General features: G+C 43.9%; 1 protein-coding gene and 1 non-coding gene across 2 annotated transcripts; both read right to left on the bottom strand.

Moving 5' to 3' along the window:
• Positions 1–2458: 2458 nt before the first annotated feature.
• Positions 2459–2565, bottom strand: LOC119938015. The gene has a single exon (XR_005454326.1). It is a non-coding gene; the product is annotated as a U6 spliceosomal RNA (small nuclear RNA).
• Positions 2566–54079: 51514 nt separating this feature from the next.
• UGGT1 (UDP-glucose glycoprotein glucosyltransferase 1) lies at positions 54080–225782 on the bottom strand. Its single transcript, XM_038752651.1, has 41 exons — positions 225670–225782; positions 198352–198490; positions 181384–181466; positions 173947–174077; positions 163918–164030; positions 158924–159098; positions 156862–156958; positions 155249–155327; positions 152723–152823; positions 151510–151609; positions 140187–140247; positions 137380–137471; positions 134659–134809; positions 130682–130801; positions 128899–128984; positions 125566–125701; positions 121901–122032; positions 113299–113463; positions 112187–112307; positions 107887–107985; positions 98643–98666; positions 98086–98180; positions 94703–94909; positions 93513–93644; positions 90762–90892; positions 88025–88120; positions 80487–80589; positions 76746–76825; positions 75985–76174; positions 75132–75290; positions 73543–73628; positions 71982–72066; positions 69281–69369; positions 68517–68621; positions 66751–66835; positions 63249–63431; positions 60735–60895; positions 59975–60089; positions 56473–56589; positions 54820–54988; positions 54080–54514 (listed from the first exon to the last, which is right to left on the bottom strand). Exons 2-41 carry the CDS (start codon positions 198474–198476, stop codon positions 54489–54491), a joined length of 4605 nt encoding a protein of 1534 aa, XP_038608579.1. The 5' UTR covers positions 198477–198490; positions 225670–225782; the 3' UTR covers positions 54080–54488.
• Between the last annotated feature and the right edge of the window lie 62576 nt (positions 225783–288358).

Here is a 288358-nt window from a genome sequence, read left to right as displayed (position 1 = left end):
GGAGAAGCAGCATGGCTCAGTGGCAAGAGCACGGGCTTTGGAGTCAGAGTTCATGGGCTCAAATCCTGGTTCTGCCAATTGTCAGCTATGTGACTTTGGGCAAGTCACTTAACTTCTCGGTCTCAGTTACCTCATGTGTAAAATGGGGTTTAAGACTGTGAGCCCCCTGTGGGACAACCTGATCACCTTGTATCCTCCCCAGTACTTAGAACAGTGCTTTGCATATAGTAAGTGCTTAATAAATGCCATCATTATTATTATTATCATCATCAATCGTATTTATTGAACGCTTACTGTGTGCAGAGCACTGTACTAAGCGCTTGGGAAGTACAAGTTGGCAACATATAGAGACAGTCCCTACTTAATATAAGTAAATAGAATTATAGATATGGACACATCATTAACAAAATACATAGAGTTATAAATATGGACTTATATATAAACACTTGCTGTGAGGCGGGGACAGGGGTAGAGTAGAGGGAGCGAGTAGAGGACATGGGCAGTGGAGGGGGAGCAGAGGAAAAGGGGGGTTCAGTCTGGGAAGGCCTCCTGGAGGAGGTGAGCTTTCAGTAGGGCTTTGAAGAAAGCTTTTAGTAGGGCTTTGGGAAGCAGCATGGCTCAGTGGAAAGATCCCGGGCTTTGGAGTCAGAGGTCATGGGTTCAAATTACGGCTCTGCCAATTGTCAGCTGTGTGACTTTGGGCAAGTCACTTAACTTCTCTGGGCCTCAGTTCCCTCATCTGTAAAATGGGGATTAAGACTGTGAGCCCCACGTGGGACAACCTGATCACCTTGTATCCCCCCAGTGCTTAGAACAGTGCTTTGCACATAGTAAGTGCTTTAAAATTACCATTATTATTATTATTATTGAAGCGGGGGGAAGTGTGCTAGTTTGGCAGATTTGAGGAGGGAGGGCATTCCAGGCCAGAGGTAGGATGTGGGCCAGGGATCGAAGGCGGGACAGGCAAGAACGAGGCACAGTGAGAAGGTAGTGAAATCCACTGCCTGCTTAGGAAGTACTTGAGTAGCTGCGTGGTCTGGTGGATAAAACACGGGCTGGAAAGTCAGAAGGACCTGGGTTCTAATCCTGACTCTGCCACATGTCAGCTGTGTGACTTGGGCAAGTCATTTAATTTCTCTATGCTTCAATGACCTCATCTGGGAAATAGGGATTAAGACTGTGGGCACCACATGGGACATGGACTGTGTCCATCCAACCAAGGTAATTGGGTTGGATTCGGTCCCTGATCCATATGGGGTTCACAGTCTTACTCCTCATTTTACAGATGAGGTAACTGAGGTACAGAGAAGTGAAGTGACTTGCCCAAGGTCACACAGCAGACATGCGGCTACGGGGTCCTGGTTAGAATCCAGTTTTATCCAGGTAGACTGTAGCTAGAAAAGTTGGGAATGGTCTTCTGACAGCACGAGCCCGCTTGGGGTGTCATGTTATTGAAGAAACTGAAACGCTGCTTGTGGGTACTCACAGGTTATAGAAATGGGAGAATTTTATAGTTTTTACTGGACACCATCCCTGCATTTTAGGAGAACTGGTTGTATACATTCCAGGCCTCAACGGTGCTCAAAATTGCACCGTACAGGACAATGAGCCTGGGGGTAAGCACACAGCGGCTTTGCTGAATTGGAAGAATGCTTCAGTCTGCTCTTCCATGGCAGCATCTTACAGAGAAAAATGTCCAGGCCTCGACATCCTGACCGCAGGGAGTCATGCATCATTCACTATTAGGTGTTTCATGTCTCAAATCTGCTGGTTCTTCCCTCTGAGAGGGAAAATACAATTTTGCTTTTAAAAACGAGTTTCATGATCCCCTTTAAGAGCTCCCTCCCTCCCCACCACCCATTTCAGAGTAATACTTCTGGAAGTAATAATAATAATTATTATTATGGTATTTGTTAAGCAGTGTGGCTCAGTGTAAAAAGCATGGGCTTGGGAGTCAGAGGTCATGGGTTCAAATCCCCGCTCAGCCACTTGTCAGCTGTGTGAACTTGGGCAAACCACTTAACTTCTCTGTGCCTCAGTTATCTCATCTGTAAAATGGGGATTAATCAATCAATCAATCAATCAATCAATCAATCGTATTTATTGAGCACTTACTGTGTGCAGAGCACTGTACTAAGTGCTTGGGAAGTACAAGTTGGCAACATATAGAGGCAGTCCCTACCCAACAGTGGGCTTACAGTCTAAAAGGGGGAGACAGAGAACAAAACCAAACATACTAACAAAATAAAATAGAATAGATATGTACAAGTAAAATAAATAAATAAATAAAAAAATAGAGTAATAAATACGTGCAAACATATATACATATATAGAGGTGCTGTGGGGAAGGGAAGGAGGTAAAATGGGGGGATCGAGAGGGGCCGAGGGGGAGAAGAAGGAAGGGGCTCAGTCTGGGAAGGCCTCCAGGAGGAGGTGAGCTCTCAGTAGGGCCTTGAAGAAAAATATGGAACGCTTCACGAATTTACGTGTCCTCCTTGCACAGGGGCCATGCTAATCTTCTCTGTATCGTTCCAATTTTCGTATATGTGCTGTCGAAGCGAGCACAGACTGTGAGCCCCCCCGTGGGACAACCTGATCACCTTATATCCCCCCAGCACTTAGAACAGTGCTTCGCACATAGTAAGTGCTTAACAAATACCATTATTATAGAGAAGCAGCGTGGCTCAGTGGAAAGAGCCCGGGCTTTGAAGTCAGAGGTCATGGGTTCAAATCCTGGCTCTGCCAGTTGTCAGCTGTGTGACTTTGGGCAAGTCACTTAACTTCTCTGGGCCTCAGTTACCTCACCTGTAAAATGGGGATTAAGATTGTGAGCCCTCTGTGGGACAATCTGATCACCTTGTAACTTCCCCAGCACTTAGAACAGTGCTTTGCACATAGTAAGTGCTTAATAAATGCCATCATTATTATTATTATTTGTTAAGTGCTTACTATCTGCCAGGCACTGTGCTAAGCACCGGGGTAGATACAAGCTAATCAGGTTGGACACAGTCCCTGGTCCACAAAGGGCTCAGCGTCTTAATCCCCATTTTACAGACGAAGTAACTGAGGTACAGAGAAGTGAAGTGACTTGTCCAAGGTCACACGCAGACAAGTGGCAGAGCCATGATTAAAACCCATGACCTTCTAACTCCCAGGCCCATGCTGCTAATCCTTTGTAGTATCATCAATCGTATTTATTGAGCGCTTACGGTGTGCAGAGCACTGTACTAAGCGCTTGGGAAGTACAAGTCTGCAACATATAGAGACGGTTCCCACCCAACAGCGGGCTCACAGTCTAGAAGGGGGAGACAGACAATAAAACAAAACATATTAACAGGGCAGAAATCAATCTATGGTATGTATTGAGCACTTACTGCATGCAAAGCACTGTACTAAGTGCTTAGGAGAGTACAGCACGGCAGAGTTGGTACATATGTAAGCTCATGTTGTCTACCAACTCTGTTATATCGTACTCGCCCGAGCACTTAGTACAGTTTTGTCTTGTCTTATGCGGCCGAATCATCTCCGACCCATTGCGACTCCATTTACACATCTCTCTCCCAGAACGCCCCACCTCCCTCTGCAATCATTCTGGTAGCGGATCCATGGAGTTTTCTTAGTAAAAATACAGAAGTGGTTGAGCATTGCCTCATTCCACGCAGTAAGCTTGATTCTCCACCCTCGACTCTCTTTCATGCCTCTGCTGCCCAGCACAGGTGAGTTTTGACTTTTAGCAGATTGCCTTCCACTCGCTAGCCACTGCCCAAGCTAGGAATGGAATGGGTATGTCTCTGCTTGACTCTCCTTCCCATAGCTGAGGCTGGTAGAGTGATCCTGAGTAAGTACTCAATAAATATGATTAATTGATTGAGGCATTGATTGATGGAGCTGTGGTCCATCAGACTATCATGATCCTCAAAAATCTCCAGTGGCTACCAATCAATCTGCGCATCAGGCAGAAACTCCTCACCCTGGGCTTCCAGGCTGTCCATCCCCTCACCCCCTCCTACCTCACCTCCCTTCTCTCCTTCTCCAGCCCAGCCCGCACCCTCCGCTCCTCCACCACTAATCTCCTCACCGTACCTCGTTCTCGCCTGTCCCGCCGTCGACCCTCGGCCCACGTCATCCCCCGGGCCTGGAATGCCCTCCCTCTGCCCATCCGCCAAGCTAGCTCTCTTCCTCCCTTCAAGGCCCTACCGAGAGCTCACCTCCTCCAGGAGGCCTTCCCACACTGAGCCCCTTCCTTTCCCCCTCGCCCCCCTCTCCATCCCCCCATCTTACCTCCTTCCCTTCCCCCACAGCACCTGTATATATGTATATATGGTTGTACATATTTATTACTCTATTTATTTATTTATTTATTTTACTTGTACATTTCTATCCTATTTATTTTATCTTGTTGGTATGTTTGGTTCTGTTCTCTGTCTCCCCCTTTTAGACTGTGAGCCCACTGTTGGGTAGGGACTGTCTCTATGTGTTGCCAATTTGTACTTCCCAAGCGCTTAGTACAGTGCTCTGCACATAGTAAGCGCTCAATAAATACGATTGATTGATTGATTGATTGATTGGAATGCCCTGTCTCTGCCCATCCGCCAAGCTAGCTCTCTTCCTCCCTTCAAGGCCCTGCTGAGAGCTCACCTCCTCCAGGAGGCCTTCCCAGACTGAGCCCCTTCCTTCCTCTCCCCCTCGTCCCCCTCTCCATCCCCCCATCTTACCTCCTTCCCTTCCCCATAGCACCTGTATATATGTATATATGTTTGTACATATTTATTACTCTATTTATTTATTTATTTTACTTGCACATATCTATTCTATTTATTTTATTTTGTTAGTATGTTTGGTTTTGTTCTCTGTCTCCCCCTTTTAGACTGTGAGCCCACTGTTGGGTAGGGACTGTCTCTATATGTTGCCAATTTGTACTTCCCAAGCGCTTAGTACAGTGCTCTGCACATAGTAAGCGCTCAATAAATACGATTGATGCTGATGGTTGTGATAAACATTTAGAGGGGTGTGCTATTTATATTCAAGTCACTATGTATATATGTTTGTATGTATTTATTACTCTGTTTATTTTACTTGTACATATTTATTCTATTTATTTTATTTTCTTAATATGTTTTGTTGTCTCTCTCCCCCTTCTAGACTGTGAGCCCGCTGTTGGGTAGGGACCGTTTCTATGTGTTTCCAACTTGTACTTCCCAAGCACTTAGTACAATGCTCTGCACACAGTAAGTGCTCAATAAATATGATTGAATGAATGAATGAATCCCAAACCAGGCCTTGGAACCTGCCGCTGTGACCAGGCGTGCTCTTTTGACAATTCGGGAAGTCTCTCCTGCCATGCCTGCACAGAAGAAATAGGAAATGTTATTTTTCGACAACACATTTCATATGCCCTTGCACTCCGGCTCTTGCTCTTCTACTAAATCTGGGCCTTACCCCAGAGTGTTGGATGTGGGAATTGTTCATTCCAAAGGAGTCGAGCTCACATTTGAAATCAGTGGGATAGACAATTTTCAATCATTCAGACTGCGAACCATGGGATTTAAAGTTGTTCAAAGTATAAACTTTAAGTCAATTTTCCATTTAGAGTTGAAGGAAGAGAAGAATCATTCAAAACTAGAGAAGCAGCATGGCCTAGTGGAAAAAGCACAGGCCTGGAAGTTGTGGGTTCCAATCTCCACTCTGCCACATGCCTGCTGTGAGATCTTGGGCCTCAGTTCTCTGGACCTCAGCTCAGTTATCTCATCTGTAAAACAGGAATTAAGACTGTGAGCTCCATGTGGGACATGGATTGTGTCCAACCTGATTACCTTGTATCTACCTCAGTGCTTAGAACAGTGCTTGGCACTAACCTCCTCACTGTGCCTCATTCTCGCCTGTCCTGCCGTCGACTCCCGGCCCACGTCCTCCCCCTGGCCTGGAATGCCCTCCCTCCGCACATCTGCCAAACTAGCTCTCTTCCTCCCTTCAAAGCCCTACTGAGAGCTCACCTCCTCCAGGAGGCCTTCCCAGACTGAGCCCCCTCCTTCCTCTCCTCCTCCCCATCTCCCCCGCCCTACCTCCTTCCCCTCCCCACAGCACCTGTATATATGTTTGTACAGATTTATTACTCTATTTATTTTACTTGTATATATTTACTATTCTATTTATTTTGTTAATGATGTGCATCTAGCTTTCCTTCTATTTATTCTGATGACTTGACACCTGACTGCATGTTTTGTTTTGTTTTGTTGTCTGTCTCCCCCTTCTAGACTGTGAGCCCATTGTTGGGTAGGGACTGTCTCTATATGTTGCCAACTTGTACTTCCCAAGCGCTTAGTACAGTGCTCTGCACACAGTAAGCGCTCAATAAATGTGATTGAATGTATGAATGAATGGCACACAGTAAGTGCTTAACAAATACCCCATTAACAAGACAGTAAATATTATGTATTGAAGTGTTCATATTTAAGCACAGAGGGAAATATGAAGTATATTTAAAGATTCAATATGTACTGAATCAACAAGGAATTATTGTAAACTCCTCTATAATCACAATATCAGAACTAATGCCTTCTGAGAATTATTATTAATAATAATAATAATAATAATTGTGGTATTTGATAAGCACTTAATACGCACCAAGCACTGTACTAAGCGCTGGAATAGATGCAAGATATTCAGGTTCCACATGGGGCTCACAGTCTAAGTAGGAGGGAGAACAGGTTTTGAATCCCCAGTTGCAGGTAAGGGAACTGAGGCACAGAGAAGTTAAGTGACTTGCCCAAAGTCACACAGCAGACAAATGACAGAGTGAGGATTAAAACCAGGTTCTGTGACTCCCAGGCTGGTGCTCTTTCCACTAGACCATGTTGCTTCTCTAATATATTATAATTCTCTAATAATAATAATAATAATAATAATGGTATTTGTTAAGTGCTTACTATGAGCCAAGCGCTGGGGTAGATACAAGATCATCAGGTTGTCCCACGTGGGGCTCACAGTTTTAATCCTCATTTGACAGATGAGGTACCAGAGGCACAGAGAAGTTAAGCAACTCACTCAAAGTCACACAGCTGACAAATGACAGAGCCGGGATTAGAAACCGCGACCTCCGACTCCCAAGCCCGGGCTCTTTCCATGAAGCCACAGTGCTTCTGATATCATACAACAGTATCAGAATATAACCATAAGTGACACATTGTAAACAGGCACGTCTCAGCAATCATTATTTAGGTTGACTGGGATGGTTGGGGAGGTGCCCTCATCCTTTGAAAAGGAGGCAAGGTTTCAGAGAGACACAGTGGCCCAGAATCCCCGCCCTAGTCCTTGTCCTGGGGAAATCAAGATCAAATCAATCAATTGTATTTATTGAGCGCTTACTGTGTGCAGAGCACTGTACTAAGCGCTTGGGAAGTACATGTTGGCAACATATAGAGACAGTCTCTACCCAACAGTGGGCTCACAGTCTAAAAGGGGGGAGATCCTTTAATGATCACTAGTCAGTGAGCAACTGTGCCCCCAAGGATACGGTTCCCTTTGTTTTCTGGAAAGGGTGTCTTTAATTCAACCAATCAATCAATCAATCGTATTTATTGAGCACTTACTATGTGCAGAGCACAATACAACAGACTTAGCAGATGTGCTCCATAGCCATAACGAGTTGACACAGTAACACGTGGATCTTCCCAGGTGCTTCTGATTCCTTGTGCCAAGAAAAGTCTTCTGATCACTGAGCTGTAGAAGGAGCTGGCCTCCATACAGAGAGATTGCCCAGCCAGCCCCTGGGGGTGACTGGCAATGCCATGGAGCGCTTAGTACAGTGCTCTGCACACAGTAAGCCCTCAATAAATACGATGGAATGAACGAATGGAGGTAAGCAGGAGGAGAGAAGAGAACAGCAAGGGGGAGAGTGGAGAACGTGCAATGAACTAAGGTATGTGGGCTTTTCCTGCTGTATTGATCGATCAATTAGATAGTTCATTGGTTGGCCCCATTGAAATGACACAGCCACTTGTTGGTGTGACCAAGGAGAGCAATCATTCCCTTTCCTCTTTTGGACCCCTTCTCTCTCTTTCTCTCTAGACTGTGAGCTTTATGTAGTCAGGGAGCGTGTCTACCCACTCTGTTGCATTGTACTCTCCCAAACACTTATTACAGTGCTCTGCACAGAGGAAGCACTTAATAAGTACCATTCTCTTCTCTCACTGGATTCTAGGAGTGTTTTGGGCTCACTTTTAGACTGTGAGCCCACTGTTGGGTAGGGACTGTTTCTATATGTTGCCAACTTGCACTTCCTAAGCACTTAGTACAGTGCTCTGCACACAGTAAGCGCTCAATAAATACGATTGATTTGGGATGCGCAGCTCATCAATGCAACAGGGCTCCATGACTGACAAGGAAATTTTTACCTGCACTCCTTTTTTTGGTAGATAGCCCTTCAGCAACAGCGTAACTATGAGAGGCAGTTTGTCTAAATATATTTTATTAAGGATCCTATCGCTCTAGATCTCCACTATGCAAATTTGTATATGCCTATAGGACCCTGGCTTAAGGCAGCCAGAAATGAGGGGACAGGTGAAAATCATTTATGTGTGACTCGAAGCTTGTGATTAGAGGCGAGAATTGTCCTTCAGACCTTCGATGTTCATATCTCAGAGGTGCGAATGTCATTTATTGGCAAATGTGCAAGAGGAGGTGAAAATGTTGGAAGGCTGGCAAATAGGCCTCTCTGAAAGATGAACTAGGGGCCTTGGCTGATTCACAAAAAACATAAGTGAAAGGGGACATTTTTGAAAAGAGATAGCATACATTAATGCTAATTCTTAGTTTACTGTGTGTTTGCTTTTGGCACCAGATACAAGATCCCTGTCCCATTTGGAGCTCACAGTCTAAGAAAGAGGGAGAACTGATTGTTTATTCCCATTTTATGTTCCCATATGTGTATATATGTTTGTACATATTTATTACTCTACTTTTTATTTATTTTACTTGTACCTATCTATTCTATTTATGTTAGTATGTTTGGTTTTGTTTTCTGTTTCCCCCTTCTAGACTGTGAACCCACTGTTGGGTAGGGACTGTCTCTATATGTTGCCAGCTTGTACTTCCCAAGCGCTTAGTACAGTGCTCTGCACACAGTAAGCGTTCAATAAATACGATTGATTTTTACAGATGAGGAAACTGAGGTACACAGCAGGCAATAGCAGAGTCAATCAACCAGTGGTATTTATTGACCGCTTGTTGTGTGCAGAGTACAATACTGTTGGTAGACACTATCTCTGCCCTCAAGGAATTTAGAAGTTGCAGCAGAAATAGTGGGAGCTAGGATTAATAATAGCAATAGTAACTAATAATTGTGGTATTTGTTAAGCACTTGCCATGCCCCAGGCACTGTACTAAGCGCTGGGGTGGATACAAGCAAATCAGCTTTGGACACAGTCCCTGTCCCCCATGAGGTTCATAGGTTTAATCCCCATTTTACAAGATGAGGTAGCTCAGACACAGAGAAGTGGAGTGACTTGCCCAAGATCACACAGTAGAAAAGTGGTGGGTCAGGATTAGAACCCATGACCTTCTGATTCCCAGGCCAATGCTCTATCCACTACACCATCCTACTGCTTCCCAACCGGCCAAAGCAGTTTACTAGAATAATGATAATAACAATGGCATTTATTAAGCGCTTACTTATGTGCAGAGCACTGTTGTAAGTGCTGGGGAGGTGACAAGGTGACCAGGTCATCCCATGTGGGGCTCACAGTCTTCATCCCCATTTTACAGATGAGGTAACTGAGGCACAGAGAAGTTAAGTGATTTGTCCAAAGTCACACAGCTGACAAGTGGCGGAAACGGGATTTGAACCCATGATCTCTGACTCCAAAGCCTGTGCTCTTTCCACTGAGCCATGCTGCTTCTCTACTAGACATCCTACTGACTGATTTCTTTTAGGCCTTAGGTATAAAGGCCAATGCCGATTTTTCATGGCTTTCTGAAGAATCCTATAGCAGCCCATACTTACTAGTTTTCGTAATCCCCAGACCTGAGTGTGCATGAATTTTCCTTCTTGAAATCATCAGGAGTAGATGTGTGTGGTGGTTTTCTCCTACCAGAGTCCTCTCAAATATTTTGACTTTCAGGGACTAGCTATTTATAATTGCAACCCCTTATGGAAATCTCCTGCAGCTCTATCCCGGCCTCCATTTCATATTAAATGTCAGTCATTGAATTTAAATTGGGTATTGACTACCTGTCTTGTTTAGTACTTCTCCATACATGCTGAGCTGCAAATATACAAATTTTCAGATATGCTGATTGCTTAGTGTACTCGGTTATCATTTCAATATGCTTCTCTTTTCTGAAACCATGTAATGCAAAAAATGCAGATTGTGTTTTTAAAACTGAGCCAAAATCCCTTTTATTGTTCAATAATTCACACATCATCATGCAGTATGGATTTCCTGTTGTATCTACTTTAATTTAAATCTGTGAGGTATGTTATATTCAATTCACCCTCTACTGTTTTAGAGGAGTTTTCTTACGAATGCACTGTCATATATGGATGTGTTCACGTGTGCATTGTGTGCATGTGTGTTTGTGATTTCCGTTTGGGTGCCCTGATTGCATGTACATTATTCATTTCCAGAAGTTATTGATGACCTTATAACTCATGAGTGACAGAGTGAATCAGAGCCACAGGAGAGTTATGAAAGGCCATAAATAAAAAAACAGAAATAGTGTATCCATCATCAAGCCACAAGATAGTTTCTTTAAGCGATGATGTCTGGCGTTTCCTTACATTTTGGATGATGCTCTCACTCCATTCATTTCTGGGATCCGTTTGGTGAGGGGGCGGTCTATGTTTCGTCTTTTTCTCTTCCTTTCTCCGAAGTGGTGGCTACTGAGAATCTGAGAAAACCAATACAGTTCACTGTGTCTCCCTCCCGGGTTAAGTCTTCTATCTGGAAAATTTTTGCATGGTATAGTCCACCCTAAATGGAAACTATTATGACGAGAATAGTTGAAGAATCAGAATACTAGGTTAGTAAATTGGAGGGTATTTATTTGTATAGGAGGGTATTTGTATTTATTGAGAGCTTACTGTGTGCAAAGCACTGCATTAAGTACTTGAAAGAGCACAATATAACAATAAACTTCACTCCCTGTCCTGTTTCTACAGTTTCTGGAGGGTATCGCTTGAGGTTGGGGGCTGGGACAAAATTTGCTAGGGAGAGGAGTAAAAGGAAGGCTTTAGGAATTAATTTTTTGGTTTTGGAAACAGACTTTTTCTTGGCCCGGATTTGGGATTAGTCTTGTGCTTTTAAGAACTCCACCCTGGAATAAAGTTCTGGGCTAGCTCAGCTCCATCCTACTTTACTGATTTCCTACTATAACCCAGCCCTCACACTTCACTTCTCTAATGAGAAGCAGCGTGGCTCAGTGGAAAGAGCCCGGGCTTTGGAGTCAGAGGTCATGGGTTCAAATCCTGGCTCCACCAATTGTCAGTTGTGTGACTTTGGGCAAGTCACTTAACTTCTCTGGGCCTCAGTTCCCTCATCTGTAAAATGGGGAATAAGACCGTGAGCCCACGTGGGACAACCTGATCATCAATCGTATTTATTGAGCGCTTACTGTGTGCAGAGCACTGTACTAAGCGCTTAATCTTTCTTTTCTCATCAGGCAGAAACCAGAGGTGGTGAAAGGAATAGATCCTAGAGCCATTTCCTTTCTGATCCATCCATTTGTACGGCTCTGCATCCAGGATCACCTTGTAACCTCCCCAGCGCTTAGAACGGTGCTTTGCACATAGTAAGCGCTTAATAAATGACATTATTATTATCATTATTGTTAGTAATGCCAACCTGTACCTTAATCTGCTTTTTCTTATTGCTGACCCCTTGCCCACATCTTCCCTCTGGCTTGGAACTTCTCAATTAGGATCTGACAGACCACCACTCTCCCTCTCTTCAAAGCCCTCCTAAAATGGCATCTTCTCATTCATTCATTCAATTGTATTTATTGAGCGCTTGCAGTGTGCAGAGCACTCTACTAAGTGCAATATGATATAAAATATAACAATAAACAGGCAGATTCCCTGCCCAAAATGAGTTTACAGTCTAGAGGATCTAGAGTCTAGGGAGGTTCTCTCCTCCCTAAGCCCTCCCTTCTCCTATTGCCCTACCTTCTATGTTGCTTCCCTTATTTTCTTTTCCTTCTGCTTCACCTATGCACTTAGGTCTATAATACTTAAATACTTTGATTTTCACTTCATCCCAAACCACTTATATTCATATCCATCTATAATTTCTTTTAACGTCGGTCTCCCCCATCTAATCTGTAAACACCTTCTGGGCTGGGATCGTGTCTACTAATTCAATTGGGTTGCACTCTCCTAAGTGCTTAGGGCTGTGCTCTGCACAGTACTTGCTCAATAAATTATTATTATTATTAATAATGTACCATGGAGTCATTTCCAATTCATAGCGACTCTATGGATATATTTTCTCCAGAATGTCCTATACTGTGCCATAATCCTCAACCTTTCTCCTGGTTGTTCCATTTCCACTGTTATGGTCTCTATCCATCTAGCTGCTGGTCTGCTTCTTCCATGTTTTCCCAGGACTTTTTCTAGCATTAGTGCCTTCTCCAGAGAATTAGTTCTCCTAATTATGTGTCCAAAATATGCTAATCTAAGTCGAGTTATTTGGCCTTCCAAAGACCACTTTGGTTTAATTTGCTCTAAAATCTGTTTGCTCATTTTGTGGGCAGTCCATGGTATTCGCAAAAGCCTTTTCCAACACCACATTTCAAAGGAATTGATGTTCTTTCCAGCTTTTTCACTGTCCAGCTTTCAGATCCATATGTTGTCACTGGAAACACGATAGAGCTGACCACAAATAGCACTGACTGATTGAATGGGACAGTGTGGCCACTTGAAGGGAGGGATACAGAGCAATGGGGGCTTGAAAACCTACAACATTTTAAACAGAGAAGCTCTGTGGTCTACTGGATAGAGCACAGCCTGAGAGTCAGAAGCACCTGGGTTCTAATTCCGGCTCCACCACTTTTCTGCTGGGACTGCCCAGAGAGATAAGACCCTCCCCGCCCCCATGGATGAGGTACCTAGAAGTGTACCAAGGAAGGGGACACTGGCACCCTCATTTCCCCCCCCCCCCCCCACAACCCGTGCACCGAGGACTTGTCTGCAGGAGGAAGGAATCGCCAACCCCCCACCCCACCACCCAGACACCCACCAAAGAAGCGGGACAGCAACTCACTAAGGAAGTAACATGTCAACAGTCACCCAAATGAAGACTTGATAGCATCCACCCACTCCCTCAGACAGACGCTTTAGTGACTCGCTAATCGCAGCTCAGAATTTGTGGATTACCCCCCTAGTTAGAAGTTACTGAGTTGCCTCAATAACTTCTCATCCTAACCCCGACTGGACTACTGCATCAGCCTCCTCTCTGATCTCCCATCCTCCTGTCTCTCCCCACTTCAGTCTATACTTCACATTGCTGCTCCAATCATCTTTGTGCAGAAACGCTCTGGGCATGTTACTCCCCTCCTCAAAAATCTCCAGTGGTTGCCAGTCAACCTACGCATCAAGCAAAAACTCCTCACCCTCAGCTTCAAGGCTGTCCATCACCTCACCCCCTCCACCTCACCTCCCTTCTCTCCTTCTACAGCCCAGCCCACACCCTCCGCTCATCTGCCACTAACCTCCTCACTGTGCCTCGTTCTCACCTGTCCCGCCATCGATCATCGGCCCATGTCCTCCCCCTGTCCTGGAATGTTCTCCCTCCACATATCCGCCAAGCTAGCGCTCTTCTTCCCTTCAAAGCCCTACTGAGAGCTCACCTCCTCCAGGAGGCCTTCCCAGACTGAGCCTCCTTTTTCCTCTCCTCCTCATCCCCCCGCCTTGTCTCCTTCCCCTCCCCACAGCACCCATATATATGTTTGTACAGATTTATTACTTTATTTATTTTACTTGTACATATTTACTTTTCTATTTATTTTGTTAATGATGTGCATCTAGCTTTATTTCTATTTATTCTGATGACTTGACACCTGTCCACATGTTATGTTTTGTTTTGCTCTCTGTCTCCCCATTCTAGCCTGTGAGCCCATTGTTGGGTAGGGACCGTCTCTATATGTTGCCAACTTGTACTTCCCAAGCACTTAGTACTGTACTCTGCACGCAGTAAGCACTCAATAAATATGATTGAATGAACGAATGCCTCCTACTAGAGGAACCTGCCACAGCCCACTGGTCTACAGGTGAGCTGCTGCAGGTCTGGACTTTCTTTCTCTTACACTGCAGTCCCACCATCTGCCTTCCGTCCCCTCTCTCTGATTTCCCCTCTCCTATCCCCCCGCACCCAGTACTCCTTTTCATCCCCCTCCTCACAGGCTGGCCTTCCTCAGTACACTCCCATCCAACCCCTCTTTTATTCATTCATTCAATCGTCTTTATTGAGCGCTTACTGTGTGCAGAGCACTGTACTAAGTGCTTGGGAAGTAAAAGTTGGCAACAGATAGAGACAGTCCCTACCCAACAACTGGCTCACAGTCTAGAAGGGGGAGACAGACCTTTGGATACTTGATATTCTCTCCCCGCCAACCCCACAGCACCTACGTATAAATTTTAAAATCATATATTATAAATTACTTTTTTGTTCGGACTAATATCTGTCTCCCCCTCTAGACTGTAAACTAGTTATGGGCAGGGAACGTGCCTACTAATACTGTTGTGTTGTACTCTCCCAGGTGCTTAGTATACTGCTGTATACCTACTAAGTGCTCAATAAATGATTGAGTAACCTTGGGCACTTCACTTCTTTGTGCCTCAGTTACCTCATCTGTAAAATGGGGATTAAGATTGTGAGCCCCATGTGGGAAAGGGACTGTGTCCAACCTGATAAGCTTGTATCTTCCAGAATTTAGTAGTCAGTCAATCGTATACATTTATTGAGGACTCTCCCCCTTCTAGACTGTGAGCCCACTGTTGAGTAGAGATTGTCTCTATATGTTGCCAGCTTGTACTTCCCAAGCGCTTAGTACAGTGCTCTGCACACAGTAAGCGCTCAATAAATATGACTGATTTATTGACTTACTGTGTGCAAAGCACTGTACTAAGCACTTTGGAGAGTACAATATAACAATGAACAGACATATTCCCCGCCCACAACGACCTTACAGCAGCCTAGAGGGGAAGTATGTACAGTACATATCTATGTATTATGTAATAATAATAATAATGGCATTTGTTAAACACTTTCTATGTGCAAAGCACTATTCTAAGCGCTGGGGAGGATACAAGGTGATCAGGTTATCCCATGTAGGGCTCACAGGCTTAATCCTCATTTTACAGATGAGGTCACTGAGGCCCAGAGAAGTTAAGTGACTTGCCCAAAGTCACACAGCTAAGTGGCAGAGCTGGGATTTGAACCCATGACCTGAATCCCAAGCCCGCGCTCTTTCCACTGAGCCACGCACATGGTAGGTATTAGGTACTACGTACACAGTACAGTCCCTAGCACCTAGTAAGCCCTTAACAAATACCATTAAAAAAACTGCAACCCTATAACAAGGAGTAATTGAGGATGACGATGGAGTCTCCCATCAAGGTGGATGGAAGAACTTCAGGCCTGAAGCCTTAGAGGAGTTGGTTACAGTGCTCGTGGCTTGTGCGCTGCCCCTCACTCCAGTCCTTTGCCAGTCAAACTCCCATTGGGGCATCATATAATTAGCGAGTCACTGAAGGAGTAAAGCCAATAGTGCCATCATTCCAAAAGTGTCTACAGTGGTGAACCGGTAGTATTGAGGGGGTGCTGTGTGTTCAGATTTTATGCAACCCCCCGAGCTCCTTCTCGCCTGTCCCGCCATCGACCCCCGGCCCACATCCTCCCCCTGGCCTGGAATGCCCTCCCTCCCCACATCTGCCAAGCTGGCTCTCTTCCTCCCTTCAAGGCCCTACTGAGAGCTCACCTCCTCCAGGAAGCCTTCCCGGACTGAATCCCCTTTTTCTTCTCCTATTCCCCATCCCCCCCGACCCTACCTCCTTCCCCTCCCCACTGCACCTGTATGTATGTTTGTACAGATGTATTACTCTATTTACTTTACCTGTACATATTTACTATTCTATTTATTTTGTTAATGATGTGCATCTAGTTTAATTCTATTTATTCTGACGATTTGACACCTGTCCACATGTTTTGTGTCTGTCTCCCCCTTCTAGACTGTGAGCCCGTTGTCTGGTAGGGACCGTCCCTGTACGTAGCCAACTTGTACTTCCCAAGCGCTTAGTACAGTGCTCTGCACACAGTAAGCGTTCAATAAATAGGATTGAATGGATGAATGAATGAATTTGATGGCTGAAGCCATCACGTGATGCCAGGAAACAATCCCCCTTTGTGCTCCCTTGCCTGCCGGCAGAGCTGAGCTGCTTTGAATTCCATTCCCAGGTCTGGCGATTCAGTTACCGCAAAGATGTAGTTTGGAACAGACTTCCTCTGCTGGGCTGTTGTGCTTACAAACACGTGGGATGTCTTTGCTCATACAGTCCCTTGCGCTAGTTGTATTTTTATGGGGTTTTGTTTTTTAAAAAATTCATATTTTCAAATTTGAGGATGAATACAGACACGTGGAAAGAGGGGAGAATGGGCTGTGATGCTGATGATGGCATTTGTTAAGAGCTTACTATGTGGGAAGCACTGTTCTAAGCGTTGGAGGGGATACAAGGTGATCAGGTTGACCCCATGAGGCTGTCTTCATCCCCATCTTACAGATGAGGGAAGTGAGGCACAGAGAAGTTAAGTGACTTGCCTAAGGTCACACAGCTGACAAATGGCGAGAAGCAGTGTGGCTCAGTGGAAAGAGCCTGGGCTTTGGAGTCAGAGGTCATGGGTTCAAATCCCGGCTCTGCCACTTGTCAGCTGCGTGACTTTGGGCAAGTCACTTCACTTCTCTGGGCCTCAGTTTACCTCATCTGTAAAATGGGGATGAAGACTGTGAGCCCCCCGTGGGACAACCTGATCACCTTGTAACCTCCCCAGCACTTAGAACAGTGCTTTGCACATAGTAAGTGCTTAATAAATGCCATTATTATTATTATTATTATTATTAAATGGCGGAGACTGAATTCGAACCCACGACCTCTGACTCCCAAGCCCGGGCTCTTTTCCACTGAGACACGCTGCTGCTCTTTGGGGAGAGATGGGACATAAAATAATAATCATAATGATGATAGTATTTGTTAACCGCTTACCTTGTGCCAAGCACTATTCTAAGTGCTGGAGGAGATATAAGGCTATCAGGTTGTCCCAAGTGGAGCTCAAAGTCTTAATCCCCATTTTACAGATGAGGTAACTGAGGCACAGAGAAGTTAAGTGACTTGCCCAAGGTCACACAGCTGACAAATGGCGGAGCCTGAATTCAAACCCACGACCTCTGATTCCCAAGCCCGGGCTCTTTTCCACTGAAACACGCTGCTGCTCTTTGGGGAGAGATGGGACATAAAATAATAATCATAATGATGATAGTATTGGTTAACCGCTTACCTTGTGCCAAGCACTATAGGAGATATAAGGTTATCAGGTTGTCCCAAGTGGAGCTCAAAGTCTTAATCCCCATTTTACAGACGAGGTAACTGAGGCACAGAGAAGTTAAGTGACTTGTCCAAAGTCACACAGCTGACAAGTGGCAGAGCCAGGATTAGAACTCATGACCTCTGGCTCCCCAGCCTGTGCTCTTTCCACTGAACTACTCTACTTCTCTGGAGTGCATGTCCAGCACTCCGAATCTGAAGGCCCACTGTTGGGTAGGGACCGTCTCTATATGTTGCCAACTTGTACTTCCCAAGCGCTTAGTACAGTGCTCTGCACACAGTAAGCCCTCAATAAATACGATTGAATGAGTGAATGAATGAAGGTCACATCTCCTCCAAGAGACCTTCCCTGATTAAACCCTCTCTTTCCTGACTCCTCTCCCTTAGCTCTTTAGGATGGGAGGGAGAGTATGTTTAATCTTCTCTCTCAAATATGTTTATTCCCCATAAACCAATCTCACTGAGGACAGGGAATGTGTCTACCAATTCTGTTGGTACACTGCCCCCCCGCCCCACCAAGAGTTTAGTACGGTGCTCTGCACACAGTAATTGCTCAATAAATATCATCATCATCAATCGTATTTATTGAGCGCTTACTGTGTGCAGAGCACTGTACTAAGCGCTTGGGAAGTACAAGGTGGCAACATATACAGTCCCTACCCAACAGTGGGCTCACAGTCTAAAAGGGGGAGACGGAGAACAAGACCAAACATACTAACAAAATAAAATCAATAGAATAGATATGTACAAGTAAAATAAATAAATAGAGTAATAAATATGTACAAGCATATATACATATATACAGGTGCTGTGGGGAAGGGCAGGAGGTAAGATGGTAAGGAGGTAAGATCAAATATGTTTGATTGCTATTCCCAATCTCTATCCATGTTGATCTGGACACAGATCCTGGGAGTAGAACTGGGTGGAGGAGCGAGAACTCTCTGTGGTCCAGCTTCAGCAAACCCTTCTTCCTTGCCAGTCCTAGTGAAACCCTTCTTTCTTACTAGTTTTAACGGATCCAAACCCACCCGGCTATTTTAGAAACCCCTGGCTGACCCAGGAGTCCCCACCCTGAAGATGTCTGGGCCGTGCTCCGCGCATTTTTATGAGAGCAAGCCTGTTCTGGTGGAAGACTGCATACTCACGGAATGTAGCATCCTTTAATGAATTCAAGATCATCAGATCCGACTATGAAGCAGTGAGGTTTTAAAGAGCAGATGGAAAGTATCCAGTCTGAATCCTCCCTCTAGCTGTCAATCACTGGAGGACCTGTGATTTGCTGATGCAACTTGAAGCTCTTTCCTTGCCCTCCCAGGCATTACAATATTCATCTTACGCCTGATAGGGCAGTGGCTGTTTTCAAATCACTTTTCCAGTCTTGCTTTGATCAGCAGCTTACAGTGATCAGAGGTATTTATTATTCCGCGGAGAGTTACGGGCAAACAGGTTCTTCTCAGTTGCCACCTCACCAGTAAACAGTGCAGAGCAGGCAAGGAAAGGACTTCAAAGATGCGAGGGACGAGGATGGGGAAGACGTGTCTGAAGCTGAGTAGTTGGGTTATTTTTAATCTGCGTGTCTAGGGCCCTTTTATTCACTGGGGATCCCGCCAGAAATAGACGAAAAAGGCGAAGGATTAAAAAGGAACAAAGTTTGTAGCTCTCGCTTTGCTGGGTTCTGCATTAACTGGTGACTGCTCTTGGGTGGGTGTGGAAGAAATTCAGTTCTTTGCCTTGGGACAAGTGTGGCAGACCAATCAATCACTGGTGTTTATTGAGCGCTTACTATGTGCAAAGCATTGTACTAAATGCTTGGGAGAGTACAATAAAGCAGATTGGTTTGGAGGCTGTGTTCCCTGCCCACAACGAACTCAAGAGTCTAGAGGAAATGTTAACATTGGTCCAATTTCTTCTAGGGAACCTCAGACTTGGAAACCGGCCTCACTCGCCCATCCTGCAAATTGACTTTGCTGGAAGAGATTTTTTTTTCATGGTATTTGTTAAGTACTTACCATGTGTCAGGCACTGTACTAAATGCTGGCATAGATACAAGTCCATGAGGTTGGACGCAATGTCCCACGTGGGACTCACGTTCTTAATCCCCATTTTACAGATGAGGTATTTCACAGAGAAGGGAAATGAGTTGCTCAAGATCACTGAGCAGACAAGTGGTGGAGCTGGTTTTAGAATCCATGACCCCCTGACTTACCTCCTTCCCCTCCCCACAGCACCTGTATATATGTATATGTTTGTATGAATTTATTACTCTATTTTATTTGTGCATACTTATTCTATTTTATTTTAATACGTTTTGTTTTGTTCTCCGTCACCCCTTCCTAGACTATGAGCCCACTGTTGGGTAGGGCCCGTCTCTATATGTTGCCATCTTGTACTTCCCAAGCGCTTAGTATAGTGCTCCGCACACAGTAAGCTCTCTATAAATACGATTGAATGAATGGCCTTCTAACTCCCAGGTCACGCTGCTTCTCTGTTACATGGGGAATACAAAGGACAAGCCACTTGTACTTCCCAAGCACTTAGTACAGTGCTCTGCACACAGTAAGCGCTCAATAAATACGACTGATTTGGTGCCACAGATATTGAAAATAAACTCGGTTCTTGGGCTGTAGTCCTATGAGATTCCAAATGGTTTCATCTTTGGGCCCCAGCATGACTTGTTAACCCAAAAGAGTCCTCTAAAATTAATTCAGGAAACAGAATAAGCCGAACAAACTGTGCAGAGGAGATCCAGTTTGGGAAAGTATGGCTGCTGTTATTTGCATTGACTGGCCTTGGACTCTCCTTTAGTGTCAGCTCACAGCCAGTATCTAGCAAAGAGTGAGTTTTCACCGAAGCAGAAGATGTTACCTGCTTTCAACTCACCCAGACTTACTTAGCACTGAAGTGGCAACGTCACCCGGGCCATCATGCCCACAGAGACAAAGGAGATGAAGCGTCAATCACCTTTTTTAAGAGGAAAACCTACAGCTCAATCCCATCCCATCCCATCATACTCTCCATCCCCCCCCCCGTCTTACCTCCTTCCCTTCCCCACAGCACCTGTATATATGTTTGTACAGATTTATTACTCCATTTATTTATTTTACTTGTACATATCTATTTTATTTATTTTATTTTGTTAATATGTTTGGTTTTGTCCTCTGTCTCCCCCTTCTAGACTGTGAGCCCACTGTTGGGTAGGGACTGTCCCTATATGTTGCCAACTTGTACTTCCCAAGCGGTTAGTACAGTGCTCTGCCCACAGTAAGCGCTCAATAAATACGATTGATTGATCCTATCTAATAAAGATTTCCAGAATTCCACACTGCTGGAAACACTCTCTGAGGCTTGGGAATTCTGAGTGGATTTTTGCAGCAGTTCAACTGCTCCATCTACAGGTCAAATCTAGTATTGTTTCGCCAACCTAGCAATTCCCAAATTGTGATCACGAGAGGCATTCAATGTTTCAATCGTATTTATTGAGCACTTACTATTCATTCATTCATTCAATCGTATTTATTGAGCGCTTACTGTGTGCGGAGCACTGTACTAAGCGCTTGGGAAGTACAAGTTAGCAACATATAGAGATGGTCCCTACCCAACAGCGGGCTCACAGTCTAGTGGGGGAGACAGACAACAAAACATATTAACAAAATAAAATAAATAGAATCAATCAATCAATCAATCGTATTTATTGAGCGCTTACTTTGTGCAGAGCACTGTACTAAGCGCTTGGGAAGTACTAGTTGGCAACATATAGAGACAGTCCCTACCCAACAGTGGGCTCACAGTCTCAAAGGGGAGACGGAGAACAAAGCCAAACTACTAACAAAATAAAATAAATAGAATAGATATGTACAAGTAAAATAAACAAATAAATAGAGTAATAAATATGTACAAACATATATACATATATACAGGTGCTGTGGGGAAGGGAAGGAGGTAAGATGGGATGGAGAGGGGGACGAGGGGGAGAGGAAGGAAGGGGCTCAGTGTGGGAAGGCCTCCTGGAGGAGGTGAGCTTTCAGTAGGGCCTTGAAGGGAGGAAGAGAGCTAGTTTGGTGGATGGGCAGAGGGAGGGAATTCCAGGCCCGGGGAATGACGTGGGCCGGAGGTCGATGGAGGGACAGGCGAGAACGAGACATGGTGAGGAGATTAGCGGCAGAGGAGCGGAGGGTGCGGGCTGCGATGGAGAAGGAGAGAAGGGAGGTGAGGTAGGAGGGGGCGAGGGGATGGACAGCCTTAAAGCCCAGGGTGAGGAGTTTTTGCCTGTTGTGTCACCTCGGACAAGTCACTTAACTTCTCTCTACTTCAGTTCCTTCATCAGCAAAATGGGACTTCAATGCCTGTTTTCTATGTGCAGAGCACTGTACTAAGTGCTTGGAAAGTACAATTCAGCAACAGAGACAATCCCTGCCCAACAGCCATAAGTGCCCCTAGTGCCTCCAACAGAATTTCGAAGTTATTATTGGTTGACAAAGAAGAGGATAATATTTTGCAACATCTTATTGAAGTCTGTCCTTGTTCTTCCTCCTGTCTTCGGGAGAGAAGCAGCATGGTTTTTGAGAGAGAAGCAGCTACCCAACAGCCATAAGTGCCCCTAATGCCTCAAAGACAGAACTTAGAAGTTATTATTGGTTGACAAAGAGGATAATATTTTGCAACATCTTATTGAAGTTTGTCCTTGTTCTTCCTCTGGTCTTCGGGAGAGAAGCAGCATGGTTTTTGGGAGAGAAGCAGCATGGACTACTGGAAATAGCACAGGGCTAGGTCTCCCACCTGCTTACTTAGATTTGGAACCCCATGAGAGACAGGGACTGTATCTGTACTGATTATTTGTATCTATCCCAGCGCTTAGTACAGTGCTTGGCACATAGTACAAGTCTAACAAATAGCACTATAATTATCTGTAGGGGTTTTTAATTACTATAATTACTATATTATAGTATATTACTATATTATTCTATATATTATATATATATATTCTTCTCCTGCCTTCAGGACATCTCCATCTGGATGTCTGCCCACCATCTAAAACTCAACATGTCCAAGACTGAACTCCTTATCTTCCCTCCCAAACCCTGCCCTCTCCCTGACTTTTCCATCACTGTAGATGGCACTACCATCCTTCCCGTCTCACAAGCCCACAACCCTGGTGTCATCCTCGACTCTGCCCTCTCGTTCACCCCTCACATCCAAGCCGTCACCAAAACCTGCCAGTCTCACCTCCGCAACATCGCCAAGATCCTCCCTTTCCTCTCCATCCAAACCGCTACCTTGCTGGTTCAATCTCTCATCCTATCCTGACTGGATTACTTTAACAGCCTCATCTCTGATCTTCCATCCTCCTGTCTCTCCCCACTTCAGTCTATACTTCACACTGCTGCCCAGATCATCTCTGTGCAGAAATACTCTGGGCATGTTACTCCCCTCCTCAAAAATCTCCAGTGGCTACCAGTCAACCTACGCATCAAGCAAAAACTCCTCACTCTCAGCTTTAAGGCTGTCCATCTCCTTGCCCCCTCCTACCTCCCCTCCCTTCTCTCCTTCTACAGCCCAGCCCGCACCCACCAATCCTCTGCTGCTAACCTCCTCACTGTGCCTCGTTCTCGCCTGTCCTGCCGTCGACCCCCAGTCCACGTCATCCCCCGGGGCCTGGAATGCCCTCCCTCCACACATCCGCCAAGCTAGCTCTCTTCCTCCCTTCAAAGCCCTACTGAGAGCTCACCTCCTCCAGGAGGCCTTCCCAGACTCAGCCCTCCCCAAACCCCCACCCTACCCCCTTCCCCTCCCCACAGCACCTGTATGTATGTTTGTACAGATTTATTACACTATTTATTTTACTTGTACATATTTACTATTCTATTTATTTTTTCAATGATGTGCATCTAGCTTAACTTCTATTCTGATGACTTGACACCTGACCACATGTTTTATTTTGTTGTCTGTCTCCCCCTTCTAGACTGTTAGCCCGTTGTCGGGTAGGGACCATCTCTATATGTTGCTAACTTGTACTTCCCAAGTGCTTAGTATAGTGCTCTGCACACAGTAAGTGCTCAAGAAATATGATTAAATGAATCCGTAAATATTTCCTGTTTGTCTCCCCCTAGTAAATTAGAAACTCCCTAAAAGGAGCAGAACATGCATCTTGCTACTGCTGCACCCTTCCAAGTACATGAGGAGTAACTAGGCCTGGAAATCAGAGGATCTGTGTTCTAATCTGGCTCTGCCATGTGCCTGCTGTGTGACCTTGGGCAAGTCACTTTGCTTCTCTGGGCCTCAGTTCCCTCATCTGTAAAATGGGGATTAAGACTGTGAGCCCCACGTGGGACACCCTGATCACCTTGTATCCCCCCCCCACAGTGCTTAGAACAGTGCTTGGCATGTAGTAAGCACTTAACAAATGCCATCATTATTGTTAGATATGTTCTCTGCCTACATTGAGCTTTCTGTCTAGAGGGGGAGTTCTCCAATTCTACAAAGCTGTTGGAGTGTCCCACCTTCTATCCATCTTAAGAGAAGTCGGGATCAACATCAACAACAAGGTCCCAGAACATAGTCATTCAGGAGCATTGGGACAATGTCCATCGCAGCCTAGCTGGGCTTTGAGGAGCATGTGAAAAGTGTCCCCTCCAAAACAACTGCTGTATGGTGAACTTCTCTCTCCTCTCTCCTTTCTCTCCTTCTCCCGCCCAGCCCACACCCTCCTCTCCTCTGCCGCTAACCTCCTCACCGTACCTCGTTCTCGCCTGTCCCGCCATCGACCCCCGGCCCACGTCATCCCCCGGGCCTGGAATGCCCTCCCTCTGTCCCTCCGCCAAGCTAGCTCTCTTCCTCCCTTCAAAGCCCTCCTGAGAGCTCACCTCCTCCAGGAAGCCTTCCCAGACTGAGCTCCCTTCTTCCTCTCCCCCTCCCCATCCCCCCTGCCCTACCTCCTTCCCCTCCCCACAGCACCTGTATATATGTTTGTACGGATTTATTACTCCATTTATTTTACTTGTACATATTTACTATTCTATTTACTTTGTTAATGATGTGCATCTAGCTTTACTTCTATTCTGACGATTTTGACACCTGTCTACATGTTCTGTTTTATTGTCTGTCTCCCCCTTCTAGACTGGGAGCCTGTTGTTGGGTAGGGACCATCTCTATATGTTGCCAACTTCTACTTCCTAAGCGCTTAGTACAGTGCTCTGCACACAGTAAGTGCTCAATAAATATGATTGAATGAATGAACTAAAGTGGCGTTTACATGAGCTTAAAAACGGAGAAGCAGTTTTAAATAGTGTTCCCTAGTAGCAGGTCGTTGGGTGACAACAGCAGGGATAGACCAGGCTGATGTCCTGCAGATAGGGATGGGGTCACTCTCAATAATAATAAGAAGGAGAATAATCATCATATGCATTCAAACAAATATTAAGTGCCAAGCACTGTTCTGACCACTGGGATAGATACGGGGTTATCAGGTTGGACACAGCCCTGTCCCGCGTGGGGCTCACATTCTTAATCCCCATTTTACAGACGAGGTAACTGAGGCTCAGAGAAGTGAAATGACCTGCCTAAGGTCACACAGCAGTCAAGGGGCAGAACCGGGATTAGAACTTGGCTCCTTCAGACTCCCAGGCCTGCGTTCTCTATCCACTAGGCCACGCTGCTTCGTGTCTCCTTGAACGGAGACTTTGCCTCACCCCAAACCCCACAGCACTTGTGTACATTTATTTACATATCTTGAAATTATATATTACAAAATACTTATTCGTATTAGTGTCTGTCTCCCCTTCTGGACTGTAAACTCATTATGGTGGGCAATGAATGTATCTGCTATTCCTGTTGTATTGTACCTTTCCAAATGCTTAGCAAGGGGTTCTGCACATAGTGAATGTTCAATAAGTACAATTGATTGAATAGTACGAACTCAATAAATAATAATAATAATAATAATGGTATTTGTTAAGCGCTTACTATGTCCAAGGCACTGTTCTATTTTCAGGGGGGATACAAGGTGATCTGGTTGTCCCACGTGGGGCTCACAGTGTTAATCTCCATTTTAATAATAATAATAATTGGCATTTGTTAAGCGCTTACTATGTGCAAAGCACTGTTCTAAGCGCTGGGGAGGATACAGGGCGATCAGGTTGTCCCACGTGGGGCTCACAGCCTGAATCCCCATCTTACAGATGAGGTAACTGAGGCCCAGAGAAGTGAAGTGACTTGCCCAAGGTCACACAGCAGACATGTGGCGGAGTCGGGATTCGAACCCATGACCTCTGACTCCAAAGCCCATGCTCTTTCCATTGAGCCACGCTGCTTCTCTACATTTTACAGATGAGGGAACCGAGGTCCAGAGAAGTGAAGTGACTTGCCTAAAGTCACACAGCTGACAAGTGGCGGAGCTGGGATTTGAACCCATGACCTCAGACTCCAAAGCCCGGGCTCTTTCCATTGAGCCACGCTGCTTCTCTAATAAATGGTTTGACTGGTTCAGAAACGATAGGAGACTCTGAGATATAATCCAGCAACATGGCACTGCAAGTGAGAATTGCATTCTGCTTGGCAAAGGACAAATTTGTTGTGGGTGCACAGTGAGGACTGGGGTGCCAGCAGAGGTTAGGTCTTTTCCCTCGCACCCCTAGGCATGGGTAGCCTCAATGCATAAGTGTGGAATATGAAGAACAACTCCATGAAACTACACAACACAGGTGTCTTCCATTTGAAATATTTTCTGGAGCAACCACTTCTAAGGGTGGGACCTCAGTAAAGTCAGAATCCATAAAATTCTGCGAAATGCTCATTATAAAAAGGAGAGGTAATCCTGAGGGGATGTACTAAATTAGAGTACTCATTTCCAATCGAAGCGCCAGTGCACATCTTCTGGCCTTCCTAAACAAGGGAATTGGAACCCTTGCTTTGTTTTAAACTCCGTTATTTGTTTTGCTCTCCGGGTAATTTTTCTTCCCAAGATTGAGCTCTTTGAGTGCTAGTTAATCAGAGCTGCTGCTCAATAGAGAATTGCCTTAACTGGGTCTTCAAAGACCGTATCCCTCCCCCGAGATGGTTGTAACTTGTTCTTTTCCCCCCTTTGGCAATGCTTTTTCCTTGGATGTAGCAAGCAGCATTATTGATTTGGTTTTTCCTTTGCTCTCCTGATTACATGGAGTTTCTGATTGCAGGCCCCACTCTCTTTTTTATTATTCACTTTTAATGGTATTTATTAAGCACTTACTGTGTGCCAGGCACTTGTACTAAGCACTGGGGTAGATACAAGGTAACCAGGTTGGACGTATTATACATTCCACATGGGGTTTGCAATCTTGATCCCTGTTTTATAATAATAATAATGGCATTTATTAAGCGCTTACTATGTGCAAAGCACTGTTCTAAGCACTGGGAAGGTTACAAGGTGATCAGGTTGTCCCTCGTAGGGCTCACAGTCTTAATCCCCATTTTACAGATGAGGTCACTGAGGCACAGAGAAGTTAAGTGACTTGCCCAAAGTCCCACGGCTGACACTTGGTGGAGCCGGGATTTGAACCCCTGACCTCTGACTCCAAAGCCCAGGCTCTTTCCTACTGAGCCACGCTGCTTCTCTACAGATGATGTTACTGAGACACAGAGAAGTGAAGTGACTTGCCCAAGGTCACACAGCAGACAAGTGGCAGAGCTGCGATTAGAACCCAGGTCCTTCTGACTCCCAGGGCAGGGCTCTAGCCACACTGCTTCTCGCCTCAGTTACCTCATCTGTAGAATGGGGATTAAGACTGTGAGCCCCCAGTGGGACAACCTGATTACCTTGTAACCTCCCCAGCGCTTAGAACGGAGCTTTGCACATAGCTAGCGCTTAATTAATGCCATCATCATTAATATTATTATTATTATTATTACTACTGCTGCTACTCTCTTGTCAAGATCCCACATGTAGTAAGGATAACAATCAATCGTATTTTAATCGTAATCGTATGATTATAACAATAATCATGTTATTTAAGCACTTACTATGTGCCAGGCATTGTACTTAACACTAGGGTAGATACAACGTGGAGGGGATGGAACCTAATCCCTGTCCCCTCTGGGGTTCAATCTGTAAAACCCTCTTTCCCAAACCACCCCAAGTAATTTCACTTATCTAATAACCTACGCAGCAACTCAGAGATGGGCCGGACAAGCATTAGGCTTCCCCCTATACAGATCGGAAAAGTGAGGCTCACGTATTCATTCATTCAATTGTATTTATTGAGCACTTACTGTGTGCAGAGCACTGTACTAAGCGCTTGGGAAGTACAAGTCGGCAACATATAGAGACGGTCCCTACCCAACAACGGGCTCACAGTCTAGAAGGGGGAGACAGAGAATGAAACAAAACATGTGGACAGGTGTCAAGTCGTCAGAACAAATAGAAATAAAGCTAGATGCACATCATTAACAAAATATACAGAATAGTAAACACATTCAAGTAAAATAGAGTAATAAATCTGTACAAACATATATACAGAGAGGCAGCGTGGCTCAGTGGAAAGAGCCCGGGCTTTGGAGTCAGAGGTCATGGGTTCAAATCCCTGCTCCGCTACATGTCTGCTGTGACCTTGGGCAAGTCACTTAACTTCTCAGAGCCTCAGTTACCTCATCTGTAAAAGGGGGATGATGACTGTGAGCCCCGCGCGAGACAACCTGATCACTTTGTATCCCCCCAGCGCTTAGAACAGTGCTTTGCACATAGTAAGTGCTTAACAAATGCCATTATTATTGTTATTTATTTATTATACAGGTGCTTTGAGGAGGGGAAGGAGGTAGGGCCGGGAGGATGGGGAGGAGGAGAGGAAAGCAGCATGGCTCAGGGGAAAGAGCCCGGGCTTTGGAGTCAGAGGTCATGGGTTCAAATCCCAGCTCTACCACTTGTCAGCTGTGTGACTTTGGGCAAGTCACTTAACTTCTCTGGACCTCAGTTCCCTCATCTGTAAAATGGGGATGAACACTGTGAGCCCCACATGGGACAACCTGATTACCTTGTATCTACCCCAGCGCTTAGAACAGTGCTTTGCACATAGTAAGCGCTTAATAAATGTCATTATTATTATTCTTCCTCCCTTCAAGGCCCTACTGAGAGCTCACCTCCTCCAGGAGGCCTTCCCAGACTGAACCCCCTCCTTCCTCTCCCCCTCCTCCCCCTCTCCATCCCCTCTGCCTTACCTCCTTCCCCTCCCCACAGCACCTGTATATATGTATATATGTTTGTACATATTTATTACTCTATTTATTTTACTTGTACATATTTATTCTATTTATTTTATTTTGTTAATATGTTTTGTTCTCTATTTTACTCGTGCATATTTATTCTACTTCTTTTGTTAATATGTCTTGTTCTCTGTCTCTCCCTTCTAGACTGTGAGCCCGCTATTGGGTAGGGACCGTCTCTATATGCTGCCAACTTGTACTTCCCAAGCGCTTAGTCCAGTGCTCTGCACACAGTAAGCGCTCAATAAATACGATTGAATGAATGAATGAAAAAGGGGGCTGAGTCTGGGAAGGCCTCTTGGAGGAGGTGAGCTCTCATTCTGCACACAGTAAGCGCTCAATAAATACAACTGATTAGGGCTTTGAAGGGAGGAAGAGAGCTAGCTTGGCGGTGTGACTTGCCCAAGGTTACCCAGCTTGTTAATGGCATAAATCAGAGTAGTCCATCAGTCAAATCGTACTTATTGAGTGCTTTCTGTGTGCAGAGCACTGTCCTAAGAGCTTGGGAGAGCACAAAAGAACAATAGCCTCTAGTTCTAAAGGTTTTCCAACGGCTTTGCTGTGAGCCAGCATGAGCAGCAAAGGGCCCCTTGGGGTGTCATCAGCGCTTGGGAATAATTTAGGGAATGTTCTCCAGATGCTCGGTGTTAGTGAATAAACTGAGTCAATAATCTGTTCACAGATGACTCCTGCATATGTGGGTGGGTTGGCTGAGGAGGATACGCTGTTTCACGCTGCAAAGCAAAAGCAAATTTACAAGCGTGCTGCAAAATGGAAAAGGGGGGAAAGCATCCTGTAGCAGTTTTCAAGGTCTCTGAAGGCCTGGGAGAGGAACAGGCCAAAAGAGGCAGGTGCAAACTCAAAGAGTGGTTTCTGGCCTGGAGAGTCCTTGCCCAGAAGGATTATTATTGTTAAAATGATGAAGTCTTACTAGGAGTCAAGCACCCTCCTAAGTGCTGGTGGAGATAAAAGATAATCGAGGCAGACACAGTCCCTGAAGCGGCATGGCTTAGAGGAAAGATCACGGACTTGGGTGTCAGAGGTCATGGGTTCAAATCCCTACTCCGCCGTGTGTCTGCTGTGTGACTTTGGGCAAGTCGCTTAAATTCTCTGTGCCTCAGTTACTTCATCTGTAAAATGGGGATTAAGACTGTGAGCCCCATGTGGGACAACCTGCTCAGCTTGTATCCTCCCCAGAGCTTAAAACAGTGCTTTGCATATAGTAAGTGCTTAACAAATGCCATTATTATTATTATTATTATTATTATTATTATTATTATTATTATTATTATTATTAGGCTCAAAGTCTAAGTAGATGGGAGGGGGGTTGGGGAGCAACAAAAACTCAGTGAAGGCAAAGGCTTAAAAGGTAGAGTGGGTGACAAAAACATAAGGGGCCTTTGTAGAAATTCACCTATTTCATTTGAGAACTCCTTGGGTCAATACTGGGACCTCAAGGGACAGACCTCCATGGCAGCAGCAGCATAGCCTAGTGGGTAGCGTACAGACCTGGGAGTAAGAAGGACCTGCGTTCTAATCCCGGCTCTGACATCTGTTTGCTGAGTGACCTTGGGCAAGTCACTTCACTTCTCTGTGCCTCAGTGACCTCATTTGTAAAATGGGGAATTGAGCCTGTGAGCCCCATGTGGAATAAGGACTGTGTCCGACCCGATTTGCTTGTGTCCACCCCAGCGCTTAGTGCAGTGCCTGACACACAACAAGCACTTAACATTCATTCATTCATTCAATCGTATTTATTGAGTGCTTACTGTGTGTAAGGCCCTACTGAGAGCTCACCTCCTCCAGGAGGCCTTCCCAGACTGAGCCCCCTCCTTCCTCTCCCCCTCGTTCCCCTCTCCATCCCCACCGTCTTACCTCCTTCCCTTCCCCACAGCACCTGTATATATGTATATATGTTTGTACATATTTATTACTGTATTTATTTTACTTGTACATATCTATTCTATTTTATTTTGTTGATATGTTTGGTTTTGTTCTCTGTCTCCCCCTTCTAGACTGTGAGCCCACTGTTGGGTAGGGACTGTCTCTATAGGTTGCCAACTTGTACTTCCCAAGCGCTTAGTACAGTGCTCTGCGCACAGTAAGCGCTCAATAAATACGATTGATTGTACTAAGCGCTTGGGAAGTACAAGTTGACAACATATAGAGACAGTCCCTACCCAACAATGGGCTCACAGTCTAGAAGGGATAGTAATGCTGGTATTTGATAAGCACATACTATGTGCTAAGCACTGGGGTTGATACAAAGTAATCAGGTTGTCCCACGTGGGGCTCACAGCCTTCATCCCCATTTTTACAGATGAGGTCACAGAGGCACAGAGAAGTGAAGTGACTTGCCCAAGGTCACACAGCTAAGTGGCAGAGTCAGGATTCGAACCCGTGACCTCTGACTCCCAAGCCCGGGCTCTTTCCTCTAAGCCATGCTGCAAATACCACAATTATTATTATTATTAGCACTGGCCTGAGGGAGACACACCTATGGCTGTCTCTTCCCTGGGGATGGGCACAGATGACGGTGACTTCAACTAATGCAAGCGCAGAGCAAATCGCTTGATTGAAAATCCTAATAAAATCCTACTGAAAATAAGCCCCAGCAGTAGGAAACAATATTGCTTGAGTTTCCCACATAGGAGCCTGGCTACTCTCAGGAAAAGTTATTCCTAAGACGAGAGCCAGTCCGGAAGCTGGAGGATGGTCGGGAGGGAGAAGGAGGTTGAATGAGAAGAGGGAAAGCACACAGTAATCATTTAATAAATATGACATAATTGATTGAAAAGTGAAGGCAGCAAATTGGGGAATAGTGGGAGAAGAGCAAAGATAGATAAGATATGATAAAATAGGAGAAGCAGTGTGGCTCAGTGGAAAGAGCATGGGCTTTAGAGTCAGAGGTCATGGGTTCAAATCCCAGCTCCGCCACTTATCAGCTGTGTGACTTTGGGCAAGTCACTTCATTTCTCTGGGCCTCAGTTACCTCACCTGGAAAATGGGGATGAAGACTGTAAGCCCCACATGGGACAACCTGATCACCTTGTAACCTCCCCAGCACTTAGAACATTGCACACAGTAAGCGTTTAATAAATGTCATCATTATTATTATTTTAAGATGGGGTCAGATGATGGACAGCCTTGAAGCAGACTGTGAGGAAATTTTGTGTAATGCAGAGACCCAGAGAGCCAGGGGAGGATTCTGAAGAAAGGAGAGGTGTGGGCAAATGATGCTTCATTCATTCAATTGTATTTATTGAGTGCTTACTGTGTGCAGAGCACTGGACTAAGCACTTGGGAAGTACAAGTTGGCAACGTATAGAGATGGTCCCTACCCGACAATGGGCTCTCAGTCTAGAAGATGATCCATGCAACTGAGGTAGTATAGATTGGAGCAGAAAGAGGCTGGAGCCTGGGAAATCAGTGAGGAGGCTAATACCGTAGTCTAGTCATTCATTCATTCAATCATATTTATTGAGCGCTGACTGTGTGCGGAGCACAGTACTAAGCGCTTAGGAAGTACAAGTTGACAACATATAGAGACGATCCCTACCCAACAGCGGGCTCACAGTCTAGAAGGGGGGAGGCGGACAACAAAACATATTAACAAAATAAAATAAATAGAGTAAATATGTAAAGTAAAATAAACAGAGTAATAAATATGTACAAATATATATATGTATATATATATGTATATATATATATATATATATATATACAGATGCTGTGGGAGGGGAAGGAGGTAAGGCGGGGGGGATGGGGAGGGGGAGAGGAAGGAGGGGGCTCAGTCTGGGAAGGCCAGAGTAGAGCATTCATTCATTCATTCATTCAATCAATCATACTTATTGAGCGCTTAGTCATGGGCAGGACCAGAGCTTGTTCCAAGGTAAGAGCAGTTCGGGCACAGAGGAAGGGGTGAATCTGGGAGCTGCTGTGCAGGAAGAACCTGTAGGATTTGGCACTTCTAGACTGTGAGCCCACTGTAGGGTAGGGACCGTCTCTATATGTTGCCAACTTGGACTTCCCAAGCGCTTAGTACAGTGCTCTGCACACAGTAAGTGCTCAATAAATACGATTGATTGATTGATTAGACTGAAGGAACAGTTAATAGGAGAGACCTGAGGAGGTCACCAAGGTTGCAACTTCTGGGGACAGAGAAGATGGTGGTATAAGCAGCAGAGTGGCTTAGTGGAAAGAGCCCGGGCTTGGGAGTCAGAGGTCTTGGGTTCTAATCCCGGCTCCGCCACTTGTCAACTATGTGCCTTTGAGCAAGTCACTTCACTTCTCTGTGCCTCAGTAACCTCATCTGTAAAATGGGGATTAAGACTGTGAGCCCCATGTGGGACAACCCGATCACCTTGTATCTATCTCTGCGCTTAGAACAGTGCTTGGCACATAGTAAGTGCTTAACGAATGCCATTATTATTATTATTTGTTAAGTGCTTTCTATGTGCCAGGAACTGTACTAAGCACTAGGTGAATACGAGCCAATGGGTTGGACACAGTCCCTGTCCCATGTGGGCTCACAGTCTCAATCCCCATTTTACAGATGAGGTAACTGAGGCACAGAGAAGTGAATTTGTACATATTTATTACTCTATTTTACTTGTACAGATTTACTTCTCAATTTATTTTATTAATGATGTGCATATAGCCAAAATTCTATTTATTCTGATGGTTTTGACACCTGTCTACGTTTTGTTGTCTGTTTCCCCCTTCTAAACAGTGAGCCCATTGTTGGGTAGGGACCGTCTGTATATGTTGCCAACTTGTACTTCCCAAGTGCTTAATACAGTGCTCCTCACACAGTAAGTGCTCAATAAATAGGATTGAATGAATGAAGCGACTTGCCCAGGGTCACACAGCAGACAAGTGGCAAGAGTCGGAATTGGAACCCATGACCTTTTGACTCCTATACCCATGCTCCATCCAAATGGGTAGGGACTGTCTCTATATTAGAGAAGAAGCGTGGCTCAGTGGAAAGAGCTCGGGCTTTGGAGTCAGAGATCATGGGTTCAAATCCCGGCTCCGCCACTTGTCAGCTGTGTGACTTTGGGCAAGTCACTTCACTTCTCTGGGCCTCAGTTCCCTCTTCTGAAAAATGGGGATTAAGTCTGTGAGCCCCACGTGGGACAACTTGATTACCTTAGAACAGTGCTTTGCACATAGTAAGTGCTTAATAAATGCCATTATTATTATTATTATTATTATTATATGTTGCCAACTTGTACTTCCCAAGTGCTTAGTACAGTGCTCCTCACACAGTAAGCGCTCAATAAATACGATTGAATGAATGAATGGATGAAATGGCAAGGCTGAGAGACTGAGTGGATTTAGGGGGCAAGATAACACGCTCAATCAGCTCTTCCCCCTTCTCTCTGACTATTCCCCTCTATCTCTTTTGCAGGCTCCTCCTCTGCCTCCCAACCCCTAACTGTGGGAGACCCTCAAAGCTCAGTAATAATAATAATAATAATAATAATAATAATAATAATAATGGCATTTATTAAGCGCTTACTATGTGCAAAGCACTGTTCTAAGCACTGGGGAAGTTACAAGGTGATCAGGTTGTCCCACGGTGAGCTCACCAGTCTTCATCCCCATTTTACAGATGAGGTAACTGAGGCCCAGAGAAGTGAAGTGCCTTGCCCAAGGTCACACAGCTGACAATTGGTGGAGCCGGGATTTGAACCCATGACCTCTGACTCCAAAGCCCGGGCTCTTTCCACTGTCACGCTGCTTCTCATTTCTGGGTCCCCTTCTATTCTCCATGTACTCCCACACCCTTCATTCAATCGTATTTATTCATTCATCCAATCGTATTTATTGAGCGCTTACTGTGTGCAGAGCACTGTACTAAGCGCTTGGGAAGTACAAGCTGGCAACATATAGAGACGGTCCCTACCCAACAGTGGGCTCATTTATTGAGCACTTACTGTGTGCAGAGCACTGTACTAAGCGCTTGGGAAGTACAAATCGGCCACAAATAGAGACGGTCCCTACCCAACAGTGGGCTCACAGTCTAGAAGGGGGAGACAGACAACAAAACAAGTAGACAGGTGTCAACACCAACAGATTAGATAAATAGAATTATAGCTATATGCACATCATTAATAAAATCAATAGAATAATAAATATGTACAAATATACACAAGTGCTGTGGGGAGGGGAAGGGGGTAGGGCAGAGGGAGGGAGGGGGGGTAATGGGGAGGAGGAGCAGAGGAAAAGGCGGGGATCAGCCTATTCCGGTGTTGCAAATGCACAAGGGAATTTAAAAAAAAAATTCTCCACCCTTCTCCAAGGTCACCCTTGGAGAACTCATTCATTCACATGGCTTCAGTTACCAGCTCTGTGAAAACGATTCCCATATTTACCTTTCCAGCCCTGATCTCTCTCCTTCTCTGCAGTCTCACGTTTACTCATGTCTTCAGAACAGCACATCCTGGGTGCCAGTCAATTAATCAGTGATATTTATTGAGGGTTTACGTGTGCAGAGCATTGTACTAAGTACTTGGGAAATTACAGTTCAACAGAGTTGGTCGACACATTCCCTGCCCTCCAGGAGCTTGCAGTCTAGAGGGGGAGACAGGCATTAAAATAAATTCTGGATATGCACATAAGTGCTGTGGAGCTGAGGGTGTGGGGATATCGAATGCTTAAACGCTACGATCCAATTGTGTAGGTGAAGCAGAATAGTGCTCTGCACGTAGTAAGTGCTTAATAAATGCCATTATTATTAATCAATCAATCAATCAATTGTATTTATTGAGCGCTTACTGTGTGCAGAGCACACAGTACAAGTTGGCAACATATAGAAACAGTCCCTACCCAACAGTGGGCTCACAGTCTAAAAGGGGAAGACAGAGAACAAAACCAAACATACTAACAAAATAAAATAAATAGAATAGATATGTACAAGTAAAATAAATAAATAGAGTAATACATATGTACAAACGTATATACATATATACAGGTGCTGTGGGGAAGGGAAGGAGGTAAGATGGCGGGATGGAGAGGGGGACGAGGGGGAGAGGAAGGAAGGGGCTCAGTCTGGGAAGGCCTCCTGGAGGAGGTGAGCTCTCAGTAGGGCCTTGAAGGGAGGAAGAGAGCTTATTAAAGCAGAAGAGAGCAGGAGTAGGGGAAAGACTATTGGAGGAGATGTGATTTTGGTAAGGCTTTGAAGGTAGGGAGAGTGTGCCCTGCACACAGTAAGCGCTCAGTAAATACGACTGAATGAGTGAGAGTGGTGATCTGTCAGATATGAGGCAGTGTGGCCTAGTGGAAACAGCACGGCCTTGGAGTCAGAGGACCTGGATTCTAATCCATCTCCACCGGATACCTGCTCTGTGACCTTGGACGAGTCACTCGACATCTTTGTGCCTTAGTTCCCTCATCTACAAAATGGGAATTCAATACCTGTTCTACCTCCTACTTAGACTGTGAGTCTCACATGGGGCCTGATAATCTGGTATCCATTGCAGCACTTAGTACAGTGCTTGGCATATGGTAAAGGCTTAACAAAAACCACAATTATAGGGAAGGGAAAGGAGTCCCAGGCCAGAGGGAGGACGTGGGTAAGGGGGTGGTGGCAAAATGGACAAGATCAATGTACAGTAAGTTAGCATTGGTGAAGCAAAGCATTTTGACTGGGTTGTAGCAGGAGAGCAGCAAGGTAAGGTAGAAGGGGCAAGCTGATTGAGAAATCTAAATCTTATGGTAGGAATTTCTTTCCGATGCGAAGGAGGATGAGCAACCATTGGAGGTTTTTGAGGAGGGGGGAGATGGGGACTGAATTTTTGTTTAGAAAAATTACCTGGGCACATTGTGAAATGTGGACTCTAGTGGGGAGAGATAGAAGAGGTACAGAGGTCAGCAAGGAGGCTGATGCAGCAGTCAGGGTAGGATATGATAATTCTGGTAATTAAATATGAAATTTGTGAAGTGCTTAGTATGGGTCAAACCCTGCTGGGGTACATTGATAATCAGGTCAGACAGGATACATGTTCCAGATGGGGCTCAAAGTCTAAGTGTAAATTTTTGTAAAAGTTCCATATGAGGTCACTACATTACAGAGTCCAAAGGGCTCTCCACGGTCCTAGTCCTCCTTAATTTCTCAGCAGCCTTTGGCATTTAAAAAGACTGAGCCGAGAGAGAGAGAATTAGAGCTGAAGGAATTTTCTCTAAGAATGCAGTCCTTTTGTGTCATTTCAGGTTACCCTCTTGCCATCCTGAACATCATCATCATCATCAATCGTATTTATTGAGCACTTACTGTGTGCAGAGCACTGTACTAAGCGCTTGGGAAGTACAATCAATCAATCTTATTTATTGAGCGCTTACTATGTGCAGAGCTTACTATGTACAAGTTGGCAACATATAGAGACAGTCCCTACCCAACAGTGGGCTCACAGTCTAAAAGGGGGAGACAGAGAACAAAACCAAGCATACTAACAAAATTAAATGAACATGTTAGGAGGAACAGTTTTTCATGCCCACTTTACAGATCGATAGATCAATAATAATAATAACAATAGCATTTATTAAGTGCTTACTATGTGCAAGGCACTGTTCTAAGTGCTGGGGAAGTTACAAGGTGATCAGGTTGTCCCACAGGGGGCTTACAGTCTTAATCCCCATTTTACAGATGAGGTAACTGAGGCCCAGAGAAGTTAAGTGACTTGCCCAAAGTCATACAGCTGACAATTGCCGGGGCTGAGATTTGAACCCATGACCTCTGACTCCAAAGCCCGGGCTCTTTCCAATGAGCCACGCTGCTTCTCAATAATATCTGAGTACTTACTGTGCATAAAGAGAGCACTGTACTAAGCACTTGGGACAGTACAAGTATACTATATACTACTATATACTTAGTCTATACTTCACTCTGCTGCCCAGATTATCTCTGTACAGAAACACTCTGGGCATGTCACACCCCTCCTCAAACATCTCCAGTGGTTGCCTATCAACCTTCAAATCAAGCAAAAACTCCTCACCCTCGGCTTCAAGGCTGTCCATCACCTTGCCCCCTCCTACCTCACCTCCCTTCTCTCCTTCTACTGCCCAGCCCGCACCCTCCGCTCCTCTCCTGCTAATCTCCTCACCGTACCTCGTTCTCGCCTGTCCCGCCATCGACCCCCGGCCCACATCCTCCCCCTGTACTGGAATGCCCTCCCTCCCTCCGCACATCCGCCAAACTAGCTCTCTTCTTCCCTTCAAAGCCCTACTGAGAGCTCACCTCCTCCAGGAGGCCTCCCCAAACTGAGCCCCCTTTTTCCTCTCCTCCTCCCCATCCCCCCATCCTACCTCTTTCCCCTCCCCACAGCACTTGTATATATTTGTACATATTATTACTCTATTTGTACATATTTATTACTCTTTTTTATTAGTGATGGGTATACAGCTATAATTCTATTTATTCTGATAGCATTGACACTTGTCTACTTGTTTTGTTTTGTTGTCCGTCTCCCCCCTTCTAGACTGAGCCCGTTGTTGGGTAGGGACCATCTCTATATGTTGCCTATTTGTACTTCCCAAGCGCTTAATACAGTGCTCTGCACACAGTAAGCGCTCAGTAAATACGATCGAATGAATGAACGAATACTAGAGTTGGTAGACGTGTTCCCTGCCAACAGGGAGCTTGCAGATAAGGAAAGTGAGTCACTAAAATTAAATATCACAACTCCTAGGCCTTGAATAAAACCAGATCGACAGGTGACATTTATATGTAGGATTATGCAATTTGGATTCTAGTGGCTTTATCCAAGCAATAGTATTTATTGAGTGCTTACAATTGTTGCAGAGCACTGTACTAAGCGTTTGGGAAACTACAACAGGATTAGCAGATACGTTCCCTGCCCATAGTGAGCTAACAGTCTAAAGGGGGCAGACAGACATTAGTATGCATCACTTAGAGAAGCAGCATGGCTCAGTGGAAAGAGCCGGGCTTTAGAATCAGAGGTCATGGGTTCAAATTCCGGCTCCGCCAACTGTCAGCTGTGTGACTTTGGGCAAGCCACTTAACTTCTCTGTGTCTCAGTTACCTCATCTGTAAAATGGGGATTAAAACTGTGAGCACCCCCCCCCCGCCTTGTAACCTCCCCAGCTATTAGAACAGTGCTTTGCACGTAGTAAGCGCTTAACAAATACCATCATTATTATTAAAAACTAGGTGAAGTGCCACATGGGGCCCTTGAAGTGCAAAAAGACATGTTGTGCCTGGCCCTTTTTATTTAATGGTATTTGTTAAGTGCTTACTATGTGCCAGGTACTGTACTAAGTGCTGGGGTAGAAACAAGCTAATCAGGTTGGATGGAGTCCATGTCCCACAAGGAACTCACAGTTTCAACCCCCATTTTACAGATGAGGTAACTGAGGCACGGAGAAGTTAAGTGACTTGCCCAAGATCACACAGCGGACAAGTGGACCAGCCAGGATTAGAACCCAGGTCCTTCTGACTTCCAGGAGCAATCTCTTTCCACTAAACCATACTGAGAAGAGATTTCTAAAAGAGTTGAAGCAAGTACTGAAGGGAGGCAGGAGATTCTTGGCTTTCAAGTGGCCAGGCGATTGAGCAGTGACACATAAGAAAAAAGTTATTCCGAAGGAGTTTCCTCTTTTATTCAGATTATAAAAGCTTGAGAAAGTCAAACAGTTTAGATTTTGGTCGTTCTTGCCCACAATGAGCTCACAGTCTAGAGGGGGAGACAGACGTTAATATAAACAAATAAATTACAGATATATACATCTGTGCTGCGGGGATGGGAGGGAGGATGAATGAAGGAGCAAGCAAGTGAGAAGCAGGGTGGCTTAGTGGAAAGAGCACAGGCTTGGGAGTTAGAGGTCATGGGTTCTAATCACAGCTCTGCCACTTGTGTGACCTTGGGCAAGTCACTTAACTTCTCTGTGCCTCAGTTACCTCATCTGTAAAATGGGGGGTGAAGACTGTGAGCCCCACGTGGGACAACCTGATTACCTTGTAGCCCACCTGCGCTTAGAAAAGTGCTTGGCACATAGTAAGCACTTAATGCCATTATTATTATTATTATTATTATTAAAACAGTGCTTGGCACATAGTAAGCACTTAACAAATACCGTTATTATTTAGAGCGATGCAGAAGGGAGTGGGAGGAGAGGAGGGCTTAGGGAAGACTTCTTGGAATGTGACTGTTTATTGCTGTATTGTAGTCTCCAGGGGAATAGTGCAGCACCCAGTATATATGTATATATGTTTGTACATATTTATTACTCTATTTATTTTACTTGTACATATCTATTCTATTTTATTTTGTTAGTATGTTTGGTTTTGTTCTCTGTCTCCCCCTTCTAGACTGTGAGCCCGTTGTTGAATAGGGACTGTCTCTATACGTTGCCAACTTGTACTTCCCAAGCGCTTAATACAGTGCTCTGCACACAGTAAGCACTCAATAAATGCGATTGATTGATTGATTGATTAAGGGAATTCAGTCCTTAGCTCAGTGTAGCTTGAGACCAAAACTTCCTCAATTTAAGAACTGGAGGCAGCCAGCTAGGAAATGGCCGTCACAGTCTTATACTAGTAACACCTTTACAGATATGCAATTTGAGTGTTTTCCCAATGCTCCAGGGGCTACCTCCCAGAATCCAGAGATGTAATGGGCATCTCACCATGGCTTTCACCAAAATTACAGATGCTATAACAACTCGTAGCCCCAGTAGAGAAAGTATCAGAAAGATGCAGGCGTATCCCCATATTCAATCTGTCACCAAATCCTGTTGGTTCCACCTTTGTAACATGGCTAAAATCCATCCATTCTTTTCCATCCAAACTGCTGCCATGTTAATACAATCACTCATCATCATCATCAATCGTATTTATTGAGCGCTTACTATGTGCAGAGCACTGTACTAAGCGCTTGGGAAGTACAAATTGGCAACATATAGAGACAGTCCTTACCCAACAGTGGGCTCACAGTCTAAAAGGGGGAGACAGAGAACAAAACCAAACATACTAACAAAATAAAATAAATAGAATAGATACGTACAAGTAAAATAAATAAATAAATAGAGTAATAAATATGTACAAACATATCATCATCATCATCAATCGTATTTATTGAGCACTTACTATGTGCAGAGCACTGTACTAAGCGCTTGGGAAGTACAAATTGGCAACATATAGAGACAGTCCCTACCCAACAGTGGGCTCACAGTCTAAAAGGGGGAGACAGAGAACAAAACCAAACATACTAACAAAATAAAATAAATAGAATAGATATGTACAAGTAAAATAGAGTAATAAATATGTACAAACATATCATCATCATCATCAATCGTATTTATTGAGCGCTTACTATGTGCAGAGCACTGTACTAAATGCTTGGGAAGTACAAATTGGCAACACATAGAGACAGTCCCTACCCAACAGTGGGCTCACAGTCTAAAAGGAGGAGACAGAGAACAAAACCAAACATACTAACAAAATAAAATAAATAGAATAGATACGTACAAATAAAATAGAGTAAAAAAAATATGTACAAACATATATACATATATACAGGTGCTGTGGGGAAGGGAAGGAGGTAAGATGGGGGGATGGAGAGGGGGACGACGGGGAGAGGAAGGAAGGGGCTCAGTCTGGGAAGGCCTCCTGGAGGAGGTGAGCTCTCAGCAGGGTCTTGAAGGGAGGAAGAGAGCGAGCTTGGCGGATGGGCAGAGGGAGGCCATTCCAGGCCCGGGGGATGACGTGGGCCGGGGGTCGATGGCGGGACAGGCGAGAACGAGGCATAGTGAGGAGATTAGCGGTGGAGGAGCGGAGGGGGCGGGCTGGGCAGTAGAAGGAGAGAAGGGAGGTGAGGTAGGAGGGGGCGAGGGGATGGATGGACAGCCTTGAAGCCGGGGTGAGGAGTTTCTGCCTGATGCGCAGATTGGTAGCCGCTGGAGATTTTTGAGGAGGGGAGTGATATGCCCAGAGCGTTTCTGGACAAAGATAATCCGGGCAGCAGCATGAAGTATGGATTGAAGTGGAGAGAGACATGAGGATGGGAGATCAGAGAGAAGGCTGATGCAGTAGTCCAGACGGGATAGGATGAGAGCTTGAATGAGCAGGGTAGCAGTGGGGATGGAGAGGAAAGGGCGGATCTTGGCAATGTTGTGGAGCTGAGACCGGCAGGTTTTGGTGACGGCTTGGATGTGAGGGGTGAATGAGAGAGTGGAGTCGAGGATGACACCAAGGTTGCGGGCTTGTGAGACGGGAAGGATGGTAGTGCCGTCAACAGAGATGGGAATGTCAGGGAGAGGGCAAGGTTTGGGAGGGAAGATAAGGAGTTCAGTCTTCGACATGTTGAGCTTTAGGTGGCGGGCAGACATCCAAATGGAGATGTCCTGAAGGTAGGAGGAGATATACAGGTGCTGTGGGGAAGGGAAGGAGGTAAGATGGGGGGGATGGAGATTACTGCATCAGCCTCCTTGCTGACCTCTCTACCTCCTGTCTCTCCCCACTCCAGTCCATCCTTCACCCCGCTGCCCGGAAGCGTTCAGGTCATGTCACCGCCCCCTCCTTAAAAATCTCCAATGGTTGCCCATCCACCTCCATATCAAACACAAACTCCTCACCATTGGCTTTAAAGCACCCATCATTTTGCCCCATCCTATTTATTACTCTATTTATTTATTTATTTTACTTGTACATATCTATTCTATTTATTTTGTTAGTGTGTTTGGTTTTGTTCTCTGTCTCCCCCTTTTAGACTGTGAGCCCACTGTTGGGTAGGGACCGTCTCTATATGTTGCCAACTTGTACTTCCCAAGCACTTAGTACAGTGCTCTGCACACAGTAAGCACTCAATAAATACGATTGATTGATTGATTGATCCTACCTCACCTTACTTCTGGTCCTTCTCCAATCCAGGCCGCACACTTGGCTCCTCTAATGCTAACCTTCTCCCTGTGCCTCGATCCCACCTGTCTCCCCGCCAATCCCTGGCCCATGTCCTGCTTCCGGCCTGGAATGCCCTCCCTCCTCAAATCCAACAATTCCTCGCCCTCTCTTCAAAGCCTTATTGAAGGCACATCTCCTCCAAGAGGCCTTCCCAGACTAAGCCCCACTTTTCCTCATCTTCCACTCCCTTCTGTATCACCCTGACTTGCTACCTTTCCTCTTCCCCCGCAACTTGCTCAAGCCCCACAGCACTTATGTATATATCTTTTAGACTGTGAGCCCACTGTTGGGTAGGAACTGTCTCTATATGTTGCCAATTTGTACTTCCCAAGCGCTTAGTACAGTGCTCTGCACATAGTAAGCGCTCAATAAATACGATTGATGATGATGATATCTGTAATTTTATTTGTATTGATGTCTGTCTCCCCGCCTCTAGACTGTGAGCTCATTGTAGGCAGGGAATGTCACTGCTTATTGTTGTATTGTACTTTCCCAAGTGCCTAGTGGAGTGCTTTGCACACAATAAGCACTTAATAAATAAAATTAAATGAATGAATGAATGAATGAAAGTATCCCAAGACTAGAATTTTGTTATTGAAAATGTCCTTGCAAGTGGCAATATCGAAATGAGTTTTTCCATAAATTGACATGCTGTAAATTGGGATCCAATCCAGCAGCTCTGGAAAAGTAATGTGAAATTTCTTAAAATTCCATATATTGTAATGACAAATCACTAAACTATTGTTGAAACTTTATTAGAGTAATTAATAATATAATAATAATGTTGGCATTTGTACATATCTATTCTATTTATTTTATTTTGTTAGTATGTTTGGTTTTGTTCTCTGTCTCCCCCTTTTCGACTGTGAGCCCACTGTTGGGTAGGGACTGTCTCTATATGTTGCCAACTTGTACTTGCCAAGCGCTTAGTACAGTGCTCTGCACACAGTAAGTGCTCAATAAATACGATTGATTGATTGTTAAGCGCTTACTATGTGCCAAGCACTGTTCTAAGCCCTGGGGTAGATACAAGGTAATCAGGTTGTCCCACGTGGGGCTCACAGTGTTCATGACCATTTTACAGATGAGGAAACTGAGGCCCAGAGAAGTTAAGTGACTTGCCCAAAGTCACACAGCTGACAAGTGGCGGAGCTGGGATTTGAACCCATGACCTCTGACTCCAAAGCCCGGGCTCTTTCCACTGAGCCACACTGCTTCTCTGAAAGCATAATTGAAAGCATAACATCACAACCTTGAATAGGGAACTGTAAAATGATTGAACTTGCCAGGGCTGAAGAAGTTCAAGCCTGATGGCAAAATGTGGTAGTGGTTTTTTGACTCTAATGGAAAATTTGACCAGTTTAGATTTAACCAAAGCTTTCTTCTTTACTCCATAAATCACCTTATAGCAGGCTAAGTCCTTCTAAACATAACTCTGCTCCTTTACACTCCTCTTGCCTTTTAACTCTTTTGTCTATTGGACTCTCCCAAGTGCTTAGTACAATGCTCTGCAGATGAGAAGCACTCAATAAATACCATCAGTTGAATGAATGAATGATTGGTCAGCTCTCTGGAAGATACTTTAAGTATTATTCTATTTATTTATTTATTTATTTATTTTACTTGTACATATCTATTCTATTTATTTTATTTTGTTAGTATGTTTGGTTTTGTTCTCTGTCTTCCCCTTTTAGACTATGAGCCCACTGTTGGGTAGGGACCATCTCGATATGTTGCCAACTTGTACTTCCCAAGCGCTTAGTACAGTGCTCTGCACACAGTAAGCGCTCAATAAATACGATTGATTGATTGATTTCCAGTACAGACTACTTCAATCACATTTTAAAAATTAATTTGCTTTCTTGAAAACTGATAAAGACTCCTTAATCCCAAGGTAATATAGCTGATGAACAAAACCTAACTTTATTATGGTATTTGTTAAGCACTCACTATGTGTCAGGCACTGTAGTAAGCACTGGGGTAGATATGAGTGGGTCAGGTTGGACATAATCCCTGTTCCATATAGGGCTCTGCACATAGTAAACGCTCAATAAATACAATTGATGATGATGATATAGGGCTCACAGTCTAAGTAGGAGGGAGAATCTAAGTAGGAGGGAGACGCGACATTGGTTTTGGCATCTCACGAGTCACTGGGACATAAAAGTCCCACTGTACTAAGCGCTTAGTACAGTGCTCTGCACACAGTAAGTGCTCAATAAATACGATTTGATTGATAAAAGTACGATGAGCTCCTCTTTGGACAACAGTGTCTTTGAAAGAGAGGCGATTCATTTACCGACAGCTGCATCCTTCATTTCTAAATTAAGTTGCCTCCCCCATTGAACATGGGAGAAGCAGCATGGCTCAGTGGAAAGAGCCCGGGCTTTGGAGTCAGAGGTCATGGGTTCAAATCCTGCCTCCACCAATTGTCAGCTGTGTGACTTTGGGCAAGTCACTTCATTTCTCTGGGCCTCAGTTCCCTCATCTGTAAAATGGGGATTAAGACTGTGAGCCCCATGAGGGACAACCTGATCACCTTGTAACCTCCCCAGTGCTTAGAACAGTGCTTTGCACATAGTAAGCGTTTAATAAATGCCATCATTATTATTATAATTCGTTAGCTGCACGGGGGTTCATTCAATCGTATTTATTGAGCGCTTACTGCGTGCAGAGCACTGTACTAAGCATTTGGGAAGTACAAATTGGCAACATATAGAGATGGTCCCTACCCAACCATGGGCTCACAGTCTAGAAATAATGATGGCATTTATTAAGTGTTTACTACATGCAAAGCACTGTTCTAAGCACTGGGGAGGTTACAAGGTGATCAGGTTGTCCCACGGGGGGGATCATAGTCTTAATCCCCATTTTACAGATGAGGGAACTGAGGCACAGAGAAGTGAAGTGACTTGCCCAAAGTCACACAGCTGACAAGTGGCAGAGTTGGGATTTGAACCCATGACCTCTGACTCCAAAGCCCGGGCTCTTTCCACTGAGCCACGCTCATCAATGTCCAGATTTGGTTGCTTAATCTAGGAGACAGGTCAGGGGCAAGGAGGGATTTTCTGACCTACTCTGTTTTGGATTATCAGAAACCAACTACAATGTGAAATTCACAAAATTGTAGCTGCCCATATTTTCTTTAAAGCCCAGCTGTCCATCATTCCTATATGCTTTCTTTGTGGTACTCTTTACCAATGATAGGGAAATTGTGAAAGTAATTGAGATTGAGCATCACTTGGGGGGTCTTAAGCACAGGTACTGAACTAGACAAGTGCAATGTATTTTTGTTGTTAATCCAGAGGGTTCTTAATAATAATAATAAGAAGAATGGCATTTATTAAGCACTTACTATGTGCAAAGCACTGTTCTAAGCGCTGGAGAGGTTACAAGGTGATCAGGTTGTCCCATGGGGGGCTCACAGTCTTAATCCCCATTTTACAGATGAGGTAACTGAGGCCTGGAGAAGTGAAGTGACTTCTGCTCAGACCTGTACTGCCTTTCAATATCCTGGATCAAAATGTATCTTGCAACAACCAGAGAGGACGGGCAGAAAAAACTGGGAGTCACAAGATCTTTCTGACTCCGTCACAATCCTCACTGTGAAATTTCAGACCAGTCGCTGAATTGCTCTGCGTCTTAGGATGTCAAATAGGGAGAATGAACCGAGTGCTTGCTGAGAGTGTGAGAACAAGTGAGGTAGTAATAATAATAATAATGGCATTTATTAAGTGCTTCCTATGTGCAAATCATTATTCTAAGCGCTGGGGAGGTAACAAGGTGATCAGGTTGTCCCACGAGGGGGCTCACAGTCTTCATCCCCATTTTACAGATGAGGTAACAGGCACAGAGAAGTGAAGTGACTTGCCCAAAGTCACACAGCTGACAATTAGCAGAGCCAGGATTTGAACCCATGACCTCTGACTCCCAAGCCAGTGCTCTTTCCACTGAGGCATGCTGCTTCTCTAGTAGTTGCAGAAGAGCTTTGAACTCATGGTGAAGTGTTAAGTGCTTAATAAAGTGCATTGCACACGGTAAGCACTCAGTAAATACAATTGAATGAAAGTGATCAAACACTCCTATGATCACATTTCTTCCTCTGAGAGGCATTCCTTGACTAAGGCCTCATTTCCCCTCTGAATGGCCTAAGCACTTGGCTGTGTTCCCCTTAATCAATGGCATTTGCCTGCATAGTGTGTGCAGAATACTGTACTAAGTGCTTGGGAGAGTGCAATACAACAGCACTTAAGCTCTGTGCCTCAGTGGCCTCATCTGTAAAATGGGGATAATGACTGTGAGCCCCATGCTGGACAACATGATGAGCTTGTACCTACTCCAGCACTTAGAACAGTGCCTGGCACATAGTAAGTGCTTAACAAATACCATCATTATTACTATTATTAATAAGCACTTTGATACTCACCCTATCCCCAACTCCACAGAAATTATGTAAATATGCTTATACTCTACTCTTTCCCCTATCTGTAATTTAATTTCCATCTCCCCCTGTAGAATGTAAGCTCCCTTGGGGCAAGGACTGCACCAACTCTCATTTTTGTACTCTCCCAAGCTCTTAGTACAGTGCTCTGCACACAGTAAGCGCTCAATAAATACCATTGATTGAAAAGTTGTCATACTAGGGCAAAAATATTGGCCTATGGGGATGAACGTTTAGTCAGTTGGCCTGGAAATGGTTACACGCTGAAATCAGGGAGATGGGGAGTGAACAAGTAGACCGGGAGACTCTTCTAGACTGTGAGCCCGTTGTTGGGTAGGGATGGTCTCTGTTGCTGAACTGTACTTTCCAAGCGCTTAGTACAGTGCTCTGCACACAGTAAGCGCTCAATAAATATGAGAGAGCAACCTAATGCTGAAGTAAACCATTGAGAACTTCATCTTTGGGGGAGGAAAAAAGCCATCAAAAACATAGAATGAAGAGAGAAGTTATGGATGAGATCAGAGGGAGATTCTAAATGGCAAATCAATCAATCATATTTATTGAGCGCTTACTATGTGCAGAGCACTGTACTAAGCGCTTGGGAAGTACAAATTGGCAACATATAGAGACAGTCCCTACCCAACAGTGGGCTCACAGTCTAAAAGGCAAATAGACTGGTTTCCCAGATATCAGATTTAAATGGGTCAAAGCAGATTTAAAGAATCAAAAGAGCCTCAATCAGTACAGAGCAGGTTCAATTCCAATTACTTCAGAAACTTTATCTGTAGTTTGGAAAGTCATTCATTCAATCGTATTTATTGAGCAACCTAATGCTGAAGTAAACCATTGAGAACTTCATCTTTGGGGGGAAAAAAAGCCAACAAAAACATAGAATGAAAAGAGAAGTTATGGATGAGATCAGAGGGAGATTCTAAATCACAAATAGACTGGTTTCCCAGATATCAGATTTAAATGGGTCAAAGCAGATTTAAAGAATCAAAAGGGCCTCAATCAGTACAGAGTGGGTTCAATTCCGATTACTTCAGAACCTTTATCTGTAGTTTGGAAAGTCATTCATTCAATCGTATTTATTGAGCAACCTAATGCTGAAGTAAACCATTGAGAACTTCATCTTTGGGGGGAAAAAAAGCCATCAAAAACATAGAATGAAAAGACAAGTCATGGATAAGATCAGAGGGAGATTCTAAATGGCAAATAGACTGGTTTCCCAGATATCAGATTTAAATGGGTCAAAGCAGATTTAAAGAATCAAAAGGGCCTCAATCAGTACAGAGTGGGTTCAATTCCGATTACTTCAGAACCTTTATCTGTAGTTTGGAAAGTCATTCATTCAATCGTATTTATTGAGCAACCTAATGCTGAAGTAAACCATTGAGAACTTCATCTTTGGGGGGAAAAAAAGCCATCAAAAACATAGAATGAAAAGACAAGTCATGGATAAGATCAGAGGGAGATTCTAAATGGCAAATAGACTGGTTTCCCAGATATCAGATTTAAATGGGTCAAAGCAGATTTAAATAATCAAAAGGGCCTCAATCAGTAGAGCGGGTTCAATTCCCATTACTTCAGAAACTTTATCTGTAGTTTGGAAAGTCATTCATTCAATCGTATTTATTGAGCAACCTAATGCTGAAGTAAGCCATTGAGAACTTCATCTTTGGGGGGAAAAAAGCCATCAAAAACATAGAATGAGAAGAGAAGTTATGGATGAGATCAGAGGGAGATTCTAAATGGCAAATAGACTGGTTTCCCAGATAGATTTAAATGAGTCAAAGCAGATTTAAAGAATCAAAAGGGACTCAGTCAGTACAGAGCGGGTTCAATTCCGATTACTTCAGGAACTTTATCTGTAGTTTGGAAAGTCATTCATTCAATCGTATTTATTGAGCAACCTAATGCTGAAGTAAACCATTGAGAACTTCATCTTTGGAGGGAAAAAGCCATCAAAAACATAGAATGAAAAGAGAAGTTATGGATAAGATCAGAGGGAGATTCTAAATGGCAAATAGACTGGTTTCCCAGATATCTGATTTAAATGGGTCAAAGCAGAATTAAAGAATCAAAAGGGCCTCAATCAGTACAGAGCGGGTTCAATTCCGATTACTTCAGAAACTTTATCTGTAGTTTGGAAAGTCATTCATTCAATCGTATTTATTGAGCAACCTAATGCTGAAGTAAACCATTGAGAACTTCATCTTTGGAGGGAAAAAGCCATCAAAAACATAGAATGAAAAGAGAAGTTATGGATAAGATCGGAAGGAGATTCTAAATGGCAAATAGACTGGTTTCCCAGATATCAGATTTAAATGGGTCAAAGCAGAATTAAAGAATCAAAAGGGCCTCAATCAGTACAGAGCGGGTTCAATTCCGATTACTTCAGAAACTTTATCTGTAGTTTGGAAAGACATTCATTCATTCAATTGTATTTATTGAGTGCTTACTGTGTGCAGAGCACTGTACTAAGCCCTTAAGTCCTTCTAGACTGTGAGCCCACTGCTGGTTAGGGACTGTCCCTATATGTTGCCAACTTGTACTCCCAAGCGCTTAGTACAGTGCTCTGCACACAGTAAGCGCTCAATAAATACGATTGATTGATTAAGTCCTTCATGTGGTAATGATGTCAGCAAAGCAGAACATGCTGTGGAGATTTCAGTAACTTGAAATTCTAAGCTTCCTTGATTCCTGGCCAATCACATCCTTTCAGCCCTTTTAATTCTTTTACTACAGTTAAACAATCCCTGTCCCATTATGGGGTTCACAATTTAAGGAAGAGGAAGAACAATCAATCAATCGTATTTATTGAGCGCTTACTGTGTGCAGAGCACCGTACTAAGTGCTTGGGAAGTACAAGTTGGCAACATAACAGAATTAGAGATGAAGAAATGGAGGCACGGAGAAGGTAAGTGATTTGCCCAAGGTCACACACAGGTCTCCTGGATTCCAGACCCATGTTCTTTCCACTACTCTCAAGTTTCTATTTCATACCACACTTCCATTAGGATCCTCTCTGCTAACAGTAACATAGACAGGATTCCCCCCTCCACCCCTTCTATGTGTTAATTGGCTCTTTTAAAAATACTTAGGACCCTGCCTAGTAACAAGAAACCCAACATGGAAGAAGTAAAATTTGGGAAAGTTACTGAATTGGAGCTTAAATCTACTAGTGTTCCCTAAATGTAAAGAGCAGGTTACTAAGAGAGTAGGAACCAGTTTGATAGAAGGAAGGAAAAAATTTATTGTGTTGGGCAGATCTCATTTCCATTACAGTCCTCAGAAACTTATCCTAAATTCAGTTTGGTTGCAGTGGTTTGCAGACATTTAAAATCCGAATGCTCATACATGAGAAGTGTTTGAACCTGCACTCTGCAGTACATCAATGAACGGCATTACAGTAAAATAGAATATTTATAAAGTATTTAAAAAGTACACCATTTCTTTAAACCTGTTTCCTCTCTTTGTCAAATGACCACAGATTCAAGGAGCTGAAAGCAAAGCCACCCAATGATTTATTGTCAAAATTGTCCACATCTAGTTCATTCACTTCACTGCCTGGGACCCTAACTGAGAAGAAATTGCCCTTTTTTTTTTTTTCCTCGCCAGCTCAAATGACAGGGAGCTTGGCAGCAATTAAATTACATCCGATTCTACCATTTCAAACTTTTTAAACCCTTTAAAGTAGCATTCTAGAGTAGCAATGTGAGTGACGGAAGAAGGATATGATACTGCAAACTGTTCTGGCAGCAAAACAAATTCCCACCCTCTGCCTCTACACTGCTATGGATGGTAGGTACAGCAAAGAGAGGAATCAGAAACAACAGAAATCACTACCAATACCACCTCCACTTGAACATAATGGAATGTTCCTCATCATGACAGGTTCTTTGATGGGCATTTTTCAAAAAACAAAGTAAATCCATATTCAGAACACTAGATGACATTCTGCAAGTGTTCCTTCTCTCTGGTTTCGCTGAATTCTACAGCCTTTACCGCTAAGAAGCAAAGGTCAGTTCTGAGCATTTTCTTGTATTGATCGGGTACAAAGAATACACCATTAAAGGGTGTGCACTAAAACATGTCACCTTTTAATCATTCAAATGATTTACTTAGAACATAGTCAACTTATACTCATTCCAGATATTAGCAGACACCATTTCTGATTGAAGCCTCCCTTCAAATTTGAATAAAAATATCTCCATTATCCAAATAGAGAAATGGAAACTATACTGATGGCTTTGGATGCTTTTTCCAATTAAACTATTTACAAATAGCATTCCAGATTTCCTTTAACATTAATCCCATTAAATCTAAATCTTTAAATAAAAAGATTGTAATCCAGTTACAAAGGTATTTAAATATGACTACAGCCTCGAGCTGTGGCCCTTTCCCTATTTTCTTCAGGACGAAGGATGTGACAGGGTGGCTTTAGCCAACACGCTTAACAATTGACGCTCATTTTAAACCAAATGCACTGGGCTTTTCTAATTACTCTGCATGTTTTAATTCTGAGGAGCAACATACACACGATGAATCCCAAAAGGGACCTGAATTTCAATGTCATGGCATACAAAAATCATGCCCTCAGTGCATTAAAGATAAAATAATTAGTGACCCATAGAAATAAATTGTGCATTTCAGTCCATTCAATATCACAAACCCTCTTTTGGCTCATCAGCTAGCTTGGCTAGCTTTCTTGACGAAAACCTAATCAACTCTGTCACGAAGCCTACCTAGGCCCATTTTTACAGATAGTCTGGTTTTAGCACTCATGGTGTTCAAATTCAGAATAAATGCATTGAGAATCAGCACTTAGTACAGTGCTCTGTACACAAATATCACTGACTGACTGACTTTGTTGGTTACGGAAAGATGCTGTTTACTGTGTTTTATGAAACACCATCATGGTTTTAGGTAACCTAGTCCTGGGACACCTGACATACTCCTTTGTTTTTACAAATATAGGCTTTATCTAACTGGAATCCTAGACAAAGAAAAGCAACTTAGGGCATAGGACAGTTATGGATTCACATTGTTCCATTATTGCACGGAACAAAAATCCACTGTAGGAAAGGAAGAAACTAAAAAAAAAAAATGTCAGGGCAAAATATCCATTTAAGTGACAACTCCCTCTACCCTCAACAAACAGAATATGCCTATGGGCCTGTGTTGGTCACATTCAAATACTACAAAGATGTTTCCAAAAACCTGCTGAAAATCCGTAACTTCTGATCCTGAAAACAAATTCAAGCAATTCTCGGACAATATGTTTCTTTAAATTTGTTACCTGATTAGATTCCATTCACCTTCTCACCCTTTATCCACTACTTATAATTTCCTATGAGAAAAGGGGAAATCATTTCCTTCAAATACTAATCTTACTGAAGTGCTTTCCCTAAAGACAACCTTATTTCCCCCACCCCACCCCCCCAAAAAAAGAAAACACTTCCAAAAATGAGTCTTCAGTCACTGTGAAAAACCACGTAATCCATGGTGCTACCTTGGGGAGTGGAGGAGGGTTGAATGGGAAATTTATGAGTGTATCGTGACTTTGACAATGGAAAAAATATATTAACTCACTAATATCCAAAACATGTCTTTAGTGGTTACTTGGTTTTGACTGCTCGTGATTGTAGACCTAAAAATCAAACTGGCTGGAAAGCCAGACCAGCTCAACTTCTCTATAGTCTACCTGGCATGCTTTTAAAAAGAGAAATTTTGTGCTTGTGGATGTGATTTTACTCTCCTACCCTCAACTTCAAAATACTTCATGTCATGGGCATTCAACCAACCATGATTGCTAGAAAGAAAGGAATAGCCATTTGAACAACCCACTCAGAAGTTAACATCTGTCCAGAGGATAAATTAAGTTTATGCTGCCAAAATACCTGCAAATCACAAGCTCTCTTTACCGAAGATGGCTAATTTTAGAAATCCAATCTTGGCAAAGAAAAACAAGATTTGTTGTTGCTTAGAAGACATAAAAGACATTAGAGATACTTCATTTAAAGGTACAATCATTTACATCCAATTGTTTAGTTGCATCCTTTTGAGTACCATCGGCAAAACAAGTTCCAATAAATTTCACGTGACCTCAGAAAATGGGCAAAGAGGTAGAGGTCACAAGAGAAAACTCACGTTCTGGGGTTTACAATTTTGACACTGCATTAAGGCTTCAAGAACAAGGCAGAGAAGAGAACCCATTTGATCCACCATGGAATAGGAAGTTGAACTAGATGAGTGTTTCCCAACCAGTGAAACTTTTGTATATGCCCTATGATTTAACTCTGCCATCAAGCTTCATTTCACCACACGTAACTGGGTGTTCTCTCAAGCTCGTTAAAAATCAAAGATGGCAGCATCCAGAATGGGTTGTAATCAACCCAAAAGAGTTGGGAAACGAATTAGTTGATCCCTAGAAGTCCTTCCCTAAGCACCCTATGTCTTTTTTTTTTATTGTGGTGATTCATATTTCTTCCATACTTAATAAGTCATGTTACTTTCATTATGGAAAAGAGAAAATCGGATCACTTTATGAAGACCACTGAGGAAACCATGAACCAAAGAGCATGCAGGTTTGAAGTTGGAAAGTCAACAGTGTTTGATTTCGGTTCAAAGGTGGAAATGACTGTGGGTGCGTGTGTTTCCGCCTAACTTCTTTGGGCAGTTTTCAATTGAGCCTTTGTACTGAGCCAGCCCTGAGGAAACAAATGATCAATTAGTTATGCCTTGATTATACAGTGAATCTCAATGAGGGACACCCATTTCAGCAGAACTCAAAGGACACCGGGCCACGTGAGAATAGATTTTACAAAATTAAACCAGTTCACGGCAAGGTTCTGGGTCGCAATGTAGTCTGCAGAACTTGGCTCCACTACCAAACAATAATTGAGGTAAGTCTTGCGCTTTGGATGTCCTGTGTCGTGTTCACACGCGTCGCGTGAGTGTTCTTGGCTGAGGTGATCCGGATCCGACAGAATGCCCGCTCTTCTAATGACTGCCACAGGCCTGTTTGGTCATGGAACTGCATTGTGCCACCTCCCCTAAAGTCACGGTCCTCAGAACTCCATTACTGGCAATTTCACCTTCCTTTTGAGTGCAAGACCAGTGTGTTTTCCCACATGATCCAGGTCCTAATTTCTGTGCGTGAGTCAACTCCAAATGCCAGTCTCAAAAAGGCAAACAGTGCCCTCCCATTCCACTGTTCAGCAGTCGTGTAGACATACCAGAAAAAACTAGCATTTAATAGAAAAATTGTCTTTCAAATAGTCTAACTTCATTTTTTCCTCCATGGATCATAATTCTACATGTGTTTCCAAGCCTGTAGAAAAAGAGAGAAAAAAAGTCCAACGTTGAAAGGGCAGAGATTCGACAGGCGTAAACTTCACGGTCTATTTTCAAAAGTATATCTTAAGGAAGTAAGCCATCTACAGACTTCACATTTCCCCCCCTCTATTGCAGATTCAAAATAATTTTCACCAAGCTCCCAGGATAAAGACTTGGATTTAGGAATCAAGGACCCCTACTTTGACGAAGAATACTACAATCAGGATTATAAACACACAGGAGGGCAGTTACAACGGCAGATTTCAAAAGAGGCTTTTCAATGAAAAAGTTTGTAACCACCTTCTCTGTTTGGCGCTTTCACCTCTCTGTCTGAATGAATGGTACCCGTTTCTTTCTCCTCCTGGAAGTGACTCTGTAATTGTTTGATTTCTTGATCATAGTCTTGCCATTCTGGGACAATCCGCACAGCTGCCTGCAGCTTGGGCTCTTTGGTCATTGGGTTATTGCACTATGGAATAGATAAATCGATGTTAAAATAGAAGAAAACCATACCTACCTTTTGTAGGAATTTAGAAAGGATTAGGGGCTAAGCGCAAATAACCTTCAAAATGTGGGGGAGAAGCAGGAAAAGGGTGAAGAGGGTTATTTAAGTCACCGGCTGGGCAAAGCAATCAGTAAAAGTAAGGCACAGGGGAACAACAGATAAATATTGGAACTTAAGGTTTCTGGGGTAACAGGAGGGAGTGAGACGGTGGTGGTTTACTGGTGCCCCAATTACCATGACAGCTTTCCCAACCTTAAAAAGTTCAAAAAGCTGAGTTCCCATCCCTGAACTGCTAGCCAACAGTATGGTATGCTGTTACCATATCCCCCTCCTTCCTCTTCCCCTCCTCATCCCCCCAGCCTTACCTCCTTCCCCTCCCCACAGCACCTGCATATATGTATATATGTTTGTACGTCTTTATTACTCTATTTTATTTGTACATAATTATTCTATTTATTTTGTTAATATGTTTTGTTTTGTTGTCTGTCTCCCCCTTCTAGACTGTGAGCCCGCTGTTGGGTAGGGACCGTCTCTATATGTTGCCGACTTGTACTTCCCAAGCGCTTAGTACAGTGCTCTGCACACAGTAAGTAATCAATCAATCAATCATACTTATTGATAAATATTTATAAAATTTATATTATATTTATAAAATTTATAAAGTTTATAAATTTATAAATGATTTTATATTTATAAAATCATATTTTATCAATAAATACAATTGAATGAATCCCCCCGCCTTACCTCCTTCCCCTCCCCACAGCACCTGTATATATGTATATATGTTTGTGTGTCTTTATTACTCTATTTTATTAGTACATATTTATTCTATTTATTTTATTTTGTTAATATGTTTTGTTTTGTTCTCTGCCTCCCCCTTCTAGACTGTGAGCCCGCTGTTGGGTAGGGACCATCTCTATATGTTGCAGACTTGTACTTCCCAAGTGCTTAGTACAGTGCTCTGCACACAGTAAGCGCTCAATAAATACGATTGAATGAATGAATGAATCCCCCCCGCCTTACCTCCTTCCCCTCCCGACAGCACCTGTATATATGTATATATGTTTGTACATCTTTATTACTCTATTTATTTATTTTATTTGTACATATTTATTCTATTTATTTTATTTTGTTAATATGTCTTGTTTTGTTCTCTGTCTCCCCCTTCTAGACTGTGAGCCCGCTGTTGGGTAGGGACCGTTTCTATATGTTGTCAACTTGTACTTCCCAAGAGCTTAGTACAGTGCTCTGCACACAGTAAGCGCTCAATAAGTACGATAGAATGAATGAATGAATTACCCGCAGAGTCAACCAGTCCAGTCATATTTACTGTGTGCTTACTGTGTGCAGAGCACTGTACTAAGCACTCGGAAGAGTGCAATACAACAATGTACCGAATACAGGATAATCTGATCGGACTCACTGGATCCAAAATTGAACAGTCTTACCAGATCAATTGTTTTGGCTCTCTTCTTAGAAGAATCATCGCACCACGTTTCACACCAAAGCCATTCCTGTGGGAGGGACTTAATTGGCACCTGATGAATCATGTTGTTAGGTAAATCCTGTTGAGTAAAGAAAAAAATAACTAAAAGTCTGCATCTGCACATCAAAAATCCTGCCGTCACTTAATAATAATAATAATAATAATGGCATTTATTAAGCGCTTACTATGTGCAAAGCACTGTTCTAAGCACTGGGGAGGTTACAAGGTGATCACGTTGTCCCACGGGGGACTCACAGTCTTAATCCCCATTTTACAGATGAGCTGAGGCACAGAGAAGTTAAGTGACTTGCCCAAAGTCACACAGTTGACAATTGGCAGAGCCGAGATTTGAACCCATGACCTCTGACTCCAAAACCCGGGCTCTTTTCACTGAGCCACGCTGCTTCTCCTACTTCACACTAAATGTGAGAAACGGAATGACCTAGTGGGCACAGCACGGGGCTGAGAGTCAGAAAAACCTGGGTTTTCATCCCGATCCCACTACTTGTCTGCTGTGCGACCTTGGGCAAGTCACCTAACTTCTCTGGGCATCAGTTACCTCATCTGCAAAATGGGAACCAAGACTGTAAACCCCATATGGGACCCATGGACTGTGTGCAATGTGATTAGCTTGCATCTACCCCAGAGCTTGGCACAGAGTAAGCACTTCAATGCCAATTAAAGAAAAACATCCAAAGCAGGTCCTATTCTCACCCAAACCCTGTCTTCCCCTCACTTTCCCATCACTGTAGACAACACCCCATCTCAGAAACCCATAACCACGGCATTATCTTCAACTCATCTCTCTCACGCAACCTACACTTTCAACCTATAGCCAAATCCTGTCAGATCTACCTTCACAACATTGCTAAAAATCTGCCCTTTCCTTTCTATCCAAACTGCTAATATGCCGATTCAAACACTTATATTTCCACTGAGCCACGCTGCTTCTCATGCTGCTACTAGAGAGAACACTACAAGAGAAGCAGCGTGGCTCAGTGGAAAGAGCCCGGGCTTTGGAGTCAAAGGTCATGGGTTCAAATCCCGGCTCTGCCGCTTGTCAGCTGTGTGACTTTGGGCAAGTCACTTAACTTCTCTGTGCCTCAGTTACCTCATCTGTAAAATGGGGATTAAGATTGTGAGCCCCACATGGGACAACCTAATCACCTTGTATCCTCCACAGCGCTCAGAACAGTGCTTTGCACATAGTAAGCGCTTAATAAATGCCATTAAAAAAAAAATCCTGTCAGTTCTTCCTTCACAACATTGCTAAAATCTGCCCTTTCCTTTCTATCCAAACTGCTAATATGCTGATTCAAACACTTATATCCGGCCTTGACTCTTACATCAGCCTCCTGCCATTCCAGTCCTTACTTCATTCTGCTGCCCAGATCGTTTTTCTAAAAATCGTTCAGTCCGATCTCCTCAAGAACAGCCAGTAGTTGCCCATCCACTTCCACAACAAAAAATAATTCCTTACCAGCAGCTTCAAGGCTTGCCTTTTCCTTTCCTATTCACTGATTTTGTACTTCAGTTCAGCCCGCGCACCTAGCTCCTCCAACACCAACCTACTCACTATACCTCAATCTTGTTTTCCTCACCGGCGATCCCTTGTCCTCATCCTTCCTCTGGCTCTTCATACCCGACAGACCACTGCTCTGCCCATCTTCAAAACCTTATTAAAATCACATCTCTTCCAAGAAGCCTTCCCTAAGCCCTCATTTCCCCTATTCCCTCTCCCTTCTGTGCCACCTATGCTTTTAGATCTGGACCCTTTAGCGTGGCTCAGTGGAAAGAGCCCGGGCTTGCGAGCCAGAGGCCATGGGTTCTAATCCTGCCTCCACCACTCGTCAGCTGTGTGACTTTGGGCCAGTCACTTCACTTCTCTGGGCCTCAGTTCCCTCATCTGGAAAATGGGGATTAAAACTGTGAGCCCCACGTGGGGCAACCTGATCACCTTGTAACCTCCCCAGCGCTTAGAACAGTGCTTTGCACATAGTAAGCACTTAATAAATGCTATCATTATTATTATTATGACATTCACCCAACCCTCAGTCCCACGGTGCTTATGCACATATCTGTAATTTATTTTATGTCTTTCCCTTTAGACTCTACATTCCTTTTGAGCAGGGAATACGTCTGTAGACGTACAAGTAATAATAATAATAATAATGGCATTTATTAAGCGCTTACTATGTGCAAAGCACTGTTCTAAGCGCTGGGGAGGTTACAAGGTGATCAAGTTGTCCCACGGGGGGCTCACAGTCTCAATCCCCATTTTACAGATGAGGTAACTGAGGCCCAGAGAAGTTAAGTGACTTTCCCAAAGTCACACAGCCGACAGTTGGCAGAGCCGGGATTTGAACCCATGACCTCTGACTCCAAAGCCCGTGCTCTTTCCGTTGAGCCACACTGCTTCTCTGTACTTAGTACAGAGTTCTACACACGGTAAGCACTCGATACTATTGACTGATTAAAGACCTCTTGGAAGGGAGATCCCAATTTACCCCAGTCATCTGTTTTTTTATGAACCTTACAATACGAATTTATATTATAAAATGAAGTGATCAGAGAGAATCAAACATAATGAAGCTAACCTATAAAATTTGCGAATCTGAAAGTGAATCTTTAAAGGTCAGAATATTTTATTGACGGTTTAAGAGTAATAATAAAGGGGGAAATCCTTAAATAAAAGTCATGACTAGTTCAATAGACTTTAAACTTTAAATTTCATTTAGGATGCTACAACATGAGATAATTGACCAAAAATTGTATTCGCTCTGAAGACAAATCTTGCCTAAGAAGTAGAACTGCAATTGAAAGCTAAAAGGATTCCAGTAAGGAAAAGCTTCAGAGCTTCTCAGTGAAAATAATAACGGTGGAGTTTAAGCACTTTCTATGTGCCGAACACTGTGCTAAGCGATGGGTTCAGTACAGAATAAGTAAATCGGACCCAATCCTGTGACTGTCTAAGGGGGAAGGAAAATAGGTGGTTAATCCCCATTTACAGATGAGGAAACAATCAACTAACAGAACACTTACAGACAACCACAATGAATATACTTATACACAATCTTAAGTAGTTTTTATTGAGTGTCTTGGTGCAATTCACTGCACTAAAATCTTTTGTATCTACTCTATGGGAAGCAGCGTGGCTCAGTGGAAAGAGCATGGGCTTTGGAGTCAGGGGTCATGGGTTCAAATCCCAGCTCCGCCAACTGTCAGCTGTGTGACTTTGAGCAAGTCACTTAACTTCTCTGTGCCTCAGTTACCTCATCTGTACAATGGGGGTGAAGACTGTGAGCCCCCCATGGGACAACCTGTTCACCTTGTAACCTCCCCAGCACTTAGTGCTTTGCACATAGTAGGCGCTTAATTAACGCCATCATTATTATTTACTCACTTTTAGACTGAATCCAACACCTATTAGTGAGTATATTATCCCAGGAGAAACAAGCACGTACCTGATCGAGATTGGAAAGGCTGTTAGGGTCCTGACTCAAACCTTGGTATTGCCCTCTGAGCCTGTCTCCAGCAGCTATCTTCCTAAATTTCTTCAGATCCACAACGTAGAGTGCGCTAAATGTAGAAAAGCAAGTTGTTACAACTATGGAGGTCAATCAGAAACCCCAAGTCACACTGTGAAATAACAGCCTGAGCATGCTTGACCGCCAAACATTTTTGCTTTACTTCTTGAAAGACAAGGACAGTCTCAGCTAAACTGAATTCTAAGATCATCGTTAGAGTCCATAATCCATACTGCTTCAGACAGCTAGTGGAAGTTCCAAAACTGATGCTATCACTGTCATTTCATTTTCATCACTGCTCCTTATCTGAGAGCCTTCAAAAGACAATAATACATCTTCTGTCTAAAGATTTCCAGCACTTACCTAGCAGTCGGGTTATATAATAAAAGCATGAGAAACTGAAACAGACACGTTAGTACAATTGTGCTGCTGATGTACTGGATGTTCCAGGCTAAGAGATGGGTTACAAAGAGGGGACACTATAAGGCATTAAGAATTCCTTGGCTTCAAAGACCGAATGAACAAATATTAACATCGTAACCTTCCATTCTCCATGCTTCCACATCTCACATTTTAAAAAAATCCCCTCTTCTCCCTTTCACTAAAGGAATTTTGGAAGTAGTTAACTTTTTTGCTTATTCCAAAAACACAAAACCATATATTCACCATCATGTTTAATCCCCCACAGCCCCCATACCTGATGTGATATTTTCTTCCAGCCAAATGACTGGCCCAATATCCTGACTTCCAGAACCTATAGCCATCCATTTCCCTGCGACTGTCGCAAAATGGAGTGTAGCCGTAAGGAGCCCCATCCAAGTTGAAATCTCTGAGCTCTTTTAGGTCCGTTCTTACAATCTGTGGAAAAACAGATCAAAGGTCCTCTTGAAAAGACATATATCAAAGCTGGCACAGAATCCTGCTAAGTAGAGAAGCAGTTATGTTTAGTGGAAAGAACACAGGCTTGGGAGTCAGAGAACGTTGCTTCTAATCCCGCCTCCGCCTCTTGTCTGCTGTGTGACCTTCAGTACATCACTTAACTTCTCTGTGCCTCAGTTACCTCATCTGTAAAATGGGGATTAAAAGTGTGAGCCCGATGTGGGACAACCTGATTTCCCTGTATCAACCCCAGTGCTTAAAACAGTGCTTGGCACATAGTAAGGGCTTAATACCATAATTATTATTAAGTGCATCAGTAAGGCAAAAGCTAAAATTACATGTCCATCAAATCCAAACTAAATTTTGTCAGTCAGTAAGTCAACTACAGTGAGTGCTGTGTGCAGAGAACTGTACTAAGCACTTGGAAGGATACACTATAACATAACAGATATGTTTCCTGCCCACAACAAGTATACAGTTGAGAGGTGGAGACAGACATTAATATAAATACATTACAGATACGTACACAGATGCTGTGGGGCTGGGAGGGGGAAATGAATAAAGGGAGCAAGTCAGGGCAACACAGAAGAGGGTTGAAGAAAAGGAAAAGAGGCTTAGGCTTAGTAATGTGTGGAGGAGGTGTGCCTTTAATAAGGCTTTGAAGGTGGGGAGAGTAATTGTCGTCAGATATGAGGGACAGCACTCCAGGCCAGGGGCAAGACTTGGGCAAGAGGTTGGCAGTGAAATAGACGAGATCAAGGTACAGTGAGGTGGTTAGAATTGGAGAAGCAAAGTGTGTGGGCTGAGTTGTGGCAGGAGAATAGCGAGGTGGGGTAGCAGGGGTAAGGTCACTGAGTGCTTCAAAGCCAATGGTGTGGAGTTACTGTCTGATGCAGAGGTGGAGATGGGCAACCACTAGAGGTTCTTGAGGAATAGGGAAACATGGCCTGGATGTTTTTGTAGAAAAATGACCTGGGCAGGAGAGTAAAGAATGGAATGCTGTGAGCCCAATGTTGGGTAGGGACTGTCTCTATATGTTGCCAATTTGTACTTCCCAAGCGCTTAGTACAGTGCTCTGCACATAATAAGCGCTCAATAAATATGATTGATTGATTGAATGGAGTGGGGAGAGACAGGAGGCAAGGGAGGTCAGCAAAGAGGCTGATACAGTAATCAAGAAAGTACAGGGTAACTGACTGAATTAACGTGGTAGCACTTTGGATGGAGAGGGAAGGGCAGATTTTAGCGATGTTAATATCTCAAACCTCCTGGCATAGATCATAGTTAAAAAATATGAGTGGATAGTAGGGACTTTTAGAAATACCTACTGCTGGCAAATAATAATAATAATAATGATGGCACTTGTTAAGCACTTACTATGTGCAAAGCACTGTTCTAAGCTGGGGGATATATGGTGATCAGGTTGTCCCACGTAGGGCTCAGTTTTAATCCCCATTTTACAGATGAGGTAACTGAGGCCCAGAGACGTTAAGTGACTTGCCCAAAGTCACACAGTTGACAAGTGGTGGAGCCGGGATTAGAACCCATGACCTCTGGCTCCCAAGCCCGTGCTCTTTCCCCTGAGCCACGCTGCTTCATAAATTCAGTTTATAGAATTGCATTAAAAATGAGCTAGTTCACAACACTACGAGACCACCGTACCTTGCTGAAGAATAGACTGCCACACCTCAATCTAACCTGTGAAATAACCTAAATTATTGATAAGCCTAAATCTACCTACGGAGTCTGTGGATGGCCTCCATTAAAATATCTTTTACTCTTCTACGTTTAGGAAGTGGAGTTCAATAATTTGCAATTTGGTACCATTTAAAAGGTGCCAATGGGTCCCTGTTCCACCTGCAATTTCATTCCATAAAATGGGTTTGTGCAGGAGGGCTGGTGAAAGGTTTTTTATGGGAATGGGAATGTTTCTGCATTTCCTTACTAGCAACAAAATCAAATAATTTCCTGAAATTCAAACAACATTCCTTTTTGCTACAGTTTTGGAGCCTTCTTTTACAAAGGCAATTAAGTTTGTCCTGCATAATTATTTTTAGACACCCACACCATTTATGGCATGCAAGTCAGCTTTCCTATAGATAGTTTCTTTCCACACTTGATTCCATTACTCCACTACTGATTGGGTTTATCCCTTCACATTTAGGAGAAAGTTGACACCAACCACATTCTTGATTAGGCGGGCTTCGAGGGTGAGGAAAGGTACAGGCAGTAAGGGCCAGTTCATTTCCACATTTCTGACCCAAATTCCAATCCACAATGATTTGCTATTTATTTTGAACATGCCCAATGTCTTTGGTCTTAAAAAGCTTACCTGATCAGCATCCACAAAAAGGAACTTGTCCACAACCAGTGGGAAAAGTACATCCAGAAAGAGAATTTTGTAACCCCAAATGATGCGTTGCTTTTCTGTCTGCTGATGAAGCCACCGGGGCCATTTATACTGAACAAGCTCATATTGGAAATTGTACTTCTCTGCCATGTATGGGATAAACTCCTTTTTAAACAAACAACAAAAACAGAAAAATCAATTTCATTGTTTCTTTTCATCTCATCTGGTTTCGTCTATCTCCATAAGCAAAACAAATTTAACCAATGGGACTAAGTAATGTCTATAATTTATAAAGGCTGTTTATCATCTATTGCAAATACACTACCTTCAGTCAAAACATAAAATTGTAAAAAGGCTTAATTTTTAGAAGCCCCACAGGAAATACTGCAATGAACTGATTTAAAGGCTACTTTCTTAAAGGAAAATAACAGTTATTACGAAGTGAAATCTGTGATATCTAGATTATTTATACGTTCTTTGCCACATGCTAGTAATAAATGCATCATAGTAACATATTAGCCCAAATGTACGGTGGCCATTTCATATTAAGTCTGGGTCTCAACTGAGATTGCTTCTTGACATTAATAGGAAGAAATTTCGTGTTTCTACTTTACACATGGGTCACTATGGCTCATTGGCATAGTCACCATGCCATGCGCCAACTTGTACTTCCCAAGTGCTTAGTACAGTGCTCTGCACACAGTAAGCGCTCAATAAATACAATTGAATGAATGAATGAATGTGCTACGTTTTTGCTTCTCTAGAAAGCACAGGACTGGTAGGATTTGCACATAGCTTTTGTGTTCAAACACGATTAAACCCAACTCCTGGCTCATTCAGGTTGAAGCAATGCTTAATGTTGGGCTGCAAAGTAACCATCCTGCCTTTTCTGCAAGACAAAGTGTTTCTGCCCTATAAATCAATCATCAATGGTTTTTATTGATCGCTTACTATGCGAAGAACACTACAAAGAGTTTGGGAGAGTAATACAACAGAGTTGGTTGACACGCTCCCTGAGGCTCATTTCTGAGTCCCCTCCTAGTCTCCATCTACACCCAACTCCCTTGGAGAACTCATTCACGACCTCGGCTTCAAACTACCATCTCTAAGCAGATGATTCCCAAATCTACATCTCCAACCCTGATCTCTCTCCTTCTCTGCAGTCTTCTATTTCCTCTTGCCTTCAGAACACCTCTACTTGGATGTCTCGCTGACACCTCAAACTTAACATGTCCAAACCAGAGCTCCTCATATCCCCACCCAAACCCTGTCCACCCACTGACTTTCCCATCACTACAGACACCATCGCCCCGTCTCACAAGCCCGTAACAATGGCTTTATCCTTGACCTATCTCTCTCATTCAACCCACATAATCAATCTGTCTCCAAATCCTCAGTTTAACCTTCACACATCGCTACAGTCCACCCCTTTCTCTTCATCCAAACTACTACCATTTTAAACCAAGCACTCATCCTATCCCGCCTTGATTATTGAGTCATCCTCCTTACTGATCTCCCTGACTCCTGTCTCTTCCCACAACACAATTCACTCTGCTCTCCAGATGATTTTTCTCCAAAATCGTTCAGTCCATGTTTGCCCACTGTTCGAAAACCCCCAGTGGTTGCCTATCCACCTCCACATCAAACAGAAACTCTTCACCAGAGGCTTTAAAGAACTCAATCACTTGCCCTCTTCCTACCTTACCTCCCTAATTTCCTAGTACAACCCAGCCCACAAACTTCGCTCCTTTATTGCCAATTTACTCACTGTGGCTCAATTTTGTCTATCTCACCAATGACCCCTCGCCCTCCCTCTGGCCTGGAACTCCTTCCCTGCTTCATATAAGATAAACTGTGAGCCCCACGTGGGACAACCTAATTACGTTGTATCTAAGCCAACGCTTACAAAGGGCATGGCACATAGTAAGCATTTAACAAATACCATCATTATTATATAAGGTAGACCACCACTCTCCTCTCCTTCAAAGGCTCATTAAAATCACAACTCCTCCAAAAGGTCTTCCCCAACTAATCCCTCATTTCCCATATCCCCTCTCCCTTCTGCGTAACTTAGACTTGAATCCGTATGTACCCTTTAAACACTTGACCTTCACCCCACCCTCACTTCCGCAGCACTTACGTGTACGTTCATAATTCATTTTTATGACTACCTCCCCATCTAGAGTGTAAGCTCTCGGTGGGCAAGGAACATGTCTACCAACTTTATCGTATTATACTCTCCCAAGCTCTAAATATAGTGCTGTGCACGCAGTATGCACTCAATAAATGTGACTGACTGATTGTAACATAAAAAAATTAAAGGACATAAAATGAAAAAAAACTAAGTTTGCCAAACTAAATCATCATTCAGGAACAAACCTCAATTAGTGGCTAGTACAGTTTAACCGTCTCAAGTCTTCACTATACTTGCCAAAGCCTAAAATAATATCTCCTCCGAGAAGCCTGCCCGATTTCCCCACCCTATTTGCTCTCTCTTGTGCATTGCTTCTGAGACTTTACCCCTTGAGCACTTTGATACTCAACTCACCCCCAATCCTCCAGCACATATGTACTTATCCTTATACTCTGTTAATTCCCTCACCTTGATTAATTTTCACGTCTGTCTACCCCCGTGCGTTGTAAGCTCGAGGACAGACATTGTGTCTGCCAACTCTACTGTACTGTCCATCATACCTATTGTACCTAGTATAGTGCTCAGCATCATCATCATCATCAATCGTATTTATTGAGCGCTTACTGTGTGCAGAGCACTGTACTAAGCGCTTGGGAAGTACAAGTTGGCAACATACAGAGACAGTCCCTACCCAACAGTGGGCTCACAGTCTAAAAGGGGGAGACAGGGAACTAAACCAAACATACTAACAAAATAAAATAGAATAGATATGTACAAGTAAAATAAATAAATAAATAGAGTAACAAATATGTACAAACATATATACATATATACAGGTGCAACAAGTGTTCAATAAATACCACTGAATGATTGATTGGTTTAACAGATAACCATGCATGCCTCAGAGGCACACAACAAGTGTTCAATAAATACCACTGAATGATTGATTGGTTTAATAGATAACCATGCATGCCTCAGAGCAGAGGAGCATTTACAGTAACCTCTATCAGGTAACTTCTAACACAATATTTGAGTTATCATCAGGCAATCAATAGTATTTAAGCATTTACCTTGTACAGGGCACTGTATTAAGCACTTGGGAGGATATGACGCTTTTTTCTTAGTCTGCCTGTCTAAAAATTCCTTCCCGCAGTGAAAAAACCGCTTACTGCATAAAGTCGCGGATGAACATGGATGACCACATTAGAGCACCCAAGAATTAGAAATTTTACACTTTCATTTTTCATGTTGGATAAATGAATTTCACACTCACCAGCCTAAAACAAGAGGGGCGAAGAAAAAGGGGAGACTAGAAGTTTGGGGGACCGCCCAGTTTCATGAGAAACAAACCTTGAATGTAGGTGACAAGTAATTCTTCAAGAACCAGAATTTCACAGGAGTCTTGGTGTTTTTCAGTACGGATAACATCATTATGCTGTCAAAGGCAAAAGGAAAAATTATTATACTGTCTTTTACCTCAACACCATCAAAACCTACTATGACAGCACTAGTGTTAGGGACTAGGAGAGAGTCATTTCATAGTTCAAGTTAGACACGAGATAAACTATTGAACCTAGAACGTCTTCTAATCTCCAGGTTCAAGTAAAATTGGAAATCGTCTTACACCATATTATAAAACTGGAAATTGTCTTACGCCATATTATACCAAATGGAAGGTGTCATACTGTTGAGTTGCAAACCATTTATCACTTCAAAAAAATCTCAGCCTGTCTGAAGCCTTTCTCTGGGAATATCGATATTTTAACTATCTGATTTAATCAGTGAGAGCCAGTAATCACAAAAACACAAAGGGAAAATTATTTCCATCAATCACAATGCAGCTAAACAATATAGTGATAACTGACATTATCATTCATCAGATAAAATGATACCACAGTTCATACTGAATATAACTGGCCTTTACAGAAATCCTGCTTTGAAAATTAATTCTATTGCACTGCCTAGAAATTAGTTTTTAAAAGTTCATCTTTGGGGTAATTACATGTTTGCACGTGACCGCTGGCTTCATGTAGTCAGCTATCTCTTGAAATGAGGAAACATTTTGATTATTTGCTGGAAGAAGGAGCAATAAATTGGTAGCTGGGAACGTGCATATCTATGAAGATATTACTGACTCCCACTGATATACTCTCATCCTTAGATAATTATCCACGGGGTAGAACAAGGAGGCCGGTTCATGAGTTGCGGGTTGCCTGCTGTTTTCCCCATCCATCTGCCTCTAATTCTCTGGGGTGCCATGCTAGCCTTGTCTGGGGAAACAGCTAATTAACACTCTGCTCTAATTACACTCTCCACTTGTCACTAACAGTTTCTGTTTTGAGAAGTTTGAAGGGGTAGATAACCATTTTGCTCTTATACACTTAGAAATGTTTTCGATGTATGAGAGGCAGCATGGTGTAATGGACAGAGCATGGCTCTGGGAGTCTGAAAGTCATGGGTTCGAATCCTGGCTCTGCCACTTTTTTATAGCATTTATTAAGCGCTTACTATGTGCAAGGCACTGTTCTAAGCGCCAGGGCGTTGCCAACTTGTACTTCCCAAGCGCTTAGTACAGTGCTCTGCACACAGTAAGCGCTCAATAAATACGATTGATGATGACGATACAAGGTGATCAGGTTGTCCCATGGGGGGCTCACGGTCTTCACCCCCATTTTCCAGATGAGGTAACTGAGGCCCAGAGAAGTGAAGTGACTCACCCAAAGTCACACAGCTAAGTGGTGGAGCCGAGATTTGAACCCATGACCTCTGACTCCAAAGCCCGGGCTCTTTCCACTGAGTCACGCTGCTTCACTTGTCTGCTGCGTGACCTTGGGCAAGTCACTTCACTTCTCTGTGCATCAGTGACCTCATCTGTAAAATGTGGATTGAGATTGTGAGCTCCACGTGGGACAGGGACTGTGTCCAACTCAATTTGCCGGTATCCACCCCAGCGCTTTGTACAGTGCCTGGCATGTAGTAAGCGCTTAAAAAATGCCACGATTATTATTATCAATGTATTTATTTACATAAATGAAATGAAAATGAAATATGATTCGAAATAGGACCCATTCTAAACATAATGGAATAAGGTAGTTATGTAGGAGAGTTGAACTCACCGGAGAAATCTTTCATACAGGTGGCCCGATGCAACAGAGAAGATATTAATCACATCATCTCGGTCCGGTTTGACTTCTTCCGTCTTTTGCCCACCCGTAAACCCCCTAAAATAACAAATTAAACAAAACTTAACCACACAGTGGATGCCCATTCACAAGATCCTAGAGAGAAACGGAATTTCCGTTGCATTAAGAATCGTGTTTTCTGGTAAGTTTTGCTTCCCTGACTTTAGACCAAAACTTTAGAACAAGGAAAACATTTAAAAATCAATCCTTCTGGGAGGGAATTATTACCGAGAGTAAAATGAATGTCATTAATGAGCTCTGCAGGCAGTGAGAGATAACAGCTAAACAAAACCATTAATTCTTTGCGTTAAAGGGGCAATAAAATCAGTTTGGTCATAATACATGTTTTCACTGTGTTTTGGCTATAATGCTGTTAGGGAATTAGGGATGGTTCCTTTGACAGTGCAAGCCTGGTTTGTGCACAGGGATCCAGAATTGGAACGAGTCCTACAGTTTGCAAACTGTCTTTGGGGATTTTTCAATCATACAATCCTTGAATTATAGGAGTAATGGGCCTTTAGCAGAGAGTACTGATTCACAGCAATGATTATATCACTGAACAAAACTGAACACAAGTCACTAGCTAACAGCTTAATGAACTTAACTAAAAAACCTACTAGACCACGCATGGTGGCTTCAAACTGTCCACTGAGGAGTTCTTTAATTTGCAAAAACTGCTTTCTGTGATGCTAACTTACCATTTGAGAGACTCCCAAAATCCAGACTCATTTTCAGGGTTTCCATCACTTAGAAGATCTTCGTTCATCATATCCGCTTTCTTTTGAACCTATAATGTTAGGGCATTTCCTGAGTGATTACCCCAGTATTTGAACAAGCAACATTTTGTATTTCTAGTAGCATGAACTCCAACTATGCATTCAGACCAAGCCTTCTAAAGAATGTGAACAAGGACACGAAAAGACTAAGCCCCTCCTTTAACCTCTGCTCCTCCTCCTCCTCCCGACCCTCTCCCTCTGCTCTACTCCCCTTCCCGCCCCACAGCACTTATGTATATATGTACATATTTATTATTCTATTTATTTTATTAATGATGTGTAAATATATTTAATTTTATTCATTCATATTGATGCTATTGATACCTGTATACTCGTTTTGATGTCTGTCTCCCCCCTTCTAGTCTGTGAGCCCATTGTTGGGCAGGGATTGTCTCTTGTACAGTGCTCTGCACACAGAAAGCGCTCAATAAATATGAATGAATGGTTGAATGAACAACATCAGAAGTGGGGAGGGGGTGTTTTTTCAAGGGCAAATTTTGTTGGGAATTTTACCAAAATTCTGCTTCTTTTACTAAATAAGAAGTTTGCTAACTTCCCAGCCAATTTTGAAACAAAATCAGCACCTCTACTTCAACTGCTGTGATCTAAGTGAACATCTGGCATCAGATAAGCACATATTTTCCAATAAGCTTGGGTGGGCATTTTTTTGGGCCATGAATCACTTACTCCTTTTTTTTTTAACTCCTGCCTGTAGCCTGACAACAGTGATGAACTTGGGGGTGGGAGGTTAGGAAGGAGGAGGGAAGTCTAGACAAGGAAAGTGAAACTACATGGCTTAGTGGACGGAACCCAAAAGGATCTGGGTTCTAATCCCGGCTCCACCATTCGTCTGCTGTGTGACCTTGGGCAAATCACTTCACTTCTCTGGGCCTCAGTTCCCTCATCTGGAAAATGAGGATTAAGACTATGAGCTTCATTTGGGATAGGGAGCGTGTCCAACCTGATTAGCGTGCATCTACCCCAGTACTTAGAACGGTGTTTTTGACACATAGTAAGTGCTAACAAATACCATCATCATCACCGCCACCATGGGGGTAGGCTGCTACCTGGCTCACAGCCAGCACTTTATCATCATCAATCGTATTTATTGAGCACTTACTGTGTGCAGAGCACTGTACTAAGCGCTTGGGAAGCACAAGTTGGCAACATATAGAGACAGTCCCTACTCAGTAGTGGGCTCACAGTCTAAAAGGGGGAGACAGAGAACAAAACCAAACATACTAACAAAATAAAATGAATATAATAGATATGTACAAGTAAAATAGAGTAATAAATATGTACAAACATATATACATATATACAGGTGCTGTGGGGAAGAGAAGGAGGTAAGATGGGGGGATGGAGAGGGGGACGAGGGGGAGAGGAAGGAAGGGGCTCAGTCTGGGAAGGCCTCAGTCCCAATCAGCCCAGTTTACTCGGATTCAATCAGTGGTATTTACTGGGCACTATACTTGGCCCTTGAGAGAGTACGATAGAACTGCCCTCTTAGGAGCTTTTAAGGTCTAGTGGGAGTTGCAGCCTGATATGTGCTTCCCAAGTGAACCTGCAGCTCTCTGAATGGCACCACTGTGGGTGACGCAGCTCTCCAGGAGCCAGGTCAGGGGCAACCTGGGGGCTGTACTTTGCTCACTCCTGCAGTAAGCTTGCCTTAAAGGGAAGTCGACGTATTTTCCTAATAATCAAGACATTTACATTAGGATGGTTGCCTACTTCTTTTGTTTTGTTGTCGGTCTCTCCCTTCTAGACTGTGAGCCCGCCGCTGTGTAGGGATTGTCTTGGCTCAGTGGTAAGAGCCCGGGCTTTGGAATCAGAGGTTCAAATCCCAGCTCTGCCAATTGTCAGCTGTGTGACTTTGGGCAAGTCATTTAACTTCTCTGTGCCTCTGTACCTCATCTGTAAAATGGGGATTGAGACTGTGAGCCCCCCGTGGGACAATCTGATCGTGTTGTAACCGCCCCAGCACTTAGAACAGTGCTTTACACATAGTAAACGCTTAATACCATCATCATTATTACTATTATCTGTTGCAGAATTGTACTTTCCAAGCGCTTAGTACAGTGCTCTGTACATTTACTTATTTTACTTGTACCTATCTATTCTATTTATTTTATTTTGTTAGTATATTTGGTTTTGTTCTCTGTCTCCCCCTTCTAGACTGTGAGCCCACTGTTGGGTAGGGACTGTCTCTATATGTTGCCAGCTTGTGCCTCCCAAGCGCTTAGTACAGTGCTCTGCACACAGTAAGCACTCAATAAATACGATTGATTGATTGCTCTGCACACAGTAAGTGCTCAATAAATACAACCGAATGAATAAATACAATTGAATGAATGAATTCATTCATACAATTATATTTACTGAGCACTTCCTGTGTGCAAAGCACTGTACTATGCGTTTGAAAGAGTACAATATTCCCTACCTACAACGAGCTTACAGTCCAGAGATGCATCCAAAAATATTCCAAAAAATAAAATGCCACAGAAAAATGTTTAATTCTAGGTTATCTTCCCTTTACCTTCTGTTCACGGTTCTCACTGAACTCCCTAAAACCCACCGCTTCTGAAACCTTGCAGAGCACTGAGAACGTCCGCCCCAAACTCACCTTCACTTTAATAATTTTGCTCTTGAAGTTGTTGAGAATGACGACAACTTCATCGGCGTCAGGTGGAGAATCCGTGCCATCGTGGCTTTAAGAACAAAACAAGAGATGGAAAGCGTTTTCAATAAATACGGGCTCTCTTGATCCATTTTCCCCATCTACATCAGCAAACAGCTTTTTTCTTCGGAAGAACGCTCAAAGAAATCACTTTTTGCCTCACAGCAGCAAACTGAACTACTCTAGCCTAACACTCGAAGGTTTCTAAGTGTGAATGGCATTAAAATCGCCTCAACCATAGTACTCATCAATTGCCTACTAAATGTAGAGCTCTGTAATTAGTGCTGGGGACAGTGCAAGAGAATTTGTAGACACGAATCCCTGCCCTCAAGGAGCTTAAAATGTAGGAGAGCCAGAGGGGGAATTCACCTGGTGTGGGTGCCCTCCTTCAACTGGGATGAAGGCAAAATCCGTCCTGTGAGATAACTGCTAAAAATTGCCTCTGTCCTTGGCATATCCACCCCTAGCCTCGTTGAAAAACTGTGAAGGCTCGGTTTAACGCATCTAGCCACCAAAACCTAGTGTTGCTTGACCAATTCTAGTGCCACTCGATACAAGGAAAAACGATAGGAATGATTAGTTATGTAGGACATCTAAATCTAAGAGATTTCGGCAGAACTGTGAAACAATCTTCTCCTGGTAAGGCATAAGTACAGTTCTTGAGAACAACGAGAAAGTAGTTTAAAGAAGCAATAATAATAATTACTATGCTGCTTACTATAATAAATTATGGCATTTGTTAAGCGCTTACTATGTGCAGGCACTGCATTAACAGCTGGGGAGGATACAAGCAAATCGGGTTGGACACAGTCCCTGTCCCACGTGGGCTCACACTGTTCTGAGGAGGAGCGGATACAAGCTAATATTGGGTTGGACCCAATCCATGTCCCACATGGGCTCACACTCTTAATCCCCATTTTACAGATGAGGTAACTGAGGCCCAGAGAAGTGAAGTGACTTGCCTAAGACCACAGAGCAGACATGAGGCGGAGCCGGGACTAGAACCCCGGGTCTTCTGATTCCCAGGCACGTGCTTTATTGTTGGCACGTAAACTATTTACTTTAAAGTAGTTATTTTATCTTATTAATGTAAATATGAACATGCACAATGATCACTGGGGTAAAATTGGAAGATATTTTGGGATTCTTTACCAGCTACTCAATGGCTAGTCAAGGAATAAATATTTCACAGAAACCAACTGTTCTAAAATTTGCTCTCCTATCAGGGTAAATATTTTGTTTCAGCAGAGGAGTTATCTGTCAGGGAAATCAGGAAAGCAGGGAAATCCTCATTTCAAAGGACTAAACACCGAATAAAACCAGAAACAACACATTTCTTCATATTTAATTTTCTGATGAAACATTCTGCCTCAACGCTGTACTAAAAAAAATCTTTTTTTCTTTTTGTCAATGATGTTGTCGGCAAAAGCGTGTTTCTTCTAGTTCAAAGTCCAATGTCCCAGGAAGCTTTACGGAAATGTACAAAACACAACCAGATCCGGCTCACCTGTATATTCTGTAAATGTCCTCTGATCGGCCCTTCCTGAGTCTGAGAACCCACGCTCCAGGGTTGGCTTTTAACTGAAAGTAACCCTGGGAAAAGATAAGGAAGTGGATTTTAGCTTTGAATAATAATAATAAGAATAATGTTAGTATTTGTTAAGCGCTTACTATGTGCCGAGCACTGTTCATTCATTCTTTCAATCGTATTTATTGAGCGCTTACTGTGTGCAGAGCACTGTACTACGCGATTGGGAAGGACAAGTCGGCAACATATAGAGACGGTCCCTACCCAACAAAGGGCTCCCAGTCTAGAAGGGGGAGACAGACAACAAAACAAAACAAGGAGACAAGTGTCAAAGCCATCAGAATAAATAGAATTATAGCTATATGCACATCATTAATAAAATAGAGTAGTAAATATATACAAGTAAAATAAATAGGGTAATAAATATGTACAAATATACACAAGAGCTGTAGGGCGGGAGGGGCTATGAACAGGGGAGGAGGAGAGGAAAAAGGGGGCTCAGTGGGGGAGGCTGTAGATAGCTACAATTCTATTTATTCTGATGGTATTGACACCTGTCTACTTGTTTTATTTTGCTGTCTGTCTCCCCCTTTTAGACTGTGAGCCCGTTGTTGGGCAGGGACTGTCTCTATATGTTGCCGATTTGTACTTCAGAAGCGCTTTAGTGCAGTGCTCTGCACACAGTAAGCGCTCAATAAATACGATTGATTGAATGAATGAATTTACTGTTTGCAAAGCACTGTACACTATAGCGTGAGCCTCATTCCCTGCCCACAACGAGCTCACAATCTAAAGGATTCTATCCACTATGAATTTAATCTTTGCTGAAAGATTTCCTTTTCAGTGATGTCAGATCAACTGCTCTTTATTCATTCATTCAGTCGTATTTATTGAGCGCTTACTGTGTGCAGAGCACTGTACTAAGCGCTTGGGAAGTACAAGTTGGCAACATATAGAGGCGGAAACAAATCACACTAGAATATTTAAATTTTTATAGAAGCAAACTGATATTTTTGCAATCAGGCAATTTCATCCTTGTTCCAAAACATTCCCCTGGCAAATTTGTGTAAGGATCAAATATAAATCAATATACACCGTCTTAACTCTTTTGAGTTTTGAGGGCGTATATTTTTCCTAAAAATAGTATTTCTGGATTAGCAGTGATTACAAGGAATTTTAGCCAATAAAGTAATTTTTTCCCCAGCATCTGCAAATTTTAGAGTATGAGCTCAGGATAAATGTGTTCTCTCACAACGAACTATAATTTTATCACCACTTCACCATCTGGAATTCCCTGTGTATACTGTTCCGGAATTTTCTGTCTGCAGAAGAGACGGAAATGAGAAAAGTGGGCTATTTTAGCTAAATCATAACAATAATAACGGTACCTGTTATCATCTGAGGTACTTATTCACTCAATCAGCGGTATTTACTGAGCGCTGTCGGTGTGCAGAGCTCTCAACTGAGCATTTGGGAGAGTACAAGAGTCGGTGGACATAATCCCCGGCCAAAGAAGTTTACGGTGTAGAGGAGGAGGTGGGAATTAAAATAAATTAGAGATTCCTTACTAGGTTGGCCATGACAATGGTATCCACGGTGACTGGATTTGCTGAAGTTCCCAATGTAAACTGGAGCCCTCGAGGAGGCTGTCCTGTCGTGATATCATAGCAATGGCCTTCCAATAATAGGTATTCAAGCTCATACTCTGCAGCTACTACGTTATCCACCTGCAAAATGAAACACAGCAGTTATTAATCAGGGCCTCAGTTTCCTTATCTACAAATTGGGATTCATTCATTCGTTCAATTGTATTTACTGAGAGCTTACCGGGTGCACAGCCCTGTACCAACTAATCCCTGCTTTCTACTGAACTTGGTGAGAAGCAGTTAGGATTAACAAAATGGGTGATTTCACCCTACCTGAAAAAAAACCCCCTGGGGATTTAATAAAGGATGGGCAAAGAATGAAGTCCTTCAAATCAGTGAGTTAAACTGCAGACACTGAAGAGAAACTTTCTAAATGATTTCAAAAGGATCACGGATAATTTATGAAATGCTTGAGTTACTGCTATGATTTTCTTGGGTGTTTGGAAAATACTGAGTTCCTGAGATAAAATTCTATATAAAATCCAAAATGCTGTGTTTGCAGGGAGCAGCCTGTTTCAGAGCTAAGATAGTACATTGTTACTACCCTATTCATTCATTCAATCATATTTATTGAGCGTTTACTGTGTGCAGAGCACTGTACTAAGTACAAGTTTGCAATATATAGAGACAGTCCCTACCCAACAACGGGCTCACAGTCTAGAAGGGGGAGACAGACAACAAAACAATTAACTTTCTTCACGAAGATACCATTTGGCTTTAGTGGTCAAACAATCCTTTACAAACACTAGATATTAGGAAACACAAGAATTCTTACCTCCTCTAAATAAATGTTGTCAAGATCATATGGTGTTCTCACAGATTCTACCATCCAGCTCTCAGGAGTATTTAAGTTAAGAGTGAACAGGGGAGACTGGGGCATATCCAAGAATTTTGCTATCGGACCAGGCGCAAAGCTATTGTCTGCCATGAAGGTAATCTCCGGCTCCAAAACATAACGGTAGAAGCTGAAATCCCAAAGGAAAAGAGAATTAGAATCTGTGGTTATTTTAAACATTACTTCATTCCAGCCTCTTTAAAGAACTAAGGGTATTTTCAGTCTTTTATTATGAGTACAGGAACAAATTGATTTTTATTTTATTTAGGGATATAGGTCAACAAGCCATGGAACAGAGCTGTTTTTAAAATTCATAAATTCCCAAACTGAAATTATAATTTATCCCCTGAAGACCTAGAGTCTATCAAAATCTCAAAGGTAGCAGTGTGCACTGATCAATGTTGAAGGATTTTTTTTTGTATACAAACTAAAGTCATAACTCAGCAACTCAATAAGCATTTTAATGGGATAATCACTGATGAAACTTGAACAAAATCTAAAGCCCACATTTAAAAGAAACTACCCCACAGGACAAAACCTGGCTTAAGTCCCTTATAAAACTTCTTTTGCCATCTTGGATCCTGACATTTTCCAATTATCAGAGAAATCCTGTACGTGATCACTTTAATACCATTTTAATTGCCCTAAGCATAACCTGGATGTGGCCACAATTTTAGGCTTTCTTGAATGTTTCACCTTACCTTTTCAAAGGCATGTCGGAAAGTTTTGATTGACAGTTCATAAACACTCGCAGGTTCATATTTATCAGCTGGGTTAATACCTAGGCAAAAAATCCCGAAAATGGAAACTTCTAATGTAAAAGAGAAAGCGGGCTTCAACAAAAAATTACAAGCCATTTAAACTAACTTTAAGACCAAACATCTGTGCTTCAGTTCATTTCCCATTACGAGCTCAGGAGAAGATATACGCTGACATACGGACATGTACATTCTCCTGTCCTTCAAATTCAAAGACAATGCTCCTGATGGTACAGGCCTATTATCATCATCATCATCATCAATCGTATTTATTGAGCGCTTACTGTGTGCAGAGCACTGTACTAAGCACTTGGGAAGTACAAGTTGGCAACATATAGAGACAGTCCCTACCCAACAGTGGGCTCACAGTATAAAAGGAGGAGACAGAGAACAAAACCAAACATACTAACAAAATACAAAACCAAACATACTAACAAAATATTAATGTGAGCAGGGGTGACTGACAAGACTTCTGGGCTACTGGGCAACTAATTATCTGTCCACCATTATTTGTGCCCAAAAGATTGCCCCCTTTGCCACATGGATTCAATGACTATTTGCAACCTGCCTGAGCTTCCAGAGGTCTCTGCTCAAGGAAAGGAATCCCTTTCCTTATTGCGAGAAACATTTCCTTTAGCCTCCTGTTGATAAAATTTCAGTTCATGAGAGAGCAGCTGCTTGGACAGCCTTCTATCATATATTCTGACATGTCCCACTCAGTAAAGCTGTGTGTTAATAAGCAATGTCTGAGCAGTTGTGAACTGACTGTTCTTTAAGGACACCTAAGATCCTGTACAATCTTTTGATAACCGAGTATGACACTGCCGAAGTTATGTTTTCTGTGAAAAATTCAGGTCTAGCGATCATTTATTACACATACATATTTTTGTACATAATGTATTTTACACATATCTTCTACATTACAGAATAATAATAATAAAAATAATAATGACAGCATTTATTAAGCGCTTACTATGTGCAAAGCACTGTTCTAAGAAAATGTACATGATAGAATGTACACTCGATCAATCGTACTTATTGAGCGCTTACTGCGGCCAGAGAGAGCACTGAACTAAGCACTTGGGAGAGCAGACATATTCCCTGCCCATGATGAGCTAACAGTGTAGAGTGGGAGACAGACATTAATATAAATAAATGCATATGTACATAAGTGCAGTGGTATATTACACTATTGATATATATTTTATTTGTTAAATACGTGATTATATCACACAGTCAACGGTATTTGAGTGCTTACTCGTGCAGAGCACTGTGTTACATGCTTAGTAGAACACTATTATAGTTCTGTAGTCTTTGAGTTTGGGATGAAGCTTGATCAAGCGCTTAGTACAGTGCTCAAGTGCTTAGTACAGTGCTCTGCACACAGTATGCGCTCAGTAAATACGACAATGAATGAACGTCATCACTGACCGTCCATTTTCCAAAATAAATACCGCCCTTATTGATTTGTTTTATTTCCTTATCTATCTATGAATCAATGAACAGTGCCCAGGAGGCAAAATGTGATTGAAGCATTAGACACGAGGGGCCAATGACTATCTTTGATAACTTACCAGACTGCTGAATTGTACTTTCCAAGCGCTTAGTACCGGGCTCTGCACACAGTAAGCGCTCAATAAATACGACTGAATGAATGAACGTCATCACTGACCGTCCATTTTCCAAAATAAATACTGCCCTAATTGATTTGTTTCATTCCCTTATCTATCTGTGAATCAATGAACAATGCCCAGGAAGCAAAATGTGATTGAAACATTAGACGCGAGGGGCCAATGACTATCTTTGATAACCTATCAGACTGCTGAATTGTACTTTCCAAGTGCTTAGTACCAGGCTCTGCACACAGTAAGCGCTCAATAAATATGACTGAATGAATGAACGTCATCACTGACCGTCCATTTTCCAAAATAAATACTGCCCTAATTGATTTGTTTTATTCCCTTATCTATCTGTGAATCAATGAACAATGCCCAGGAAGCAAAATGTGATTGAAACATTAGACGCGAAGGGCCAATGACTATCTTTGATAACTTATCAGACTGCTGAATTGTACTTTCCAAGCGCTTCGTACCGGGCTCTGCACACAGTAAGCGCTCAATAAATACGATTGAATGAACGTCATCACTGACCGTCCATTTTCCAAAATAAATACCGCCCTTATTGATTTGTTTTATTTCCTTATCTACTTGTGAATCAATGAACAGTGCCCAGGAGGCAAAATGTGACTGAAGCATTAGACGCGAGGGGCCAATGACTATCTTTGATAACCTATCAGACTGCTGAATTGTACTTTCCAAGCGCTTAGTACCAGGCTCTGCACACAGTAAGCGCTCAATAAATACGACTGAATGAACGAACGTCATCACTGACCGTCCATTTTCCAAAATAAATACTGCCCTTATTGATTTGTTTTATTTCCTTATCTATCTGTGAATCAATGAACAGTGCCCAGGAAGCAAAATGTGATTGAAGCATTAGACAAGAGGGGCCAATGACTATCTTTGATAACTTATCAGACTGCTGAATTGTACTTTCCAAGCGCTTTGTACCGGGCTCTGCACATAGTAAGCGCTCAATAAATACAACTGAATGAACGTCATCACTGACCGTCCATTTTCCAAAATAAATACTGCCCTTATTGATTTGCTTTATTTCCTTATCTATCTGTGAATCAATGAACAGTGCCCAGGAAGCAAAATGTGATTGAAGCATTAGATGTGAGGGGCCAATGACTATCTTTGATAACTTATCAGACTGCTGAATTGTACTTTCCAAGCGCTTAGTACCGGGCTCTGCACACAGTAAGCGCTCAATAAATATGACTGAATGAATGAATGGGAATCCTAGCTGGTTCATACTTCAGCTTTCTTCAAACTAAGCTACCAACTGCGGCAGAATGTGCTAAGAGAAATACTGAGAACTATTTGCATGACCTGATCTCTGCTCCCTGCCTTTTTTCACAGAAGACCCCAAGAGGACAGAAAAATGGGAGTATACTATCATTGTTAGGGTTCAGGAAGTTGCCATTACAAAAACTTTAAAGGCATTATCAGCAAATGAAATATTCAGTGACTGAATACAAATGGCAATAACTTCTTAGGGACTTGCAATGCATGTACAGGATTATAAATAGCTGGAAACATATTCAATGCATTAAAATCCTAAATTATTGAAGTGATCATGTCACAGGCAGAATTTGTCTGTTTTTAGAGCACTGAATTTAAGGTTTGATTTCATGTAAACTTAATTCAACAGAACTAAGAATTATTGTTAAAAAGAAAGGATAAAAATGGAAAGGCAAATTCTTCTTTACCTTCTTACAGATTTGATTTACATTATGAATAAAAATATGCCAAGAGTCAACTCAATTCAACTCAAATCAAAAAAGGTCTCCCCAGTGGCTCTACTACCCAAAGTTTTCCATTCTTTTAACTCACTCATTTGAAATACATGCAGTGCACAAGTACTAATTTCACTAATGCTGTTCTCATGCCCACCTCTAATATTCTTCTACCAGACCACAGCTTGCATTTGAAAGTTTTCAACTTCCTACCATAACAAATCGGAAGAATTTCACAATAAATTATTGATTAGCGCATTTAACTACTAAATTTCTCTTAACTGAACGTCATTTTAATACTACTAAAATCTAGTATGACATACCGTAAGTAATGGAGCAAGTCTTTGGGCTTCTCGAGTAACAGGGTCAACAATGGCTACTACATCAAAATAGGTGTCTCCTTCCTTGGGATGCAGCTTAATTGCACTAGAAGAAAAATCAGATACAAAGAGAAAAACATTCACTGAGAGGAAAACTGAACTAAAGACATTCTCTTCCCTCAAACGCTTAGTACAGTGCTCTGCACACAGTAAGCGCTCAATAAATATGATTGAATTAGTAATTAATTAATCAACTCTCATTCTCTTGGCCCCAACCTGTACTTTGCCAGATCATTCGTGCTTAGCAGTCTACAGGTGTACATATGGTGGAATAACTAATTACCTAGACGTAACACCAAGAATTCAAGCGTCAACAAAGTTTGATAGTTGGTGCAACAAGAAGCAGTGTGGCCCAGTGGAAAGAGCCCGGGCTTTGGAGTCAGAGGTCACAGATTCAAATCCTGGCTCCGCCAATTGTCAGCTGTGTGGCTTTGGGTAAGTCACTTAACTTCTCTGTGCCTCAGTTCCCTCCTCTGCAAAATGGGGGTTAAGACTGTGAGCCCCCGGTGGGACAACCTGATCACCTTGTCACTTCCCCAGTGCTTAGAACAGTGCTTTGCATATAGTAAGTGCTTAATAAATGCCATTATTATTATTATTATTACTTAACTTCTCTGTGCCTCAGTTCCCTCATCTGTAAAACGGGGGTTAAGACTGTGAGCCCCCGGTGGGACAACCTGATCACCTTGTCACTTCCCCAGTGCTTTGCATATAGTAAGTGCTTAATAAATGCCATTATTATTATTATTACTTAACTTCTCTGTGCCTCAGTTCCCTCATCTGTAAAATGGGGGTTAAGACTGTGAGCCCCCGGTGGGACAACCTGATCACCCTGTAACCTCCCCAGCGCTTAGAATAGTGCTGTGCACATAGTAAGTGCATAATAAATGCCATTATTATTATTATTTATAAATTATTATTTATAAGACTATGGTCATTAAAATCAAAATGTCCACAACCATTGATTTATTTAAGAATTATAACAACAGTGGTACTAGTTTAGCACTTGCTATGTGCCAAGCACTGTTCTAAGCACCGGAGCAGATACCAGAAAATCAGGTCGGACACAGTCCCTGTTCTACATTTTCAACAACTAGTTTTATAGGGCTAAGGGTTGTTCAGTGCCTAAAAGCTTTGATATTTTCTCTTCTAGCACAGTCAAAGCTATTGCAGAAACATAACTCACAATGCCACAAAAAGGTACTTATAAGGTTGAAAACCATGCCGGAAGCTGGCTGAACCTAAATGATTTTTTGGCTTATTTTAAATTTTCTTCCAGAATCATGGGTACATAAGAAAGGTGCAGTCTAGTCAGTAGAGCATGGGCCTAGAACTCAGAACCGTTCCAATCCCACCTCTGCCACTTGTCTGCTGTCACCTAATTTGAGCGAGTCGCTTAACTTCTGTTATCTCATCTGTAAAATGGGGATTAAGACTGCGAGCCCCATATCGGACAACCTGCTTAGCTTGTCTCTACCCCAGCGCTTATCTAGTACAGTGCCTGGTACACATTAAGTGCTTAACAACATAAAAACAAAACAAACCGCCCCCCAAGGTTGGAAGTCACGATAAAAACAAAATGGAATCAGCAGGGGAAGAAGGGAAAATACGGTCCGTATTTTGTGGAGTGATTGTAGCAACTGGAAGCATGTGTAAAATTAAAGGACATTATAGAGAACTTCTCTTCAGATTCACAGGACACTTTCAAGTGGTTTAAATTAGCACCTTTCCTAATAAGTCAAAGGGTGGTCCTGCTCTGGATGCCCAATGCAATTTGACTCTGTTTGGGCTTCGGACATGGTTAGAAACAACCTCAAGAAGCTCCCCCAAATCAGACAGCATTTTCATATCACCTAGGAGAAGGAGCAGGGTGTAGTGGATAGAGCATGGGCCCGGAAATCAGAAGGTTATGGGTTCTAATCCCAGGGCTCTGCCACTTGTCTACTGTGTGATCTTGAGCAAGTCACTTCACTTCTCTGGGCATCTGTTCCCTCATCTGTAAGATGAGACAGAGACTTCCATGTGGGACAGGGTCTGTGTCTAACCTGATTTGCCTGTATCCACCCCAGTGCTTGATGCATAGTAAGTGCTTAACAATTACCACAATTATTATTATCATTATTATTATTATTATTGAGTGCTCACATCCCCCAAAGCACATATAATAATAATAATAATAACGGCATTTATTAAGCGCTTACTATGTGCAAAGCACTGTTCTAAGCGCTGGGGAGGTGACAAGGTGATCAGGTTGTCCCACACGGGGCTCACAGTCTTAATCCCCATTTTACAGATGAGGTAACTGAGGCCCAGAGAAGTTAAGTGACTTGCCCGAAGTCACACAGCTGACAATTGGAGGAGCCAGGATTTGAACCCATGACCTCCGACTCCAAAGCCCATGCTCTTTCCACTGAGCCACGCTGCTTCTCATATCTTATGTACTCTATCACTTCCTCCTCTCTATAATTTAGCATCTGTCTCTCCCACTAAATTGTACGATCCTTGAGTGCTAATTCTATTGTATTGTACTCCCCCAAGGATTTAATACAATATTGTGCACACGTAGGTGGCTCAATGACAACTACGGAGTGATTAATGGGAAAGCTCTATTTTAACTTATATTTTAAAGCTAACCACTACTGAAGAAAGTATATGTGGCAGGATAAAAGCCTCTAGGGAACAGAGTGCTCTCAACCATTAGAGGATCAAAAAAAAAAAATAGTGGTAATAGAATGGGACCTAGTTATAAAAACTGGATTTTAGAAATCAGGATGCTGCAGTGCAAAGACCATTTATAATAATAATAATAATAATGGTATTTGTTAAGCGCTTACTATGTGCCAAACACTGTTCTAAGCACTGGAGTAGGTACAAGGTAATCAGGTTGTCCCACGTGGGGCTCACAGTCTTAATCCCCATTTTACAGATGAGGTAACTGAGGCATAGAGAAGTTAAGTGACTTGCCCAAAGTCACACAGCAGACAAGTGGTGGAGCCAGGACTAGAACCATTATTATAATAATAATAATGACGGTATTTGTTAAGCGCTTATTAGGCCAAACACTGCCTTAAGCATTAGGGTAGATACAAGCTAATCAGGCTGCCTACTGTCTTACTCCCCATTTTACAGATAAGTTAACTGAGGCACAAAGAACTTAAGTGATATGCCCAAGGTCACACAGAAGACAAGTGGTGATGATGGATTACAACCCTGGTCCTTTGACTCCCAATCAATCAATCATATTTATTGAGCGCTTACTGTGTGCAGCGCACTGTACTAAGCGCTTGCACTGTACTAAGCGCTTGGCAGGCCTGTGCTCTTTCCATTAGGCCACACTGCTTCTCACAGTTGGGAGAAAAGACTTTCGAGTATTTGACAAAGATTATTACTTCTATATTCATCAATGCTGCTGAAAAATTTTACATAATTTGTCAATTTTTAATAATCCAGACTTCTGGGGAAAAATACCATTAAGAAAATAGTTCCGATGACTATCAGTAACCGCAATGAAAAGAAAAACAGCAGAGTGCCCGAAGCTAACTAAAGAAAAATGTTTCAGAAAAAGCCTATAAGTGTATTTGCAAAAGCAGAGCCATTGCAGAGGGAACTGCAAAGTTTCAATCACAATCCTGAACAACAAATTCAAGGCAAAGGATTTCATGGGGACGCTTACCTATGAAAATCCACCCTCGAAAGTGGTTCAGTAATTTAATCTAGTCTTGGAAGTTTCACACCAGAATACTGATTGAATTGACTTTACTAAACAAACCCTTCCTATTTTCTAAAGGCTGAAATGAGAACTTTTGAAGAGTACTAGGTCTTAAAATTACTCAAGGATAAACATCCCATTTTGCGGATACCAAAAAGAAAGATTAGTGTGTGACTGAACTGTAATACTTTCTTTCGTGCCTATATGAGTATTCTTAAAGCCTGAAAAAAGACCAATTAAGCTGATAAAGCACTCAAGCAGCTCGCCCCCTTCTACCTTATGTCACGGATTTTCTACTATAGCCTAACCTGAATACTTTGCTCCTCTAACGCTAGCTTGCTCACTGTACTTTGATCTTGTCTACATCACTGTCGACCCCTTGTCCGTGGTCTCCCTTTTACTTAGAACTCCCTCCCATTTCATATACTATAGACCACCACTCTTCTCACCTTCAAAGCCTTAAAAACCACACCTCCTCCAAGAGGTCTAAGCCCTCTTTCCCCCTATTCCCCATTCTGTGCCACCCTTGCACTTGGATCTTGTGCCACCCTTGCACTTGCACTGTGCCCCCTCCTTCCTCTCCCCTGCCATATCTCCTTCCCCTCCCCACAGCACCTGTACGTATGTTTCTACAGATTTATTACTCTATTTATTTTACTTGTACATATTTACTATTCTATTTATTTTATTTTGTTAATATATTTCGTTTTGTTGTCTGTCGCCCCCTTCTAGACTGTGAGCCTGTTCCTCTGCCAGACAAAACTATTTCTCCTCCCTTATTGACACCCATGCCCATCATCCCCGCCAGCTCTTTCGTACATTCAACTCCCTTCTCAGGCCCCCGGTTCCTCCCCCTCCTCCTTCCCTCACCCCCAACGATCTGGCCTCCTACTTCATTAACAAAATTAAATCCATCAGGTCCGACCTCCCCAAAGTCACTCCCCCACTTTCTCCAACCCCCCGGCTCCCAACACTCTCTGCTACTCTCCCACCCTTCCCAGCAGTATCCTCAGAGGAGCTCTCCTCCCTCCTCTCAAGTGCTACTCCGGCCACCTGTGCTTCTGACCCCATTCCCTCTCATCTCATGAAATCTCCCGCTCTGTCCCTTCTCCCCTCCTTAACTTCCATCTTCAACCACTCACTCTCCACTGGCTCCTTCCCCTCTGCCTTCAAACATGCCCATGTCTCTCCCATCCTAAAAAAACCCTCTCTTGATCCCACCTCACCTTCTAGTTATCGCCCCATATCCCTCCTACCATTCCTTCCCAAACTCCTTGAACGAGTTGTCTACACACGCTGCCTCGAATTCCTCAACACCAACCCTCTCCTCGACCCCCTCCAGTCTGGCTTCCGTCCCCTACATTCCACGGAAACTGCCCTCTCAAAGGTCACCAATGACCTCCCGCTTGCCAAATCCAATGGCTCATACTCTATCCTAATCCTCCTCGACCTCTCAGCTGCCTTCGATACTGTGGACCACCCCCTTCTCCTCAACACGCTATCCAACCTTGGCTTCACAGACTCCGTCCTCTCCTGGTTCTCCTCTTATCTCTCCGGTTGTTCATTCTCAGTCTCTTCTTGCAGGCTCCTCCTCCCCCTCCCATCCCCTTACTGTGGGGGTTCCCCAAGGTTCAGTGCTTGGTCCCCTTCTGTTCTCGATCTACACTCACTCCCTTGGTGGCTTCATTCACTCCCACGGCTTCAACTATCATCTCTACGCTGATGACACCCAGATCTACATCTCTGCCCCTGCTCTCTCCCCCTCTCTGCAGGCTCGCATCTCCTCCTGCCTTCAGGACATCTCCATCTGGATGTCTGCCCGCCACCTCAAACTCAACATGTCCAAGACTGAACTCCTTGTCTTCCCTCCCAAACCCTGCCCTCTCCCTGACTTTCCCATCTCTGTTGACGGCACTATCATCCTTCCCGTCTCACAAGCCCGCAACCTTGGTGTCATCCTCGACTCCGCTCTCTCATTCACCCCTCACATCCAAGCCGTCACCAAAACCTGCCGGTCTCAGCTCCGCAACATTGCCAAGATCCGCCCTTTCCTCTCCATCCAAACCGCTACCCTGCTCGTTCAAGCTCTCATCCTATCCCGTCTGGACTACTGTATCAACCTTCTCTCTGATCTCCCATCCTCATGTCTCTCCCCACTTCAATCCATACTTCATGCTACTGCTCAGATTGTCTTTGTCCAGAAATGCTCTGGGCATGTTACTCCCCTCCTCAAAAATCTCCAGTGGCTACCAATCAATCTGCGCATCAGGCAGAAACTCCTCACCCTGGGCTTCAAGGCTGTCCATCACCTCGCCCCATCCTGCCTCACCTCCCTTCTTTCCTTCTACAGCCCAGCCCGCACCCTCCGCTCCTCTGCCGCTAATCTCCTCACCTTGCCTCGTTCTCGCCTGTCCCGCCATCGACCCCCGGCCCACGTCATCCCCAGGGCCTGGAGTGCCCTCCCTCTGCCCATCCGCCAAGCTAGCTCTCTTCCTCCCTTCAAGGCCCTACTGAGAGTTCACCTCCGCCAGGAGGCCTTCCCAGACTGAGCCCCTTCCTTCCTCTCCCCCTCGTTCCCCTCTCCATCCCCCCATCTTACTTCCTTCCCTTCCCCACAGCACCTGTATATATGTATATATGTTTGTATATATTATTACTCTATTTATTTATTTATTGTACTTGTACATACCTATTCTATTTATTTTATTTTGTTATTATGTTTGGTTTTGTTCTGTGTCTCCCCCTTTTAGACTGTGAGCCCACTGTTGGGTAGGGACTGTCTCTATATGTTGCCAACTTGTACTTCCCAAGTGCTTAGTACAGTGCTCTGCACACTGTAAGTGCTCAATAAATACGATTGATTGATTGGGTAGGATACAAGGTGATCAGGTTGTTCCAAGGGGGCTCACAGTCATAATCCTCATTTTACAGATGAGGTAACTGAGGCCCAGAGAAGTTAAGTGACTTGCCCAAAGTCACATAGCTGACAAGTGGTGGACCCGGGATTTGAACCCATGACCTCTGACTCCAAAGCCCGTGCTCTTTCCATTGAGCCACGCTGCTTCTCTATTTGCTCTGCACACAGTAAGCGCTCAATAAATACAATTGAATGAATGAATTATCTACAGAAAGGGTACTATCTGTACCCTTTAAGCATTTGATATTCACCCCGCCTTCACCCCTACAGCACTCATGCACATAATCCTAATTTATTTATTTATATTCACGTCTGTCTCTCCCACTAGACTGTAAGCTTGTTGTGAGCATGGAATGTGTCTACCACCTCTGTTGTTCTGGACTCTCCCAGGTGGTTACTACAGTGTTCTGCACACAACAAGTGCTTAATAAATACCATTAATTGACTGATTGATAGACATAAATTCTATTTGTTCATTTGCTAGTTGGTTTCAAGCCCTACCCCTATACCGGAATGGAGGCCTGGTGAAGCAGGGGGTGGCAAGTCTCAAGATCCCTGCCATTGGGACACCCCCAACCAGTGCAGTGCAGCGCCCAAGCCCTGCCCCTCCTCTAGAAAGTTTCCAATGTTCAAAAATCTATATGAACAATGGAAACTTTCACCATTTCTGGATTGAGACTGGAAAAGAAAGGGTGAGGGTTACTTTTCTCTGCTTGTCTTCCCCCACTTATATTGTAAAATTTTTGTGGGCAGAAACTGTCTTCAATTTATATTTTTTAAATATCCCCTAGCATCATCTAATGGGTCCCATAAACATGCTCAACAAATATTAATACAAATAATGAGACTTTTTACCTGTAGCTGTCTTCAAAAAACTGGTATTCAATTCTTGCTTCTCCTTTTGGTTGGGCAGACAGAAGAGCATCCACCTTCATCACCAAGTCACTTGCTCTGAAAGATTTGTTTAGGATGATTTTAATCTCTACTCGAAGTTTTTGCAAATCATCCTGATTAACTACAGTTCAAATTGCTCGTACCAAGACCCCCAAATTTCCTACCCCAGGTGGTTATTAAAAATGATTCAACAGTATTATGGGCCACATCTCCACTTGCATCCCAATCCCAACTACAGAGACAGTAATTCTTTCCTTTCATTTCCAAGAGGCTTGACAAAAGACCATTCCCATAGCGAGCAAAAGATCAGCCATTCCAAAAGCATGAAATCTACATTTTACTCCAAAATTCATCTTGAACCTTCAGCATTTCACTAGAGATTGAGCACGCTAGTATCACAGCACTTCCAAGAGCTGAGTACAAGGTAAGAGCCTATGCCTCGGCTTGAATGCTGTTCAAGCCAAAATGTAGTCACTTTCAACACATAGAACACTAGAAATTCTTTTGGAGAACTGAAAAATAATTCTTCCTGCAGAATAAATTTAAGGCAGCATCCTTGGCATCTTAGCATTATCCTTGATTCCTCTTCGACTCCCATATTCAGTCTATCACCAAACCCTGTTGCTTTTGTTCTTTCTTTTCACATTCTGCCCCTTCCTCTCCAGCCAAACTGCACTGATGCTGGTCCAAAGCATTCATTCAGTCATTCATTCGGATTTATTGAGCGCTTACTGTGTGCAGAGCACTGTACTAAGCGCTTGGGAAGTACAAGTTGGCTTGGGAAGTAAAGCACTTAGTAGTAGTAGCTGTGTACTAAGTGCTGGGAAAAAGTAGGAATTAGAGATGGATCCTGTCCCTAGAGGGGCTCACAGTGTACGAATATAGGTGGACGGGGTGGGGGGGGGGAGACTGGAGATGGACTTTAAGATAGCCATCCGTCAGAAACTGACAACTACTGCATCATCAATCTCCTCACAGCCCTCCCAGCCTGCAGTCTCTCCATTCCCCAATCCACACTTCACTCTGCTGCCCAGATCATTTTTCTAAAGCATCGCTCTGCGCGTTTCCCCAGTCCTAAAAAAAACTAGACAGGTTGCCCATTCCTTTCCATCTCATGCATTGGTTTTAAGACAGCCATTGGTTTTAAGACAGTCAATATGTTCTCTCCCCACTACTTCTCCTCACTCCTCTCCCACTCCAAGCTCAATAAATTCCTTTCTCTCAACCCAACCTCACTGAGGCTTGTTCTCACCTATCTTCCCACCAACCTCTCGCTCCCACCCTCCCTTTTGATTAGGATTCCGTCCCCCGTCACATCCCTTCCTCACATCTTCAATGCCCTTCTGAAGTCACATCTCCAGAAGGCTTGCCCTGATTTAGCCCTCATCTCCCCAACTTATTTCCCCCAGCAACCAACACTTCAGCACTACCTAAGTATCTGGGCACTCACAATCCCCATTTTTTGTTAAGCTCTTACTATGTCCCGGGCACTCCACTAAGCACTGGCGTAGATATACGCTAATCAGACTGGATACGGTCCATGTCCCACATGGGACTCGGTCTTAATTTCCATTTCACAGATGAGGTAACTGAGGCACCTAGAAGGGAAGTGACTTGACCAAGGTCACACAGCAGACTAGTGGTGGAGCTGGGATTAAAAATCAAGCCCTCTAACTCCAAAACCCACGCTCATTCCAATAGGGAATGCTGCCTCTCACTTGTGTTTACATCTTTCCTCTGTATTGCTTCATCCTTCCTTTAAGTTATTTTGGTGTCTACCTCCCCGGCTAGATTGTAAATTCCTTGAGGGCAGGAATCATGCCTAATAATTCTATTGCACTCTCCTAAATCCTTAGAACAGTGCTCTGCACAGAATAAGAGCTCAAGAAATACTACTGACTGACTATTATTTGTAAGCTCCTTGTGGACAGGAATCACATCTACCATCTCTCTTGTACTGTACTCTCAAACACTTAGTACAATGCTCTGCACACATTATTTGCTCAATAAATACCACTGAGTTAGTGCAGGACAATTTTAAATACCACATTCCTGAGTATGCATTTCACTGGCTACCAAATAACCCAAATTGATTCCTTCCTTTTCAGTTTTTTAATAAGGACATTAAACCGTACATACAAATATTATCCATGTTAACACTGGAAATCAGCTCCACTGCAACAGAAGGGAGGCATCAGCAAAAATTCCAGTGAATGCCCAACGGGCCTTATTAAGTTGGACAGGAACTTACTAAAAATGAAGGTCAACCTTTTGGACCTTGTAGTTTAGCACACTGAAGACATACAAAAATAGATCAAAAAAGGAAGAAAGACATCAGAGGACCCACTGATTTTAGAATTTGCCACTAAATATTTAAGCTGAAGTGGACTGCTGAATTTTAGGATACATACTCGAGAGACTGAGGCAAGATCAAATGCTCTCGGCCTAATCAATTTAATTTCTTCCTCATAGACAAAAATAAGGAACTCAACTTAATTGCCAGAAATTAAAACTGATTAAATTGATCATCCGAACCTAAACCAGGAGAATACTATGTTTTATTCCTGTTCCCTAGTACAACCCTAAGTGGGACCAAAAAAAAAAAAAATTAGAGTCCTGGAGTTCCAATTAACATATACTCTAAAATACTATTTCTGTGCAGATGCTCTGCCTTGGACTAATCTATTCAGGCACTTACACATCTTCTTCTACCCGCAACTGCTGAATGTGGGATTTGATTTTTTGCCCCGAGGTCTTCAATATGATATTTTCAAGTAGGTGGAAATCATCTTGATTAAAAAGTTCACCCTCTTCCAGTGGTCCAATTATCTAAAATGAAAATGAGAGGATGGTTATTAGAATTGCATGGACTATAAAATATTTCTGAAATGGACCTAGTGTACCGCATACATTCACAATTTTAAGGTAAGGGAAAATTGCCTGTGAGTCCCATGTGGGACAGGAACTGTGCCCGATCTGCTTATATTGTTAACACTATCCCAGTGCTTAGTACAGTGTTTGGTACGCATTAAAGCGCTTAAATTCCACACTATTAACAGTGCTTTACACATAGTAAGCGCTTAATAAATGCCATTATTATTATTATTATTACTACCAAATGACAAAAATCTAGGAAAGGTTTTTAGACTTTCAGGTTATCAAAGTGAGCCATTGGGCTCTTAAGGCAAACAAAGATCACTTAATAATAATAATAATGTTGGTGTTTGTTAAGCGCTTACTCTGTGCAAAGCACTGTTCTAAGCGCTGGGGAGGTTACAAGGTGATCAGGTTGTCCCACTGGGGGCTCCCAGTTTTAATCCCCATTTTCCAGATGAGGGAACTGAGGCCCAGAGAAGTGAAGTGCCTTGCCTAAAGTCACACAGCTGACAGTTGGCGGAGCTGGGATTTGAACCCATGACCTGTGACTCCAAAGCCCGTGCTCTTTCCACTGAGCCACGCTGCTTCTCCGTGAACAGCTGTCTCACCTACACACACTAGGAATACTTCATTCTGCTGCCCGGATTGTCTTTGTCCAGAAACGCTCTGGGCATGTTACTCCCCTCCGCAAAAATCTCCAGTGGCTTCCAATCAATCTGCGCATCAGGCAGAAACTCCTCACCCTGGGCTTCCGGGCTCCCCATCCCCTCGCCCCCTCCTACCTCCCCTCCCTTCTCTCCTTCTCATGCCCAGCCCGCACCCTCCGCTCCTCCGCCGCTAATCTCCTCACCGTACCTCGCTCTCGCCTGTCCTGCCATCGACCCCCGGCCCACGTCATCCCCCGGGGCCCGGAATGCCCTCCCTCTGCCCAACCGCCAAGCTGGCTCTCTTCCTCCCTTCAAGGCCCTACTGAGAGCTCACCTACTCCAGGAGGCCTTCCCAGACTGAGCCCCTTCCTTCCTCTCCCCCTTGTTCCCCTCTCCATCCCCCCCATCTTACCTCCTTCCCTTCCCCACTGCACCTGTATATATGTATATATGTTTGTACATATTTATTACTCTATTTATTTATCTTACTTGTACATATTTATTCTACTTATTTTATTTTGTTAGTATGTTTGGTTTAGTTCTCTGTCTCCCCCTTTTAGACTGTGAGCCCACTGTTGGGTAGGGACTGTCTCTATATGTTGCCAACTTGTACTTCCCAAGTGCTTAGTACAGTGCTCTGCACACAGTAAGCCCTCAATAAATACGATTGATGACGATGATGACTAGGGATGACTAAAACGGAGCTACTGCCACACCAAAACGCAGCAAGGCTTCAACCGATAGAGCACCTAAAATGTCAAAACCTTCGGGTCCAGGGAAGTAAGAGGTCAAAACTATTGAAAAACACGCACTGCTCAGCAGCAGCACGGCCTAGTGGAAAGAGTCCGGGCCTAGGAATCAGAGGATCTGGGCTCTAATCCTGGCTCTGCCAAGTGCTTGTTGTGTGACCTTGGGAAAGTCATTTCACTTCTCTGTGCCTCAGTTTCCCCAACTGTAAAAATGGGGGTTAAATCCTACTCCCGCCTACTTTCCGGTGAGCCCCATGTGGGACAGGGACTGTGTCCAACCTGATAAAACTTGCATCTACCCCAGCACTTAGAACAGTGCTTGACACATAGTAAGCGTTTAACGAATACCATATTATTGTGCCAATATGTTGCCAATATGAATATGTTGCCAATTTGCTTCCCAAGCGCTTAGTACAGTGCTCTGCACATAGTAAACGCTCAATAAATACGATTGATGATGATGAATACCATAAAAAATAGCAGCATATTGAAAAATTGAGTCTTTAAACAGAAGTCTTATACTCTATATCTCGAGAGAGTGATTTAAGCTGGGCAGCATTGGTGCTACTTTCTTGCTCTGCCACGAAGTGGGGACTTGGCTACTATTTACATCAAAAACTCCTACTTGGTTATTACATTACAAATGCCTTCTAGGGAGGCAGTATGGAAAAGTCAGACGTCAACCGGAGGAAGGCACCCATCCTCAATACCAAAAGGAGATTCAGAATACAACTCATTTATATTGGGAAGATAAACCGAAGTAAGGGAGAGAAGGAATTGCTGTTTTTAGAGAAGCAGCGTGGCTCAGTGGAAAGAGCACGGGCTTTGGAGTCAGAGGTCGTGGGTTTGAATTCCAGCTCCACCACAAGCCTGCTGTGTGACCTTGGGCAAGTCACTTCACTTCTCTGAGCCTCAGTTCCCTCATCTGTAAAAATGGGGATTAAGACTGTGAGCCTCATGTGGGACAACTTGATCACATTGTATCCCCCCAGCGCTTAGAACAGTGCTTTGCACATAGTAAGCACTTAACAAATGCCATCATTATTATTATTATTATTATTATTATTATTATTATTAAACAGCTTATGGTCTTTGCAATGACACCAGGCCAGGCGTATTACTCCTCTACTCCTATTTAGGAACACAGCTCTATGCCAATGTGGTCAATAGCCTCACCCTGCCATTGCTGATCACCGCCCTCTGTCCTTTCTTCAGCTTCAGGACATCTCGGCAGTACATTGCATGGGACAGAAGAAAATCCACTTTGGGAGATTCATAAGCGTCTTTGAAAAGATTGACATCCATGCCCTGAAAAGAAAACCAAAGAGTTATTTGCCTCAACAAAAGGCTCAACGAACTGGGATTCTTGGAAATTTTAAAAGCCTTCTTGAGTTGCGTTAGTAACGAGGGAATTGTTGGGTGTTTTTTTTTTTAGAGTCATTTAAATGAACAATATGGGGCTGTCCCACACTCCATCCCCTACCGCTCCCCCTGCTTGTCCTAGTAGCAGTGACTTTTATCGTCCCTGCAGGTAACTTAATCGGGGATACAGAGGCACTGTTTACCTCGCATCCCATCAAAATGCTCTGCCACAAGGAGATACTAGATAAACACTGTGGAATCGATGGAGCTCTTTCTATTTTTCTCTGCTTTGTTCATCTTTCTGAACACAATAAACAGTCTCTCCTTTCCCTAAGGGACTGAGCACATCCAAAATTTCTCCTCTTCAAAGCTTTTTTGAAAGTATAAACAATATTCACTGATATCAATCACATTTACTACACATCTACTGAGTGCAAAGCACTCTATGAAATCACTAGGAGAGGGCGAAACAAGCAACCCACAGTGAGCCCAGTGTTGGGTCGGGACCGTCTCTATATGTTGCCAACTTGTACCTCCCAAGCGCCTAGTACAGTGCTCTGCACAAAGTAAGTGCTCAATAAATACAGCAATGAATGAATGATGGTTTAAATCAGAGCACAGATGGCTGGTATAACATCACTGAAACTGCATCAGTCGCGATTAAAAATCAGGCTCTCATTGTGCTGTTAAATCCAGTCTTTTCAACTGTGCAGGGGACTACATACTCAATTATTAGTTTGGATTTGAAAAACTTATTCAAAACAAACTGCTCTGCAATGACATCACCTTTTCAGAGCCTTAGCAAAAGCTTGGAAAAACTACCCTGCCCAGAGGGGATTCCTGAATTTCAACCGATGAATCCTCTGAAGCCCAGATTTTGGAAAATGATTTCCTGTGACTTCTAACGAGACACACCGGGTGTTAGGAGTTCTACAGACCCTCTGGGGTTAAGGGCTACATTACTAATGGAACGGAGGAGTTTTCTAAAAAGTAAAACTGCTTACACCAACAGCAAATTCTGTAATGTCAGCTCCTGCTGACAGGGCCTGCGCGGTCTCCTCCTTGGCCATTTTAGTGATGAAGTTCTTGGCGTAATTGGATGTTTGCGTTTGTAGAGCTGCCCAGATAGCTCTGGCGATGTGAGTGCTTTCAAAGCTTGGGTCTTCACTTGGATTGTTAATCATGCTAATTCGGACATTGTTACTGGATTTCTGGAAAGAAAAAAAATCAGACGTTTGAGGAACAAAGTGCTGAATTTCAAGTGAAAAGGCAAATCGGAGGAACAGCGTGGCTCAGTGGAAAGAGCCCGGGCTTTGGAGTCAGAGGTGATGGGTTCAAATCCTGGCACCACCAATTGTCAGCTGTGTGACTTCGGGCAAGTCACTTAAACTTCTCTGGGCCTCAGTTACCTCATCTGGAAAATGGGGATTAAGACTGTGAGCCCCTCGTGGGACAACCTGATCACCTTGTAATCTCCCCAGCGCTTAGAACAGTGCTTTGCACATAGTAAGCGCTCGATAAATGCAATTTAAAAAAATTATCTTTATAAATTGGTATTTATATACCATTACTATATCTGTAGAAAACTATATATAGTATAGTAGTATATATATGTATATACTACTACATATAGTACACTATATAGTAGTATATATATATGCACTATATAGTATAGTGCGTGTGTATATGTATATACTACTATATATAGTACACTATATAGTATAGTGCGTGTGCATATATGTATATACTACTATAGTATATATGTATAGTAGTATATATATAGTGGTATATATATACACCACTTACTAGAGGCTGGGTAGATAAAAGCTCATCAGGTTGGACATAGTCCCTGACCCACATAGGGCTCACAGTCTTAATCCCCATTTTACAGGTGAGGGAACTGAGACAGAAAGAAGTTAAGTGATTTGGGCAACATGCCAGAGCAGACAAGCGGAGGAGCCGGAATTAGAACTCAGGTCCTTCTGACTCCCGGGCTCGTGCTCTACCCACTAGGTCATGCTGCTTCTCCCCTCTCTTTTGTACTGCCTTTAAGATAGAAAGAGGACTCTCAAAGAAATAAGAACAGTAATAGCCCAATTTATGCATCTACGGCCCCAAACTAAGACACTAAGGCACTGGGCACCATCCCCTTCTCCTGGAAACATTATCCAACCTTGGCTTCACTGACAGTGTCCTCTCATAATAATAATGGCATTTATTAAGTGCTTACTATGTGCAAAGCACTGTTCTAAGGGCTGGGGAGAAGCAACGTGGCTCAGTGGAAAGAGCACGGGCTTTGGAGTCAGAGGTCAAGGGTTCATATCCCGGCTCCGTCAATTGTCAGCTGTATGACTTTGGGCAAGTCACTTAACTTCTCTGTGCCTCAGTTACCTCATCTGTAAAACAGTGATTAAGACTGTGAGCCCCCCGTGGGACAACCTGATCACCTTGTAACCTCCCCAGCGCTTAGAACAGTGCTTTGCACATAGTAAGCGCTTAATAAATGCCATCATTATTATCATTATTATTATTATTAAGGTGATCAGGTTGTCCCACAGGGGGCTCACAGTCTTCAACCCCATTTTACAGATGAGGTAACAGGCACGGAAAAGTGAAGTGATTTGCCCCAAGTCCCACAACTGACAATTGGCGGAGCCGGGATTTGAACCCATGACCTGACTCCAGAGCCCGGGCACTTTCCACTGAGACACGCTGCTTCTCCATCTCTCCGGTCGTTCATTCTCAGTCTCTTCCCCCGTCTTCCCCTCCCTGTGGGGGTCCCTCAGGGTTTGGTTCTGGGCCCCCTTCTATTCTCCATCTACGCCCGCTCCACTGGAGAACTCATTCGCTCCCGTGGCTTCAATACTGGATTACTGCAACAGCCTCCTCGCTGACCTCCCAGCCTCCTGTCTCTCCCCTCTCCGGCGGATACTTCACTTTGCTGTCCGTATCATTTTCCTACAGAAACATTCAGGACAAGCTTCCCCACTCCTCAAAAGACTCCAGTGGTTGCCCATCCATCTCCACATCAAACAAAAGCTCCTCACCATTGGCTTTAAAGCACTCGATCACTTTGGCCTCTCCTACATTAACCTCGCTACCCTCCCACCACAACCCCAGTCCGCACTTCTCTCCTCTAATGCTCACCTTCTCGCTGTGCCTCGATCTCCTCTATCTCGCCGCCGATCCCTCGCCCACATCCTGCCTCTGGCCTGAAACACCCTCCCTCCTCAAATCCAACAGATAATTACTCTCCCACACCTTCAAAGTCTTCTTGAAGGTACAAATCCTCCAAGTGGCCTTCCCTAAGCCCTCGCTTTCCTCTTCTCCCACTCTCTTCTGCATCGCCCTGACTTGCTCCCTTTGTTCTCTCCTCCGCCCAGCCCCACAGCACGTGTACCTATCTGTCACTTTATTTATATTAATGTCTGTCTCCCCTGCCCCCCGTAGACTGTACGCTCCTTGTGGGCAGGGATTGTGTCTGTTGACTGTTGTACTGTACTCTTCCGAGCACTTAGTACAGTGCTCTGCACTTGGTAAGCGCTCAGCTTGGCTCAGTGGAAAAAGCCTGGGCTTTGGAGTCAGAGTCATGGCTTCAAAACCAGGATCCGCCAATTGTCAGCTGTGTGACTTTGGGCAAGTCACATACCTTCTCTGTGCCTCAGTTACCTCATCTGTAAAATGGCGATGAAGACTGTGAGCCCCCCTTGGGACAATCTGACCACCTTGTAATCTCCCCAGCGCTTAGAACAGTGCTTTGCACAAAGTAAGCGCTTAATAAATGTCATTATTATTATTATTAAAAATACAGTTGAATGAATGAATGAATATAGGGTCTACTTGCCTGGTGCTTGATAGCATCATATAATAGTTGTCAGAACAGTGCTTTGCACAAAGTAAGCACTTAATAAATGCCATTATAATAATAATAATAATAATAGCATTTATTAGGCGCTTACTATGTGCAGAGCACTGTTCTAAGTGCTGGGGAATTTACAAGGTGATCAGGTTGTCCCACGTGGGGCTCACAGTCTTCATCCCCATTTTACAGATGAGGGAACTGAGGCCCAGAGAAGTTAAGTGACTTGCCCAAAGTCACACAGTTGGCAAGTGGTGGAGCCGGGATTTGAACCCATGACCTCTGACTCCAAAGCCCGTGCTTTTTCCACTGAGCCACGCTGCTTATTATTATTATTATTCTTATAAATACAATTGAATGAATGAATGTAGGGTCTACTTGCCTGGTGCTTGATAGCATCATACAATAGTTGTCAGAACAGTGCTTTGCACAAAGTAAGCGCTTAATAAATGCCATAATTATTATTATTATTATTATTATTAGAAATACAATTGAATGAATGAATGAATGAATATAGGGTCTACTTGCCTGGTGCTTGATAGCATCATACAATAGTTGTCTTCCAGAAGGTTTGTCAAAATCTCCAACAATCCAAAAAGTAACTGGTCTGATAAAAGAATCATCTATAGGGAAAGAAAAAGGCAATATGGAGGAGGAAGAGCAAACTTTACCCATGTAATTCTAGTGTTGAGCTGAAAAATGCTGATCACGTTCATGCAAAAATCAAGACAATGCAAAGCTCTTAATTAAGAAGAACTAAAGCTAAAGTGGTAATACCTACATGCAAAAAGAGAGCAGTCTAAGAATCCACTGTGGTTTAGTTATACACTGATGACATGCACTTGATTAATTTTTAGTTTCCCAGCTGCTAACACCTGCAATCAAAAGGAACCTCAGAACCCCCAATAATTTTCTGTACTCATCTAAAACGGCATCCAACTGAAATGACTACAGAGGAAATAAGAACGGATTCAACTGTCCTGCTAATTAGTAAGAGTCCCATTAACCAGGGCTGTCATTAGAAAGTGCCAGGACCCCCAAGGTATTTAAATGAAGAAACGGAAAGTCGTGAAGTTTTGAGTTACCATAGATTTCTTTGGAGGACATTCCTGGAACACAGGCAAGGAGGAAAAAGTGGGAGAAAAGGAAACTTCATGTTATTGGAAAATTACAGCACAGAACAGTAGGCACACTGGCTTGTCCACAATACACTCAGAATAATTGACATGTACAAAAACAATCTCACTATTTGGACATTGTTTGGACAACTCCGTACAAAACGGGCTTTTAAACACTTTCTGCTGTGTGCTGAATTATTTTTTAAGCTCTCTGACCATAAGTGGACTTTCAGCTATCAACAGTGCATAACGGGTGTATATTAATCTACTACACATATGGAGCCCCCGTGAGACAAACTGATCACCTTGTAACCTCCCCAGCACTTACAACAGTGCTTTGCACATAGTAAGCGCTTAATAAATGCCACCATCATTATTATTATTATATGGAAAGATACTGAAACGTGAAGGCCGAACAGGTATTTACGGAAAACAGGCACTGGGAAAATCAATGATTAAATTAGGGAAAGGGAGTGGAAGGGATTTTATAAATGCCAGAAAAAGGATAAAGGAAACACCCATTAGAAAACCATGACGGTGTTCAGAGAAGCAGATAAGAAAATAATTGAGAGGAAATCATCAACAAAGGAAAGCACAAGCTGAACCGCTAAAAAATATTTTTAATCTCTAAAAATAAACCTCTCTTCAATTTCAAAAAATAAAAAAAAGAACAAAACAGCAGTGCTAACGAAGAACAAGAACCAGGCTGCCATCCTAAAAAACAAACATAATTTAAAATGATCAAAGCCCAGGCTAAATATAGTTCTATGGATAAGGATGAACAATACATATCTATTCTATTTATTTTATTTTGTTAGTATGTTTGGTTTTGTTCTCTGTCTCCCCCTTTTAGACTGTGAGCCCACTGTTGGGTAGGGACTGTCTCTATATGTTGCCAACTTGTACTTCCCAAGCGCTTAGTACAGTGCTCTGCACACAGTAAGCGCTCAATAAATACGATTGATTGATTGATTATATTGTACCCTCCTAAGCTCTTAGTACAGTGCTTTGCACACAGTAAGAGCTCAATAAATACGACAATGAATGAATGATAGAATATTTGCTACTCCCACTGGAAGTCGTAATTCCTGGGGAAAATTCATTCATTCAATCGTATTTATTGAGCGCTTCCTGTGCGCAGAGCACTGGACTGAGCGCTTGGGAAGTACAAGTCGGCAACGGATAGAGATGGTCCCTACCCAACAACGGGCTCCCAGTCTAGAAGGGGGAGACAGACAACAAAACAAAACATGTGGACAGGTGTCATCAGAACAAATACGTGGCTCAGTGGAAAGAGCCTGGGCTTTGGAGTCAGAGGTCACAGGTTCAAATCCCCGATCCGCCAACTGTCAGCTGTGTGACTTTGGGCAAGTCACTTAACTTCTCTGTGCCTCAGTTACCTCATCTGTAAAACGGGAATTTAGACTGTGAACCCCCCGTGGGACAACCTGATCACCTTGTAACCTCCCCAGCACTTAGAACAGTGCTTTGCACATCGTAAGTGCTAAATAAATGCTATCATTATATTAATGCACATCACTAACAAAATAATTGAATAGTAAATATGTACAAGTAAAATAGAGTAATAAATCTGTACAAATATATCTACAGGTGCTGTGGGAAGGGGAAGGAGGTAGGGCGGGGGGGATAATAATAATGATAATAATGATGGCATTTATTAAGCGCTTACTATGTGCAAAGCACTGTTCTAAGCGCTGGGGAGGTTACAAAGTGATCAAGTTGTCCCACGGGGGGCTCACAGTCTTCATCCCCATTTTACAGATGAGGGAACTGAGGCCCAGAGAAGTGAAGTGACTTGCCCAAAGTCACACAGCTAATTGGCGGAGCTGCGATTTGAACCCACGACCTCCGACTCCAAAGCCCGGGCTCTTTTCCACTGAGCCACGCTGCTTCTCTATGGGGATGGGGAGGAGGAGAGGAAAAAGGGGGCTCAGTCTGGGAAGGCCTCTTGGAGGAGGTGAGCTCTCAGTAGGACAATGAGGAAAATGAGGGACAGCAATCTTTCTAGACATAGGCAGTGCCTAGAATGTATGCTGGGGTACGTTGTTGGAGGAGAAAGGCGCAGCCATTTTCACTACATCCCAATCAATCAATCGTAATTATTGAGCGCTTACTGTGCGCAGAGCACTGTACTAAGCGCTTGGGAAGTACAAGTTGGCAACATATAGAGACAGTCCCTACCCAACAGTGGGCTCACAGTCTAAAAGAGTCTCTGGTTATAGCTGGGGCATTGATGCCTGTCAGAAGGGCCTTTTCAGTGCCTCTCCTGCCTCTCAACTCCCACCTGCGGGTGCTCCTCAATCCCTTGTGGGTCCCTTACTCTTCCCACGGCTCCCTCACTCCCTCAGGGAGCTCATCCGCCACTTGTCAGCTGTGTGACCTTGGGCTGGTCACTTAACTTCTCTGGGCCTCAGTTCTCTCATCTGTAAAATGGGGGTGAGGACTGTGAGCCCCACGTGGGACAACCTGATCACCTTGTATTCCCCCCAGCGCTCGGAACAGTGCTTTGCACATAGTAAGCGCTTAACAAATACCACCATTATTATTATTATCCTCTCCCAAGGCTTCAGCTATCGTCTCTGGGCAGTGGACTCTCTCATACCTAACAAGCCCTAACCTTCCTCCTTCCCTGCAATCATCATCATCATCATCAATCGTATTTATTGAGCGCTTACTATGTGCAGAGCACTGTACTAAGCGCTTGGGAAGTACAAATTGGCAACATATAGAGACAGTCCCTACCTAACAGTGGGCTCGCAGTCTAAAAGGGGGAGGCAGAGAACAAAACCAAACATACTAACAAAATAAAATAAATAGAATAGATATGTACAAATAAAATAAATAAATAAATAGAGTAATAAATAAATAGAGTAGCAAATAAATAAATAGAGTAATAGTAATGTGCAATCTCACATTTCCCTTCACCTGCAAGGCACCTCAAGCTCAATATGTTGCAAACTGAGCACCTCATCGTCTCTCTGAATAATAATAATAATAATAATTATGGCATTTATTAAGCGCTTCCTACGTGCAAAGCACTGTTCTAAGCGCTGGGGAGGTTACAAAGTGATCAGGTTGTCCCACGGGGGGCTCACGGTCTTCATCCCCATTTTACAGATGAGGGAACTGAGGCCCAGAGAAGTGGAGTGACTTGCCCAGAGTCACGCAGCTGACAGTTGGCAGAGTCTGGATTTGAACCCATGACCTCTGACTCCAAAGCCCGGGCTCTTTCCACTGAGCCACGCTGCTTCTCCCTCTGAAGTCCCCTCTGCCACCTAATCTCCTCTTCACAACATCGCTCTCCTCCTGGCTTCCAAAGGCTGCAACCGGGGCCGTATCCTTGATTCTTCACTCGTTCAATTCTCACTGTCAGTCAGTGTTACAACCTGTCAGACATCATCATCATCATCAATCGTATTTATTGAGCGCTGACTGTGTGCAGAGCACTGTACTAAGCGCTTGGGAAGTACAAATTGGCAACATATAGAGACAGTCCCTACCCAACAGTGGGCTCACAGTCTAAAAGGGGGAGACAAAACCAAACATACTAACAAAATAAAATAAAATAGACATCCTCCGAAACACTTCCTGGACCCACACCCTCCTCTCCCATTTAGCCACCACGCTGGTCCAGGCGCTCATTACCAACTTCCTTGATTATTGCATCAGCCTCCTCCTTGACACCTGACGTTTGGATTATCTTTCTAAAAATGCCATTTTGCACACATCTCTTCCCCTCAAAAATCTCCACTAGCTACTCCTTCATCTTCCCAGCCAACAGAGATCGAAAATTCCTGATCACTGACTCGAAGGCAGGCTATCCGCTCGCTCCCTTTTACCTATTCATGCTCTTAATCAATCAATAATGATAATTAGAGTATCTGTTAAACTGCTACCAGTGCCAAGCATTGTACTAAGCTCTGGAGAAGATACAAGATGATTCGATGGGACACAGTCCCAGTGCCATATGGGGCTTGCTGACTAAGTAGGAAGGCGAGCAGGCACTGAATCCCCATTTTACAGATGACGAAACTGAGGCGCAGATAAGTTAAGTGACTTAGCCAAGGTCATGCAGCAGACAAGTGGCAGATGTGGGATTAGAAGCAGCGTGGCTCCGTGGAAAGAGCCTGGGCTTGGGAGTCAGAGGTCATGGGTTCAAATCCCAGCTCCGCCACTTGTCAGCTGTGTGACTTTGGGCAAGTCACAACTTCTCTGCGCCTCAGTTACCTCACCTGTAAAATGGGGATTAAGACCATGAACCCCATGTCAACCTGATAATAATAATAATAATAATGATGGCATTTATTAAGCGCTTACTATGTGCAAAGCACTGTTCTAAGCGCTGGGGATGTTACAAGGTGATCAGGTTGTCCCATGTGAGGCTCACAGTCTCAATCCCCATTTTACAGATGAGGTAACTGAGGCACAGAGAAGTTAAGTGACTTGCCCAAAGTCACACAGCTGACAATTGGTAGAGCCGGGGTTTGAACCCATGACCTCTGACTCCAAAGTCCGTGCTCTTCTCCACTGAGCCACGCTGCTTCTCAACCTGATCACCTTGTAACCTCCTCAGTGCTTAGAACGGTGCTTTGCACATAGTAAGCGCTTAATAAATGCCATTAGTATTATTATTATCAGAACCCAAGTCCTCTAACTCCCAGGCCTCTGTTGTTTCCACTAAAACTTAAATGAGAGTCTACTATATGCACAGGTGGGGTGAGTACCAAAGTGCTTAAGGGACACACAACCGATTCCTTAGGTGATGTAGAGGTGAGGAGAGGGGAGGGGGGGTGGGAAAATGAGTAGTTTGTCATGGAAGGTCCTTTGGAGGAACTATGACTTCAGTAAGGCTTTGAAGAAGCAGCGTGGCTTAGTGGAAGTAGCGTGGGCTTGGGAGTCTGAAGACACGGGTTCTAATCCCAGCTCCGCCACTTGTCTGCTGGGTGACCTTGGGCAAGTCACTTAACTTCTCTGTGCCTCAGTTACCTCACCTGCACAAAGGCTTAAGACTGTGAGACAACTTGATTACCTTGTATCTACCCCAGAACTTAAAACAATGGTTGGCACATAGTAAGTGCTTAAAAAGCGCCACAGTTATTATGATGGGGACAGTGATGGCCTGACAGATATGAAAGGGGAGGGGCTCCGGGTCAGAGGGAGGACATGGGCAGGCAGAGAAAATCAAGGTACAGGGAGCAGGCGGGTATAAGTCAGGCACATTGTGCAGGGCTGGATTGTATTAGGACATTAGCGAGGTACAGTAGGAGTCTGATGGAGTGCCAAAAAGCTGATGGTTCCATAGTATAGCCTCTTAAAGCCCCATGTAAGACAGGAACTGTTTCTGACCCACTTACTATGTAACTACCCCAGGCCTTAGGATACTCCTTGTCTTCCCTCCCAAACCCTGCCCTCTCCCTGACTTTCCCATCTCTGTTGACGGCACTACCATCCTTCCCGTCTCACAAGCCCGTAACCTTGGTGTGATCCTCGACTCCGCTCTCTCATTCACCCCTCACATCCAGGCTGTCACCAAAACCTGCCGGTCTCAGCTCCGCATCATTGCCAAGATCCGCCCTTTCCCCTCCATCCCAACCGCTACCCTGCTCGTTCAAGCTCTCATCCTATCCCGTCTGGACTACTGCATCAGCCTTCTCTCTGATCTCCCATCCTCATGTCTCTCCCCACTTCAATCCATACTTCATGCACCTGCCCGGATTGTCTTTGTCCAGAAACGCTCTGGGCATGTTACTCCCCTCCTCAAAAATCTCCAATGGCTACCAATCAATCTGCGCTCAGGCAGAAACTCCTCACCCTGGGCTTCAAGGCTGTCCATCCCCTCGCCCCCTCCTACCTCACCTCCCTTCTCTCCTTCTCCAGCCCAGCCCGCACCCTCCGCTCCTCCGCCGCTAATCTCCTCACCGTGCCTCGCTCTCGCCTGTCCCACCATCGACCCCCGGCCCACGTCCTCCCCCGGGCCTGGAATGCCCTCCCTCTGCCCATCCGCCAAGCTAGCTCTCTTCCTCCCTTCAAGGCCCTGCTGAGAGCTCACCTCCTCCAGGAGGCCTTCCCAGACTGAGCCCCTTCCTTCCTCTCCCCCTCGGCCCCCTCTCCATCCCCCCATCTTACCTCCTTCCCTTCCCCACAGCACCTGTATATATGTTTGTACATATTTATTACTCTATTTATTTATTTATTTTACTTGTACATATCTATTCTATTTATTTTATTTTGTTAGTATGTTTGGTTTTGTTCTCTGTCTCCCCCTCTTAGACTGTGAGCCCACTGTTGGGTAGGGACTGTCTCTATATGTTGCCAACTTGTACTTCCCAAGCGCTTAGTACAGTGCTCTGCACACAGTAAGCGCTCAATAAATATGATTGATTGATTGATAGTGCTTGCGACCTACACAGCGCTTAATGAACACCATAATTATTATCAGCACAGCAGCGTGGCTCAGTGGAAAGAGCCCGGGCTTTGGAGTCGGAGGTCATGGGTTCCAATCCCGGCTCCGCCAACTGTCAGCTGGGTGACTTTGGGCAAGTCACTTCACTTCTCTGTGCCTTAGTAACCTCACCTGTAAAATGGGGATGAAGACTGTGAGCCCCCTGTGGGACAACCTGATCACCTGGTAACCTCCCCAGCGCTTAAAACAGTGCTTTGCACATAGTAAGCGCTTAATAAATGTCATCATTATTATCATTATTACTATTATTATCATCGGGATCAGTGTCGCATTTTCAGAAGTGGAAATATTACACCAAAAGAAGTACCAATAGCGACAACCAGGATGTGCACCGAGCTCCAAAGGAGAGGTAGTACTTCCCCTTCCAGGTTTGAGTCTCGATCCCCAAGGTGCACACCACAGTTCGGTTTCCCCCGTGGTGTCCACGCTAGAACACGACAGGCCCACCCAAGTCTGCCATCCGATCTTGAGAGGCGCCAGTGGAAAGAGCTCGGGCTTTGGAGTCAGAGGTCATGGGTTCAAATCCTGGCTCCGCCACTTGTCAGCTATGTGACTTTGGGCAAGTCACTTCTCTGAGCCTCAGTTCCCTCATCTGGAAAATGGGGATTAAGTCTGTGAGTCCCACGTAGGACAACTTGATTACCTTGTATCTACCCCAGCGCTTAGAACAGTGCTTTGCACTGTTCTAGACCCTTCAAGGCCCTGCTGAGAGCTCACCTCCTCCAGGAGGCCTTCCCAGACTGAGCCCCTTCTTTCCTCTCCCCCTCGTCCCCCTCTCCATCCCCCCGTCTTACCTCCTTCCCTTCCCCACAGCACCTGTTTATATGTATATATGGTTGTACGTATTTATTACTCTATTTATTTATTTATTTATTTATTTATTTTGCTTGTACATTTCTATCCTATTTATTTTATTTTGTTGGTATGTTTGGTTCTGTTCTCTGTCTCTCCCTTTTAGACTGTGAGCCCACTGTTGGGTAGGGACTGTCTCTATGTGTTGCCAATTTGTACTTCCCAAGCGCTTAGTACAGTGCTCTGCACATAGTAAGCGCTCATTAAATACGATTGATTGATTGCACATAGTAAGCGCTTAATAAAGGCCATCATTATTATTATTATTATTAAACATGCGGCAGCCGCTCCTTTTGAGAACGCAATATGGGTCCTTACTCCCATCCCCATGGCCACCCCTTGGATTGGCACGGCAATACCACCAACATAATTTTTATTATGATTCTTATCAATGCCTGATATTCCAGAGTGGGATTACAGCATCCTCTCTGGAGGCAAGTTACACGTGTTAATTCAGCCGCATCCTCTAAAATGCAAACACTGAATGGCAACAAGTAAGATACGAGTGCCTGAATAATAGAGGGCAAATATTTAAAAACCTGGGCAGGGTAATAGAGTATTTATTAAGCACTTACTGTGTGCAGCTTCAAGTGAGAATAAAAGACGGTCCCATGGGGAAACAAAGATTAAGACTGATGAAAATGAAAGTATCGAATCTTTATAAGGATTTATCACTGTCTGAGAAATCCCCTGCTCAGAATTACTGGTATCACCCAGGGGAAAACTAGCTTTAAAATTCTGTTTCTTTGTGGAGGCAGGTGCTACTTTATTTCCTGAATTAAAATATGCACAATGATAATTCTAACTGTGCAAGCGCTTACTATGTGACAAGCGCTTACAAGATAATTAGATCCCACATGGTTTACCCAGTCTAAGTAGGAGGGAGAAAAGGTATTGAAGCCTCATTATGCAGATGAGGGAACTAAGGCACAGAAGAGTTAAGTGACTTGCCCAAGGTCACAAAGCATGTGTGATCTTGCATGTTTGGGGAACAGAGAGTGTTTTCACTGAAAGCCGATTCAGAAGGGACAACACTTAATCGGTTGATACCTGGGACTGTAAGTGTAAGGGCTGTGAAGAGCTAAAAATCAATTTTAGCACAGAAAGATGTTTGCTTTCCAACAGTTCAGCAAAAAGCCCCCAAACCCAATCTATCTGTTTAAATGAATATGAGAGAACTGGACTTCCCTACAGTACAAAAACCCCATAACCCTTTAAGAATCTTAAAAAAAAAATCAAGTGAATCAATAAATCAATCAAGTGAGCTCTTGCTGCAAAACAGTGGGAAAAAAAAAACAAATATTGAATCCCAAAAGTGGTCCTGAGGAGTGTGTTAAATAATACTGAAATGGTATTACAACCATTCTGGCTACTGAACTGCACTTGCTTAGTTTCTTCCTTTAGGGGAGTAACTATGAAATATTTTTTTGTGTGTGAAGACTCAAAGCAAGTATCAAAGGGTCTCCCACAACTCTCACTGAACACCGTAAAATGAATGCCTTCCCTCTAGAAACACAGTTCTCTTTTTTACTTTAAAAAGTTTCTCAATGAGGATTAGGCTTAAATAATGATTAGGTACTTTCCATTCCATGAGAGATGACCCAGTTTTTACATTCTCCTGCTTATATTTTGGAGTACGCACTGGGATTGTGTTTTTATTCTACTGTACCAGATGAGCCGGAGCAATGTCTTCATTTTCTTAAAATATAAAATTGGCTGAATTTAACAAAATTGATTTCCAGTATATGTAGGTTAAATGAAATTGGAGCACGATACCAATATAAATCTTAAACATTCTGTCCCTGGAGATCTTTAAGACTGAATAACTCATATGTGAAGAAAGATATTGCTTAAGACTAATCACAAATTGATTACCTTTTTTGGTCAGATAGTTCATACTATTGGCAACGGCAGCAGTCTTGTCTTGGGAGTCCAAGAAAGTAAATCTACCAAAATCATCCACAAAAAAGTTATCTGAAGAAGAAAAAATAAAGTTATGGTGACTGTGCCTGTCCTGGACCTTTCAAACAATCACAGTATTCAACTGATAGCATTTATTTGATTTACATTAGCCTGAAATAATGCACAGTCTTCGGAGATTTATGTCCAACATTTAATCTTTAAGCATCTATATCACACAGTTAATGATTGAGGCTATGTCCAATCTGATCATCTTCTATCTACCCCAGGACTTAGTCCTGGACTTTGCACAGAGTAAGCACTTAATACCATCATTACTACATGTACATGTTCAAAGCAAATCCCTGCCTACTAGTTAACATTTTATATTCCCAATTTGTACTTCCCAAGCGCTTAGTACAGTGCTCTACACATAGTAAGCGCTCAATAAATACGATTGATGATGATGATGATGATATGGCACAGCACATATCATGCATAAGCTATATATATTTTATGCAAATACATTTTTCATCAAGGGTTTTCACTTTTTGGTTCCCCTGATTCCTATTTGGGCAGATTTATAATGAATATTATGGAAGAAGACATTTGTTAGACTGGAAAATTCAACTGTTGGATGAAGATAAAGGAGAAACCTCCATAATCAAAAATACAATGCAGAGCCCATTTCTAACTCTGCATAGATAATGCTATTATATGGCAATGGACATTTAGCCAACTGGCTTTCCAAGTTTTATCCAAGGACAGGTTTAAGAGTAAAGGCCTCCCCTGTCCTAAAAAAAAAAAACTCCTCTCTTGACCCCACGGGTCCCTCCGCATATTAACCCATCTCCCTCCTACCATTCCTCTCCACACTCCTAGAATGAATTGTTTACCCCGTCTCAAGTTCCTCTCCTCCAATTTGGGTTCCGCCTCCTTCACTCCACAGAAACTACCTGCTAAAAGGTCACAAATGATCTTCTTCTTGCCAAATCAAATGGTCTCTTTACCACCCTAATCTACACTTGCCCTCTCCTAGTTCACCTCGCTACTCTCCTACTACAACCCAGCCCGCACACGTCACTCACCTAATGCTATCCTAGATTTCGTCTATCTCACCACCAACCTCTCACCTGCATCCTGCCTCTGGCCCGGAACTCTCTCTTTTTTCATATGTGACAGACAATTACTCTCCCCACCTTCAAGGCCTTATTGAAGGCACATTCATTCAATCATATTTATTGAGCGCTTACTGTGTGCACAGCACTGTACTAAGCACTTGGAAAGTACAAGTTGGCAACATATAAAGATGGTCCCTACCCAACAATGGGCTCCCAGTCTAGAAGGGGGAGACAGACAGCAAAACAAAACATGTAGACAGGTGTCAAAACTGTCAGAACAAATAGAATTAAAGCTCTATTCACATCATTAACAATATAAATAGAATAGTAAATATATACAAGTAAAATAGAGTAATAAATCTGTACAAATATATATACAAGTGCTGTGGGGAGGGGAAGGAGGTAGGGCTGGGGGGTGGGGAGGAGGAGAGGAAAAAGGAGGCTCAGTCTGGGAAGGCCTTTTGGAGGAGGTGAGCTCTCAGTAGGGTTTTGAAGGAAGGAAGAGAACTAGCTTGGCAGATGTGTGGAGGGAGGTCATTCCAAGGCCAGGGGAGGGACGTGGGCCGGGGGTCAACGGCGGGACAGGTAAGGACGAGGTACAGTGAGGAGGTTAGTGGCAGAGGAGCAGAGGGTGAGGGCTGGGATGGAGAAAGAGAGAAGGGAGGTGAGGTAGGAGAGGGCGAGGTGATGGACAGCCTTGAAGCTGAGAGTGAGGAGTTTTTGCTTGATTTGTAGGTTGACAGGCAGCCACTGCAGATTTTTGAGGAGGGGAGTAACATGCCCAGAGCGTTTCTGCACAAAGATGATCCACGCAGCAGCGTGAAGTACAGACTGAAGTGGGGAGAGACAGGAGGATGGGAGATCAGAGAGGAGGCTGATGCAGTAATCCAGTCGGGATAGGATGAGAGACTGAACCAGCAGGGTAGCGGTTTGGATGGAGAGGAAAGGGTGGATCTTGGCGATGTTGTGGAGGTGAGACTGGCAGGTTTTGGTGACGGATTGGATGTGAGGGGTGAACGAGAGAGCGGAGTCGAGGATTCATTCATTCATTCATTCAATCATATTCATTGAGCGCTTACTGTGTGCAGAACACTGTACTAAGGGCTTGGGAAGTACAAGTTGGCAACATATGATAATAATAATGATGGTATTTATTAAGCGCTTACTATGTGCAAAGCACTGTTCTAAGCGCTGGGGAGGTTACAAGGTGATCAGGTTGTCCCACGGGGGGCTCACAGTTTTAATCCCCATTTTACAGGTGAGGTAACTGAGACACAGAGAAGTTAAGTGACTTGCCCAGAGTCACACAGCTGACAATTGGCAGAACCAGGGTTTGAACCCATGACCTCAGACTCCAAAGCCCAGGCTCTTTCCACTGAGCCACGCTGCACGGTCCCCACCCAACAATGGGCTCACAGTCTACAAGGGGGAAACAAACAACAAAACGAAACACGTGGACGGGTGTCAAGTCATCAGAATAAAAGGATGACACCAAGGTTGCGGGCTTGTGAGACGGAAAGGATGGCAGTGCCGTCTACAGTGACGGGAAAGTCAGGGAAAGGGCAGGGTTTGGGAGGGAAGATAAGGAGTTCAGTCTTGGACATAATTGAGTTTTAGATGGCGGGCAGACATCCAGACGGAGATGTCCTGAAGGCAGGAGGAGACGCGAGTCTGAAGGGAGGGAGAGAGAGCAGGGGCAGAGATGTAGATTTGGGTGTCATCAGCATAGAGATGACAGTTGAAGCCGTGGGAGCGAATGAGGTCACCAAGGGAGTGAGTGTAGATAGAGAACAGAAGGGGACCAAGAACTGACCCTGGAGGAACTGACCCTACAGTAAGGGGATGGGAGGGGGAGGAGGAGACCACAAAGGAAACTGATAATGTATGTCCAGAGAGATAAGAGGAGAAGGGGAGGACGGAGTCTGTGAAGCCAAGGTTGGATAGCGTGTTGAGGAGAAGGGGATTGTCCACAGTGTCGAAGGCAGCTGAGAGACCGAGGAGGGTCAGGATAGAGTAGGAGCCGTTGGATTTGGCAAGAAGGAGGTCACTGGTGACCTTTGAGAGGGCAGTTTTGGTGGAGTGTAGGGGATGGAAGCCAGATTGGAGGGGGTCGAGGAGAGAGCTGGCGCTGAAGAATTCGAGGCGGTGGGTGTAGACGACTCGTTCTAGGAGTTTGGGAAGGAATGGTAGGAGGGAGATAGGGCGATAACTAGAAGGGGAGGTGGGGTCAAGAGAGGGTTTTTTTAGGATGGGGAGACGTGGGCATATTTGAAGGCAGAGGGGAAGGAACCAGTGGTGAAAGAAGTTAAGGAGGGGAGGAGGGAAGGTGCGAGAGATTTGATAAGATGAGGGGGAATGGAGTCTGAAGCACAGGTGGCTGGAGTAGCACTTGAGTGGAGGGAAGAGAGCTCATCTGAAGATACTACTGGGAAGGATGGGAGAACAGCAGAGACGACTGAGGGCGGGGGGGTTGGAGAAGGGGCAGGAGTGATTTTGGGGAGCTCAGACCTGACCGAGTTAATTTTATTAATGAAGTAGGAGGCCAGATCGTTGGGGGTGAGGGATGGAGGAGGGGGACCAACAGGGGACCTGAAAAGGGAGTTAAATGTACGGAAGAGCTGACGGGGATGATAGGCATGGGTGTCAATACGGGAGGAGAAATAGTTTTGCCTGGCAGGAGAGGGCAGAGTTAAGGCAGGAAAGATCAACTTGAATCTTCTCCAAGAGGCCTTTTCTGACTAAGCCCTCATTTCCTCTTTTTCCACTCCCTTCTGCCTTGCCCTGAATTGCTCTCTTAGTCACCACCCCAACTCCACAGCACTTACGTACATATCTGTAATTTTTTATTTATATTAATGTCTGTCTCCCCTTCTAAACTGTAAGCATGTGGTTCGGGAATGTGACAGATATATTGTTGTTTGTACTCTCCCGAGAACTTAATACAGTGCACTGAAAATAAATATCAATAAATATGACCGGCTGACTGCTAACTTAGAGGATATTTTTGTCATGGCCTCAGTTAGGATTTAGAATTTTTTAATTCTATTAAGGCAAAATCAAAACACCAAGAAAACTATCTAAGTCAAAGAAATCATGAAAATTACACTCTGGGAGCAACTGTTATTCTACAATGCATTAATGAAATTGTTCCTTACTTGTTGCTGTTAAATCCAAGTACTCCCTTTCAGTGTTCAAAATCCTAGAATTGATTCTGGGGACAACATTGGGTTGGTTCATAATATATTCCACTACATCTTGATCATGAGACAGTTCGCCCTGGAGGAAAGAAAGAATGGGGTGAAACTACGGCTGTCACAAAGACGGTGTTCAGGAAATATTCCTTTTAAAGGTAAACTGATGAAAAATCACTTCTTGTTTCATGTAAAATCAGTTGCCCAATGACAATGAAACCTTTTCATCTTTCATTTCCTCCTCCTCTTTTTTTCTCCATCCACCCCTAAACTAATCCCATTAGGAAAGCATACTGCTGGCTTTCCCACAAAGCAAAGATGCAAAACCTAATGTTGCCCTGAGGAAGACCATTAGTTACTTCAGCTAAAGAGTTCCCAAATTAGTCCTGTACCATAACAGTGTAAATCTTTGACTTATCACTTCTAATACTACTTCTGTCCACAGTTAAGGCAAATGTACACATTACCTACTCTTCACTACACATCCTTTCAACTGTTTCATGAAAATCGGGTTTTCAACTTTGAACGCTGAACCTAAACAGAAAAAGTTAAAAGGCAGCAAATGCTTGCCAAAAGCCAAACTGTCCCACTCTAGAAAGGTCAGTTGCTTTAGCTTCTGTACACTTCACGGGACAAACACATTAGTAGCTAACATATAACCAGCCGACATGAAATGCAATTTCGCATTTGGTCCTTATTTCTATCAACTTCTCTTGATTCGTTTATTTCCTAAAGTTCTTTGTATTTATTTAAGTCAAAAATTATTTACATGATGGAAAAAAAGCTCCTTGGAATAGCTAAAATGCTTGGTATTAATTTTTTTAATGCAGTTGTAATGAGACACCCTACAGCATTTACTATTTCAATTTCATTAAACCCCCAAAACCCCTAGTGAGAATTTTATGAGCAGATTAATAACAGTAATAACTACTGGTAGTTACCAGAATTACTGCAACTGGGCTACGCAAAAGCATCCTGCTTGAAGGATTTTATGGCATGCTGTAGAAGGTGAAAAATAATCACATCCCACCAAGCAAAAATTTCTCTTTCAAAGCCAATTTACAAGCTTCACACACCAAGTACACAGCTCGTTGGAAGAAGCTGGTTGTCTCTAAAATTTTGTGCATTGTAACAGTTTCCAGCTCATCGGGATCCAACTGCTCCTTCAGGTAAGGCATTCCATTAAACAGCACAATTGGTAGAGGACCAACTCCTGTTTGCTCATAATATGCTCTTCCTTCCTGAAATACAAGAAAACGAGAACATTTCCGATTCTGGTTGAAAAAAGAATCATATATTCTTCCTCTAAATGTGCTCAAGAGAGACAAAGTCTATTTTCCGAGCCACTCGGTGTTTTCCAGAGCTTTCCTCCACCCAGGGTGAGAGAGAGAGAGAGAGAGAGAGAGGGAAAAAAAAAAAGAGAACACTCTAAATTGCAATACAGATACTGAGGACTGAAAAAAAAACAACTGTAGAGAAAGTAATATATGATCAATATTCTCTCATGAGAACAAAATTTACGAGTTTTAAAATGACTCTTCAAGTTGTTCAAAAAACAAATAATACACAATTTTTGAACAAAATAGGATACCTTGTTTGTACTACTGTCAATATTTTTCACTAGTGATGCATCTTTTTTTATTATTTACCCAGAGACCTGGATATGGTAGCGTGGCTCAGTGGAAAGAGCACGGGCTTGGGAGCCAGAGGTCATGGGTTCTAATCCCGGCTCCGCCACTTGTCTGCTGGGTGACTTTAGGCAAGTCACTTAACTTCTCTGTGCCTCAGTTACCTCATCTGTAAAATGGGGATTAAGACTGTGAGCCCCTCGTGGGACAATCTAATCACCTTGTCTACCCCCCCAGTGCTTAGAACAGCGCTTCACACATAGTAAATGCTTAACAAATACCACCACTCTTATTCTGTGGTCATTAACAAAGTTGAAATGCCACATATGAGATACTATGACAGCAAGAGCTAGCTTGTGAACAAAGCTTTTACCAATTGCACTCTCCACCTTTTCCCAACTACACTCACCAAACTCCCTCTCTGAGGACTTACATTTTCACCCTGACTCCGAACCTGATTTTTAAAGGGGAAAGAAAATGTCACTAGATTACGAAGGATTTGTAATTTCAAAAAAGCACATCCATGTCATCAGTTCTTGTAAAAACTCTGTAATTGTCATTGTCATTATCTGAACAGGAAATTAATTTGGAAGAGCATTTACAGAAAGTACACGCAAACAAAACCTTATCATAACTCATTACATTTCGTCCTTGAGGACAACTATGTAAGTACCCAGAATTCTAAGGTAAAATCATTCTGGATTTATTACATTTTGCCTTGGTTTCAAAGGCAGGAATTTCACATTCATGTGTTGTCTGACAGGGAAGTCGGCCTCCTTACTGACAACCCTTCCTCCTGTTTCTCTCCACTCCAGTCCATACTTCACTCTGCTCCCCAGCTCATTTTTCTGAAAAAGCATTCTGTGTGTATCTCAACCATTCCTCAAAAAACTCCAGTGTTTGCACATCCACCTCTGTGACAAAAAAAACCCTCCTTACTGTTGGCTTTAACACAATCAGCTCTCCTCATCCTGACTTACCTGGCTGATCTCGAACTACAACCAAGCCCACATATTTCATTCTTCTAATGACAATTTACTCACTACACCTCAATCTCCCTGCTGACCCTTTGCCCATATCCTCCCTGTGACCTGGTACTTCCTTCAATCCCTCAATCAATCATATTCCAAGACTGAACTCCTTATCTTCCCTCCCAAACCCTGCCCTCTCCCTGACTTTACTGTCACTGTAGACGGCACTACCATCCTTCCCATCTCACAAGCCCGCAACCTTGGTGTCATCCTCGACTCCGCTCTCTTGTTCACCCCACACATCCGATCCGTCACCAAAACCTGCCGGTCTCACCTCCACAACATCGTCAAGATCCACCCTTTCCTCTCCATCCACACCGCTACCCTGCTCGTTCAATCTCTCATCCTATCCCGACTGGATTACTGCATCAGCCTCCTCTCTGATCTCCCATCCTCCTGCCTCTCCCCACTACAGTCTATACTTCACTCTGCTGCCCGGATTATCTCTGTGCAGAAACGTTCTGGGCATGTTACTCCCCTCCTCAAAAATATCCAGTGGTTGCCTGTCAACCTACGAATCAAGCAAAAACTCCTCACTCTCGGCTTCAAGGCTGTCCATCCCCTCGCCCCCTCCTACCTCACCTCCCTTCTCTCCTTCTCCATCCCAGCCCGCACCCTCCGCTCCTCTGCCACTAACCTCCTCACTGTACCTCGTTCTCACCTGTCCCTCCATCGACCCCCGGCCCACGTCATCCCCCTGGCCTGGAATGCCCTCCCTCTGCCCATCTGCCAAGCTAGCTCTCTTCCTCCCTTCAAAGCCCTACTGAGAGCTCACCTCTTCCAAGAGGTCTTCCCAGACTGAGCCCCCTTTTTCCTCTCCTCCTCCCCACCACCCCCCGGCCCTACCTCCTTCCCCTCCCCACAGCACTTGTATATATATTTGTACAGATTTATTACTTTATTTATTTTACTGGTAAATATTTACTATTCTATTCATTTTGTTAATGATGTGAATATAGCTTTAATTCTATTTGTTCTGACGATTTTGACACCTGTCTACATGTTTTGTTGTCTGTCTCCCCCTTCTATACCGTGAGCCTGTTGTTGGGTAGGGCCCATCTCTATATGTTGCCGACTTGTACTTCCCAAGCGCTTAGTACAGTGCTCTGCACACAGTAAGCACTCAGTAAATATGACTGACAATGAATGAAATATTGAGTGCTTACTGTTTGAAGAGCATTTGTACTAAGTGCTTGGGCGAGTACAACAGAACAGGTTTGGTAGACACACTCCCGGCCTACAAGGAGCTTACAGACTAGAAGGGGAGGCAGGCATTAAAATAAATTACAGGTGTACACAAGTTCTATGGGGATGAGGGTGGGTGAGCTGTGTGACTTTGGGCAAGTGACTTAACTTCTCCGGGCCTCAGTTACCTCATCTGTAAAATGGGGATGAAGACTGTGAGCCTCCCGTGGGACAACCTGATCACTCTGTAACTTCCCCAGTGCTTAGAACAGTGCTTTGTATATAGTAAGCGCTTAATAAATGCCATCATTATTATTATTATTACTGAGATACTGATGGGAAAAATGGATGAATAGAAAAGGGCCTGGACAGGAGCTGGGGAGACTTTAGGACTATCACACTTGATGGTTTTAATTTTAGCAATAAAGCCGGGTCACGAGGGTCAAGAGATGAAGGGGGCTGAGGGACAAGGGGTTTGAAGACGGAGTTAAACATTTGGTGGGGGCAATGGTCGCGGGAATCAACAAGGAGGGAGAGGGAATGTTTTTGGGTGAAGGGGTGGGCAGAGTTATGGTGGGTGAGGATGAATTTGAGACGGCCGAGGTCGACCAGCGTCTGGATTTCTGCAAGCAGTGCTCCGCAGCTCAAACACAGGAATGGAGTAAGTGTTCTGGGGAAGGGATCTGGGGTTGCGGGTTGGCGGCGTGAGATCACCGGAGGGGCAGGGAGTGAGAGAGCTGAGTTCAGTGGCGAGGTTGGTATTGAGAGTGTGGATTTGTGTGTCAAGAGTGGATTTGTGTGTCAAGAGAAGGTAGTTTGTGGCTCAGTGGAAAGAGCACAGGCTTTGGAGTCAGAGGTCATGGGTTCAAATCCCGGCTCTGAAAGCTGTGTGACTTTGGGCAAGTCACTTAACTTCTCTGGGCCTCAGTTCCCTCATCTGTAAAATGGGGATTAAGACTGTGAGCCCCACGAGGGGCGACCTGATCACCTTGTAACCTCCCCAGTGCTTAGAACAGTGCTTTGCACATAGTAAGTGCTTAATAAATGCCATTATTACTATTATTATTATTAGCTCACATATATTTTTTGCCTTTTCCACACTGGCATCTCCACTACCAAACCTCTCGTAATTGACAATATTCTGTACTTAATAATAAGAGTCTAGTTCAGCAGCATAAAAACTGGATCCAGGCAACAGGATGGCAGTAAGCCACTTCTTTTAGAGAAGCAGCGTGGCTCAGTGGAAAGAGCCCGGGCTTTGGAGTCAGAGGTCATGGGTTCAAATCCCGGCTCCGCCAATTGTCAGCTGTGTGACTTTGGGCAAGTCACTTCACTTCTCTGGGCCTCAGTTCCCTCATCTGTAAAATGGGGATTAAGTCTGTGAGCCCCCCTGGGACAACCTGATCACCTTGTAAACTCCCCAGCACTTAGAACAGTGCTTCGCACATAGTAAGTGCTTAATAAATGCCATCATTATTATTATTATTATTATTATTATTAATTTGTCCTTACACCGGCACAACCTGAAATTAGGAGCTTCTGGGCAACTATGGGTCCCCTCACTCGTGATGTGCTAGCTCGTGGGACCATCTCTATATGTTGCCAACTTGTACTTCCCAAGAGCTTAGTACACTGCTCTGCACACAGTAAATGCCCAATAAATATGACTGAATGATTGAATGAATAGTAAGGTGTGGTGTGGATTTTTAACTTTTTCCACACTGCTCTTTCACGCTCTCTAAAATATCACGTATCTCGTAACTCCTCTGACTGCAACACTGTCTGACAATGGGAATACATCACCAAATACAGTGTTACCTGTAGCACACAGATTGGTCGGGTGTGTACCTGGTGTAGCGCTTAGTACAGTGCTCTGCACACAGTAAGTGCTCAATAAATACAATCAAATGAATAAATGAATGCCACAGAACTGGGAGAGGCTCTGTGTCCTGACAAAAGATGGCTAACGGAGACGGCGTCGGGATGCACCCTGCTTTGGAGAGGTCTTTACTTATCGAAACAGCAGTGCCAGAAGGGTGTTTTCACAGTTCAACAGTTACTCCGACCCGGCCTTCAATTCTATCCAGAGTCAGAAGCCTAGGGAAATTAAACGATTCCCTGCTCCAGTGCTTTTATTTTCCAGCTCTGGTACATCTAATTGTGTGGAGAGAAACTATTTGATTGCTTTTGTGGATTACTGTGTTCTGTTTTTCCCCCGGTGGAAATGACTCCGCCAACCGTGATTATAACAAATGGGTGAAGGCCCAGTGGTTTCTGCTGCTGTTGATATCTCAAGCATATTCTGTTCTGGGGCCACAAACTGAAACCATTCTCCCGGCTAACAGTTCACCACGGCAGTGCCAGACAAGAGATAGTGGATGGCTCAGCCCAAACCGCCATCATTACTGAAAAAACAATGCAAGCAGGGACTGTGGAAGGGCATACCTTTCTCTTCTTAACCAGAGGGACCTGAGCAGCGTTCACCCAAATGACAAGTGGCCAGAAAAGGTATTCAGCTGAATGTTCATGGACTGCAGGCACTTATCATAACCCAACTTTACTACTACATCAGCCTCCTCGATGACCTTCCTGCTTCCAGTCTCACCCCACTCCAAAGCACCCTTCGCTCTGCGGCCTGGATCATTTTTCAAAGGTTTCCAACTGCAAGTGTAAGCCCAGACCTCAAAAATCTCCAACGATTGTACATTTGTCTTTGTCCAGAAACGCTCCGGGCATGTTACTCCCCTCCTCAAAAATCTCCAGTGGCTACCAATCAATCTGCGCATCAGGCAGAAACTCCTCACCCTGGGCTTCCAGGCTGTCCATCCCCTCGCCCCCTCCTACCTCCCCTCCCTTCTGTCCTTCTCCAGCCCAGCCCGCACCCTCCGCTCCTCCGCCGCTAATCTCCTCACCGTCCCTCGTTCCCGCCTGTCCCGCCATCGACCCCCGGCCCACGTCATCCCCCGGGCCTGGAATGCCCTCCCTCTGCCCATCCGCCAAGCTCGCTCTCTTCCTCCCTTCAAGGCCCTATTGACAGCTCACCTACTCCAGGAGGCCTTCCCAGACTGAGCCTCTTCCTTCCTCTTCCCCTCGTCCCCCTCTCCATCCCCCCCATCTTACCTCCTTCCCTTCCCCACAGCACCTGTATATATGTATGTACATATTTGTTACTCTATTTATTTATTTATTTTACCTGTACATATCTATTCTATTTATTTTGTTAGTATGTTCGGTTTTGTTCTCTGTCTCCCCCTTTTAGACTGTGAGCCCACTGCTGGGTAGGGACTGTCTCTATATGATGCCAACTTGTACTTCCCAAGCGCTTAGTACAGTGCTCTGCACACAGTAAGCGCTCAATAAATACGATTGATGATGATGTTGATGATGATGATTCCTCTCCACATGGAGCTGAACTTCTAACAGCTTTAAAACATTCAATCATCTCCTTCCCTCCTGGTTATCCACTCTCTTTTCCAATTACACCCCAGCCACCCTCTTCCCTCCTCAAGCTAACCTTCTCATGGTGCCTCACTACCTGCGGCCAATCTCTTGCCCACGCCCTTCCTGGTACACCCTCCAGTTTCAGATCCGACAAGCTGTAACTCTTCCCCATCTTCAGCGCCTGCCTGAAATCACCACTTTCCAGGAGGCCTTCCGCAATTAACTTTTACTCTCCTCAAGTAATATGACTACTACTACTAATAATAATAATAATAGTATTCGTTACGGGCTTACTATCTGCCAGGCACTGCACTAAGCGTTGGGGTAGATACAAGATAATCGGGTCAGACAAGTCCCTGCCACACAAAGTGCTCACAGTCTTCGGCCCCGTTTTACATATGAGGTAACTGAGGCCCAGAGAAGTTCAGTAACTTGCCCAACCAAGGTCAAACTGCAGACAAGCAGGTTCTATTCCCAGGTCCTCTGACTCCCCAGGTCCAGCCTCTTTCCACTAGGCAATTCCCTGACTGTCCCTTCAGCATGTCTATCATCATCATCAATCGTATTTATTGAGCGCTTACTGTGTGCAGAGCACTGTACTAAGCACTTGGGAAGTACAAATTGGCAACATATAGAGACAGGCCCTACCCAACAGTGGGCTTGTACTCACAACTCTTCGTAGCACTTCTGTGCATCTCTTACAGACCCTATGACGCACCTATCCACTTTCCTTCTTTCTCCTATCTGTAAGCTATTTTAGTTCCTGCCTCCCCTGCTAGAATTTAGGCTAGGAGAGTTGGGACCTCGCTTACTTAACTCTAACTCAACTTTCTACAAAGCTTAATCAATCAATCAATCAATCGTATTTATTGAGCGCTTACTATGTGCAGAGCACTGTACTAAGCGCTTGGGAAGTACAAATTGGCATCACATAGAGACAGTCCCTACCCAACAGTGGGCTCACAGTCTAAAAGGGGGAGACAGAGAACAGAACCAAACATACCAACAAAATAAAATAAGTAGGATAGAAATGTACAGGTAAAATAAATAAATAAATAAATAAATAAATAGAGTAATAAATATGTACAACCATATATACATATATACAGGTGCTGTGGGGAAGGGAGGGAGGTAAGACGGGGGGATGGAGAGGGGGACGAGGGGGAGAGGAAAGAAGGGGCTCAGTCTGGGAAGGCCTCCTGGAGGAGGTGAGCTCTCAGCAGGGCCTTGAAGGGAGGAAGAGAGCTTAATATGCCGTCCTGCATACAACAGGTACTCAATAAATACTACTGACTGATAAGTGTGCAGAAGAGTCTCCAAGACACACAAACTCATGGATGTAGTCTCGCCATGGGCAGCATCATCCTCAAACAAATGGACAACTCTAAGTTTCACTTCTAACTCCTTCAATTTTTTTTTCCTACGTTCAATAGCATCTCTTCTAGACTGTGAGCCCACTGTTGGGTAGGGACTGTCTCTATATGTTGCCAACTTGTACTTCCCAAGCACTTAGTACAGTGGTCTGCACACAGTAAGCGCTCAATAAATACAATTGATTGATTTAAATCTAACTTCCAAAGCTCCTGACATTACCCCCATCACCTATTTCTTGGGGAAGCAACATGGCCTACTGGATAGAACATGGGCCTGGGAGTAAGAAGGTCATGGGTTCTAATCCTGGCTCTGCCACTTGTTGCTGTGTGACCTTGAGCAAATCACTGAACTTCTCCGGGCCTATGTTCCCTCATCTGTAAAATGGGGATTAAGACTGTGAGCCCCAGGTGAGACAGGGACTATGTCCAACCCGACTATCTCGTATCTACCCCAGGGCTTAGAACAGTGCCCGGCATAAAGTAAGTGTTTGACAAATACCATAATTATTTGAAAATCTGCTAATTGGCTTAACTTTTCACATTGTAGATTTCAAATAATACACTAAGATATTTTCATAAATAGCCCAATTAACATTTTCCCTCATTTCACTTGTTTACAATCTTGGATTCATTTCTGTCTTCAATCGAAAATATTTTACGTAAGCACTATTTTCTAATTTTACTTCAAGAATCCCATGTAAAAACAGCAGAACACCTTATCTACAATATTATCTAAAAGATCCTGTGTATAAGGTTGGGCCAATTTTTCAGAACAGCAGGTTACCATGAGGTTCAATGACTTCCTGGGTGAAATCAATGGAAGTACAAAACTGCAATCGATCAACAGCCCATGTCCAAATATCCTTTGGATAACCTGGCCATTCCTACTGACTCTAAACATGCAGTCTAAATATTATCCATAATGTCAGCTATATTCCCCTAAAAATAGAGAAAGAAATACCACTGAATTTAAAAGTGAAATGCCAGGATGAAGCATGTTAACCAACAAATGCTCTTTACCTTCCGATTCCGATCGTAAGCAGAATCAAGCCCCAAAATGCTGTTCACTTCCACATACGGATATTTCTTCTCAAGAACACTGATCACATGCTCCACTTTCACCTTTTCTCCAGTTTTAACCTTATTATATACCTGAGGAAACAAAATCATGCAAATTTAGACCTTTTAAAAAACACACACCTCCTAAGATAAAATAGTTACAGATGATTTCAACCTAATTCTGTACTGGGTGTCATAATACAAAGGAATACAAGGGGAACTGAGAAGGAATTAACTTGCATTTACTCCAGCATTTTGCATCATTGTTATTCCCTAAAACCAAGCACTTCACACTATAATTATTATGAATAGCAGCGCGGCTCAGTGGAAAGAGCCCGGGCTTTGGAGTCAGAGGTCACGGGTTCAAATCCTGGCTCCACCAATTGTCAGCTGTGTGACTTTGGGCAAGTCACTTAACTTCTCTGGGCCTCGGTTACCTCATCTGTAAAATGGGGATTAAAGGCTGGGGGCCCCCCGTGGGACAACCTGATCACCTTGTAACCTCTCCAGCGCTTAGAACAGTGCTTCGCACATAGTAAGTGCTTAATAAATGCCATCATCATTATTATTATTAATAACAATGATACCCATCAAGTCAGAACGTCAGAGTCCGATTTAGTAGATTTTAAAGCAGGTTTTTTCTTTTTCTCCAACCCCAGTTTCTTCTTCAGCAAAAAATTGAATAGGTTGACAATAGCACATTTATCGATACCCCACTCACACACACAAAGTCACTTGTGCTCTTTAAAACCCAAACATATCTATTTATAGAAGGACTTCACTAACTTTTCCAAATCACAGTTTGGGAAACACAAGCATACCCATCTCTATGCACCCATAAAAAAAATAGGTCTACCGAGAACTTTAAAATGGAACTTTGATCGATTATTTGCAGGCTTTTAATGAAACAAGCACATTAAGAATAATTCCACTAAAACACTTCTTTACATTTACATTAAGATACTCTCCCCACTGAAAATAACTTCAGTTATTCCATACGGTGTATTTTATCTACATTTTGGATAGAACTCTGTTAGGGAATTTGAGACTGTTCTTCTGACAATGAGTGTCTATCTGGATACAAAGCAGAACGATGTCAGAAGACACGGCTGTGCAAATGCCCGCGGCCTCACTAACGCTGGTTAAGACCCGCGTGCCATAACATGAGTGCCTTAAAAACCAGAGTTCATCAAGAACATAACTCCCGTTAGAGGAGAACTGAATGTACATTAAGGGAAGAACCAAAGGATTAATTCCATCTTGCTAACGTTTTCCAATATGGTTATCTGTGAATTAGTTGGTTCATATTCAAGGAAACGGGGAAGGAAAAATACTTCGAGCTACTCTCAAAGTCTCACGTGAACCTCAGCAATTTGTCTCTCAAAAATGCCACAAAGTCACAAAGGCGTTCCAGTTGCTCCAACATAATAATAATAATAATAATGGCATTTATTAAGCACTTACTATGTGCAAAGCACTGTTCTAAGCGCTGGGGAGGTTACAAGGTGATCAGGTTGTACCACGCGGGGCTCACAGTCTTAATCCCCTTTTTTCAGATGAGGTAACTGAGGCACAGAGAAGTCAAGTGACTTGCCCAAAGTCACACAGCTGACAATTGGCGGAGCCAGAATTTGAACCCATGACTGCTGACTCCAAAGCCTGTGTTCTTTCCACTGAGCCACACTGCTCCTCTAAAAAGTCATTATTCCACAAGAAACCTTATTTGCAAGGGTTTTAGCCTCCTTGGTAGCTTTTTGTGGGTTTGCGTATCCACACGAATCCGAGACCTCAACATCTCAAGCAGCATAGCCTAGTGGAAAGGGCACGGGCCCCAGAGTACGAGGATATGGATTCGAATCCCAGCTCTGCCAAATGCCTGCTGTGCGACCTGAGGCAAGTCACTTCACTTCTCTCAGCTCTCCTGTTCACCCTCCTACAAAGACTGTGAGGCCCCTCTGGGCCAGGGACTGTGTCCAACCTAGTTAACTTGTATCTGCCCCAGTGCTTCGAATGGGGTTTGACACATAGAAAGCCCCTAACAAATCAATCAATTGACGGTATTTACTGAACGCTTACTATGTGCAGAATACCGTACTAAGAACTTGGGAGACTACAATTCAACCGAATTAGCAGAAACGTTCCCTGCCTATAATGAGTTTACATTCTAAAGGGATACCATTAAATAAGAAAATTTGCAAAATAAAATAATCATACCCTACAACTAACAACTCCCTCGCCTTCCTGCCTCTCTGCCCTCTTGCGTCACCAATCCCCACCCTGGATCACCTCTAGAAAACAATTTGTCTTTGTCTTGAACCTAAATGCTTTCAGCATGTTACTGTTACACCTACCACTATGTACCTGAAAGAAAGAAGCAAAATGTGCTTAGGATAATAATAATGATGGAATTTATTAAGTGCTTACTATGGATCAAGTGTACTTGCAGCATTAAAAGGTACATCATTAAAATTTTCAGGGATCACCTGGTGTAAGTGATGATGAAAAAGTGCCAAGAAGTGAGGTAGACTTATATGAAAGCTTTGGTCCAAAACCATATCTCCGGCGACATAAGAAGAAATGGTTGATCTCAACGTTAATCTGCATTTGTTCACCTTAAAAATCCACGACATAGAATTGGGCACGACTGCCAGTTTCTAATTTCGAGGCACACACCCAAACAAACCAGCTACTAGTGAACCAGGTGAGGACAGGAGGTAAATGAGCAAAACTGGCATAGGCCCTGCAGACAATACTTCTTCAAAACAGAAGTTATCCGCATCCTCCATTAGGCCAGGAAAAAGAACACGGTGACCAATTGTGACCAACTGAATTCTTGTTCAATTTTTGAAGACTAAGATGAGCAAGCTGCAAGGATTTCTTCTCTGTACCCTATACTGGCATTCCTTAAAAATGGTCTGAACTGTTGGGAAAAGGTAAGGACTAGATCTTCGGAAATTTTTTTCCCTGTAAGTGGTAAAAGGAATCAGGTGTCTGTCTGTTTTCAAAGTTCTCAGAAGCAGCATGGCTCAATGGAAAGAGCATGAGCTTGAGGGTCAGAGGTCATGGGTTCAAATCCCAGCTCTGCCAATTGGCAGCTGTGTGACTGGGCAAGTCACTTAACTTCTCTGTGCCTCGGTTACCTCATGTGTAAAATGGGAGTGAAGACTGTGAGCCCCACGTGGGACAATCTGATCACCTTGTATCCTCCCCAGCACTTGGAACAGTGCTTTGCACACAGTAAGCACTTAACAAATGCCAACATCATCATCATTCCGGATCAACACATTCATCCAAATCTTATAGCAAATAAATCATGAGGTACACCCTTTGAAAAGTGGAGGGGATAAGGACATTCTGTAATAGCTCTAGGGAAGCACTGTGGCTCAGTGGAAAGAGTCCGGGATTAAGACTGTGAGCCCCACGTGGGACAACCTGATCACCTTGTATCCCCCCCAGTGCACAGAACAGTGCTTTGCACATAGTAAGCACTTAACAAATGCCATTATTATTATTATTATTATTTTTATTATTAACATTCCAACTAGGAAAACATCCTCTGACAAAATACTGGATTTTTTGATGCCCTGGATAGTAAACGTGTGCTGTTCCCTTCAACGAACACGTACAGATATCAGAGTCTGGAAGGCATGATAATCATCCACTTCTTGGGCAACGTAGTTATATGCTCTGAGAATGGCAACTCCAGCATCCTGCATTCCATCAACATCTTCAGAGTCGTTCACCACAAAGATCAAACCAATCCTGAAGGAAAGAAAAACCAACTCATTCCAAGGATGACACCCTTGTAGGGAAAAATGTTTCAAAATTTTTCTTCAGTAGAGATAAAAAAAAGAAATCTCTTAGGATTTTCGAGAACCTGAAGCAAGGAACCAACATTTTCTGTAGTAATGTCTCACAGTTATATTTCTAACTTCACCAACTTCCTAAACACCTGCCACCTCTCCTACAGTGCCACACCAAAACCCCTGCTCTTTAGACGCACTCCTCCTATCTCATGTCATCATGTCCCTCCTGAACTCCCTGCTCTCCCTTCCCCTGATGCTCAAGTCCGTATTCTCAGTCAGTCAATCGCATTTATTGAGCGCTTCACTTCTCTGGGCCTCATTTACCTCATCTTTAAAATAGGGAGCGAGAACTGTGAAGCCCACGTGGGACAGGGACCTTGTCCAACTCAATTTGCTTATGTCCACCCTAGAGCTTAGAGCCTAGCAAAAAGCACTCAATAAATACCATTATTACTGCTGTTATTATTATTATTATTATTATTATTAATAAAACACTGTAGCAGGAACTTGGGAGAGTAAAATATAATAACAGACACATTCCCTGCCCACAACAAGCTTATAGTCTAGAGGGGGATACAGACATTAATATAAATAAATTACAGATATGTTCATACATGCTACAAGGATGGGAAGGAGAGGTGAATAAAGGGGGGCAGTCAAGGTGATGCAGAAGGGAATGGGAAAAGAGTAAAGGAGGGCTTAGTCAGGAGGCCTCAACTTTGTCCTCACCAATGAACTCAAGCCTTAGCGCCCCGTCCCTCCACGGCTCTTACATCACATCACCAATTCCCAGCCATCGGTCACCCCAATAGCTGAGCGACCCCGGCAGACGTCCAAACATTTGGTTGGCTTCTGCTGCTTCAAATTCACCCAAGCCTGCTACGACTCGGCCCCCTTTTCTACTCAGCCACACCAATTTTCCTCTCTCAGTCAGTCGGTTGTATTTACTGAGCATTTACTGTGTGCAGAGCACTGTACTAAGGGCTTGGGAGAGTACAATATAAAAATATAACAGACACATTCCCTGCCCACAGCGAGCTCTCACTGACTTACACAACCATGACCAATTAATTATTTCAGGCCTTTAACACTTTCCTGAAGTACCTAATACCCCCGTTTCCTCACCCTGGCACTCAACTACTTTGCTAATCAATCAATGGTACTTACTGAGCATTTACTGTGTGCAGAGCACTGTACTAAGTGTTTGGGAAAGTACAATACAAGGGATTGGTAATCAAAATGACTGGTGTGATCTTCCCCAAGTCCTGTCTTCATCTTCCTCCCTCCTACCCCTAAAACCACTCTTTCATCATTCGCATTTCTCTCTCAAGAGGAGAGTGCCTTCCTGCTTTCAAAATTTAACCCCTCTGTTTGCATATCAGACCCAATCCCCACATTAACTTCCAAAAACACTAACTCCCAAGCTTCTTCGCTCTCTTTTGCAGGCCGTTCTTCACCTCTCACCCCCTAATTATGGGTTCCCTTAAAGGCTCTGTTCTCGATTCCCTACTCGCCCCCCCTTTTTCCTCTCCTCCTCCCCATTCCCCCCAACCCTACCTCCTTCCTCTCCCCACAGCACCTGTATATATGTTTGTACAGATCTACTACTCTATTTTACTTGTACATATTTACTATTCTATTTATTTTGTTAATGATGTGCGTCTAGCTTTATTTCTATTTATTCTGATGACCTGACACCTGTCCACATGTTTTGTTTTGTTGTCTGCGTCCTCCTTCTAGACTGTGAGCCCACTGTCGGGTAGGGACCGTCTCTATATGTTGCCAACTTGTACTTCCCAAGTGCTTAGTCCAGTGCTCTGCACACAGTAAGTGCTCAATAAATACGATTGAATGAATGAATGAATGAACCTTCAGAGAGCTGATCAGCCTCAAGTTTTAGCTTCCACCTCTTTGTGGATGATTCCTAAATCTGTCCTGCCAGTGTGAACCTCTCACCTGCTTTACAATCTTATATTTCCTCTTGTCTTCAGGACACCTCCCCACAGATGACCCTGGCAGATTTTCATCTTCCGTACCAGACTCATCCCTAACCCTTTCTCACTCATCATCACCACCACGATCTCTCCTGTCCCTGAAGCCCACAATCTTGTTCTTATCTTTGACCACTAAATAACTGGAATTTCTCCCCACCTTCACAGCCTTATTAAAATCACATCCCCTACAAGAGACTACAATTTAATATTGAATTAGTCTTTGTGTGTTCTCTGGAAGCTAAACTATATTCAATACTCATATTGACTGTGCATATCACAAAAGATGAGCTACAATAACTACTAAATATAATTTAATACTAAGAGCTCACCTCCTCCAGGAGGCCTTCCCAGACTGAGCCCCCTCCATCCTCTCTCCCTCCTCCATCCCCCTGCCCTACCTCCTTCCCCTCCTCACAGCACCTGTATATGTTTGTACAGATTTATTACTCTATTTTACTTGTACATATTCACTATTCTATTTATTTTATTTTGTTAATATGTGTTGTTTTGTTGTCTGTCTCCCCCTTCTAGACGGTGAGCCCGCTATTGGGTAGGGACCGTCACTATATGTTGCCAACTTGTACTTCCCAAGCACTTGGTGTACAGTGCTCTGCACACAGTAAGCGCTCAATAAATACGATTGAATGAATGAATGAAAAATTTCTTTAAAGGCAAAATAAATATTACTTAAAGGAGCCAAAATGGTAGTAATAGAGATTAAAGCCAGAGATTCACAGGGCAGATTCTGCAGTTCAAGATACTAGGGTTGGAAGCACCCTGAAGAAAGTATATTACGGGCTCCTTGCACATTCAGTCCTTGACTGCTAACAAAATTCAGAGTCAGTTCGGCAGATACTGAGTTTTTTGGCATGTGGACAACTAATCATTACTGTTGAGACCGTCAACTATTTTCACACACGTCATCAAACAGTATACTGTAAAAACCCTGCCCCTAAAAATCAAATGGTACTTCTGAATTCTAAAAATCGCTTTCCCTTATACACATCAGAAAATAAAACTGCCATTTGTAAAACCATTACATCCACATCTAAGACTTTTGGAATTTAGCCAAGTAATTTAAATACGGAAATAAAATCACATAAACTAAGTTTTCACCGAGCTAAACATCCTATAGCTCAGTAAAGTAATGGAGCATTACCTCAGTGGTATATGGTTACTGAAGAACATCTCAGCCACATTAATCAATTCCGTTGTACTCTCATGAGCAGGATCAACAATGAGAACCTATGAGAAATCAAAATTGAAAACAATTTGTGCAATGACATTTATTCAGAGGGCACGCGGATACAACTAAAATGCTGATGCTTCCATTTATCTACAAAACAATGATGGCCTTGGCTTTTAAGACAGCTTCTTCTAAAATGTGCTATTTCAGAGGAGAAAATTAATTCATCCCTCCATTTGCCTTTCTTCACACTTCTGTGTTTGCCTTTTTTTCTCCTGTCTCTATAACTCACTTTGTTGACAGAGATACACATATATTCAAAGACACAATTTCTACTTGAAATGTCTTCTAAGAGACATTAAGCCTCAGGAATGAGCCGCCTCAACAGTGATGGGATTGAATCAATCAATCAATCATATTTATTGAGCGCTTACTATGTGCAGAGCACTGTACTAAGCGCTTGGGAAGTACAAACTGGCAACATACAAAGACAGTCCCTACCCAACATTGGGCTCACAGTCTAAAAGGGGGAGACAGAGAACAAAACCAAACATACTAACAAAATAAAATAAATATAATTTATAATAAAATAAATAAAATAAATAGAAATATAAAATAAATAGATTTATTTATTTATTTTTATAAATAGATTTCTATTTAAAATAAATAGAATTGAAGTAGCACATTAGAGGCTGCAAATGTACACAAATCCACATATAGTGAGATAAGATGTTTCTCAAACAAAAGGGGACTTGTGGAGTAAAAAGCAAAGTTTGACTTTAACAATTCAAAGCCCTCTTAGGCTTGGAGTAATCTTGCAGGAAGGAAAGCCATATTGATGAGATAATGATTTTTATAAAACAATTATCATTTGGTAGCTTCCCAAACCCAATGTTGAGGAATAAACTACCTCATAGATTAAATAATTGAATGGAAAATGTAGAAAGACCACTGCTCACAGACACTTAAAGGAGGTGGCCCAGATATATATTGCTGCCTCATTTGTGGAAGTGTAAATGGTTAAAGATGGTATTTTTCTAAAAATTTACTTTGAAAACGGAGGAAAATTACATTGCAGTATAAGAAATACCATTACTGGGTCAGGCCAATGGTCCATCTAATCAGTAGCAACTGGAGACTGGAAGAATTCTGTGGTGGTTGCCCTCCTTGAAATCCACTGTAATATTTAGGGATGTAATCAATCAGTCACTGATATGTGTTCAGTGTTTACTGTATGCAGAGCACTGGACTATGGGCTTGGGAGAGCACGATCTGAAATCCCTATTAATTCCCTCTACAACTCTAAATTGTCCTTTAACAAGCCACTATGATGTGTTGACCCAAGGCCATTCTTGAACCTGCTGATATTTTCTGCCTGGAGAGCATCAAAACAACACTAGAGAAAATTAAATGTTTCAATTACAATAATTCCAGGGCAGGGAAGATATTCTGAGAGAGACTATACAGTTTAGGACCATACAATATCCTGACTATAAAAGAGCTTGGATACATAATTCCAGATTATATGCATACAGCTGGATACCTGACACTTCATGAGAGGTATAACTTGTTGCACCATCTCCAGTCATGCAAATCTTTCCATAACTCCAATCCTTAAAGTGCGACTGGAGCCCAGTTAGAAAAGGCTTATTTTACTCAGTCCCTTCCACCAGGTGAAAAAAAGCACAGGAGGGTGATGACAGTTGGGAATACAAGAAAAGCCTACTGGCAGGAAAAAAAGAAAAACACTACATACAAAGTTATGGAAGTTTTTTCTGATTTGTCTTATCACTCCAGGAAAGGTGGGACGAAGCAACTCCTGGAGACTGCTGGGCCAGGAACTGTATCTGCTATCAACTTCAAGGTTGTTGATCCACTAGAAAAAAAAGAAGCACATCGCAAATCTCAAGTATCAAAATGACAGAACTTTGCAATAATCCCCCAAAAGCAGTATTTTAAAATCACTACCTACAAAAAACTACTTTTAAGACTTCTTGATTTGTACTTTTGGATGGGGGGGGGGGCGGGGGGAGCGTGCAAACAAAACACCATAAAAGTGCCAGGAAACTGAACAATTTTGTGTAAAGGCATAACAATAACATCGCAACGTAATCATCAATCGTATTTATTGAGTGCTTACTGTGTGCAGAGCACTGTACTAAGCCCTTGGGAAGTACAAGTTGGTAACATATAGAGACAGTCCCTACCCAGCAGTGGGCTCACAGTCTAAAAGGGGGAGGCAGAGAACAAAACCAAACATACTAACAAAATAAAATAAATAGAATAGATATGTACAAGTAAAATAAATAAATAAATAAATAAATAGAGTAATAAATATGTACAAACATATATACATGTATATTGGTGCTGTGGGGAAGGGAAGGAGGTGAGATGGGGGATGGAGAGGGGGACAAGGGGGAGAGGAAGGAAAGGGCTCAGTCTGGGAAGGCCTCCTGGAGGAGGTGAGCTCTCAGTAGGGCCTTGAAGGGAGGAAGAGAGCTAGCTCGGCAGAGGGAGGGCATTCCAGGCCTGGGGGATGATGTGGGCCGGGGGTCGATGGCGGGACAGGCGAGAACGAGGTACGGTGAGGAGATTAGCAGCAGAGGAGCGGAGGGTGCGGGGTGGGCTGTAGAAGGAGAGAAGTAATAGTAATAATAATAGTAATAATAAAGTAGAAGGGAGAATGGGTATTAAATCTTCATTTTACAGATAAGGCAACTGAGGCACAGGGAAGTTAAGTGACTTGCCCAAGGCACAGCAGGCTCATGGCAGAGCTGATATCAGAAACCAGGTCTTATGATTCCCTGGCCAGGGCTCTTTCTACGAGGCCATGCTGCTCCTAATCAGGTCATGACACTGATCCAGTCACCCTGCAATGTTTCCCTTTCAGAAAAAGGATTCTAAATACAGTTCGCCTGCAATAAAATGTAACCAGTGCGAAGTGTATAAACTAGAGAGATCGTCTATATGAATATCGTTCTTCCCACAAGGTAGAAAGGGACATATCAGACCAGATATACACCACATATTTTTGTACCCCAAGGAAGATACCTAGAATCAATGGCCACAATGGCACAATTTTTAGCCACACATAATTTAAGACTCAAAGAGCTGGGTCTGCATATCCCAAATGAATAAAGATTTCTTGGCCATAAAGATCGTTAGTGGAACATTGCTAAATTCTGCCCTTTCCTCTCCTTCTCAACTGCTACCATGAGGATCCAAAGCACTTATCTACCCCACCTTAAATACTGCATTTATCTGACCTCCCTGACTCCTGTCTCTCCCCACTCGAGTTCATCCTTCACTCAGCTGCACGGATCATTTTACTAAAAAACGTTCAGCCCACGTCTCCCCACTCCTCAAGAACCTCCAACGGTTTTCTAGACTGTGAGCCCACTGTTGGGTAGGGACTGTCTCTATGTGTTGCCAACTTGTACTTCCCAAGCGCTTAGTAAGCACACAGTAAGCACTCAATAAATACAATTGATTGATTGATTGATTGTCCAGCCCCTGCTGCGTTAAACAAAAACTACCACTGGCTTTAAAGCACTCAATCAGCTCGCCCCCGCACTGATCACATACTACAGCCCAGCCTGCACACTTCTCTCTTTTATTACCAGCTTCCTCCGCCAACTGTCAGCTGTGTGACCCTGGGCAAGTCACTTCACTTCTCTGTGCCTCAGTTCCCTCATCTGTAAAATGGGGATTAAGACTGTGAACCTGATCACCTTATAACCTCCCCAGCGCTTAGAAGAGTGCTTTGCACACAGTAAGCGCTTAATAAATGCCATCTTCATCATTACTCACTGTGCCCAAGTCTCTTCTGTCTCACTGCCGACCCCTTTCCCACATCCTCCCCCTAGCCTGGGTCTCCCTCTGCTTCCACATAGGCCAGACCTCTACTCTCCTCACCTTCAAAATATATATATATATATATATATATATATATATATATATATATATATTTGTTCAGATTTATTACTCTATTTATTTTACTTGTACATATCTACTATTCTATTTATTTTGTTAATGAGGTCCACCTAGCTTTAATTCTATTTGTTCTGAGGATTTTGACCCTTGTCTACGTGTTTTGTTTTGTTGTCTGTCTCCCCCTTCTAGACCGTGAGCCCGTTGCTGGATAGGGACCGTCTCTATAGTACTTCCCAAGCGCTTAGTGCAGTGCTCTGCACACAGTAAGTGCTCAATAAATATGACTGAATGAATGAATAATAATAATAACGGTATTTGTTAAGCACTTACTATGTGCAAAACACTGTTCTAAGCACTGGGCACCGCTCTAAGCACTGGATAATGGTATTTGTTAAGCGTTTACTGTGTGCCAAGCACTGTTCTAAGTGCTGGGGTAGAAACAAGGTAATCAGATTGCCCCACGAGGAGCTCACAGTCTTTAGAGAAGCAGTGTGGCCTAATGGCAAGAGCCCGGGCTTGGGAGTCAAAGGTCATGGGTTCTAATCCCAGCTCCACCACTTACCACCTGTGTGACTTTGGGCAAGTCACTTCACTGTGCCTCAGTTATCTCATCTGTAAAATGGGGATTAAGACTGAGTCCCACGTGGGGCAACCTGGTTACCTTGTATCTACCCCAGCGCTTAGAACAGAGTAAGCACTTAACAAATACCATTATTATTATTTTTATCAATCCCCATTTTACAGATGAGGTAACTGAGGCACAGAGAAGTTAAGTGACTTGCCCAAAGTCACACAGTTGATAAGTGGAGGAGCCGGGATTAGAACCCAGGACCTCTGACTCCAAGCCCATGCTCTTTCCATTAAGCCTCGCTACTTCTCAAATGGAAATTAACCCATCATGATTGATTTGCTCCATGGACACAAGGGATTCTTTTTCTTTTACCTGAATTATCCAGTTGAGTTGTCTACATGGGGCAAATCAACTGGTTAACTTGCTTAATAATAATAATAATTATGGCATTTATAAAGTGCTATGTGCAAAGCACTGTTCTAAGTGCTGGGGCTGTTACAAGGTGATCAGGTTGTCCCACAGGGGGTTCACAGTCTTAATCCCCATTTTACAGATGAGGTAACTGAGGCACAGAGAAGTTAAGTGACTTGCCCCAAGTCACACAGCTGACAATTGGCAGAGCTGGGATTTGAACCCCTGACCTCTGACTCCAAATCCCGTGCTCTTTCCACTGAGCCACGCTGCTTCTCTCCTGCTTAATCCTCCATTTAAATTATGCTACCCTGCTGCAGTGTCTCTAGCTTCAGCTGTTTGGGATATTTGAGCATGCAGAAATTCAGCGGCCAAAAAATAATCTCACTTCATTATTTAAACCACATGGATAAGAATCATTTTCATAAAATAACCCAAAAAACCTATTTTTGAAAAACCCTATAGTATTTTTTTTAATCCCTGTTCAAGGGATGGGTTAATTCTTTTCTCTACTACGTTTCACTTTCCTCTCTATTTTGAGGGATTGCATTCACTAATTAGGACTATGTGGTCTAGTCAGCACTAATTACACTCTGAGCTTCTAAATAAATCTTAACTAATGTTGCCTTCTCATCCAAGAGAGCAGTAAGAACTCTCAGACTCTGAAGCTGGAGAAGCCTAGGTGATATCCGGATACATTATTCTTGAAGAAGATTAAAGTGATTAAAAAGATTTCACCTCTCAATAGAAATTTTAAAGGGGGGGAAGGAAACGCAAATTGGCACTGTAGTATTTCCGATACCATAAAATGTACTCACTGAAATAGCAGGACTCCTTATGTCCACGGCATAGTCTGAATCAGATGGCTGGATGTTTAATTTCAAAACATTGTGTAAAGAAAGGCCTTCTATTCCCAATCTGTGTAGTCCTTCCATAACCCGAGCCTCATTCCGCAACACATCAAACAAACTGAAAGGATTACAGAAACTTTTGTTATGAATCAAAAATATTTAAAACTCATGATATCCTTTGTTCCCTAACGTAACAGATCTGTGAAAAATAGTGACCCACAAATAACAGTGACTGATGGAATTTTCAAAGAATTCAATCTTTTTAGTTTTAGTAATCCTGGGAATTAAATTTAGTGTAGACTCAGAACTAAGTTTGTTTCCTTCAAGGCATTTGTTTCTTACAGAGTATTTGAACCTCTTGGGATTTTTTAGACTGTGAGCCCACTGTTGGGTAGGGACTGTCTCTATATGTTGCCAATTTGTACTTCCCAAGCGCTTAGTACAGTGCTCTGCACATAGTAAGCGCTCAATAAATACGATTGATTGATTTTAATACGCCAGAGAACAATTTTCATTTTAAATTATTAGTTGGGTCAAACCAAGATAAAATAGAGGCAGGCTTTAAAACAGGCAACTGAGAGCAATTTAGTACATAATTAAAAACATATCTCTGGTCCACTTTTAAACAAGACGGTAGGTTTTAAGAACCCAAACGACTTAGTCAAACGTCTCTCTCAGAACTAGCTCACAATAAGTGATCCTCTCAAAACAAAAGCCCACTCAATTCTGAGTCCAATGCAAAACCCTGGCATTCAGCAACGTCCGGTGGTTGAAGTGGGGTGAAATGATCCACTTCTTTCCAGGAGGGACTGGAGTCATCCTGCTTTTATAACTTCACAACTTAAAATCTGTTGTTAAACTAAGCCACATACTTATTCCTCCAACTGAAATAATCGCTTCAGAGAAAGCTTCGCTTCCTTCCCCCTACCTTTTAAGAAACAGCTTAAAGCAACGGGAATTTGTTTGGGGGCTCCATAGGGCTTAAACCCTAGTACTTCTGGGCTTGTCATTTTATGGTACGTACAACTATTTACATGACCTCGTACTGATCCCCAAGGTTCAGTGCTTGGTCCCCTTCTGTTCTCAATCTACACTCACTCCCTTGGTGACCTCATTCGCTCCCACGGCTTCAACTATCATCTCTACGCTGATGACACCCAGATCTACATCTCTGCCCCTGCTCTCTCCCCCTCCCTCCAGGCTCGCATCTCCTCCTGCCTTCAGGACATCTCCATCTGGATGTCTGCCCGCCACCTAAAGCTCAACATGTCGAAGACAGAACTCCTTGTCTTCCCTCCCAAACCTTGCTCTCTCCCTGACTTTCCCATCTCTGTTGACGGCACTACCATCCTTCCCGTCTCACAAGCCCGCAACCTTGGTGTCATCCTCGACTCCACTCTCTCATTCACCCCTCACATCCAAGCCATCACCAAAACCTGCCGGTTTCAGCTCCACAACATTGCCAAGATCCGCCCTTTCCTCTCCATCCAAACTGCTACCCTGCTCATTCAAGCTCTCATCCTATCCCGTCTGGACTACTGCACCAGCCTTCTCTCTGATCTCCCATCCTCATATCTCTCTCCACTTCAATCCATACTTCATGCTGCTGCCCGGATTATCTTTGTCCAGAAACGCTCTGGGCATATTACTCCCCTCCTCAAAAATCTCCAGTGGCTACCAATCAATCTGCGCATCAGGTAGAAACTCCTCACCCTGGGCTTCAAGGCTGTCCATCCCCTCGCCCCCTCCTACCTCACCTCCCTTCTCTCCTTCTACTGCCCAGCCCGCAACCTCCGCTCCTCCACCGCTAATCTCCTCACCGTACCTCGTTCTCGCCTGTCCCGCCGTCGACCCCCGGCCCACGTCATCCCCCGGGCCTGGAATGCCCTCCCTCTGCCCCTCTGCCAAGCTAGCTCTCTTCCTCCCTTCAAGGCCCTGCTGAGAGCTCACCTCCTCCAGGAGGCCTTCCCAGACTGAGCCCCTTCCCTCCTCTCCCCCTCGTCCCCCTCTCCATCCCCCCATCTTACCTCCTGCCCTTCCCCACAGCACCTGTATATATGTATATATGGTTGTACATATTTATTACTCTATTTATTTATTTTACTTGTACATTTCTATCCTATTTATTTTATTTTGTTGGTATGTTTGGTTCTGCTCTCTGTCTCCCCCTTTTAGACTGTGAGCCCACTGTTGGGTAGGGACTGTCTCTATGTGTTGCCAATTTGTACTTCCCAAGCGCTTAGTACAGTGCTCTGCACATAGTAAGCACTCAATAAATACGATTGATTGATTGATTGATTGATTTCATTATAAATTAAGCCCTGTTGGTAAACTGTTTTGTTGTCTGTCTCCCCCTTCTAGACTGTGAGCCCGTTGTTGGGTAGGGACTGTCTCGATCCGTTGCCAAACTGTACCTTCCAAGCGCTTAGTCCAGTGCTCTGCACACAGTAAGCGTTCAATACGACTGAATGAATGAATAAATGAAAAAAACACTCTACTTTTACAGAAACAGTTATAGGAGTAATATAAGATGGTGCCTGTTTTCATTTTTTACGCTGAAGCTCTTTATCCCCATAAAGCCGTTGTGACAAATTGCTATTCTCATAAAACATAGTTAACCACTGAACAAACAACGTAGGAAAGATTCGAAATAACTTAACAGATGACGCTGGAAAACAGAATTCATACCTGAATATATCCTGTGTATCTAAATCAATGTGAAGTCCATTAATGAATAAGGCAGAGTCCCCAGGTTGCAATCCTAAAGTTCCTTTGAAGTACTGAAACAAAGCATAATATACCATCAGGGGGAGGAATAGGGTTTAACAGAAAATTTACAATATACTTTGGACTTTATGAATTCATCAAGCATCAGGAATGTGGTCACTGTGATCTCATCACTGGCGGCAGGGACCGTATCTGCTAACTCGGTTGTACTGTACTTTACCAAGTGCTCAGTACAGTTTAATGCACATAATGAGCACTCAATAAATAACCAGTGATTGACATTGATTTATCGAGCTGCCTGTTACTTTTTCCATTTCAGGATGATGAAGAAAACAGTTGGTTTTCTTCATAAGTAAAGAAACAATTATTATGATATTTGTTAAGCGCGCTTACTACGGGCCAAGTGCTGTACCAAGCGTGGGATAGATCCAAGATAATCAGATCTCGCATGGGATTCAGGGTCCAAGTAGGAGAGAGAACAAGTTTTCTTTTTTGCCAGGCACTGTACCAAGCGCTGAGGTAGAACCGGGCTAATCACGTTGGGCACGGTCCGTATTCCAAATGGGGCTCACAGCCTTAATCCTCTTTTTCCAGATGAGGGAACTAAGGCACAGAAAAGTTTAGGGACTTGTCACCGTCACACAGCAAGTACGCCGCGGAACCAGGATTAGAACCCAAGTCCTCTGACTCCTGGGCCTGTGCTCTTTCCACAAAGCCACACTGCTTCTCCGTTTAAAAACATTTTAAAGAACTGGTTGATGGACTGGGGAGAGAAGTCAGGGAGTGGGGCACGTATATGTATGTGGGGTGAATGACGAGCATGCCTAACATGTTTACCCTGCTCTATGCAAGCACCTCTTGGAAATGTACTTTCCAAGCGCTTATGACAGTGCTCGTAAGTGCTCAATAAATATGACTGAATAAACCTCTCCTAGTGTCTCTTTTTAATCTCTCTAAATAACTTTTATCCCTCTTTCCTGTTGCTGAATCTCCATAATCTTGATCCATTATCCCTGCCCCCTCAGAGAACCCATCCACTCGCATTGCATTTAAATAAATTACTATTTTCCAATTTGATTTCCTTTCCTTTAATAATGTTAGCTCGCTAAGCGTTTTACTAGCCTAATAATGAATTAATAATTTATTGCTTTTTAAAAATGTGACCCACATATACTGTACAACCCCCACATACGGTCCATTTATAGGAATAGTTCAATACGTCCAGTGAATATGGTAGTACCATAACATTTCAGAAAATGGTAATATTTATTTGGCTTTATTGTTTTAAGAAGCATGGTCTACATTGGGTGTGCAGTTATCCAAAATTTTGATTGTGTTGTTTTCCTTTCCACTCCGTAAAAGCAATCACTGAGGACCAACAAACGGTATTTATTGAGTGCTTACGGTGTGCAGACGCTGACGTTTTTCCATCCCTGGCCTTGCTTATTTTATCCTGCTACAGTCAGTTGCAGAACAAAGCTGGGACTCTAGAGAAACTGCTTAAACTAAAGCTCAAATGACTTATATGAGACAAAACTCAATATCCAGATTTATATGGTATCAAGTAGCACAAGTGATAGTATTCCAAACTAAAGCTCCAATGATTTATATGAGACAAAACTCAATATCCAGATTTATATGGTATCGAGCAGCACAAGTAATAGTATTCCCTGAACACTTATTTTAAGTAACATTCCATATTAGGTAATGAACAAAATTATAAGACTACAGGCAATTCTCCAATAATACTGTTATCATATTCCTGCAAACAACTGCTTTATCGAAAATTCACATTTTGTCAAAATGATTTCACTGGGAAATAGTAATAATAGAGAGTTTTAGCAGAATTTATGATTTGGGAAGTACCAAATAATGACACACTACCTGCCCACAAGGAGCTTACACTCAAATTGGGGCGAGACATAAATATATATTCTCATTCTCTCTTTCTTTCCCTCTCCCTTTCCCCCCACCACCCCCCATCCCACACCTCAACTACTCCCCTCCCAACCCACAGTGGTCAGAGTAAATAGAGAAGCAGCGTGGCTCAGTGGAAAGAGAACAAGCTTGGGAGTCAGGTCATGGGTTCTAATCCTGCCTCCGCCAGTCTGCTGTGTGACCTTGGGCAATTGTTCGACCAAATCTTTTCATTTATAACCCTTGGTTCTATTATATGTTATGTGTGTAAAATAATATGTATATCTGCATAATAAATATATGTGCTTGATATATAATAAACGCTATATAATGATATAGGATAATATAATAAATAATTAAGTACTGCTTTGGGAACTATACATTTAAGATGTAGAAGAAGCATTTAGGAGAAGCAGCGTGGCTCAGTGGAAAGAGCCCAGGCTTTGGAGTCAGAGGTCATGGGTTCGAATCCTGGCTCCACCACATGTCTGCTGTGTGACCTTGGGCAACTCACTTAACTTCTCTGAGCCTCAGTTCCCTCATCTGTAAAATGGGGATTAAGACTGTGAGCCCCACGTGGGACAAACTGATCACCTTGTATCCCCCCCAAGTGCTTAGAACAGTGCTTTGCACATAGTAAGTGCTTAACAAATGCCATTATTATTATTACTATTATTATGTCACAAGCCTACTAACCTTCAACTTCACGAGAAAAAAATGAGTGGAAAAAAACCCTAGCAGACTGCCAGCTCCAAATGGAAATATCTGAACACCCCCTTCAAAAACTGACCCATTCTGGAATAAATTCACTAATTCATAAAAGGAGGTCAATGCTTTACAACAAATACTACCTTTTGATTTTCTTCCACTTCAATCCTGAGTTCGGAATTGACAGCTGTTCTCGTCATTGCTCTGAGGGGGGAAAAAAATTGTCAGTGCAGATTATATTATTATAGAAAATCCATTCTCTAATCTTAAAAGGCGGAAATTACGGTTTTGTATGTGACACTAGCTCTCCTCTAGGGTTGCAGCTGGGGAGTTTCCAGAACTTTTCCAGTCTCGGCTACGGGAGGGAGAGTCAAGCAGAGGCCTACCCATTCCGTTCCTAGCTTGGGCAGTGGGTAGCGAGTGGAAGGCAATTTGCTACAAAGTCAAAACTCACCCATGCTGGGCGGCAGCGGTGGGGGAGAGAGTCGAGGATGGAGACTCAAGTTTACTGTGTGGAAGGAGGCAACGGTAAACCACTTCCATATTTTTTTTTACCAAGAAAACTGTATGGATACCCCACCAGAACGACCGCAGTGGGGCATTCTGGAAGAGATGTGTCCATGATGTCGCTATGGGTCGGAAACGACTCGACGGCATAAGACTTATCTCTAACAGAAAAAACTCGTCTCTGCTCAAGTGACTCTATCCTTCCATGTTCCTGCCTCTCTCCCCCATCAATCAATCGTATTTATTGAGCGCTTACTGTGTGCAGAGCACTGTACTAAGCGCTTGGGAAGTCCAAGTTGGCAACATATAGAGACGGTCCCTACCCAACAGTGGGCTCACAGTCTAGAAGGGGGAGATGGAGAACAAAACATATTAACAAAATAAAATAAATAGAATAGATATGTACAAGTACAATAGAGTAATAAATAGGTAACTCTCCATCGAGAAGCAGCGTGGCTCAGTGGAAAGAGCCCGGGCTTTGGAGTCAGAGGTCATGGGTTCAAATCCCAGCTCAGCCAACTGTCTGCTGTGGACTTTGGGCAACTCACTTAACTTCTCTGTCCCTCAGCTACCTCATCTGTAAAATGGGGATTAAAACTGAGCCCCCTGAGGGATAACCTGATCACCTTGTAACCTCCCCTATGTGCTTTGCACATAGTAAGCGCTCAACAAATACATTATTATTATTACGTCACTGTCCATCACCATTATTGTAAGTTTCAGTGTTCCTGTTTCTGCAGCAGAGTCTCCGCCCTTGTCCCTGCCCCTATTCTCTTGTCAGTCGGATACTCTTCGAATTAGTCAATCAATGGTAAGCATTGGGAGAATACAACGGAGTTGGTAGATACTTTCCCTGCCCACCAGGAGCTTACAGTCTAGATAGGCACACTGACATATAAATTGTATAATAATAATAATAATAATGATGGCATTTATTAAGCGCTTACTATGTGCAAAGCACTGTTCTAAGCGCTGGGGAGGTTACAAGGTGATCAGGTTGTCCCACTGGGGGCTCACGGTCTTCATCCCCATTTTACAGATGGGGTAACTGAGGCCCAGAGAAGTGAAGTGACTTGCCCAAAGTCACACAGCTGACAAGTGGCAGAGCCAGGATTTGAACCCATGACCTCTGACTCCAAAGCCCGGGCTCTTTCCACTGAGCCGCGCTGCTTCTGTAGCTACGTAAACAAAAGCTGTGCAGCTTGCGGTGTGGTGATGATTGAGTGCTTAAAAGAGTACATACTAATGGATGTAGGAGGTTTAATGATAGCATTTATTACACGCTTACTATGTGCAAAGCACTGTTTCTAAGCACCGGGGAGGTTACAAGGTGATCGGGTTGTCCCATGGGGGGCTCACAGTCTTAATCCCCATTTTCCAGATGAGGTAACTGAGGCCCAGAGAAGTGAAGTGACTTGCCCAAAGTCACACAGCTGACAATTGGCGGAGCTGCGATTTGAACCCATGACCTCTGACTCCAAAGCCCGTGCTCTTTCCATTGAGCCACGCTGCTTCTCCGAAGGGGTTTGGCAAAGTCCCCCATGGGCTGTACAGAGGGAAGCAGCACAGCCTAGTGAAAAGAGTCAGAGGAAAGGAGCCTGGGAGTCAGAGGACCTGGATTTTAATCCCACCTGCTGTGTGACCTCGGGCAAGTCACTTAACTTCTCTGAGCTTCAGTTTCTTAAACTGTAAAATGGGTATTCAATATGTGTACTCCTCGTACGTGGACTGTGAGTCCCCTGTGAAAGGGACTTTGTCCTATTCGATTAATTTGTCTCTACTCCAGCTCTTAAAGCGGTGCTTGACACATAGTATTTAACCAATACCATTAATTGTTTTTTTAACTCAGGGTTTAGTCTGAAAAGACCTCTTGGAAGAGATAATAATAATAATAATAATGATGGCATTTATTAAGTGCTTACTATGTACAAAGCACTGTTCTAAGCGCTGGGGAGGTTACAAGGTGATCAGGTTGTCTCACGGGGGGCTCACAGTTTTAGTCCCCATTTTACAGATGAGGTAACTGAGGCACAGAGAAGTTAAGTGACTTGCCCAGAGTCACACAGCTGACAATTGGCAGAACCAGGGTTTGAACCCATGACCTCAGACTCCAAAGCCCAGGCTCTTTCCACTGAGCCACGCTGCACAAGAGATGTGATTTTAGTAAGGCTATGAAGGTGGGAATAATTATAATAACAACATAATAATGATGGCATTTATCAAGCACTTACTATGTGCAAAGCACTGTTCTAAGTGCTGGGGAGGTTACAAGGTGATGAGGTTGTCCCACGGGGGGGCTCACAGTCTTAACCCCCATTTTACAGATGAGGGAACTGAGGCCCAGAGAAGTGAAGTGACTTGCCCGAAGTCACACAGCTGACAACCGGCAGAGTCGGGATTTGAACCCATGACCTCTGACTCCAAACCCCGGGCTCTTTCCTACTGAGCCACGCTGCTTCTCTAATTCCCAGGGCCAGGTCTGCCACTCTTTTCTCACCCTGAGTTATTCTGAAGGCTTCAGGCTACAGGTTCCTGCCCATCTGCCTCCTCAATTCCCAGCTCATTCCCACTTCTCTTCCTCTTTTTCCTTCCCAATCAGTCGACTGTTTTTGAGGGCCGCCCTCCTTCCAGCCTGCAACTCCCTCCCCCTCCAAATATCATCATCATCATCAATCGTATTTATTGAGCGCTTACTGTGTGCAGAGCACTGTACTAAGCGCTTGGGAAGTACAAATTGGCAATATATAGAGACAGTCCCTACCCAACAGTGGGCTCACAGTCTAAAATATGACAGACCATGACAATGGTCTAACATACGACAACTCTCCCCACCTTCAAAGCCTTATCAAAAATCCCATCTCTTCCAGGAGGCCTTTCCCAATTAAGCCTTTTCCTCTACTGCCTCTCCTTTCTGGGCTGTTTATACATTTGGATCCGTGTATACATATTTACACACATCTTTATATACATCATCCCCCGGGCCTGGAATGCCCTCTCTCCCTCTGCCCATCCGCCAAGCTAGCTCTCTTCCTCCCTTCAAGGCCCTGCTGAGAGCTCACCTCCTCCAGGAGGCCTTCCCAGACTGAGCCCCTTCTTTCCCCTCCCCCTCGCCCCCCTCTCCATCCCCCCGTCTTACCTCCTTCCCTTCCCCACAGCACCTGTATATATGTATATATGGTTGTACATATTTATTACTCTATTTATTTATTTTACTTGTACATTTCTATCCTACTTATTTTATTTTGTTGGTATGTTTGGTTCTGTTCTCTGTCTCCCCCTTTTAGACTGTGAGCCCACTGTTGGGTAGGGACTGTCTCTATGTGATACCAATTTGTACTTCCCAAGCGCTTAGTACAGTGCTCTGCACATAGTAAGCGCTCAGTAAATACGATTGATTGATTGATACATCTATATATATCTTTAGTAGTACACAGATATGAGAGTACAATCTGTTTCGTTTGTTTTTGTACTATTTGTTAAGAGCTTACATAGCCAGGCACTATACTAACCATGGGTGTAGATACATGCTAATCAAGTTGGATACAGTCCATGTTCCACAAGAGGCTCCCAGTCTTAATCCCCATTTTACAGACGAGGTAACTGAGGCACAAAGAATAATAATAATAATAATGGCATTTATTAAGCGCTTACCATGTGCAAAGCACTGTTCTAAGCGCTGGGGAGGTTACAAGGTGATGAGGTTGTCCCACGGGGGGCTCACAGTCTTCATCCCCATTTTACAGATGAGGGAACTGAGGCCCAGAGAAGTTAAGTGACTTGCCCAAAGTCACACAGGTGACAATTGGCAGAGCCGGAATCTGAACCCATGAACTCTGACTCCAAAGCCCGGGCTCCTTCCACTGAGCCACGCTGCTTCTCAAGAAGTGAAGTGACTTGCCCTGGGTCACAAAGCAGACAAGTGGAGGAGCAGGGATTAGAACCCAGGTCCTTCTGACTCCCGGGCCCTCTTTTTTTTTTTCTTTTTCTCTCTCTCTCTCTCTCTCTCTCTCTCTCTCCCCTCTCTCTCTCTCCCTCTCATTTACTGAGATCTTACTGTGTGCCAAGCACTGTACTAAGCACTTGGGAGAGTACACTACAATAGAGCTGGCAGAGGGCACATTCCCTGCCCACCAGGAGCTCACAGTCTAGAAATCTTGGGATCAAGGTCTGTCTTTCCAACGGGAGACTCCATCATCAAGGCATAAAGTGAAAGAAAGGCAAACTGAGTCAGTGGAAGTAGTGGCCACTGCCCCTCTCAGGGTTGCACCTGGAGAGTTTCCAGTACTCTACCAGTCATGACTACTACATGAAAGTCAAAGAGAGGCCTACCCATTCCATTCTTAGCTTGGCCAGTGGCTAGTGAGTGGAAAGCAATCTGTTACAAGTCAAAACTCACCTGTGCTGGGCAGCAGTGGCAGCATGGGAGAGAGTCACGGGAGGAGACTCAAGTTTACCGCATGGAAAGAGGCAATGGCAAGCCACTTCTGTATTTTTACTACGAAAACTCTACGGATACGCTACCAGAACGATTGCAGATAGATGTGGGGCCTTCTGGAGGAGATGTGTCTGTGGTGTCACTATGGGTGGGACACGACTCGACAGTGTAAGACGACAACAACAGTGGCCACTGCATTCCAGAAGGGACAGTGGAAAGGAAAAGGGCAGCTGGGATAGGGTGTCACTACGGGTGGGACACGACTCAACAGTGTAAGACGACAGCAACAGTGGCCACTGCATTCCAGAAGGGACAGTGGAAAGGAAAAGGGCAACTGGGACAGGGTGGATGAGAGCTTGGGAGATAATGGAGAGGAGGTACCCCAGAGCAGACCAGAAAGGAGTGGATCTGGTCAGAGAACCACTGTGGTTCAGTGCGTGGGATAACAATCATGGCATTTATTAAGCGCTTACTATGTGCAAAGCACCATTCTAAGTGCTTGGGAAGTAACAAGGTGATCAGGTTGTCCCACAGGGGGGCTCACAGTCTTCACCCCTATTTTACAGATGAGGGAACTGAGGCCCAGAGAAGTGAAGTGACTCGCCCAAAGTCACACAGCTGACAGTTGGTGGAGCCGGGATTTGAACCCATGCCCTCCGACTCCAAAGCCCGGGCTCTTTCCACGGAGCCACACTGCTTCTCTAGCATGGGATGTTAGCTAACGACTGGAGGTTGAACCGCTGGAATGATCCAACTGAGTTTATTATCATTAACTCAGATAAAGTGCAGGACGTTGTAGCTTTGCGTATCTGATCTCACCGAGGCAGCTCAAAGAATTTGGCATCCTGAATGCCAGGGTCCTCGGAACTGTTGGAAAGGTCAGGTCTTCTTGGCTCTGGACTGGACCCTTTAAGCACCTGATATTCACCCCACCCTCTGGTCCACTACACTTATGTACTTATCATCAATCATCAATCAATCGTATTTATTGAGCGCTTACTATGTGCAGAGCACTGTACTAAGCGCTTAAAATTTATTCATGCATATCCAAAATTTATTTATGCATATAAGTGTCTGTCTCCCCCTCTAGACTGTAAACTACAGGGCAAGGAACGTGGCTACCAACTCTGTTGTATAATACTCCCCCAGGGGCTTAATACAGTGCTCTCCACCCAATAAGTGCTCGATAAAAACCATTAATTGATTACTGTACTGTTTGGGAGGGTACAATAGAGTTAGTGGACACAATCATTGGCCCCAAGGAACTTAGAATCTAGCAGGGAAGACAGACATTAAATAATTTACAGATCTAGGAGGAAGAAGGAAAAGTGGATAATAATAATAATAATAATAATGGCATTTATTAAGCGCTTACAATGTGCAGAGCACTGTTCTAAGCGCTGGGGGGGATACAAGGTGATCAGGTTGTCCCACATGGGGCTCACAGTCTTCATCTCCATTTTACAGATGAGGTCACTGAGGCTCATAGAAGTGAAGTGACTTGCCCAAGGTCACACAGCAGACATGTGGCAGAGTCAGGATTCGAACCCATGACCTCTGACTCCAAAGCCCAGGCTCTTTCCCCTGAGCCATGCTGCTTCTCATGCAGATGAGTGAATATTTAAGCGGTAGGATGTGTAAGTCAATATGCACAGAAGGACTATCAGTAGTCAAATGCATCGCTAAATAGTTAGCACAGAAGTGCTGAGGTGATTGTTGGGAGAAATATGACCTGGGGAGAAAAGAAATTAATTGAGGAAGACCTCCAAATGGAGGTGTGATTTTCAAAATTCTTTAAAGAACTGGGAGGACTGTATTCTCATTCATTCATTCATTCAATCGTATTTACTGAGCGCTTACTGTGTGCAGAGCACTGTACTAAGCACTTGGGAAGTACAAGTTGGCAACATAGAGAGACGGTCCCTACCCAACAACGGGCTCACAGTCTAGAAGGGGGAGACAGACAACAAAACAAAACATGTGGACGGGTGTCAAGTGGTCAGAACAAATAGAAATAAAGCTAAATGCACTTCCAATAATAAGAATAATAATAACGATGGCTTTTGTTAAGCGCTTACTATGTGCCAAGCACGGTTCTAAGCCCTGGGGGGGATACAAGGTAATCAGGTCGTCCCACATGGGGCTCACAGTCTTAACCCCCATTTTACAGATGAGGTAACAGGCCCAGACAAGTTGAGTGACTTGCCCAAAGTCACACAGCTGACAAGTGGCAGAGCCGGGATTAGAACCCAAGACATCTGACTCCCAAACCCGGGCTCTTTCCACTGAGCCATGCTGCAAGTAGGAGGAAGAGTGTGGAAAAATCAGAACAAGGTGCAAAGGCTGCCTAAATTGCAGAGTAGTGGGAGGAGAGAGTGCGTAAACAGGGAGGAGAGAATTGACTGAATCCCTTAAAGCCAACCCTCTTGACACGGAGAAGAGTGGATAAACACTGAAGAGTTTTAAGGAGAGGGGACATGTTGTAATAATAATAATAATAATAATAATAATAATAATAATGATAGTAGTGTTAATCATTTACTATATGCCAAACACTGTGCTAAGTGCTGGGGTAGATAATATCAGATCAGACACTGTTCCTCTCCACATGAGGTTCACAGTCTAAGAGGGAGGGAGAACAAGTCTATTTAGTCCTCATTTTGCAGGTGAGGAAACTGAGCCACAGAAGTGAAGTGACTTCTCCAAGGCTATACAGCAGGCAAAGTGGCAGAGTTGGGATTATTCATTCAATCATATTTATTGAGCGCTTACTGTGTGCAGAGCACTGTACTAAGCACTTGGGAAGTACAAGTTGGCAGCATATAGAGACGGTCCCTATCCAAAAGCAGGCTCACAGTCTAGAATCACAGTCTGGATTAGAATCCAGGTCTCCTGACGCTATCCCATATTCTCTCCTCTCTAAGCTAATTGCTTCTGTACCCAACAATGTTCTAGAAAAATGATCCCAACAGCAGCACCAACTATGAACTGCATGTGGGGGAGACCAGTGAAGAGGCTGGTTTAGTTGTCTGGAGGAAAAAAGTCAGATCCTGGAATTGTTGGGGAGGAAAAAAAGACCAGGATTTAGCAACAAACTGAATATAGAAGTTGAAAGCAAGGGAGGAGCCAAAGACAATGTCCTGATTGCAGGTTTCATAGCCGGGGAAAGTAGTACTGTCAACTGATGGGAAAGTTAGGGGGAGAAAAGGATTTGGGAAGTAAAATAACGAGTTCAGTTTTAGAAAATCTGAGCTTGCTTCTGCTCCAAATCCTACTCCTCCCCGGCCTACACCTCACAGCCAATCACACTGAAGCTAATTCTGAGCCAATATTCACAGCAGGTATCCCTGACGGAGTCTACTTCTATTAATCAATCGTATTTATTGAGCGCTTACTGTGTACAGAGCACTGTACTAAGCGCTTGGGAAGTACAAGTTGGCAACATATAGAGATAGTCCCTACCCAACAGTGGGCTCACAGTCTAGAAGGGGGAGACAGAGAACAAAACCAAACATAGTAACAAAATAAAATAAATAGAATGGATATGCACAAGTAAAATAAATAGAGTAATAAATATGTACAAACATATATACAGGTGCTGTGGGGAAGGGAAGGAGGTAAGACGGGGGAATGGAGAGGGGGATGAGGGGGAGAGGAAGGAGGGGGCTAAGTGTGGGAAGGCCTCCTGGAGGAGGTGAGCTCTCAGTAGGGCCTTGAAGGGAGGAAGAGAGCTAGCTTGGCGGATGTGGGGAGGGAGGGCATTCCAGGCCAGGGGGAGGACGTGGGCCGGGGGTCGACGGCGGGACAGGCGAGAACGAGGCACGGCGAGGAGGTTAGCGGCAGAGGAGCGGAGGGTGCGGGCTGGGCTGGAGAAGGAGAGAAGGGAGGTGAGGTAGGAGGGGGCGAGGGGATGGACAGCCTTGAAGCCCAGGGTGAGGAGTTTCTGCCTGATGCGCAGATTGATCGGTAGCCACTGGAGATTTTTGAGGATCTATCTGTCTATAGACAGGCTCTGTCTATTATAGACAGACTAAAAGAGGAAACATTGTTGAGAGCCAAGTTTACATTTTTTGAATGATTAATATCTGTCTCCCCCTCTAAACTGTAAGCTTGTTGTGGTCATGGAACCTATCTGCCAACTATGTTGTAATGTATTCTCTCTAGCATTCAGTACAGTGCTCTGCACATAGGAAGAACACAAAAAAGTACCAGAGATTGATTACTTGATTAATTTTTTAAATCAATGATGCATCATTTCCATTAGATTTTTCTTCAATGTCTATTCGGGTCATAACATTTAGTCTTACATAATAGAACCCCTCAAATGGAGTAAGAGCTCTAGCCTTTTAAACTAAGGACAATTGTCAGCAACTTTTCAGAAATGCTATACTTATCACTCACTAAAATGATGTCCCCACGATATCTGCATGCCTGCTGCGTTCTTAAGAAAATTCAACATGCTCTTTAGTCACTCACTGGCAAAGTTGATGTCATGTAAGTATTTCAAATGATGTCCCCACGATATCTACATGCCTACTGCGTTCTTAAGAAAATTCAACACGCTCTTTAGTCATTCACTGGTAAAGTTGATGTGATGTAAGTATTTCACTTCTGAGCAACAGGGTTAAGTGAAAATGTATTTTCTACTCCAAGACATGCCAAGCCTTGTCCGATTTCTTTGTATTAAAACAGGTAAAACATCCTTCAGACCAAAACTTCAGAGCACTTTTGTCATTCTGCAAAATACTTGCACCAACTTAAAAAATTACTTTAAAACTTTTCCAGCTAAAAAGAATGCACTTCAAAATAAATGGAGAGGGATTGGGAGTCAGGAGAACCAAGGTCCAGTCCTGACTCTGCCACTTTCTGGCTGTGTGACCTTGGGAATGTCGCTTTAACGTCTCTGTGCCTCAGTTTCCCCAACTGTAAAATGGGGATCAAACACCTGATCTCTCTCCTAGACTGTGAGCCAATGTGGAACAGTGGCTGGGTCCGATCTGATTATCTTGCAGTTACTTTCGCACAGTGCTTGCCACAACAGTGAACAATTACTAATGCTCTCATTATTAAATAAACGTTTTCACTTGACCTACAAATAGGATCAAATTTGCTGGATAAAACATTTCTATAAAAGTATTCAACAAAGAATACATCCTAATAGACAGAAATAAGCCTTCGGTATAAAATGAGATCATACACAAATAGCCGATGTAATGAGGACAAGATATTGAAGTTAATTTAAGTGTCAAAATTTCTCACCCTACTTCACGAGAACAAAGAGGGCATTGCAACTGTATAAAAATAGACTGAAAACAGTAGGAGTTTTGCATAAAAGCTGACTCCAACTAGGATTTCTGAAATTATGCCTTTGTAAGTTACTTAATGCATCGGCATGGGCTATGGCTTGATTAAACAAAGGAAGGCCAAAGCACGGTAATTCGTTTGGGAAAAACAGAGGAGCCAGACTGGTCCATTTCCATCAGAGCTGACAAGCCCCTTTCCAGGAATAATAGTTATAAGTACCTAAATGTTACTGCATGTTTGTAAAACGGATCGGATAGGACGTACCTGCCGACTAAATTCTATTACTATCGTGGTATTAATAAAGAGCTCACTCCGACAGACCCCTTTCCAGGAATAATAGTTATAAGTACCTAAATGTTATCGTATGTTTGTAAACCGGATCGGATAGGACGTACCTTACGACTAAATTCTATTACTATCATGGTATTAATAAAGAGCTCACTCCGGATACTTGCTCGGGTAAACACAACATAATCACATTGGACATGGTCCTTGTCCTACTCAGGGTTCACAATCTAAGAGGTAAGCAGAATGGATCTCTTATCCCCGTTTTACGGACCACAGCACCTGTAGATATGTATATATGCTTGTACATATTTATTACTCTATTTATTTACTTATTTATCTTACTTGTACATATCTATTCTATTTATTTTATTTTGTTAGTATGTTTGGTTTTGTTCTCTGTCTCCCCCTTTTAGACTGTGAGCCCACTGTTGGGTAGGGACTGTCTCTATATGTTGCCAACCTGTACTTCCCAAGCGCTTAGTACAGTGCTCTGCACACAGTAAGCGCTCAATAAATACGATTGATGATGATGATGATGATGATGATGACCCTGAGACATAAAAAAGTTCAGGTCATACAGTCCCACACTTTTTCCACTGAGCCACAAAGCCTACTAATAGGGTACTCAATTCTTGATATACAACTGACAGGTTAGTCCACTACTATACGCTAACCCTCAAAGTAGAAGTATATCCCAAGTAATGAATTCGATATCTTTTTTTCCTTTGCGACATCACAGCTCTTTGACAAAGCACCACGATACTATTTTCCTTCTTTGTACTGATCTGGGAAAACTTGGCTCCAAGTCATATTAACCCTGGAAATGGTCTGCTTTAAGTTGCAGTTTGGGCTTTCAGCTAAGATGAGAGGAAAAATTGTGATTTGATACAAAAATAAAGAAAAGCATCTTCCGATATTCTGCTCTGCATTACCTGGCTTTCGTAGGAAAATTCTGACTGAGATCCTTTAGCACTACCAAGGCAATTTCCGGAGGAGCAGTCAAGATTCGAGCGGCTGTTTGGAAACTAAGATCTGCAAAATAAATGACAAACACAAATTCTAAGCCCCATACTGAATTCTACCTTATCATTCTAATGCCATCAAAGGAAAAACAAATCCTATACCAGACTGTCATCACCTTGACTCTGGCCAAAATCTCTTGGAATTTCAGCATTCCAGATGATGCCCTGGAATCTAGAAATTTTTAAGACTTAATTTCCATAGTCTACCAATTCAGTAGTGCTTTGAGGTTCTCTTTGACAGTTACAGGATATGTCTACCAACTAGGTACGGTATCACTTGGGTCCTTCGATGGCTTCACAGCGTTTGAATCCACTTTCTGATATATCATCTAATTCAAAGTCCAGACACTTTTACAAAGTTTCCCAGTAATTATCAAAGTAAAGGCTATTGGAAATTTGGACAAATATGGCAGAAAAAGCCTTGCTAAACTGTTCATGTTTTTTATCACTATCAGGGTATTAACTAAGCAAAGCGCTGTATGAAGAACTGGGGTGAATAGAAGATAATTGACAAGCACGCAAAAAGAGTGTTAGTTGATTTAATTGCTCACGGAGCAGAAACGTATACCAAGCAGTACTATCATGGTATTAATAAAGAGCTCATTTCGGATACTTGCTCGGGTAAACACAACATAATCACATCGGACATGGTCCTTGTCCTACTCAGGGTTCACAATCTAAGAGGTAAGCGGAACAGATCTTTTATCTCCGTTTTACGGATGAGGACCCTGAGACGTAAAAAAGTTAAAGGTTTTACAGTCCCACACTTTTTCCACTGAGCCTGTGAAATATGACTGTGAAATTCATATTGAAGAGTACCCACCTTAACTGCTAGAAAACACACCAATGTCTTATAATCTTGACTCACTTCTGTGCCCTGTCCTCCATTTCCATCTCCTTAGTTCTACCCCTGCACTGACATCCCTCCTCCCAGACAGGTCTTTATTTCCCTCACACCGATCAGCAGTTCTACATCTTAAAATCGCTTTTACTTTATATTACTTCAAATGCCAGGCTGGATGTGCTAGATGCATGAAATACTCAAAAAAAAAATAATTAAGTGTTGATTAGAGCCTTTGATAGAGTCAAAGGTAAGCATGAATTTTTGAAACAATTACATTACCTTGCAACTGCCAGACTTTTAAAGGTGCCATTTCATTGGTGCTCTCAACAAGATGTTTCCTAAGCTCCTTCAACTGGTCCTTCAGATCAGGATGGAGTTGCCTAAAGGGAAAATACGACAAGCCTGATGAAAGTGAGGTTCTTTCACTCTTTAAAAGCTACCCTAAATAAAATTTGCAATCAATTAATCCATGGCATTTACTGAGTGCTTACTACATGCAGAGCACTGCACTAAGCACTTGGGAGAGGACGAAACAACAGAGTTACCAGACACGTTCCACGCCCCTAATGATCTTATAATCTAGCAAAGTCTTCACATCTGATTGTCCGGCTTCCCTTTTCTTAAGCCAAGAACAACTAAAGAAGCAGCATGACCTATTGGAAAGTGCCCAGTACTGGGAGTTGGAGGACTCGGATTCTACTTCCCGGCTCCGCCACTTGCCTGCTGTGTTACCTTGGGCAAATCACTTAATTCTCTGTGCCTCAGTTTCCTCAGCTGTAGAATGGGGATTGAGACTGTGAGCCCCATATGACACACGGACTGTGTTCAACCTGATTAGTTTGCATCTACCCCAGAATTTAGCACAGTGCTCGGCACACGGTAAGCATTCAACAACTCCCCCACATCCCCCCCGCCAAAAAAACCAACAATTAAACCTTGTCTCCTTTTTGTATTTGAAGTCTAAATTACATATATCAGTGCTCACGAAAAGGAGGGCCTAACAGATGAGTCTGGAGTCAGGTATGCTGCAGAAGACCTTTATTGCAACGCTCAAGCGCTACTCTTTGCAAATAATTTAACCCTACTCATCACCAGCCATCAAAATTGTTTGGGGATTGGCTTCAAACGGAGATGGGCTTGAGACCACCCAATTTGTTCTCGTTTGGGGAAATATTTCATCTGACACTAATAATAATAATAATGATGGCATTTGTTAAGCGTTTACTATGTGCAAAGCACTGTTCTAAGCACTGGGGGGGATACAAGGTGATCAGGTTGTCCCACGGGGGGCTCACAGTCAATCCCTATTTTACAGATGAGGTAACTGAGGCACAGAAAAGTGAAGTGACTTACCCCAAGTCACACAGCTGACAACTGGTGGAGCCGCGATTTGAACCCATGACCACGGACTCCAAAGCCCGGGCTCTTTCCACTGAGCCACGCTGCTTCGACACTACCAATCGATCCATCCATCAATGGCATTTATTAAGCACTTACTGTGTTCACAGCATTGTACTAAGCCTTATCTGGCTCCTTTTGTCACAACGTCCTTCTAAATATCAGACGTTCACACTCTGCACAGCCAATTGTGCAACGTACAGAAGTGAAAGAACTGATTATTTTAAAATGTGACTGCCCTGCAAGACTGCAAAACTCCCTGAGGCCAGGGATCATGTCTGCTAAATCTAACGTACTCTCTCCAGAGCTTAGTACAGTGAAATAAGGGGGAAGATCTTCTTTAATGCCTGCCGCACAATAATTATGAATAGATGATCTCATCAAAGTTAAATAAGATCTGAAAACAATCTTGAAAATAATTTCAGAACATGAAATCATGCTGGTGAGTACATTATTCAAAAATAGCATGTTTCCATAAAGAGGATAGAAAATCTTACTACTTATCCAATATAAATTAAGCTCTGTCCCAAATGGCCATCTGTTAATTTGGTTATGTCACATGTAGCTACACCAAATGTTAGCAAGAGCGAATAAAACAGTCACACCATCTGCTAGGCTACAGTAATTCCAATTATAGAGCTCCCTTTCCTAATTTCAAGAAAAATGCAGGTGTGCGTGATCACAGTATGCTCTGGGAAATTCAGATTTCTGGGGCCATACACCAGTACCTTTTGTGGACAACCCAAAATCTGTACTTCAAGACATCCTGGATTGAGTTGATAATCTTAAAAACAACCTTGCAAAATGGCCAACTTAAACTTGAGAAGTCAGCATTTCTCCAGATAATTTTTAGGCCACGGAGAAACACTTGTGACTTTCCTCCTCAAATGGAAAGGATTTTTGAAAAAGGTCAATTTCCCCCAGTTGATAAAGTTCAGTGTGTTTGCCGACAATGGATCAAGGATCCAAAGTGGGGATGAGATTTAGCCCCAGGAAAACAGGACATGGTATAAATAAAAGGAATGTGTGTTTCTGGCTTCAAAGAAATAGAAATTTTGATTTTAGACTAAATTCAAGTAGGAAATTCCCAATAAACACTAAAAAAATAGTGGGATTTCTTAGGTACTTTACTATGTGCTAAGCATTAGGGATATACACAGAATAATCAAATCCACCAGAGTTCCTGTCCTACACAGAACTCACACTCTTAAGGAGGAATAGGAATTTATTAACATATATCACATTTGAAAAAGGACATGGCAGAGGATTCATTCATTCAATCGTATTTACTGAGCGCTTACCGTGTGCAGAGCACTGTACTTGCAGCGCTTGCACTGTACTAAGCGCTCAAGGATCTCAAATTACAGCCATAAACTAACATATAGCTAGGAAGCCGAATGACCATACCTTAGTTTTCCAAAGAGGAATCCTTGAACTTCATCAATAGGATCATTTTCATCTATCACTGTAGCATTTACATCCGTACCTATAAGGGCGAAGCAAGCAGAGTCCAGCCTTAATGCAGTTCTCTAATTAGTAATAAGATGATGTCATTAAAACAATAATAAAAGAGTGACAAAGCTAATAATATCTCGGATTACTTGATTAGTTTCAAAATTTAACTAGCTCTACATTATGTCTTATTAGCCCTTATGGGCATCACAAAATTCCATGGAAAAAGATTTAACCTTGCTCACTGCTATCAGCTGCTATCCGCTTTTCCCATTAAATTCTAATGACATTTGAAACTGTGTGGCTTATTGGTGCTTTGCGGCCCTTTTACATTATTTTTAAAGTCACTGTTTTTCCCCTACCAAAAGTTTTGTTCACGTTAATACGAGGATACTGTTCTTGCCCTGTTGTAACTCACCCTCTTTTCCTTCCCCAGTAAAATTTCAAATTGCATTCCAACTATTTCTAACAAGAAACTTCTAAACTAAACAGTGGTTCACACTAGACTCTCGCTCTGGACTGTGCACTTGTTGTGGGCAGGGAATAATAATAATAATAATAAGCATGGCATTTGTTAAGCACTTACTATATGCAAGATACCGTACTAAGCGCTGGGGTGAATACAAGCAAATTGGGTTGGACACAGTCCCTGTCCCACAAAGGGCTCACAGACTCAATCCCTGTTTTACAGATGAGGTACAAAGAAGTGAAGTGACTTGGCCAAGGTCACACAGCAGACAAGTGGCGGAGCCAGGATTAGAACCCATGACCCTCGAACTCCTAAACCCGTGCTCTATCCACTAGACCATGCTGCTGCTTCCGTGTGTGTGTGCGTGGAATATGCCTGTTGTGATGTCCTCTCCCAAGCGCTTAGCACAGTGCTCTGCATGCAGTAAGTGATCAATAAACTACGACTGATTGATCACACTCTGCAGAACATTGGATTATTTAATGTAATCTATAGGGCGAGAAGGTGTGCAGTAGATAAATGAATGGCTATCTTGAGAGCTCCATCTTTTAGCTTTTTCTCACCTGAATAAAAAAAGAGCAGACGAAGCCTATTCTTTTTATACCATTCTCTATTTCTAAACACCTCATGCGGTACCCCAATTTAAAAACCCTGATTTCTAACTTTTCAAGTCAGGTAATAACTAAAGATTATAGTAACTAAAATGATTTACAAACATTTGTCACGAAAATGGATCCTAACTCACTTTAGCTGATGGAAAAACATACACTAATTTATCTTTCATCCAATAAACTGTTCACTGGGGAAGACAGGGTATGAGAACAGAAGGAAAAATTGTGCCTTTCACTACTCTCCACTGCCTCCATTAGCTGAATAAAGAGTGATCTGGCTGAGTTATGAGAGGTGTCAAAAATCTGCAGCCAAATGGTTGTTTGTGCCTTGAAGTACAGAAACAGGAGGAAAACACTATTACAGTGGGAAAACACTTTGGGTTCCAATAAGGATCAAAGGCCCAACTCAGGAGGAGGTAATGGAAAAAAAGTTCTTTAATGAATTTTCTGAAATGGACATTTTGCTCTTATTTTCAGTAGGAATTCACCTTTCACCTGTGTATCATCCTTGGCCTTGTATTCAGTGCTTTTAATGGCCAATTCCACACCATATCCAGAGAGGTAGACTCTTTCTTTGCTAGGATTCTGTAGGCAAAATACACACAGCCTCTGTTATGTTATGCTATTTTAACTTTTATCTCCAAGTACAGAAATGCAAAATACTGAACTAATCAACTTGCTGCTCCAAATACCTGGAACAGAGTGGCTTTACATGGTTGAGTTATAGCTCAACAAATTTCTTCTTAAACATCCACAATGATTAATATGAAAATATAGACTGTGAGCCCGCTGTTGGGTAGGGACTGTCTCTATGTGTTGCCGACTTGTACTTCCCAAGCGCTTACTACAGTGCTCTGCACACAGTCAGCGCTCAATAAATATGATTGATTGATTGATGGTAATAATAATAATAATAATTGTTGTTTTTGTTAAGCACTTACTGTGTGCCAGGCACTTTACTAAGCCCTGGGGTGGATCCAAGGAAATCGGGTTGGACACAGTCCCTGTCCCATGTGGGGCTCACAGTCTTAATCCCCATTTTACAGATGAGGGAACTGAGGCCCAGAAAAGTGAAGTGACTTGCCCAAGGCCACACAGCAGACAAGTGACAGAGCCGGAACTAGAACTCACGGCCTCCTGGCTTCGAGGCCTGTGTTCTATCACCTCCGCCGTGAAATATGAAATCCACTTATCAGTGGAATGGTTTAATATGAGAATTCGAACTTAATTGGTCTAATGCACTCCAGTGAGAGCGCTGTGGGAAATTTGGCAGACTATAGTGCCGGGCGGGGGGCCCATATCCTACCGCAAAAGCAGTAATTCCTGGAATCTCACCTCCATGGGCAACAGGGGCAAGTCGGGGGAACGGGCAAACAACTCTTTACCTGCTATCCCCTGGATTCAGTTTCCGAGGCTCTTCCCGAGGTTGCCAACCTGGAAGCGGACCCAAACTGACGCCACAGGAGTTGGGCTGCTTCTCCTGGTGGCGCTGGGAGGAGGGAATGCCGTGGGACACCTGGGATGGACCGTGGGTCCTTGGAGGTCTTATGGGACTCATTCTACTTTACATCTAAATCGGTGGCACCCAAAGAATATCAGGGACCAGCAGAGGAAAGCACAGCAAATGAGAATACTGATGGTATTTGTTAAGCGCTTCCTACGTGTCAAACACTGTTCTAAGCGCTGAGGTGGATACAAGGTCATCAGGTGGGGCGCCGGTCCCTGTCCCGCATGGGGCTCACGGTCATAATCCCCATTTTTCAGAAGAGGTAACTGAGATAGAGAGAAGTTACGTGACTTGCCCAAGGTCACTTGGAGACAGCGTCTCAGAGGAGATGTCAATCAATCAATCAATGTCGTATTTATTGAGCGCTTACTATGTGCAGAGCACTGTACTAAGCGCTTGGGAAGTACAAGTTGGCAACATATAGAGACGGTCCCTACCCAACAGTGGGCTCACAGTCTAGGAGGGGGGAGACAGAGAACAAAACCAAACATATTAACAAAATAAAATAAATAGAATAGATATGGACAAGTAAAATAAATAAATAGAGTAATAAATCTGTACAAACATATATACATATATACAGGTGCTGTGGGGAAGGGACAGAGGTAAGATGAGGGGGATGGAAATCAATCAATCAATCGTATTTATTGAGCGCTTACTGTGTGCAGAGCACTGTACTAAGCGCTTGGGATGTCCTGTCAACACAAGTGAATCCCAGCACTCTCCCCAACATTTCTTCCAGAAAATCTACATTACAGTGAAGAGTGTTATAATTAGCAAATATCATCAACCAGGACCATTTTGGAACAAGAACATAATTTCATCTGGGCACACACTCCAAATAACTTCTCAACATTCCTTTACAAAAACAAGAAAAACCTGATACAATCTTCTTTCTTGGTCCAGTCAAGAAAGACCAAATGAACTAAAATTTCACACAGTGATTTAATGAGAAGTTCAAACTACAAGCCGCTCATATAATCAGATGTACATGCTACTGGAATTAGAAGACAATAACGGTCGAAAATATTAGCCATACTTACAGCAATAAAGTGTCTAAGCACGTAAGTGATTTCGCCTGCATTGCTCTTCGACACAAGTCGACGATGGAAACCGGAAAAATCCTTAGAGCCGATTTCCGAGTAGAAGATTACAACGGGGCGTTCAGGATGCGAGGTTGGATATCTGTGATCCCCTTTGAACAAATTTGGCTTTGGCCTAAGGATAAAGATCAGAAGCTATAAAAATGACTCCTATTCCTTCAAACTGCAGATATCACATGTTTCAGTACAAAGGACACTCAATTTTTTTTTTCCCCAGTTCATTCCCATGCCCGCTAGAATTGTGTCCACGGAAACGGAATCATACTCTCCTATCGCCACACTACTTCTCTGATATCATGGCTCAATATGACTCGTTTTCAGACACACCCTTCAGAGGACCAGAAACAGAATCGGCAGGCCCTTACTGTCCCTGCTAACCCCACTGCTGTGATGGAGGGGGCTATTTTTACTTCTAACACCTCATCTAGATCCTGAGCTACAGTGGGAAAGACGGCCCGAGTTCATCACCGTGCTGTTTGTGCTCCCTCTGACAGTTCAACGCCTCAGGCCTATTAATTGCAGGGTGCAGTTGCCGTTTATGAACGGGAAGACAATTATTTTTAATTGTGTCAACAAATCGGTTCCCCTAGGGAATTGAAAAAAAAAATACCAATTACGTTTGACTTCCACAGCCACGCTGAGTGGGAATAAACAACATACATCCATTTTGTTCCTAGGGCAAGATGATTCTTGATGGAAGCCAACGCCTCTCACACCCTCAGAATGGAAGAGTGCTACAGAATGATCAAATTTTTTTAAATGAAATGACTTCTCTTCAATTTTTATAACACTTTTGTGACATAAAACAATAAACTGTGGCATTTTACCTAACCAAGCATTCATTCATTCATTCAATCGTATTTATTGAGCACTTACTGTGTGCAGAGCACTGTATTAAGCACTAGGGAAGTACAAGTTGGCAACATATAGAGACGGTCCCTACCCAACAGTGGGCTCACAGTCTAGAAGTGTAAGAATCACTTAAACACAAATTTCAGCCACACTATTCTTTACTGTTTTCACCTCCATCATTATCCCTCATCTTCCCACTTGTAGCCACCCTCTGGGAAACATGCTCACATATGCACAACGAATGTGCAAACACATCTTCACACACTCAGGTACGTAAATCCGCCTCAATAAAAAGGTGTACACAAATGATTCTTCAGCTTATCCTCTGTTAATTTCAGAATCATTTAGACCTCCCCAATTGTGGCATATTTCCCCAAGGATAATAATAATGGCATTTATTAAGCGCTTAGTATGTGCAAAGCACTGTTCTAAGCACTGGGGAGGTTACAAGGTGATCAGGTGGTCCCACGGGGGGCTCACACTCTTAGTCCCCATTTTACAGATGAGGTAGCAGGCCCAGAGAAGTTAAGTGACTTGCCCAAAGTCACACGGCTGACAACTGGCAGAGCTGGGATTTGAACCCATGACCTCTGACTCTAAAGCCTGTGCTTTTTCCACTGAGCCACACTGCTTCTCAAGGATAATACTAATGGATTCAGTTAACTCACTAGAGAGAATCCATGCCACTTTTAGGGGCCTACGTGATGTGACAACCAGCGGAAGATACAGGCTTATATACAAAGAGCAGCTTAACATACTGAATAATAATAATAGTACTTATTAAGTGCTTACTACATGCCAAGCACTGTTCTAAGCGCTGGAGTAGATACAAGGCAATCACACTGGATGGTCTCTGTCCCACAGTGGACTCACACTCTTAATTCCGCCCCCCCCCCCCCCGCTTTTTTTATTACAGATGAGGTAACTGAGGCCCAGATGGTATTTGTTAAGTGCTTACTATGTGCAAAGCACTGTTCTAAGCGCTGGGGGGATACAAGGTGATCAGGTTGTCCCACGTGGGGCTCATACTCTTAATCCCCATTTTACAGATGAGGTAACTGAGGCCCAGAGAAGTGAAGTGACTTGCCCAAGGTCACCTAGCAGACAAGTGGCAGAGCCATGATTAGGACTCCTGACCTCCTGACCCCCAGGCCTGTGCTCTACCCACTAGGCCATGCAGCTTCTCTAGCCCACACTAGAGATAATTAAAAGTGAACTTCATCATCATCATCATCAATCGTATTGAGTGCTTACTGTGTGCAAAGCACTGTACTAAGCGCTTGGGAAGTACAAGGTGGCAACATATAGAGACAGTCCCTACCCAACAGTGGGCTCACAGTCTAAAAGACTTGAATTGCTTTAATTGCTTGATAGAGACAAGAGGAGTCTGGATGAATTTGGACAAGTGGCCTATGATGGAGCATAGAGACAAAGTACGGGATGGAAGGGGGGAAACGTTAGAGATGTTGGAAAGTAACAGTAATGCACTATGCAATGCAGGGGAGAGCAGCGTGGCCCCGTGGGTAGAGCATACTTGGGAGTCAGAAAGACCTGGGTTCTAATTCTGGCTCTGCCACCTGTCTGCTTTGTGACCTTGTAACACCTGTACAATGGGGATTAAGACTGTGAACCCCATGTGGGACAGGGACTGCGTTCAACCTGACTGGCTGGCATTCACCGCAGCGCTCGGTACAGTGCCTGCACACAGCGCTTACTATGCTGAGCTCTTTGGAAGTTCAACGACACCCAAGACATATTCCCTGCCCGTCAGCTTACATTTTAATGGGGGAGACAGATTAAGTAAAATTCACAAGCAGGTGATTATAAATCAAGTTGAATGCTCAATTAAATATGCTTATGTGCAGAAGTGCTAAGGAGGGGCTTAAATACATAAATGCTCAAATATCTCCAGGGGCTACTAATCAACCTACGCATCGGGCAGAAACTCCTCACCCTGGGCTTCAAGGCCGTCCATCCCCTCGCCCCCTCCTACCTCCCCTCCCTTCTCTCCTTCTCCAGCCCAGCCCGCACCCTCCGCTCCTCCGCCGCTAACCTCCTCACCGTGCCTCGTTCTCGCCTGTCCCGCCATCGACCCCCGGCCCACGTCACCCCCCGGGCCTGGAATGCTTCCCCTCCGCCCATCCGCCAAGCTCGCTCTCTTCCTCCCTTCAAGGCCCTACTGAGAGCTCACCTCCTCCAGGAGGCCTTCCCACACTGAGCCCTCTCCTTCCTCTCCCCCCTCTCCATCCCCCCCGCCTTACCTCCTTCCCTTCCCCACAGCACCTGTATATATGTATATATGTTTGTATGCATTTATTATTCTATTTTATTTGTACATATTTATTCTATTTCTTTTCTTTTGTTAATATGTTTTGTTCTGTTCTCTGTCTCCCCCTTCTAGACTGTGAGCCCACTGCTGGGTAGGGACCGTCTCTATACGTTCCCAACTTGTACTTCCCAAGCGCTTAGTCCAGTGCTCTGCACGCAGTAAGTGCTCAATAAAAACGACTGAATGAATGAATGAAATGCTAGAGGAGGTTGAAGGGGTTTGAGAAAATTCCAGCTAATGATATAATTCAGGAAAGTCAGGAAATAATAAGTCAGGAAAGACTTGTCAGAGAAGGTGGGATCTCAGGAAGGTTTGGAAACGCATCCGATGTCCACCCTCCCTACGGCCATCAAGGGGCTTGCTCTCTGCCCATTATAGGATGGGGACAAAATGTGTTCCCACACACACCCACAACATGAGGCCTCTACAAACCCCCGGAAGACTGGTGGCCACAGGTGTGCCCCGAACTCTGCTCCTCTAGCCACTGCGCCCTACTGACTGTTTTTATTCTGTGTATTTGTCTGTGTTGGGATTCAATCTTTCATCATTCCTGATGTTTCCGTCTCCAGGCCCTTCTCCCCACTGATATTCTTAGATTGTGAGCCCCCTGAGGGACAGGGACCATGTCTAATTCCCCAGCTGTGTAGTCGCTCCCAGCACTTCGAACAGCGCTCTGCACACAGTAAGCGCTCAACAACGTGGCTCAGTGGAAATAATAATAATAATAATAATGTTGGCATTTGATAAGCGCTTACTATGTGCAAAGCACTGTTCTAAGCGCTTGGGGGGATACAAAGTGATCAGGTTGTCCCACGTGGGGCTCACAGTCTTAATCCCCATTTTACAGATGAGGTAACTGAGGCTCAGAGAAGTTAAGTGACTTGCCCAAGGTCACACAGCAGATATGTGGCGGAGCCGGAATTCGAACCCCTGACCTCTGACTCCAAAGCCCGTGCTCTTTCCACTGAGCCACGCTGCTTGGGAGCCAGCGGTCACGGGTTTTAATCCCAGCTCCGCCACTTCTCAGCTGTGTGACTTTGGGAAAGTCACTTAAATTCTGTGGGCCTCAGTTATCTCATCTGTAAAATGGGGATTAAGAATGTGAGCCCCGTGTCAGACAACCTAATCACCTTGTAACAACCCCCCCCCAGCGCTTAGAACAGTGCGCTGCACATAGTAAGCGATTAACAAATGCCATCTTTATTTAATACCACTGAATGACTGGGGACAACAAGAGCGTGCAAATGGAAGCAACTAATTTTTTAAAAAAATATTCATAGTCAGAAAATGACCATGATGCACTAAGAATTGCAAAATCCTTCACTTGGGAGCATGTTTAAAATTACACTTTTGACAAGAAGAATGACAACAAGCAAGCTCTGTTCTCTGCTTGTCCAAATAAATAGCGAATAGATTTTGTGTATATAGCTGCAATTCTATTTAGCTATTTTGATGCTATTGATGCCTGTCTCCTTGTTTTGTTTTCTGTCTCTCCCTTCTAGACTGTGAGCCCGCTGTTGGGTAGGGATTATCTCTGTTGCCAAATTGTACTTTCCAAGCGCTCAGTACAATGCTCTGCACACAGTAAGCGCTCAATAAATACGATTGAATGAATGAATGCTAACATCCCCCTAAAAAGGGGAAGACTTTAAGCACAAAATAAAAAAAAAACAGAGAGGGAAATGGGAGGAAGGAATGAAAGACACTGCAAGATGCATCTGTGGAAAGAGTGTGATCGGCATCCACAACATACCTTTCAAAGGCTGATTTTAAGAGGGCTCCTAAGGTATCAAAATCACAAGTCTTCACCCCGTGCACTGAAAAGAATGAGTTACAACCATCCGGTGGAGGTTCATCTGCGGCTATCTGCAACGGAAAACACAGTGACTGCGTTGGAAATTATTTCCAGCAGAAACCCATACTTTTCTTTCCATTACTGAGAAAGAAAAGTCACAGCATCACCCCCCACACCAACAGCAGCAGCATTCACTGAGTTCTACCTGGTGCAGGGCAAGATTCTAGGCATTTGGGGAACACACTCTAGAAATCAAAGACAAAAGACGTCAAGGCCCTTACAATCACCATAAAAACAATTCTTCACAAACAGTAACAGGACTTCTTGGAAACACAATAAATAATAATAATAATAATAAAATAATGACGGCATTTCTAAAGTGCTTACTATGTGCAAAGCACTTTTCTAAGCGCTGGGGAGGTTACAAGAAGATCAGGTTGTCCCACGGGGGGGCTCAAAGTCTTCATCCCCATTTTACAATGAGGGAACCGAGGCACAGGGAAGTTAAGTGACTTGCCCAAAGTCACACAGCTGACAGTTGGCAGAGCCGGGATTCAAACCCAATATTCACTCATTCAATCGTATTTATTGAGCGCTTACTGTGTGCAGAGCACTGTGCTAAGAGCTTTGGAAGTACAAGTCGGTGACATATAGAGATGGTTCCTACCCAACAACGGGCTCACAATCTAAAAGGGGGGGGACAGAAAACAAAACAAAACATGTGGACAGGTGTCAAGTCGTTAGAATAAATAGAATTAAAGCTAAATGCACATCATTAACAAAATAAATAGAATAGTAAATATGTACAAGTAAAATAAATAGAGTAATAAATCTGCACAAACATATATACAGGTGCTGTGGGGAGGGGAAGGAGGTAGGGCGGGGGGGATGGGGAGGAGGAGAGGAAGGAGGGGGCTCAGTCTGGGAAGGCCTCCTGGAGGAGGTGAGCTCTCAGTAGGGCTTTGAAGGGAGGAAGAGAGCTAGCTTGGCGGATGGGCAAAGGGAGGAGGACAAAGGCCGGGGGTCAACAGCGGGACAGGCAAGAACGAGGTACGGTGAAGAGACTAGCGGCAGAGGAGTGGAGGGTGCGGGCTGGGCTGGAGAAGGAGAGAAGGGAGGGGAGGTAGGAGGGGGCGAGGGGATGGGCAGCCCAAATGTAAACTAGGGTTCTAATTGATTCAGTCAAGTAAAACTAGAAGGCACAGTCCAGAGAAGATAGATATTACCGGAAACGAGCTGTGAGTTGCAAAGGAGAAAAGATGTAAAAGATGTGCATGTCTGGAGGGGAATAAAGACCAAAGGGAAAGATGTGATGATGTACTAAACGTAAGGGTGTCAGCCTCCTTTCTGATGTCCCATCCTCCTGTCTCTCCCCACTTCAGTCTATACTTCACTCTGCTGCCCCGATTATCTTTGTACAGAAACGCTCTGGGCATATTACTCGCCTCCTCAAACATCTCCAGTGGCTGCCAGTCGATCTACGCATGAAGCAAAAACTCCTCACCCTGGGCTTCAAGGCTGTCCATCCCCTCGCCCCCTCCTACCTCACCTCCCTTCTCTCCTTCTCCAGCCCAGCCCGCACCCTCCGCTCCTCTGCCACCGCTGATCTCCTCACCGTGCCTCGTTCTCGCCTGTCCCGCCGTCGACCCCCGGCCCACGTCATCCCCCGGGCCTGGAATGCCCTCCCTCTGCCCATCCGCTAAGCTCGCTCTCTTCCTCCCTTCAAGGCCCTACTGAGAGCTCACCTCCTCCAGGAGGCCTTCCCAAACTGAGCCCCCTTTTTCCTCTCCTCCTCCCCATCCCCCCACCCTACCTCCTTCCCCTCCCAACAGCACTCGTATATATTAGTACAGATTTATTACTCTATTTATTTTACCTGTACATATTTACTACTCTATTTATTTTGTTAATGATGTGCACGTAGCTTTATTTCTGTTTGTTCTGACGACTTGACACCCGTCTACATGTATTGTTTTGTTGTCTGTCTCCCCCTTCTAGACTGTGAGCCCATTGTTGGGTAGGGACCGTCTCTATATGTTGCCAACTTGTACTTCCCAAGTGCTTAGTACAGTGCTCTGCACACAGTAAGCGCTCAATAAATGATTGAATGAATGAATGAATGATGGGATATACAATGGAAGTGAGGATTAATTCCCTGCACATATTTTAAAAATAAAAATAAATGCCAAGAGAGCTTGCAATGTCTGTCTAGAAAGGTAAAATGAGTGTGCCTAGGATTGGATGCAACAAAGTGCATATGATTGTACTGAAAAGCATTTACGAAGGAAATGAGATGTTCATGTTTAAAAATGGATTGAAATGTGTAAAGGGAAAAGGTAGGATCTTTGCTTTGAAACTTTGTGAATGTCATCTGAAATATACAATTATGCCTAACAATGCTTTTGTACTCTCCTAAGCTCTTAGTACAGTGCTCTTCATACAGTAGTGGCTCAATAATCACTTAGTACAGTGCTTTGCACATGGTAACCGCTCAATAAACATGACAATGAACGAATGAACAAATAACAGAGGTTGATTGATTCTACAACAAATTGAGCATACGCATTGAGCCAAGGCTATGATTTTCGGGGATCTTACTTATTTTTGTGGATTTTAAGAATAAGCTCTAAAACGAACTGCTGCATACCTTTAGAATTTTATTTTTGCCCGTATTTTTTTTGCTGCAGTTCTCAATTAAGATAACACACCTTGTAAGGGACGAAACCATTGGCACACTGTAACAAGCTGTGGCTCAAACCAAAGACAATCAAATGGTGGATTGTGGACATAGGGCTATCCCCTTCAGCGTGTCTCAGTGGAAAGAGCCCGGGCTTTGGAGTCAGTGGTCATGGGTTCAAATCCCGGCTCCGCCAATTGTCAGCTGGGTGACTTTGGGCAAGTCACTTCACTTCTCTGGGCCTCGGTGACCTCATCTGTAAAATGGGGATGAAGACTGTGAGCCCCCTGTGGGACAACCTGATCACTTTGTAACCTCCCCAGCGCTTAGAACAGTGCTTTGCGCTGTTCTATTAGAGAAGCAGCGTGGCTCACTGGAAAGAGCCCGGGCTTTGGAGTCAGAGGTCATGGGTTCGAATCCCGGCTCCGCCACATACCTGCTGTGTGACCTTGGGCAAGTCACTTCACTTCTCTGAGCCTCAGTTACCTCATCTGTAAAATGGGGATTAAGACTGTGAGCCCCACGTGGGACAACCTGATCACTTTGTATCCCCCCCGGTGCTTAGAACAGTGCTTTGCACATAGTAAGCGCTTAACAAATGCCAACATTATTATTCAGTACTTAGAACAGTGCTCTGCACATAGTAAGTGCTTAATAAATGCCATTATTATTATTATTCGCACATAGTAAGCGCTTAATAAATGCCATCATTTTTATCATTATTATTATTATTATTATTGTAGCCTCCCCAGTGCTTAGAACAGTGTTTTGCACATAGTAAGCGCTTAATAAATGCCATCATTATTATTATTATTACTCACCTCTTCCTCCTCAAAGTACTACCTTCCCTTCATCTTTGACCGTCACCTCTTTGGCCACGGCAAGTTCAGCCACCACTGCTGGATACAGAGGTGGGTAGCGGCAGACGGCAAACGTGGCAGAAGTGATATCATCATCATCATCAATTGTATTTATTGAGCGCTTACTATGTGCAGAGCACTGTACTAAGCGCTTGGGAAATACAAATTGGCAACACATAGAGGCAGTCCCTACCCAACAGTGGGCTCACAGTATAAAAGGGATATGTACAAGTAAAATAAATAAATAAATAAATAAATAAATAGAGTAACAAATATGTACAAACATATATACATATATGCAGGTATACATATATACAGGTAGACATCAATCAATCAATCAATCAATCAATCGTATTTATTGAGCGCTTACTATGTGCAGAGCACTGTACTAAGCGCTTGGGAAGTACAAATTGGCATCACATAGAGACAGTCCCTACCCAACAGTGGGCTCACAGTCTAAAAGGGGGAGACAGAGAACAGAACCAAACATACCAACAAAATAAAATAAGTAGGATAGAAATGTACAAGTAAAATAAATAAATAAATAGATAAATAGAGTAATAAATATGTACAACCATATATACATATATACAGGTGCTGTGGGGAAGGGAAGGAGGTAAGACGGGGGGATGGAGAGGGGGACGAGGGGGAGAGGAAAGAAGGGGCTCAGTCTGGGAAGGCCTCCTGGAGGAGGTGAGCTCTCAGCAGGGCCTTGAAGGGAGGAAGAGAGCTAGCTTGGCAGATGGGCAGAGGGAGGGAGGGCATTCCAGGCCCGGGGGATGACGTGGGCCGGGGGTCGATGGCGGGACAGGCGAGAGCGAGGTACAGTGAGGAGATTAGTGGTGGAGGAGCGGAGGGTGCGGGCTGGGCAGTAGAAGGAGAGAAGGGAGGTGAGGTAGGAGGGGGGCGAGGGGATGGACAGCCTTGAAGCCCAGGGTGAGGAGTTTCTGCTTGATGCGCAGATTGATCGGTAGCCATTGGAGGTTTTTGAGGAGGGGAGTAATATGTCCAGAGCGTTTCTGGACAAAGATAATCCGGGCAGCAGCATGAAGTATGGATTGAAGTGGAGAGAGACACGAGGATGGGAGATCAGAGAGAAGGCTAGTGCAGTAGTCCAGACGGGATAGGATGAGAGCTTGAATGAGCAGGGTAGCGGTTTGGATGGAGAGGAAAGGGCGGATCTTGGCAATGTTGCGGAGCTGAGACCGGCAGGTTTTGGTGACGGCTTGGATGTGAGGGGTGAATGAGAGAGCGGAGTCGAGGATGACACCAAGGTTGCGGGCTTGTGAGACGGGAAGGATGGTAGTGCCGTCAACAGAGATGGGAAAGTCAGGGAGAGGACAAGGTTTGGGAGGGAAGACAAGGAGCTCAGTCTTCGACATGTTGAGCTTTAGGTGGCGGGCGGACATCCAGATGGAGATGTCCTGAAGGCAGGAGGAGATGCGAGCGTGGAGGGAGGGGGAGAGAGCAGGGGCAGAGATGTAGATCTGGGTGTCATCAGCGTAGAGGTGATAGTTGAAGCCGTGGGAGCGAATGAGGTCACCAAGGGAGTGAGTGTAGATTGAGAACAGAAGGGGACCAAGCACTGAACCTTGGGGAACTCCCACAGTAAGAGGATGGGAGGGGGAGGAGGAGCCTGCAAAAGAGACTGAGAAAGAACGACCGGAGAGGTAAGAGGAGAACCAGGAGAGGACGGAGTCTGTGAAGCCAAGGTCAGATAGCGTGTTGAGGAGAAGGGGGTGGTCCACAGTGTCAAAGGCAGCTGAGAGGTCGAGGAGGATTAGGACAGAGTATGAGCCGTTGGATTTGGCAAGCAGGAGGTCATTGGTGACCTTTGAGAGCGCAGTTTCCGTGGAATGAAGGGGACGGAAGCCAGACTGGAGGGGGTCGAGGAGAGAGTTGTTGTTGAGGAATTCTAGGCAGCGCATGTAGACAACTCGTTCAAGGAGTTTGGAAAGGAATGGTAGGAGGGATATGGGACGATAACTAGAAGGTGAGGTGGGGTCAAGAGAGGGTTTTTTTAGGATGGGAGAGACATGGGCATGTTTGAAGGCAGAGGGGAAGGAACCAGTGGAGAGTGAGCGGTTGAAGATGGAAGTTAAGGAGGGGAGAAGGGATGGAGCGAGAGATTTCATAAGATGAGAGGGAATGGGGTCAGAAGCACAGGTGGCCGGAGTAGCACTTGAGAGGAGGGAGGAGAGTTCCTCTGAGGATACCGCTGGGAAGGATGGGAGAGTAGCAGAGAGTGTTGAGAGCCGGGGGGTTGGAGAAAGGGGGGAAGAGACTTTGGGGAGGTCGGACCTGATGGATTTAATTTTGTTAATGAAGTAGGAGGCCAGATCGTTGGGGGTGAGGGAAGGAGGAGGGGGAGGAACCGGGGGCCTGAGAAGGGAGTTGAATGTACGGAAGAGCTGGCGGGGGTGATGGGCATGGGTGTCAATAAGGGAGGAGAAATAGTTTTGTCTGGCAGAAGAGAGGGCTGAGTTAAGGCAGGAAAGGATAAACTTGAAGTGAACGAGGTTGGCATGGTGTTTAGACTTTCGCCAGCAGCGTTCAGCAGCTCGAGCATAAGAGCGAAGGAGGCGGACAGTGGCAGTGATCCAGGGCTGTGGGTTAGTGGTGCGAGAGCGGCCAAGGGAAAGGGGAGCGAGCGAGTCTAGCTGAGTAGAAAGGGTAGAGTTGAGAGCAGTAATCTGATCATCAAGACTGGGTAGAGAGGAGAGGGCGGCGAGGTGGGGTGTGAGGCGCTCCGAAAGATGGGTGGGGTCCAGAGAGCGGAGATCTCTGTGAGGGAGTAATACGGATTTACAGGGGAAAGGAGTGTGAGTGAGGAGGCAGGTGAGAAGATTATGATCAGAGAGAGGGATCGCAGAGTTGGTGAGGGTGGACACAGTGCAGCGGTAGGAGATGATGAGGTCGAGGGTATGACCAAGTTGGTGAGTGGGTGAGGTGGGGTGGAGGAAGAGGTTGGCAGCGTCAAGGAGAGATATGATAAATCAACTTTGTTTTATTGGGTGCTTACTGTTTGCAGAGCACTGAAGTAAGCACTTGGGAGAGTTCAATGCAGAAGGGCAGGTAGACATGATCCCTTAACTCAATAAGCGCTTAGTACAGTGCTCTGCACATAGTAAGCGCTCAATAAATGATTGATTGATTGATAAGCTTACAACTGAATGGAGGAGACAGACAGGACAGTAACTTACAGGTAGAGAAAGTAAGGGTGTAAGGATACGTACATAAGTACTACGATGTCAAGGTTCCTAGAAAGTATGGACTCGAGCGCATAAATTAATTATGGTACTTGTTAAGCGCTTACTATGTTCCAGGTACTGTACCGAGCGCTCATAATTACTGTGGCATTTAATAATCATAATGATGGCACTTGTTAAGCTCTTACTATGTGCAAAGCACTGTTCTAAGTGCTGGGGAGGATACAAGGTGATCTGGTTGCCCCACATGGGGCTCACAGTCTTAACCCCCATTTTACAGGTGAGGGAACTGAGGTTCAGAGAAGTTAAGTGACTTGCCCAAGGTTACACAGCAGACAGGTGGCAAAGCAGGGATCTGAACCCATGGCCTCTGACCCCCAAGCCCCTGGGCATTTGTTAAGCCTTTGTCGTCCTAGGCACTGTTCTAAGCGCTGTGATAGATACAGGCTAATCGGGTTGCCCCACAAGGGGCTCACAGTCTTAATCCCCATTTTACAGATGAGGTAACTGAGGCCCAGAGAAGTAAAGCGGCTTGCTCAAAATCACACATCAGGTAAGGGGCAGAGCCGGGACTACAACCCACGGTCTGCTTGATTCCCCGGCCCGTGCTCTATCCACTAGGCCGTGCTGCTTCTCAAGGTGATGAAGAAGGGAGAGAAAATAGGATGGGGAGAAGAGAGATCTGTAAGGAAAGGCTTCCTTTATGGTATTTGTTAAGCAATCAATCGTATTTATTGAGCACTTACTGTGTGCAGAGCACTGTTCTAAGCACTTGGGAAGTACAAGTCGGCAACACATAGAGACAGTCCCTACCCAACAGCAGGCTCACAGTCTAGAAGGGGGAGACAGACAACAAAACCAAACATACTAACAAAATAAAATAAATAGAATAGATATGTACAAGTAGGATAAATAAATAAATAGAGAAATAAATGCGTACAAACATATCCCCCCCATCTTACCTCCTTCCCTTCCCCACAGCACCTGTATATATGTTTGTACAGATTTATCACTCTATTTATTTATTTATTTATTTTACTTGTACATATCTACTCTATTTTATTTTGTTAGTATGTTTGGTTTCGTTCTCTGTCTCCCCCTTTTAGACTGTGAGCCCAATGTTGGGTAGGGACTGTCTCTATATGTTGCCAATTTGCACTTCCCAAGCGCTTAGTACAGTGCTCTGCACATAGTAAGTGCTCAATAAATACGATTGATGATGATGACGATGATGATGCTGTGGGGAAGGGAAGGAGGAAAGATGGGGAAGATGGAGAGGGGGATGAGGGGGAGAGGAAGGAAGGGGCTCAGTCTGGAAAGGCCTCCTGGAGGAGGTGAGCTCTCAGTAGGGCCTTTAGTAGGGCCTTAAGCACTTACTGTGTGTCAAACACTGTTGTAAGCACTGGGGTAGGTACAAGTTAATTAGGTCGGAAGGAGTCCCTGTCCCACGTGGAGTTCGCCGTCTAAGCAGGAGGAAGGGGATATGATTTTAGTAGTGTTTATCAAATGGGGAGAGGAGTGGTCTGACAGATATCAAGAGGGAGGGCTTCTAGGCAGGAAAGAAGGTGTGAGCAGGGGGACTGACGGTGTGACAGGTGAGACTGAGGCACACTGAGTAGGTCGGTGCTAGAGGAGGGAAGTGTGCAGACGTGGCTGCAGTGGGAGAGGAGTGAGAATAATAATAATAATGATGGCATTGGTTAAGCGCTTACTATGTGCAAAGCACTGTTCTAAGCGCTGGGGAGGATACAAGGTGATCTGGTTGCCCCACATGGGGCTCACAGTCTTAATCCCCATTTTACAGATGAGGGAACTGAGGCTCAGAGAAGTGAAGTCATCATCATCATCAATCGCATTTATTGAGCGCTTACTATGTGCAGAGCACTGTGACTTGCCCAAGGTCACACAGCAGACAGGTGGCAGAGCAGGGATCTGAACCCATGGCCTCTGACCCCCAAGCCCCTGCTCTTTCCACGGAGCCATGACGGGGGCGGAGAGGTGATTGAGTGCCCTGATGGTGAAGAGCTTCTACTTGACGTGGAGCTGGATGAGCAACCACTACAGGTTTTTGAAGAGTAGGGGAGGTGTGATGCAGTGTAATGTTTTAGAAGAATGATCTGGGCAGGAAAATGAAGTATGGACTGGAGAGGAGCTAGAGATAGTCAATGGAACTATATATAATAATAATAGCATTTATTAAGCGCTTACTATGTGCAATGCACTGTTCTAAGTGCTGAGGAGGTTACAAGGTGATCAGGTTGTCCCACAAGGGGCTCACAGTCAGAGAAGCTGTATGGCTCAGTGGAAAAGAGCCCGGGCTTTGGAGTCAGAGTTCATGGGTTCAAATCCCGGCTCCGCCAATTGTCAGCTGTGTGATTTTGGGCAAGTCACTTCACTTCTCTGTGCCTCAGTTACCTCATCTTTAAAATGGGGATTAAGAGTGTGAGCCCCCCATAGGACAACCTGATCTTCTTGTGACCTCCCCAGAGCTTAGAGCAGTGCTGTGCACATAGTAAGCTCTTAATACTGCCCAAGCGCTTAGTACAGTGCTCTGCACACAGTAAGCGCTCAATAAACATGATTGAGTGAATTAATAAATGCCACCGTTATTATTATTATTAATCCCCACTTCACAGATGAGGTAACTGAGGCCCAGAGACGTATATATGAAGCAGGACAGGTTGTTGGGGGACTTCGGGGAGTGAGAGATGATGATGATGATGGCATCTGTTAAGCGCTTACTATGTGCCAAGCACTGTTCTAAGCTCTGGGGTACATACCAGGTAATCAGGTTGTCCCTCGTGGGACTCACAGTCTTAATCCCCATTTTACAGGTGGGGGGACTGAGGCCCAGAGAAGAAGCGACTTGCCCAAGGTCACACAGCAGACAAGTGGCGGAGCCGGGATTAGAACCCACGACCTCTGACTCCCAAGCCCCGGCTCCTGCCACTGGGCCACGCTGAGAGATGGAGGGTGGGGAGTGGATGGGATTTTAACCGGTTTACCAAAATTTCTCAAAGGCCTAAGCTGGAGGAAAAGAACGTTCTGGTGGAAGTCCAACTATAATCAATCAATCATATCTACTGAGCGCTTCCTGTGTGCAGAGCACTGTACTAAGCGCTTGGAAAGTACAAGTTGGCAACATATAGAGACAGTCCCTACCCAACAGTGGGCTCACGGTCTAAAAGCCATTAATCACATTATAAATCCCTGAACACCTCTTAGACCAAGCTGTACGAACCTGCTGAAAGGCTTGAATTGTGGCGGAGTAGGAACGGAGAGACAGCGAAAATTTTAACAGGTTCTTCTGCAGTGGTGACAGATTCTGACTGGCTGCATTTAGCAGCCTGTGATAGAAGGAATAATCAGTACCTGTTGAACAAGAACAAAGACTTAAAAAAAAAAAGAAACTTCTATTTCAGATAACTGCTAAATTCTACCATAAGCTTGAAAATTTCATTAAGGCACTTACCCAGTTTTTCCTCATCCACTCCCGTACATATTCTCCCATCTAGTCAATTCCCTCTATTGAAAATATCTGTCCCCGCACTAGACCTCTTTGACCTGTCTTTGCTGCTTTCAGCTTCTAGACCGTGAGCCCACTGTTGGGTAGGGACCGTCTCTATATGTTGCCAACTTGGACTTCCCAAACGCTTAGTACAGTGCTCTGCACACGGTAAGCGCTCAATAAATACGATTGATTGATTGATTCAGCGCTTAGAACAGTGCTTTGCACATAGTAAGCGCCTAATAAATGCCATTATTATTATTATTCCCCTCCACCTATCCTCTTGTTCATTATTGTCTGTCAGAACATCATCTCTTCCATCTTACCCTCCTTTTCTTTTTCCACACACTCCCTTCTAGGGTTTTTTTTTAAATCAACTGATCCATCTTCTCATGTTCTCATTCTCTTTTCTGAGACAGAAGGAGGAAATGCATTTCTACCTTCATGTTTGTGAATGAGGAGAATTGAAAGCACCCAGCTTTGGTCGCCCAGGAATCATTTCATTCAAGTAAGACTTAAGTGCTCTACTTATAATGTAAGAATTTTATTTTTTCCATCAAATGAGTTAATAAGATGACTGAGGATGAGTCTGTTGTGGGAGTTTTAAAACTACTGAGCTATTAATTTTAAATTAAAAATGACCTACTAGTATATGTTGCCAATTTGTACTTCTCAAGCACTTAGTACAGTGCTCTGCACACAGTAAGCACTCAATAAATATGATTGAATAAATGAATGAATATTATTCCCTTCAAGGCCCTACTGAGAGCTCATCTCCTCCAGGAGGCCTTCCCAGATTGAGCCCCTTCCTTCCTCTCCCCCTCGTCCCCCTCTCCAACCCCCCATCTTACCTCCTTCCCTTCCCCACATCACCTGTATATATGTATATATGTTTGTACATATTTATTACTCTATTTATTTATTTTACTTGTCCATATCTATTCTATTTATTTTATTTTGTTAGTATGTTTGGTTTTGTTCTCTGTCTCCCCCTTTTAGACTGTGAGCCCACTGTTGGGTAGGGACTGTCTCTATATGTTGCCAATTTGTACTTCCCAAGTGCTTAGTACAGTGCTCTGCACATAGTAAGCGCTCAATAAATACGATTGATGATGATGATGCTGCTCTGAATGAATGAATGCTCTTCCTTTCATTTATATCCCTTTTTCTTCTCCTTTCCTCAGTGTCCAGAAGCTGGTAAACCACACTGCGCCCGTTTGCTCTGGATCTGTTCCTTGTTTTTTTATGGTATTTGCTAAGCACTTACTATGTGTCAAGCACTGTTCTAAGCCCTGGGGTAGATACAAGTTAGGATGGACATGATCCCTGTCCCACATAAAGCTCACTGTCTACATAGGAGGGAGAACAGGAAATAAATCCCTACTTTACAGTCACGGGAGCTGAGGCACAAGCAGTTAAGTGACTTGTCCAAGGTCACCTGGCAGGCATCTGGCAGAGCCGGGAATAGAAAACAGGTCCTTTGATACTCATAAATTCTTCCATTCATTCATTCAATCGTAGTTATTGAGCGCTTACTGTGTGCAGAGCACTGTACTAATCAATCGTATTTATTGAGCGCTTACTGTGTGCAGAGCACTGTACTAAGCGCTTGGGAAGTACAAGTTGGCAACATAGAGAGACAGTCCCTACCCAACAGTGGGCTCACAGTCTAAAAGGGGGAGACACAGAACAAAACCAAACATACTAAAAAAATACAATAGAATAGATACGTACAGGTAAAATAGAGTAATAACTATGTACAAACATATATACATATTCTCTAAGCGCTTACACTATGTTAAATTCGCAGCCCATGTACAGCGCTTAGTACAGTGCTCTGCACACAGTAAGCACTCAATAAATATGACTGAATGAATATGTAAATTACATATATCGGTGCACAAAAGGACACAATAATTTTAGCATTTTTAAAAATAACGTCACACCGACTGATTTACAACACAGTAAGTAGAATGTTTTCCCCCTCCCTTCACTGACTAAGGATAGAATTACTTTTAGGTAAAATAGATACATGCTCATTATTTAATACCTGATCAATCTAAGTATTTAGATTGATATGGGTCCAGCCCACAATCATCCTGAGTCACAAAAGATTCAGGGCCTCATCTTATTGGGGCTATCATTCTCACACAATATTGTCCATATCTATTCTATTTATTTTATTTTGTTAGTATGTTTGGTTTTGTTCTCTGTTTCCCCCTTTTAGACTGTGAGCCCACTGTTGGGTAGGGACTGTGTCTATATGTTGCCAACTTGTACTTCCCAAGTGCTTAGTACAGTGCTCTGCACACAGTAAGTGCTCAATAAATACGACTGATTGATTGATTGATTGACAAGTAATGCTTGTTCCAATGGCCCAGTGTCCCTTCCATTTCCAGTCTCCTACTCTATCCCAGCTCCCATTCTTCACTCCTCTCACGCTGACCCCTTAGAGAAGCAGCGTGGCTCAGTGGAAAGAGCCCGGGCTTGGGAGTCAGAGGTCGTGGGTTCAAATCCCGGCTCCGCCACTGGTCAGCTGAGTGACTTTGGACAAGTCACAACTTCTCTGAGCCTCAGTTCCCTCAACTGTAAAATCTGTGAGCCCCACGTGGGACAACCAGATCATCTTATATCCTCCCCAGCGCTTAGACCAGTGCACATAGTAAGCGCTTAACAAATCCTATTATTATTACTATTATTACTGGAAACCATGCTCTCAATTTGCCCGACTCCCATACAGGAAATATTTTAAAAGGTCTTTGATTTAGAAACTCGACACAGTGGGGGGGGGGGGGGGGGGGGGGGGAAGCAAAGAAATTCAAAAAGGGCTTAGAGCCTCTTCGGCCGTCACCACAATAGCGAAGTAGTACTTTGTGGTGGAATTTTTTTTTTCCATTTTGCTGCTATTGTGCACTGCAGCCCTTTCAGAGACGGACCTATGCTGACTTCCGTAAAATCAAAAGGTGTCTAGAGAGGTGAATGAATGCGTGGCTGAATCCACAAAAGGACTGAAATCTCTAGGTGGAGAAATGCGTGGAAGTTTTAATGAGGACTAAAGAAAAAAAAAAAGACTGCTTGCCCTATGTTGCCAAACAAAAAAGTGCTCAGTGTCCTTCACAGGATCAAGAGTGCTGACGGTAAGGCAGTCACTTGGAGCTAAAACAGGACCCAAAAAAATATCTCATTTTTCTTTATGGCATTTGTTAAGTGCTTAGACACAAGGTAATCAGGTTGGACACAGTTCACGTCCCACACGGGGCTCACAATCTTAATTCCCATTTTACAGATGAGGTAACAAGCACAGAGAAGATAAGTGGCTTGCCCAACAGTAAATGTGGCATTAGAAACCGGGTCCTTCTGACTTCCAAGCCCGTGCTCTACCCACTAGGCTAAGCTGCTTCTTGTTCAGTCATAAGGAGAGTCGAACAAAACTCCTCACTATCGGCTTCAAAGCTCTCCATCACCTCAAAAATCCTCAAAAATCTCCAGTGGCTACCAATCAATCTGCGCATCAGGCAGAAACTCCTCACCCTCGGCTTCAAGGCCATCCCTCCCCTCGCCCCCTCCTACCTCACCTCCCTTCTCTCCTTCTCCAACCCAGCCCGCACCCTCCGCTCCTCTGCCGCTAAGAGAAGCAGCGTGGCTCAGTGGGAAGAGCACGGGATTTGGAGTCAGAGGTCCTGGGTTCAAATCCCAGCTCTGCCAATTGTCAGCTGTGTGACTTTGGGCAAGTCACTTCACTTCTCCGGGCCTCAGTTCCCTCATCTGTAAAATGAGGATTAAGACTGTGAGCCCCACGTGGGACAACCTGATCACCTTGTAACCTCCCCTAGCGCTTAGAACAGTGCTATGCACATAGGAAGCGCTTAATAAATGCCATCGTTATTATTATTATTATTAATCTCCTCACCGTGGCTCGTTCTCGCCTGTCCCGCCGTCGACCCCCGGCCCACGTCCTACCCCTGGCCTGGAATGCCCTCTCTACCTCTGCCCATCCGCCAAGCTAGCTCTCTTCCTCCCTTCAAGGCCCTACTGAGAGCTCACCTCCTCCAGGAGGCCTTCCCACACTGAGCCTTCTCCTTCCTCTCCCCTCCCCCTCCATCCCCCCCGCCTTACCTCCTTCCCTTCCCCACAGTACCTGTATTTATGTGTATATGTTTGTACATATTTATTACTCTATTTATTGATCTATTTTACTTGTACATATCTATTTATTTTGTTAATATGTTTTGTTCTGTCTCCCCCTTCCAGACTGTGAGCCCACTGTTGGGTAGGGACCGTCTTTATATGTTGCCAACTTGGATTTCCCAAGTGCTTAGTCCAGTGCTCTGCACACAGTAAGCACTCAATAAATACGACTGAATGAATGACCTGGCCCCTTCTTACCTCACCTCCCTTCTCTCCTTCTACACCCAGCCCGCACCCTCCGCTCCTCTGGTGCTAACCTTGTCACTGGGCCTCCATCTCGCCTGTCCCACCGTGGACCCCTGACCCACATCCTACCTCTGGCCTGGAACGCCCTTCCACCTCCCTCCTCAAATCCTCCAAGCAATCACTCTTCCCCCCTTCAAAGCCCTACTGAAGGCTCATCTCCTCCAGAAGGAGTTCCCAGATTAAGCCCCCCTTCTCCTCAGCTCCCCCTCCCTTCTGCATCACCTCCACTTCTTCCCTTTGCTCTTCCCCCTCTTCCCACTCCACAGCACATATGTATATATGCATTTATCTGTAATTCTACTTATTTATATTGATGCCTGTTTACTTCTTTTGATGTGTGATCTTGGGCAAGCTATTTTACTTCTCTGTGCCTCAGTTACCTCATCTGTAAAATGGCGATTAAGACTGTTAGCCCCACGTGGGACAACCTGATCACTTGTATCCCCCCAGTGCTTAGAACGGTGCTTCACAAATAATAAGTGCTTAACAAATACCATTATTATTATTATTGTCTGTCTCCCCCCCATCTGTACATATCTATTCTATTTATTTTATTTTGTTAGTATGTTTGGTTTTGTTCTCTGTCTCCCCCTTTTAGACTGTGAGCCCACTGTTGGGTAGGGACTGTCTCTATATGTTGCCAACTTGTACTTCCCAAGCGCTTAGTACAGTGCTCTGCACACAGTAAGCGCTCAATAAATACAATTGATTGATTGATCTAGAGAAGCAGTATGGCTCAGTGGAAAGAGCTCGGGCTTGGGAGTCAGAGATCATAGGTTCGAATTCTGGCTCCGCCACTTGTCAGCTGTGTGACCTTGGGCAAGCCACTTAACTTCTCTGTGCCTCAGTTACCTCATCTGTAAAATGGGGATTAAGACTGTAAGCCCCACGTGGGACAACCTGATCACCTTGTATCCCCCCAGCACTTAGAACAGTGCTTTGCACACAGTAAGCACTTAACAAATACCATCATTATCATTATTATTATTATTATTATTATTATCTAGACTGTAAGCTCGGTGTGGGCAGGGATTGTCTCTTTTTATTGCAGAATTGTACTTTCCAAGCACTTAGTACACTGCTCTGCACTGAGTAAGCACTCAATAAATATGACAATGAATGAGTCAATTAACTGAATGCTTCCTGTGTGCAGAGCACAATGCTAAGCGCTTAGTATGTTTGGTTTTGTTCTCTGTCTCCCCCTTTTAGACTGTGAGCCCACTGTTGGGTAGGGACTGTCTCTATATGTTGCCAACTTGTACTTCCCAAGCGCTTAGGACAGTGCTCTGCACACAGTAAGTGCTCAATAAATACGATTGATGATGATGATGGGAGAGTACAATGCAGGAGAGTTGGTAGACACATTCCCTGCCCCCAAGGAACTTACAGTCTAGAGAAAGAGAGGAAGCACCTGCCTGTGGGACAGAGAAAGCACTTATTAGGTCTGTTAAGGAGATTGAGGAGGATGTCTTTGTAAGTCTGCTTACCTTGGAGGATGTGTGTGAGGGGTTACCACTCCTTAAAGCACTCAATCACCTTTGCCCCCTCCTACCTCACCTCACTACTCTCTTACTACAACCCAGCCCGCACACTTTGCTCCTCTAAATAAATCCATCCTACTCACTGTACCTTTATCTTGTCTATCTCGCCGCCCACCTCTCACCCGGGCCCTGCCTCTGGACTGGAACGCCCCCCTTTTCATATCTGAGAGACAACTGCTCTCCCCGATTTAAAAGCCTTATTGAAGGTACATCTCCACCAAGACCTCTTCCCCGACTAAGCCCTCATTTCCACTTTTCCCACTCCCTTCTGCGTTGTCCTGACTTGCTCCCTTGATCCATCGCCCATCTAGCCCCATAGAACTTGTGTACATATCTGTAATTTTTTATATACATAAATGTCCGGATCACCCACCTAGCCCCATAGAACTTATGCACATATCTGTAATTTATTTATATACATAAATGTCCGGATCACCCACCTAGCCCCATAGAACTTATATACATATCTGTAATTTATTTATATATATAAATGTCCGTCTCCCCCTCTAGACTGTAAACTCAATGGGGACAGGGAATGTGTCGTACTCGTCCAGGCGCTTAGGACAGTGCTCTGCGCACAGGAAGCGCTCAACAAGTACAATTGATCAATTACCAAGAGACTTCCAAAGCTGTGTTGTAAAAGGATTGAAGTTCTTAAGGGGTAAAGTGGAAGGTAGTTTACCATTTGTGACCCACAGTGTAAGAATTATTATTTTTTTTTTAATGGCATTTATTAAGCACTTACTATGTGCAAAGCACTGTTCTAAGCACTGGGGGGAATACAAGGTGATCAGGTTGTCCCACGTGGGGCTCACAGTCGTCATTCCCATTTTACAGGTGAGGTAACTAAGGCTCCGAGAAGTTAAGTGACTTGCCCAAGGTCACACAGCAGACATGTGGCGGAGCCAGGATTCGAACCCATGACTTCTGACTCCAAAGCCCGGGCTCTTTCCACTGAGCCACGCTGCTTCTCTTGAATATTATTAATATAATATAAATTATTATAGTAGTTGTAACCAAGTCTGGTGTGTGGAAACCCCTGAATACAAAAAAAAGTGAATGTGATAAGACCAGAAAAGCTACCGTTCTCTTGGCTATCCTTTCCATCTTTCATGATTACACTGCACATTATTATATCAGGCCTGTTGTCTCTTCACTGATCTAAAAAGCAAAGGAGTGATAACTGAAATTTTACCCTCATGATCAGATGATCCAATATTTTCACTGGCTTCCACAAAATTCCAAAATTTCTCCGGACCGTCTTCTGCTAAAAATTCACTGAAAGAAGGAGGGAAATTGTAAAGAGAAAAGCTCCACACGGTGTGCTGTCAAAATTATAACGCTGACAAAGGCAGTATTTCTAAAATCTGCTAATCGTTTCCAATTTATTCCCAAATGAGTATTAGAAAAAACAGCGAGCTACTCAGCTGAGAAACAGCCTTGATTTGAAAGGGGACCCATTATAAAGCCCTTAGGGAAAAAGGAGGTGAGGCAGGGTGATAAACAAAATAAGACCTTTGTCTAGTTGGTGTACAAATATCCAGTCACGCAGTTTATACAGAAGAAGGGAGAGGAAGCAAAGAAGGGGAAGAAAGAAGAAGGGGGAGAGGGGAGAGGGAAAGGATAAAACAGGGATGAGTAGTAGGCCCTCCTCATCAACTGTTCAATCAATCAATCAATCAATCGTATTTATTGAGTGCTTACTATGTGCAGAGCACTGTACTAAGCGCTTGGGAAGTACAAATTGGCAACACATAGAGACAGTCCCTACCCAACAGTGGGCTCACAGTCTAAAAGGGGGAGACAGAGAACAGAACCAAACATACCAACAAAATAAAATAAATAGGATAGAAATGTACAAGTAAAATAAATAAATAAATAAATAAATAGAGTAATAAATATGTACAACCATATATACATATATACAGGTGCTGTGGGGAAGGGAAGGAGGTAAGACGGGGGGATGGAGAGGGGGACGAGGGGGAGAGGAGGGAAGGGGCTCAGTCTGGGAAGGCCTCCTGGAGGAGGTGAGCTCTCAGCAGGGCCTTGAAGGGAGGAAGAGAGCTAGCTTGGCGGAGGGGCAGAGGGAGAGAGGGCATTCCAGGCCCGCGGGATGACGTGGGCCGGGGGTCGACGCCGGGACAGGCGAGAACGAGGTACGGTGAGGAGATTAGCGGTGGAGGAGCGGAGGGTGCGGGCTGGGCAGTAGAAGGAGAGAAGGGAGGTGAGGTAGGAGGGGGCGAGGTGATGGACAACCTTGAAGCCCAGGGTGAGGAGTTTCTGCTTGATGCGCAGATTGATCGGTAGCCATTGGAGGTTTTTGAGGAGGGGAGTAACATGCCCAGAGCGTTTCTGGACAAAGATAATCCGGGCAGCAGCATGAGGTATGGATTGAAGTGGAGAGAGACACGAGGATGGGAGATCAGAGAGAAGACTGGTGCAGTAGTCCAGACGGGATAGGATGAGAGCTTGAATGAGCAGGGTAGCGGTGTGGATGGAGAGGAAAGGGCGGATCTTGGCAATGTTGCGGAGCTGAGACCGACAGGTTTTGGTGACGGCTTGGATGTGAGGGGTGAATGAGAGAGCGGAATCGAGGATGACACCAAGGTTGCGGGCTTGTGAGACGGGAAGGATGGTAGTGCCGTCAACAGAGATGGGAGTGTCAGGGAGAGGACAAGGTTTGGGAGGGAAGACAAGGAGCTCAGTCTTCGACATGTTGAGCTTTAGGTGGCGGGCGGACATCCAGATGGAGATGTCCTGAAGGCAGGAGGAGATGCGAGCCTGGAGGGAGGGGGAGAGAGCAGGGGCAGAGATGGAGATCTGGGTGTCATCAGCGTAGAGATGATAGTTGAAGCCGTGGGAGCGAATGAGGTCACCAAGGGAGTGAGTGTAGATCGAGAACAGAAGGGGACCAAGCACTGAACCTTGGGGAACCCCCACAGTAAGAGGATGGGAGGGGGAGGAGGAGCCTGCAAAAGAGACTGAGAAAGAACGACCGGAGAGATAAGAGGAGAACCAGGAGAGGACGGAGTCTGTGAAGCCAAGGTCAGATAGCGTGTTGAGGAGAAGGGGGTGGTCCACAGTGTCAAAGGCAGCTGAGAGGTCGAGGAGGATTAGGACAGAATATGAGCTGTTGGATTTGGCAAGCAGGAGGTCATTGGTGACCTTTGAGAGAGCAGTTTCCGTGGAATGAAGGGGATGGAAGCCAGACTGGAGGGGGTCGAGGAGAGAGTTGGTGTTGAGGAATTCGAGGCAGCGCGTGTAGACAACTCGTTCAAGGAGTTTGGAAAGGAATGGTAGGAGGGATATGGGACGATAACTAGAAGGTGAGGTGGGGTCAAGAGAGGGTTTTTTTAGGATGGGAGAGACATGGGCATGTTTGAAGGCAGAGGGGAAGGAACCAGTGGAGAGTGAGCGGTTGAAGATGGTAGTTAAGGAGGGGAGAAGGGATGGAGCGAGAGATTTCATAAGATGAGAGGGAATGGGGTCAGAAGCACAGGTGGCCGGAGTAGCACTTGAGAGGAGGGAGGAGAGTTCCTCTGATGATACCGCTGGGAAGGCTGGGAGAGTAGCAGAGAGTGTTGAGAGCCGGGGTGATGGAGAAAGGGGGGAAGAGACTTTGGGGAGGTCGGACCTGATGGATTTAATTTTGTTAATGAAGTAGAAGGCCAGATCGTTGGGGGTGAGGGAAGGAGGAGGGGGAGGAACCGGGGGCCTGAGAAGGGAGTTGAATGTACGGAAGAGCTGGCGGGGGTGATGGGCATGGGTGTCAATAAGGGAGGAGAAATAGTTTTGTCTGGCAGAAGAGAGGGCTGAGTTAAGGCAGGAAAGGATAAACTTGAAGTGAACGAGGTTGGCATGGGGTTTAGACTTTCGCCAGCAGCGTTCGGCAGCTTGAGCATAAGAGCGAAGGAGGCGGACAGTGGCAGTGATCCAGGGCTGTGGGTTAGTGGTGCGAGAGCGGCGAAGGGAAAGGGGAGCGAGTGAGTCTAGCTGAGTAGAGAGGGTAGAGTTGAGAGCAGTAATCTGATCATCAAGACTGGGTAGAGAGGAGAGGGCGGCGAGGTGGGGTGTGAGGCGCTCCGAAAGATGGGTGGGGTCCAGAGAGCGGAGATCTCTGTGAGGGAGTAATACGGATTTACAGGGGAAAGGAGTGTGAGTGAGGAGGCAGGTGAGAAGATTATGATCAGAGAGAGGGATTACAGAGTTGGTGAGGGTGGACACAGTGCAGCGGTAGGAGATGATGAGGTCGAGGGTATGACCAAGTTGGTGAGTGGGCGAGGTGGGGTGGAGGAAGAGGTTGGCAGCGTCAAGGAGAGATAGAAGGCGGGCGGCAGAGGAGTCGTTAGGGATATCCATGTGGATATTGAAGTCTCCGAGGATCTGAGTGGGCATGGAGAAGGAGAGAAGGAAGGTGAGGAAGGGGTCAAAGTCGTTAAAGAAGTTGGAAGTGGGGCCCGGAGGGCGGTAGATGACAGCTACAAGAATCTGGAGGGGGTGGTAGAGGCGAATGATGTGGGCTTCAAAGGAAGGGAAGGAAAGGGAAGGGGGAGGAGGGATAGTGCGAAAGCGACATTGGGGGGCGAGAAGGAAACCGACACCTCCTCCTTTTCCGGTGAGTCTGGGGGAGTGGGAGAAGAAGAGGCCTGCACTGCAGAGAGCAGCAGAAGAGACTGTGTCGTCCGGCGACAGCCATGTTTCAGTTAGGGCGAGGAGGAGTAGAGAACTGGAAAGGAAAAGGTCCAGGATGAAAGGGGTCTTACTTAAAACGGAGCGGGGGTTCCAGAGGCCACACTTGGCAGCAGCTGTCGAGGGTGGGGAGGGAGGGGGAAGGGTGCGAGGGGTGGGGAGGGTTTGGATTGGGATGAGTTGGCGGGGGCCTGGGCGGGGAGAGTGGGAAGGGGGGTGGCGATGGGAAAGGAGAACTGGGATGGGGTGGGGGCGGGGAGAAGGTTCAGTTAATCCATGCAGCCATGCTGGGTATATTACAGGAGCTAGGACACGCTCTCTCCTCCAGAAAACGTTTCCAACTCAACAAGCAACGAGCACCATCCAATGTCCTAGAAGCAGTTATTCAAGAATTGCTATATGCAGAAGTTGATTGCATCCTAGGAGTCCACACTAATCACAGGCACTAACCCAATTTTCATTAAACCAATTAAGACTGCAAACCACTTCACCAAATCAGCCAGATGCCACGGCCTGGCAAGGAATCGGAAGCAAACAGAATTTAGGTAGCAGTTTGCGCCCAGGAAACTGTCCCCGACCAAAGATCTTCAATGATCACTAAAAGCCTTCACCTAATTATACTTGTCAGGCAGTAAACTGACGAAAAATACCAAGATAGAAAAGGCAGTAAAATGCTGAATTAGGAAAGGCCGGCACATCCGATGGAATTCAATCAGACTGAGGTAGCATGATACTGGGCTTCAGACCAAACTGAAGGTCTACAGAGTTACAGCGTCATCCAACTTTCTCTATGGTTGTACATTTTACACCACCCTTGGTCCTGTTCCACTCACGTCTCTTGCGGGCCGCAATCAAAAATCAGACGGCAAGACAGAACCACAAACGACTGTAAGACAACAACAGCAGCGGACAGACTCCCGTGGCACGCAACAATCGAGAAAAGTAGAGCTCCCTGAGAGCGGAGATTTCCAAAGAATTACATAAAGAGGCACAAACAGGCACTGCAAATGACAAACATGACAGTGCAACCAAGTATGGGGGAGATTCAACATCAGCAGGCTCTTATTCTTGGATTCAGGACACTTTTAAATATTGCAATCATGTACAATCTGTGGCTCCCTTCTCCACTCGACTATAAGCTCCTTGACGGTAGGGATCAGTGCCCTCTTACTGTACGATCCCAAGTACCTTAGAACAGTTTTCTGCCCACAGTACACGCCCGATAAATACTGATGACTGGCTGCTTTGTGGAACTGGATGCAAGGGAAGATTTCAAGGAAGATTAGGTTGATTTATCTCTGTAACTCACCACCACTGAAAACTCATTTGTCTATGTTGGCATGATGGATATGCATATTTCCTGTACTGAAGAATATAAACTAGAGAAAAAGGTATTATCACCTCTCATAAGTAATTTAAACTACATTTCCCAAGAAATGTGGAAATGATTATTGTGTAGTTTCATCCCATTCTCCCTGTAGAAACTTCCAACACGGTTTTTGACAGTCAAGCTTGGAATCTGATAATGTGTACCGGATTTCCAATTACCAAAATAAGACCTAAGACTGCTTGGCTTCCAGAAGTAAAACATAACATAAGAAATAACTCAGACAAAATGTTTATGAAATTGGTCACCTGAGAGACTTTGTGTGTTTGTGAATACACTATACTGGTGGAGTCCAAAATAGTTGGGAAGAATATATGATTAAAAAAAAATGCTTCTTTTGGTTCATTTAATTTTCTTGGTTCTTTGCACTTCTTTTTTATTTGTTTTACTTCAGCTTCGTTTTAATTTTGGTGTCACTTTGCGTACCATACAAGGTTTTTATACACCTCACTCCGTATTATTTCACTACCGTTCTAGTGTAAAAATTATACTAATTGTGGAGGTAATTGAGGCATTTGTTAAGCATTTACTATGTGCCAAGCACTCTAAGCACTGGGGTAGACTCAAGATAATCAGATCCCACATGGGGCTCAAGGTCTTAGTAAGAGGAAGAATGGGTATTGAATCCCCTTGTGCAGATGAGGGAACTGAGGCACGGAGAAGTGATTTGCCCAAGGTCACAAAAGCAGGGACGTGGTGGAGCTGGAATTAGAACTCAGGTCCCCTGACTCCCAAGCCCGGGCTCTTTCCACTAGGCCAAGCTGCGTCCCTAATTATCTAACTGCTGTATACACTGTAATTGTTATTTCAGTTTAGGAACTTAAAGGAACCCTAATATACAGGCCCCTTTCCCAAAATTCATTCATTCAAGGGTATTTCTTGAGAGCTTACTGTGTGCAAAGCACTGCACTAAGCACTTGGGAGAGTATGATACCATCATCATCATCATCAATCGTATTTATTGAGCGCTTACTATGTGCAGAGCACTGTACTAGGCGCTTGGGAAGTACAAATTGGCAACATATAGAGACAGTCCCTACCCAACAGTGGGTTCACAGTCTAAAAGGGGGAGACAGAGAACAAAACCAAACATACTAACAAAATAAAATAAATAGAAAAGATATGTACAAATAAAATAAATAAATAAATAAATAGAGTAAAAAATATGTACAAACATATATACATATATACAGGTGCTGTGGGGAAGGGAAGGAGGTAAGATGGGGGGGATGGAGAGGGGGGATGATACAACAAGAGACAGCCACGTTCCCTGCCCACAACGGGCACGCGGTCTAGAGAAGTACTGTGGCTCAATGGAAAGAGCCCGGGCTTGGGAGTCAAAGGTCATGGGTTCAAATCCCCGCTCCGCCAACTGTCAGCTGTGTGACTCTGGGCAAGTCACTTCACTTCTCTGGGCCTCAGTTACCTCATCTGTAAAATGGGGATGAAGACTGTGAGCCCCCCGTGGGACAACCTGATCACCTTGTATCCTCCCCAGGGCTTAGAATGGTGCTTTGCACATAGTAAGCGCTTAACAAATGTCATTATTAGTATTATTATTATTATAGAGGTTGATCTTGAGAAGAAGAGTGAGCAACTTCAGGAAGATCCAACTCTAAGCCCTGCCCGAGGTGCAGGCGGTTTCCTGGCCCGGACCCATCTGCCCTGGCTCCTCCCCAGGAACTTGGGGGACAATGGTAGCCCAATCAGGCCCACATACCCACCGAGTCACAATCAATCAATCGTATGTATTGAGCGCTTACTGTGTGCAAGAGCACTGGACTAAGCGCTTGGGAAGGACAAGTTGGCAACATATAGAGACGGTCCCTACCCAACAGTGGGCTCACAGTCTAGAAGGGGGGAGACGGAGAACAAAACCAAACATATCAACAGAATAAAATAAATAGAATAGATATGTACAAAATAAATAAATAAAAAAATTAGTAAATAAATACATTAAAATAATAAAATAAGTAATGAGCAAAATAAATAGAGTAATAAGTACGTACAAACATATATACAGGTGCTGTGGGGAAGGGAAGGAGGTAAGGGGGGGGAGATGGAGAGGGGAGGGAGAGGAAGGAGGGGGCTCAGTCTGGGAAGGCCTCCTGGAGGAGGTGAGCTCTCAGTAGGGCCTTGAATCACAAGTGATTCAGGGCCTCACCTGATCAGTGCTACCTTTCGTACATGGTTCTCACGCAGATACGGATGTGTCCCAATGGGCACATGGGAATAGTTCCATTCCAGTTTCCTGCTCTATCCCAGCTCACTCTCCTCTCCAGCTAGCCTCCTAGTTGGAGTTCTGCCTTTCCATTTGCTTGTCTCCAGTTCACTGCACACACCTTTTATTCCTGCATGGAATTCCTTCCCTCTGTCCTCACGGATTTTCCAAATCACTGGTCCTCTCAAAATAACACGCCCTCCATTCATTCATTCATTCAACCGTATTTATTGAGCGCTCACTGTGTGCAGAGCACTGTACAAGTTGGGAAGTACAAGTCGGCAACATATAGGGACGGTCCCAACCCAACAACGGGCTCACAGTCTAGAAGGGGGAGACAGCCAACAAAACAAAACATATTAACAAAATAAAACAGAATACGTACAAATAAAATAGAGTCATAAATACGTACAAACATATATACAGGTGCTGTGGGGAGGGGAAGTAGAAGGTGGGGGGGACGGGGAGGGGGAGAGAAGGGGGCTGAGTGTGGGAAGGCCTCCTGGAGGAGGTGAGCTCTCAGTAGGGCTTTGAAGGGAGGAAGAGAGCTAGCTTGGCGGATGTGCGGAGGGATTGCCGATGGGCAATCGCAGCTAATCGTCACCTTAGTACAGTGCTTAGTACAGCGCTTGGTACAGTGCTCTGCACATAGTAAGCGCTCAATAAATACGATTGATGATCACCTCACTGATGCATATTTCAGTTCGGTTTCTCCACAAGGTACTTTTTTTTGTTACCAGTTGGATCTGGTTTCGCTTTCATTCGCAGTGAATGTAACAATTAAACCACTCTTCTTCAGTGAAAGCGCTCTTGAATGTTAGCAATAATAATAATAATAATAATGGCATTTGTTAAGCGCTTACTATGTGTCAAGAACCGTTCTAAGCGCTGGTAGTATTCCCTACAGTGCTCTTTCCTCTAGACTGTAAACTCATTGCGGGCAGGAAACACGTCTGCTAAAGCTGCTGAATTTTACTCTCCCAAGCTCTGCACCTAGTAAGTGCTTAATAAATACCACTGATTGACTGACTGATTTCACTTTGAGATAACTGCCAGGTTTACCTTTACCTAAAAACCTCCAACCTCCCTTCCCTCCACCTTGGGCGAAGTGCATTTTAATTTAGCATTAGAAAATGGAAAATCTAATCAACATAGATAATCCCTTAGTTAACCTGTCAGCACACATAAAAAAAACTAACAAAATATTTTATTATTGGGACATATCTGCATGGCTACTTGATCATGCAACTCTATTATGTTTTCAACCATTTTTAATTATACTGCTTTCATCAGCTGCGTGGCTCAGTGGAAAGAGCTCGGGCTTTGGAGTCAGAGGTCACGGGTTCGAATTCCGGCTCCGCCACATGTCTGCTGTGTGACCTTGGGCAAGTCATTTAACTTCTCTGAGCCTCAGTTACCTCAGCTGTAAAATGGGGATGAAGACTGTGAGCCCGCCGTGGGACAACCTGATCACCTTGTAATCTTCCCCAGTGCTTAGAACAGTAAGAGTAAGCGCTTAATAAATGCTATTATTATTATTATTATTATTATCAACTGGATTTTGGGAACACATCAATACAGTTTAGTCTTCTCCTCTGGACAACTATATTTCATTGAGCACTTTTTCACTAACACTATTTCCAATGAACTAATTAGAAGCACAAAGAGGGCAGAGTAGGATAGCACCTGTGCCTGCTTGTTTCCCTCATTAGATTATTAAATCCTTGAGAGCACAGATTAGTTAGCAATCAGTCAGTTGCACTTACTGAGCATTTACTGTGTGCAGTGCACTGTACTAAGCGCTTGGGAGAGCACAACACAACAGAATGCTCCCAAATTCCATGACGGTGTTGACGACCACAAGGAAATCCTGTGCAAACAGCGGAGAATTCAAGATGGTACTACCCCGGTTATTGAAGCCCCGGTACAAAATGACCCCTGAAGAGGTAGGAAAGAGGAGTATACCAAAAACAAATTTATACTCATTTGCATTATCTGTATGTGTTTTGGACGGGGATTAGAAAATGCTAAAGAGAAACTAGCAACGGAATGTTTCTTTTCCAGGACAATCGACTGGAAATGGAGCAGACGAGATTTGCTGGGCAGGGTGCTTTCCTTCAGAATCAATTTGGAACTTCTCAGGAGATGGGTGCTGGCCCCTTTAGCTTGCTTGCTTGCTCTTCCAATACTAAATGTTCAATAAACACCACTGACTGGTGATTGATAAGCATTCAGTATTTCACTGGGTGAAACTGAGAATGATCTTCTGACAATACATGTCTTTTTGGATTTAGTGAGTTGCAATGTCAGAAGTCACGTACCCATGGGAAGTGTCAGCTACGGCTTGCACGCTATAATCTATGTTTTCCACATTGCAGAGATCGTCCTGAATGTAATCCCCGTGTGAAAGGAGAACTGAGGAGTTGAGTTTACCCTGAAGTGCAAGGAAAAGAAAAGGAGCGTGGCCTAGGAGAAAACCTGGGCCGGAGAGTGCTTATCCCGGCTCCACCGCTTATCCGCGGTGAAGCCTTGGGCAAGTTATTTAACCTCTTTAGGCCTCACATTCCTCATCTGTAAAGCAGGGATCCAATATCTGTCCTCCCTCCTCCTAAGAAAGTGGCTCCCGTGAGGGACGAAAACTGTGTCCGTCCTGATATCGTCAATCCACCCGCGTGCTTAATACAGTGCGTGGCACATACTAACTGCCTAACAAATACCACAGTTACTATTATTATTATTATTATCAGTACTGCACAAAAGTCCCTACTGCGGTTAAAGAGCTGAACACTGGCAGGTGGCTAATCTTTGCCGTAAGCTCGGCTCTGCTGCCTTGAAACAACCGCTTGATTCGTTTTGTTCCCACGAGGCTCAGATAAAGCTGGGCTTCGAAGTGAAGCAGTGAACAGAAAACCCTTCTGCGGGGCAGCTGCACTTTCCACTTTAGCAGATTTTAAGTAGCAAGGGAAGAGAGCCATGGAGAGATAATAGGAAAGTAGTCAGGCAGGTGGGTCTGGAAAGACTAAAAAAAATGTAATGAAATAGTAGTGCTCAATAAATACGACTGAATTAATGAATGTTGCCGACTTCCTCTCCCCCTCCTCCCCGTCTTATCTCTTTCCCTTCCCCACAGCACCTGTATATATGTATATATGTTTGTACGGATTTATTACTCTATTTTATTTGTCCATATCTATTCTATTTATTTTATTTTGTTAATATGTTTGGTTTTGTTGTATGTCTCCCCCTTCTAGACTGTGAGCCCACTGTTGGGTAGGGACCGTCTCTATGTGCTGCCAGCTTGTACTTCCCAAGAGCTTAGTACAGTGCTCTGCACACAGTAAGCGCTCAATAAATACGATTGAATTAATTTATAAATACGATTGAATTAATCAATGTTGCCGACTTCCTCTCCTCCTCCTCCCCCGCTCCATCCCCCCCGCGTCTTACCTCCTTCCCTTCCCCACAGCACCTGCATATATGTATATATGCTTGTACATATTTATTACTCTATTTAACTTGTACATATCTATTCTATTTATTTTATTTTGTTAATATGTTCGGTTTTGTTCTCTGTCTTCCCCTTCTAGACTGTGAGCCCACTGTTGGGTAGGGACCGTCTCTATACGTTATACTTCTACTTCCCAAGTGCTTAGTACAGTGCTCTGCACACAGTAAGCGCTCAATAAATACGACTGAATTAACGATTGAATTAATAGGAGAGAGGGAGGGCAGATGGGCAAATAAAAAACAGAAGACGAGTGACGGTCCAGGTTTTTTTTTTTAAATCTTAAAACCCTAACATAGCCTGCTAGAAAGAACACAGGCTTGGCAGTCGGGAGGTTTGGGTTTTAATTCCAACTCTGCCACGTGCTTACTTTCTCTGTGCCTCAGCTTCCTCATCGGTAATAAAGGAGATAAACACCTGTTCCCCCTCCCTCTAAGAGCTCCATGTGAGGTAGGAACTGTTTCTGATCCGCAGGCATGTATTAAGTGTCTGATAAATGTGGATTTGGGTTTTAATTCCAACCCTGCCACGTGCTTACTTTCTCTGTGCCTCAGCTTCCTCGTCGGTAATAAAGGAGATAAACACCTGTTCCCCCTCCCTCTAAGAGCTCCATGTGAGGTAGGAACTGTTTCTGATCAGCAGGCATATATTAAGTGTCTGATAAACGTTATTATTAATAATTATAATAGCAATAATAATAATAATAAACCCAACAGGACATTCTTACATAGGAAAAATTGCAAATGGCGAAATAAATTACTTAGAATGGGAGAAGGGAATGAACAGCAGGGTAAAACCTGGTGGATAAACAAGTAAATTACCCAAAAACATCTGCAAATTCTTCAGCCGATTCTAATAAATCATCAGGAAGATCAAGGTAAAGCTCAATCATTTAGAAGCAGCGTGGCTTAGTGGAAAGGATATTAACAAATTAACAAAATAAAATAAATGGAATAAACATGTACAAATAAAATAAATAAGTGAATAGAGTAATAAATACATACAAACATATACACAGGGTATATATATATATTTTTATTTGTACATATTTATTCTATTTATTTTAATTTCTTAGTATGTTTTGTTTTGTTGTCTGCCTCCCCCTTCTAGGCTGTGAGCCTGCTGTTAACACATTAAACATATTAACAAATTAACCAAAAAAAATAAATAGAATGAATATGTACAAATAAATAAATAGAGTAATAAATGTGTACGTACATATATACAGGATATATATATATATATTTATTAGTACATATTTATTCTATTTATTTTAATTTGTTACTATGTTTTGTTTTGTTGTCTGTCTCCCCCTTCTAGGCTGTGAGCCCACTGTTAACATATTAAACATGTTAACAAATTAACAAAATGAAATAGAATGAATATGTACAAATAAAATACATAAATCGAGTAATAGGTGCGTGCAGGCATGTGTACATATATACAGAATGTATACATACAGGAGATATATATATATATATACCTCCCCACAGCACCTGTGTATATGTGTGTATGTTTGTACATATTTATTGCTCTATTTTATTTGTACATATTCTAATTATTTCATTTTGTTAATAAAACAAAATATTCTAATTATTTTATTTTGTTAATATGTTCTGTTTTGTTGTCTGTCTCCCCTTTCTAGACTGTGAGCCCGCTGTTGGGTAGGGACCGTCTCTGGATGTTGCCAGCTTGTGCTTCCCAGGCGCTTGGTCCAGTGCTCAGCAAACAGTGAGCGCTCAATAAATATGATGGAATGAATGAATGAATATATATTTTTATTTGTACATATTTATTCTATTTTATTTTGTTAATATGTTTTGTTTTGTTGTCTGTCTCGCCCTTCTAGACTGTGAGCCCACTGTTGGGTAGGGACCATCTATAGCAACCTCTGTGTTGCTGACTTGTACTTCCCAGGCACACAGTAAGCGCTCAATAAATACAATTGAATGAATGAATGAATGAATGAAAGGAGTCAGAAGCCGTGGGTTCTAATTCCGGCTCCGCCACTTGTCAGATGCAAGTCATTTAACTTCTCTGTGCCTCAGTTATCTCATCTGTAAAATGGGGATTAAGACTGTGAGCCCCACGTGGGACAACCTGATCACCTTGTATCTATCCCAGTGCTTAGAACAGTGCTCGGCACACAGTAAGCGCTTAACAAATACCATCATTGTTATTATTATTTAGATTTTAGGAAGGACTCAAGGCACCCTCATTTTCCCTAATCGCCCTCTCTCAGATTCGCCAACAAATGTGAGTCTCTATCCGTCGACCACTTTACCCCCCCAAACAAGCTCCATTTAAGTATAAATACCCATCTGTAATTTAACTTAATGTCGGTCTCCCTCTCTATAATCTATAAGCACTTGGATTTGCGCACTTTATTCACCACTCCCCCTCAACCCCGCAGCATTTACCTAATTAGCCATAATTTTCTTATTTATACTGTCAGTGTCCCGCTCTAGCTGTAAGCTTGTTGGGGGCAAGGACTGTGTCTACCAACTCTGTTATACTGTACTATCCCAAGAGCTTAGTACAGTGCTCTGCACACAGTAAGCACTCAGTAAAACGATGGACTGACTGATAAATTGATAAATTGCTTGTGCACAGGGATTGTGTCTAAACCAACTGTATTGTATTGCCCCACGCACAGTAAGCACTCCATAAATACCACTCGTTCACTGACTGAGCTAACCAGCAGGAATGAAGCGGACAAGTCTTTTATTTATTTATCCAAGGTCAGTAAACACCAAAACCAAATGCCCTTATCTAAGTCACCTTTCTTGAGAAGCGGAAAAATTCTCAGCCCAAGAATGTGCAATCCAGACCTGTCTGGCCCACTCTCACTTCTGGTTCACCTGCATACATTGACAGGTTTTTTTGTTTGATTTTTATGGTATTTAAGCACTTATTATGTGCCAGGCCCTGTTCTAAGCACTGGGGCAGATACCAGCTACTCAGGTTGGGCCCGGTCTCTCCCCCGCTTTGGGCTCATAGTCTTAATCCCCATTTTGCAGATGAGGAAACTGAGGTTCAGAGAAGTGATACGACTTGTTACACAGCAAACAAGTGGCGGAGCCGGAATTAGAACTCAGGTCCTTCTGACGCCCAGGCCATACCACTTCTCAAGGTTGCTCCTGGGGAATACTGGAGCTCGTCCCCAAAACGTTAAAGACGTCCATGCACACGCACAACATCACACAGCGCACAGTACAGCCAGAGGTGTGGCGTTTGTTGAAAAGTAGAGGAGAACGCAGGCCACCCTCCGTCAGGCAGGGCCTGGCGACCGATCCACGGCCCAATCCAACAAGGGAAGGCTTTTTGGGTCAGTCACAGGGTACTGAGTCCCGTTTCTTAAGACTTATCAAGCACCCAGAAGATAGCGCTTAGTACAGTGCTCTGCACACAGTAAGCGCTCAATAAATACGATTGAATGAATGAATGAATACTGAGAGCTCACCTCCTCCAGGAGGCCTTCCCATACTGAGCCCCTCCTTCCTCTCCCCCTCCTCCCCAGCCCCCTGCCTTACCTCCTTCCCCTCCCCACAGCACCTATATATGTATATATGTCTGTACGTATTTATTACTCTTCATTTATTTATTTTACTAGTACATACTTATTCTATTTATTTTGTTTTGTTCATATGTTTTGTTTTGTTGTCTGTCTCCCCCTTCTAGACTGCGAACCCGCTGTTCGGTAGGGACCGCCTCTATATGTTGCCAACTTGTACTTCCCATGCGCTTAGTACAGTGCTCTGCACACAGTAAGCGCTCAATAAATATGATTGAATGAATGAACCAAGCAAATCGTTCTGTTCTTTAACAAAACCCACTATAGTAATCACAATAATATTAGTCAAAGCGCTTACTATTTGTCACGCACCGTTCTAAAGCGCTGGGGAAGATACAAGACAATCAATTCAGACACAGTCCCTATCCCGCACGGGGCTCATAATCTAAGTAGGAGGGAGAGCTGGTATTGAATCACCATTTCACAGATGAGGCAACTGAGGCACAAAGGAGTTAAGTGATTTGCTCAGATCTAAGTAGGAGGGAGAGCTGGTATTGAATCACCATTTCACAGATGAGGCAACTGAGGCACAAAGGAGTTAAGCGATTTGCTCAGAGCAGGCATGTGGTGGATCTAGGATTAGAACCCAGGTCCTCTACGTCTCCCAAGCCCTTACTCTTTTCACAAGGCCACACTGCTCCTGCTAATAGTCAAAACGGTAACCTAACAAGTAAGATTCAGATAGATATACCTAAACACAGATTCACCTATACCGAAGCAAGTGTCACCAGGTAAGAAATGCCTCCCTTATCGGTGGTATGACCGCTTCATCCCAAGCAATCCCCATCCTGGAAAAGTGAAGTCTCCAATCCCCATCCTGGAAAAGTGAAGTCTCCTCAGCACATATCCTTCCTTAACCTTTTTGAATCTGCCCATTCTTTCTCGCCCCTAGTTTCCCTGGAACGCTACTTCTGGAGGGGAAGAAGCGGGACGGAAATGAGGTAACAAATAACAATGATTGTGGTATTTGTTACGCACTTCTTATGTGCCGGGCACGGTACTGAGCGCTGGGGTGGACAGCGCTTAGTACAGTGCTCTGCACACAGTAAGTGCTCAAATACGATTGAATAAATAATAGAAGTAAATCGGGTTGGACACGGTCCAAGGTCGGAGGTCAGAGAGCAGCATAGGCAAGGTTTTACGAAGTACAATCAATCAATCGTATTTATTGAGCGCTTACTGTGTGCAGAGCACTGTACTAAGCGCTTGGGAAGTACAAGTTGGCAACATATAGTGACAGTCCCTACCCAACAGTGGGCTCACAGTCTAGAAGGGGGAGACATAGAACAAAACCAAACATATTAACAAAATAAAATAGAATGGATATGTACAAGTAAAATAAATAAATAAATTGAGTAATAAATATGTACAAACATATATACATATATACAGGTGCTGTGGGGAAGGGAAGGAGGTAAGATGGGGAGGATGGAGAGAGGGACTAGGGGGAGAGGAATGAGGGGGCTCAGTCTGGGAAGGCCTCCTGGAGGAGGTGAGCTCTCAGTAGGGCCTTGATACACGGCTTAAATAGAGGGTACAGAAGGGAAAACCTAAACTGGAAAGAAACTCTTTGTAGTAAACCCTCATGTTGGATCAAATATGTCCCCTCAAAATTGGTCAATCGGTGGCATTTATTGAGTGCTTACTGTGCACACAGAGCTGTACTAAGCACCTGGGAGAGTACATATAGACATATTCCCTGCCCACAACAAGCTTACAGTCTCGAGGGGAAGACAGACTTTAATATAAATAAATTACAGCTATGTTTCAGTGCTGCGGAGCTGAGAAAGGGGCGAATAAAGTGTGCGAACCCAAGTGTAAGAGTGATGTAGGAGGGAGTGGGAGAAGAGGAAATGAGGGCTTACTTGAGGAAGGCTTCTTGAAGGAGATGGGCTTTAAATAAGGCTTTGAAATACGGAGAGTGAGTTCCAAGCCCAGAGGACAAGGAGCCGGTGGTGAGATCAACAAGACTGAGGTACAGTGAGTATTAGAGGGGTGAAATGCGCGGGATGGGTTGCAGGAGGAAATCAGGGAGGTAAGGTAGGAGGAGGAAAGGGGACTGAATGCTATAAAGCCTATGGTAAGCAAGCGAAGAAAGATGAGCAACCAATGGAGGTTCTTGAGGAGAGGGGAAACATGGACTGAACGTTTTCGTAGAAAAATGATCCAGGTAGCAGAGCGAAGTATGGACCGGAGTGGGGAGAGGCAGGAGGCTGATGCGGTAATCAGGGCGGGATAGGATAGCTGCTTGGATTAACATGGTAGCAGTTTGGACAGACAGGAAAGGGTGGATTCCAGTGATGCCATGAAGGTAGAACCAGCGGGATTTGGTGACAGATTGAATAGGTGGGTTGAATGAGAGAAATGTTTGAAGACAGTGCCAAGGATGTGGATTTGTCAGACAGGGAGCACAGCGGTACTGTCTACGGTGATGGGAGAGTCACGGGGCGGGCCGGGTTTGGGTGGGAAGATGAAGATTTCACTACCATTTCCAGCTCTGAAAAGATTTTTCTGTTCACCTGAAATACATTCAGGTCTTTTATCAGTATGAAAATGCTGCTAGGGATTCACTCCCCCAGTCCGAGAAGCTCAGAGGCAGACGGTTGCAGGGATATACAGAAAGTAACTTGCTCTTAAACGGTTTATAATAATAATAATAATAATGGCATTGTTAAGCTCTTACTATGTGCCAAGCACTGTTTATGGTTTGCTACAGATTACACTAGTAGTTTAACTAGAGTACATTTACTCAACTATATCAAGGAACTAACCAACCAGCCTTCTTACCTTGCTTCCAATAATAATGGTGTAGAAAACCACTTAGTAGTAAGAGAAGTTGTAACTGCTTTAGAATCTGCCTTTACTGAGGAGGAGTACAGCCAGAGTCCAGCAAATACAACTAGAATTTCCATCTTACAGCAGACACCTTGAATGAAACAAAAAACAATAAAAGTTTGCCTCAAGATTTAACACATGATACACGTTTTGAGTCTCAAGTCCCTTGAGAACAAAAAATATGAAAGGGAAATTTAGAAAGCGAGAGGGACTCTGAGGGATGACTCTGAAGAGTAGGATGCCTAAAACACTTTGAGATACATTTTCATCTTGGGACCAAGACGCCTTTTAATGTGCTAACAATCTCATGCTCTATTAGAGGGGGGAAAAGAGATCATCAGTAGCGCTGCAAGTTAGTTATATGTTATAAAGTGTCGCGATTTTGAAGAACCAATGATACTTAATGAGCCTTTACTCTGTGCTGAGCACCGCACTAAGCACTTCGGATAGGACGACAGAGGTGCCCCTCGAGGAGTTTAAAATTTAGTGGGGGTGACGCTAAAATAAATTCTAGGTGGGGAAGGATTAGCTATAAATTAGAGGTGGGGGAAGCAAAGGCATGTACACTAGTGTAAAAGGGAGTGTGAGTATTCAAGTGCTTAATAATAATAATAATGGCATTTGTTAAGTGCTTACTATGTGCCAAGCACTGGGTGAGATCTTATCAGGTTGTCCCATGTGGGGCTCACAGACTTAATCCCCCTTTTACAGATGCGGTAACTGAGGCAAAGAGAAGTGACTCGCCCAAAGTCACATAGCTGACAAGCGACGGAGCCAGGATTAGAACCCACGACCCCTGAGTCCCAAGCCCGGGCGCTCTCCACTAAGCCATGCTGGTTTATAAACGACGATGCAGAAGGGCTGAAGTGGCGGACTGTGGGGGCGGAGGAGGAATAGACTGCAGGAGATGCGAAGTGATTTGGGGAAGGCATAATTTTAGAAGGGCCTTAAAGATGGGGAGAGCAGTGATCTGCTGGATATAATCAATCAATCAATCAATCGTATTTATTGAGCACTTACTATGTGCAGAGCACTGTACTAAGTGCTTGGGAAGTACAAATTGGCAACACATAGAGACAGTCCCTACCCAACAGTGGGCTCACAGTCTAAAAGGGGGAGACAGAGAACAGAACCAAACATACCAACAAAATAAAATAAACAGGATAGAAATGTACAAGTAAAATAAATAAATAAATAAATAAATAAATAGAGTAATAAATATGTACAACCATATATACATATATAAAGGGGCAGGGAGTTCCCAGGCATGATAAAAGAGATCAGCCGCAAGAGAGAGGCGACAAGGCCGAATGAGTGGGGAGGCTTGAGATCAGCAAAATATGAGCGCTACTGTGTAGTGGGAGAGAAAGTGATAAGTAGTGGAGAGAGGACTGACTGCCTTAAAGACAACGGACAGTAATTTCTGTTAAAATCCTAAATCCATTAAATCTGACAACCTGAAGTTAACCAAAATGACCAAATCATGAGGCCAAAATAAGACAGCTCCTTACAGAAAGTGTCCAGGTAAACTTTCCTTGCCATAGTCCCTCCAAATTCATTTCAAGTCACAAGTCCTTTATTGTAAGTCATTTTAAAAAAAAAAGAAGACTATTTCCTGCCTCGTATACAGGCTATGTAGGAACACCTCCAAATAACAAAGCTGCTGTTTGATTCTATTGGTTAGATTCAACTAAATTCATTTCCTAAAAAGAACCTATTTCTGCAGATATCAAACAGAATGTACTACGGTGTGGATAGTTTGGCGGCCTTTATAAATGGACGCTGGGCAAGAACAGCAAAATTAATAAAAGTAAAAGGAATAAAAAATAGCAGTACCATTCATTCATTCAATCGTATTAATTGAGCACTTACTGTGTGCAGGGCACTGTACTAAGCGCTTGGGAAGTACAAGTTGGTGACATATAGACATGTATCCAACATGTACATATGTTTGTATGTATTTATTACTCTCTTTATTTTACTTGTACATATTTATTCTATTTATTTTATTCTATTAATATGGTGAACTCCAATCTTTCCATGCCATAATCCCTCCAAACTCATTTCAAATCAGAAGACCTTTATTGTATGTCATTTAGAAAAAAAAAAAGAAGACTATTTCCTGCCTCATATACAAGATATACAGGAACACCTCCAAATAACAAAGCTGCTGTTTGATTCTATTGGACAGATTCAACTAAATTCATTTCCTAAAAAGAACCTATTTCTGCAGATATCTAACAGAATGCACTACGGTGTGGATAGTTCGGCAGCCTTTATAAATGGACACTGGGCAAGAACAGCAAAATTAATAAAAGTAAAAGGAATAAAAAATAGCAGTGACATTCATTCATTCAGTCGTATTAATTGAGCACTTACTGTGTGCAGGGCACTGTACTAAGCGCTTGGGAAGTACAAGTTGGTGACATATAGACATGTATCCAACATGTATATATGTTTGTATGTATTTATTACTCTATTTATTTCTTTATTTTACTTGTACATATTTATTCTATTTATTTTATTCTGTTAATATGGTAAACTCCAATCTTTCCATGCCATAGTCCCTCCAAATTCATTTCAAGTCAGAAGACCTTTATTGTAAGTCATTTAAAAAAAAAAAAGAAGACTATTTCCTGCCTCGTATACAGGATATGTAGGAACACCTCCAAATAACAAAGCTGCTGCTTGATTCTATTGGTCAGATTCAACTAAATTCATTTCCTAAAAAGAACCTATTTCTGCAGATATCAAACAGAATGCACTACGGTGTGGATAGTTTGGCAGCCTTTATAAATGGACGCTGGGCAAGAACAGCAAAATTAATAAAAGTAAAAGGAATAAAAAATAGCAGTAACATTCATTCATTCAATCGTATTAACTGAGCACTTACTGTGTGCAGGGCACTGTACTAAGCGCTTGGGAAGTACAAGTTGGTGACATATAGACATGTATCCAACATGTACATATGTTTGTATGTATTTATTACTCTCTTTATTTTACTTGTACATATTTATTCTATTTATTTTATTCTATTAATATGGTGAACTCCAATCTTTCCATGCCATAATCCCTCCAAATTCATTTCAAATCAGAAGACCTTTATTGTATGTCATTTAGACAAAAAAAAAGAAGACTATTTCCTGCCTCATATACAAGATATACAGGAACACCTCCAAATAACAAAGCTGCTGTTTGATTCTATTGGTTAGATTCAACTAAATTCATTTCCTAAAAAGAACATATTTCTGCAAATATCAAACAGAATGTACTACGGTGTGGATAGTTCGGCAGCCTTTATAAATGGACACTGGGCAAGAACAGCAAAATTAATAAAAGTAAAAGGAATAAAAAATAGCAGTGACATTCATTCATTCAATCGTATTAATTGAGCACTTACTGTGTGCAGGGCACTGTACTAAGCGCTTGGGAAGTACAAGTTGGCGACATATAGACATGTATCCAACATGTACATATGTTTGTATGTATTTATTACTCTATTTCTTTATTTTACTTGTACATATTTATTCTATTTATTTTATTCTGTTAATATGGTGAACTCCAATCTTTCCATGCCATAGTCCCTCCAAATTCATTTCAAATCAGAAGACCTTTATTGTATGTCATTTAGAAAAAAAAAAAGAAGATTATTTCCTGCCTCATATACAGGATATATAGGAACACCTCCAAATAACAAAGCTGCTGTTTGATTCTATTGGTTAGATTCAACTAAATTCATTTCCTAAAAAGAACCTATTTCTGCAGATATCAAACAGAATGTACTACGGTGTGGATAGTTTGGCAGCCTTTATAAATGGACACTGGGCAAAAGCAGCAAAATTAATAAAAGTAAAAGGAATAAAAAATAGCAGTGACATTCATTCATTCAATCGTATTAATTGAGCACTTACTGTGTGCAGAGCACTGTACTAAGCGCTTGGGAAGTACAAGTTGGCAACATATAGCCATGTATCCAACATGTATATATGTTTGTATGTATTTATTACTCTATTTATTTCTTTATTTTACTTGTACATATTTATTCTATTTATTTTATTCTGTTAATATGGTAAACTCCAATCTTTCCATGCCATAGTCCCTCCAAATTCATTTCAAGTCAGAAGACCTTTATTGTAAGTCATTTAGAAAAAAAAAGAAGACTATTTCCTGCCTCATATACAAGATATACAGGAACACCTCCAAATAACAAAGCTGCTGTTTGATTCTATTGGTTAGATTCAACTAAATTCATTTCCTAAAAAGAACCTATTTCTGCAGATATCAAACAGAATGTACTACGGTGTGGATAGTTCAGCAGCCTTTATAAATGGACACTGGGCAAGAACAGCAAAATTAATAAAAGTAAAAGGAATAAAAAATAGCAGTACCATTCATTCAATCGTATTAATTGAGCACTTACTGTGTGCAGGGCACTGTACTAAGCGCTTGGGAAGTACAAGTTGGCGACATATGGACATGTATCCAACATGCATATGTTTGTATGTATTTATTACTCTATTTATTTCTTTATCTTACTTGTACATATTTATTCTATTTATTTTATTCTGTTAATATGGTAAACTCCAATCTTTCCATGCCATAGTCCCTCCAAATTCATTTCAAGTCAGAAGACCTTTATTGTATGTCATTTAAAAAAAAAGAAGACTATTTCCTGCCTCATATACAGGATATATAGGAACACCTCCAAATAACAAAGCTGCTGTTTGATTCTATTGGTTAGATTCAACTAAATTCATTTCCTAAAAAGAACCTATTTCTGCAGATATCAAACAGAATGCACTACGGTGTGGATAGTTTGGCAGCCTTTATAAATGGACACTGGGCAAAGGCAGCAAAATTAATAAAAGTAAAAGGAATAAAAAATAGCAGTAATATTCATTCATTCAATCGTATTAATTGAGCACTTACTGTGTGCAGGGCACTGTACTAAGCGCTTGGGAAGTACAAGTTGGCGACATGTCTCCCCCTTTAAGACTGTGAGCCCACTGTTGGGTAGGGACTGTCTCTATATGTTGCCAACTTGTACTTCCCAAGCGCTTAGTACAGTGCTCTGCACACAGTAAGCGCTCAATACGATTGATTGATTGATATAGACATGTATCCAACATTTATATATGTTTGTACGTATTTATTACTCTATTTTACTTGTACATATTTATTCTATTTATTTTATTCTGTTAATATGTTTTGTTTTGTTCTCTGTCAATATGTTTTGTTTTGTTGTCTGTCTCCCCCTTCTAGACTGTGAGCCCAATGTTGGGTAGGGACCGTCTCTATACGTTGCCAACTTGGACTTCCCAAGCACTTAGTACAGTGCTCTGCACACAGTAAGCGCTCAATAAATACGATTGAATGAATGAATGAATATAGAGACTAAAATATAATCTCCACACAAAAAAGGGAAGCAAAAGCTTAATCATGGTGGATTTGATTTAAATCACTGGGTTGGGAGCCTTATTCAATTACTGTCTTCTACAAATAATGTATTTTTCTTAATATAACCTTATATCACTCACAGCTCCACTATAGATGTCGCTTTCAGGAAGGACAAAATTCATTCTAAGGTAATGAGTCATTTGGGTTGGGATTTTCTTTTTCCAATATGTTATCTAATGTACATTAAACTACAATTTGGATATTTTAATGATCGAAACTAATTGAAGCCGGGACAGGAATATTCCAAGTTCCAAACCACCCATAATGAAAACAAGATAGGGATACGTTACACCTTTTGCTGAGATAACCCGGAAAACCAAAGTAACCCCATCATGCCCTCATCCCCAACCATCGTCCCTTAATAATGACGGTACTTGTTAAGCACTTACTATACGCCAGACACTGTACTAAGCCCTCTGGGGTGGATAAAAGCAAATCAGGTTGGGCAGAGTCCCAGTCCCACATGGGGCTCACAGTCTTAATCCCCATTTTACAGAGGAGGTAACTGAGGCACAGAGAAATCAAGTGATTTGCCCAGCAAATCAGGTTGGACAGAATCCCAGTCCCACATGGGGCTCACAGTCTTAATCCCCATTTTACAGAGGAGGTAACTGAGGCACAGAGAAATCAAGTGATTTGCCCAGCAAATCAGGTTGGACAGAGTCCCAGTCCCACGTGGGGATCACAGTCTTAATCCCCATTTTACAGAGGAGGTAATTGAGGCACAGAGAAATTAAGTGATTTGCCCAGCAAATCAGGTTGGACAGAGTCCCAGTCCCACATGGGGCTCACAGTCTTAATCCCCATTTTACAGAGGAGGTAACTGAGGCACAGAGAAATCAAGTGATTTGCCCAGCAAATCAGGTTGGACAGAGTCCCAGTCCCACATGGGGCTCACAGTCTTAATCCCCATTTTACAGAGGAGGTAATTGAGGCACAGAGAAATCAAGTGATTTGCCAAGCAAATCAGGTTGGACAGAGTCCCAGTCCCACATGGGGCTCACAGTCTTAATCCCCACTTTACAGAGGAGGTAACTGAGGCACAGAGAAATCAAGTGATTTGCCCAGCAAATCAGGTTGGACAGAGTCCCAGTCCCACATGGGGCTCACAGTCTTAATCCCCATTTTACAGAGGAGGTAACTGAGGCACAGAGAAATCAAGTGATTTGCCCAGCAAATCAGGTTGGACAGAGTCCCAGTCCCACGTGGGGATCACAGTCTTAATCCCCATTTTACAGAGGAGGTAACTGAGGCACAGAGAAATTAAGTGATTTGCCCAAAGTCACACAGATGATAAGTGGCGGAGCCGGGATTAGAACCTACGACCTCTGACTCCCAAGCCTGGGCTCTTTCCACTAAGCCACGAGCACCTACTATGTGCCGGGCACTGTTCTAAGCGCTGGGGTGGATACAAGCAAATAGGTCTGGATACAGTCCCTGTCCCATGTGGGGCTCACAACAATCCCTATTTTACAGGTGAGGCAACTGAGGCACAGAGAAGAGAAGTGACTTGCCCAAGGTCACACAGCAGACAAGTGGCAGAGCCGGGATTAGAACCTACGACCTTCTGACTCCTAAACCCGTGTGGCTTCCTAATTTATATCACGTAATATTCAGCCATTTACAAAATCACCAAATTTTCAAGGAATATAACCTCAATGTACCTTGGGGAATGTCTATATTTACTGGACCTTTGGGAATTCAACTGTCTGCAACTGACCATTTTTCATTTATCACCATCCTTCCTTCCCCACGGCTTTCAAACATACTCAAGTATCCCACAGCCAAAAAAAAAACAAAAAACAAAAAACCTCCCAGGACCTCGAGGATTTTTCTTTCTTTTTTTTCATCATCATCAATCGTATTTATTGAGTGCTTACTATGTGCAGAGCACTGTACTAAGCGCTTGGGAAGTACAAATTGGCAACATATAGAGACAGTCCCTACCCAACAGTGGATTCACAGTCTAAAAGGGGGAGTTATTCCTATTCCTATTTTTTTTCCTATTTGCATTTCTAGACTGTGAGCCCACCTTCTAGACTGTGAGCCCACTGTTGGGTAGGGACTGTCTCTATCTGTTGCCAGCTTGTACTTCCCAAGTGCTTAGTACAGTGCTCTGCACACAGTAAGCGCTCAATAAATACGATTGATTGATTGATTGATTAAGTGCTTATTACGTGCAAAGCACTGTTCTCAGTGCTGGGGTGGATACAAGATAACCAGAGCAAAGTCCCTGTCCCACTGGGGGCTCACGGTCTAAGTAGGGGGATGAACAGAAATGAAACCACCGCTTTACAGATGAACAGAAGTGACTAATCCAAGGCCACACCGCAGACAAGTGGCAGAGCCGAAATTAGAACCCAGGACCTGACTCTCAGTCCCAGGCTCTTTTCAATAGGCTGTGCTTTTTCTCGTCCTCCAGTGGCTGCGGCTTCCTCTAGTTATAATAATAATAACAATCATAATAACGGCATTTATTAAGCACTTACTATGTGCAAAGCACTGTTCTAAGCACTGGGGAGGCTACAAGGTGATCAGGTTGTCCCATGGGCGGCTCACGGTCTTGATCCCCATAGTACAGATGAGGGAACTGAGGCACAGAGAAGTTAAGTGACTTGCCCACAATTGGCAGAGCCGGGATTCAAACCCATGACCGCTGACTCCAAAGCCCAGGCTCTTTCTGCTGAGCCGTGCTGCTTCTCTAGTTATTAACCATCTCCCTTATACCATTCCTTTCCAAACACCACAAAGCAAGTCGCCTACACCCACAGAATTAATTAATTCAATCGTATTTATTGAGCACTTACTGTGTGCAGAGCACTGTACTAAGCGCTTGGGAAGTACAAGTTGGCAACATAGAGAGACGGTCCCTACCCAACAGTGGGCTCACAGTCTAGAAGGGGGAGACAGACAACAAAACCAAACATATTAACTAAATAAAATAGAATAGATATGTACAAGTAAAATAAATAAATACATAGAGTAATAAATCTGTACAAACATATATACATATATACAGGTGCTGTGGGGAAGGGAAGGAGGTAAGACGGGGGGATGGAAAGGGGGACGAGGGGGAGAGGAAGTCGGCAACATTCATTAATTCAATCGTATTTATTAATTAATTCAATTGTATTTATTAATTAATTCAATTGTATTTATTACAGAAGGATTGTGGCCTAGTAGATAGAGAATGGGCCTCAGAGTAAGAAAGACCAGCACAGGCCTGGGGGTCTAAAGGACCTGGGTTCTAATCCCAGCTCTGCCGCTTGCCTGCTACGTGACCTTGGGCAAGCCACTTCACTTCTCTGGACCTCTCAGTAAAATGGGGATTAGGACTGTGAGCCCCACGTGGGACAGGGACTGTGTCCAACCCGATTAGCTTGTATCTACCCCAGAGCACAGAGCAGTGCTTGACGCATAGTAAGCGCTTAAATATCATCATTATTATTATTACCCGAGTTCTAATCCAGGCTTCGCCACTTTGCTGTGTGACTCTGGGCAAGTCACAACTTCTCTGTGCCTCAGTTATCACATCTGTAAAATGCAGGTTAAGACTGTGAGCCCTATGTGGGACAGGGACTCTGCCCAACCAGATTTTCCTGCATCCACCCCAGTGCTTAGTACAGTGCCTAGCACACAGGAAGCGTTTAACAAACACCACTTTTATTCTAATATACTCACTGCTTCAACTTCCTCTCCCCCACTTCTCTCACTGATCCCCTCCAATCTGGCTCTGCCCCCTTCACTCCTTGGAGACAGCCCGCCTTCAGGTCACCAATGACCTCCTTCTTTGCCACGAGAAGCAGCGTGGCTCGGTGGAAAGAGCCCGGGCTTTGGAGTCAGAGGTCAGGGGTTCCAATCCCGGCTCCGCCGCTTGCCGGCTGTGTGACTTTGGGCCAGTCGCTTCACTTCTCTGGGCCTCAGTGACCTCATCTGTAAAACGGGGGTTAAGACTGTGAGCCCCACGTGGGGACAACCTGATTACCTCGTACCGACCCCAGCGCTTAAAACAGTGGTTGGCACATAGTAAGCGCTTAATAAATACCATTATTATTATTATGATTATTATTATTCTTTGCCAAACGCCGTGGCCTCGATTCCATCCTAATCTTCCTCAAACTCACAGATGCCTGAGATACTGTGGACCACCCGCTGTTGGAAACACTACCCAACCTTGGCTTCGGTGACACTGCCCTCTCTGGGCTCTCCTCCTTATCTCTCTGGACCCTCCGTCTCTTTGGCAGGCTTCTCCTCTGCCTCCCACCCTCTAACTGTGGGGGACCCCCAAGGCTCACGTCTGGGCCCCCTTACCATTCTCTATTTACAGTCAATCACTCCCTTGGTTTCAAACTACCACCTCGACACAAATGCTGCCCAAATAGACCTCTTCTAGACTGTGAGCCCACTGCTGGGTAGGGACTGTCTCTATATGTTGCCAGCTTGTACTTCCCAAGCGCTTAGTACAGTGCTCTGCACACAGTAAGTGCTCAATAAATACGATTGATTGATTACCTCTTTCTCTGCAGTCTCGCATTTCCTCCTGCCTTCACGACATCTCTACCTGGACGTCCCGCCAGCACCTCAGACTTGACACGTCCTAAATAGAACTCATCTTCCCACCCAAACCCTCTTCTCCCCACCGATTTTCCCATAATAATAATAATGATGATGGTATTTGTGAAGCGCTTACTATGTGCGAAGCACTGTTCTAAGCGCTGGGGAGGTCACAAGGTGATCAGGTTGTCCCACGGGGGGGGGGGGCTCACGGTTTTAATCCCCATTTTTACAGATGAGGGAACTGAAGCACAGAGAAGTTAAGTGACTGTAGACACCACCATCCCCCGGCCCGTCTCAGAAGCCATTAACCTTGGCATTATATTTGTCTCATCCCTCTCACTCAACGCACATGTTTAATCAGTCACCAAATCCTGTCGATTTTACCTTTACCGCACCTTTAGAATCTGCCCTTTCCTCTCCATCTAAATTGCTACCACACCGGTCCAAGTACTTCTACCTGTCTTTACTACATCAGCCTTCCCACTCTAGTCCGTACTTCGCTCCGCTGCCCCGATCATTTTCCTAAAACAAAACATTCAATCCATTTCCCCACTCCTCAAGGACCTTCAGTGGTTGCCCATCCATGTCTGCATCAGACAGAAACTCCCTACTGTCGGCTTTAAAGCAATCAGGTCAACCCCTCCTATGTTACCCCCACAATTTCCTACTACAACCCAAGCTTCAAGACTTTGCCAACTTACTCACTAAACCTCAATCTCATCTCTCTCGCCACCAAACCCTCGGCTATAGCATGGAATTCCCTCCCAGGTCATATGTGCCAGACCACCATTCTTCCCACCTTCAAATCCCACCTCCTCCAAGAGGCCTTCCCAGATTAAGCCCTCATTTCCCCTCCTCACCCTCCCTCCTGCTTCACCTACACACTTGGATCTACACGCCTTACGCACTTGACATTCACTCCCCCCAAGTCCCACAGCACTTGTGTATATATCGTTATACACTCTCATTTCCCCTACCTCTATCAATCAATCGTATTTATTGAGCGCTTACTGTGTGCAGAGACGGTAAGCTCATTGTGGGTAGAGAATGTGTCTGTTTATTGTTATATTGAACTCTCTCAAGTGCTTAGTTCAGTGCTCGGCAAACAGTAAGCGCTTAATAAGCACACTGTGCTTAAGCAGCACAGTCTTCTAGACTGTGAGCCCACTGTTGGGTAGGGACCGTCTCTATATGTTGCCAACTTGTACTTCCCAAGCGCTTAGTACAGTGCTCTGCACACATTAAGCACTCAATAAATATGATTGAATGAATGAATATTAAATATGACTGAATGGATGAATAGTACAGTGCTCTGCACACAGTAAGCACTCAATAAATATGATTGAATGAATGAATATTAAATATGACTGAATGGATGAATAGAACAGTGCTCTGCACACAGTAAGCACTCAATAAATACAATTGAATGAATAATAAATATGACAATGGATGAAACCTGTAATTTACTTTAATTTCTGTCTCCCCCTCTACACTGTAAACTCTTTGTGGGCAGGGATCGTGCCTATTAACTCTACTGTACTGTATTCTCCCAAGTGCTTAGAACAGTGCTCTGCACACAGTAAAGTGCTTGATTGATTAGGGCTATTTGGGAGGATTTTTTGCCATACTATACAATCTACAACATATTTTCAATACATATTTTTAATATAACACTATTAAGTAACCTTCTCCCGACACCGCACACTGCCGAGACAGAACGCAACCTGTGTCAGGAGAAACTGTTTTGCAAAAAGAAATTTCTGTTCTCTGCTCCCCCTCCAATCAATCAATCAATCGTATTTATTGAGCGCTTACTGTGTGCAGAGCACTGTACTAAGCGCTTGGGAAGTACAAGTTGGCAACATATAGAGACAGTCCCTACCCAACAGTGGGCTCACAGTCTAGAAGGGGGAGACAGAACAAAACCAAATATATTAACAAAATAAAATAAATAGAATAGATATGTACAAGCAAAATAGAGTAATAAATATGTACAAACATATATACATATGCTGTGGGGAAGGGAAGGAGGTAAGGCGGGGGGATGGAGAGGGGGACGAGGGGGAGAGGAAGTCGGCAACATTCATTAATTCAATCATATTTATTGAGCGCTTACTGTGTGCACAGCACTGGACTAAGCGCTTGGGAAGTACAAGTTGGCAACATATTCATTTATTCATTCAATCATATTTATTGAGCGCTTACTGTGTCCTCTAGACTGTAAGCCCAGTGTGCTCCGGGAACTCATCTGCCGACTCTGTCATTTCATACTGTCCCAAACGCTTGGTACAGTGCTCTGCACGCAGCAAGCGCTCAATAAATACCAAGGATGACAACAGCACGACAATCGAGGTGTGACAATTATAATGTAATCTTTCCAGATTCCAAAGGTCCTGCACCACAGATCTGACTACGCTAGACCCACTACTTACACAATTTAATGTCCACTTCACATTATAATAAGCTATGTACTTTGGTTCCTTTTTTAAGAGAATCTAAAATCGACTCCCCATCCAAAGCTACCGCCAATGATCATTTACCTTGATGAAATGCTTCACTTTGATAAACTATGTTACTTATGCAGGACCTACCTAAAATTCTGGCCGTGATGACACCTGAATAGCCGCTGGCGGGGACCACGTAATGTTCCACCTTGGGCCAGGGTGACCGAAGTAACTCTGATTAATTAATTCAATCATCATCAATCGTATTTATTGAGCGCTTACTGTGTGCAGGGCACTGGACTAAGCGCTTGGGAAGTACAAGTACAACATATAGAGACGGTCCCTACCCAACAGTGGGCTCACAGTCTAGAAGGGGGAGACAGAGAACAAAACCGAACATATTAACAAAATAAAATAAATACAATAGATATGTACAAGTTAAATAGAGTAATAAATATGTACAAGCATATATACATATATGCAGGTGCTGTGGGGAAGGGAAGGAGGTAAGACGCGGGGGGGATGGAGAGGGGGAGGAGGAGGAGAGGAAGTCAGCAACATTGATTAATTCAATCATATTTATTAATTCAATTGTATTTATTGAGCGCTTACTGTGTGCAGAGCACTGTACTAAGCGCTTGGGACGTACAAGTTGGCAACATCTAGAGACAGTCCCTACCCAACAGTGGGCTCACAGTCTCTGATGACAGCGGTGTAAAGACCTGCCTAGGGAAGCAAGGCGGCAGAACGGCCAAAGCCGGCTACCCGCCCACCCCCCTCCAAAACCACTATAACCAGCGCTTAGAACAGTGCTTTGCACATAGTAAGCGCTTAACAAATGCCATTATTATTATTATAACCGTAGGCCGTCGCTTCCAGTTTTCTCCTTGGAAGGGGAGGGGGTTTCAGGGTGACAGCTCACAAGTGACAACCATTGGCATCACAGCAGCAGTGGTGAAACTGAGGCAGAAGCTTCCTCCCTTTTTTTCCTGCTCACCTGCTAGTGATTCTCTCCTGCTATTGCCGTTTGGGGAGCGAGACTGGCTGTTTCCACCTGTGTTTGTGCCTCTTTCTGTTTTTCTCTTTCTATCTCTGCTTGCTTGTCTGTCTTCCCTGCCGATCACCCCCTGCGCCCTGGAGGGTCTTTTTGCCTTGCCCTGCCTCCGGAACTCGGGAAAATACAGATGGTTTTGCTTTCAGAACGAGCTAAGCAAATGTTTGAAGACATAAGAGCAGATGGGTAAGTCACCAAGTCTGTGGTCTACCGAGATAACATCTTTGCAAACAACGGTTTTGGAGATCAAAGGACACCCCAGTCCGAGAACTGAAACCCCAAGCTTCACCAAAGCCCACTGTTGGGTAGGGACTGTCTCTATATGTTGCCAACTTGGACTTCCCAAGCGCTTAGTACAGTGCTCTGCACACAGGAAGCGCTCAATAAATACGACTGAATGAATGAATGAATGATTAGGGGAGAAAGGAAGAGGAGGGGACAGGGTGGCAGATTGGGGACCCCCGCATTTGGCAGGAAATTTCCCCCCTCCTAGACTGTGAGCCCGTTGTTGGGTAGGGATCGTCTCTATAGGTTGCCAACTTGGACTTCCCAAGCGCTGAGAAGCAGCGTGGCTCAGTGGAAAAGAGCCCGGGCTTTGGAGTCAGAGGTCATGGGTTCAAATCCCGGCTCTGCCAACTGTCAGCTGTGTGACTTTGGGCAAGTCACTTAACTTCTCTGGGCCTCAGTTCCCTCATCTGTAAAATGTAAAAAGACTGTGAGCCCCCCGTGGGACAACCTGTAACCTCCCTAGCACTTAGAACAGTGCTTTGCACATAGTATGCACTTAATAAATGCCATCATGATCATTATTAGTAGTAGTAGAAGTACAGTGCTCTGCACATAGTAAGCCCTTAATAAATGCCATCATGATCATTATTAGTAGTAGTAGAAGTACAGTGCTCTGCACATAGTAAGCACTTAATAAATCAATCAATCGTATTTATTGAGCGCTTACTATGTGCAGAGCACTGTACTAAGCGCTTGAAATGCCATCATAAATGCCATCATGATCATTATTAGCAGTACTACAGTGTTCTGCACACAATAAGCGCTCAATAAATACGACTGAATGAATGAATGAATGAGGAGGGGAGGCCAGGTGATCCCAATAACTGTCCTCCTACCTGACTTAGTGTTGCTGCTAGGAGCAAGTCCCTACTTGGCTTCAAGACCAGGAGTGCCACGGAAAATCTCCAAGTTTCTCCATTCCCATCTTCCCCAACGCAGAACCAGGATTGGCGTGGGAGAAAAGGGAGCGATTCCAAAGGAGGGAGCTGAGTTACCGGGTTGGACCGCTCTCTTTCCGCTGGTCCCCTCTGCCCGACATTGAATGAGTCCAACTGGGCAGAGTGGCCTCGTCAATACTTCTTTTAATTCTCAAAGGCACCTCGGGGCACCTTGAGGGTCGGATTGATTCTCATCTATCGTCGCAGATTACATACCATGTTAATCCCCGTTCCACGATATTTGGGAACTTCAGCAAATCAGATTTCAATGATCTCGATGCAGGACTTTAGAATATCTTAATAGGATTAAAATGAACCCTTTAACATTTTACTCTTTTTGAATTGACTTCTACCCATCCTTAATGCGACATAATATAAAAAGAAATAGCTAGAAATCTTTTCCCAATTTAATTTTCCTCTCCTCTGTAATAAATCCTCACGCCCACTCCCAGGGGTGCACGGCCTGAATGGGTTTGTTACCATTAACAGGTTTTTTGGGCAGGAGGATACAGCCCCAGCCTAGGAGCCAGAAGGTCACGGGGTCTAATCCCTGGTCTGCCTACTTGTCGGTTGTGTGCCCCTGGGCAAGTCATTTCACTTCTCTGTGCCTCAGTTACCTCATCTGTAAAATGGGGACTGAGACCGTGAACCCCACATAGGCCAAGGGCTGTATCCAACTTGATTTGCTTGTATCCACCCCAGCGTTTAGTACAGTGCCTGGCACATAGCGCGTAACAAATATTATTAGAGAAGCAGCGTGGCTCAGTGGAAAGAGCACAGGCTTTCGAGTCAGAGGTCATGGGTTCAAATCCCACCTCCGCCAATTGTCAGCTGTGTGACTTTGGGCAGGTCACTTAACTTCTCTAGGCCTCAGTTCCTTCACCTGTAAAATGGGGATGAAGACTGTGAGCCCCCCCGAGGGACAACCTGATCACCTTGTAACCTCCTCAGCGCTTAGAACAGTGCGTTGCACAGAGTAAGCGCTTAACAAATGCCATCATCATCATCATCACCACAGGCCTGGAGTCTGAAGGTCTTGGGTTCTAATCCCAGCTCCACCACTTGTCTGCTGTGACCTTGGACAAGTCACTTCTCTGTGCCTCAATTCCCTCATCTGTAAAATGGGGATGAAGACTATGAGCCCTATGTAGAATAGTGCCTGGCGCATAGTAATAATAATAATAATGTTGGTATTTGTTAAGCGCTTACTGTGTGCAAAGCACTGTTCTAAGCGCTGGGGAGGTTACAAGGTGATCAGGTTGTCCCCCGGGGGGCTCACAGTCTTCATCCCCATTTTCCAGATGAGTCCACTGAGGCCCAGAGAATAATAATAATGTTGGCATTTGTTAAGCGCTTACTGTGTGCAAAGCACTGTTCTAAGCACTGGGGAGGTTACAAGGTGATGAGGTTGTCCCGCTTGGGGACACAGTCTTCATCCCCATTTTCCAGATGAGGGAACTGAGGCACAGAGAAGAGAAGTGACTGGCCCAAAGTCACACAGCTGACATCATCATCATCATCAACCGTATTTATTGAGCACTTACTATGTGCAGCGCCCTGTACTAAGCGCTTGGGAAGTACAAATTGGCAACATCTAGAGACAGTCCCTACCCAACAGTGGGCTCACAGTCTAAAAGGGGGAGACAGAGAACAAAACCAAACATACTAACAAAATAAAATAAATAGAATAGATATGTACAAGTAAAATAGAGTAATAAATATGTACAAACATATATATGTAGAAGCAGCGTGGCTCAGTGGAAAGAGCACGGGCTTTGGAGTCAGAAGTCATGGGTTCGAATCCCAGCTCCCCCACATGTCTGCTATGTGACCTTGGGCAAGTCACTTAACCTCTCTGAGCCTCAGTGACCTCATCTGTAAAATGGGGATTAGGACTGTGAGCCCCATGTGGGACAAACTGATCACCTTGTATCCCCCCCAGCGCTTAGAACAGTGCTTTGCACATAGTAAGCGCTTAACAAATGCCATTATTATTATTATTAAGGGGCAGCTTAAATACCATAATTATTATTATGATCATTATAACTGGCTCATTCTGCCCCGGGGCTTAAAAAAGAAGGAGAGTGGAGCCAAGATGGAGATTCCCTCACTTGCCATCTGCCAGCTGGGGCTTTAGCAGCCCGAGAAGGAGATGGGCGCAGGCTGGGGTCACCACCGTGCCAACTGGGCATAAGTCCGCTACCCTGCTCGTTCAAGCTCTCATCTTATCCCGCCTGGATTACTGCATCAGCCTTCTCTCTGATCTCCCATCCTCGTGTCTCTCTCCACTTCAATCCATACATCATGCTGCTGCCCGGATTATCTTTGTCCAGAAACGCTCTGGGCATATCACTCCCCTCCTCAAAAATCTCCAGTGGCTACCAATCAATCTGCGCATCAGGCAGAAACTCCTCACCCTGGGCTTCAAGGCTGTCCATCCCCTCGCCCCCTCCTACCTCACCTCCCTGGGCATATTTATTTTATTTTGTTAGTATGTTTGGTTTTGTTCTCTGTCTCCCCCTTTTAGACTGTGAGCCCACTGCTGGGTAGGGACTGTCTCTATATGTTGCCAATTTGTACTTCCCAAGCGCTTGGTACAGTGCTCTGCACATAGTAAGCGCTCAATAAATACGATTGATGATGATGATGATGATAAGCGGGGCTTGCGAGATCGAAGCCAGTGATGCCACAGAGCTTGGGTGGTCCTGCCGGGGCGGCAGCCAGGCAGGGGTGAGGCAATCAATCAATCATCAATCAATCAATCGCAAGCAGGCGGGAGCCCAGAGACGCTCACATCCGGGCCCCGTGTGGACCAGAAAAGGGGCACGGGAAGAGGAGCTCCTCCTGCTCCTTTTACTTCATCTTCTTTTCTCTCTTTCTTCTTCCCTTCTCTTCCTCCCTCTTCCTCCCTTTCTCTTCCCCCCTCCCTCCTCCACTTCTTCCTCCCCCGTCCCCTCAAACTTCCTCCCCCAGGTTTGCTCCCATACTTCAAATCAAAAGGTAACACCTCCAAATCAACCAATCGTATTTACTGAGCGCTTACCGTGTGCAGAGCACCGGACTAAGCGCTTGGGAAGTCCAAGTTGGCGACATATAGAGACGGTCCCTACCCAACAGCGGGCTCACAGTCTATCCCTGATACTATATAACCTATGTCAAAAGGTTCAGAAGTTAAGAAGTCACAGGAGGCTCATCAATCCAACGCTTTTTCATTTGATCACGGCCGGAGCAGGGGTCATAAGCTTAATATTCAGCATTTAGGGAAAGGCGGTGGAGCTGGAATTAAGACACCTGCCTTTTAGCTCCAGTTCTGTGCAAGATTTGCACTGGTCCTAGACAAGTCATTAGGCCTCTGAGTTTTCTTATCTGCAAAAAGAGAACAAAACTTCTCGGGCCCATTCAATTTGAGGATTATTAAAAAAATGCTGTACAATGATCAATCATTGTGCAGAGCTCGATACTAACCGCTTGGGAAAGTACGCTACAACGGAGCTCGTAGTCACATTCCCTGCCCACAACGGGCTCACACTCTAGAGGAGGCGACAGACATTAATATAAATTATACAGAAATGCACAGATGAGAGAACTGAGGCCCGGAGAAGCTAAGTGACTCGCCCAACGTCACATGGCTGACAAATGGTGGAGTCGGGATTTGAATCCATGACCTGCGACTCCAAAGCCTGGGCTCCTTCCAATGAGCCACGCTGCTCCTCTATGTGGGTAGGTGGGTTGAATGCGAGGGATGAGTCGATGCCAAGGTTATGGGCTTCTGAGACAAGGAGGATGGTGGTGTTGCCTACAGGGATGGGAAAGTCAAGAAGAGAACAGGGTTTGGGTGGAAGATGAGAAGCTCTGTTTTGAACATGTCAAGTTGGAGGTGTCCTGTTGGTGATGCCCTGAAGGCAGGAGGAAATGCAGAAGCAGCGTGGCTCAGTGGAAAGAGCCAGGCTTTGGAGTCAGAGGTCATGGGTTCAAATCCCGACTCCGCCAATTGTCAGCTGGGTGACTTTGGGCAAGTCACTTCACTTCTCTGGGCCTCCATTACCTCATCTGCAAAATGGGGGTGAAGCCTGTGAGCTCTCCATGGGACAACCTGATCACCTTGCAATCTCCCCAGCTCTTAGAACAGTGCTTCGCACGTAGTAAGCGCTTAATAAATGCCATCATTAAGACTGCAGAGAGGTCAGGGCTGGAGAGGTAGATTTGGAAATCAACTGTGTAGAGACGATAGGTGAAGTCGTGGGAACGAGCGAGTTCTCCAAGAGAGTGGGTGTAGACGGGGGGCTCTATAGGACCCCAACCTGTGCCCAGCTCCTGCTCAGGCTGCAGGGACCCCAGCCCCAGCTGGCAGGTGGGAGGAGATTGGGGCCTCCATCTCATTCAGTGCTTAGAACAGTGCTTTGCACACAGTAAGCGCTTAACAAATATCATTATTATTATTATTATTGTTATTATTATTATTATTATTATTATTATTGTTATTATTCCGCCTCTCATTCCTTTTCAAGCCCAAAGGCAGGGTGAACTAGTTACGACGGTCAGCCAGTCAATCGTATATACTGACCACTTACTGTGTGCAGAGCACTATACTAAGCACCTGGAAGAGTACAATATAACAATATACGTTGCCAACTTGTACTTCCCAAGCGCTTAGTACAGTGCTCTGCGCACAGTAAGCGCTCAATAAATACGATTGAATGAATATCCTAGACAGAGCTCACCTCCTCCAGGAGGCCTTCCCAGACTGAGCCCCCTTTTTCCTCTCCTCAATCAATCAATCAATCGTATTTATTGAGCGCTTACTGTGTGCAGAGCACTGTACTAAGCGCTTGGGAAGTGCAAGTTGGCAACATATAGAGACAGTCCCTACCCAACAGTGGGCTCACCGTCTAGAAGTCCACCCCATCCCCCCGGCCCGACCTCCTTCCCCTCCCCACAGCACCTGTATATATGTTTGTACAGATTTATTACTCTATTTTACTTGTACATATTTACTATTCTATTTATTTTGTCAATGATGTGCATCTAGCTTTATCTCTGGTTATTCTGATGACTTGACACCTGTCCACATGTTTTGCTGTCTGTCTCCCCCTTCTAGACCGTGAGCCCACTGTTGGGTAGGGACCGTCTCTATGTGTTGCCGACTTGGATTTCCCAAGCGCTTAGTACAGTGCTCTGCACAAAGTAAATGCTCAATAAATATGATTGAATGAATGAATGCTGCCGACTTGTACTTCCCAAGCACCTGGTACAGTGCTCTGCACACAGTAAGCACTCAATAAATATAACTGAATGAATGAATCTAGCTCTATCTCTATTTATTCTGATGACTTGACACCCGTCCACATGTTCTGTTTTGTTGTCTGTCTCCCACTTCTGGACTGTGAGCCCGCTGTTGGGTAGGGACCGTCTCTATATGTTGCCGACTTGGACTTCCCAAGCGCTTAGTACAGTGCTCTGCACACAGTAAGCGCTCAATAAATACGACTGAATGAATGAATGAATCTACCTTTATCTCTCTTTATTCTGATGACTTGACACCTGTCCACATGTTCTGTTTTGTTGTCTGTCTCCCTCTTCTAGACTGTTGGGTAGGGACCGTCTCTATACGTTGCCAACTTGTACTTCCCAAGCGCTTAGTACAGTGCTCTGCACACAGTAAGCACTCAATAAATATGATTGAGTGAATGAATGAATGAACATATTCCCTGCCTACAGGGAGCTTACAGTCTAGAGGGGGAGACGGACGTTAATATAAATAAGATGGCAGTACATAAGTGCTGAGTATCTATTGTACTTTACTTAGTTAATCTGTTTTGTTTTGTTCTCTGTCTCCCCCTTCTAGACTGTGGGGTAGGGACCGTCTCTATATGTTGCCAACTTGTACTTCCCAAGCGCTTAGTAGTGCTCTGCACACAGTAAGCGCTTAATAAATACGACTGATTGACTGATTGATTGCGGGGGGTGGGGAGGGATAAATAAAGGGAGCAAGTCGGGGCAACGCACAAGGGAGTGGGAGAAGAGAAGGGCTTAGTCAGGGAATCAATCAATCGTATTTATTGAGCGCTTACTGTGTGCAGAGCACTGTACTAAGCGCTTGGGAAGGACAAGTTGGCAACATATAGAGACAGACCCTACCCAACATGGGCTCACAGTCTAGAAGGGGGAGACAGAGAACAAAACCAAACATACTAACAAAGTAAAATAAATAGAATAGATATGTACAAGTAAAATAAATTGGAGGAGATGTGCCCTCAATAAAACTTTGAAGGTGGAGAGAGAAACTGCTGGATAAGAAGAGGGAGGATTTTCCAGGCCAGACGCAGGAGGTGGACAAGAGGTAGACGGGATCGAGGTACAGTGAGAAAATTAGCATCGGCGGAGCAAAGTGTGCGGGCTGGGTTGTAGTAGGAGAGTAGCAAGGTGAGGTAGAAGGAGGCAAGGTAATTGGGTGTTTTAAAGTCGACAGTAAGGAGTTTCTGTTTGATGTGGAGGTTCTTGAGGTATGAGGTGACACGGACTGAACATTTTTGTAGAAAAATCAGCCAGGCAGCAAAGTATGAATTGGCCCATCTGCACAATGTCCTCAAACGATAAAGGATTTAGCACACGGCCGCTTTTGTAGAGTTGGGAAATCGTCTCCCCAGAGTTCGGTGTTTCAATGCTTAGTAGAGTGCTCTGCACACAGTAATCGCTCAGTAAATACGACTGAATGAATGAATGCTTCCAATTAGTCAGGAAACGGGCCTACTGACTAAATCTGTTATACTGCACTCTCCAAAGCGCTTAGTACGTTGTTCTCTATACAGTAAGTTGGAATTGGGAAGAGGCAGGAGGCAGGGAGGTCAGCAAGGAGGCTGAAACAGTAATCAAGGCAGAAGAGGGCAAGTGCTTGGACTAATGTGGAAGCAGTTCGGATGGAGAGGAGAGGGCGGATTTTAGCGGTGTTGTGACTGTCGAACCAAAAGGAATTAGTAACGGATTGACTATGTGGTTTGAACGGCACAGAAGAGTCAAGGATAAGGCCGTGGTTTTGGACCTGTAAGACAGGAAGGTTGGTGGTTGGCTGTATATATGTATATATGTTTGTACATATTTATTACTCTATTTATTTATTTTGCTTGTGCATATCTATTCTATTTATTTTATTTTGTTAGTACGTTTGGTTTTGTTCTCTGTCTCCCCCTTTTAGACTGTGAGCCCACTGTTGGGTAGGGACTGTCTCTATATGTTGCCGACTTGTACTTCCCAAGCGCTTAGTACAGTGCTCTGCACACGGTAAGCGCTCAATACGATTGATTGATTGATTGATTGATTGGTGCTCTCTACAGCGACAGGAAAGTCAGGGGAAGGACAGGATTTGGGGGGAAGACAAAGTTCTGTTTTAGACTGTTAAGTTTGAGGTGACGGATGTTTTTGAGGCAGGAGGAAATAGGAGACCGCAAGGAGGGAAAGTTATGCTTATAGTTATGATACTCCCCCCTGCCCCAAAAACCTGTTAATAATAACAAACTCATACAGGCCATGACCCACCCGGTCCCCTTCATGTGGGTGTACGGATTTATTACAGGAGGGGAGCAAAATTGAATGCTGAGGAAGTTTCAAAGCTATTTCTTAAAAACGTTTAGTGCATCTTCAAGAGTTAGTTACAGAAATAAAATAATAATTTTGGTATTTGTTAAGCGCTTACTACGGGCCAAGCACTGTTCCCCCTCGTCTCCCTCTCCATCCCCCCCGTCTTACCTCCTTCCCTTCCCCACAGCACCTGTATATATGTATATATGGTTGTACGTATTTATTACTCTATTTATTTATTTATTTATTTTACTTGTACATATCTATCCTATTTATTTTATTAGTATGTTTGGTTTTGTTCTCTGTCTCCCCCTTTTAGACTGTGAGCCCACTGTTGGGTAGGGACTGTCTCTATATGTTGCCAATTTGTACTTCCCAAGCGCTTAGTACAGTGCTCTGCACATAGTAAGCGCTCAATAAATACGATTGATGATGATGATGATGATGTTCTAAGTGCTGGAGAGAATACAAGGTGATCAGGTTGTCCCACGTGGGGCTTACAATCTTAATTCTCATTTTACAGATGAGGTAACTGAGGCACAGAGAAGTTGACTTGCCCAAAGTCGCACGGCTGACAAGCGGCAGAGCCGGGATTCGAACCCATGACCTCTGACTCCCAAGCCCGGGCTCTTTCCACTGAGCCACGCTGCTTCTCTTACATCATAGTTATCGGAATGGAGTGCAGGCTTCCCACTTGACTACTGTCACGGCTTGCTTCCGAAAAGCGGAAGCAGTTCAATTTTATTAAGCTAAATAAACAAACTGTTTTACAACTGCCTCTAAGTCATTGGGAAAAAAACGGAACCAAAGGGAAATCGCACTGGAATTTTCCTGAATGGCATCTGTATTACTTTCACACTTGGAAAAACCCTCACAAGCAATGGTCTGTCCACAGTAACCTTTGTATTTCAGGCCTAGATCAATCAATCGTATTTATTGAGCGCTTACTGTGTGCAGAGCACTGTACTAAGCGCTTGGGAAGCACAAGTTGGTAACATAAAGAGACGGTCCCTACCCAACAGTGGGCTCAATCAATCAATATACTGTATATATTGATACAATCTCACTGTATAGAGAGCACTGTACTAGATGATGCGGGTTAAAATACCTGGAGTTTATATAGTAAACCTAAATGTTCACATTTTTGAGGCGACACTAAACATTTTTAAGAAAAGGAACCTTTTACATCCTGCTAGCAAAAAGCACCTAGAATTCTTTATTTAAAAAAAAAAATGGCATTTGTTAGGGATTTACTGTGTGCCAGGCACTGTTCCTATCAGAATATAGCAATTCACACTGAATATACCGGAGGTAAGTCAAGGGACTTTAAAAGGAGAGGGAAATGTCTCAAGCATTTTTAAGCTGAGTTCCAGAAAGTCCAGTTTGGACCGCAGAACTGACAATATATATCTTGAGTTTTTGCCAGGACACTGCATTACCAAAAAAAAATGAAACGGCAACCAACTGCCACCTAAAAATACCCTTGGATAAATGAAAATCAATATATACCACACATTCTTAACCAAAACCTCATCCTGCCAAAGGATCGAGACCTTCCTTAGCCAAGACCCTGCCCCTCGGTGAGGTTTAACCTTTTGGTAATCCGCTTTTCCAATGTTTTTCGTGAAGATTTGTACAAAACTGAACCCGCCCTACGCTGTTTTTAATTTGAGTTTTCCGGCCGGGAGTCTCGCCGACATGATAATGCCGCCAGCAATGTTGCCCCGGCCCTTTCCTGACTTGATTCCCAGAAAGCAATTCCCGGAGCTGCCCATTCCTCCCAACCTCCCTGCCACAGAGAAGGGGGCAGACCTGGCCATGTCCATTTTGCAGATGGAGAAACTGAGGCTGGCCTGGGTGACCTAAGAGAGACAGGTAACATAACAGCGCTCAGAACAGTGCTTTGCACATAGTAGGCGCTTAATACATGCCATCACCATTATTATTACAACCCCCTTGGCCCGAAGCAGAGCCCATCATTCAGCCTTTCTCCAGCCGGTTCGGGGAACGATGACACCCGCTTTCCCGACGGGTAAACTGAGTCACACGGCTTGGGACGAAACCGGGAAATCGGGAGTCCTGAGTGGAGGCCTTACTGAACGCTTACCGGGTGCCGGGCACTGTACTAGGCGGCGGGAAGCAGCGTGGCCTAGTGGAAAGAGCCCGGGCTTGGGAGTCAGAGGACGTGGGTTCTAATCCCGGCCTCCGCCACTTGCCTGCTGTGTGACTTCGGGCCAGCCACTTCACTTCTCTGGGCCTCAGTCCCCTCATCTGGAAAATGGGGATGAAGACTGCGAGCTCCACGTGGGACGACCTGATGACCTAGTTTCTACCCAACTGTGTGCTTACTGTGTGCTACTTGTACATATCTATTCTATTTATTTTATTTTGTTAATATGTTTGGTTTTGTTGTCTGTCTCCCCCTTCTAGACTGTGAGCCCACTGTTGGGTAGGGACCGTCTCTATATGTTTCCAACTTGTACTTCCCAAGCGCTTAGTACAGTGCTCTGCACACAGTAAGCGCTCAATAAATATGATTGATTGATTGCGGGGCACTGTACCAAGCGCTTGGGAAGTACAAGTTGGGAAATAAGTAAAATGAACAGAAAGTGCTTAACAAATGCCATCATTATTTTAATTATTGTTGCCGACTTGTACTTCCCAAGCGCTTAGCCCAGTGCTTCGCACACAGTAAGCGCTCAATCAATACGATTGAATGACTGACTGAATGAAATCAATCGTATTAATTGAGCGCTTACTGTGTGCGGAGCACTGCACTAAGCGCTTGGGAAGTACAAGTTGGGAAATAAGTAAAAATGAACAGAAAGCGCTTAACAAATGCCATCATTATTATTATTATTAGGTTGCCGACTTGTACTTCCCAAGCGCTTAGTCCAGTGCTCCGTACACAGTAAGTGCTCAATCAATACGATTGAATGAATGACTGAATGAAATCAATCGTATTGATTGAGCGCTTACCGTGTGCGGAGCACTGGACTAAGCGCTTGGGAAGTACAAGTCAATCAATCAACCAATCAATCGTATTTATTGAGCGCTTACTGTGTGCAGAGCACTGTACTAAGCGCTTGGGAAGTACAAGTTGGCAACATATAGAGACAGTCCCTACCCAACAGTGGGCTCACAGTCTAGAAGGGGGAGACAGAGAACAAAACCAAACATATTAACAAAATAAAATAAATAGAATAGATATGTACATGTAAAATAAATAAAGAGTGTAATAAATATGTACCAACATATATACATACATACAGGTGCTGTGGGAAAGGGAAGGAGGTAAGACGTGGGGGGGGAATGGAGAGGGGGATGAGGGGGAGAGAAAGTCGACAACATGCATGAATTCAATCGTATTTATTGAGCGCTTACTGTGTGCAGAGCACTGTACTAAGCGCTTGGGAAGTACAAGTACAACGTATAGAGACGGTCCCTACCCAACAGTGGGCTCACAGTCTAGAAGGGGGAGACAGAGAACAAAACCGAACATATTAACAAAATAAAATAAACAGAATAGATATGTACAAGTTAAATAAATAGAGTAATAAATATGTACAAGCATATATACATATATGCAGGTGCTGCGGGGAAGGGAAGGAGGTAAGACGCGGGGGGGATGGAGAGGGGGAGGAGGAGGAGAGGAAGTCGGCAACATTGATTAATTCAATCGTATTTATTAATTAATTCAATCGTATTTATTGAGCGCTTACTGTGTGCAGAGCACTGTACTAAGCGCTTGGGAAGTCCAAGTTGGCAACATCTAGAGACAGTCCCTACCCCACAGTGGGCTCACAGTCTAGAAGGGGGAGACAGAGAACAAAACCAAACATATTAACAAAATAAAATAAATAGAATAGATATGTACATGTAAAATAGAGTAATAAATCTGTACAAACATATATACATATATACAGGTGCTGTGGAGAAGGGAAGGAGGTAAGACGGGGAGGAGGGGGAGAGGAAGTCGGCAACATTCATTAATTCAATCGTATTTATTGAGCGCTTACTGTGTGCAGAGCACTGTACTAAGCGCTTGGGAAGTACAAATTGGCAACATATAGAGACGGTCCCTACCCAACAGTGGGCTCACAGTCTAGAGGGGGGAGACAGAGAACAAAACCAAACATATTAACAAAATAAAATAAATAGAATAAGTATGTACAAATAAAATACAGTAATAAATCTGCAGAAACATATATCCATATATACAGGTGCTGTGGGGAAGGGAAGGAGGTAAGACGCGGGGATGGGGACGAAGGGGAGAGGAAGTCGGCAACATTCATTCATTCAATCGTATTTATTGAGCGCTTACTGTGTGCAGTGCACTGGACTAAGCGCTTGGGAAGTACAAGTTGGTAACATATTCATTCATTCAATCGTATTTATTGAGCGCTTACTGTGTGCAGAGCACTGGACTGAGCGCTTGGGAAGTCCAAGTTGGCAACACATTCATTCATTCAATCGTATTTATTCATCATCATCAATCGTATTTATTGAGCGCTTACTATGTGCAGAGCACTGTACTAAGCGCTTGGGAAGTACAAATTGGCAACATAGAGAGACGGTCCCTACCCAACAGTGGGCTCACAGTCTAAAAGGGGGGGACAGAGAACAAAACCAAACATACTAACAAAATAAAATAAATAGAATAGATATGAACAAATAAAATAAATAGAGTAATAAATATGTACAAACATATATACACATATATATTTATTGCGCGCTTACTGCCAGGCGCTGTACTAAGCACTGGGGTAAATACAAACTAATTAGGTTGGACACAGTCCATGTTCATTCATTCAATCGTATTTATTGAGCGCTTACTGTGTGCAGAGCACTGGACTAAGCGCTTGGGAAGTCCAAGTTGGCAACATATTCATTCATTCATTCAATCGTATTGATTGAGCGCAATGGCAGCCGCCCAACCCTTCCTCCCTCGGCTTACCCGGACCGGCGGGGAGGAAGGAGGAGATGGCGGAGAGGAGGGGAGGTCGAGGCAAAGATGGCTTCGTGTCTCCTCAGGGCGACCGAAGGGCTCCCTTCCTGCCCGTGATGGCGGGCCTGAGTAGGCCGCAGTAAGCCATGAGCAAGAGTCCGGGTGGGCGGCCCCACTTCCGGTGGGGCGCTGATGGCGGCCTGACCACTTCCGCCCCGCCGCCATCTTGAACCGACGCCTCCTTCCCCTTCGCCCGCGCTGTTTCAAACTCCACCCTCGTTGTTGTGGGCTGTCTTGCCTTCCCTCAGAGTCAAGAGCCACTCTGTTATGATAATAATCACGATGGTATTTGTTAAGCGCTTACTAGGTGCAAAGCACTGTCCTAAGCTCTGGGGGGGATACAAGGTGATCAGGTTGTCCCACAGGGAGCTCCCAGTCTTAATCCCCAGTTTACAGCTGAGGTAACTGAGGCCCAGAGAAGTTAAGTGGTTTGCCCAAGGTCACACAGCTGACAAGTGGCAGAGCTGGGATTCGAACCCATGACCTCTGACTCCCGAGCCCGGGCTCTTTCCACTGAGCCACACTGCTTCTCTATCTACTTGACATATATAATAATGATAATAATGGCATGTATTAAGCGCTTACCATGTGCAAAGCACTGTTCTACGAGCTTGGGAGGTTACAAGGTATTCAGGTTGTCCCAATCAATCAATCGCATTTATTGAGCGCTTACTGTGTGCAGAGCACTGTACTAAGAGCCTGGGAAGTATACAGAGGAGCTCACAGTCTTAATCCCCAGTTTGCAGATGAGGCAACTGAGGCCCAGAGAAGTGAAGTGACTTTGTCCAAGGTCACACAGCTGACAAGTGGCAGAGCCCTGGGATTCGAACCCGTGACCTGTGACTCCCAAGCTCGGGCTCTTTCCACTGAGCCACGCTGCTTCTCTATCTACATTGACGTATAGAATAATGATAATAATGGCATTTATTAAGCGCTTACTATGTGCAAAGCACTGTTCTAAGCACTGGGGAGTTTACAAGGTGATCAGGTTGTCCCACGCAGGGCTCCCAGTCTTAATCCCCAGTTTACAGATGAGACAACTGAGGCCCAGAGAAGTATAGTGGCTTGCCCAAGGTCACACAGCTGACAAGTGGCAGAGCTGGGATTCGAACCCGTGACCTCTGACTCCCAAGCCCGGGCTCTTTCCACTGAGCCACGCTGCTTCTCTATCTACATTGACGTATATAATAATGATAATAATGGCATTTATTAAGCGCTTACTATGTGCAAAGCACTGTTCTAAGAGCTGGGGAGGTTACAAGGTATTCAGGTTGTCCCAATCAATCAATCGCATTTATTGAGCGCTTACTGTGTGCAGAGCACTGTACTAAGCGCTTGGGAAGTATACAGAGGAGCTCACCGTCTTCTTAATCCCCAGTTTACAGATGAGGTAACTGAGGCCCAATCAATCAATCAATCAATCAATCGTATTTATTGAGCGCTTACTATGTGCAGAGCACTGTACTAAGCGCTTGGGAAGTACAAATTGGCATCACATAGAGACAGTCCCTACCCAACAGTGGGCTCACAGTCTAAAAGGGGGAGACAGAGAACTGAACCAAACATACCAACAAAATAAAATAAGTAGGATAGAAATGTACAAGTAAAATAAATAAATAAATAGAGTAATAAATATGTACAACCATATATACATATATACAGGTGCTGTGGGGAAGGGAAGGAGGTAAGACGGGGGGATGGAGAGGGGGACGAGGGGGAGAGAAAAGAAGGGGCTCAGTCTGGGAAGGCCTCCTGGAGGAGGTGAGCTCTCAGCAGGGCCTTGAAGGGAGGAAGAGAGCTAGCTTGGCGGAGGGGCAGAGGGAGAGAGGGCATTCCAGGCCCGCGGGATGACGTGGGCCGGGGGTCGATGGCGGGACAGGCGAGAGCGAGGTACAGTGAGGAGATTAGTGGTGGAGGAGCGGAGGGTGCGGGCTGGGCAGTAGAAGGAGAGAAGGGAGGTGAGGTAGGAGGGGGCGAGGGGATGGACAGCCTTGAAGCCCAGGGTGAGGAGTCTCTGCCTGATGCGCAGATTGATCGGTAGCCATTGGAGGTTTTTGAGGAGGGGAGTAATATGTCCAGAGCGTTTCTGGACAAAGATAATCCGGGCAGCAGCATGAAGTATGGATTGAAGTGGAGAGAGACACGAGGATGGGAGATCAGAGAGAAGGCTGGTGCAGTAGTCCAGACGGGATAGGATGAGAGCTTGAATTAGCAGGGTAGCGGTTTGGATGGAGAGGAAAGGGCGGATCTTGGCAATGTTGCGGAGCTGAGACCGGCAGGTTTTGGTGACGGCTTGGATGTGAGGGGTGAATGAGAGAGCAGGGTCGAGGATGACACCAAGGTTGCGGGCTTGTGAGACGGGAAGGATGGTAGTGCCGTCAACAGAGATGGGAAAGTCAGGGAGAGGACAAGGTTTGGGAGGGAAGACAAGGAGCTCAGTCTTCGACATGTTGAGCTTTAGGTGGCGGGCGGACATCCAGATGGAGATGTCCTGAAGGCAGGAGGAGATGCGAGCCTGGAGGGAGGGGGAGAGAGCAGGGGCAGAGATGGAGATCTGGGTGTCATCAGCGTAGAGATGATAGTTGAAGCCGTGGGAGCGAATGAGGTCACCAAGGGAGTGAGTGTAGATTGAGAACAGAAGGGGACCAAGCACTGAACCTTGGGGAACCCCCACAGTAAGAGGATGGGAGGGGGAGGAGGAGCCTGCAAAAGAGACTGAGAAAGAACGGCCGGAGAGATAAGAGGAGAACCAGGAGAGGACGGAGTCTGTGAAGCCAAGGTCAGATAACGTGTTGAGGAGAAGGGGGTGGTCCACAGTGTCAAAGGCAGCTGAGAGGTCGAGGAGGATTAGGACAGAGTATGAGCCGTTGGCCCAGAGAAGTGAAGTGACTTTGTCCAAGGTCACACAGCTGACAAGTGGCAGAGCCCTGGGATTCGAACCCGTGACCTCTGACTCCCAAGCCCGGGCTCTTTCCACTGAGCCACAATGCTTCTCTATCTACATTGACATATATAATAATGATAATAATGGCCTTTATTAAGCGCTTACTATGTGCAAAGCACTGTTCTAAGAGCTGGGGAGTTTACAAGGTATTCAGGTTGTCCCACGCAGGGCTCCCAGTCTTAATCCCCAGTTTACAGATGAGGCAACTGAGGCCCAGAGAAGTATAGTGGTTTGCCCAAGGTCACACAGCTGACAAGTGGCAGAGCTGGGATTCGAACCCGTGACCTCTGGCTCCCAAGCCCGGGCTCTTTCCACTGAGCCACGCTGCTTCTCTATCTACATTGATGTATATAATAATGATAATAATGGCATTTATTAAGCGCTTACTATGTGCAAAGCACTGTTCTAAGAGCTTGGGAGGTTACAAGGTGATCAGGTTGTCCCAATCAATCAGTCGCATTTATTGAGCGCTTACTGTGTGCAGAGCACTGTACTAAGCGCTTGGGAAGTATACAGAGGAGCTCACAGTCTTAATCCCCAGTTTACAGATGAGGTAACTGAGGCCCAGAGAATAAATCAATCGTATTTATTGAGCACTTACTGTGGCTTGCCCAAGGTCACACAGCTGACAAGTGTCAGAGCTGGGATTTGAACCTGTGACCTCTGACTCCCGAGCCCGGGCTCTTTCCACCGAGCCACGCTGCTTCTCTATCTACATTGACATATATAATAATGATAATAATGGCATTTGTTAAGCGCTTACTATGTGCAAAGCACTGTTCTAAGAGCTGGGGAGTTTACAAGGTATTCAGGTTGTCCCACGCAGGGCTCCCAGTCTTAATCCCCAGTTTACAGATGAGGCAACTGAGGCCCAGAGAAGTATAGTGGCTTGCCCAAGGTCACACAGCTGACAAGTGGCAGAGCTGGGATTCGAACCCGTGACCTCTGACTCCCAAGCCCGGGCTCTTTCCACTGAGCCACGCTGCTTCTCCATCTACATTGACGTATATAATAATGATAATAATGGCATTTATTAAGCGCTTACTATGTGCAAAGCACTGTTCTAAGAGCTGGGGAGGTTACAAGGTGATCAGGTTGTCCCAATCAATCAGTCGCAGTTATTGAGCGCTTACTGTGTGCAGAGCACTGTACTAAGCGCTTGGGAAGTATACAGAGGAGCTCACAGTCTTAATCCCCAGTTTACAGATGACGTAACTGAGGTCCAGAGAAGTTAAGTGGCTTGCCCAAGGTCACACAGCTGACAAGTGGCAGAGCTGGGATTTGAACCCGTGACCTCTGACTCCCAAGCCCGGGCTCTTTCCACTGAGCCACGCTGCTTCTCTATCTACATTGACGTATATAATAATGATAATAATGGCATTTATTAAGCGCTTATTATGTGCAAAGCACTGGTCTAAGAGCTTGGGAGGTTACAAGGTGATCAGGTTGTCCCAATCAATCAGTCGCATTTATTGAGCGCTTACTGTGTGCAGAGCACTGTACTAAGCGCTTGGGAAGTATACAGAGGAGCTCACAGTCTTAATCCCCAGTTTACAGATGACGTAACTGAGGCCCAGAGAAGTAAAGTGGCTTGCCCAAGGTCATACAGCTGACAAGTGGCAGAGCTGGGATTTGAACCCGTGACCTCTGACTCCCAAGCCCGGGCTCTTTCCACTGAGCCACGCTGCTTCTCTATCTACATTGACGTATATAATAATAATAATAATAATAATGGCATTTATTAAGTGCTTACTATGTGCAAAGCATTGTTCTAAGAGCTGGGGAAGTTACAAGGTATTCAGGTTGTCCCAATCAATCAATCGCATTTATTGAGCGCTTACTGTATGCAGAGCACTGTACTAAGCGCTTGGGAAGTATACAGAGGAGCTCACAGTCTTAATCCCCAGTTTACAGATGAGGTAACTGAGGCACAGAGAAATTAAGTGGCTTGCCCAAGGTCACACAGCTGACAAGTGGCAGAGCTGGGATTCGAACCCGTGACCTCTGGCTCCCAAGCCCGGGATCTTTCCACTGAGCCACGCTGCTTCTCTATCTACATTGACGTATATAATAATAATAATAATGGCATTTATTAAGCGCTTACTATGTGCAAAGCACTGTTCTAAGAGCTGGGGAGGTTACAAGGTATTCAGGTTGTCCCACTCAATCAATCAATCGTATTTATTGAGCGCTTACTGTGTGCAGAGCACTGTACTAAGCACTTCGGAAGTATATAGAGACAGTCCCTACCTAACAGTGGGCTCACAGTCTAGAAGGGGGAGACAGACAACCAAACCAGTCTTCATCCCCATTTTACAGACGAGGTAACTGAGGCCCAGAGAAGTGAAGTGACTTGCCCAATTATAATATAATGCTGCCAACGCTTCCTCCCTCAGCTTACCAGGACCGGTCAATCAATCAATCAATTGTATTTATTGAGCGTTTACTGTGTGCAGAGCACTGTCTCTGCACACAGTAAGCGCTCAATAAATCTGATTGATGATGAAGTCCAAGTTGGCAACATCTAGAGACGGTCCCTACCCAACAGTGGGCTCACAGTCTAGAAGGGGGAGACAGGGAACAAAATCAAACATATTAACAAAATAAGATAAATAGAATAGATGTGTACAAGTAAAATAAATAAATAAATGGAGTAATAAATACGTACAAACATATATACATATATACAGGTGCTGTGGGGTCCCCGCCTGGACTGGCGGAGAGGAAGGAGGAGAAGGCAGAGGGGAAGAAAGGTCGGGGCAAAGATGGTTTTGCGGCTCCTCAGGGCAACTTATGTCGCCAACTTGTACTTCCCAAGCGCTTAGTCCAGTGCTCTGCACACAGTAAGCGCTCAATAAATACGATTGAATGAATGAATGAAAGGGACCGTCTCTATATGTTGCCAACTCGTACTTCCCAAGCGCTTAGTACAGTGCTCTGCACACAGGAAGCGCTCAATAAATACGATTGATTGATTATGTTGCCAACTTGTACTTCCCAAGCGCTTAGCCCAATGCTCCGCACACAGTAAGCGCTCAATAAATACCATTGAATGAATGAATATTATTATTTATGATGGCATTGATTAAGCGCTTACTATTGAGAAGCAGCGTGGCTCAGTGGAAAGAGCCCGGGCTTTGGAGTCCGAGGTCGTGGGTTCAAATCCCAGCTCCGCCCATTGTCAGCTGTGTGACTTTGGGCAAGTCACTTCACTTCTCTGGGCCTCAGTTCCCTCAACGGTAAAATGGGAATTAATAATGTGAGCCCCCCGTGGGACAACCTGATCACCTTGTAACCTCCCCAGTGCTTAGAACAGTGCTTTGCACATAGTAAGCGCTTAATAAATGCCATCATTATGTGCCAAGCATTCATTCATTCAATCGTAGTTATTGAGCACTTACTGTGTGGGGAGCACTGTACTAAGCGCTTGGGAAGTCCAAGTTGGCAACATATAGAGACGGTCCCTACCCAACAGTGGGCTCACAGTCTAGAAGGGGGGGACAGACAACAAAACGAAACATATTAACATAATAAAATAATAGAATAAATATTTGCTATCATTCCTCACCTCAGAGTCATGAGCACTAAACAGAGTATATTAAATATATAGAGTATAGTATAGAACATATATATACTATATAGGTAGATAGTATAGAGTAGAGTATATTAAGTATATACATAAATAAGAATATATTAAATATGATATAATATATAATAATAGTCTATTATAATATAATAATAATGAGGGCATTTATTAAACACTTACTATGTGCAGAACACTGTTCTATATTGTATAATATATAAGATATATAAGATGATATTAGTATATTATATAGTATATAATATGATATAATATACCAATTATATTAGCATTATAATTATACTAATTATATTATATTATAATATATAGAACATATATATAGAGTCATGAGCACTAAACAGAGTATATTAAATATATAGAGTATAGTATAGAACATATATATACTATATAGGTAGATAGTATAGAGTAGAGTATATTAAGTATATACATAAATAAGAATATATTAAATATGATATAATATATAATAATAGTCTATTATAATATAATAATAATGAGGGCATTTATTAAACACTTACTATGTGCAGAACACTGTTCTATATTGTATAATATATAAGATATATAAGATGATATTAGTATATTATATAGTATATAATATGATATAATATACCAATTATATTAGCATTATAATTATACTAATTATATTATATTATGTTACATGCTATATATAATACAATAAATATATAAATAATCAACTAATAAATTAAATTAATAAATGATTTATAATATAAACTGTGCTGTATAATATAATCTATAATATGATAATAATAATTTTATATATTATATTAATTATAAATTAAATTAATAACTGACTAAAATAGAAACTGTTCTGTTATATAATATAATTATTATTGTATTATATGTTATATAACATAGAACAGTTTCTATTATTAGTCATTTATTAATTTAATTTATAATCAAATATATATTTAATTATAAATTGTAAATATATGATAATATTAAGTATATTACTATATTAAATATAAATCTATTAATGTGTTCAATATTAATATATAATAAGTAATTATAAGTAATTATAATAATTAATAATTATATTGATTATAATATAAATTATAATTATATAATAATTATTATTGTGTTGTATATTATATAACAGAATAGTTTGTATTATATATATTATATAGTATAGAACCCTGCTTTCCGCATAGTAAGCGCTTAATAAATGCCATGATTATTCTTATTATTATATTATTATGTAATATAATATTATAATAATGATGGCATTTATTAAGCGCTTACTATGTGCCAAGCACTGTTCTAAGTGCTGGGGAGGTTACAAGGTGATCAGGTTGTCCCACAGGGAGCTCACAGCTTTAATCCCCATTTCTACAGATGAGGTCACTGAGGCCCAGAGAAGTGAAGTGACTTGCAGCATGGTTCAGTGGAAAGAGCCCGGGTTTTGGAGTCAGAGGTCGTGGGTTCAAATCCCGACATTTGCCAATTGTCAGCTGGGTGACTTTGAGCAAGTCACTTCACTTCTCTGGGCCTCAGTGACCTTATCTGTAAAATGGGGGTTAAGATTGTGAACCCCACATGGGACAACCTGATCACCTTGTATCCTCCCCAAGGCTTAGAACAGTGTTCTGCACATAGTAAGCACTTAACAAATATCAACATTATTATTATTACTAAATTCTCTGTACCTCATTTACCTCATCTGTAAAATGGGGTTTAAAAACTATGAGCCCCCCGTGGGACAACCTGATCACCTTGTAAACTCCCCAGAGCTTAGAACAGTGCTTCGCACTTAGTAAGCGCTTAATAAATGCCATCATTATTTATTATTTAATTGGCGGAGTGGGGATTCGAACCCATGACCTCTGACTCCCAAGCCTGGGCTCTTTCCACTGAGCCACGCTGCTTCTCATTTATACTTATAATATATATTATATAACATGATAACCATTCATTCATTCAGTCGTATTTAGTGAGCGCTTACTGTGTGCAGAGCACTGGACTAAGCGCTTGGGAAGTACAAGTCGGCAACGTATAGAAACGGTCCCTACCCAACAGCGGGCTCACGGTCTTTAATGATTATTATCATGTGATATAATATGTTACTATATTAAATAAATCAAATTATAAATATGTACATATATACACAGGTGCTGTATACAAAATATACATTATTTATTATACTATATAATGTAAATTATATAATATATAATAATGTTCTATATAATATATTATTATGTTAGAGAAGAATATTGGCTTATTGGAAAGAGCACAGGCTTGGGAATCAGACGCCATGGGTTTTAATCCCGACTCCGCCACTTGTCTGCTGTGCGACCCTGGGCAAGTCACTTCACTTTTCTGGGCCTCAGTTCCCTCATCTGTACAATGGGGATTGAGACGGAGAGCCCCACGTGGGACAGGGACTGTATCCAACCCGATTTGCTCGTATCCAACCCAGCGCTTAGTACAGTGCCTAGCATATAGTAAGCGCTTAACAAATACCACAATTAATATTATTATTATTATTATCAGTTACCTCATCCGTAAAATGGAGATTAAGACTGTGAGGCCCCCCTGGGACAACCTAATCACCTTGTAAACTCCCCAGCGCTTAGAACAGTGATCTGTACATAATAAGTGCTTAATAAATGCCATTATTATTATTATTATTATTATTACAGTGCTCTGCACACAGTAAGTGCTTAATAAATATGACTGAATGAATGAATTTGGTTAGCTATATTCCTTGTACAATTCATATTTTGTTTTTATTTTACTCCCTTTGCCTTTTGCTTTGGTCTAGGGTCATACTTTGAACATTTCTGAAACTTTCTTTCTTCCATCTGGTTAAAATTGGGCCAGGAAGGGTGTTTACCTATTCAATTCAGTCACTGTGGAGTGTATTAAATATTTGCATATACCATTTTAAATAACTGTTTCTCTAGTTCTTATGAGAAGCAGCATGGCTCAGTGGAAAGAGCTCGGGCTTTGGAGTCAGAGGTCGTGGGTTCAAATCCCGGCTCCGCCACCTGTCAGCTGTGTGACTTTGGGCAAGTTGCTTCACTTCTCTGGGCCTCAGTTCCCTCCTCTGTAAAATGGGGATGAAGACTGTGAGCCCCCCGAGGGACAACCTGATCACCTTGTAACCTCCCCAGTGCTTAGAACAGTGCTTTGCACATAGTAAGCACTTAATAAATGTCATTATTATTATTATAAAATGGGGATGAAGACTGTGAGCCCCCTGTGGGACAACCTCATCACCTTGTAACCTCCCCAGCGCTTAGAACAGTGCTTTGCACGTAGTAAGCGCTTAATAAATGCTATCATTATTATTATAGCTTTGACGACAAGCATACCCCAAGCGCATAAGAAATGCCATCATTATTATTATTATAAAATGGAGATGAAGTCTGTGAGCCCCCCGTGGGACAACCTGATCACCTTGTAACCTCCCCAGCGCTTAGAACAGTGCTGTGCATGTAGTAAGCGCTTAATAAATGCTATCATTATTATTATAGGTTTGACGACAAGCATTTGTTAGTATGTTTGGTTTTGTTCTCTGTCTCCCCCTTTTAGACTGTGAGCCCACTGTGGGGCAGGGACTGTCTCTAGATGTTGCCAATTTGTACTTCCCAAGCGCTTAGTACAGTGCTCTGCACATAGTAAGCGCTCAATAAATACGATTGATGATGATGATGATACCCCAAGCTCCAAACAACCCCAGGATAAAAAACAGTACTGTCTGATACCTTGCCCCAGTTTATAACCACCCTACAATAAAACCACTCTGGGGATCAGAGAGGCCAGCCACCCATCCATCCATCCATCAGTCGTATTTATTGAGCGCTTACTGTGCGCAGAGCACTGTACTAAGCGCTTGGGAAGTCCAAGTTGGCAACATATAGAGACGGTCCCTTATCATCAATCGTATTTATTGAGCGCTTACTATGTGCAGAGCACTGTTGGGTTGTCCCTACCCAACAGTGGGCTCACAGTCTAAAAGGGGGAGACAGAGAACAAAACCAAACATACTAACAAAATAAAATAAATAGAATAGATATGTACAAGTAAAATGAATAAATAAATAGAGTAATAAATATGTACAAACATATATACAGGACACCCCTAACTCCTGGGCAAGCTGTGAAACCCAACTAAAATTGGCCGCTTCGATAACGCTCATGAAATCATCTCAGCGCTCGGAAATACTGAGGCAGTGCGGGTTCAGCGTGCCCTTTGGGGAGAGCAACGGCAGGACCTAGCTACTCCCATCACTTTTGAAAGCGGCCAGTACAGTTCCTCCAACCTTTTCTGCAACAACAGAGTCCAGTTTCTCTTCCTCTCTCTTTTCTTTTTTCGTTTTAATAGTATTCGTTAAGCACTTACTCTGTGTCGGCTACTGACAGCTAGAGAAGCGGCGTGGCTTAGTGTAAATAATAATAATAAGGGTGGTATTTGTTAAGCGCTTACTATGTGCCAAGCACGTATTTATTTTATTTATTTTATTTATTCTAGTCTATTCTGGCATATTTATTCTATTTATTTTATTTTGTTAATATATGTATATATGTTTGTACGTATTTATTATTCTATTCATTTTATTTGTACATATTTATTCCATTTATTTTATTTTGTTAATATGTTTTGTTGTGTTGTCTGTCCCCCCCTTCTAGACTGTGAGCCCGCTGTTGGGTAGGGACCGTCTCTAGATGTTGCCAACTTGGACTTCCCATACAGTGCTCTGCACACAGTAAGCGCTCAATAAATACGACTGAATGAATGAAGGCAAAGCAATCAATCAATCAATCAATCAATCGTATTTATTGAGCGCTTACTATGTGCAGAGCACTGTACTAAGCGCTTGGGAAGTACAAATTGGCAACACATAGAGACAGTCCCTACCCAACAGTGGGCTCACAGTCTAAAAGGGGGAGACAGAGAACAGAACCAAACATACCAACAAAATAAAATAAATAGGATAGAAATGTACAAGTAAAATAAATTAATAAATAAATAAATAGAGTAATAAATATGTACAACCATAGCACTGTTCTAAGTGCTGGGGAGGTTACAAGGTGATCAGGTTGTCCCACGGGGGGCTCACAGTCTTAATCCCCATTTTCCAGATGAGGGAACTGAGGCACAGAGAAGTTAAGTGACTTACTCAAAGTCCCACAGCTAAGTGGCGGAACCGGGATTTGAACCCATGACCTCTGACTCCAAAGCCCGGGTTCTTTCCACTGAGCCACGCTGCTTCAGGTATGGCCATCTGATTGGAAGAGATCAGTTTATGGTCCAATACTGAAGAAAAGAGATACAACTAAATGTAACAGTTATCGTACAGTACAACATAATATGACAATAAATTCCATGGAGTGAATGATGCATAAAGCTTTTCCTTTCAACATCACATCACATTTTATCCAGTGTCATCATCATCATCATCAATCGTATTTATTGAGCGCTTACTGTGTGCAGAGCACTGTACTAAGCGCTTGGGAAGTACAAGTCGGCAACATATAGAGACGGTCCCTACCCAACAGTGGGCTCACAGTCTAAAGTGGGCTCACAGTGTCATGGGCGTGGCTCAGTGGAAAGAGCCCGGGCTTTGAAGTCAGAAGTCATGGGTTCAAATCCCGACTCCACCGTTTTTTTTTAATGGCATTTATTAAGCGCTTACTATGTGCAAAGCACTGTTCTAAGCACTGAGGAAGTTACAAAGTTATCAGGTTGTCTCACGGGGGGCTCCCAGTCTTCATCCCCATTTTACAGATGAAGTCACTGAGGCCCAGAGAAGTGAAGGGACTTGCCCAAAGTCACACAGCTGACAACTGGTGGAGCAGGATTTGAACCCATGACCTCTGATTCCAAAGCCCGGGGTCTTTCCACTGAGCCACGCTGCTTCCCTGCCAGTTGTCTGCTGTGGGACTTTGGGCAAGTCACTTCACTTCTCTGGCCTCAGGTCCCTCATCTGTAAAATGGGGATTAAGACTGTGAGCCCCCCTTGGGACAACCTGATCACCTTGTAACCTCCCCAGCGCTTAGAACAGTGCTTTGCACATAGTAAGTGCTTAATAAATGCCATTATTATTATTATTATTACCTAATTTCTCAAGTTTCTCAAAAATATTGTCTCAATAACAGATAATGATAGGGTAGACAGAATCCTTGGACTATGCATTGAAAATCCGACTGTAAGCTCTTATGGACAGGGAACGTTTCTACCAACTCGGTTATACCGTACTCCCCAAAGTGCTTAGTACAGTGCTCTACAAGGAGTAAGCACTCAATAAATATGATTGACTGATAATAATAACAATAATGGCATTTGTTAAGTGCTTACTACGTGCAAAGCACTGTTCTAAGCATTGGGACTGATGTGCCCACTATTACCATTTATAATAATAATAGTAATCATTGTTATTATGCTATATGTTAAGCGCTTACTATTCATTCATTCATTCAATTGTATTTATTGAGCGCTCACTGTGTGCAGAGCACTGTACTAAGTGCTCGGGAAGTACAAGTTGGCAACATGTGCCAGGCACTGTACTAAGCGCTGGGGTGGATGTGAGCAGATCAGGTTGAACACAGTCCCTGTCATCATCATCATCAATCGTATTTATTGAGCGCTTACTATGTGCAGAACACTGTACTAAGCGCTTGGGAAGTACAAATTGGCAACACAGAGAGACAGGGACTGTCCCACATGGGGCTCACAGTCTCAACCCCCATTTTACAGATGAGGTCCCTGAGGCCCAGAGAAGTGAAGTGACTTGCCCAAGGTCTCACACAGCAAACTGGTGGCAAAACCGGGATTATCAATCAATCTCAATCAATCAATCAATCGTACTTATTGAGCGCTTACTGTGTGCAGAGCACTGGACTAAGCGCTTGGGAAGGACAAGCTGGCAACATATAGAGACGGTCCCTACCCAACAGCGGGCTCACAGTCTAGAAGGGGGAGACAGAGAACAAAACCAAACATATTAACAAAATAAAATAAATAGAATAGATATGTACAAGTAAAATAAATAGAGTAATAAATCTGTACAAACATATATACATATATACAGGTGCTGTGGGGAAGGGAAGGAGGTAAGGCGGGGGGATGGAGAGGGGGAGAAGGGGGAGAGGAAGAGTGGGAGGAGGGGGATTAGAACCTATGACCTTCTGACTCCCAGTAAGTGCTTAATAATAATAATAATAATAATAATGATAATAATAATAATAATAATGGCATTTGTTAAGCACTTACTATGTGCAGAGCACTGTTCTAAGCACTGGGGGGATACAAGGTGATCAAGTTGCCCCACGTGGGGCTCACAATCAATCCCCATTTTACAGATGAGGTAACTGAGGCTCAGAGAAGTTAAGTGACTTGCCCAACTGACTGACCTTCTTGGGCTGATTGTTCAGGGGACATTTTCCTGCCCCTTTATTATCGCCACAAGCGCTCAACCGACTGACTGACCTTCTTGGGCTGATTGTTCAGGGGCTCAATCAATCAATCGTATTTATTGAGCGCTTCCTGTGTGCAGAGCACTGTACTAAGCGCTTGGGAAGTACAAGTTTCTTCCTGCCCCTTTATTATCGCCACTATCCATTCTTTTCTTGGTGGTGATGGGATCATCCTTTGTCCCTTCGCCACTGTGCTCGGAACTGTCCTCATCCCCCTTTTAGACTGTGAGCCCACTGTTGGGTAGGGACTGTCTCTATGTGATGCCAATTTGTACTTCCCAAGCGCTTAGTACAGTGCTCTGCACATAGTAAGCGCTCAATAAATACGATTGATTGATTGATTGATCCCATCGTCCTTTCGTGTTCTATGTACTAATCGGAGGCCTCCTGATACCTTCCTTCTCGTGTTTCTGCCAGGAACTGTCTCTCCCACCCCATTCTCCTGCTCCTCCGAGAAGCAGCGTGGCTCAGTGGAAAGAGCCCGGGCTTTGGAGTCAGAGGTCATGGGTTCGAATCCCGGCTCCGCCACAGGTCTGCTGTGTGGCCTTGGGCAAGTCACTTAACTTCTCTGGGCCTCAGTTATCTGTAAAATGGGGATTAAGACTGGGAGTGCCACGTGGGTCAACTTGATCACCTTGTATCCCCCCCAGCGCTTAGAACAGTGCTCTGTACATAGTAAGCGCTTAACAAATGCCATTATTATTATTATTATTATTATTATTATTCCCTTCATATACAGACTGAGTATCCCAACATCAGCCGTAGGGCCCTTCAACCTCCATGCCCAGTCTCCCTGACACTGACCTCCCTTGATGATAATGATGGCACTTATTAAGCGCTTACTATGTGCAAAGCACTGTTCTTGTCCACACTCTCCCGACTTTCCCAAACTTCTAAATGTCGAGAAGGCAACCTTGGATCCCCAGGATGACAGGCGGAAGGATGGGATCACTCCCGTAGACGTTGGAACCCCAAGGGAGGGAAAGCCCAGAGAAGTGAAGTGACTTAACCGAGGTCTCGCAGCAGAAAGGCGGCAGAGTCAGGATTAGAACATATCTATTCTATTTATTTTATTTTGTGAGTATGTTTGGTTTTGTTCTCTGTCTCCCCCTTTTAGACTGTAAGCCCACTGTTGGGTAGGGACTGTCTCTATATGTTGCCAATTTGTACTTCCCAAGCGCTTAGTACAGTGCTCTGCACATAGTAAGCGCTCAATAAATACGATTGATGATGATGATGATGATTAGAACCTATGACCGTCTGACTCCCAGTGAGCGCTCAATAAATACGATCGACTGACTGCCCTTCTTGGGCTGATTGTCCGGGGAAACGTTTTCATTCATTCAATCGTATTTATTGAGAGGCAGCGTGGCTCAGTGGAAAGAGCCCGGGCTTTGGAGTCAGAGGTCATGGGTTCAAATCCCAGCTCCGCCAATTGTCAGCTGTATGACTTTGGGCAAGTCACTTCTCTGTGCCTCAGTTCCCTCATCTGTAAAATAGGGATGAAGACTGGGAGCCCCCCGTGGGACAACCTGATCACCTTGTAACCTCCCCAGCGCTTAGAACAGTGCTTTGCACAGAGTAAGCGCTTAATAAATGCCATTATTATTATTATTATTAGAATCTGTGACCATCTGACTCCCAGTGAGCGCTCAATAAATACGATCGACTGACTGCCCTTCTTGGGCTGATTGTCCGGGGAACGTTTTCATTCATTCAATCGTATTTATTGAGAGGCAGCGTGGCTCAGTGGAAAGAGCACAGGCTTTGGAGTCAGAGGCCACGGGTTCAAATCCCCGCTCCGCCACTTGTCAGCTGTATGACTTTGGGCAAGTCACTTCTCTGTGCCTCAGTTCCCTCATCTGTAAAATGGGAATGAAGACTGGGAGCCCCCCGTGGGACAACCTAATCACCTTGTAACCTCCCCAGTGCTTAGCACAGTGCTTTGCACATAGTAAGCGCTTAATAAATGTCATTATTATTATTATTATTAGAATCTGTGACCATCTGACTCCCAGTGAGCGCTCAATAAATACGATCGACTGACTGCCCTTCTTGGGCTGATTGTCCGGGGAATGTTTTCATTCATTCAATCGTATTTATTGAGAGGCAGCGTGGCTCAGCGGAAAGAGCACAGGCTTTGGAGTCAGAGGCCACGGGTTCAAATCCCGGCTCCGCCACTTGTCAGCTGTGTGACTTTGGGCAAGTCACTGAACTTCTCTGTGCTTCAGTTCCCTCATCTGTAAAATGGGGATGAAGACTGTGAGCCCCTCCTGGGACAACCTGATCACCTTGTAACCTCCCCAGCACTTAGAACAGTGCTTTGCACATAGCAAGCACTTAATAAATGCCATTATTATTATTATAATTATTATTATTGAGCACTTAATGTGTGCAGAACACTGTACTAAGTGCTTGGAAGTCCAAGTTGGCAACATATAGAGATGGTCCCGACCCAACAACGGGCTCACAGTCTACAAGGGGGAGACAAACTACTACTACTACTAATAATAATGTTGGTATTTGTTAAGCACTTACTATGTGCAAAGCACTGTTCTAAGTGCTGGGGGGAATACAAGGAGATGAGGTTGTCCCATGTGGGGCTCATAGTCCTAATCCCCATTTTACAGATGAGGGAACTGAGGCACAGAGAAGTGAAGCTACTTGCCCAAGGTCACACAGCAGACGTGGGGGAGGCGGGATTCATTGACGGCTTCTATTGTCCTCCGTCAGAGAAGTTTGGATTTTGGTAACGCTCTCCATTAATCCAGTCCCCTCCGTGTACAGATTTTGGGAAGCAACATGGCATAGTTTATCAAGCAGGGACCTGAGAGTTAGAAGGTCATGAGTTCTACTCTCAGCTCCACCACCTGCCTGCTGTGTGACCTCAAGCAAGTCACTTTTCCTCTCTGGGCCTCAGTGACCTCATCTGTAAAACGGGGATTGAGACTGCGAGCCCCAAGTGGGACAGATCTGCTTGTCTTTTAGACTGTGAGCCCACTGTTGGGTCGGGACTGTCACTATATGTTGCCAACTTGGACTTCCCAAGCGCTTAGTCCAGTGCTCTGCACACAGTAAGTGCTCAATAAATACGATTGATGGTGACAGATTGGCTTGTACGCACCCCAGCGCTTAGCGCAGTGCCTGGCACGTAGTAAGTGCTTAACAAAAGCAATAATCATTACATTATTTCATTTTACGGAAACAAGTAGCGGCTTAAGAGCTGAGGGTTTTCTGGAGCAACTGCAGCCTCCATCAGGCAGAATGGTGTGGAAGTTTCTGAGATTCCTTCAGTTCCAAACCATTTTTCCAAACCGGTCCTGCCTAATTGCTCCAGGAAATTTTTAACCCTGGGACAAGGGAGAGGAAAACGTATTTTTCCACTAATCAATCAGTGTGGATATTTTAAGGTCAACGTGGTTGAGTTCCTTTTATATCCCATATGAGCATCGAACTCCTTCCTGAAGAGAACTTTGAGGGATATTTTAAATTCATTCAATCGTATTTATTGAGCGCTTACGGTGCGCAGAGCACTGTACTAAGCGCTTGGGAAGGACAAGTTGGCAACTTATAGAGACGGTCCCTACCCAACAGTGGGCTTACAGTCTAGAAGGGGGAGACAGACAACAAAACAAAACATGGAGACAGGCATCAAAACCGTCAGAACAAATAGAATTAAAACTATATGCACATCATTAACAAAATTAACAGTAAATATGTACAAGTAATAAATGGAGTAATAAATCTGTACAACTATATATACAGGTGCTGTGGAGAGGGGAAGGAGGTAGGGCGGAGGGGTTGGGGAGGATGTTTTTTCTTTTTCCTTTGACAGAGACAACAAATAATACCTTCACTTGGGATTCCCGAAGCAAATCAATAGTTGGCTAATATATACTGCCTTCGGTGTGATACATCTACTGATACAGAGATAAAACACATTTCAACCAACCCTGCAGGCTGTTCGTCTTTTCCAAACGGGGTTAGAACATTTATTGCGGTTCGTGTTTTGCATAACCGCAACACGAGGTTACTTCCATAATGATTAAATTGGCTTCTGTATTTTATTTGACAATAAATAAAGAATCAATGTACTGAGTGCTTACTGTGTACAGATTACTCTATTAAGCGCTTGAGAGAGAACAGTAGAGATAGTAGACACACGTGACCCCTGTCTTCAATGATCTGACAATTTAACAAGTAACGTATTTAACAATTAACATACTGACTAGTTGGTTAATTTTTTAATGGTATTTGTTAAGCTCTTACTGTTATTTTATTTTGTTAGTATGTTTGGTTTTGTTGTCTGTCTCCCCACTTTTAGACTGTGAGCCCGCTGTTAGGTAGGGACCGTCTCTATATGTTGCCAATTTGTACTTCCCAAGCGCTTAGTACAGTGCTCTGCACATAGTAAGCGCTCAATAAATACGATTGATGATGATGATGATGACTGTGAGCCCGCTGTTGGGTAGGGACTGTCTCTATGTGTTGCCAACTTTTTCTTCCTAAGTGCTTAGTACAGTGCTCTGCACACAGTAAGTGCTCAATAAATACGATTGATTGATTGATTGCCAGGCACTGTACTAAGCACTGGAGTAGATAGAAATTAATCAGGTTGGGTATAGTACCTGTCCCACATAGGTTTTATCGTCTTAATCCCCATTTTACAGATGAGGTAACTGAGGCACAGCAGTTAGCTAGCTTGCCCAAGATCACATGGCAGACAAGTGGTGGAGCTGAGATTAGAACCCAGGTCCTTATGATTCCTGGGTCTGTGCTCCAGTCATTAGGCCGTACTGCTTCTTTTTTAATGATAATAATAATAATAATTACGGTATTTGTTAAGCGCCTTAATATGTGCCAAGCACTGTTCTGAGTGCTGAAGTAGATACAAGGTAATCAGGTTGTCCCACCGGGGGGGCTCACAGTCTTAATCCCCATTTTCCAGATGAGGTAACTGAGGCCCAGAGAAGTGAAGTGACTTGCCTAAAGTCACACAGCTGACAACTGGTGGAGCCGGGATTTGAACCCATGACCTCTGACTGCAGAGCCCGGGCTCTTTTCGCTGAGCCACGCTGTTTCTCTAAGTACACATGGCTGTACACATCTAAGTACACAGGCGATGCCGAACACCGGGCTGGATGAGCCGTTGCTATAATCCAGTAGTAAGCATCGCTTCTGCCGAGAAGCAACAGAGAAGCAGCGTGGCTCAGTGGAAAGAGCACGGGCTTGGGGGTCGGAGGTCATGGGTTCAAATCCAATTGTCAGCTGTGTGACTTTGGGCAAGCACTGAACTCCTCTGTGCCTCAGTTACCTCATCTGGAAAATGGGGATTAAGACTATGAGCCCCACGTGGGACAACCTGATCACCTTCTAACCTCTCCAGAGCTTAGAACAGTGATTTGCATTCATTCATCATCATCATCATCATCAATCGTATTTATTGAGCGCTTACTATGTGCAGAGCACTGTACTAAGCGCTTGGGAAGTACAAACTGGCAACATATAGAGACGGTCCCTACCCAGCAGTGGGCTCACAGTCTAAAAGGGGGAGACAGAGAACAAAACCAAACATACTAACAAAATAAAATCAATAGAATAGATATGTACAAGTAAAATAAATAAATAAATAAATAGAGTAATAAATATGTACAAACATATATACATATATACAGGTGCTGTGGGGAAGGGAAGGAGGTAAAATGTGGGGGATGGAGAAGGGGACGAGGGGGAGAGGAAGGAAGGGGCTCAGTCAGGGAAGGCCTCCTGATTCATTCATTCAATCGAATTTATTGAGCGCTTACTGTGTGCAGAGCACTGTACTGAGCGCTTGGGAAGTACAAGTTGGCAACATATAGAGACGGTCCCTACCCAACAGTGGGCTCACAGTCTAGAAGGGGGAGACAGACAACAAAACAAAACACATTAACAAAATAAAATAAATAGAATAAATATGTACAAATAAAATAAATAAATAGAGTAATAAATACGTACCTCCCACTCCAAACAGATCTCCGAGTTCCTGAGCGATAATTCCCAATTGGACTACCTTTCTACACATAGTAAGCGCTTAGCAAATGCCATTATGATTATTATTCTGTTCTCTAAAGCAGGGCCTCCTTTCCTTAGTTTCCCCCCATTCAAGGCAATTTCCTTGAGCCCCTTCCTGACTAGCTGCCTATGGACAATCAATCAATCAAAGGTATTTATTGAGCCCTTACTGTGTGCAGAGCATTCAATCGTTCAATCGTATTTATTGAGCGCTTACTGTGTACAGAGCACTGTACTAAGCGCTTGGGAAGTAGAAGTTGGCAACATATAGAGATGGCCCCTACCCAACAGCGGGCTCACAGTCTAGAAGGGGGAGACAGAGAACAAAACAGAACATATTAACAAAATAAAATAAATAGACTGAATATGTGCAAATAAAATAGAGTAATAAATATGTACAAACATATATACATATATACAGGTGCTGTGGGGAGGGGAAGGAGGTAAAGCGGGGGTACTAAGTGCTTGGGAGAGAACAATATAATAATAATAATGGTATTTGACAAAGTTATACAAAGTTATATATAATAAGCAGCGTGGCTCAGTGGCAAGAGCCCGGGCTTTGGAGTCAGAGGTCATGGGTTCAAATCCCGGCTCCGCCAGTTGTCAGCTGTGTGACTTTGGGCAAGTCACTTAACTTCTCTGTGCCTCAGTTCCCTCATCTGGAAAATGGGGATGAAGACTGTGAGCCCCCCGTGGGACAACCTGATCACCTTGTATCCTCCCCAGCGCTTAGAACTGTGCTTTGCACATAGTAAGCGCTTAATAAATGCCATCATCATCATCATCATCATCATCATCATATAACAAAGTTAGTAGGCAATGTTCCCTGCCTTCATTGAGTTTGCAGTCCATTCATTCAGTCATAGTCATTGAGCTCTTACGGTGTGCAGAGCACTGTACTAAGTGCTTGGAGAGTGCAATATAACAATAAACAGATGCATTCCCTGCCCACAACAAGCTTACAGTCTAGAGGGGGAATCTCAGCCAATTGCTCTGCCTCCCCCAATAGCAGCGGTCTAGCATCGGGGTGTGCATTGCACAGAAAGACACGCTTAGAACAGTGCCCAGCGCTTAGAACAGTGCTTTGCACATAGTAAGCGCTTAATAAATGCCATTATTATTATTATAGTAAGCGCTTAATAAATGCCATCATTATTATTATTATAAAGACAGCCCAGAGCCTTTTAGTGAACCTCTAGCAACCTAAATCAAACGCCCCCTGTAACCCCTGTGCATAGTCCACTATACATTTGATTGTTTATTCGCCTATATCATCTAGTCAGGCTTGCGATTCTTCCCTTGTTATGATTATAGCTTTGTTCTTTTTTGTGATATTCGTTAAGCACTTCCTTTGTAATAATAATAGTAATCGTGGTATTTGTTAAGCGCTTGCTATGTGCCAGGCACTGCACCCAAGCTCTGGGGACAAGCAAATCAGGTTGGGCATAGTCCCTGTCCCACGTAGGGCCCTCAGCCTTAATCCCCATTTTACAGATGAGGCGACTGAGGCACGGGGAAGCGAAGTGACTTGCCAAAGGCCTCCCAGCAGACAAGAGGCAGAGCTGGGATTAGAACCCATGACCTTCTGAATCCCTGGCACATGCTCTCTCGCTTATACCATTATCCATTATCCTCCCTCCCCCTTTTAGACTGTGAGCCCACTGTTGGGTAGGGACTGTCTCTAGATGTTGCCAATTTGTACTTCCCAAGCGCTTAGTACAGTGCTCTGCACATAGTAAGCGCTCAATAAATACGATTGATGATGATGATGATGATTATCCCACTGCTTCCCTGTGTCAGTCACTATATTAAACCCTGGGGTAGATACAAGCTAATCAGGTTGGATACAGTCCCTGTAATAATTGATAACTGGCATTTGTTAAATGCTTATTACTACGACTACAAATAATCAATCAATCGTATTTATTGAGCGCTTACTGTGTGCAGAGCACTGTACTAAGCGCTTGGGAAGTACAAGTTGGCAACATATAGAGACAGTCCCTCCCCAACAGTGGGCTCACAGTCTAAAAATAATGAGGGTATATAATAATGATGACATTTGTTAAGCACTTACTACGTGCAAAGCACTGTTCTAAGCGATGGGGAGGATAATAATAATAATAATAATGATGGCATTTGTTAAGCGCTTACTATGTGCAAAGCACTGTTCTAAGCACTGGATGCAAGGTAATCAGGTTGTCCCACGGGGGGCTCACAGTCTTCATCCCCATTTTATAGATGAGGTAATTGAGGCCCAGAGAAGTGAAGGGACTTGCCTAAAGTCACACAGCTGATGACTAGCGGAGCTGAGATTTGAACCCATGACCACTGACTCCAAAGCCCATGCTCTTTCCATGGAGCCACGCTGCTTCTCTACTGTGGCATTTGTGAAGTCCTTACCATATGTTGCCACCTTGGACTTCCCAAGCGCTTAGTACAGTGCTCTGCACACAGTAAGCGCTCAATAAATATGATTGAATGAATGAATGAATACTACTACTAATAATAATGACGGTATTTGTTAAGTGCTTACTATGTGCCAAGCACTCTCCCCCTTCTAAACTGTTCTCCCCCTTCTAGACTGTGAGCCCGTTGTCGGGTAGGGACCGTCTCTATATGTTGCCAACTTGTACTCCCCAAGCGCTTAGTACAGTGCTCTGCACACAAGCGCTCAATAAATACAATTGAATGAATGAATGTTCCAAGCGCTGCAGTAGATACAATAATAACAATAATAATAATGGCATTTATTAAGCGCTTACTATGTGCAGAGCACTGTTCTAAGCGCTGGGGAATTAAGGTAACCAGGTTGCCCCACCTGGAGCTCACAGCCCCATTTTACAGATGAGGTAACTGAGGTACAAAGAAGTTAAGTGACTTCATTCATTCATTCATTTATTAAATCGTATCTATTGAGCGCTTACTGCATGCAGAGCACTGTACTAAGCGCTTGGGAAGTACAAGTTGGCAACATATAGAGACGGTCCCTACCCAACAGCAGGCTCACAGTCTAGAAGGGGGAGACAGAGAACAAAACAAAACATGTGGACACGTGTCTCACAGTCTTGATACCCATTTTACAGATGAGGGAACTGAGGCCCAGGTGAATGAAGTGACCTGACAGAGATCACACGGCAGACAAGTGGCACTCTAGACTGTGAGCTCGATGTGGGCAGGGAATGTGTCTTTGTTTTATACTGTACCCTCCCAAGCATTTAGTACAGTGCTTGGCACACAATAAGCGCTCGGTGAATATGACTGAATGGACTAGTCCCACTACTAGTAAATTATCATCAATCGTATTTATTGAGCGCTTACTATGTGCAGAGCACTGTACTAAGCGCTTGGGAAGTACAAATTGGCAACATATAGAGACAGTCCCTACCCAACAGTGGGCTCACAGTCTAAAAGTCTAAATTATTTATAGCTGCCTGTTTCCCTCATTCAATTCCAAGCGGAAGGCGAGGGGAATGGGCAGTCCCCAAGAGATAAAGTTAGTGATCACCTGAACAAAGAAATTATTGGAAAATAAAAAGTGGGGAGTAAAAAGAATTACAAAGATGACGAAATAAAACCGTTTGAAGAAAGAGGCCAGAAGGAAACAAAATTTGCGGTTACAAATGATGAAAAAGCTAGAAACCTGGATAAAGTGAGAAAGACAAAGTTAATCATGCAACCAGTGCGCTTAGTACAGTGCTCTGCACACAGTAAGCGCTCAATAAATACGATTGATGACCAAAGCATAAGAGGTCAGCAAAAAGAGAGGGACACAGACCACCCTGCAGAAGAGCCGCAATAATATATGCATATCATCATCATCAATCGTATTTATTGAGCGCTTACTATGTGCAGAGCACTGTACTAAGCGCTTGGGAAGTACAAATTGGCAACATATAGAGACAGTCCCTACCCAACAGTGGGCTCACAGTCCAAAAGACTGTGCATATATGTATATATGTTTGTACATATTTATTACTCTATTTATTTATTTATTTATTTTGCTTGTACATATCTATTCTATTTATTTTATTTTGTTAGTATGTTTGGTTTTGTTCTCTGTCTCCCCCTTTTAGACTGTGAGCACACTGTTGGGTAGGGACCGTCTCTATATGTTGCCAACTTGTACTTCCCAAGCGCTTAGTACAGTGCTCTGCACACAGTAAGCGCTCAATAAATACGATTGATTGATTGATTGATTGAATAAAGGAGATTAGGGTAGGACCCCAAAGGGAGGGAGGAGTGAAACTGATCCAGAATTGATCCAAAACATGCACTGTGGAATGTAGTTATAAATTTATCATCATCATCATCATCAATCGTATTTATTGAGCGCTTACTGTGTGCAGAGCACTGTACTAAGCGCTTGGGTAGTACAAATTGGCAACATATAGAGACAGTCCCTACCCAACAGTGGGCTCACAGTCTAAAAGGGGGAGACAGAGAACGAAACCAAACATACTAACAAAATAAAATAAATAGAATAGATATGTATATTTATGAACCCAAAACGATAGCCCCTTTGGAGGAAAAGGAAAAAACCTGAGTTTCCACTAGAATTCTTCCCTGTGGAACTGAGTAATCTGATTTCGCTCTATCCCCCTCAGTCAAGGCACTGAACTGAAAAGGACTTCCCAAGCGCTTAGTACAGTGCTCTGCACACAGTAAGCGCTCAATAAATATGATTGAATGAAAAGGAAAGCCCCAGGCATGAATGCTCTAAAGGGAAGATTTAATTAATATCAATTCATGGACCTCCTGAACCCCCAGAGAAGCAGCGTGGCTTAGTGGAAAGAGCCGGGGTTTGGGAGTCAAAGGTCGTGGGTTCTAATCCCGGCTCTGCCACTTGTCAGCTGTGTGCCTTTGGGCAAGTCACTTCACTTCTCTGTGCCTCAGTTACCTCGTCTGTAAAATGGGGATTAAGACTGGGAGCCCCGTGTGCGACAACCTAATTGCCTTGTATCTACCCCAGCGCTTAACAAATACCAACAATATTCTTATCACTTGTGATGTTTCTCCTTATTAAAATCCTTATTTTAGTGATTTAGAACACAGAATATGCAACAGTTTGATGATAATTGTGGTTTAAGTCTTTACTGTGTGCCAAGCACCGCTCTGAAGGGTCATCAGGCTGGACACAATCCTTGACTCTCATGGGCCTGCCAGTCTGAGCAAGAGGGAGGATGGTATTGATTTCCCATTTAAAAGAGGGGGAAACTGAGGCATTTAGAAGCCAAGTGACTGATCTAGGTAATTTCTCTGAGGCTTACAAAGAGACATCTGAAGGACAGTATAAAAGTTATAAGGCAGACATCTGGCTGGTCTTTACTTCCATTTCCAGAGGAAAAACCACTGTTGCTAAAAATGGACTACTTAGGGGAAAAAGAACATGCTTCCTGGAGATGTCATCAAAGATAAGATATGAGTCGGTATAATTCTCAGTTGACATACACTTTCCTTTCTTCTAGTGTTTATGTTAATATTCAAATAGCGTCCTTAGATAGCTAAATACAATATTCAAGGTTATCATTAACGCTGACACAAAGCTTTTCGGCAAACATGAGTGTCATATTTATCAGCTCCACCTGATATTGGAATACCTTGAGAAGCGGCATAAGGACCTGAATTCTAATCCCAGCTCCACCACTAGCCTGCTGGGTGACCTTGGGTGAGTCACTTCTCTGTGCCTTAGTTGCCTCATCTGTAAAATGGGAGTTAAGACGGTGAACCCCTAGGGGACGTGGATTGTGTCCAACCTAATTAGCTTGTATCTAACCCAGTGTTTAGTACAGTGCCTGGCACATAGTGAGTGCTTAACAAATACCATTAGAAAAATAAAATTCATATTAATTTTTTTAAAAAATCTTAATGAAAAATATCGGGTGTTCAGAGTCCAGGCCAGCTCTGATGACTTATTGGGTGGTCTTTCCTGCAAAAAAATGGACCGCTCCTTCTATGAGCACTTAGTACAGTGCCTGGCCCATAGTAAGCGCTCAACAAATGCCATAATTATTAAAAAGAGACCCATTATTGGTGCCTCCCTTTATAATCAGTCAGTGGTATTTATTTATTAATAATAATGGTCTTTGGTAAGCACCTATGATGTGCCAGGCACTGTACTAAGCGCTGGGCTGGGTACAAGCAGATCAGGTTGGACGCAGTCCCTGTCCCACACGGAGCTCACAGTTTTAGTCCCCATTTTACAGATGAGGGAACTGAGGCCCAGAGGAGTGAAGTGACTCGCCCAAGGTCACACAGCAGACAAGCAGCAGAGCCGGGATTAGAACCCATGACCTTCTGAATCCCAGGCCCGTGCCCTATCTACAAGGCCATTATGATGGAGCCCTTAACTCTCACTCTACTAGGCACTTGTGAAACTACCATATTGTTGGTAGATGCAATCCCTGCCCACAAGGATTTTACAGTTTACTGGGGGAGACCGACATTAAAATAAATTACGAATTGGGGAACTAGAGTATAAGGATATTTACACAAGTGCTATAGGGCCGGGGTGAGTATCAAAGTGCTTTTGGCGAGTACCACGGACTGCCCGAAAGACAAACAAATGGATTTTAGAGCAAATTAAACCAAAATGGTCTTTGGTAGGCCAAATGACTCAGATTAGCAGATTTTGGACACATAATCAGGACTAATTCTCTGCTAGGAAAAGTCCAGGGAAAATGTGGAAGAGGCATACCGGCAGCTAGATGACTAGAGAACATAACAACGATAACAGAAGAACCATTAGAAAGGTTGAGGATTAAGGCCGAGGACAGGATGTTCATTCAATCATATTTATTGAGCGCTTACTGTGTGCACAGCACTGTAATAAGCACTTGGGAAGTACAAGTTGGCAACATATGGAGACGGTCCCTACCCGACAACGGGCTCCCGGTCTAGAAGGGGGAGACAGACAACAAAACAAAACGTGTAGACAGGTGTCAAAACCGTCAGAACAAATATCATTATGGCTATATGCACATCATCAACAAAATAAATAGAATAATTAATATGTACAAGTAAAATAGAGTAATAAATCTGTACAAATATATACAAGTGCTGTGGGGAGGGGAAGGAGGTAGGGCGGGAGGGGAAGGGGAGGAGGAGAGGAAAAAGGAGGCTCAGTGTGGGAAGGCCTCCTGGAGGAGGTGAGCTCTCTGACTGGTCTTTACTTCCATTTCCAGAGGAAAAACCACTGTTGCTAAAAACGGACTACTTAGGGGAAAAAGAACATGCTTCCTTGAGTGTAATCAAAGATAAGATATGAGTCGGTATAATTCTCAGTTGGCATACACTTTCCTTTCTTCTAGTGTTTATGTTAGTATTCAAATAGCGTCCTTAGATAGCTAAATACAATATTCAAGGTTATCATTAACGCTGACACAAAGCTTTTCGGCAAACATGAGTGTCATATTTATCAGCTCCACCTGATATTGGAATACCTTGAGAAGCGGCATGGCCTAATGGATAGAGTACGGGCCTGGGCATCAAAGGACCTGAATTCTAATCCCTCCTCCACCACTAGCCTGCTGGGTGACCTTGGGTGAGTCACTTCTCTGTGCCTTAGTTACCTCATCTGTAAAATGGGAGTTAAGACTGTGAGCCCCTAGGGGACATGGATTGTTCATTCATTCATTCAGTCATATTTATTGAGCGCTCACTGTGTGCAGAGCACTGTACTAAGCACTTGGGAAGTACAAGTCGGCAACATATGGAGACGGTCCCCACCCGACAACGGGCTCCCGGTCTAGAAGGGGGAGACAGACAACAAAACAAAACGTGTAGACAGGTGTCAAAACCGTCAGAACAAATATAATTATGGCTATATGCACATCATCAACAAAATAAATAGAATAATAAATATGTACAAGTAAAATAGAGTAATAAATCTGTACAAATATATACAAGTGATGTGGGGAGGGGAAGGAGGTAGGGCGGGAGGGGATGTGGAGGAGGAGAGGGAAAAGGGGGCTGAGTGTGGGAAGGCCTCCTGGAGGAGGTGAGCTCTCAGTAGAGCCTTGAAGGGAGGAAGAGAGCTAGTTTGGCGGATGGGCAGAGGGATTGGGGGCATTCCAGGCCCGGGGGATGACGTGGGCCGGGGGTTGATGGAGGGACAGGTGAGAACGAGGTACGGTGAGGAGATTAGCAGCAGAGGAGCGGAGGGTGAGGGCTGGGCTGGAGAAGGAGAGAAGGAAGGGGAGGTAGGAGGGGGCGAGGGGATGGACAGCTTTGAAGCTTTGATCCCAGGGTGCCTCATACAAAAGCAGTTTACAGGCCCCAGAATGTAGAAGTCATCATTTGGTGATATTTCTCTAAAATATCACCTTTGCCTGCACATATCCTGTTCTGATGTGTCTGCTATTTCCTGACTCTAGTACTCTAGTCTCTCTAGCTGGGAGAAGGACAGTGGTATATTTCTATTGTTTTTGTTGCTGTTATTTGTTTTGATATCATTTGCTGTTTTCTGCCAGAGAGCGGAAAAGTTGGGGCCTAGTGGATAGAGCAGGAGCCTGGGCGTCAAAAGGATTCATTCATTCATTCATTCAATCGTATTTATTGAGCGCTTACTGTGTGCACAGCACCGTACTGAGCGCTTGGGAAGTAGAAGTTGGCCACATATAGAGACGGTCCCTACCCAACAGCGGGCTCACAGTCTAGAAGGGGGAGACAGAGAACAAAACAAAACATATTAACAAAATAAAATAAATAGAATAAATATATACAAATAAAATAAATAAATATATAGAGTAATAAATACGTACAAACATGTATACATATATACAGGTGCCGTGGGGAGGGGAAGGAGGTAAGATGGGGGGGATGGAGAGGGAGTCAAGAAGGGTCATTTAACAATTCCCCAGTGGGAACGCTTCTATAACTGTATAACTGTTCTTCCTCTTGCTTAGACTGTAATAAGTCTCACTAGGGACAGGGACTAGGGACTGTTCTAAGCGCTGAGGAGGTTACAAGGTGATCAGGTTGTCCCAAGGGGGGGGTCACAGTTTTAATCCCCATTTTCCAGATGTGGGGACTGAGGCACAGAGAAGTTAAGTGACTTGTCCAAAGTTGCCCAGCTGACAGCTGTAGACTGTGAGCCCGTTGTTGGGTAGGGACTGTCTCTATCTGTTGCTGACTTGTACTTCCCAAGCGCTTAGTCCAGTGCTCTGCACACAGTAAGCGCTCAATAAATACGATTGAATGAATGAATGAATGAATGTCTCCCCCTTCCAGACTGTGAGCCCACTATTGGGTAGGGACCATCCCTATATGTTGCCGACTTGTACTTCCCAAGCGCTTAGTATAGTGTTCTGCACACAGTAAGCGCTCAATGAATACGACTGGATGAATGAATGGCCGGTAATTTCTGTTTTTCCTAAGTTTTGGGTTTCCCAGGAATTCTGGTGGTAACGGAAGCTTGCCAAGCGGACCTCTCCACGAAGAAGCAGAGCCTCTCTGAAGATGAACTGATGTTGTGCCACTAGATGGGAGCAACAACTCACGTTTTCACATCCTACAAACCCGGAATATCAGCAGGCCAAACTGAAGTAGAAATGACTCATTTGAATAATAATAATAATTATTATTATTATTATTATTATTATTATTAAGCGCTTACTATGTGCAAAGCACTGTTCTAAGCGCTGGGGAGGTTCCTAGGCGATCAAGTTGTCCCACTGGGGGCTCACAGTCTTAATCCCCATTTTCCAGATGAGCTCACTGAGGCATAGAGAAGGTCAGTGACTTGCCCAAAGTCACACAGCTGACAATTGGCGGAGCCGGGATTTGAACCCATTACCACTGACTCCAAAGCCCGGGCTCTTTCCACTGAGCCACGCTGCTTCTCTATTTTATTTTATTACCGCTATTAAAACCCCTATAAACAAAGAATTCACCCACCATTAGGTCGTTGGAAAAATATAATGTCGGTTTCGTCAGCTAATAATATTTCAACCATACTTCAGTGGGAGGACAGTACAGTGCTCTGCACATAGTAAGTGCTCAATAAATACGATTGATGATGATGATCACACTGCCGAAACAAAAAACACAAAATGCCATGACCTGTTGCATGACGTTTTGGGTGTCCACACTTCATTCATTCATTCATTCAATCGTATTTATTGAGCGCTTACTGTGTGCAGAGCACTGTACTGAGCGCTTGGGAAGTACAATTTGGCAACGTATAGAGACGGTTCCCACCCAACAGTGGGCTCACAGTCTAGAAGGGGGAAGAATAATAATAATGGCATTTATTAAGTGCTTACTATGTGCAAAGCTGTTCTAAGCACTGGGGAGAATACAAGGTGATCAGGTTCATTCATTCAATCGTATTTATTGAGCGCTTACTGTGTGCAGAGCACTGTACTAAGCGCTTGGGAAGTACAAGTTGGCAACATATAGAGACGGTCCCTCCCCAGCAGCGGGCTCACAGTCTAGAAGGTTGTCCCACGCGGGGCTCAGTCTTCATTCCCATTTTACAGATGAGGGAACTGAGCCACAATGCTTCTCCATATATTTTGAGTTAATTGGGCATTAATTATAAATCATATAACCTGACTCTAGTCATCCATTAGGCATGCAAGAAGGAAAATCCCTAGCAGCAGCATCATACAGAAGCAGCGTGGCTCAGTGGAAAGAGCCCGGGCTTTGGAGTCAGAGGTCATGGGTTCAAATCCCGGCTCCGCCACTTGTCAGCTGTGGGACTTTGGGCAAGTCACTTCACTTCTCTGGGCCTCAATTACCTCCTCTGGAAAATGGGGATTAAGTCTGTGAGCCCCACTTGGGACAACTTGATTACCTTGTATCTACCCCAGCGATTAGAACTGTGCTTTGCACATAGTAAGTGCTTAATGAATGCCATCATTATTATTATTATTATCAGTATTTACTGAGCACTGCATTAGAGACTTGGTATTTCCCCTATCCATAATCTATTTTAATGTCTCACACCCTGTAGAGTGAAGCAGCATGGCATAGTGGATAGAGCACAATCAATCAATCAATCAATCGTATTTATTGAGCGCTTACTGCATGCAGAGCACTGTACTAAGCGCTTGGGAAGTACAAGTTAGTACAAGTCCAAGCACAGAGCTTGGAGTCAGCAGGTCATGGGTCTGTCACTAGTCTGCTATGTGACCTTGGGCAAGTCACTTAACTTCTCTGTGCCTCAGTTACTTTCATTCATTCCATCGTATTTATTGAGTGCTTACTGTGTGCAGAGCACTGTACTAAGCGCTTGGGAAGTACAAGTTGGCAACATATAGAGACAGTCCCTACCCAACAGTGGGCTCACGTTGTCTCTCGGGGGGCTCACAGTCTTAATCCCCATTTCACAGATGAGGTAAATGAGGCACAGAGAAGTGAAGTGAGTCACACAGCTGACAATTGGAGGAGCTGGGATTTGAACCCATGACCTCTGACTCCAAAGCCCGGGCTCCTTCCACTTGGGCAAGTCACTTAACCTCTCTGTGCCTCAGTTACCTCATCTGTAAAATGGAGAGTAAGCCTGCAAGCCCCACGTGTCTGCAACCCGATTTGCTTGTATCCACCCCAGTGCTTAGTACAGTGCTTGGCACATAGCAAGTACCTAACAAGTGCCATTTATTATTAGTAGTAGTGGTGGTGATAATAATAATTCATTCATTCAATCGTATTTATTGAGCGCTTACTGTGTGCAGAGCACTGTACTAAGCGCTTGGGAAGTACAAGTCGGCAACACATAGAGACAGTCCCTACCCAACAACGGGCTCACAGTCTAGAAGGGGGAGACAGACAACAAAACAAAATATGTGGACAGGTGTCAAGTCATCAGAACAAATAATTAAAGCTCTATGCACATCATTAACAAAATAAATAGAATAGTAAATATGTACAAGTAAAACAGCAATAAATCTGTATAAATATATAGACGTGCTGTGGGGAGGGGAAGGAGGTAAGGCGGGGGGGATGGGGAGGAGGAGAGGAAAAAGGGGGCTCAGTCATTCATTCATTCATTCATTCGTATTTATTGAGTGCTTACTGTGTGCAGAGCACTGTACTAAGCGCTTGGGAAGTACAAGTTGGCAACACATAGAGACGGTCCCCACCCAACAACGGGCTCACAGTCTAGAAGGGGGAGACAGACAACAAAACAAAATATGTGGACAGGTGTCAAGTCGTCAGAACAAATAATTAAAGCTATATACACATCATTAACAAAATAAATAGAATAGTAAATATGTACAAGTAAAATAGAGTAATAAATCTGTACAAATATAGATACAAGTGCTGTGGGGAAGGGAAGGAGGAGAGGAAAAAGGGGGCTCAGTCTGGGAAACGCCTGGACAATTCCCAACTGGATCGGGAGCCGTTGGATACCTGAGTGACCTACAGTTATTGTTCTCTCCCTTCCAGTGAGAAGTCTTGTACAAGTGCCAACTTGGATTTCCCAAGCGCTTAGTACAGTGCTCTGCACACAGTAAGCGCTCAACAAATACGATTGAATGAATGAATGAAGGTCTGATGGCCAGGTTTCACTTGAAGTGGTTGGACAGAAAACCTGTTCTATTACAGTCCAGCCTCTGGTCTTGGGCAAGAAACACCACCTACTCTTTCCTGTCCTCAGAGCTCCTCAGGGAAGGAGGGGGAGCACCCTCTTTCTCAATCAATCAATCACATTTATTGAGCGCTTACAGTGTGCAGAGCACTGTACTAAGCGCTTGGGAAGCACAAGTTGGCAACATATAGAGACGAGCAACAAGCAGCTCAGTCCCACAAAGGTAGACCTGATCTACCCTTATACGCTCTCCCACCAGCCCTACAGCTTTGGACACATCTATAATTTACTTATATTAATGTCTGTCTCCCCCTCTAGACTGTAAGCTCGCTGTGGGCAGGGGGGTGTGCCTGTTTATGGGTATATTGTACCAACATGAGAAGCAGCGTGGCTTAGTGGAAAGAGCCCGGGCTTTGGAGTCAGAGGTTGTGGGTTCGAATCCCGTCTCTGCCAATTGTCGGCTGTGTGACTTTGGGCAAGTCACTTGACTTCTCTGTGCCTCAGCTACCTCATCTGTAAAATGGGGATTAAAACGGTGAGCCCCCTGTGGGACAACCTGATCACCTTGTAACCTCCCCAGCGCTTAGAACAGTGCTTTGCACAGAGTAAGCGCTTAATAAATGCCATCATTATTATTATATTGTACTCCCGCAAGCTCTTTCTACAGTGTTCTGCCTACAGTAAGCGCTCAATAAATAGGACTGACTGATCTGGAGGAATCAGCTCCCACTCTGACCCCTTCGCCGCCCTCCCGTGAATAAGAGAGGGCCACTGTACTTGTTTCTGCGGGGAGCGCTCTTCCGAGGGTACTTTGGTTGCCTGCGCAGGGTCTTGGGCCGTCGGAAAGTGGACGAAGTCCTGATCTTCTTCTTCCTGTGGCTGTGGACGCCTTTCAGGACGGCCTTCTTGGCCTTCAAGGCCTTCGCCTTGGCCTCTGTCTTAGGCGGGGGGGCGACTAGTGGGGGCAAGAAGGGAGGAATCAGAACCTGCACCCCCCAAGGGAGAGGGTGCCAACCCCGGGCACCACGCGGCCCCGCGGTCTAATTTCCTTGAATTCTGGTGGTCCATTCAATCAATCAATCAATCAATCAATCAATCAATCAATCATATTTATTGAGCGCTTACTATGTGCAGAGCACTGTACTAAGCGCTTGGGAAGTACAAATTGGCAACATATAGAGACAGTCCCTACCCAGCAGTGGGCTCACAGTCTAAAAGGGGGAGACAGAGAACAAAACCAAACATACTAACAAAATAAAATAAATAGAATAGATATGTACAAGTAAAATAGAGTAATAAATATGTACAAACATATATACATATATACAGGTGCTGTGGGGAAGGGAAGGAGGTAAGATGGGGGGATGGAGAGGGGGACGAGGGGGAGAGGAAGGAGGGGGCTGAGTCTGGGAAGGCCTCCTGGAGGAGGTGAGCTCTCAGCAGGGCCTTGAAGGGAGGAAGAGAGCTAGCTTGGCGGATGGGCAGAGGGAGAGAGGGCATTCCAGGCCCGGGGGAGGACGTGGGCCGGGGGTCGATGGCGGGACAGGCGAGAACGAGGCACCGTGAGGAGATTAGCGGCGGAGGAGCGGAGGGTGCGGGCTGGGCTGGAGAAGGACAGAAGGGAGGGGAGGTAGGAGGGGGCGAGGGGATGGACGGCCTTGAAGCCCAGGGTGAGGAGTTTCTGCCTGATGCGTAGATTGATTGGTAGCCACTGGAGATTTTTGAGGATTTTTTCCTCCTCCTCCTCCTCCTCCTTCCACCCGGCCCCGATAGCTGAAAAGCCCCGCACCCGGCCGTCTTCCTCCCCCGTGCCCACCGGGCCCAGGCCCTCGGTCCCCTGGGCCCGGAGGCCCCGGCGGCCGCGCGGGTCAGAGGTCAGACATTCAATACCTGGCATAAACCTTTGACTGTAAAGAATTATTAAAAAGTGTACCACACAACGTTTGGGAAAATAATATCAATTCCTCCATTTTTTCAATATTAGGACTTCGTAAAAACTTCAGTTGAAGAAGGCTCCATCACCACTTTCTTTCCCGCCAGAGAGGGTCCCTGCTCCCGACATGTCCCCACATGCTGGGCCAGGGAGAAAAGTTACTTCCAACTGCTCTCTTGGACCCTTCCGTCCCTCCCGAGACTTTGAGCCTATTTTGTGTATTTGTTTGTGTTGTGTTTTAAGGTTTCATCACCCTTTATTCACCCCATCCTCAGCCCCACAGCATTTACATACATATCTCTAATTTATCTATTAATAACCATCTCTCCCTCTAGACTGTAAGCTCCTCGTGGGCAGGGAACACGTCTACCGACTCCGTTACATTATACTGTCCCAGACTGTGAGCCCGCTGTTGGGTAGGGACCGTCTCTATACGTTGCCAACTTGTACTTCCCAAGCGCTTAGTCCAGTGCTCTGCACACAGTAAGCGCTCAATAAATACGATTGATTGATTGATGTGCTTAGTACAATGCTCTGCACGGAGTAAATGCTCCACAAATATGACCGACCGATCGATTAATTCTGCTGTGTCCACCTCCAATAATAATAATGATGATGGCATTTGTTAAGCGCTTACTATGTGCAAGGCACTGTTCTAAGCGCTGATACCTTCTCAGATTGTGAGCCCCACACGGGGCCGGGACCGTGCCTAATTCCCACTTCTGGATTCTCTCCCAGCACTTTGCTCTGCACATAGTAAGCATTTTATAAATACTATTACTATTACCAAGTGCTCAGTACAGTGCTCTGCACACAGTAAGCACTCAATAAATAGGATTGAATGAATACTACTGATACAAATGCAAGCATTCTTCAAAGAGGAGGAAATGTGGCTTAAAGGAAAGAGGACAGGACTGAGAATCAGGTGAATTGAATTCTTGTCCTGTCTACAGCACTTGCCTGCTGTGTCATGGGCATCGGTTAACTATTTTGTGTATTTGTTTGTGTGCTTTAAGGTTTCATCACCCTTTATTCACCCCATCCTCAGCCCCACAGCATTTACATACATATCTGTAATTTATCTATTAATAACCATCTCTCCCTCTAGACTGTAAGCTCCTTTGGGCACCGACTACCGACTCCGTACTCTCCCAGAGTGTGAGCCCACTGTTGGGTAGGGACCGTCTCTTTATGTTGCCAACTTGCGCTTCCCAAGCGCTTAGTACAGTGCTTGGGTACCGTGTCCCGGTTTCCACATCTGTAAAATAGGGATAAAATTCCTCACTCTTCGACTGTGACCGCTTACTCTATTGTACTCTCCCAAGAGTTTAGTTAAGTGTTCTGCCCACTTTAAGTGCTCAATAAATACCACTGATGAATCATCATCATCATCAATCGTATTTATTGAGCGCTTACTATGTGCAGAGCACTGTACTAAGTGCTTGGGAAGTACAAATTGGCAACATATAGAGACAGTCCCTACCCGACAGTGGGCTCACAGTCTAAAAGAATACCTCCAATTGTTTCTGCATCGGCCTTGCTGAGGGATTGGCTCGTTTTGCTTTAAATTAGATTGGCAGGGTTGTGGTGCTGAAAATATAATAATAATAATAATGATAGCCAAGCACTGAAATTAGCACTGAGGTAGATGATCGAGATGATCAGGTTGGACTGAGCCCCTGCCCCACATGGGGCTCACAGTATAAGGAGGTGGGAGTCAGATTCAACCCCCCATTTTACAGATGAGGAAACTGAGGCCCAAAGAAGGTACAGTGAGTGGCCCAAGGGCACACGGTAGACAAGCGGAGGAATCAGAATTAGAACCCAGGCCCACGCTCTTTCCACTCATCCACACTGTTTCCCAATAAGGAATATGCGGAAAATATAGGTGATAGTCTCTAAAGCATGATAAAGAATGCTTCCTGATTTTTCCAGAAATATCTGTGCTTGTATTCCCTTGATTCCATGACCCTTCCCTTCCTGGCTCTCTCAGGACAAATGGAGATCAATGTAAATGCTCCTTTAAGGGCTTCCACTAAACCATGCTCACAGTATAAGGAGGTGGGAGTCAGATTCAATCCCCCATTTTACAGATGAGGAAACTGAGGCCCAAAGAAGGTACAGTGAGTGGCCCAAGGTCACACGGTAGACAAGCGGAGGAATCAGAATTAGAACCCAGGCCCACGCTCTTTCCACTCATCCACACTGTTTCCCAATAAGGAATATGCGGAAAATATAGAAGATAGTCTCTAAAGCATGATAAAGAATGCTTCCTGATTTTTCCAGAAATATCTGTGCTTGTATTCCCTTGATTCCATGCCCCTTCCCTTCCTGGCTCTCTCAGGACAAATTGGGATCAATGTAAATGCTCCTTTAAGGGCTTCCACTAAACCATGCCTAACTTCATTCACGGGCAATAACATTTATATAATATTTATTCTTTCAACACGATTGACTGGTAAATGTTAGCCAAAGCAGCGAGTCCTTAAAGCAAAAAGCGAAGCATGACTCCACCCCCCCAAAAAAATACCAGCAAATGTTCAAACTACATTCATACTCGCTAAAACCTAACATTTTTCGGTCTGCTTCATCCCCGAAGCTTAAATAGCAAGATGTATGTTCAGATTCTCCAGACAACCAATTATTTGAGGTTTTAACAGAATCTACAAATTCTGAATTAATTTTACCCTGCTCACACTTGGGCATTTTTAAATAGCATCTTGGAGAATTAGTGTCAAAAAAACCCCTCCATCTGGCCCCTGCTTTGTGGAATTCCTGAAAAAATACGTTTGCCGTCTTAGATGGTGTTTGCCTAGCCATGTTAGTGTACAAATGAACATCTATTTCTACCTGCATGTACGTTGAAGAAGCTATTATTGGTTTAGGGAAAAAAACAAGCTTTTGGCCGCAGAGTGTATTGGAAAAAGCGCTGGAGTGGGAATGGGACTGGGGCAGGAGCTCTGGCAACTATTTGTCCCTGGCCAAGTCACTCTGGGCCTCGATTTCTCCTTCTGCAAAATAACGAGAATCCCAATCCCTCCCTAACTCAAAATATGTTTGGAAAATAAAGAAGATAATAGATTAATGGGGGTTCTAATTCTATGGGACTTATTATTTTTTAAAACCAGACTGAGCCCCCTCCTTCCTCTCCCCCTCCTCCCCCTCCCTATCCCCCCTGCCTTACCTCCTTCCCCTCGCCACAGCACCTGTATATATGTATATATGTTTGTACATATTTACTACTCTATTTATTTGTATATTTTACTTGCGCATATTTATTCTATTTATTTTATTTTGTTAATATGTTTTGTTTTGTTCTCTGTCTCCCCCTCTTAGACTGTGAGCCCGCTGTTGGGTAGGGACCGTCTCTATATGTTGCCAACTTGGACTTCCCAAGCACTTAGTACAGTGCTCTGCACACAGTAAGCTCTCAATAAATACGATTGAATGAATGAATGAATGAACAAACGACTGAAAACTACAGCCTACATTTTGTACCACTGGAGGAACAGCAATAATAATAATGATAATGATGGTATTTGTTAAGCGCTTACTATGTGCCAAGCACTGTTCTAAGCACTGGGGGGTGGATACAATCAATCAATCAATCAATCGTATTTATTGAGCGCTTACTGTGTGCAGAGCACTGTACTAAGCGCTTGGGAAGCACAAGTTGACAACATACAAAGTAATTAGGTTGTCCCACGTGGGGCTCACAGTCTTAATCTCCATTTTACAGATGAGGTAACTGAGGCCCAGAGAAGTGAAATGATTTGCCCAGAGTCACACAGCTGACAAGTGGGGAAGCCAGGATTAGAACCCATGACCTCTGACTCAACTGCTTAGTACAGTGCTCTGTACACAGTAAGCGCTCAATAAAGACGATTGATTGATTGATTGATTGATTGACTCCCAAGACAGCGCTCTTTCCACTGAGCCACCCTTCTCTGAGGAAGAATACTGACTGTGAGTTCCATGTGGGACAGAGACCATAACAGATCAATCAATCAATCAATCAATCATATTTATTGAGCGCTTACTGTGTGCAGAGCACTGTACTAAGCGCTTGGGAAGTATCTACCCCAGTGCTTAAACACAGTAGTTGGCACATAGTAAGTGCTTAATCTATAGCATAGATTAAGCACTTACTATGTGCCAACCACTGTGCTTAAATAAGCACTGTGTAGGCAATAGTGTCTTAGTAAGCACTTAGGTCAGTGTTCTGCACACATGAAGCCCTCCATAAATGCCACTGATTAATCTTAAATAGTCAGTCAATCATATTTATTGAGCACTTATTGTGTGCACTTGGGAGAGTACAATATAACAACATAACAGACGCATTCCCCGCCCTCAGTGGGTTTACATTCATCCATTCATTCATTCAATCAATCATATTTATATCGTATATATGTATATATGTTTGTACGTATTTATTACTCTATTTATTTATTTATTTATATTACTTGTACATATCTATTCTATTTATTTTATTTTGTTAGTATGTTTGGTTTTGTTCTCTGTCTCCCCCTTTTAGACCCTGAGCCCACTGTTCGGTAGGGACTGTCTCTATATGTTGCCAACTTGTACTTCCCAAGCGCTTAGTCCAGTGCCCTGCACACAGTAAGCGCTCAATAAATACGATTGATTGATTGATTGAGTGCTTAGTATTCGTGTATACGTGTTCATATCTATAATTCTATTTATTTATATTAACGCCTGCTTTACTTGTTCTGATGTGTATAGAGATTTCTAATTCTAATTCTAATATGAGAAGCAGCGTGGCTCAGCGCCAAGAGACCGGGCTTGGGAGTCATTCATTCATTCATTCAATCGTATTTATTGAGCGCTTCCTGTGTGCAGAGCACTGTACTAAGCGCTTGGGAAGTCCAAGTTGGCAACATATAGAGACGGTCCCTACCCAGCAGCGGGCTCACGGTGTAGAAGGGGGAGACAGACAACAAAACAAAACATATTAACAAAATAAAATAAATAGAATAGTAAATATGTACGAGGACATCTGATTAGGAATGTCCTGAAGGCAGGAGGAAATGTGTGACTGCAGAGAAGGGGCGAGGTCAAGGCTGGGGGGGGTAGGTCATCATCAATCGTATTTATTGAGTGCTTACTGTGTGCAGAGCACTGTACTAAGCGCTTGGGAAGTACAAATTGGCAACATATAGAGACAGTCCCTACCCAACAGTGGGCTCACAGTCTAAAAGAGTGGGCTCACAGTCTAAAAGATTTGGGTAGATTTGGGAATCATTTATGTAGAGTTGGTAGTTGAAGTCTAGAGACTGTAATAATAATAATAATGGCATTTATTAAGCGCTTACTATGTGCAAAGCACTGCTATAAGCGCTGCGGAGGTTACAAGTAGATCAGGTTGTCCCATGGGGGGCTCACAGTCTTAATCCCCATTTTCCAGATGAGGCAACTGAGGCCCAGAGAAGTGAAGTGACTTGCCCAAAGTCACACAGCTGACAAGTGGCGGAGCCGGGATTTGAACCCATGACCCCTGACTCCAAAGCCTGGGCTCTTTCCACGCTGCTTCTCATATTAGAATTAGAACAGAATTAGAGATCTCTGTACACATCAGAACAAGTAAAGCAGGCATTAATATAAATAAATAGAATTATAGATATGAACACGTATACACGAATGCTAAGCGCTCAATAAATATGATTTAGACTGTGAGCCCACTGTTGGGTAGGGACCGTCTCTATATGTTGCCAATTTGTACTTCCCAAGCGCTCAGTACAGTGCTCTGCACATAGTAAGCGCTCAATAAATACGATTGATGATGATGAATGAGTGAATAAATAAATTTACTGATTTATTTGTTATTATTATCATAAGAAGACCTAAGACTACAATCAAGTTCCAGAACGCCTTGAAGATGTAACAGAGAGGAGTCAGGCAAGAAAATTTTCAACTTCAGCTGTCCCTGCCCGGTTGCCCTTGTGTCAGAATCCACCCGTGATCTTTACTGAGCGCTTACTGTGTGCAGAGCACTGTACTAAGCACTGGGGAGAGCACAAAAGAGTTGGTATTCGCGGACCGCTGATTGATTGATTGATTGATTGATTGAGAGGTGGATGGCTCGGCTCTCCAGCAGCGTGACAGAATCAGAAAGACTGAGTCCAGCAGTATGGAGAATAGAGAGAAGCAGCGTGGCTCAGTGGAAAGAGCCCAGGCTTTGGAGTCAGGGGTCATGGGTTCGAATCCCGGCTCCGCCAATTGTCAGCTGTGTGACTTTGGGCAAGTCACTTCAATCAATCAATCAATCGCATTTATTGAGCGCTTACTGTGTGCAGAGCACTGGACTAAGCGCTTGGGAAGTCCAAGTTGGCAACATATAGAGACGGTACCGACCCAACATCATCATCATCATCAATCGTATTTATTGAGCGCTTACTGTGTGCAGAGCACTGGACTAAGCGCTTGGGAAGTACAAGTTGGCAACATAGAGAGACGGTCCCGACCCAACAGAGGGCTCACAGTCTAAATGGGGGAAAGAGAGAACAAAACCAAACATACTAACAAAATAAAATAAATAGAATAGATATGTCCAAGTAAAATAAATAAATAGAGTAATAAATATGTACAAGCATATATACATATATATGTGCATACATATATATGTATGTATATGTATATGTATGTATATATGTATATACATATATATGTATATATATGTACGTATATACACTTCTCTGGGCCTCAGTTCCCTCATCTGGAAAATGGGGATTAAGACTGTGAGCCCCCCGTAACCTCCTTGTAACCTCTCCAGCTCTTAGAACAGTGCTTTGCGCATAGTAAGCGCTTAATAAATGCCATTATTATCATTATTATTGATTCACTGGCTCCATCCCTGCAGACTGAGAAGCAGTGTGGCCTCGTGGAAAGACCACTTGGCAAGAAGTCTGAGGACCCGGGTTCTAATCCCAGTCTGCTACGTGTCTGCTGGGTGACCTTGGGCAAGTCATTTCCAGTTTCTTCATCTGTAATATAACAATAATAATAATAATAATAATAATGGTATTTGTTAAGCACTTACTATGTGCCAAGTACTCTACTAAGTGTGCGTGGCTCAGTGGAAAGAGCACGGGCTATGGAGTCAGAGGTCATGGGTTCAAATCCAGCCTCCGCCAGTTGTCAGCTGTGTGACTTTGGGCAAGTCACGTCACTTCTCTGTGCCTCTGTTACCTCATCTGAAAAATGGGGATGAAGACTGTAAGCCCCATGTGGAACAACCTGATTACCTTGTTCCCCCCCGCCAGAGCTTAGAACAGTGCTGTGCATATAGCAAGCGCTTAATAAATGCCATCATTATTATTATTATTACGAACTGATGAATCACCGGTGTCCACAAGCATTCGCTGTGGGCAGGAAACATAAATAATAATAATAATAATAATGATGATGATAATTGTCGCATTTGTTAAGCACTTACTATGGGCCAGGCACTGTACTAAGCGCTGTGATCGATACAAGCAAATCGGGATGGACACAGTCCCTGTACCACATGGGGCTCACAGTCTGTTACTTATTTTATTTATTATTTATTTTATTTTGTTAGTATGTTTGGTTTTGTCTCCCCCTTTTAGACTGTGAGCCCACTGTTGGGTAGGGACTGTCTCTATATGTTGCCAATTTGTACTTCCCAAGCGCTTAGTACAGTGCTCTGCACACAGTAAGTGCTCAATAAATACGAATGATGATGATGATGATGATGATGTTACACTGTACTGTCTCTATATGTTGCCAACTTCTACTTCCCAAGCGCTTAGTACAGTGCTCTGCACACAGTAAGCGCTCAATGAATATGATTGATTGATTGATTGATTGATTGTACTCTCCCAAGTGCTTAGTGTAGTGCTCTGCACACAGTAAGTGCTCAATAAATATGACTGATGGACACAATATTCTCCCACCCCCAACCTCACAGCACTTATGTACATATCTTTAAATTATAAATTACTTATATTATTATTACATAATTATTTATTCACATTAAATGTCTGTTCCTCCCACCCCCAGACTGTAAGCTCATTATGGGCAGGAAATACGTCTGCTAATTCAGTCGTATTGTACTCTTCCAAGTGGTTAGTACAGTGCCCTACGATTGAATGAATGAATGAATGCCCTGCACGTACTCAATAAATGCGATCGATTAATTGACTGATTCTGAGTTTTCTCCATAATCACCAAGATTGAGAGCACCTCTGTATGTTTTTTAATTCCTCCTGTATGACTTTCATTCATTCATTCAATCGTATTTATTGAGCGCTTACTGTGAGCAGAGAGTTGTACAAAGAGCTTGGGCTGTGCGCCTGCTGCCGTCTCTCTATGTTGCCGGCTTGTACTTCCCAAGCGCTTAGTACAGTGCTCTGCACACAGTAAGCGCTCAGTAAATACGATTGAATGAATGAATAAAAGTACAATTCAGCAACAAACAGTGACTTTGGGCAAGTCGCTTCACTTCCGTGTCTTCATCTCTAAAATGGAGATTCCCTCCCTGTGAGCCCTTACTGGGACCAACTTTTTTACCAACTTTTATCTACCTAGGTGCTCAGTAATAATGATAATAATGATGATGATGGCATTTGTTAAGCGCTTACTATGTGCAAAGCGCTGTTCTAAGCGCTGGGGAGGATGCAAGGTGATCAGATTGTCCCACGCGCGGCTCACAGTCTTCATCCCCCATTTTCCAGATGAGGTCACTGAGGCCCAGAGAATCAATCAATCAATCAATCAATCGCATTTATTGAGCACTTACTGTGTGCAGAGCACTGTACTAAGCGCTTGGGAAGTCCAAGTTGGCAACATATAGAGACAGTCCCTACTCAACTGTGGGCTCACAGTCTAAAAGAAGTTCATCCATTCATTCATTCATTCATTCAATCATATTTATTGAGCGCCTACTGTGTGCAGAGCACTTGATTTGCCCAAAGTCACACAGCTGACAAGTGGCGGAGCCGGGATTTGAACCCAGGATCTCTGACTCCCAAGCCCGGGCTCTTTCCACTGCCCCGCATCCCTTCTAATTTCTCTCCCCTGCTTCACATTCGTCACATTGAAGAAGCCAAAAATATCCAAAGTTTAATAAGCAGAAATCGGAAAATCAAAAAGCTGGTTTTTCAGACTCCAGACTGTAAGCTCCTTACGGGCAGGGAACGTGTGCCTGGCACATAGTAAGTGCTTAACAAATACCACCATTATTATTATCCTTATCCTTATGAATCATTGTCATATTTAGGTTTTTGTGGTATTTGTTAAGCGCTTACTGTGTATCAAGCACTGAGATACAGACAATCAATCAATCAATCGTATTTATTGAGCGCTTACTGTGCGCAGAGCACTGTACTAAGCGCTTGGGAAGTAAGACAAGTTAATCGAGTCAGGCGCGGTCCCTGATCCCACGTTGGGCTCACAGTCTAAGCAGGAGGGAGAACAGGTATTGAGTCCCCATTTTACAGTTGAAGAAACGAAAGCGCAGAGGAGTGAAGTGACTCGCCCGGGGTCACACAGCAGTTAACCGTCAGAGCTGGGATTAGAACGCTGTGCTAAGCGCTTGGGCGAGTACAATTCGGCAGGAAATAGAGACAATCCCTGCCCACAACAGGCTCACAGTCTAGAAGGTTGAGGGGGGGAGACAGACATCCACCCGTCTACTTGTTTTGTTTTGTTGTCTGTCTCCCCCTTCTAGACTGGGAGCAAGTTGTTGGGTCGAGACCGTCTCTATCTGGGGCCAAATTGTACTTTCCAAGCGCTTAGTCCAGTGCTCTGCACACAGTAAGTGTTCAATAAATACGAATGAATGAATGAACATTTTACTTGTACATATTTACTACTCTATTAATTTTGTTAATGATGTGCCTATAGCTATAATTCTATTTATTCTGACACCCGTCTACATGTTTTGTTTTGTTGTCTGTCTCCCCCTTCTAGACTGGGAGCAACTTGTTGGGTCGAGACCGTCTCTATCTGGAGCCGAATTGTACTTTCCAGGCGCTTAGTGCAGTGCTCTGCACACCGTGAGCGCTCAATAAATACGAATGAATGAACATTTTACTTGTACATATTTACTACTCTATTAATTTTGTTAATGATGTGCCTATAGCTATAATTCTATTTGATGATTTTGATACCCGTCTACACGTTTTGTTTTGTTGTCTGTCTCCCCCTTCTAGACTGGGAGCAACTTGTTGGGTCGAGACCGTCTCTATCTGGGGCCAAATTGTACTTTCCAGGCGCTTAGTGCAGTGCTCTGCACACCGTGAGTGCTCAATAAATACAAATGAATGAACATTTTACTTGTACATATTTACTATTCTATTAATTTTGTTAATGATGTGCCTATAGCTATAATTCTATTTGACGATTTTGATACCCGTCTACATGTTTTGTTTTGTTGTCTGTCTCCCCCTTCTAGACTGGGAGCAACTTGTTGGGTCGAGATCGTCTCTCTCTGGGGCCAAATTGTACTTTCCAAGCGCTCAGTGCAGTACTGTGCATACAGTAAACGTTCAATAAATACGAATGAATGAATGAACATTTTACTTGTACATATTTACTACTCTATTAATTTTGTTAATGATGTGCCTATAGCTATAATTCTATTTGATGATTTTGATACCCGTCTACACGTTTTGTTTTGTTGTCTGTCTCCCCCTTCTAGACTGGGAGCAAGTTGTTGGGTCTAGACCGTCTCTCTCTGTGGCCAAATTGTACTTTCCAAGCACTTAGTACAGTGCTCTGCACACAGTAAGTGCTCAATAAATACAAATGAGTGAGTGAGTGAACCCAGGTGCTCTGAATCCCAGGCCCGTGCCCTGTCCACTAAACCATGCTGCTTCCCATCGTGGAAAAATCGGTTCCCAGGTTACTGTATGTAAAGCACAGCCAACCTAATTAGTCACAATGGACTACTAAGATGATCTTTTTTTAAAAAATGATATCTGTTAAGCGCTTACTGTGTGTCAGGCACTGGACTAAGCACTGCGGTAGACAGAAAATAATCAGGTTGGACACGGCTCATGCCTCACGTGGGGCTCGCAGACTTAATCGCCACTTTACAAAGGAGGAAACTGAGGCCCAGAGAAGTTCAGTGACTTGCCCAAGGTCACATAGCAGCGTGGCTCAGTGGAAAGAGCCCGGGCTTTGGAGTCAGAGGTCATGGGTTCAAATCCCGGCTCCGCCAATTGTCAGCTGGGTGACTTGGGTCGAGTCACTTCACTGCTCTGGGCCTCAGTTCCCTCAACTGGAAAATGGGGGTGAAGACTGTGAGCCCCACGTGGGACAACCTGATCACCTTGTGACCTCCCCAGCGCTTAGAACAGTGCTTTGCACATAGTAAGCGCTTAATAAATTCCATCGTTATTATTATTAAGGGGAGGATCTGGATTTAAAACTCAGGTCCTTTGATTTCCAGGCCCGTGCTCTTTCCACAGCTTCCATCTGGCACTGTTTATGATTTGGAAGAAATATGAAGAAGTCTCCTTACCATTGACTTTAAACCACTCAATCATCTTCCCCCCTCCCACCTTATAATAATAATAATAATAATGATGGCATTTATTAAGCGCTTACTATGTGCAAAGCACTGTTCTAAGCACTGGGGGGGTTACAAAGTGATCGGATTGTCACCAGGCATTTATTAAGCACTTACTATGTGCAGAGAACTGTTCTAAGTGCTGGGGTGGATACAAGACCGTGAGCCCACTGTTGGGTAGGGATCGTCTCTATATGTTGCCAACTTGTACTTCCCAAGCGCTTAGTACAGTGCTCTGCAAACAGTAAACGCTCAATAAATACAATTGAATGAATGAATGAGTACAAGGGGATCAGGTTGTCCCATGGGGGGCTTCCAGTCTTCATCCCCATTTGACAGATGAGGGAACTGAGGCCCAGAGAAGTGAAGTGACTCGCCCAAAGTCACACAGCTGACAATTGGCGGAGCTGGGATTTGAACCCATGACCTCTGACTCCAAAGCCAGGGCTCTTTCCACTGAGCCACACTGATCTCTGCCCTATTCCAACCCAGCCTGCAAATTTAGCTCCTCTTATGCCAACCTACACACAGTACCCCGATCTTATCTGTCCATTCATTCACTCAATCGTATTTATTGAGCACTTATTCATTCAATCGTATTTATTGAGCACTTACTGTGTGCAGAGCACCGAACTAAGCGCTTGGGAAGTACAAATTGGCAACATAATCACACTGCTGACCCCTGGCCCACGTCCTGCATCTGGCCTCAAACTCTTTCCCCCTTCACATGTGGCAGACGATCACTCTCCACCCCTTCGAAGCCTCATACATTTGAATTGGACGGAGAGGAAATTGAAATCGTTGACAGTTTTTCTCTCCGGGGATCAGTAATAAATAATAAAGGAAGTAGTTGCCAAGAATTAGGCTGAAGAGCAACGTTAGGAAGATCTGCTATGAAGAGCCTGGAAAAAGTCATGAAATGTGCTGATGTAACGATTGCCACAAAAATACAAATTGTCAACTTGATGGCGCTTCTCGTGACAATGTATGGATCCGAGAGCTGGACAGTGAAAAAACAGGATATACCTGTATATATGTTTGTACATATTTATTACTCTATTTATTTATCTATTTATTTTCCTTGTACATATCTATTCTATTTATTTTATTTTATTAATCTGTTTTGTTTTGTTCTCTGTCTCCCCCTTCCAGACTGTGAGCCCACCATTGGGTAGGGACCGTCTCTATATGTTGCCAACTTGGACTTCCCAAGCGCTTAGTACAGTGCTCTGCACACAGTAAGCGCTCAATAAATGCGATTGATTGATTGATTGATTGATAGAAAGAACATCGATTCTTTTGAAATGTGGCATTGGAGAAGGCTTTTTGCCCTCCCTCTGCCCATCCGCCAAGCTAGCTCTCTTCCTCCCTTCAAGGCCCTACTGAGAGCTCACCTCCTCCAGGAGGCCTTCCCAGACTGAGCCCCTTCCTTCCTCTCATCCTCGTCCCCCTCTCCATCCCCCCCATCTTACCTCCTTCCCTTCCCCACAGCACCTGTATATATGGATATATGTTTGTACAGATTTATTACTCTATTTATTTATTTATTTGACTTGTACATATCTATTCTATTTATTTTAGTTTGTTAGTATGTTTGGTTTTGTTCTCTGTCTCCCCCTTTTAGACTGTGAGCCCACTGTTGGGTAGGGACCGTCTCTATATGTTGCCAACTTGCACTTCCCAAGCGCTTAGTACAGTGCTCTGCACACCGTAAGCGCTCAATAAATACGATTGATGATGATGATGATGATGATGATACCATCGACTGCCCGAAAGACAAACAAATGGATTTTAGAGCAAATTAAACCAAAGTGGTCTTTGGAACACCAAATGACTTGAGTTAGATTAGCCTATTTGAGACACATAACCAGGAGGACTAATTTTCTGGAGAAGACATTAATGCTAGGAAAAGTCCAAAGAAAACGAGGAAAAGGCAGACCAGCAGCTATAGGGAGAGAGACCATAATAGTGACAATGGAAGAACCGGTAGAAAGGTTGCGGATTATGGCAGAGGACGGGACGTTCTGGAGGAAGTATATCCATTTCTAGTATTATAGACTGTGAGCCCACTGTTGGGTAGGGACCGTCTCTATATGTTGCCAACTTGTACTTCCCAAGCGCTTAGTACAGTGCTCTGCACACAGTAAGCGCTCAATAAATACGATTGAATGAATGAATATCCATGGAATCGCTATGAATCGGAAATGACCCGACGGCACTTAGTAATGCGGTCCCACAGCACTTCTGTACCTAGCCGTAATTCATTTATTTATATTAATGTCTCTCTCCCCCTCTAGACTGTTAGCTTCTTGTAAGTGTCTACCAACTCTATCACACTGCACTCTCTCAGGCGCTTAGTACAGTGCTCTGCACACAATAAGCCGCTCAATAAGTATGACTGATTGATTGCCTGAATGTTACTTAGGGGTTCTAATGATGAGCAAATTCCCATCCCATCACACAAATCTGTAAATTAGCAATCGTGTGGGCAGGGAACATGCCTACCAACTCTATTTATAGTGTACTCTCCCAAGTGCTTAGTACAGTGTGCTGCACACGGTAAGTGCTCAATAAATATGATTGATTGATAGATTAATTCAAAGGAACAGTATTGATAAAATTGAAGTCTGCACAACTTATGAGAAGCAGCGTGGCTCAGTGGAAAGAGCCCGGGCTTTGGAGTCAGAGGTCATGGGTTCAAATCTCGGCTCCGCCACTTGTTAGCTGAGTGACTTTGGGCAAGCTACTTAACTTCTCTGGGCCTCAGTTCCCTCATCTGTAAAATGGGGATGAAGACTGTGAGCCCCCCGTGGGACAACCTGATCACCTTGTAACCTCCCCAGCGCTTAGAACAGTGCTTTGCACATAGTAAGCACTTAATAAATGCTATCATTATTATTATTAACTTTCAAAACCTGGTGTCATTTGATGTGTGCTTTGTAGCAAAAGTGCATAGGAATTTTTTTATGGTATTTGTTAAGTACTTACTATGTGCCAGGCACTGTGCTAAGCACTGGGGTGACTGAGCCCCCTCCTTCCTCTCCCCCTCGTCCCCCTCTCCATCCCCCCCGCCTTACCTCCTTCCCTTCCCCACAGCACCTGTATATATGTCTATATGTTTGTATGGATTGATTACTCTATTTATTTTACTAGTACATATTTATTCTATTTATTTTATTCTGTTAATATGTTTTGTTTTGTTCTCTGTCTCCCCCTTCTAGACTGCGAGCCCACTGTTGGGTAGGGACCGTCTCTATATGTTGCCAAATTGTACTTCCCAAGCGCTTAGTACAGTGCTCTGCACACAGTAAGCGCTCAATAAATCCAGTTGAATGAATGAATACAAGCAAATCTGGCCCACTTGGGGCTCACAGTCTCAATCCCCATTTTACAGATGGGGTCACTGAAGCACAGAGAAGTTAAGTGACTTGCCCAAGGTCACACAGACGACAAGCGGCGCAACCGGGATTAGAACCCACGTCCTTCTGATTCCCAAGAATATGGATTACTGAGAAGCAGCGTGGCTCAATGGAAAAGAGCCCGGGCTTTGGAGTCAGAGGTCATGGGTTCAAATCCCGGCTCCGCCAATAGTCAGCTGTGTGACGTTGGCAAGTCACTTGACTTCTCTGTGCCTCAGTTACCTCATCTGTAAAATGGGGATTAAGACTGTGAGCCCCCTGTGGGACAACCTGATCACCTTGCAACCTCCCCAGCGCTTAGAACAGTGCTTTGCACATAGTAAGCGCTTAATAAATGCCATCATTATTATTATTATTACTGGTGATGCGCAAAACAAAGAATCTATTTCTATACCTACAAAGAGCAACAATCTACTCCTATTATATTGAACATCTGTTACCTTTTGAAACCTTTCGGAAATTTTCGCTTCCGCGGCGCCAACTGGAAAAGTTTATATCCCTGGCGGGTTTTCATCTGCAACGCAGGATTTCCAAAAAAAAACCCCTTAAAAAGCCCATGAATGCCTACAACCTGTGAGTTGTCTATTTATATAGTGCAAGATGTTCACTACCTTTCATCTTGGGAACCACCTATCCAAGGAGATTAATTAATAATAATAATAATAATGATAATAAAGGCATTTATTAAGCACTTACTATGTGCAAAGCACTGTTCTAAGCACTGGGGAGGTTACAAGGTGATCAGGTTGTCCCACGGGGGGGCTCACAGTCTTTATCCCCATTTTACAGTTGAGGGAACCGAGGCCCAGAGAAGTTAAATGACTTACCCAAAGTCACACAGCTGACAAGTGGCGGAGCCGGGATTTGAACCTATGACCTCTGACTCCAAAGCCCGGGCTCTTTCCACTGAGCCACGCTGCTTCTCTATATATCTCTTCTCTATCTCTTTATAGCGCAAGGTGTTCGCTATCTTTCATCTTGGGAACCCCCTATTCAAGGACATTAATTAATAATAATAACGGCATTTATTAAGCGCTCACTATGTGCAAAGCACTGTTCTAAACGCTGGGGAGGTTACAAGGTGATCGGTTGTCCCACGGGGGTGCTCACAGTCTTTATCCCCATTTTCCAGATGAGGAAACTGAGGCCCAGAGAAGTGAAGTGCTTCTCTATCATATATGGGGCAAATCTTGAGACAATATCTTCTGATATTGCAGAACAGTGCTTTGCACATAGTAAGCGCTTAATAAATGCCATTATTATTATTATTCTGATAATGACACACACACATATTCATTTGTTTGCTCTGCCTTGTTCCATCCTGGGTCATCATAGGCAGTGCTACGCTCTCGACTGTGAGCTCATTGTGGGCAGGAATGTGTCTGTTGTTATATCAAAACTCTCCCAAGTGCCCAGCACAATCTTTTTCCCACAGTAAGCGCTCAATAAATACGATTGAATGAGTAAATAAAGTGCAGTCGGGAACATAAAAAGCCTCGGTGATGGTTTACGCGCCCGCAAACCCGTGCAACGCATGTGATTTCTAACAAAGACATTTGGAGAGCACTGGCATTTACAGAGCCAGAATTCGAAACGAAAACATCTTGCCGGTTCAAAATTTCAATTTCCCGACAAAAGAACAGAAGTGGTTTGTTTATCAGCAATGGGTTCTTTGTTCCCAAATGACCTGACAATTTTGAAATGTTTGAACGGGACTCTCCTTCGAGTCCCACATTGGTGGCCCAATTTTTTAGAAGCCAAAACATTTCCGGGGCCTCTGCATTACTGAAACCGAGAGAACAAGAGCAACGGCAATGGAGCTAATCCAGGGATATGTGGTTGTACAGTACAAACCCAGCCTTGTGACTCGGTAAATATTTTGGAAAAGCGGCGTGAGATCTCAGCCTGAAATGAAAATCCAGGATTTCCGGAGAAAATCGGAATCACTGAAAATGGAAAACGCAGCGCTCAGGGCGGAAGGGAAAAGTATAAATTAAGAGGAGTGGAAATGTATTTAGTCGAAGACTATTACCGTGCACCCACACGGTGCACGGCGCTCTATTAAAAATTTAAAAACAAAACACCTGCAAATGTTTTGGTTTCGTGGCCTTGTCTCGAGAAGGTCCAAGGGGGAATGAGCGTCTTGCCTAATGCTGGCTTCCGAACAGTGTTTCGACTCCACTTGGAATACGCCTCTTCTCTCGTGGCTCTTTCGGAAGCAGGGTGGTCTAATACAGCGCAGGCTGGGGTGTCAGAGGACCCGGGTTCTAATCCTGCCCCTGCCAATCACCTGCTGTGTGATCTTGGGCAAGTCACTTAACTTCTCTGTACCTCAGTTTCCTCGTCTGTAACATGGGGATTCAAAACCCGTTCTCCCTCCTAGTTGGACTGTGAGCCCAATCATCATCATCACCATCAATCGTATTTATTGAGCGCTTACTATGTGCAGAGCACTGTACTAAGCGCTTGGGAAGTACAAATTGGCAACATATAGAGACAGTCCCTACCCAACATTGGGCTCACAGTAATGGAGGACAGACACTGTGTCCTATCTGATTAACTTAGAACAGTGCTTGGAACCTAGTTAATACCATAGTAATAATAGTAATAATAATGAAAAAACTGCCACATATTTCTCCCACTTCTGAGTAATAATAATAATAATGGCATTTGTTAAGCGTTTACTATGTGCAAAGCACTGTTCTAAGCACTGGGGGGATATAACATGATCAGGTTGTCCCACGTGGGGCTCACAGCCAATCCCCATTTTACAGATGAGGTCACTGAGGCTCAGAGAAGTGAAGTGGCTTGCCCAAGGTCCCACAGCTGACAATTGGTGGAGTGGGATTTGAACCCATGACCTCTGACTCCAAAGCATGGGCTCTTTCCACTGAGCCACGCTGCTTCTCTTAATAATGGCATTTATTAAGCACTTACTATGTGCAAAGCACTGTTCTAAGCGCCGGGGAGGTTGCAAGGAGATCAGGTTGTCCCACGCGGGGCTCACAGTCTTAATCCCCATTTTGCAGATGAGGGAACTGAGGCCCAGAGAAGTGAAGTGCCTTGCCCAAAGTCACACAGCTGACAAGTGGCAGAGCCGGGAATTGAACCCGTAACCTCTCTAGGCTAGTTATGTCACCCTGCCCAGTAGGAATAAGGAAGAGCAGTTACGTACACAGCTGTAATTTATTTATGTATATTAATGTCCGCCTCCCCGTCTAGACTGGAAGGTCATTGTGGGCAGGGAATGTTTCTGTTTATTGATATATTGTGCTCTCCCAATCGCTTAATGTAGTGCTCAGCATACAGTAAGCGCTCAATAAATACGATTGAATGAATGAATAAAAGAGTTGGGGCACACAGGAGCGAAGACATCAGGAGTTCTCCCGTCTCTCCCCCTCCAGCCCGCACTTTCCTCCAATGCCCGAATCATCTTTCTAAAAAGATATTCAGTCTACACATCTCCCCACTCCTCGAGAATTTCCAGGGGTTGCCCATCCACCTCCGCATAATAATAATGGCATTTATTAAGCGCTTACTATATGCAAAGCACTGTTCTGAGCGCTGGGGAAGTTACAAGGTGATCAGGTTGTCCCACGGGGGCTCACAGTCTTCATCCCCATTTTACATTAATTAATTAATTCATTCATTCAATCATATTTATTGAGCGCTTACTGTGTGCAGAGCACTGTACTAAGCGCTTGGAAAGTACAATTTGGCACAGATAGAGACGGTCTCGACCCAACAAGTTGCTCCCAGTCTAGAAGGGGGAGACAGACAACAAAACAAAACGTGTAGACGGGTATCAAAATCATCAAATAGAATTATAGCTATAGGCACATCATTAACAAAATTAATAGAGTAGTAAATATGTACAAGTAAAATGTTCATTTATTCATTCGTGTTCATTGAGCACTTACTGTGTGCAGAGCACTGTACTAAGCGCTTGGAAAGTACAATTCGGCACAGATAGAGACGGTCTCGACCCAACAAGTTGCTCCCAGTCTAGAAGGGGGAGACAGACAACAAAACAAAACATGGAGACGGGTATCAAAATCGTCAAATAGAATTATAGCTATAGGCACATCATTAACAAAATTAATAGAGTAGTAAATATGTACAAGTAAAATGTTCATTCATTCATTCGTATTTATAGAACGTTTACTGTATGCACAGCACTGTACTAAGCGCTTGGAAAGTACAATTCGGCACAGATAGAGACGGTCTTGACCCAACAAGTTGCTCCCAGTCTAGAAGGGGGAGACAGACAACAAAACAAAACATGTAGACGGGTATCAAAATAAGCAAATAGAATTATAGCTAGATGCACATCATTAACAAAATTAATAGAGTAGTAAACATGTACAAGTAAAATGTTCATTCATTCATTCGTATTTATTGAACGCTTACTGTATGCACAGCACTGTACTAAGCGCTTGGAAAGTACAATTCGGCACAGATAGAGACGGTCTCGACCCAGCAAGTTGCTCCCAGTCTCGAAGGGGGAGACAGATAACAAAACAAATGGACAGGTGGATGTCTGTCTCCCCCCCCCCCCCGCCACCTTCTAGACTGTGAGCCTGTTGTGGGCAGGGATTGTCTCTATTTCCCACTGAATTGCACTCTCACATGACTGAGGCCCAGAGAAGTGAAGTGACTTGCCCAAAGCCACACAGCTGACAATTGGTGGAGCCGGGATCTGAACCCATGACCTCTGACTCCAAAGCCCGGGCTCTTTCCACTGAGCCACGCTGCTTCTCTTAGCCACGCTGCTTTCTCTTCGTACTCTCCCAAGCACTTCGTACGGTGCTCCGCACACCGCAAGCGCTCAATAAATCTGAGTGAATAGACTTCCGCTGCTACAGGTGACACATAGTAAGCGCTTAGCAAGCGACATCATGTCTGACTGAGCTCCTTATCTTCCCTCCCAGACCCTGTCCTTTTCCTGACTTTCCTGTCACTGTAGACGGCACTACCATCCTTCCCGCCTCACAAGCCCGCAACCTTGGTGTCATCCTCGACTCTGCCCTCTCATTCACCCCACACATCGAATCTCGCTCTCTTCCTCCCTTCAAAGCCCTGCTGAGAGCTCACCTCCTCCAGGAGGCCTTCCCAGACTGAGCCCCTTCCTTCCTCTCCCCCTCGTCCCCCTCTCCATCTCCCCCATCTTACCTCCTTCCCTTCCCCACGGCACCTGTCTATATGTATATGTGTTTGTACATATTTATTACTCTATTTATTTATTTATTTATTCTACTTGTACATATCTATTCTATTTATTTTATTTTGTTAGTATGTTTGGTTTTGTTCTCTGTCTCCCCCTTTTAGACTGTGAGTCCACTGTTGGGTAGGGACTGTCTCTATATGTTGCCAATTTGTACTTCCCAAGCGCTTAGTACAGTGCTCTGCACATAGTAAGCGCTCAATAAATACGATTGATGATGATGACATAGCTATAATTAAAGCTTGTACCACTGTCCCTTCACCTTCCCCGCTACAACTATGGAGGCCCAGGCTCTGGATAGGATCACAGGAGGGAGCGAAAGACAGCAAGGGCCACAGTGGCCCCTGTAACGAGCTCAGCAAGAGCTCTGCCCATTTTCCCCGGCCCATGCTCGGCCTTTCTTCCAAAGGGCACGGCATTCAATCGTATTTACTGAGCGCTTACCGTGTGCAGAGCACTGTACTAAGTGCTTGGGAAGTCCAAGTCGGCAACCTATAGAGCCGGTCCCTCCCCAACAGCGGGCTCACAGTCTAGAAGGGGGAGACAGAGAACAAAACATATGAACAAAATAAAATAGATAGAATAAATCTGTACAAATAAAATAGAGTAATATATGAAGACCTGGAAGACTATTTGAATAATATTTGTCATATTATTAATAATATTATTACAATATTAGAAGACCTTGAAGACTATTTGAATAATATTTGTCATATTATTACAATATTAGAAGACCTTGAAGACTATTTGAATAATATTTGTCATATTATTAATAATAGTATTGCAATATTATTATTGTAATATCGAGTAATATTTGAAGACTACTTGAAGACCTAGCTAAAACACACAGAGGTCTTTGATAGGAATGAAAAGGAAAACCAGTGATCCAAAGAATAAGACAACCGCACACTGGAAAAAGAGGGGGTTTCTGTGGAGGACGACTTGGGCCTTAGTGAAAGCAAAAAATGTACTGAATGAAAATAGCCTCGGAAGTCACAATCTTCTTAAACCCAGACTACAATCTCTTCTTCCCCACCAAAACAAATGCGGGAATATATCTGCAACTACTCTAACGGGTGGGCATTTTATGAAAAACATTTGTGCATTTGGTTGTCAGGGAAGAGGATTTTTGTACTCTTTAGGAAAGAGTACAAAAATCTTCGGTGCTTGGTAGACTAGTCAACGTTTCACGGAGATGAAACAGTCTGTAGAGGTTGTCCTGGAATAATAAAACCTACTCATCATCATCATCATCATCATCATCAATCGTATTTATTGAGCGCTTACTATGTGCAGAGCACTGTACTAAGCGCTTGGGAAGTACAAATTGGCAACATATAGAGACGGTCCCTACCCAACAGTGGGTTCACAGTCTAAAAGGGGGAGACAGAGAACAAAACCAAACATACTAACAAAATAAAATAAATAGAATAGATATGTACAAATAAAATAAATAAAGAAATAGAGTAATAAATATGTACAAACATATATACACATATATATTTATTGCTCGCTTACTGTGTGCCGAGCACTGTACTAAGCATTTGGGAAGTACAAGTTGGCAACATATTCATTCATTCAATCGTATTTATTGAGCGCTTACCGTGTGCAGAGCACTGGACTAAGCGCTTGGGAAGTCCAAGTTGGCAACCTATTCATTCATTCATTCAATCGCATTGATTGAGCGCAATGGCAGCCGCCCAACGCTTCCTCCCTCGGCTTACCCGGACCGGCGGGGAGGAAGGAGGAGATGGCGGAGAGGAGGGGAGGTCGAGGCAAAGATGGCTTCGTGTCTCCTCAGGGCGACCGAAGGGCTCCCTTCCTGCCCGTGATGGCGGGCCTGAGTAGGCCGCAGTAGGATTTGACCTGTAAAGCCCCGGCCTCGGGAGGATTTGCACTGGAGTAATATTAATGGCCGGCAAACGCATCCAGAAACGCAACACAAACCGTCCAGCTGGCTCTCAATTCTCCACGGTAATGGAGGAGCAGGGTTCTGGAAAACAGAGATTATCCCGAGTGTCCCTTTGGAGGAGTTTTACGCAAGAGCCTATTTTTCAAACATTCAGGAAAACAGAGATTATCCCGAGTGTCCCTTTGGAGGAGTTTTACGCAAGAGCCTATTTTTCAAACATTCATCTAGATTCATTCATTCATTCATATTTATTGAGCGCTTACTTTGTGCAGAGCACTGGACTAAGCGCTTGGAAAGTACAATTCGGCCCCAGATAGAGACGGTCTCGACCCAACAAGTTGCTCCCAGTCTAGAAGGGGGAGACACACAACGAAACAAAACAAGTAGACAGGTGGATGTCTGTCTCCCCTCCCAACCTTCTAGGCTGTGAGCCCGTTGTGGGCAGGGATTGTCTCTATTTCCTGCTGAATTGTACTCTCCCAAGCGCCTAGTACAGTGCTCCGCACACAGTAAGCGCTCAATAAATAGGACTGACTGAACGAAAACAAAGTTTAAGCAAAATCCTCGAATTCCTCCAGTGTTTTGGAAGGGGGGGAACGTTCTTTCTTTCATTCATTCATTCGATCGTATTTGTCGAGCGCTTACTGTGTGCATTCATTCAATCGTATTTATTGAGCACCTACTGTGTGCAGAGCACTGTACTAAGCGCTTGGGAAGTCCAAGTTGGCAGCATATAGAGACGGTCCCTACCCGACAGTGGGCTCACAGTCTAGACAGAGAACAAAACAAAACAAATTAACATAAGTGTGCAGAGCACTGTACTAAGCGCTTGGGAATTCCAAGCTGGCAACATATAGAGACGGTCCCTACCCGACAGCGGGCTCACAGCCTAGGAGGGGGAGACAGACAACAAAACAAAACATATTAACAAAAGTGTGCAGAGCACTGTACTAAGCGCTTGGGAAGTACAAGTTGGCAACATCTAGATATGGTCCCTACCCGACAGCGGGCTCACAGTCTAGAAGGGGGAGACAGACAACAAAACAAAACATATTTTTAAAAGTGTGCAGAGCACTGTACTAATGATCGACCGTGAAAATCGGTGGCGGGACTGATGAAAATTAGGCAATGGGCCTGAAAGAAATTGAATATACTCAGCCTTCTCCCATCTATTCGCTCTTCGGTTTTCACAGAGACATAGTTTGGAGGGGAACTGGGAACGGTCTGCCAAAGAAAGATGCATGAGCTCTCTTAACCTAGAAAAAGAGGAGCACTGGAAGAAAGTTGAGGCGGTTAAGAGCAGAGCAGGTGATGGTACTGGTTATTTAAAGATGGCATTTTAGGCTAATAATAATAATAATGGCATTTATTAAGCGCTTACTATGTGCCAAGCACTGGGGAGGTTACAAGGTGATCAGGTTGTCCCACGGGGGGCTCACGGTCTTCAACCCCATTTTCCAGATGAGGTCACTGAGGTTACAAGGTGATCGGGTTGTCCCACGGGGGGCTCACGGTCTTCATCCCCATTTTCCAGATGAGGTCACTGAGGCCCAGAGAAGTGAAGTGACTTGCCCAAAGTCACACGGCTGACAGTTGGCGGAGCCGGGATTTGAACCCATGACCTCTGACTCCAAAGCCCGGGCTCTTTCCATTAAGCCACGCTGCTTCTCTAAGCTTTCAAAAACTATTTCCTAACCCTAAACCTCCTTGTCAGGAGCAAAGAACTGGAAAGATCAAGGACCCGGGAGTTGGAGGATCCGGGTTCTAATTCCACCTCTACCACGTACCTGCTGATGACCTTGGGCAAGTCACTTCACTTCTCTGGGCCTCAGTTCCCTCATCTGCAAAATGGGAATTCAATACCCTCCCTCTCTCTTACTGAACCTGTGAGCCCCACGTGGGACCTGATTATCTCGTACCTCCCCCAGTGCTTAGTACAGTGCTTGGCACATAGTAAGCGCTTAGCAAGTACCACAATTATTATTATTATCACTATTGCCATTATTATTATGCAAGCCATTTTTAAAAGCCATATTTTAGAAAGTTTCCCTCTCTAGTGTTGACAGCAGCTCTGTTCAGAGAAATCCAACATAGAGTTGCAGTGTATATATCCAATCCATCAATCATATTTATTGAATGCTTACTATGTGCAGAGCACCGTACTAAGGGCTTGGGAGAGTACACTATAACAGAGTTTAATAATGATAATAATAATAATAATAATAATAATAATAATAGTATTTGTTAAGCGCTTACTCTGTGCCGAGCACTGTTCTAAGCACTGGGGTAGATACAAGGTAATCGGATTGGACACAGTCCATGTTCCACATGGGGCTCACAATTTTGAGCCCCGTTTTACAGATGAGGTAACTGAGCCACAGAGAAGTTAAGTGACTTGCCCAGGGTCACCCAGCAGACATGAGGCAGGGTTGGGGTTAGAACCCAGATCCTCTGATTCCCAGACCTGTACTCTTATTCTATTCTAGTCTATTTATTTTATTTTGTTAATATGTTTTGTTTTGTCCTCTGTCTCCCCCTTCTAGACTGTGAGCCCACTATTGCGTAGGGACCCTCTCTATATGCAGCCAAATAGTAATAATAATAATAATAATAATAATAATAATAATAAGCATTTGTTAAGCGCTTACTATGTGCCAAGCACTGTTCTAAGCGCTGGGGAGGTTACAAGGCGATCAGGTTGTCCCACGTGGGACTCACAGTCTTAAACCCCATTTTACAGATGAGGTAACTGAGGCCTAGAGAAGCGTGACTTGCCCAAGATCACAAAGCAGACATGTGGCGGAGTCGGAATTCGAACCCATGACCTCTGACTCCAAAGCCCGGGCTCTTTCCACTGAGCCACGCTGCTTCTCTGGTACTGGTACTTCCCAAGCGCTTAGTACAGTGCTCTGCACACAGTAAGCGCTCAATAAATACAATTGATTGATTGATTGATTGATTTCCACTAGGCCACGCTGCTTCCCACCCACAACGAGCTTGCAGTCTAGCGGCGGGAGAAATATCCAGCGCCCAATGGCCTACTCCCCATGTCCCACTTGATTCATTCATTCATTCATCCATTCATTCAATCATACTTACTGAGCGCTTACGGCGTGCAGAGCACTGTATAAAGCGCTTGGGAGGGACTACTATAACACTAATAATAATAATAATAATAATAATGGCATTTATTAAGCGCTTACTATGTGCAAAGCACTGTTCTAAGCGCTGAATAATAACTATGGTTTTTGTATTCGCTTACTATGTGCCAAGCACTGTTCTAAGCGCTGGGGTTGATACAAGGTAATCAGGTTGTCCCACATGGGGCTCCCAGTCTTAATCCCCATTTTACAGATGAGGTTACTGAGGAGAAGTGAAGCGGCTTGCCCAAGGTCACACAGCAGACAGGTGGCAGAGACGGGATTAGAACCCACGTCCTCTGACTCCCAAGCCTGCGCTGTTTCCACTAATTGGAAAGTGCTCTTTCCACCGACATACTCCCTGGCCACAATGAGCTTACGGCCTAAAGGGTCTTTGCTCTGGCCAAATCAATCAATTAGTCGTATTTATTGAGCGCTTACTGTGTGCAGAGCACTGTACTAAGCGCTTGGGAAGTACAAATTGGCAACATATAGAGACGGTCCCTACCCGACAGTGGGCTCACAATCTAAAAGGGGGAGACAGAGAACAAAACCAAACATACTAACAAAATAAAATCAATAGAATAGATATGTACAAGTAAAATAAATAAATAAATAAATAAATAGAGTAATAAATATGTACAAACATATATACATATATACAGGTGCTGTGGGGAAGGGAAGGAGGTAAGATGGGGGGATGGAGAGGGGGACGAGGGGGAGAGAGAGGAAGGGGCTCAGTCTGGGAAGGCCTCCTGGAGGAGGTGAGCTCTCAGCAGGGCCTTGAAGGGAGGAAGAGAGCTAGCTTGGCGGATGGGCAGAGGGAGAGAGGGCATTCCAGGCCCGGGGGATGACGTGGGCCGGAGGTCGACGGCGGGACAGGCGAGAACGAGGTACAGTGAGGAGATTCTAGACTGTGACCCCGCTGTTGGGTAGGGACCGTCTCTATATGTTGCCAACTTGGACTTCCCAAGCACTCAGTACAGTGCTCTGCACACAGTAAGCGCTCAATAAATACAATTGAATGAATGAATGAATGAATGAGTGAATGAATGGGGACTCCCTGGAGCTCTGATCTACGGAGATGATGATGATTATGGTACCTGTTAAGCGCTTACTATGTGCCAAGCACTGTCCTAAGCGCTGGGGGGATACAAGGTGATCAGGTTGTCCCACGTGGGGCTCCCGGTCTTCATCCCCATTTGACAGATGAGGGAACCGGGGCACGGAAAAGTGAAGTGGCTTGCCCAAGGTCCCACAGCTGACAAGTGGCGGAGCCGGGATTTGAACCCATGACCTCTGACTCCAAAGCCCGGGCTCTTTCCCCTGAGCCGCGCTGCTTCTCTATTAATTATTGTTATTATTCTCTATGAATTAGCCCTGACTGCATTGCATCTACTCCAGCGCTTAGAAAAGTACGATTAGAAAAATACGACTGACTGAATGAATGAATGAAAAGTGCTTGGCCCATAGTGCGCTACATAAACCACTCTGATCATTATTAATCATTGTTATTATTCCAGGCATGGCCTCGTGTATATATGTATATACATATACATGTATATACATACATACATACATATACATACATACGTATACATACATATTCCCCCTCGTCCCCCCCTCCATCCCCGTCTTACCTCCTTCCCTTCCCCACAGCACCTGTATATATGTATATATGTTTGTACATATTTATTACTCTATTTATTTATTTATTTTACTTGTACCTATTCTATTTATTTTATTTTGTTAATATGTTTGGTTTTGTTCTCTGTCTCCCCCTTCTAGACTGTGAGCCCGTTGTTGGGTAGGGACTGTCTCTAGATGTTGCCGACTTGTACTTCCCAAGCGCTTAGTCCAGTGCTCTGCACACAGTAAGCGCTCAATAAATACGATGGAATGAATGAATGAAAGGAAACTAAGGCACAGAGAAAACTCGTTATGGGCAGGGAATGTGTCTGCTTATTGTTGATTGAATACGATTGATTGATTGATTGACTGATTGATTGTTGTACTCTCCCAAGCACTTTAGTACAGTGCTTTATCAAAGCACAGAGTAAGCGCCCTGTAAATACAACTGAACGAATGGATTTGCCCAAGATCACTTTGCAGGCAACTGGCAGGGCCTCTGACTTCATTCATTCAACCGTATTTATTGAGCGCTTCCTGTGTGCAGAGCACTGTACTAAGCACTTGGGAAGTACAAGTTGGCAACATATAGAGACAGTCCCTACCCAACAGCGGGCTCGCTGACTTCATTCATTTATTCATTCATTCAGTCGTATTTATTGAGCACTTACTGTGTGCCAAGCACTGTACTAAGTGCTTGGGAAGTACAAGTTGGTAAAATATAGAGACTTCAAGCGCTTAGTACAGTGCTCTACACACAGTAAGCACTCAATAAACACGATTGGTTGATTGATTCCAGGCCCATGCTCTTTCCACTAGGCCATGTTGCTTTTGGAGAGGAACATTTGTTGTCTGTCTCCCCCTTCTAGACTGTGAGCCCACTGTTGGGTAGGGACTGTCTCTGTATGTTGCCAACTTGGACTTCCCAAGCGCTTAGTACAGTGCTCTGCACACAGTAAGCGCTCAATAAATATGATTGATTGAATGAATGAATGAATGGGGTGATAAATAGAGGATAACGTGAGGTCAGCTGTGGCTTTCTCAGTACGGGGAAGGTGGTGAGTTAATCAACAGCATTTACTGAGCACCTCCCGCAGGGTACTAAACATTTGGGAGAGTACAACAGAATTAGTACAAACTCCTCGTGGGCAGGGATCATCTGTGTACCTACCACAGAATTAGTGGACGCTACCAGAGAAGCAGCGTGGCTCAGTGGAAAGAGCCCGGGCTTTGGAGTCAGAGGTCATGGGTTCAAATCC

This window comes from Tachyglossus aculeatus, chromosome 1 (genome assembly GCF_015852505.1).
Source record: "Tachyglossus aculeatus isolate mTacAcu1 chromosome 1, mTacAcu1.pri, whole genome shotgun sequence".
Classification (NCBI taxonomy): domain Eukaryota; kingdom Metazoa; phylum Chordata; class Mammalia; order Monotremata; family Tachyglossidae; genus Tachyglossus; species Tachyglossus aculeatus.
This window is presented reverse-complemented; position numbering and strand designations above follow the sequence as displayed.

Bases quoted from the DNA above. Each gene is read 5' to 3' on its own strand.
- UGGT1 (XM_038752651.1), bottom strand. From the start codon at position 198,476: ATGGAAATTCTAGTTGTATTTGCTGGACTCTGGCTGTACTCCTCCTCA. The intron at 156,959-158,923 runs GTAAGTATGGCT...TTTTGCCTACAG, and splicing joins TGCTTAGACACTTTATTGCT to AATCCTAGCAAAGAAAGAGT. The intron at 137,472-140,186 runs GTAGTATTTGTT...GCTTTGTTTCAG, and splicing joins AAGTGGAAGAAAATCAAAAG to TACTTCAAAGGAACTTTAGG.